Below are 288,358 nucleotides of genomic sequence, written 5' to 3'. Positions count from 1 at the left end.
ATATTTTTATTCCACATAATAATGGCTATGGGTTATATGTGTCTCCCAAAATTCACATATTAGAAACTTGACCCCCATTGTAACAGTGTTAAGAGGGTGAGAAATCTGATTATGGTTTTGTAAAGACTATGCCCTTGTGAATGAAGTGATCCATTCATGGAGTAATGGGCATGGTCTTACAAGGAGGGCAATGAGAAGGTTGGCTCTCTCTTACTCCTGCCATTTTCTTGCCGTGTGACACCCTGCGTTGCTGTAGAGAGTCCCCACTAAGAAAAAGGCCCTCACCGGATATATGTCCTGGACCTTGGACTTCCCAGCCTCCAAACTATAAGAAATATATTTTATTTCTTTATAAATTACCCAGTTTCAGGTATTCTGTTATAAGCAAAAGAAATGAACTAGTGCAATAACCATTCTCCTATATTGTGAGTTCTAAATTGGTCTGGCACCAATGTTAGTTACTTTACAGTATCCCATAAAATAATCCTCAAATAATTCTATGAGATTGAAGTTTATCAAGGCTAAATAGTTTGCCCAAGGTCACAGAGCTAGTAGGTGGCAGAAGTAGGGTGCAAGCCCAGGTTGTCTGACTGCAGGGTCTGTACTTGAAAGTGTCCAGTGTACTTCCCTGGACAGACTGTGGTTCTTTTGACTAGTTCCCGTCGTAGGAAGCTGGTGGGATCAACGGGCTGAGGAGCTGATGGAGCTGAAGAATTGCTGGCACTGGATACCAGAGGGAGAGAGCTGGAAAGATAAGAGGTAGTGATCAGGGAGAGGGATGGATAAAACTAAGATTATACAAGAGGGTTCAGATACTGAGATTGGTGAGGTCTAGGGTATGACCACGGTGGTGGGTAGTTGAGATGGAAAATACTTGGAGGAGAGGAGATCAAGGAGCTGAGAAACCAGGGCATTGGAAGGTTTACCTATGTGGACATAGAAGTCACCAATAATTAGTTCAGGAGTAGAAATGACAAGAATGACAGTGAGGCGTGGAACTGGAATCTTCAGGAAGTGATGGAAAGTCACGCGGGGGTTGGATGAAGACTGCCACCAGGTGGGGCGGTGGGTGGTATCATCTCTCATGTGACCTTCAAAGCTGATCGTCCTCAGAAGAGTGTCATGTCTTGGTTAGAGCAAGAGGATGACAGGAACAGAGAGAGATATATGTGACAATATCACAGGTTTAGCTGATAATGATCAATAGATTCTAGAAGACACACTGGAAAGCAGGAAGATGGGAGATGGGGAAAAAAAATCAAGGAATGTACGAAGTCTGGGTGATGACATAGGAGTTTGGACCTTCTTATAGGGACAATCAAAGATAGAGTTGATAAGTGAGTTATGACAACCCCAAGACAGACAGTGCGTTAGGCTGTGGATGCTGCTGGGGGAGAGGAGAAAGAAGGTTCCGGGTCTCCTCTTGACATCTTTCAATGGAGGTGTCTGGTTATTCTTATTTTTGAACTACTAAATCAACTTCCCATTCCTGTTATCTCTCCCAAAATAATCTCTCTAGGCTGTAGGATTTCACATCCTCACTTTGGCAAGACTGCATTAGAGAATCTTGACCAAAAGCCCAACCCTAGATAGAATCAGACTGTGGCCAAAATAAATAATAGGATGCTGTCAAGGAGCTTACTGCATAATTGACTATAAGAGATGTATACACATGAATGGTTAGAAAATAAGACAGTTAAAATAACATGCCAAATGTACTTGCTTGTTTATTCAGTCAGAAGATACTTATTGAATGTCTACTCTATGCCAGGTGGAATTGCTATTGAAAGTTTCATTCTCTTCTTTGAAATATTCCAATAAATTAAAAAAATACTAAAAATAAATAAATAATATGAGAGACTGTATAGATATAAATGATAGAAAGAGTCAGGTTTTTTTTATCTTTAAGAACTTTTTAAAAATTGACTTATGGTTCACATACCATAAAATTTACCCTTTTAAAGTGTACAGTTCAGTGAGCGTTAGTATATTTGCAAAGTAGTGCAAGTACGATCATTATCTAATTCCAGAGCATTTTCATCTCTCCAAAGAGAAACCCTATACCCGGTAGCAGTCACTCTTCATTTCCCCTCCTCTTGTCCCCAGGCAACTACTAATCTACTTTCTGCCTCTAAGGATTTCCCATTCCAACATGGAATCATATCACATGTGATCCCTTGCAACTAACTTCTTTCCCTTAGTATAATGTTTCAGGGTTTGTACATGTAGCATGTATGAGTCCTTCATTCCTTTTTACGGTCTAATAATATTCCATTGTATGGATATACCACGTTTTATCTATTCATCAGTGGATGGACATTTGGGTTGTTTCACTTTTTGACTATTATGAATGAAGGTGCTATGAACATTTGTGTTCAAGTTTTTGTGCAGCCATATGTTTTCAATTCTCTTGGGCATATAGCTACCCTTAAGAATTTTGTGTCTGCCTGGGGAAGAAGGATTCTGAAGAATTAAACTAAGTCTCATAAACAATGTGAAATCCTTCTCCTCAAAAATTATATTTCCAAAATAATGTCTGTCCATTACTGTGGGAATATGAAGTTCCAGTCCATTAACAGAAAAAAAATCTTACCTTGAGCTGATCACTTGTCCGCATACAGTCCAGAGGAAGTTGAGGCAGTTCTTTGTTTTCTACTGAATTGCATTTCTGTCCTTGCAAAGTTCACCTTGGATGGGCCTCTGGGAGCCCATCTGGGAGGTCTTAATACACTTCTGATCCCCCCGCCCCCAAGTCTGCTCTCAGTTAAGCAATGAATATTTATTTAGGTGCTGGAGATACAGTAGAGAACAAAATAAACACAGTTCCTGCACTCATGGAGCTTACAGTATAGTTGAAAATAGAGATGAACCAAATGCTTATAGGTAACGAAGGCTTTTGGGATGGCTCATGGAGGAGAAAGGAGAATTGAACAAACAAGCCTGGCATTAGTGTGGAAACCAGAGCCAGGGCGTCCAGGGCTGTGTGGGCAACTCGCTCTGAAGATCGTATTTCTGCTTGTCTCCCTGAGTTGCTTTCCTTAACTTTCACAGAATGAAACATGGGCAGTTCTGAGCTCTCAACCTTCAGATTCAGAACCAAAAAAGAAAGGAACTCCTCTCATACAACTCCACTTTGAAAATCCCAGGAAAGGCTCTGATTGGGCCACATCCTGGGGAAAGAAGTGAAGTACTCTAACAACTCAGCTATATGGTTAGTAGGGCAGGATTGTTACCCAAAGAAGGGGAGAAGGAATGAGCAAGACAAGAACAGTGAATGCCCACCACATGGGCAGTCCTATTTCTCTAGGTTAGCGTTGGGAAGGAATGCATGATCAGAAACAATATAAGACAGAAAAAAGCATTAAGACAGGAGAAAGGGCAAGGCTAGGTTAATGTAGAGCCTCTTGTGCCATGAAAGAAACTTTGAATTTATCCCATTGCTCTTGGGAAGCTGTTGAAAAGTTTTAAGCAGGGGAGGGGTGTATGTTTTAGAGTTACCAGCCTTGAAGGCAGGAAGAGTGTCGGTGGATTTTTGTAATGGGTCATGTGAGAGACGATGGGGATCTGAACCAAGGTAGAGGAAATTGTGAAGAGAGAAGGGATTTAAGGTATATTGGGAGAGGTGCCTGAAGATGCAATGGGCAAGGGGCAGGAGAGGCCACATGCTCCCATCTGATAGGTAGCAAAGTTCACCTATGATGACTTAGGCTCAAGGCAATTTAAAACCATGTCAGAAAGAGTTGGGTGCTGCAAATAAAAAGCAAAGTAAGACATGATCCTTGCCCTCAAGGAGCTCCCTAATGTTAGGAAGGTAAAATAAAGTACAGTATTTGAGAAGTGCATACTGTAAAGTCGATTAAGTCCAATGTAATAAGTGAGATTGGAAGGAAGGATACTCCCATCTGGTTGGCTAATGAGGCCAGGCATTATGCAAAAAAGATAGTAGAGATGGGCTTTAAAGAATGGGAAGAATTTTTACAGGTGGAGAGCTGGGGAGGGAAGTATTTCAAACAGAGGAAATAGCGTGAGGAAAATCGTAATGGGAAAAACAGAGGAAATGGTAATGGGAAAATATATAGCATATTTGGAGAGCATGGAGTGACATTGGACTGGATGTTAAGAAGGTGTGAAAGATAAACCAAAGGGATATGGATAGAGGTAGGGATGAAGGGTTGTTGGCTTTTTTTGCAATCTTCCAAACATGGTTAAGCTATTAGTGGAAAGAGGAATTTAAGTAAAGGAGACCATTTGGGAGAGAGATAATAAATTTTGTTTTGAACATGTTTCATTTGACATCTGCCACTGGAGATGCCCAGTGGACAGTGATAAATTACCATTTGTATTTCTTATGAGAGATGAGGACTGAAAATATTTTGTGGATGTGGGGTGCTATGGATTGAATTGTGTTGTGTACCTACCAAAGTTTAATGTATTAGAAACTTAATCCCCACTGTGACAGTGTTAAGAGGGTGGGGAATCCTATTATGGTAATAGAAAGATGGGTCCTTGAAGGGGTGATTAGATTGCAGGACCATGCCTTATTGAATGAATTAATCTATTGATGGTTTAATGGTGACCATGGGTGTGGTTCTGATGACTTTAGAAGGAGAGAAGATGAGGAGCTTTTCTTTTTCTGCTCTGCTATTCTGCCATGTGAGACCCCTGCATCACTGTCACCACCAACAAGGCCCTCATCGGATACGTTCCCTGAACTTTGGACTTCCCAGTCTCCAAAACTGTAAGCAATACATATTGTTTCTTTACAAAGTACCCAGATTCAGGTATTTTTGTTATAAGCAACAGAAACGGGGTATATTCATGTTCGTTTATTATATCCTGTCTTATTCAAAAATGATTTGAGTGGCATACACAAATATGCACAACAGAATTTTAAAAATAGAGAAACTGGATAACACAAAAATAAAGTAAAATTCAATTAAATTTAAGCTGTAATCTTCATGCCAAAAGGTCTTGTAAAAATGCTGGAGGTGAATAGCAAATTTGGCGTTGAAAGTTTTAGCAGCCAAACTAAAGAGGGAAGATATCAGCTGTAAGATTTACAACGGATAAGAAATACATATTTGGAAGTATTCTGGATAGAGGTGAGAGTCGAGGATTCTGATGCATACGAGACCATTCTGCAAGAGACATCTGATGCTCTCTTCTTCAATAGCACGTGCCATCCTAAGGTTAGATGTGGACCAATGTGTTCTGTTCAGTGGACGGTGAGCACAAGCTATGTGTCATATTTCCAAGTGCCAGTGTGCAATACTCCATTTTGTCTTTCCTCTGTCACAGTGACGGAGCCTGCTGAGGAGAAGAGAGTACAGAGAAAGAAGGGAAGGAAAGAGGAAGGAGACTGGACTCTTTGGCAACCTCTGATGTGTGGCAAGAAGAGAAACTGACAAAGAAGAACGTGAATGGTGAAATAGCCAGAAGGGAGGCCATGGGAACCACAGCATCCCAGAAACTAAGACAGAGACTTTTTCCAGAGGGAGAACCACAGCGAGATCAAATACGTGCCCACGTCCATACAACCAGCAAGTGGTAGAACTAGAATTAGAGTCCGGTTCTTAATGACATGAAAAGCTGTGCTCTTAATTGATGGGTTGTGCTTCCTTCTGAGGGAAAGGAAATGACAGCCTCTTCCACTTTCCGGCTGTATAACCCAGGGCAAAGTTAACCTACAGTTTACTCATCTGTAAAATGCACTATTATGAGGATAATCATGTATTGCCCACAATGTACAAGAGTGTACAGTTCTGTGCTTTGAAGACCTGGAATTTACAAATGTGACTTATATATTCATTTTTACCTTTTGACATCTAAGTTGGCAGTAACGGGCATATTCCAGAGAAAGAAAATGGAAGCTCAGGCATCCATTCCCAGAAGCCACACAGCTCCAGACTCTGCAATCCACAGAAGGCCTGAGATCTGGACCTCTGGCAATACTTTCACTTAAGCTGCATGAGAAAGATGGAATGAAATCACAGTCCTTGCCAAGATCCACCCCTGCAAGTGCCCAAGGGCAGTCTCTTGCAGGAAAGGAAAATAATCTTATTCCTCAACCCTTTGGATATCAGTTTGAGCAAAAACCCTGTTTTATGGAATACAAGAGTACTTCAAAAAGTTCATGGAAAAACATGAGTCTTTCCATGAACTTTTTAAAGTACCTTCATAAAAGAAGTGATCTGGCAAAAAAAAATTTTTTTAATTGGGGGACTAATAACAAGAAACACTACCACCTATTGAACGCTGTGCACCAGGCACTGTGCGGGGGCTCACACCCATCTCATTTGTCTGAGGCTATGATTTGAAAGTCATCTGATATCCAGGCGGTGGCTCCATCCTCCCTACTGTCTGTCTTCTTTTGGTGGCTGCCACCTCACTCCATCCACCTTCTTTCTATTTTGGTCCCCAATTAGGTAAGCAGCTTTAGGAACTGGTAAATTTTTGGCACTTGTTTGCAAGAACACTTTGTATTAGATCAGCCCCAGGTTGGAAAATATCTGAAAGACAATTTAGACCTACCACATTTTTAGGGCTGACCAAGGTGGTCACCTTGTCTGTGCTTGAATACTCTCAATGACGAAGAGTATTAAGAGTCTCACTGTCTACCAAAGAAGAGGATTCCTTCAAGCAGTATCTCCACTCAGGCTATGTGTATTCCCACAAGCAGTCTTTGCCACTGAAGTTCCTTCTTCCTGAAACCCTGCGTCCTCTACTGTCTGCCCAAACACAGTCTAGTCAATCTTCCCTCCTGACGCACGGGGGCCTTTCATCCCCTCAGTACAATTTTACTCCATTCAGCACCTATACAACAGTGTTTATTGAACATCCACTACATGCCAGGCATTGTCCTAGGCTTTAGATACCAAGACACATATGACAGTTCTGTCCTCAGGGTTAAGAGCCCAGGTGTTGGAGTTAGACTGAGTCCAGCTTAAACCCTCCTTTTAAGACATGTGACCTTGCATCAGTTACCAGACCCCTCTGAGTCCCAATTTCCTCATCTGTAAAATGGGCCAAACAATAATTTTTACCTCAAAGCATTGATGTGATGCTTAGATAAGGAAATGAAATAATGAACTTTAGTTCTCAACAGAGCTCCTGACATGCACAAAGTCAGCACTTTGTAAAGATACTTAACAGTTGTTAGGACATTTGAGTGCACTGTTGCTTTTGCTTGAAATTTTCCTGCCTAGTTAACACACGTGCAGTTTAGATCCTGATTCAAGTATCACTTGCTCAGTGTAGTCCCCAACCCGGACCTTGGGGCAACACATTGAAATTAGGGTGCTGTCTAATTTCACAGTCTCCCAGTGCCGCCTACCTTCATGATAGCACCACCACAGCCATGATTTCACCATCACTCGTGTGATTATTAACTGATACCTGTCGTAACCTCTCTCCCCACTGCTCCGTCCTAATCAGCCTTTTGAGGACAAGGATCTGGTCTATTCTTACTGACCGTTCTATCCCCTGGACCTCAAACAGTTTCTAGAACCAAGCAGGCATCCAGTAAGTATTAGAATTGATTTTAAAAAATTAATGAAATAAACGATTTATACCATTAAACATTTTCTAACAATACTGAGGTATTATTCTGGGAAAAAATCAAAACTTTTAGCCTCTGAGAAACTAATTAGTAGCTATTAAGGTGATGGAATGGGAACTGGATGGGAAATAACTTTGTCCTGACATTCTGAAAGAGAAAGTTTGAAGCAATGTGGAAGAACAGAAAGAGCCTTACAGATTGCTAGAGTAGCAGCTTTAAGAAAAGATAATAATGGCTAATGTTTATGTAGCCCTTACATTATGCCAGGCAGATTTTATAGACAAAGATTTTACACATATTAAGTCATTTAAATGTTACACAATACAATGAGGTGGGAACTATGCAGAAGGGGTGAGTAATATGCCCTAGGTTATCACGATGGAATCAGGCTCACTCTGAGGTCTCATTGCTGGTACTGGGGTCTTCTTCTCCATGACCTTCTGGATTCCAGAACTTTACATCTCATAGCTCATAACCTGGCTTTCAAACTGCCCTGTCTCTGACCATTAATAACCACAGATTTCAGGTGTTACTTTTCAGACCCTCAATGTAGTTTGATTGCCAGTGGTCATGAGGGTGTTTGTACTTAAGGAGTTGACCCTGGAGTATTTTGGTCTTATTGCTGCTCACATCCTAAAAGACCCAAAATACCCTTCTTTCACTCAAAGACCCTTCTCTAACTGGAAAAGGGTTGTCTCAGTTGTTCACTTATTCTTTGTAGAGACTCATGGAGTCAGGTGGTGTCTCTGAGGTCGTTTAAGGTAAACCGCCATTGAATTCAGTAACCTATTGTATAACACCCCAGCAAAGTGGTTTTCCAGCCTCTGTTTGTACATTGCCAGTGATGGATAATTCATCAACCCCAAGATAGTACACTCCATTATTGCCTGTTGAAAAGATCTTTCTTTACCAAAGTTGGAACTTAACTCCCTGTCATTTCTCTTCATTGGCAGTGGTATATCAAGCAGTGGAGGGACACTGGGAGCTGTCTGTCCCAGCAGGAAGGAATATTTGATCACTGAAGTTGGTTAGAATTCCCACTGCATGTTATTAATAAAATCACGTTGATTTTTGTGTGTGTGAGTTTTATCATCATTTTTACATTTATTTATTTATATTATCATCCTTTTAAAATTCTCCACAGACAATACACCACCTCATTGCCTGTACGGAGGAGGACCTTGTCCTCAGTGGTCTTAGTCTCACCTTCTGGGGCCACACAGTGAGTCTGCTCCTCCTTCCTCATGATAGTTCTTTCCATGTTAAAGTCGACCTTTGTGGCCCCCTAAATGTTTCTTTTACCTGGTCCTTCCTGATATGCCCTCTTTATCCTGATGAGCCTTCTCTGAAAAACATGCTCCAGTCGACAACATCTGTAGCATTACATACAATGCTCTCAAGTTTCCTGTCACAGAAAGTCAACTCAAAGTGGCTTACCCAGTAAAAGGGATTTGTTGGGGCCGGCTGGCTTCAGGCAAGGTTTTGGTCCAGAGTTTCATACTGGCCTGAAGGATGCATTTTCATTTCTCTGTGTTATGCCTTTCTGGGCCTACTGGCTGGTCGGAATTGTCTTTTGATCCTTTCATAGAGCCTTGTAATAATGCTACAGCTCAGTTTTAGAAATTATCACATCCAAATGCAATTATTTACTAGAATAAATGACTCTCCCCCACCCCCTTTTGACCAGGAGCTTCTTTTAGTTTATGGATTTTGAGGAGGGGAGGTATTTTATTTTATTTTTAATCATGGTAAGCTCCAAGTCTAGCACAGAGCCCGGCAATAGTAGGTGTTGGTAAAGATCTGTTAAGAGACTGATGTCCCACCCTCAAGAAGCTCACAGAGGAGACAAAGGAGAATTGGACAACTGCGGTAGAGTATGCAACTGTCGTGACAGAGGAGAGAGAGGATGCTGGGACAAGGACAGATAATTCAACCACAGGAGGTCAGAGAGGGCTTCTCGGAGGAGGTGACACCTGACTGGAGTCCCAAAGGATGAGAAAAGGTTTGAAAGCAAAGTAAAGCAGTGAGATGAGGAATAGAGGAAACAGTCATCCCAAGCAGAGAAAGCAGCAGCTTCAGGGAGGAGAAAGAATACAGAAACGTGTAAATACGGTGTGTAGTGGAGGACACGTTGCAGTTAAGAGTGCAGGCTCTCGAATCAGACCACCAAGGTTTAAAACCTGGCTCTATCACTCCCCAGCAGCGCGCCCTTGAGAATGAATTTAAACTCTCCAAGCCTCAATTTCCTCATCTATAAAATGGGGGTAGGGTGGTTGAAGAATTAATTGTGATGATAATACATGTGAAAAGCCCAGCACAGTGTCCAGCACCTGCTGTGTACTCAATAAAATGGCAGATAACATTTTCACTGCTGGAAATCTGGCTGCAAAAAAACAGGAGGAGTAAGTATCAAGAGATGAGGCTCAAGAGACAGGTAGGGGCCAGGCCAAAGACAGGAGAGCCACTGAAGGGGCGATACAATTAGATAACATCTTATATAGCTTCAGGAACTTGTGGCAAAGCTGTGGTGGCCCCACACAACCACTATAGGGGCCAAGAGGGTAGTTCACATGTAAATGTCTGGTCTCCTGAGTTAAGTAAATTTACAGAGGGCCAATGGTTTGGACTGAGCTCCTGCACTAGCCCCAGCAGAACAGACCAAACCAAAATGGAGTTACTCATTTAACAAACACATATTTAGCATCTACCATATGCCAGACCCTGTGACGGGGGCCGAGGACAGACAGATAAATAAGACAGCCCTGCCATCCAGAGGCACATAGTGCAGCAGGGGGAACCAACAAGTAGATGGCGCAGGGTGAGACGCTTCGCACAGGTCTACCTGTAGGTGCCACTGCACGTGCAGAGGCGATGCAGGGGGAGTGGTCGACCCTGTCGTCATTGTGGGCCTGGGTCTGGGGTGTGGGTGGGGCAGGAGCACTGAACTCGGAGTTGATAGGTAGGTGGCAATCCAGGCTCCATTGCTTGGAAACTGGGTGAACTTGGGAAAGTTGCTTAAATCTCTCTGAGCTTCGATTTCCTTATTTTAAAAAGGAAGCACAGATCAAATCAGACATGCGCTGCATAGAAATCCAAATGCTGTGCACACGCTGGTGATTGCTCTTGTGCTGACTTGTTGACCTGGGGTTCAACAAGAAGTGACCTTGGGGCTCTAGGGATCAAAGGAAGGACAAGGGTGGGAGCCCAACCAGGGCTGGAGGGTGAAAATAGCTGGGGCTGATCAGAGAATTATAAACGCAAGAATCAGGGCAGTAAACAAAGTGGGGATCTGACCCGCGTGAACGTTTTGTGCTAATGATCACACTCACCAGCAATCCCTGAGTGCTATGTTCTAAGCACTTCACACGCATTACTTCATTAACACCTCGCAACAGCTCTAAGAGGTAGAATAGTTATTATTTCCACTAGGCAGATAAAGCAATTGAGGTACAGAAAGACTAAGCCCTTTGCTGAGGTCATACATCCTACATTAGGGTAAGGATTTGAACTCAGATCATCTGGCTCCAGAGCCTGGGGTCTGAAACACTCTGCTCTGCAATGCTTCAGGGGAGCAAGCCCCAGCTGAGGAAGCAAGGGGTGGGGGGTGGGATGGAATGTGAGCTCCTGAGACTCCACCTGATGCTGAGCAGCAAGTGAGGCCGAGTGTCTGCTCAGGGAAGGGAGAAACACAAAGAACAGAAGTGGAGGTATCAGAGCTCAACTTCAGCCACTTCAGAATTCCCAAGGTTAAAGCCACTTAGAAGGGCACTTGCTGGATTAGACATCATAAATAACTCTTAACATGTGCCAGGCCCTATGCTAAGCACTTTGTTCTATGATCTGTTTACTCTGCACAACCCTGTGAAAGAGAGTGGCCCCTCTTTACAGTTGAGAAAACTCATCAGTAAGATTAATTTACCCTTGGTTGCAGAGGCAGAAACTGAGCTGGGACACGAACGTGGTTTTGTCTGATGTTCCCTGTCCCAGATCCCCTTGGCTCCCTTTCATGATTTCTGAGCACGGATCTCTAGCTTCTAACCTCTGTTGCTGTTCCTGGTCTGCACCGGAGCCTATCTTCTCAGGCCTGCCCTTAGGTGATCAGAGCTGCTGTGCCCACAGACAGCAGGAAGTACTTGAAAGTTTAGGTCCTGGGGCAGCCCTTAGCCCATGCTTAGGTGGTAGGAGTATGAGAGCCCTGGTTCTCCTAGTGGGACAGACTCTGAAGACATAACTTACACTCCAGAGCTCCCCTGAGGGATCAGGCGAGGCTGGACCTTTGTAGGAATCACTCCATCCAGCCGTAGAAGGAAGAGTCCTCTTTACGCTCGGTTCAAGGTCAGCTCACTGCCTGGTTCAGCTTCTTCCTCTTCCCCATCCCACTCCCACTCCCTTCCTGGCCTCTCCTGAGAACACATCCTTCATGAGTAACTTGCGCTCGAATCCTCTTCTCAGGGTATGCTTCTGGGGACCCCAACACAGGACACCCCTTAGCATCTTAACCACCGTCCCAAGCACCATCTTTTTGTTTGCCAGCCTTGCCTTCTAGAGCTGCTCTCTGCTCCCTCAGGGAGCAGAGTCCAACTTCCACCCCTACCCCTCTCCCACTGCCTGGACGCGCCACAAGGCTTCCCCTCTACAAATTCCTGGGGCCACACTCCCAGCCAGAGCCCAACATCTGAGGCTTATGCCAACCTCTAAGCAGGGCATGGGCTGAGCAGGCTCGGGCCAGACTTTGCTGTTCCCAGACTTGAGCAAGCCCAGACAGCCCACCCCCAGGGCGTGGGATGGTGGGTTGTAAAGTCAGGCCGTTTCCAGGGCCCTGTTCAGACTTGTGGGTGGTGGTGAACCAGACGTGTGAGGGATCAGCCCTGGAGTGTCTGGGGCAAGAGAACCAGACAGACCACTCCCCAGGGAAGTATGCCAAACCAATAAATAGAGGCCCTGCACAAAAGAATAGGCTTTGGATGGACAAATTTCCTGAGGAATGAGTAACATGGAGTTAGGCAGGGCCACCTAAGATGGCTTGAGTTGAATTTCTCCCATGGTTTGGCTGCAGCCCACAGTAGAAAGAGGCTAGAAAAACCCAATGGTACCTTTTAGATGGCTGAGTCAAAGGTTCCCCCATCTGGGTCCATGTGGGCTCAGGAGTCCAGACTCATGCTACCAGGCCATTGTTTGCCACTGCCAAATTTGATATCCTAACTGGCCTACTTTCAACGCAAAAGGGAAGCGTAGGGGAAGGGCAACCTGACCTGGAACGGAAGAGTGGTCAAGATTCATCTCCAGTGTCTGATTTGTTGCAGTTGCTTATAACAAAATTACCCAGAACTGGGTGATTTATAAGAAAATGAAATTTATTGCTTATAGTTTCTGAGGCTGGGAAGTCCAAAGTCCAGGGAACACAGCTGGTGAAAGTCTTGGTGGTGGTGACAGTGATGGCAGGGTATCACATTGTGAAAATGGCAGAACAGAGATAGACTAACCTCCTCATTCACTCTCCTTTTAAAGCCCTCCAAACCATGCCAGAGACCACTATTTTTAATCCATTTACTCCAGCATGGTCCTGCAATCTAATCACCTCTTCAAGGCCCCACCTTTCAATTACTATAATAGGATTTCCCATCCTCTTAACAGTCACAGTGGGGATTAAGTTTGGGGGTACATTCAACCTAAGGCATCCAGGAACCTCAGTTTCTTCATCTATAAAGTGGGTCTCTCTCTCTCTCTCAATATTTTCCCTCATCTTTCTGCCACCCTCCAAAACTTTTCTACATTTCCAGCCATTTTTTCTCTACCACCTTGCTATGGTTTGAATGCTTGTCCCCTCCGAAGCTCATGTTGGAACTTAATCCCCAATATGGTATTTGAAAGGTAGGCCTTTAAGAGGTGATTGGATCATGAGGACTATACCCTTATGAGTAGATTAATCCATTCATGGATTAATGCATTGATGGATAAGTGCGTTATCACTGAAGTGGCACTAGTGGCTTTATAAGGAAAGGAAGACGCATTAGTGAGCTTTTAATCAGCCCCTCCCCACCATGTGATATCCTGCGTTGCCACGGGATTCTGTAGAGACTCCCCACCAAGAAGAAGGCCCTCGTCAGATACACCCCTGGACCTTGGACTTCCCAGCTTCCAAAATTGTAAGGAATAAATTTTGTTTTCTTATAAATTACCCAGTTTCAGGTGTTGTGTTATAAGCAACAGGAAACTAATACATACTTCCCCACTTTTTCTCAACCCCTCATCTGTCAAAGCATAAAGTGTCCTTTTGACCATCTAATCTTATTGCCCAGTTATGTTCTATTCATGTTTTAAGGCTCAACTCAGGCCACATCTTCCCTGGGAAGCTTTTCTGATCTTTCCTCCACCACATGGTTGGGTTGGGTGCCCCTTCTCTGTGCTCCCAGATCACCCTGTGTTTCTCCATAATTGCATTATTCATTTGTGTGTTGGTGTCTGTGACTAGATTAGACCTTGTGTGCCACAGTCATGTCATTTTATCTCTAAAATTCCAGGACCTACATAGTATCTTGGGTGTGATGGTTGCTCAGTAAATGTTTGTTGAATAAACACCCACCTTAGAGGGGTGTCTGGTGATTAAATGAGATAGTGAATATGAAAACAACCTGTAAATTGCTATATTACATTTGTTATTATTTTCCATGGGTGTATTGGAGTTTTATACAAACTCACATATCATTATTAATAATATTAGCATAGTAATATGTGCCAAAGCCTAGGCAAAGAGATTTGTTTAAAGTCAACTGCTGAGAAAATTAGAAATATACATCTGTATGTATAACTGTGTATTCATCTCTAAATTCATACCATTAATGACCATTTCATACCATTAATGAAATTATAAAAACTCCTAGGTTGAAGGTCATGATTCTCTGTATTGTTTGTTCCAGAAGGCAGAGGGGGGCGAGCCTGAGGAGTGAATATCATCAGCTCTGCCTCTCCTGTGTTGAAGACTTTTGTACCATGGGTTCTTACATTTTCCATGTAAATTCGTCTAAGAAATCAGGCAATGGAAGGAAAAAATACAATAGGCCCTTCTTTATGTTTATGCTTTTTTCTCAGCAGAGAGGGAGTGTCAATAGGCTAAACCTGTGTCCTCCTTTCTGGGAGGGGGGAGTATCGAGGAGGGGGCCATGAGTGCGGGAGCAGCTGCTGGAAGCAAGGGCAGAGCCCAAGCTCACTGTCACACCCCTGTCAAAAGACAGCCTTGCCAGTTAGGGCTGCCACTTCTCCTAGTGTCAGATTTGATCTGGTGAGTCAATGTCTCTTTCCTTATCATAATCAACATTCAAGGTCAGCTAGATGCAGGGCACAGTGACGCCTGACACATCCTCACTGCTCAGTCCAGACGGGCTTGCCCCTCTCCAGCCGCATCTGATGGCTCTTGCTCTGCCCAGAAGGACTGCTAAAAACAGATCCCTCCCTCCCTCATTTCCTTCCTTCCTTCCTTCCCTCTTTTCCATCCTTCCTGCTTTCCATAATACGTTTCCTTTATTTAATTGTTTGAATAGGTAATACATTGTCAAAGTTACAAAAGTAATTATAAGAATATAAAGTGAAAAGTCTCCCTTCCTTGGCTGGCTCTCAGCAGTGCCTGCTATTTATCCTTCCAGAGATTTTTAAAAACTGCATATGTCCCCACCTCCCACCCTCCTTTTTATACAAGAGTAAACATTTGTATGGTGATATATATTGTTCTGCTCCTATATTTTCTCCATATATCTTGGAGATCTTTCCATATCAGAACATGAAGAGCTTTATCATTTTTTATAGCTGTATAGCTTTCCAATCCATAACTTATCTAGTCAGTCCTAAACCGGTGGACATTTACAACCAATGCTGCAATGGATAAACTTGGACATATGTCATTTTCCAACTCCATATCTGTAATGAGAAGTGGAGTTGCTGGGTCAAAGTGTACATGGAGTTGTAGTTTTGGTTACCAAATTCCATGTCATAAGAATTTTACCAACTTGTATCTCGCCAGTAATGTATAAGAAACAGATTTCTAAAACTTTAAAGTAAGAATAGTTCTACTGCCAATATCCGTTGACTAAACCCCCACTGTGTGCAGGCACTGTGCTGGGCACGTTACATTTATCATCTTATTTAATACCCACCCTAACCTTCTGAGGTGGGTTATTATGGTTCCTGTTGTCAGAGGGGAAACCCAAGATTCATCAAAGGCGAATAGCATCTGGCTCTTCTATACCCCTTTGCACTACTCCTGGTCTCTCATCTAGAAGTCAAGAAGTCAATGAGTATTTGTTCTGATAATCATAAGAAGAATACTAACAGCTGGCATTTACTGAGCACTTAATTATGCCAGCCGTATTTTCTTGCTTAATCCTCACAACAGCCCCATGACACAATCCCTGTTATTACCTTCCATTTTTAGTAAAGAGAAAACCAAAGGCTGCTGAGAAAACTGAGGCCAAGAGGAGAGAAGAAAGGGCCTGGTTAGTGGCCCCACTGGGCTAGGACCCCCTTCTCTTGACTCCTGGGCAGTGCTCTTTTCTTAACACCTTGCAGTCACACTTGCCTGTGATGTCCTCAGCCATGGGCTGGTACAGAAGTGTGGATGGCAGGTCTATGCTGCATGCCTGGCCCATCCAGGCAGTAAGATGACAAACAAAGGTGGCACAGGTATAATTTGCAACCCAGCTGGCAAGAACCAGGGTCTGGCCAGGAGCCCTGCAGCCCACCTGGCAGGATCTAGCCAAGGAATCAGAGAGCCTGGGTTCCTGAGTTAGCTCTCCTACACACTTGCTACCACTTACTATAATGACAACAGAAGCCAGTATATATTCAGCCCTTGCTATGTGCCAGGCGCTATAAATAAAGCACACTGCTGCACTTAATCCTTGCAGTGACCCACAGCTCAGAGAGGTGAAGTGACTTGCTCAATGTCACAGCTGAGCAGCATTGATTAAGGAAGAACTTAATCAATGGAAGTGATGTTTGTTATTCTTACCATTTGTCACCACTGTGTGTCTGCTGGCAGAACCTGGGTGGTTCCCTGTCCCCTGTGAGACTTCTGGCTTTCCACCTATCAAGGGGGAGAAGTCCCTGCTCCATTGGCTGTGAGGAACAAATGAGATCTTATGTGAAAATGCTTCATAAACTGTTTTTAAAAAAGTCGAGAAATGATTGATCAAGGTGTTATTGGCACATTTCTCCTTTAGCTGAGCTTTTTGTCCATCTTCTCTTTGCACTTTGTATTTAGCCCATCACAACATCTGTCACCTTCCATGGAGGAACTTCTTCAGGCCTCTCTCCCTGCCACCTGCCGCGGAATCCTCAGGCAGGAACTCTTCCTCATTTCCCTATTCCAGAGCCCAGCTCAGTGCTTGCACCCACCCAAGGGAGCTTCATCCATTTTTACTGACCTCAGCTGAGTTTGGGAGATTTAAAGCAACACTTAGATAATTTTAGCCAGAAGACTTCTTTCTGAGGACAAAAGGTAAGAGGTTGAGCCCGGCCTTATAGAGTGGGGTCACTTCCTAGGTGCAATGCACCCTGTAAGTGTATAATTGTCCATCCCTGTGCAAACACAGGCTCGGTGGATCAGCAGGCACTGCCCTTTAGGAAGGAGGGGAAGAGAAGAAAGAGATAATTCAGGGAAAGTATGGGGAACTCTCCCGGACCTCCCAGGAAGAGGTGACTTGAGGACACTGGCTGCCTAGTTGTTTTTGATGGTTTTCATTACTTGGTTGGAGCTCCAGTGGAGTAAAAGTTTCACAGGCATATTTGGGGGATCTAATTCTGGAGTCCTTGAGCACAAAAGAATGCAATAAAATACCTGCTCCCTGGAAGTGGAGATGGCTGCTTAGTGGGCTGCTGAGGCTGTCTGGACACACTCTTTGCAGACAGGGAAGCCCCAAGAGGTTATGTGACTTGCCCGCAGTCTCAGAGGGAAAGTGTCAGAACCACGACCACAGCTCACATTTCCCAGACAGGACAGATCCGCTGACTGAAAGGCTGAGAGGTGAGGTAAACTGAGGAACAAAGGCAGTTTCTCCAGAGCAAGAAGGTAGTTTTCATATTAAAATACCAAATGCATTTGTCCCAGCGTCTCTATACCTCTTATGATGGTTGGAGCAGTTAACTTTTAGACTGAACTTGCCCTTCCAACTCCAGACCAGAAACAAACACCATGTATTTGTCATACTTCCTTTTGACTCATGACAATTCCTCAGCAAGTCCTGCAGAAGGGAGTGTTGATAAGCCACAGAGTAGAGGAAGAAAGCATGATGAGGTGGCGTGAGGGGCTGCCTTACTCACCAAATGTAAAGGGAACGAGTTTACTCCACCTGTCTCCATGACCAACAGGGGGCTTTCTCCTCAAAGAAGGAAAGAAAATGGCAGCCAAAGTGTGTCCAGCTTACAGCACTCAATTTGCCAGTGTGTTCACAGTGTCTCTGTAATGTCATACTGTTTATTCTGGTAGTGTTTGCTGAGGTGGGGACAGTCATTAATGTTAGATGAGCACACTGAGTAAGGCCCAGAGAGGTTAGGTGGCTTGTTAGAGGGCACGTGGCAAACTCTTGCAGACGGTCAAACTCCAGCAGCCTCATGTGGAGCTCGGGCTTCTTCCTGCCTCTAGCAGATTTCACAAGACCTAGGGTCAAGTGAAGGAGACACACCCGAGAGCAGTTGCTGGTCAGGCATTCCTGGCAACGTGGTACTGCGGCCGCCCACGCCTCTTCCATGATGAAAGCTGATGGGCAGGGCCCACCATCTGCTGGGGCCGGGCAGTGCCTCCAGCATAGTTTAAGGGCACTGAGAGGTCTCCCTTCTAAAAATATCTTCCTCTACTTTCCGGCTGTGAAAGCCGAATGGTCACATGAAAGGCTTACTCCCTTGGTCTGAGGCATTATAGTCCTAGTAGTTCTGATTTTAAAATTAAATACCATTATGTGTGGAACCAACTGAGACTTTACCATGACATGACACCTTACTTGGTATTTATTTATAGCCCTCTCTCCATCCAAAGAAGGATTTGAGAGTATCACACATTTACTTCCCAGATTAGCCAGTTGAGGGACACAGACCTAGTCCTGGCAAAGCCATGGAGCAGCTAGAGAGAACTTTAACCCTCTCCTGGAGGGCCAGCCCGTTAGCTCAGTTGGTTAGAGCATGATGCTGATAACACCAAGCTCCAGGGTTCGGTCCCTGTACTGGCCAGTCATCAACAAAAAAAACCTATGAAACTCTGCCTTGGACATTTCACTTCCTGCTCAAAACACTCCAAGAGCTTCCCGTTGCACATTAAGTGAGATCCACATTCAGAGTGTTCCCAGGCCTTGAGCATTTAGGCTCTTGCCTGACTTGTCACCCTCACCCCATGCGATTGGTCACCTTGCCCTCTGCACTCCCACCTCACCACAAAAATGCACCAAGCTCCTTCCTGCTACTGAGACTTCCGACGAGCTGCCCCTTCCGCTAGTAGACCTTTCCCATCCTCTCCTGTTTCCTCTCTATCCTTCAGGCCTTGGCTTGAAATACCACATCTTTGGTGGCCTCCCTGACTGTGTCACATAAGAAAGGTGCTCCCTCTTGTCTTTCAAAGCAGTCTGTTCTTTTCCTTCTACAATTTGAATGTGTGTGTACAGTCGATCCTCCTTATTCTCAGGTTCCATTCTTATGAATTTGCCTACTCCCCAAAATTTATCTGTAACTCTAAAATCAGTACATGAAGCACCGTTCAGGTCATTAGGACATGCGCAGAGCAGCAAAACATTTGAGTCACCCCACATCCATGCTCCCAACTGAGATCCAACGAGGCGACACTCCACCTTCTTGTTTTGCTCTCATGCCCTCATACTCAGTGTCCTTTTTACAGTCAAACATTAGTACAATGTTTTTTACAATTTTGTGCTTTTTGTTGATGGTTTCATTGGCTGTTTCAAATGGCCCATGAGTGTAGTGCTCCTGAGTTCAAGAAGGCTGTGACCTGCCTTACAGACGAGCTGTGTGTGTCAGGTAAGATTCAAGCAGGAGTTGTTCTGTTGTTGGCCATGAGTTCAATGTCAATACATATATATATTAAATAGGGTGTCTTTAAATAGAAGCACATATAAAACAAGGTTATGTATTGATTGGTCGAGAAGTCCAGAAGCTCACAGGAACCTAACCTTGCAGGAGCAATGGTTTAGTATTCATTAATTCAGTACTTGCAGTGACTTTATAGAGCATAACTACTGCAAATAATGAGAATTGTGTTTTTATTAGTTTCTTAGCACTGCCATAACTTATACTACAAACTGAGTGGCTTAAGGCAACAGAAATTTACTGTCTCTTAGTTCTGGAGGCTAGAGGTCTGAAATCACGGTGTCGGCAGGGCCAGGCCTCCTTCATCGGCTCTAGAGAAGAATCCTTCCTTGCCTTCTCCTAGTTTCTGATGGTTTTTTGACAATCCTTGGTGTTCTTTGGCTTGCAGCTACATCTCTGCCTTGGCCATCACATGGTATTCTCTCTGCGTGTCTCTGTCTCTCTTCTCCTCTTGTATGGATACCAGTCATATTGGATTTATGGCCCAATCTACTCCAGTATGGCTTCATCTTAACTAGTTACATCTGCAAAGACCCTATTTCCAAATACGATCACATTCTGAAGTTCCCAGAGGACATGAATTTGAGGGGAGGACACTATTTAACCCAGTAACTCACACACAGAGTGTTATTTAGTTAATATCTCTCTCTCCAACTCGATTGCAAGCTCCATGAGTCGAGAACAATGGCTTTCTTATTCATCTTTTTATCCTTAATACCAAGTCTGGCCTTATAATACATGGTAGAAGCTCAGTAAATATTTGTGGAGGAAGAATGAATGAATGAATGAATTTCAAAGCTTAGAATATTAGAATAATTGAGCCAGCAATGATCAAATTTTCATGGAGCCCCAGGCTCCAGGACATCCTTCATCTGTCAGATCAGGCTGTTAGAGAGGTCACGTGGGTGGGCTTGCAGTCTCAACCCCCTCCTAACTTCACTTAAACCAGTTATACTGCTTGCATCTGTTTTAGGGATTTCGCTTCTGTGTAATATGGTTTTTATAAAAGTGCTTCAATGGGTTTTAAAAGTGTGGAAACCACTGAGCCTAGTCCCCCATTTTATAGTTGAGGAAACTAAGGTCCAGGGACATGAAAGATTTGCCCCTAGTCACCAGCCTGTCATGGTGGAGGCAGGGCTAAGACTCAGGTCTTTAAGCCCTACTCCAGAAGTTTTGCCTCTACACTTGCTCTCTGGCCAAGACGTGCAATGGGAGTACTTTGGAATTTTTCCTCCCTGGGACCCTGATTGTCTACCAAGAGCAACTTCTGGGAGAAGGAACTGGAACCCGTGGCTTGTGGCCCCTCCCCATAGCTCTGAAAGGCCCTTTGTGCCAAGTGCTGTGGACATTACCCAGGCCTGTTCTAGGCAAATCCGTCTGCCGGCGGGTCACAATCCTCACCTTCATCTCTGAGCCCAGACATTTTGGCCTTTCTACTTTTACATGCACCCTTTGCTTTCTTGGAAGCTGAAGCCAAGCAAGGGAGGCCAGGCTCAGGGGCCCCAGGGCACAGGGGGTGGGGTGGGGTGGGTGGGCTGCCAGAAGAGAAGGGTCTGTTTTGCAGACCTGGCTTGAGAAGAAAACTGTGCTGATTATCTCTCAGGCCCAGCTGCAGAAATGCCTTAGCTCGGCAGCAGATTATAAATAGCCTAGAATTCACTCACAGCAGCTTGAAAACAAGGTTCTGTCTTTTTTTTTCCCCCTCGTGTTAGAAGAACAGGGCTTTACAGCTATCCTGGGCCCCCTTTTCAGCCCCACCCCCAAAGAACCGTGATTTATGTCTTAGCACCATTACTGGGATCAAGGATCACACAGACCCAATAAACAATGATTAGTTCATTGCCAAGTCCTATGGAAAAGGAGGCATTCCTTTGGAAATCTTCTCTTTCATTCTGGCATAGACATGCTGACCCCTGAGACCTCAGGGGCAGTTTCACTGCAAGTTCATTACCCTGGGTTTCATCTGTTTCTCTCTGCCTTTGCACGTATTGGGGGCGGGGGAAGAGAGATGGGTCACTGATTGGAGGGAAGGAGGGGGAACAACTGGAGAAGAGTTGATCTGAACTTGATTGTTTGCTGAGATGCTCTGGAATGAAAAAGCCAAGGATGCCAGACTGGTTCATTCGCATTCGAGTGCTTCTCTCTGGAGGAAAATCGGGAATCAGGTCTGAGTGCAAACATGCTAGAGATCCCTGGACCAATCGGCTGACTCATCAGGACCTTAAGTTTGAACAACAGGTCCTGATGTGCAAAGCACTTTTTATGTCCTGCTCTCATCTGTCCTTTACAACAACTGTTTTATTTGTTTTGTTTTGTTTTCTGGAATCAAAGATAATGCCTGCTTGTCATAGAAAAGTTTAAACATTTCAAAAAAACATAAAAAAGAAAAAAATCCCACTCAAATTCTAACACACTGAGACCGCAATGTTTTCATGAACATCCTTCTAGATCTCCTTTATTGAAGATAAAGATGAATCTTACCTACATGGGATAATATTGTATTACTTGGGCTCTTGGCAGAAATAGATGCAACACTCAGCTAATTGAGGAGAGTTTAAGAAATGAACTATTTACGTAGGTGCAGGCAGAGGTTAGGAAAACCAGCAAGGAATAGTGCAGTGCGCCAGGGCCTAGCAATAAGGGGAAGCCATCATCGCCCCTAGATCTGGAGGGCATGGGGAGGAGGTGGTTAGTGCACACCAGCGCTGTATGGAGAGGGTTGCCTGTCAGGAAATTCAGGCTTCAGTAGAGACACAGCCAGCCCCAGCAAACCAGCAGAGGTGGAGCCACCCTGACCTCAGTCTCCCTCCACTCTCCAACTGCTGGTGCTTCCTACAGGCCAACCCAACCAGAGTCAGAGGGCACAGAAGCCCATTGACAGCAGTCCACAGAGGCCAACACCCCAGGGCTCAGAGAAGGGTGGAGAAAGGTGGAGAGTAGGAGGGGCAAGAAGAAAAATATATCCATTTTATCCACTGTAATGCTGCTATTATCATTCAATGATAAGTTAAGAAATTCCTAACTCAATGAATATAGATTGACATCAGACTTTTTAGTGGGCTTTGTATGTATGTACCGTTATTTATTTAACCAGTGCCCTGTTGGTGGACATGCAGTAAGGTGCTAATTTCTCAAGAGCGTAGACAATGCTGCGATGAGCAGATCTGTACTGACAAACTCTCTGTGCACTTAGAATATGCATTTTTGATTCTCCTTTAACACTTTTTGCAAACTGATGCTCAGAGCTGATGAGACTCGCCCCATTCACAGTAGTAATGTGTCTTTCTGAATCTTCTAATTTTTTCAGTGATTAACATGGAGTGCTTCTGTAGTAGAAAAAGGAAAAATAAAGTAAATTTTTAGTTAAAAAAAAACTTCTTTTTCCCTTGAAAGTCCTATCACCCACATGCTCTGAAAGGGAGGAGACTGTCAGTTCCCAGGAGAGTAGGGCCTTGGGGGTCATGCGGGACAAGGATGTGCTGAGTCAGGGGACATGGCCTGAGGAAAGTCCAGATCAGAGCTTATGGCACCATCCTAGATAGGGAAGACGCCATACTGGACAGTGGGGGAGAAGAGAGGAAGTGCATGGGACAGAGAGGAAATGACGTCACAGGACACGCCTCTGCTGGCTTCACAGTTGTCACCTCAAGAAGTGGAAACAGCTCCAGAGGACTTGCTGGGGTAAAGGGGGAGGAAATGGGCTTGGAAGTGAGGCGGCGGCGAGCTGCAGGCGGAGTGCTGCTGCTGCCTCTCAGGGCACTTCCTGTTTGCACCTCAGGAGACCTGGCACTTAGTAGGCACTTAACTGATGCACATTTCTTCCCTTCTTGCCCAAAAGCTGGGTGCCAAGCCAGAGGAAATCTTTTATTCAATTTTTAAAATTCAACAAGCATTTGTTGAGAAGTGGACAGAGACATAGGTAAACAAGATTCTTTTCTTGCCTTCAGGGGACTTGGAAACTATCGTGTGTCTGAACCCACCAGGTACTTTAGGCTTCTGTGCCTTTGTTTGACTTTTATCCTCTGTCTGGGATATCCTTGTCTCTTCTACCTGATGAAGTCTCTTACGTCCTTTGTTGTCCACTTATGTGGGAACCTAAACTAAATGTGTCAGTCCCTCCTCTGCACCCCTAGAGCAGCCTGTCTACTCTTGACGCCTCTGGCTTGATATAGACCAGTAACTAAAAGTTTTAGTGGCAGATGGCCTTGGCTTCCATCCTAGCTCTGCCACTCACAAACCTGGTATGTCTCAGTCTCCTCACCTGAAAAAATGGGAACAAGAAAATATCCTAATCTGTATGGAATCAACCTAACTTCCCACCAACAGGTGAGTGGATTAAAAAACTGTGGCATATACACAATGGAATTCTATTCAGCTATAAAAGGAAATGATATCCTATCATTTGCAGCAACATGGATGGAACTAGAAACCATCATGTTAAGTGAACTAAGTCAGGCACAGAAAGATAAATACCGCATGGTCTCACTCATAAGTGGAATCTAAAAAAAAAAAAAAAAAGTGGTTCTCATAGAAGTAGAGAGTGGTTACCAGAGGCTGGAAGGGCTGGGGGAGGGGGGCGGGGAGGAAAAGTGGTGTACTAATGGCTACAAAACTACACTATCTACCCTAAGTGAATCATTGTGCAGTATATGCATGTATCGAAACCACACACTGTATCCCACACATAGGTATAAGTAAATGTTAAAAGAAAATTAAAAAAAAAAAAATCCTTCCCTGGAGGGCTGCTGTGAGCACTGAGTCTATACATGCAGAGCATGTGGAACAGAGACTGGCACAGAGGAAATGCTCCTCAGTGAGCGTTGGAGTTGTTATTATTCATCACTGCCCACCTGGCACAGAACAGAGGCTCCGTGGACATTTGGCAAAAGAATTGATGTTTATCCATTACTAAAATAGCAGGATAAAATATGATCCCAACATGGCCCAGAATCAACAACACACAGAGGGCGGGACACGCAGTGTAACATGCTGCATGAGGACAAAAGATTTCTATGATAAGCAGACTAAGGAGGAGGTACAGGTGGGCGCCATGCCCCATTGCTCAGTAGGGATTAGTGTACTGGACACAGAGGAGGAACAGAAGAAAGGGCTACTGAGCCTCAGCTCCAGACCTTCTTAACTGTGTGATGCTGGACAAGTCCCTTAAGCTCTCTGGCCTTCAGTTCACATTTTAAAAATGAGGATACATGCCCCCTTCTCACAGAGTTATTGTGAGGACTAGGTGGGGTAAGGTAAGGAACACTCTCGGCCCCCAGTGAGGCAGGCTGGCTTCTGTGACTTCACAGTCTTTGTTACTACTCCAGGCAGCACCACCGTGGGGCTCTCATCCACGGCCCTGCTGCAGGGTTGCTCTCCACCTGGTGAGTTTCCTGCAAGCTTTCCGATCCAGGATTTCCAGGTTCTGGGAGCCTCTGTCGGGCTCAAGAGTGGAAAGCTGGGGAGTCGTCCTAGAGGAACACAGCCGGCTCTGCTGAGTTCCAGGTCCCTGCTGAGAGCCCATCTGCTAGGTCTGCCAAGGCCAGAGCAATGAAGTGGAAGCCGGGGAAGGAGTCCCAAGGTCTGAGCTGGCTGCCAGTCTGGGCACTGCCTTTCTGCCTCTCGTGATGTCCCCACAGGCTCCATTAGTTCACCGGCCCCTGCTGGCTTCTGTTGCCATGGAGACGGTCCCCCTCAGAGGCCCTGTCTCCTGTCTTCTGACTCCCGCATGTTCTTCTTGACAGGGAGTCCCTCCCTTACCCAACCAACCTAATCCTCCCCAAGGGCAGCCTCCCCATTTCTTTCATTCATTCATTCATGCATGCATGCAGATAACATATTGGGTGCCTCCTACATGCCAGGCACTTCTTTAGGTGCTGCAGATACAGAGAGTCCCTGCCCTCATGAAAATTACATCCTAGTAGGGAAGAGAGGTGATAGACAAATATATGTGATGCAAAGGAAGTAATGCAGTATGGCTTCTCAGAGAAAGTGACTCTTGAGCAGAGGCCCAAATGTAATGAGGGGACAGCCACATGGGTATCTGGGGAAAGAGGCTTCCAAGCCAGGGAACAGCCCGTGTGCAGACCCTGCATCAGTAACAACCATGACAGGATGTTGGAGGAGGCAGCCTGGAGGGCTGGAGGGCAGGAAGTGAGGGGACTCAGGGTGCCAGGAGAGACTGGAGTGATGCCAGGGTTCAGATACCATAGGACCTTAGACGACATGCCAAAGATGCTGCATTTTATTCAAAGGAATTAGAAGCTGTTTCCACTGGAGGATTTAAGCAAGGGAAGGGGACGCTCTGATTCCATTTTTAAAGTTTCGCCCTGGAGGCTGTGTGCAGACTTGGTGGCGGTTTGGGGCTCACCCAGGAGGAAGCAGGGATCTTAGTTAGAGGGCTGTTTCAGTAATCCAGGTGAGACGAGAGGTTGGATTTGACCAGGGTGGGGGTGGTTAGTGATCACAAACGGGTGGACTCCAGAATTATTTTCAAGGAATAGTCAACAGAACTCGCTGTGCAATAGGACGTGGAGTATACGGAAATGCACCGATTCAAGAAGACTCCTGTACTGTGGGTCTGAGCTACATGGTGGTCCCTCTCCTGAGATGAGGATAAGGAGGGAGAAGATATGTGCATAAAATTTAGAGTTCAGTTTTGGACATGTTAAATGAGAAAATGCAAAATTTGTGGTGTCCGCTAGAGGAGATATCAAGCAGGTGTTTCGATGGTCTTCAAATTGGGAACTCGGCACAGACTGAGATTGGAGATAAGAAGTTGAGGACATGTGTAGGGCCAGTGGCCTGAATTGGATTCCTAGAGGGTGACTAGGGAGGTCTGAGGACTGAGCTCCAGGTTCCTCTGGCATTTAAAAATTAAGATAAGGAGGGAGATCCAGTAAAAACGACTGAAACCAGTTTAGTAGGAGAGAAGCAGTAAAAGAGTAACATTCCAGAAGCTAAGTGAGAAAGCTTTAGTGTGGTAGGCAGAATAATGGCTCCAGAAGATGTCATAGCCTAATCCCCCAGCCCTGTGAATATGTTACCTCACATGGCAAAGAGACTGCAGGCGCGATTAAGGTTAGGGATCTTGAGATGGGGGGATTGTCCTGGAGTATCTGGGTGGGTTTTAAAAGTAGAGAATGTTTCCTGGCTGAGGTCAGAGGGAGATATGATACAGAAGAAGGGTCAGAGAAATTCAATGCTGCTGGCTTTGAAGATGGAGGTGGGGGCTACAAACCAAGGAAAGTGGGCAGCCTCTAGATGCCTCTGAAGAGACAAGGAAACGGATTGTCCTCTAGAGCCTCCAGAATTCTATAGCAGAACTCTGCCTACATTTTAGCCTAGTGAGACTTGTCTCCGACTTCTGACCTACAGAACTGTAAAATAACAAATCTGTGTTGTTTTAAGCCACTTTGTGGTGATCTGCAGCAGCAGCAATAGAAACTAGTACAATAAGGAAGTGATCAGCTGGTCAAATCACAATCCAAGCCTGAGTAAAATGAGAATGAAAAGTCTCCAACGGTTTGGGCGAGGTAGAGATCATCGGGGACCTTGACTGCATTAGTTCAGTGGGGATGAAAGCAGATTGGAATGGACTGTGGAGAACGTGGGAGGGGAGGCGGTAAAGTCTGAGAAAGGGCCAATCCTTGGAAGAAATTTGCTAGAAAAGAAAGCTGACAAATGGGGCAGAGATGTGTGTGGGCTCAAGGGAGTGTTTCTGTTCTTGTTTTTTCAGATGGGAGGTATTACTTGCATGCTTGTGTGCTTATAGGAATGATCCAGGAGAGAGGCAAAAATGTGACAAAGCAGGAGAGAGTCTACATTCCGGCTGCAGGGCCTATACCCCACCCAGCCCGAGCTCTCTGCAGCCAGCAGCAGAGGTGAAAAACAGACCGAAGATCAACACCTCCACCCAACCTTTCATGGAATACAGGGATCTCTCCCAAACAACCTGGACACTGAATCTACCCTGGAGCCACTCCCATCTCTGGGTTTGATTCTGTAGCACCTGGACCCATCCTTTCCATCACTTGTATTCCCAGGGCTCTGAGGTCCCTCGGGCTTCTGTCTGCATGTTTCCCTGAGCAGTAAAGCTGCATCTAACTTCTCGTATTTCCCAGCTTGAGAAACTGACACACGGAGGGCATGTGACGAATGCTCTGTTGCAAGCTGGGAACAGCTGCCTCTACTGAGTACTCACCAAGTGCAGGGGCTTCACTGGCCACAGATGTGCTCTCACACAGTCCTGACAACAGCTCAACTGTCCCCATATTATAGGCAAGTGAGCTGAGGCCCAGGGAGGTTAAACAACTTGCCCAAGGTCACATGGCTGGTAAATGGCAGGGTCAGAACTTGAACCCAGGCAGTCTGACCCAAGAGGCTCACCTTATAGCTCCACATGGCCTATGGTGTGTAATGATTGGAGGGAGGGAGTCAACTCCAGGTGCTGACGGAGCCCAGAGGAGAGGAGCTGAGGCCTTCCTGGAAGGGACACCTGAACTTGGTTTTGAAGGATGAGGAGGACTTAGCCAGTGAAGAAACGGGGGAGGGAATACGAAGAGAAGCAGAAAGCATGAGTGAGCACGCCAAGGTGGGAGAAGCACCTGGGGATGGCTCCGTGTGCTGTACAGTAGGAGTGTGCAGCAGGCAGGGGGCCACAGGGCTGTGGCGTGCAAGCCTTGTAGACCCGGCTGAGAACTGAGGCTATATTTTGTAGATAGTAGGAAGCCCTGACAGAGCCTGGTGAAAGCTATGCAGGTGCCAGGACCCCACCGACAGGGCTGGGGTCCAGCTTTGGTCACAGTGCTAGAAAGGGGAACCCAGGCAGCAGCATCCCAAAGCTGAACCTGGTCCACCACCCCCACAGCTGACCCTGGCCTGTCCAAGTCTATGGGTTCAAGTCAAAAAATCAGTGGGGTCTGGCCAGTTAACTCAGTTGGTTAGAGCTTGGTATTATCACACCAAGGTCAAAGGTTTGGATCCCTATACCAGCCCAGCCACCAAAAAAAAAAAAAAAAAAGCGTGACCAGGGACCAAAGCCTGGAAGGGGGGTGGTGTCAGAGAAGGGAGCAGGGCCAAGCTCTGTGTTCCTGCAGACAAAGAGAGACTGCAGGCTGAGAGATGGGGGCAGCATGTGACACCTGGGCCACAGGCTTAGGCAGCAGCCATGACAGCCGAGGGGATAAATGCTCCCTTTGTCCTACGTGTAAATTCTCTGGAAAAGAAAGGATTCCAGGGCCTGCTTCTCCCACTTGCACAATGCTGACTGCCCAGAGCCCCGCTGCAAGGGCCTGCTGTGGCATTTGGGAGCATTGAGGCCCCTTCACCATCTTGTTCCTTCCAGGCGTGCAGAAATGGGGAGCTGGAGTGGTGTGCCAGGTGTCCTGCAGGGGATTGCAAGCCTGGGCTGAGGTGCAGCCTGTGCCAGAAACTTTGCTTCACAGCCCTGAGGAAATCAATGGACCTTGGAGCTCTGAATTAGAAAGAGTGTTAAGCGCATCCCCACCAGGTCCCCCTAATACTTGCTGTCCCCCACGCCTACCTGCCACTCCCAACTCCCCCGCTTTCTGCAGCCTAGAATGGTGACAAGCACAGGCTTTGGAGTCAGAGAAGGCTGCATTCAAATTCTGACACTGCCACTTACAATGACAAGCTAGTTTACCTCTATGAGCCTCAGTTTCCCCATCTGCAAAATGGACGTAACAGCACCTACTTCATAAGGTTGTCAATAGGAAATGTAACATGCTTAGATAGAGTGAGTGAGGGTAGACAGCCCAATAGGTCACCTGGCCTGTATTTTACTTCCTCCAAGGACAAGACAATTGCTACCTGCATTCCATTGTCAAACCAAGTGCAAATCTGTGTCTTCCACGCTCATGGGAGCTGAGGGTAAAGAGGAAGGGCCCATATTTATGAAACATTTCCTATGTGTTAGTGTTATCATAAATGACTCAGAGACATTAAGGGCCTTGTCCAGGGCCACATAGAGGAAGTGACCAGGATTTGAGCCTGAGTCTGTCCAACCCTCTGCACCATGATACCACAAAAGAACTCTTCACATATGTGAAAACAGCTCCCACAGTCCCTCTTAGTGTTTTCTCTTCTCCAGGGAAAACACTCCTTAGGCCTCAGGGGACATGGTTTTGTGTCCCTTCACCATCTCGACCCTCTCCTCTTGACAGGCTCCATTTGTCACTGCCCTTTTGTGGAAAATGCTATTAAGTATATGTACTTCACAGGGCCTGGTTTTCCAAAGCCTTGCAGTTTCAAATATTGGACCTTGCAAGGACTGGAAATTTCCCTCAGGCTATAAGCCTCTGTTGCAAGATAAGGATTGTGGCACAGCAGGTTGCTGGCTCAAAGACAGACTAGTTACTGATTGTTATGTAAAGATACTGAGAAATTGCTGTAAGAAGGAATGTTTGCTAAGATCAAGCTTTTGTTAATTGCCTTACTGGAATGTCATCTGGCTTGTTTCACTGAAAGTTACCAGCCTATATTGTTAAACTATAACCCCACCTTTGTTCTCTTCCTGTAACTTCCTGGTCTGGAAAATAAATGCAGGAAGAGAACCCCAATTTGGTGTTGATTTCCCAAATGGAAGGGTTGGCTCTCCCTTGAGCATTCCCAGGAAGATTAACCACTTTCGGGCCTCTCACTGCTCAGAAGAGATGGGCTTTGAGTAATCCTTTGCATCTCCATCACCCAGGGGAAGTGGGGTGAAAAATTCGTGGGGGGCAAAGCAACACAAAGCAACACTCTTTAAAAAAATGGCCTCCAGATACAATATTCCTTCTGTCTTCTGCCAGTGCACAGGAATGCACTCTCACCTCCTTTATTCCGAGTGATAAGTTTATGCTACTAAAACCTACAGTGTCACACTTGGGTCATCCACATTGTGCTGATGGCTCTCATACTCACTGTATTCAGCTTACAAGAACAGCAGGCACCCTGTGCTCTGAGCAGCTTGTAACTGTCATTGAAGATCTTCACTGCAGGTGATAAAACCCCCTTCAACTAGTTTAAGCAAGTCAAGCCTATTATATATTTGGCGGCTCACAGAACCTCCAGCAGGGCTGAAGAGTCAGGCTTGGATGCGACACAGCCGTGAACAATTCATAAACCATCACTGGCCGGGCTTCTCTAGTGGAGACACCACTGCCACTGGACAAGGAGGCAGCACTGTCCTGGTGCTGATGCTGGCATGGGGAACTGTTTCTAGAACCTCTGCTCCTCTGCAGTCCGGGTCTCCCACACTCAGCACCTCCTTCTTCACCTCAGTCTCTTCTAACAAAGCCTCTCTGGATTCATTTCAGAGGTTAAATGAGTCCATGCATAGTTGGCCTCCAAGATGGCCCCAGCGATCCTTGCCTCCTGGTATTTGTGTCCTGGTGTAGTTCCCTCCCACGCTAGATAGGGCTGACCTGTGTAGCCAATAGGATGTTGCAGAAATGACAGAGAGTGACTTCTAAGACTAGGTCATAAAAGACATTGTAACTTCTGCTTTGCTCTCTTGGAGCATTCACTGTAGGGAAGCCAGCTGCCATGTCATAAGGACACTTAAGCAGGGCTATGGGGAGACTGAGTAGCAAGTAACTGAGGCCTCCTGCCAACCACCAGTGAGCCCAGCATGTGAGGGAGCCATCCTGGAAATGGATCCTGCAGCCCCAGTCAAGCCATCAGATGATGTGGCCCCAGCCAACATCCTGACTGCAAGAGAGGCCCTGAGCCAGAACCGCACAGCTAAGCTGCCTCCAGACACCCGATCCGCAAAAGCTGTGTGAGAGAATAAAATAAGGAGAGAGAAAATGTTCAATATTTATTGCTTACATTTTGGGAGAATTTGTTATGAAAAATAGATAACTAATACAATAAGTATAAAAACTTAGAACACTGCCTAGCTCATAATCAGCATTCCTTAAATGCTGTCATTTTTATCCGCAGTCACCTCTGTGCCAAATGTCAGAAACCGTCACCTCAGCAGCCTGAGTCTGAAAAAAATTTTTTTAAATGATGATTTCACTTAATCCTCCTGGCAGCCCTGCGACTGGGCATATTAGTGTCCTCATTTTACAAATGACGAGAGGGTGAATCACGTTCCATAGAAAAAAGCTCCAGGATTTGAGGCCTGGCTGTCTGACTCCATCCCAGCATCTGACCCTGTTCAATGTACGACAGGCACCAAGTGCAGGCTGGATTGCACTGTAGGAAGCTCCCAGCTTCAGGAATTGTCACTTCAAGGCTCATGAAGATGGCATGTGGACACTGGGGAGAAGAGTGGAAGCAGACAGGGAGAGATGCCAGGGATTGCAATGAATGAGACCCAGGCAGCACTTTTGTCATCAGCGCTCACACTTCCCCACCACCACTCCTTGGGGCAGAGATGTCACGAGCACCCAGGATAATTCAGCTGATGGGAAGAATTCAGAGCTGACAACTCCTTATCAAAGACTTTTCTGGATTAAGGTGCTGGCTGCCTGGGAACCTGCCAGTTCTCCCAGGAAGCCCCCAGGGCACCATCTTCAGCTGGGCCATCTTCCTCACAAGGCGGACACTCAGCCTGTTTCTTCACCACATTTAAGCTGCCACTTCTGGCTCCAGTCCTGGGGTGTCTCCTGTCACCCATCCAGTGCTAACCCTGAGGTATAATGTAGCCTCCCCCCACCACACTTCTCTGCTGTCTCCCAAAACAGGGACCTAAGGCCCTTTTCATTGTAAGGTTTTTCTTGCCGATTGTTATGGGATGGGGGAGCAAAAAAATAATAAACATCAGAGTTACAGTGGGAAGAGTTTCAGGAACTCATAGCATAGAGTAATGGGGAGAATATAGGTTTGAAGATAGACAACCTAGGCTCAAATGCTGGTAAAATTACATCATTGATATCACCCTCTGCAAAGAATCATCTGAACAATAAAGATGATCCTTTGGGGAGGGCCATGTGGCAAAAGCTGTCAAAATCTAAAATGCACACACCTTTCCACTACCAAGAAACTGCTACAGAAATACTCTCATGTATGCTCCAAACCCAATGCACCAAGAGTTCCATGACCGCAATGTTTATAACGAAAATTTGCAAACTTTTACCCATCGGGAAATAATAAATTACGGAGCACCCATAACATGGAATTGTTTTGCACTGTTAAAATGAGCTGGAAAAAAAGAGAACATCTCCACGGCGCTTTCTCCTCCCCCAACAGTTTCAGGCACAGTCTTGCCTTTACCCCCAGTGCTTTCCTGGTTGCCCGAGATCTTGTCTTCTCACCATACTTGGCCAATGCCTAGCAGAGCACCTTGACACCAGAGGAGGTTCCACAAGCAGCTGGCGAGGAGTGGAATGACATGGAGCTGGGTTAGATGCTGTGTGAGTTCTTCTGACCTTCCTGAAACCATCTACCTTTACAGACAAGCTGTCGGCAGCATGGGCAGTGGAACCTAGAGCTCCTGCACCTGTCCCCCATCAGCATCCTAACACAGGCTCTCCTCATCACCTTACTTCACTGTTGCGACAGCCTTGACTGAGGTTTCTGCCTCCATCTCTTTCCCTCCAACCCAGCCTCCATGCTGCTGCCAGAATAATCTGAAGCACAGCTCTGCCTTACTCTAGCTCCTGGTGATTACGGTGGGAAGTCCACGCGCTTAACACAGCAGTCCCTCCCACTGTGCAATCCCACATCATCTCCGTCTAATCCCCTTTAGTTAAGAACAGCCTTTGCTCAGCCACCCTCATGCCAGGTCCAGGCTCCTTCCTTTGCCTTTATTTATACCTATACCCTTGCTTATATTTATTCTTTTGCTACCTGTAGACTTCTCTCTTCTCTTTCCTGCTGAAACCCTTTCTCCATCTTTTCATACCCAAATTCTACTGATCCTCTAATGGTGACCTCTGGGAAGACTTCCTTGGTCACAGCCTCTCCCCCCCTGTCATAGGTGGGGAGAGTGGTCACCACAGTGGATTTCCCTCCCAGTCCCCCCACCCCCCAGGGGACCTGGCATTTCACAGGCAGCAGGTGCTCAATAACTTCTTGAAAGATAATTAATGAGTAAACCAGAGCAATGGATTACAACACGAATGATTTCCAAGCCAATGAAAGAGTAAATAATGAATTGCCCTGAATTCATGAAGGAATGATTAAAACTGACTTTGGAGTATCCTGGTCACTAGTTCCTTTCCCCCAGATAATTGAAAGCCAACAATGCTAAGATCCCTGTCTTGGTAAAGAAAGTCCAGATTCTAGCTAAGGACACAATTTTCTCAGGATTCTGTGAGAACATCCCAGTAGAGAAACATCATAGGCAGCAACCCAGAAAAGGAAATACAGGTGGACAAAAAAATATGAAAGTATAGTCAACCTCACTGATAATAAAAAAAGAAAATGCAATTTAAAATGAGACGTAATTCTTTTCTCCTGTTAAATACGTAATACTTAGTTGTCAGGGGTGGGGAAACAAGCAGTCTCAAATACTACTGGTGAGAGTCTTACTATACTAATATTTATGGAGGTCAATCTGGAAATGCATGTCAAAAGTTTTAACTTTCAAATATGGGTACCATTTGACCCAGCAATTCCACTTTTACAAATTAATCCTAAAGAAATAATTGGGGGCCAGCCCCATGGCACACTCGGGAGAGTGCAGTGCTGATAGTGCCTAGGCCGAGGGTTCGGATCCTATATAGGAATGGCCGGTTAGCTCACTGGCTGAGTGTGGTGCTGACAACACCAAGCCAGGGGTTACGATCCCCTTACCGGTCAAAAAAAATAAATAAATAATAATAATAATTGGGCAAGAAGACAAAGATTTATATATACAAGAAGTTTTATTTCAACATTGTTTGTAAAAATGAAAAGTTGGAAACAAAATAAAAGTCTGTAATACTCTAGTTAAGTAAATTGTGCTTCATTCACACAATGAAACAATCAAACCCTCTGTGGCCATTAAAAAGACTGAGGGAGGCCCTCATAGACGGGACATAATACTCCCATAGCATCAAGTGCAAGAGCAGGTGGAGAATGAGATGATCCTGCCTTGGGTTGAATGTCCCCCCAAAACTTGATCCTCACTGGAACTGTTGAGGGTGGGAAATCCTATTATGGTAATTGAAAGGTGGGGCCTTGAAGAGATGGTTAGATTGTAGGACCACGCCATAGTGAATGGATTAAAAATGGTGGTCAGGGGCATGGACTGGACCACGCCATAGTGAATGGATTAAAAATGGTGGTTAGGGCTTTAAAAAGAGAGTGAACAAGGGGGTTAGTCTCTCTCTCTGCTTCCACCATCTTGCAATGTGAGATCCCTGGGTCACTGTCACCACCACCAAGACCCTCAACAGCTGTGTTCCCTGGACTTTGGACTTCCCAGCCTCAGAAACTGTAGGCAATGAATTTCATTTTCTTTTTAAAATGTGTATATAGTTATAAAAAGCAGAAATGGACTAATATAGATCCTTTTCATTAATATATGAATACATAATGTTTACTTGTGAATAGAAGAATTATGGGAATCTATACACCAAAATGGCTAGAATTGCGAGAGGAAATGTTACTTTTATATTTTGTACACATTTGTGGTTTTTAAAAAAAGAATGATTGATTACTTTTACCATCAGAAAAATACACAGTACAGAAAAATTACTTTTATAACCAGAAAAAATATATCGCTTTAAGCAATAGCCACTTGGGGGGATGGGGACGGGGTCGGCGGCCGAAGGAAGCGCCCCGGAGGCAGCCGGAGGGTCCTGGTTTCCACCACTCCCCAGCCTCTGTGAGGTCTCTGCCCAAGGACCCACACCCTGGGAAAGGCTGCCACAGCCCACTTTCTAGAACAATGGAAAAATGGTGTTTTTTACAGAACGTCAAGAACAACCTCCAGAGTAAACCTTGGGAACCGAATATGTGAATGTCCCACAGCTGGGGAAAAGCACACAGGTGGACCCTGGGGGATAGGCGTCCTCTTCCTCGGCCTTGCCCTGCTTTGTTCCAAGGTCACTTGCCTGTGGCTACTGCCCTGACCACTCTTAGAACTCCCGGCTTCATCCACCACCCCAGAATATGAACTAATAAGGATTAGGCAGAGTCCCAAACTAACCAGAATAGTGGGGAGGAGAAAAGGGTCTTACTTTAACCCAAAAGCTCCATGGGAAGGGAGCAACATAGTGAAACAATCTTTGCCAATGTTTTGTAAGTACTGTATGCCAGACACTGTTGGCTAAGTCTTGGGGTCAGTGGCTTTGGAAAAGAACCTAATCTAAGTTCTTTTCATCTGTGAAATGAGATAGTAATACCTATTGTTTAGGGTTGCTGCATGGAATAAATAGATTACACATGTAAAATACTTAACTCAGTCTCTGGCAGATAATAAGCGATTGATAAATAGTCATTGTTATATTAATCTTGCTGCAGATACTCTTCAGTTTGCAGAAGGTGACGTGCCTTCTTCACCTGCCCTGTCATCATGCCCTGTCATCCCCATTTCAATGAGAGTGGCTGCATGACTGGGACCTTCCTCAATGAGCACACCCTGACAAGTAGCTGGGCGTTGGCTGATTAGAATGTCAAGGAGAGGCCAAACACTAAACTGATCAAGGCTGTCCCAGGGAAGACATGGAAGAACTGTAAGTGGGAGATACCAAAGCCTTGAAGGTGGGTGTCATGGATGGAATGGTGTCCTTCCCCCAAATATTGAAGTCCTAACTAACCCCCGGTATCTGTGAGTGTGACTTTCTTTAGAAATAAGCGCCTTGCAGATGATCAAATTTAGATGAAGTCATTAGGGTGGGCCTAAATCCAGTATGACTGGCATTCTCATGAAAAGGGGAAATTGGGACACAGAAACAGACATGCACACGGGAAGAATGCCACGTGAAGAGGGAGGCAGAGATCGCGTGATGCATCTACCAGCCAAGCAACACCAAGGGTCACCGGCAAACCACCAGCAGCTAGGAGGCAGGCACAGAACAGATTCTCCTTGGCAGCCCTCAGAAGGGACCATACCTACTGACACCTTGATCTTGGACTTCTAGCCTCCAGAACAATATGTTTCTGTTGTTTAAGTTACCCAGTTAGTGGTACTCTGTTATGGCAGCCTGAGCAAACTAATGCAGTGGGGTACAGAAGAGAGGACAGACCTCTCCTTCTTGCTAGCTATGTGACCCTTGATGACTTACACTCTGAGATTCCTTTCTCTGTGCAACGGAGTTAATACTAGTGACTGCCTCATGAGGTGAAGTGAGACACTGCGTGGAATGCTCTTGACACATAAATGCTCAAGATATCACAAATGCGCAAATCAGTCACCACAGGAGATCATAAGACGGGGCCCTGAAACTCACTTTAAGTTGCTTCGTAAGTGTTTTTTCTGCCCTTTGTAATTCTGAACTCCTTGTGCAGGAAATGACTCATCATATTGAATTCCCAGTAACACCAGGACAGTTCTCTGAACTGTGTAAAAGCCTCTTACTCAATAAGGTGTGTTGTAAATTAGGATTGTATTAGAGTAAACTCTGTAGTAAGATCTTGATGCCTCTGTATCCTCAGTCTTGGCACGGTGCCTGCCACACCTAAGGCAAACATTGATCGACTAGCAGTGAATACATGAATGAACTTTACGGGTACATGATTTGGCCTGTAGGATAATTGAATCTATGGTAAGGGGCAGTGTTTTATCCAGAAACAATTTTGTCCAGTGCCTGCTATGATCTTAGACTGGGGAAGTACAAAATAATAAGCAAAGGATTATTAAACATTTACTCTGTCAGGTCCTGAACTTCATGAAGATTGTCTCTTGCATCCCTCGTAATAACAATATCCCATAACTACAACTCTTATCTTCATTTGGCCAGTGTAGAAACTGAGGCTCAGAGAAATCAAAAACCTTGCTCCAAAAGTCACAGCAAGTAAAGGAGAGTTAGGATTTGAAGTGAGGAAGTCTGATTCCAGCATCCACACACTGAACCATTATAGCGCACTCCCTCCCTCTCACTAAATAAGTGGCGCACAATTCAGCTCTAAAGTCACTGAGTATTAGGCCTGGCAGGGACCTTGAAAAACATCTAATCCAATGGTCTTTAAAAAATGAAACTGAGAACCAGGGAAGGTATGTAACTAGATTTACAGTGAGAAAGGGCCCCAACGGGGACTTGAACCCAGGTGTCCTGACCTCCAGGCTGGTGTGCCTTGGTGAGAGAGGGGACTTGGGCTGTAACTCGTCATTTACCCAGGTCCCCAACTCTCCATCCCACAAATGGGCAGAGAAAGGCAAGGAGCTATGAAACACTGGCTGCCAAACTTCTTCCTTCATCCCCGGGGAGACCTAGGCCAGGAACGGCCCTGCCCATCCATCTTTCCCTCCTCAGGCACTCCCCTCCCTCTGAGTTTATGTCTTGCCAATCTGGGCCAGACATGAATGGAATCCCATGAGCACAGGGCTCAGGCTTTGTTCCGGGTGATGTGTTGCTTGTTATAACTCAGGACATAGATGTTAGGATCCACGGGCTCTAATAATGCAGAGAATTGTGGGATGTCTAGCTCTGCTCCTAAAGAAGGCAGAGTAATCCTTATTACACCAGTTAAAGCCAACGGAGGCTGGAGCCAATCCCACAGAAGTCAAGATGGCACCTTTCAGAGCAGGGAGAGGACACTGATGAGCCTTCCTCATATTTCACAATGCTGTGTGTTGCGCCTGACCTCTCCTCTTGGCCCTATGGCTTCCTAGGTGGCCTCACCAGTCTGCTGCAGCCCCAAAGCTATAAAGCTATAGCTTTGAGTCATGGGCTGGAGCTGCTGGGGTCTGGGTGCAGTAACCTGAGACCTGATTCTCCTTAAAACCACACAGGGATGGTTCTTCCAAAGACACAGGGTCCTCTGAGAACTATCTAGAAACAGCAGTGTTCTCTGAGCTATCAAACAGCTGCCAACATTCAGACTTAATGCTCAGGGAAACATTTTGCAAGAGCAACTGTCACACATAAGCTTTTGTGGGTCACTTAAAATCACCTGGTTATTTTCCACTCAGCTGAAAGGCAGCACAGCTCTGACTGGTGGATCTGGGTTCACTGCCTTCAACTCAAGTCAGAATATGTTTGCACTGAAATGGATCTGCGACACAAATGTTTGGGTTGTTGATACTTTCTTCCATTTCATATATTGGGAAGAGAGATCAGATGCATGAACATTAATAATAAAAATGTTTATTAATCAGTTCTCTAGTTTAATCTCTTCATTACAAGAGGAAACTGAGGCTCAGAGAGAGAAAGTGACTTGTCCAAAATCACACAGAGCCAGCAATGGAACCAACAGCCCAGGAATCCTGGGTCCCAGTGAAAACTGACAACAACCTATTTACAGGTGCCTGAAATTTCACCATTTGGAATTTCCACTTACCTTTTCACACTATTAATAGTCTTATGTAGGTATATGAATAGTCAATAAACACATTATTATTATAAAATATTTAAAAGACCAAATGTATTTATAAAGTTTTAAGAAGTTTTCTTTTACAGCTCCTTCTACTCTACCCAATCCCAACCCTTTCCCCAGGCTGTTTGATGTTAACAAAAGGGTGTCGAATCCATCGAGAGCCTTTTCTAAGAATATATTTACATGAGATTGAATGTCCTCATCACAAAGAAACGATTAAGTTTTGTAATAATGAATATGCTGATTACCCTGATTTGATCATTGCACATTGTATATAAGTATTGATATTCAAATCTGTACTCCACAAATATGAATAATCAGTACATTTCAATTAAAAGTAATAATTATTATCTTTAGAAAATGAATATACTTACAATATATGATTGGGTTTTTAAATATATACTTATTATATATATGTATTATTATATGTATTATATATATTATATTTACTAATACAGGTAGATATCTAAAAACCCAATTTACATATTACTTCATTTATAAATATAAGATCAAATTATACTGTTTTGAGACCTCCTCTGTTCACTTAACCTTGTACCTTGGCACTTTTTCTATGCTGGTCCACCAAGAACCTTGGTATTTTGTCAATGGCTCCATCATATTACGTTGTATGAATGTGCCACAGTATATGTTTAGCCATTTGCCTACCTTTGGACATTCAGTTTGTTTCCCACTGTTTTCTGTTGTAGCCACAACCACAGTGAACTTCCTTGTATATAAATCTCTGAGACATGAGCCAATGTTTCTGCAGAAGAGATATATAGAAGTGAAAATGTGAGATCATTTGTCTGGAGACTGTCTTACTTTAAATTGTAATGATTTACTTTAATGCTGTCCAAAGGTTCCTCTTCTGAATCTTTTTTTGAGGGCCTACAATAGCCATAAATCTTATGTTTCACCTAGAATAATCACGGCAACCCTGTGAAAACAAAGTATGCTCCCTATTTTACAAAAACAAACAACAATAACAAAAACTGGGAATAGAGGGGAACTATATCAACTTGATAAAAAGCATTAAAAAAAAAAATCTAAAATCACACTTAATAGTGACAGACTGAATATTTTCCCCCTAAGACTGGAAACAAGAAAAAGATGTCTGCTCTCAACATCTTATTCAACATAGTACTGGAAGTTCTTGCCAGTGCAATAAGGTAAGAAAAAGAAATACAAGACATACAAATTGGAAAGGAAGAAATAAAACTGTCCTTATTTTCAGATGGCATGATTGTCTATGCAGACAATTCCAAATAATCTGCATAACATAAACAAAAACAAAAAACCTCCTATAATTAATCAGTAAGTTCAGCAATGTTGCAGAACACATGATTAACATACAAAAATCAAATGTATTTCCATATTCTAACCATAAATATGAATAAACAAATTTAAAACAAAACACTATTTACAGCAATTAAAAGAAAACAAAATATTAGGTATAAATATAACAAAACATGTACATGATGTCTATGCTAAAAATTACAAAATGCTAATAAAAGAAATTAAAGACCTAAATAAATAAAGAGTCATACCATGTTCATGGATTGGAAGACTCATCATAATAGAGATGTTAATTCTCCCCAAATTATCCATGGATTTAAAACAATTCTTGACCAAGCCCCAAAAGGGTTTTTATAGACATTGGCAAACTTATTCTAAAGTTTATATGGAAGGCAAAAAACCTAAAATAGCTTTGACAGATTTGAAAAAGAAAAAGGTGAGAGGCATAACTCTACCTGATGTCAAGTCTTAGTATATAGCTACAGTAATCAAGGTAGTAAGGTGCTGGTGGGAATATAAAGACATAGATCAATGAAACAGAACAGAGACTTCAGAAATAGATCCACACAAACATGTTCAACTGATTTTTTTTTTTTTTTACAAAGATGCAAAAAGCAATTCAATAAAGGAAGAACAGTCTTTTCAACAAGTGGTGTTGGAGCAATTGGACACCCACAGGCAAGAGAAAGAAAAAAAGAAGGAAGGAAGGAAGGAAGGAAAGAAGGAAGGAAGGAAGGAGGAAGGGAAAGAAAGAAACAACCTAAATCTCACATTTTATACAAAAATTAACTCAAAATGGATCACAGACTTAGATATAAACATAAAACCTTAATACTTTTGAGAAAAACATAAGAGAAAATCTTCAGCACCTAGGGGTAGGTGAAGAGATCTTAGACCTGAAATCAAATGCACAATCCATAAAAATTGAGGTATCCTGGTGGTATCTCATCAAAATTTTAAAAATTGCTCTGCAAAACACCAGGGAATAAAAAGAAAAACTAAAGAATGGGAGAAAATATTTGCAAACCACATATCCAATAACAGATTTATATCTGGACTATATGAAGAATTCTCAAAACTCAACAATAAAAAAAACAAAACAAAACAAACAATCCAATTATAGAATGAGCAAAAAAACATGAACAAACATTTCACAAAAGAAAACATACAGATGAAAAATAAGCATATAAAACTATGTTCAATAACATTAGCCACTAGGCAAATGCAAATTAAAACTACCATGAGATGTCACTATACACTATATAATTATTAGAATAGCTAAAATAAAAAATATCAATGACACCAAAAGCTGGTGAGGATGCAAAGAAACTGGACCGCTTATATACTGCTGGTGGAAATGTAAAAAGGTAGAGCTACTCTGGAAAATAGCTTTACAGTTTCTTATAAAATTAAGCATGTACTTACCATTTGACCTAGCATTTGCACTCTTGAAAATCTATTCTCCCCCACTCCAGTTGAAGTCAGTCACCCCTGTCTTCATCATTATAACAGATAAGAAACCAATAAGTACCTTTTTTTCTGTCCACATCCATTTTCCTTTCTTCTGTAACAACCTCCATCTTTTTTTTTTTTTGACTGGTAAGGGGATCACAACCCTCAGCACGGTGTGGTCTGCACCACGCTCAGCCAGTGAGCGCACTGGCCATCCCTATATAGGATCCAAACCCGCGGCCTCGGCACTAACAGTGCCGCACTCTCCCAAGTGAGCCACGGGGCCGGCCTGAGCTGGATTTCTTTCGTCCTTTCTGAGAGGACAGGCTATAGCCTGGAGCTATGGCCACCACCTTGACCTCATGTGGGAGAGTCCGTCTGTGAATTGAGCCACCATGGAGGGAGCAGGGCTGCAGACAGAGACAGACCAGATCCTCACGTCATCGGAACCCTTGGGTCTCATCTGGCTCTGAACTCTTCAGTTATGTGAAATTACAGTTTTCTGGGGTTTTCTTTATGTCAGTTTGAATTGGATTTCTACCATTAGTGATAGTAAGAGGACTCATTATTTCAAGCATTTACTCTGCACACTTGTTTCCAGGATTTCGGATAAAGTAAAGCTCCAGGCATGCAGGCATTCAATCAGTGACATTTCCCTTGTGGAAATCCCCACTGACCTGGAAGAAGAAGTCTAAGATCCGAACCAGGGACCCTTGGAAGAGGAGGGAGTCCTGATGGGGTACTAAAGACAGATGAAGGTGACCCTGAAGACAAATGCAGATGAGCTTTCCTGATTTGGCAATTTTGCCACTGATCTGTCTTCCTTGCCTGTGAGTACAAACCACAGGCCTACTATTGCCAAAAAGCTGAAATTTTATACAAAATGTTACATAGAGCAATTGAACAATGTTATGCAAAACTGTTTAGATCATCTTTTAAGCCAGGAAATGTAGAAAAGTGCAGGACAACATCAGATACTCGATCTTTGTGATATTCACTGGCTGCCGCAAGGTGTGTCATTGTCACAAAATCTTTTCATGTTATTGTCATACATGCCATCATTTTATGACTATGTACATTTTGTGCAAAGGATGTAGGCCAAGCAAACAAAATAAGGGCCAGAGGTCCTCAGAAATGTGAAAAGCAGCTCTCTACAGAGAGCTTCCATGGGGTTGCTGCCCAAGTTCAAAGCATAATCATGAGAGCAGTTTGACCATCAGCACTTAGCAACCTGCATGTCGGACCAGGTTCTAAAGAGCAGGACTGGGAAGGGAAACATGTACCTCTAGCATCCACCTTAAAATTATTTCATTTTAAGGAAATAAATAATTTTAATTCTTTATAAATAAAAAATAAATAATTGTTTCCTGGTTTTTTGTTTCCTTTTCATTATTTTTCCACTCACACTCAGCCTCATGCAGAAGTTTAGCTAAAATATTATTTCGATGCTTTGAAGAGGGGACGGGAGACCTTGATCCCTGAAGACCAATATTGTAGTTTCATGACAGGTATTAGAGAAATGAGAACATCTTACGCTGTGTAGCAAAAAGAGTCTAGGCTCCAGAGTCAAACAAACCTGGACAGAAGAAGAGCTCTTCTGCTGATTAGCTGCGTGACTTTAGCAAGTTCCTTAACTTCTCTGAATCTCCATCATCTCCACCTGTAAAATTAGAATTAAAAAATAGCTACTTTTCTGGCTTGTGAAGTTTATAGATAATGAAATAAAACTCCTAGCAAAGTGTCCAGCTCAAAATCTCTAGCTAATCTTGCCCTCATTCTACATTATGCTCTGCAGATAAACTTGTTTCCTACATTGCTGAAAACACTGAAGCAATCAAGAGAACTTCCAGAAATTCCTGCCATTGAACCTATAAGCCTACCTGCATTTGCACCCACAAACAGTCCCCTCCACCTGTGGCACAAAGTGAACTACACACACCCCTCTTGAAAGCCAGCCCTTCCATTTATGCATGAGATCCCATCCACCGTCACTTACCCAAGAACATTGGTCCAGCAATTCTCTCTTCTCCATTTTCAATTTTTCTCTTCTATCACATCAGTCCTATCAAATGAAAACATGCTGCTATTTCTTCCATTCTCCCATCTTTTAAGAGAAAAAACTAAAAACCTTCTCATGACCTCACTTTCTCTGCCAGCTCTGACCCTCTTTTTCCCCTTCCCTTTGCAGCAAAACTTTTCTCTGCCTCATTCAGCCTCATTCAGTGCCAATTCCACTTCTGGGATATACCAAAATAATTGAAAGCGGGGTCTCAAAGAGATATTTGTCCGCCCATGTTCATAGCAACACTATTCACAATAGCCAAAAGGTGGAAGCAACCAAGTGTCACCCATCAATGAATGAGCAGATAAACAAAATGTGGTACATAAATACAATAGAATATCATTCAGCCTTAAAAAGGAAGAAGAGTATGACATATGATACAGTATGAGTGAACCTCGAAGACACTATGCAAAGTGAAATAAGCCAGTCACAAAAAGACAAAAACTCTGTGATCTCACTTATATGAGGTACCTAGAGTAACCAAATTCATAGAGACAGAAAGTAGAATGATGATTGCCAGGGGGGAACGGGAGGTTGTCATTTAGTGAGTATGGAGTTTCAGTTCTGCAAGATGAAAAAGTTCTAGAGATTGGCTGCACAACACTGTGAATGTACTTAACACCTCCAAATGGTACACTTAAAAATGGTTAAAAATTATATTTTTATATTATGTATATTTTACCACAATTAAAAATCAAATTTTCAAAAACCTGCACTTTTCCCTGTCTCCAATTTCTCTCTTCCCAGTCTTCCTTCAGCCCACTCCAGTCAGCTTTCGCGCCTCCCCCTCCCCTGAGATGGCTCTGGAAAAGGTCACCAGTGACCTCTGAAAGGAATAAAATTCAGCACCAGTTAAAGGATGAGACACAAAGGCAAGGCAGCTCGCTGGAGAAGGTTTTTTATTCAGCGGGCACATCTGCTTTTATAGGGTTAGAAGAGAGCTGATAGGTTTGCTGAGGACACGGGGCGTTCGGGGATTGGATGGATTGCGTTGCTAAGGGGTCAGGAGCAGGGAGCCTGTGCTGATTGGTGTGCGATTTGCGCCAGCAGGAAGGTATTGTGGCGCTGGTGGGAAGGAGAAGGCGGAGGAGAAGGGTAGCCAGCGCCATGATGGGGCGCAGCCGAAAGGGTTCTCATACGACCTAATAACCTCCACATGGCCAAATCGCATGGGCAGTCACAGCCCTTGTCTGACTAGACCTGTCAATAGTATTTGACGCACCTGATCACTCTCTCCCTGGTCTACTTTCTTCTCTTGGATTCTGGAGCACACACGTTCTTTAGCTTTTTCTCCTCTCTCACCATATCCCATTGGCTTTTTCTTGAGAATGTACATAGCAAGTGACACTTCCAACCCCACTTCTGGATTACTGAAATAGCCTGCTGTCTTAGTCCATTTTCTGTTGTTTATAACAGAATACCTGAAAGTGGGTAATTTATAAAGAAACAAAATATATTCCTTACAGTTCTGGAGGCTGAGAAGTCCAAGGTTGAGGGACCACATCTTCTTACTGGTGGGACTCTCTGCAGAGTCCCGAGGCAGCACAGAGCATCACAGGTCCACTCCTTGTCAAACTGGCATCCGTACATATCTCATCAAACTGCACTTAATCTCCATATAAAGATGATAATAAGGTAAAAGTTCTGCCTAACATAATGCAACTATCCTGCATACAACCAAAGATGAACTAATCCTTTCCCCAGAAGGGGAGGTAAAGCTCCTGGAGATGTTTACCCTTCTCCTGACTTAAATACTATAATGTAAAATTAACAATACTTAAAGACTGATATGAAGTCAATAAATCTTATGTTATGTAATAAAGAAATAAAGAAATAAGAAAAGAGCAAAAACAAAGATATTAACTTAATATATGTATATATACACACAGATGTAGTCTTAATGAAATAGGGAGAAAATACTCATGACAATTACAGCTGCTTACTGGTCTCATATCCCTGCTTCTGCCATAAACACCCACATCCATCCACAATACAGCAGCTAGCATGATCCCCTTAATATGTGCCAGGTCAAGTCAAACCATCCGGTGTTCCCCTCCTCTTTCAGAGTGAAAGTCCAAGTCCATACAAGGCCATAAACTCCTCAAATTCTTCCCCCACTGCTTTCCCCTTGCTCTCTTGCTCTTAGGCACCAACCCCACTGGCCTGGGACACAACAAGCCTCCTTCTGCCTCATTCCCTGTCACACTCTTCACCCAGATGTCCACAAAGCTAACTCCTTCACCTTAAAAAGTCAATTCAATGTCACCTTTTCAGTGAGGCCTATTCTGAGCATCTGATTTTAAATTCCAACTCATCCCCACCCCAATCATCCTCATCTGCTCTACTTTTCCTTTTTCCCATAGCCCTTATCACCTAAGTGTATATATCATTATATCATACTTTGGAATTTTTATGTACTTACTTATCAGGTCTCCTGTTCATCTTCCATGTCCTCTGGTAGAATATAAGCAAGGACTTTGTTTCCTTGGCTCACTGATATCTCTCTAGCTCCTAGAAAAGTACCTGGTGCATAGTAGGTGCTCAGCAACTACCAGTTGAATTAACTACTGAATGAATTTTCAGGGTATTTAACCACTGCAAGTAGTTCATTACCTCATTTGATCTTCACAGCAATTTTGTGAAGCCTGCCAAAAGATATTATTATATTCATTTAACAGATGAAGAAATGGAGTCTCAAAGAGGCTAAGGATCTTCATTTATTTAAAAGGCAGTCATTCATTTACTTAGCTTTATTGAACATCATCATGGGAGAGCTATGCTTAGAACAGAGATTTATTCATGTCTATTTCTGGGTTTTTCTGCTTTTAAACACCCATGCTCCATTTTGAGAAATATTAAAATCTCATGCACCCCCAGTTAAAAGGCTGTATAATGCAAATGGCTAAAGGCAGGGGCCTTGGAGTCTGACTGTGTTGCCACCCCATCACCCTCACTTCCCAGGCTCGGTGACCCAGGGGCATATCCCTCAACAATTCCCTTCTTCAGTTTTCACACTTGTAAGATAGGAATGGCAATAACAACTACTTCAAGGCATTGTCACAGGTTGCTTGAAAGAATGCATGTAAAGCATTGTTATCAGTCCATGTGTCTTCTGTCTTCTGTCCTCTTGCCTAACCCCATCAGCCAAGAGGATTTTACCAGATTTGCTTCCTATAATTTGCATGACAAACCAACAAGTTTTTAAAAAAATCCAAATATAAAAATAATATTGGATAGGCTTTTTCAAACCCAAGAGTTTGATATGCCCACTCTCCATTCCCCGGTGCCTCTCAGCATTCACAGATTGCCAAGAGTGACCCCAAGTCAAGAGAGGGCTCTGCCCCACGCCTTCCTCCTTTTGCATCTGTTCCCAGTAGAGGAAGAGCTACTGATTTCCAGCTGCAAGGTTGAAATGGAAACCGACAAAAGTGCAAGCAAAGGGCTCAATTTCTCAATAGCTACAGCTGCTTAGCGCCCTGAGCTATTTTTAAACCCCTTTTCAGAAACGCCAGTGCTTGCAATGGATCTATTTTCTTAACTGCCAAGAGATAATGCTTAAAAGGGATAGCTTGAAAATATTCCACAGCACTCATAAAAATGACTGAAATAGATAGTGCACAAGACGGCCTTTGTCTGGAGCAGCAGAGGAAAGCAAGATGAAGTCTCTTAGACCCCAGGGCAGCGGTGCTGCTGGATCCGCCACTGACAACCACGGCTTTGTGTCTTACATGTACACTATGACCAGAAAAGGCAAGAAAACCAAACAGTAATTGTAGAGAACTCAGAGACCTGGCATTTAAATCGGTCATCAATTCCAGGAAACAGGGGACTCCAAAATAACTCCCAAAGAATCCCCCTTGACTTGAGCACTGCCTTATCTAGTAAACCTGTCTAAACTGCCTAAAGTAAACTCCTCTTTTGCCCCTTCCCTGAACTCCCCCTGAATTTTCCCTGCCTCATTTCGTAGAACCATCAGTCATGTAGTCATTTGTGTTGCAAATTTAGGAATCCTCCTCACTTCTGCTTTTTTTCACCTCCCACATTCAATGAAGTCTTACTAATATTGTCTTCTAAATATTTCTCAACTCATGTTCTTTTTACATCCCCACAACCACTGCCCTGATTCAATCTTTCATCATCTCTCATCTGGATTTTTGTAAGAGCATCCTAACTCTTCTCCCTGCATCTATTTTTGACCTCTTTCACCGATTGACACAGAGTATTCTGTTTTAGATTTTACCCCTCAGTAAATCTATGCCTTTCAGATGGCTTTAGCCTGCCCATTCTCTTTCAGGTTTACTGGGGAGGTAGGTTAGCCTAACATCTCTCCTCAGGTCACCAGTATACCTGAATAAAAGCTGACTTCCATTTTCACCAAAAATAAATAAATAAATAATAAATTTAAAATCTTATTATGTCACTTCTTGCTTAGAATTTTTTTGGTGATTCCTACTACTTCCTCTCAGAAGACAGTCCAAGCTTTTTAGCATAACACAGAAGGCCTCTGTCACCTGGCCCCTGCAACCATTTCAACCTCAGCCCTTCCCAAACCTACTTCTCACTTTATGCTTCAGCAACATCAAGGTACTAATAATTTTCCACACACCATATCATTTCTTCCTTCATGCCTTTGTTTATGTTAGCTCCCCTGCCTGGAATGCCATTCACCTGTTTTTTAAAGGAAACATTTTAGTGACAGATGACATGAATATGGTAAAGTGCATAAATTGTAAGTGTACAGTTTGATGTACAGAATTGTACAGTAGTGTACAGAATTGACACATGAAAGTAACCACCATATAAATCAAGGGTTAGAATACTATCAGCACTCCAGAAGTCTCCTTCCTGCCCTCATTCCAAATTAATTAAATTCACCCAATTTCTAACGTTTATTTATTTATTTGTTTGTTTGTTTGTTTGTTTATTTATTTATTTAAAGATGACTGGTAAGGGGATCTTAATCCTTGACTTGGTGTTGTCAGCACCATGCTCTCCCCAGTGAGCTAACCAGCCATCCCTCTATAGGGATCCGAACCCATGGCCTTGGTGTTATTAGCACCACACTCTCCCAAGTGAGCCATGGGCAGGACCTCAATTTTTAACTTTATTTAAATGGAATCATCTAGCTTTGTTTATTTAGTATTATCTTGTGGGATTCATCCATGTTGTTGCAGATGGCAGCAGTTTATTTTAATTTTCTTATAATATTCTACTGTATAAATATACCACAATGTATTTATCCAATCTAATGTTAATGGAAATATCAGTGATTTCCAGGTTTTAGCCACTAGAAAAGTGCTGCTATGAACATTATTTGAATATATGTGTGAATTTTTGCTGAGTAGAATTGCTGGATTATACAATAAACATATATGTAGCTTTAATAGATAGTGCCAAATAGTTTTCCAAAGTGTCTATACCACTTTACACTTCCATTAGCCATCTATGAGAGCTTTAGTTGCTCCATATTTTATGCCTATGTTTGGGATTGTCAGTTTTTTAAATTGCAGCCATTTTGCTGGATGTTTAAAATCATGTCTGACAATACCTACCTTTTAATTGAAGTATTTAGACCATTTACACTTAATGTAATTATTGATACAGTTGTGTTTATGTCAACCATCTTGTTATTCATGTTCCATTTATTCCATCTGTTCTTTGTTTCTTTTTTCCTCTTTTCTTGCAATCTTTTGCATTATTGCATATAGTCTAGTGGATGCTCTAGAATGTATATTATGCATCTGCTATGGGTAAAATGTGTCCCCCAAAAGTTCATGTACTGGAAACTTGATCTCCATCATAACAGTGTTAAGAGGGTGGGAAATCCAGTTATGGTATTTGAAAGGTGGGGCCTTTGAGAGGTGATTGGATTGTGAGGACTGTGCCCTTGTGAATGGATTAATCCGTTTATGAAGTAATGGGTCATCATGCTTTTTAAGGAGAGGAATGAGAATGTTAGCTCTCTTGCTCTTGCTCAACCCATTCTTGCCATGTGACACCTGGTTGCCAAGGAACCCGGTAGAGAGCTCCCACCTAGAAGACGACCCTCACCAGATGCATTGCCTGGACAGTGGACTTGCCAGACTCCAAAACTGTAAGAAATAAATTTCATTCCTTCATAAATTACCCAGTTTCAGTTATTCTCTTATAAGCAACAGAAATGAGAACTAATACAGCATCTTTGACTTAACACATTTATTTAAAGTGTTATAAAACGTCATGTATAACATAAGGAGCTTCAGAGTATACTTTTTATTTCCCCACTTTCTCTCTTTCATGCTTTTATTGTCATGTCTGATGCCTCCATATTTAGGAGTATTATAAGACCTGTAATATATTTTATTTTTGGCTTTAAACAGTCAATTCTCTTTTTAAAAAATTAAAAGTAAAAAACTACTTGTATTTACTCATGTATTTACCATTTCTAAAGCTCTTTATTGCTTTGTATAAAAAGTTTTAATTTGTTATCATTTTCTTCCAGCCTGGTTTGTTCATTTTTGTGCAGGTCTTCTGGTGATGAATCTTTCAGCTTTTGTTTGTTCAAAACATTATTTCATCTTAACTTTTGAGAGATATTTTAGCTAGACATAGGATTTCTACATTGATTTATTTTTCTTTAGAAAGAAACATTGTTCATTTAAAAACTATATATCACTTTAAATATACAGATTTATTGTTCTCAGGCTTGCATTGTTTCTGAAAGAAGTTTGGGGAAATTCTTACATTTGTTTCTCTTTCTATAATATATCCTTTGCAATTGTTGCTTTTTAATTTTTCTTTTTATTACTCTTTTATAGCAATTTGATTTTGATGTGCCCTGGTGCAGTTTTTGTTTGTTTGTTTGTTTTGTCCATCATGCTTGGATTTTGTTTAAGTTCTTAGATTTTTAGGTTAATAGTTTTGTTTTGTTTTGTTTTTTACTTTTTAAGCCACTAATTCTTCATATTTTTTCTGTTCCATCATCTCTCTCAACTGCCATTAATACTGTCCAATGTTTTGTATTTCAGATGCTCTTCTTTTTTTTGCTGTAGAAGTTCCATTTTGTTCTTTTTTGTAATATCCACAACTTTCTTCATCATGTTTAAGTTTCTCTTTAAGTTCTTAAGCATACCTATAATGTGTCTTAAAATCCTTGTCTTATAATTCCACGATTTCTGTCATTTCTAGACTTGCTTTGCTTCTACTGACTAGCTTCTTTGCCTGTCTAGGGATTTTTAAATTGAATGCTTGACATCTTGAACATTATGTTTTGAGTGTTTGGATTTTATTGTCTTCTTTCAAAGACTGAAGATGTTTTATTTAGCAGGCATTTAAGTTACTACCAGATCATCTTGATCAATTCAGGGCTTGTTTTTAAGCTTTTATAGGTCACTCCTTTTAGAGGAGTGCTGTCCCATAGAACATCCTGGGATGTTAGAAATGTTCTATTTCTATACTGTTCAATAGAGTAACCACTACCCATATATGGCTACTTAGCATTTGAAATGTGGCTAGTATGACTCATGAACTAAATTTTTAATGTTATTTAATTTAAATTAAGAGTTAAATGGTCATATGTGGCTAGTTACTAGCATATTGGATGGAGCAGGTCTAGAGTACAAGGCTAATTTAGTCCTGTTCCTAAGGTGTGACCTTCTGGTGCTTCTACTTATATCTGGTATTTAATGAGGTCTTTCCCTTCTACCAGGTCATAACTCAAATGTTTTCCATTTCAGTGTGGATTCTAGGAATTGTTCACTTTATGCCCTTTAGCAGTTATTCTTTGTTAAAAAAATATATGCATATGTACAGTAGTATTTAGCCAAAGATTCAAGGGGGCAAGCATGAAGATCCTGGAGATACTACTCCCAGAGCTATACAATTTGTAGAGACAGTAAATGACTGGCCTGCTAGTATACCTTACATATGCAAATCAACCAGTCTACAGCTCATACCCCAACCACCTCCTTTATCACAGGGCTCTCACACTCTGGGCCACTATCTACCCTCCCTAATCACCATAGGGCTAGGTATCAGACAGCTAGAGATAGTAACTATGCCCCAGAGCCTACTGAAATTATGCAGACTAGCTAATCAAAAGCCTGTTTATCTTGCTTTGCCCTTTTCTTCCCATGGAAACCACAATAGAGACTCTTGACCATGTTTTTCCTTATTCTCTCTACATCCTGACTGACCCTGGGTGCTTCTCTGTGTGGGTCCCACCCCACAAAGTGTAATTTGCCTCTCTCCTCTTGGGGACTATGAGTAACAAACTATCTTTTTAATGTCAATCATCTCCTGATCTGTTGGCCTCACCATACTTGAACAATAATAAAATCTGCATTTTAAAATAAATATATGCTTTTTATTATGCATAATATAAATTTCTAATATAATAATTATAATGTATATATTATATAATTTAATAATATTACATATGTATTCAAGTTTGTTGATAATGCTCTTAAAATCTTCTGTCTGTTGATGGCTTTTTTCTCCTTGTTCTATCTATTACTGAGAGGGATTTGAAAATTTCCCTCTAAGACTATGTTTCTCTTACTAGTCCTGTCAACTTTTGTTTCACATATATTGAGGCTATGTTATTAGATGCAAATGGATTTAGAATAGTTACATCTTTCTGTAGGATTTACCCTTTTACCATCATGAAATCTCCTTCTTTATCCCTAGTAAGGCTTCTTGCCTTGAAGTCTGCTTCAAGCTTTCTTTTCATGTTTACTTGGCATGACTTTTTTCATCCTTTCAGTTTGAACATTTATGTGTACTTATAGTTAATGTGTGCTTCTAAAAGCAGCATATAGTAGTTTATTCTATTTTTACTTCAGTCTGACAATCTTTATCTTTATAATTAGAGCATTTAGTTCATTTATATTTAAGGTGTCTACTGATGCATTGGAGATTCAATCTACTATCTTACTATTTAATTTCTATTTATATCTCTTGTTCTTTATTCCTTCCTTTCTTGTCTTCATTTGCATTAATCACGAATGTTTATTATTTCATTTTTCCTCTATTAAATTATTAATTATGCTCTTTTATTCTTTCAGTGGTTGCCCTAGAGATTAAAGATACATCCCTGACTTATTAGATTCGCACTTTTCCACTTCCTGGACAATGCAAGAAATTTAGAACACTTAAGTTCATCTACAACCCTTTCACCTTTTGTATGATTGTTTTCATGTATTAACTCTACATATGTTTTAAACTCTGCAAGACATCATTATTGCTTTGTATAGTCTGTTTACATTTAATTTGCCTACATATTTACTTTTTATGTTGCTCTTTGTTTACTCTTGCATTTCCTTGCTTCTATTTAGGATAATTTTTTTTTCCCCCTAAGGAACTTTGTTTGGTATTTCTTCTAGTGTGGATGTGCTGGAATGAAGTGTCTCCATTTTTGTTTTTCCTGAAGTGTCTTATTTCATTTTAAATTTTGAAGGGTATATTTACTGAATTGAGAATTCCAGAGTAATAGTCATTTTCTTTTACCATTAAGTGTGATATTTCTTTGTATTAATCCTATTGGCATTTGTAGTGATTCTTTAATTTGTGGCTTCATGCATTTCATCAGTTTTGAAAATTTTTCAGCCTGTATGTATATCTTCAGATATTTTTTGCCCTATTATTCTCTCCCTTCTTTTTTTGTGTGACTTTAGTTGCTTGCATTTTTTTTACCTTTTCACTGTGTTCTAATGTGTTCCTTATTTATTTTCTGTATTTTACCTAGTTTTTTTTCCTCCATGCTTAAGTCTAGATAATTCCTACTGTGTCCTTTCTCCAAGTTGGCTAATATTCTTTTCTATCATGTCAAATCTTCTGTTAAACCCATGTATAAAACTCTTAATCTCAATTATTGGGTTTCTCAGTTCTAGATTTCATATTTGATTTTTTTCTATAGATCCTGGTATAATTCTTCACCTTGCCATCATTCTCCTGAACAAATTAATCACAGTTATTTTAAAAGCCATGTTTGCTAACCTCAAAGTCTGGATCACCTGTGGGTCTATTTTTATTTTCTTATTATTTTTTTTTTCTTTTGGGTTTAGATCTTTTGGTTCTTTTTTATTGAAATGCCTGTTCATTTTTTATTAAAAACTGGGAATTCTCTTGAAAATTATGGAGAATCTGAATGATGTTATATTTCTCCAGAGGGGATTTACTCTTATTTTTTAATGCACTTAGTGTAGAAACAATTTCCCTTAATTCAATCAGAGATTGAGATAATTTGAGAATGCAGTGTTTTTGTAAGGTCTGATCTATTTCCAGTTGCTCTTACTCCCAGGGCATGAACCTTCAGTGGTCTCATTGAAAGTCTGCTCTATTTGCTAGAGCCTCTCCTTTTTGGTAACTTTGAATTTCCCCCAGTACTTTGGGATGGCCAAAATTTTTTGTTAGATGTTTAGACTTCTAGCTGTCATCTTCTGATTGATTTATCACCCTCCTTCCTGATGAACTGGAAATGCCTGAAGGGGATAAGTGCTGTAGGATATCAGACTCACTTCTGTATAGTTCCCTTTTGTCTACCAGGTTGGCCTCTGAATTCCTGGTTACCTTGGTTGCTCTCCAATCCCTTAGAACAACTATTTTTGTTATTTTAAACTGATTGATTGGTTGTTTGATTTGTAATCTAGCTTTTCTAGTTACTCTTGTCAGGAGAACTGGTATATTATAAGCAACTATCTAATAGATAGAAGCAGGTGTTTGACTGGCAAACCCCTACTCACCACGTTAGACTTAGACGCCACTTCCCCAGAATATTTCCTTCCACACTGTTCAACTCCATCTTCCTCTTGTTTTCTTACACCCCCTCTACAATTCCATAATTCCCTTGTATAATTCCCACACAGAATGTAAATAGCTGTTTATAATTATCTTATTTTGTCTCTCTCTTTCCCACTAAACTGTGAGCATCTTGAAGCTTGAGACTACCATTTATTCACCTCAGTGTCTTCCATGCCTAACACAATGCCTAGCTAAATAAACATATGCATCAGTGTGAACCCAACTGGTTTTCAATAAATACTCAGAAAAGTACTAAAATGTCAGCCAAGTCAGAAAGAAATGGGGTTTTCCTGACACTAGAAGTTACCACCAAGATTTCCAGGCCCACTCTCATGACCTTTCAATCTTTTAGGTATTCTCCCACTGGCCTTAAGCACATGGCCACTAATTCACTCATATGTGGAAGCTAAATAAGTTGATGTCATAGAAGTAGAGAGTGGAATAGTGGTAGCTAGAGGCTGGGAAGGGCAGGTGGGAGGGATGATAGGGAGAGATTGGTTAAGGGATTCAAAATTACAGCTAGACAGGAGGAATAAGTCTAGTGTTCTATAGCACCATAGGGTGACTGTAGTTAAGAGTAATTTATTGTATATTTTCAAATAGTTAGAAGAAGAGATTTTGAAATGTTCTCAACACAAAGACATGATAAATGCTTGAGATGTTGGATATGCTAATTACCCTGATTTGATGATTACACATTGTATACAGGTATTGAAACATCATCACACCGTAACCCATAAATATGTACAATTTCTATGTGTCAATTAGAAATAATTTTATTTTTTTAAAAAAGGACATGGCCGCTAGGACTCGGTTGGTGTACCCTATACATCCTGAGCCACCACCTTAAAAAGATGACAGTGATTCTCCCAGACAAGTCATTTCACCTCTTTCATCTTTAGGTCTCTCATATGTAAAATCGGGACATTAAAATCTTCCTTCCTGGGTTGATGTGAGTCAGTTATAATTTTATCTTAATTTAAACACACGGACTTTGAAGCTAAACTGCCTGCGTGCTGGTACTAGCTAGGCTCCTTACAGCTGTGTGACTTTGGGCAAGTTACTTTACCTCCCTGTGTCGGTAAGGAATTAACTTACATAATAATAGCAGAGTAACTATTAGCCATTAGTATTCTATGAGGATCAAATGAAATATGATATGTATTTCATTACCATGAAATACCATGTTAGCACCATGATGATTTAGTATCATTATAATTAAGTCATTTCCCTTGGAGAACAGCTCAACCCTGAGGCTTCTGTGGGTGCTACCAAATGACATATTTAACACTAAAATATGAACATCTAATCTTTTACTGTTGGCTTCTTTAACTAACTTTTTTAAAAAGGCATTTTCAGCTCTCACATTTACTCTGGATGACTCATACATGAGAATTGAGGTTTTCCCTATAGTTCCTAAAATCTATAAACCAGAAGCCCAGAGCCTTCCATGTTTCCCCAACAGCAGGCTGTGGGCAAGCCTGGACCAGACACAACAAAGGAAGCCTTCCGAGAAGGGACAGAGACCTCCAGACAGCGTTGGCATTCTCAGCCTTGTGTCTTGGACCTCCTGTTCAGGACCAAAGTGGGCTCTTAGGGTTATCACAGACAGTATGCGAGACCAAGTCTCTCTGTGACTAGGACTTAGGGCAGCCAGAGTAGACTTGGCAGTGGAGTTCCAGATCCAAGTCTCAGACAAGCTAGAGCAACGGTTCAGAGCAGTCTAAGGCTTGGCAGCTGCAGGAATCGGCACCTCCCCAGAACCAGGGGCCCTACCTGAAGCAGCACAGAGCAGCACAGGTGTCAGCCGGTGGAGATTCCAGAGGGAAAACCAGCTGCTGGCAAAACCAGATATCACCCAAGTGAGGAGGATCGAAGGGGGACACAGAAGGGTCAGTCACAGAGCCAAGGGTTAGTTTGGAATTGGGCAGTGATGGCTTCAGAGCCAGAGCAGACTGATCAGCAGGAAACGCTGAGACTTGCTAAAACTTTAGAGGGGCATAAGAATGCTCTGGGGCACTTGCTAAAATGCAGATTGCCAGGCCTCACCCCAGAGAGTCTGAATATAGCAATCTGGATGGGGTCCAGAATTCTGCTTTTTTAACAACCACCCAGATGATTCTGACGAATGGTTCTTGGGCCACACTTTAAAAACCCTTGGTCTATTGTCCTAAGGGTCAAGGATGTGGCTTCTTTGTAGGAGTGTCTTGCAGGGTGTAGGTAGCCCTGGACATCCAAGGGTTACAATAACTAGTAGGAAGTCAAAGAAGGGAAAACAAACAAACAACCCTTATGAACCCCGGACAGCTGCTTGCTATTCAGTGCCTTCGCGTGAATTCAGAAAAGGTGTTCATACTGGGCAGATGAATTTGATAAAAGCACACATTCCTTCGGTTGGAGAAGTCAGACCAAGCAAGGCCTGGGGAGCAGAGCGCAGGGTGGTCTCAGTCCCCACTTGTCCGCTTGGCTGGGCAGCCTCATAGAACCTGAGACATAGGGGCTGGGGTTACCTTTGGGATCCTCTTAGGCACTGACAGGTAGCACCATAGGAGCACTGAGCCCCAAGGGAGCAATGATAGGATTGGAGGAGCCCAGAGGTTCATGTTCTGGAGTCAGGACTGAGTTCAAGTCTTAGCTTCTCTATTCACTGGTCATAAGACCAGGAATAAATTTACCAACCTCTCACCAGGAATTTAATCTATAAAATAGAGTAAAATTACTTATTGCCTGCCAGTGAGATGTGATAAAAGCCAAGTTAGTCCTTCAACACTTGTCAGGAACATTGGTAAACATCAGAAGTCTCCAATGCTGTCGGAGGATGGGCACTCAGTGTCCTTTCCTCCAGAACCTCAGTACCACGAAGAATGCTATAATGAAAGCAAAATGGAGGTGACAGTCCCCCACATATCAGCAGACAGGCACAAAATACGGCTGTTCCTCTAGGCTTGGTGAAGTCCAGCTGCCTATCTGCAGGCATCCCACCAAGTGGCTTGCAAGAAAGTTCTCTCTGAGGGACGTAAGCCTGTTCCAAACATGCCGAAAGCAATGAAAGGGATGGAGCCCAGCAGACTTGAAATGAGTTGCCCACTTACACACCACTGTGCACCAGAGAATACAAACTGTTGTTACTGCTATAACCTTTCATTTTTCTTTAATAATTTTGGTATTATGTAATTCAGTGATATGTGTCTTAGTCCTTTCATGCTGCTATCATAGAATACCATAGACTGGGTGGTTTATGAATAACAGAAATTTAGTTCTCACAGTCGTGGAGGCTGGGAAGTCCAAAATCAAGGTGCCAGCAGATTCAGTGTCTGGTGAAGGTCTGCTTTCTGGTTCATAGACGGCCGTCTCCTCACTGTGTCCTCACATGGCAGAGGGAGGAGGGAGATCTCTGGAGTTTCTTTTTCTTTTTACTGACAGCTGGCCAGTGCTGGGATCCAAACCCTTGACCTTGGCATTGTGACACTGCACTCTAACCAACTGAGCTAACCAGCCAGCCCTGGAGTTTCTTATATAAGGGCACTTCATATAAGCCCTCATTCATGAGGGCTTTATCCTCATGACCTAACCATCTCCTAAAGGCCCCACCTCCTCATATCCTCACATTGGTAGTTAGGATTTCAACATATGAATTTGGGGGCAACAAAATATTCAGTGTATAGCAAACGTTAGATGTATCAGTGGTCTGGTCTGAAGCCTCCTCCTGAAAATGTCTGGTTGTACACTGCTGTGGAAGACTTCATGACTCCAGATTAAAAAGGAACCTCAAAACTGCCAAGAAGCTGTATTAGTCCTTTTCTGTTGCTTATAACACAATACCTGGAATTGGGTGATTTATAAGAAAACGAAATTTATTGCTTCCAGTTTCAGAGGCTGGAAAGTCCAAAGTCCAGGGAACACAGCTGGTGAAGGTCTTTGTGGTGGTGACAGTGACCTAGGGGTCTCACATGGCAGAAAATGGTGGAGCAGAGAGAGTAAAAGTGCAACCTCATTCACTCTCCTTTTAAAGCCCTCAGAACGATGCCCCTGACCACCATTATTAATCCATTCACTATGGCATGGTCCTACAGTCTAATCACCTCTTCAAGGCCCCACCTTTCAATAACCATAATGGGGTCTCCAATCCTCAACAGTTACAGTGGGGATTAAGCTTCAATGAGGTTGGGGGGCCAAGGCATCCAATCAACAGCAGAAGGTTTTTACTTAGAAAGAAAATGCAGCTATCTGCTCTAGACAGGGTCGTCTACATAATTTGTGGGACCCAGTGCTAAATGAAAACATGAGCCCTCCTGTTCAAAAAGCAGAAAAATAAGCTTTTTCTTTTCTTCTGCCATCTCTCTCTCTTTCTCTTTCAACCCATCATGGTGTTTTTTATTTGCTATTTAATGTCGCTCTTCCTGGGACATGGGGATACTTCTGGGGTGAGGGCAGCCCCTCACAGGCACTTGGGGCCTGTCCTTGACTTGGTTCACAAGGTGCACACACCTCACCCAACTTTCCCCACACCTGCTCTCAGCCCTGCCAGGGGAGAAGGGCAGTAGCAGTCACCAGGTGGGGGTGGAGGAGCGGGTATCTGAGAACCCATTCCAGCCAGGTGGGGAGGTAGCAGAGGTGAACCTCATATGCCTGAGGCTTCAAGCCCCAGGTATGCTTCATGTCTCATCAGACTTCACTAGCAAAACACAAATTCAAAACCAAAATGATTAAGACTTTCAAGACAGCCACTGCAGAGCATTAAACCCCAAGTACAGGGCCTCCTCCTAAGTGAAGAACCCTGTGTGATGGCACTGGTCACCACCCTGATGCTGGAACTCAGAAAATCCAGATGGAGGGAATCAGCATTGCTGAGCAAACCATTATGTTACTGATTTAGTGATACCAAAGTGTTAACAAGAACAGCATCTTACTCTTAATTGCTGTTCAAATATACGTCAACATTGGGATTTTGAAAGTTCAAAACTACAAAAAATAGGCCTAGATATAGAGAACTGATGCCAACTTCACACCAAAACGAAACAGTCTCCATCAGGGTTTCTCACCTCACCACTGTTGACATTTGGGGCTGGGTTATGCTTTGTTGTGGGGCTGTCCCATACCTGCATGTGGGGGCACACTGTAGGGTGTTTAGCAGCATCCCCGGCCTCTACCAGTTAGGTGCCAGTAGCACACCACTTTCCTCCACCCCTATGATGACCAAAAATGTCTCCAGAGGTTGCCAAATGCCCCCTAGGGGGGCAAAATTGCTCCTGGTTGAGAACCATTGGTAGAAAATTTGTTACTTTTTTGTTGAAGTTTTGTTTATGCTTGATTAATGTATTAGTCCATCTCTGTTGCTTATAACAGAATATCTGAAACCAGTAATTTATGAAGAAACAACATTTATTTCTTACATTTGGAGGCTGGGAAGTCCAAGGTCCAAGGGTCACATCTGGTGAGGGCCACCTTCTTGGTGGGGACTCTCTACAGTGATGCAGGGTGTCACATGGCAAGAGAATGGCAAGAGAGAGCCAACCTTCTAACTTGCTCTCCTTATAAAGCCACGCCCATCTCTTCATGAATGGGTCAATCCATTCATGAGGATTCTCACAATTGAGTCACCTCTTAAAGGCCCCACCTTTCAAATACTGTAATCAGATTTCCCACATTCTTAACATTGTAACAATGGTGGTCAAGTTTCACTGAGTTTTGGGGGACATTCAACCCATAGCAATAAGCCATTTACAAATTATACTCCCATATTTAAGAGTTAAATTCTGGTGGGCCATCAATATGGCATTTTTTCTTTTTTAACTTAAAAGTTATCCATGCCTAAATTGCTATGCTTTCTTTATTATCCAAACACATGGCATCTTCCATCCGCAGTTGACAGTAAGTAGAGAAAAGCTATCTTTTTCAGGAGGAAGTGAGAAGTACCTTTCAGAATATACAACAAAAACTCATTGAAAGCACTGCCATATAATCAACACTTGATTACCAATGTTTGTAGAGAAGCAGATGTGCTGATATCCAGAAAAAAACAGATTATGCAAAAATCATTTCTATTTGGCTGTGTTTTTGTGTTGGTTTGTTTTTGCCACAGATCAATCTAAGTGGGTTTTGTTTGGGTCAATATTGAAATAGAAGAGGAAGCCATCTGGGCCAGTGAGAATCTGGAATTCAAAAGGAAGACAGGAGGTCATCAATTTGGATTTGATGGCATAGAGAAAGTGAAGATAAATGGTCAGGGTCCCTTGGGGGTTCAGAGTTTTACCAAGCATTTGATATAAATATACATGTGTGCCCAGTTGTTCTTTGGTTATTGTCTAATGTAATTGCGCATGTGCACCCAGGTGTTCCTGGGTTGTCTGACTCACACCCAGGTGTCCTGGGTTATTGGACTTAAGTATAAAGGACAAGTGGCTCTGATCCACAGTGCCCCCACCCCTACCCGGGATGCCCTGGGGAACCACAGGGAGGCCACTACTGTTGCTGGAGGCTGTTGCTGTCAGGGCCACCAGGACCTTCCTGGGGCTACTGCCATTGTTGCTGGAGGCTGCTATAAGCTGCTGCTGCTGCTGCTGCTAAGGAAGCTGAGGACTGAGCTCATGTCATCTGCCAATGGCTCCCGGGATCTTTCCCAATTACCTAGCTCATGGACCTGCATGTGAGGGGTCTGGTGACCCAGCCTGGCACATGAGGGGTCTGGTGACCCAGTCTGTATATGAGGGGTCTGTGGCCCAGTTTGTACAACAGGTTTGAAGGGTGTGAGCCCTAACCCACCAATGTAATTGACTTTGTTGGCAGGATTCCTACAGTTGCCCTAGCCATACAAACTGAAAAAAAATTAGTGGACTAAGTTATCCTCTCTCCTGTGTTTTGAAGCCTTCTTGGTGATCACTTCTTGGAAAACAAGAGAAGGTGAATACAGTTGAAACTCTGTGGTGGCCACTGTTGGTGCCCCACCCAGACCCCGGAATCCTTCTAACCGGCTGGCTCTCTGCACCTGTCCCTCCCTTCTGTAGATGTCACTGCTAACTGATCACACCTGTGACCTTCTTCACAGCATCATCCTCCAGGAACAGACAGGTGTGGGGTACAGGGGCACAGTTCTTAGCTGGAACTAACTCGATGTGCAATTTACACTCAGAGTTCCTTGTGGGGTCAGGGTGAGGCAGGGCTTTAGCTAAAGCCACACCCCTGCCTGCCATCTTCCCTTCCTCTCCTGCCTCCTTCTCTTCCTTTCTCATTTCTCCTGGACTCGCTTCCTTCATGAATCACTTACACTCAAATCCTTGACTCAGGGTGGTCTTCTGAGAAAAATGGGCCTGACCGATTTTTTTTTGTCCACAAGACCACAAGGGAACTGCCACCTGTGCAGGCCTACCCAGGTGGGCCTGGACCACATGACCAAACCAAGAAGATGTGGCTTCATTTCAGGGGCATTAATAAGACCTTAGGATTTTGAAATACTTCCGCATTTTTCAGGTACTCACTATGTAGGGCGGGAGCCAGAGAACAGGGCTCTGCCAGACCCCCTTCTACCCAGAGAAGGATTCTGGGGTCAAACTGAAGAACCTAATTGCTTGCAGTTCAGTCTGAAACTTGTGCAGAGGGAAGAAAACCAGCCTTGGATCAAGGGCCTGAAGCACAAAGGGCAGAAGCCGAGGAAACCCTCAGACTTGAACCCAAACTGAGAAGACTGGTTAGTGGCAGAGCGAGCCTGGAAGCCCAATCTTCTAACTCCAAGTTCAATGCTCTCTCTCATGTACGCATCCACCTGCTCTTCTGCACTGACTCATGTTAACTCTCTTTTGCCTGACTTCCCCTAAAAAATAAAACGTAAGACTCTTTGAAGACAAGGGGGTCCCCACAGTGCCTAGGTCAGACACTCAAAACACACATTTTGATGGTGAATGAATGACTAAGCAATGCTTTTCCTGCCTCAGTGTTTCTGTAACGCAGATCTAGGGCTGCCGTCTATACCGCATGAATGCCGTCCACACATCCCACAAAGTGCAGTGGACGACATGCTCAGCCTTGCGTGGAAGCCCTGAGCAGAGGCGATTTCTGTTGCAAGGAATCTGGAACTTCCTCTCTCCAAACAGTCCACTTGATCCCTCAGAGTTCTGGAGCATAAAATTGTAGCTCAGGATCTCAACTGCAAAGGAAATGGACTTTTGTACTCGCACATAAGACCTGGTGTATAGTTGCTCTTTTAAAAAGATCGGTTGATAAATGAGTACCTCTGCAGGCTGAGTGGCACATCGTGGTGCAGTGAAGAAAAACAGGCTTCAGGGTCTTTACAGTGAGCTCCACCCTGGGCTGAGACTTAGCTCTTGGTGGCCATTTGACTGTGGGCAAGTTCCTTACCACATACCTATGTCCACCTCACCCTTAATCCTCCCCACCCCCAATCCTCCCCACTCCCAAACACACAAGAATTGCTGGTGGAAAGGAAAATACAAATAGTTGGGGAAAACTATACAATCTTTTGTAGGATAAAAACAGCAGCGTGGCACTGTGGTTAAAAACACTGATTTGGGAGTCAGACCCATGGTTTTGAATCAAGACTCTCCTTGTGCAGCAATAGACAAGATACTTGGGTCATCTGTAACTCTAATCACTCATATGCGGACTGGAGTGAGTAATAGCACCTACCTCATGGTTGTTCCGAGAACATGAGATCATACATGCATATTGCTCAGCCCAGGACTGGCACAAAATGGGTAAATGTCAAATGAATAAATGATTGGACAGACAAAGGAATGACCTGAATGGGTAACATTGGCAGAACCTAACAAAAAGACAGTTGGCAAGGGGATCTGGAAAATGCAGTTTGCAAAGTCCCAGCCCCAGCATCAGAAAGCAGAGTATGACAGATGTGGAGCTGAGAGATAATAGGTAAATTAGCAGAACCTTCCAGTTATACTTACTCATAGCTCCATACTTTTGATACATGATGCTAATTACAATCATAATTGTATTTTTTGTGATTTTTGGGGGGTTTGTCTCCTCCCATTAGACTATCCATAAGCTCACTGAGGGAAAAGCCACGTTTATTTGGTTCACTACTGTATTCCCCCCACCCCAAACATATCTGGAACATGGGAAACGCTCAATAATTGTTCACTAAAATGAATTTATGAAGGAAGGGTGTCCGAGGTCAGGTTTTGTAGAAGTAGAACCTAATACACGGATTCTTGTGCAAGGGATTGATCAAGGAAGGACTTTCAGAAGAAAGGGAGTGAGAGAGGCAGGAGAGGCCAGGGGAGGAGCTAAGCAGGGATGTGGTCTCAGTGGGATGCTGGCCTCAGCCTGGTCCCACGGAGGGCTCTGCAGTGTGGACTGCTGCACAGTCATTGGCCGCAAGCAGATGAAGGGAAGGGACCGTGTAACCTCCTGGGAAAGATGGTTCTGGATGGCTGATGGAATTTGGATGTGTTGTCCCCTCCAAAACTCATGTAGAAATCTGATCCCCAATGTGGCAGTGTTGGAAACTGATTGAGTCATGGGGGCGGATCCCTCATGAATGGATTAATGCTCTCCCTGGGGGAGGGGGATTAATGAGTGAGTTCTTGCTCAATTAGTTCTTGTGAGAGCTGATTGTTTATAGGACCCTGACACCTCCTCTCTCTCTCTCTCTTGCTTCCTTTCGCCATGTGATCTGCTTGTACCCACCAGCTGCCTGCCGCTTTCCACCGTGAGTAGAAGCAGCCTGAGGCCCGTGCCAGATGCAGCTGTCCCAGAATCGTAAGCAAATAAACCTCTTTCCTTTATAAATTACCCAGTCTCAGATGTTTGTTATAGCAACACAAAACGGACTAAAACAATGGCTGAGGACAATTCTCCAGAAAAGGAGGCAGCTGTGAGCATTAGCAACAACACTTACAGCATCGGGCACGGGTGCACCCACCTGCGAAGGGGGTCAGCATGGGGCAGCAACAGTGGCCACCACGAATGGGGACACGCACGCTGTGTGGGGAGTTACCTCAGAGACTTCTAAAGTCTCTTCCCGTTGGAGAGGGCTGTGATCTTAGAATGTTTATGAGAAACCAGCCCAAGAAGGAGTGCATTTCTTTCACCTTGGGGCATTTTTATCAGACATAACAGAAGCTGAAAAGTTAATAGTCTGCATCTCTGGGCAGCCTGGGCCTTGGCGTCTCTTCTCGAGCCTGGAGCGCCTGCTGGCATGGCCTCAGCACCCCGGGGCCCCCACACAGCAGATTCCACCCTCCAGACTCTCTCTTCTCTGGCACAAAGATGGGCCTCTCACTCTTTTTCCCTCCCTGCCCCGCAGGTGCCCCACTCAGTGGTGGCCTGGCAGTCTCCATCGAAGAATGTCACTCTGGCCTGAGGCCCGGCCTCAGACAAAAGCCCTTTTGGAGCTAAGCCTACATATTCTAGCTGACAGGACCCTGCCTGCCTCCTCTGCTACCAACTCGGGAGGGCAGCTAAATTCATCCCCCTTGATTGATGGTTTCCATAGAGCAAGGCCACCTCCGTACGCAGGAAGTAAAACGAGACTGAGCCCTTGATCGGTGTCCTGGCTCCTGGACAAAAGCTGACTGTCCTCACTCAGAGAAGGGAAGGAAGATGAGACACCCACTGCCCCGAGACCCGTGGTAGGGGGGCCTGCAGATGCGTGTGCACTGGGAGCTGGGAGAAGGGAGTCCAAGGCCCAAAACAAAGGACAAAGCCCTGAGCCCCAAACAAACCTTCACACCCAACCGTGACTCTGGCCAGGGCTTGGAATCACACTGACTAGAGTTTGAATTCCTGGCTCTGCTATTTACTAACAGGGCACCCTTAAGTAAGTCATTCTCTGAATCTCCATTTTCATAACTTTTAAACAGGCAGAACAGTGTTTACCCTGCATTTATGTAGGTCTGAGTATTAAAAGAGATAATATATGGTCCTGGTACAATGGCTAGCACTTTCTCAACCAACCACCCCTCTCTTACCATTCTGTCTCACTGCACATCTAAAGCCTCTTGGTGGGAGACCCTTTAACCTGCTTGGAATGTTGCAGTCGTGCCCACATGCTCTTCCTCACCAAGGTCACTCATGCTGCTCATCTTTACCCTTCCTTTTCAGGCCAAGTGTCACTCTGTGGTTCTAACTATTCCTTTTGAAGATCCTGCCTGGCTTGCTTCTGTGAGGCCATCAGCTATGGTCTCCCCCGAACCAAGAATTACAGGTTTTTATACATTAAATTGTGTCCCCCCAAAGTTTAATGTGTTGGAGGCTTGGTCCCCACTGGCAGTGTTAAGAGGGTGGGAAATCCTACTACGGTAATTGAAAGGTGGGGCCTTGAAGAAGTGATTAGATTGTGAGGACCATGGCATAGTGAATGGATTAATCAGTTGCTGGTTTAATGGTGGTCATGGGCATGATTCTAAGGGCTTTAAAAGGAGAGCACATGAGGACCTACCTCTTTTTCTGCTTGGCCATTCTGCCATGTGAGACCCCTGTGTCACTGTCACCACCACCAAGGCCTTCACCAAATATGTTCCCTGGACATATGTTCTGAAACTGTAAGCAATGCATATTGTTTCTTTACAAATTACCCAGTTTCAGGTATTTATGTTATAAGGAACAGAAATGAACTAATACACAGGTCCCACCCAGTGACCATCAGAGGCAGCCAGTGGACATGGTGTTAGTGGAGCTGTTTGTGGATTACAAACTATCTACAATGGGAGACCTGTCGTTATGGGATTTGGATGGCATGTCGTCTTCCAGGCTGCTGTGGCCCTTTATTCCCCCCAACCCTGCTTACTTCCTCCCGTAAGATATGAGAGACCTTAGAGGTAGATGTGGCCTTAAAGATCAACACTGTCATTTTATGGATAAAAAGATGGACACACAGAGAGGTGAAGTTCCTACAAAACTAGATTGCTACCCAGGCACAGAGACGGCTTTTCCCTTCCTGCCAGCAGCTACTTTCCTACTTCCTACTCTGTTGTCACTTTTCCCTCTGCACTGGATTGAATGGTGTCCCCCCAAAATTCACATCCACCTGGAATCTCAGAATGCAACTGGAAACATCATTTTTGCAGATGTAATCCAGTTAAGATGAGGTTATACTGGATGAAGCTGGACCCTAATCCAATGACTGGAGGCCTTCGAAGAAGAGGGAAGTTTAAGCACAAACATAGAGGGAGGACGGCCACAGAGGCCGAGATTAGAGTGATGTCGCCACAAACTAAGGAATGCCAGAGGTTGATGGCAACTACCAGAAGCTGAAGGAGGCAAGGAGGGACTCTCCCCTGGAGAGAGCATCGCCCTGCTGACACCTGGATTTCAGACTTCTGGCCTCCAGCACCGTGAGAGAATAAACTGTTGTTTTAAGCCGCCCCGTGTGTGGCACTTTGTGATGACAGCCACAGGAAATGAATACACCCTAGTCCCTGGGGAAGGAAGACTACAACTCTAGAGACACACTAATTTACAAAAGCAGGTTAGGATCTGGGGACCATGGCTCCAGTCATATTTGCATTTTAAAAGATGACTTCCACCAAGGGTGATGAAGTTGAAGCAAGACTAAGAATCCTCACAAATAGCGGTCAGGTCCAGGCCTGCAACTCACCCACAAAGACCTTAGTATTAACTCCTTCTGATAGATGCAAATGCCAGGGCTCAAAGAGGCATACTTGAGCGAGTGGGGCAGAGCTGCACAGTGCCTGAGAGCATGGGCCCTGGCCTCGTGGTCAGCCTGTGCCCAGTTTCTGGTTCCTCCACATCATAATTAGCCATATGACCTGTCAACCTAAGGGAAGAAACTGAGGAAAATTCATAAAACAATGAGTTTATTTGAGCCAAGCTTGAGAACTGCAGCCCAGGAAACACAAACCCGAGTCGCCTTGGATTTGTGCTCCATCCAGCAGTAGTTACAAACAATTTTTAAAGGGCAGTTCCAAAGTTGTTTGCCAAGAATTTACACTGGTTTACTAAAATAACATGAGCTACTGATTCATTACACATTTTTCTTTGTATCATAAATTCCAGGAGCATTGCAGCAAAAATTTTTTCACATCGTACAACTAGTGATAACATTTGGATAATCTACACCCATTGGTGGTGGCACCTGATCTGGAAATCACTGCCAGAACACACTTTCTAAAAACTATCCTAGACAAGGGTGAGGGGGACATGACTGAAGCCCTATGCTTGTATCTCTCCGGGCCTGTTAAATTTAGCAGAACTCGCATTCCTTCGATGGCTCTAAGTCACTTTTCTTTCTCAGACCTTAAGCAAGTCATTTAACCTCTCTGTGCTTTGTTTGCCTCATCTGTCAGAAGGGAATGATAATAATAAAATACAGCTCTGAAAATTGGTAATTTCATACGTACATTGATGGAAAGTGCTTAGAACCGAGTCTGGCACCCAGTGAAAACCTAATTATCTTAGTCTTGTCATCAGTGCCCAAGATCACTTGGTTTTAAGTGACAGAGGCAGCATTTGAACACAGGTCTGTCTGGTTCTACTAACTGTTTTGTTTCCATGATCCTGTACTGGAGACAGGTCCAAAAATTTATATATGCCAGATTCATCCACAGACTTCCTCTTACCGAATGGACCTGAGAGTGTTGTGCAAATGATTCCATGACTTGATGGGGATACTCTCTGCCCTATCAACTACTCCACAATGGGAGGTGACAAAGCCCCAATCGGGCCCTTTCTTTAGGAAATAGGACTGCTGGGTATTTGTGGAGAGGAAGGGATGCTCAAGTTCCAGCTTTATCCCCAACAAGGCCAAGCCATGTGAAGTTCTTCATACAATCTTAGACAATGAGGGGTGTGTGTGTGCATGTGCGTGTGCGTGTGTGTGTTTGTGTGTGTGTAGGCAGAAGACTCAGAATTGTCATCTCCCTGAGAAGAGTCAGCCAAGAGCTCTGATTCATGGTCATCTTTGTAACAACTGCCAAAACTGAAGATCACCTGTGGATATCTGCCCCTTGCAATTTAGGGAGCCCATCCAACCTCCCCTGAGAGGTGGTACAGATGAGTGGTTATGAGCTCAGGCTTTGGTACACAAAGGCCTGAGTTCCAATCCCTACTCTGCCACTTTCTGGCTGTGAGAACATGGTTGAAACTTAACTGCTCTGAGCCTCCATTTCCATATTTTGTAAAACAGGAATGATCCTTGCCCCCCTGTCATGGGGTTGCGGTGAAGAGTAAAATCAGATAATGTCTGTAAAGCATCTAGCCCAGAGGAAGTATCTGCATTCAGCACTCTGATGCTGCTCTGATAATGGTGTTGATGAGCGTAAAGGTGATGCCCACCCAGAGAGTAAAATGTGGGCAGCAACAACCATCAAATGCCTGAGCAGCCCCCAGGACTGCGCAACTCCACACAGCTAGGGCTGAAAGGGAAATCAGATGAACAGACTTCGACCTTTTAAGTCCATTTGTAAATTTCTGGTTCTGATGGCTGTTGGCAAATCTCTTCAATTTTGTTTCCCTGGAAAATGTTACCAAAATTCTGCCTGGTAGAACTTCCCAATAAATACATAAAGACCTCCTTAGGGAAGGTGGATCCTAAAGCCAGCATCTCCAGTAAATAAGACCTTGTTGTGTGAGATGCTAACAATTACTGCAGCTCTTCATTCAGTGTCTTTTGGCTGACTTTCAGCTCATGAGGAAGTGTCTGTATTGAAGCCAATTTGAATTGATTTTGCAAGTAAAATTTCAGGGAACAATGTGCCAGGTGTCTCAGAGAGCTGGAGTCTGGTGGATTCTCTGTCATCTGCTCACAAGAAACCCTAACTCACATTCATACTCGTATGGTGAGCTGCAGTTTTCAAAGCACTGTATTTTCACGTTTGGTATTTTATTGCATCTTCACAATAACAGGGTAAGACTGATATTGTTCTCCCCACTTTGCAATTTCCCCATTTAACAGATAAGAGAAACAATGAGAGCTTAAGTGATGTGCCCGAGGTTATATATGCTGCACCCGGCTGGTCTGGGGAGTTGGACCCAGGGTTTTATTTAAGAAGCATTATTTCAACAACTCAGTGAGCATCCAGTATGTGTCAGTTATATTATATTATATTATACAAAGATGAATAAGGCATAGTGAACTGCCCGGTTCGAGGGGAGACAGGCGTGGACGCCACACAGTGTAACATGCACTGTAATACACACACGTAGAAGAGGCTAACCACTCACTCCTTGCTCCAAATCTTTTCTCAACACAACCTCAACAGGCTTCCATTCCCCTGAGATGTCCTTCCCACCCTCACTCCAACAATGACAAGATCCCCTGCTCTTACCGAAGTACCAACAACCTCAGGTTGCCAAATTCAAGAGCTAATTCTTCGTTCTCATTGAATTCAATTTCTCAAAAGCAATTGACGCAGTTGATTATTCTTGTCCCCTAACACTTTCTTCCTGGGCTTTCATAACACTGAAAGCTGAGTTTTTCGTTCACAGAATGCCAAGCTCCTTCTTGGTCTCCTTTGCTGAGTCTTTGCTTTTCCTTTGATCAATTTGTACATGTTGAAGAACCCAGGGCTCGGTTTGGGGCTCCCTTCTCTTCTCTCTCTTCTGATCCCGTGGCTACACATACTATCCAGATGCTGATCCACAGTATTTATCTGCAGCCCCAGGCCTTCCCTTGAGTTCAGGCCCGTGCACCATTTAGCTTGTTGCTATCTCCACTGGGATGTCTGATGGTCATCTTAAAGTCCATCACAAAGCTAGCATACTTAAAACTTCATTTTCTCCCCTAAATCTCTTCCTTTGTTCTTCCCCCATCTCAGGTAATGGCACCATCATTCACCCAATAACTCAGGTCAGAAATAGTCGTCCTTGATTCCTCTCTTGACTAGTAAAGCACGTCCAATCTATCCGCCAGCCCTGGGGGTACGTTCTCCAAATTATGTCTTGAATTCATTCACTTTTCTCTATCTCCACTGCTACCACCCTAGTCCAAGTCATCGTTATCTCTCTCACCTAACAACTCATGGAGCAGTCAGATGGATCTTCCAAAAGATGTAAATTAGATCATGTCATTCCTCTGTTTAAAACCTTCCACTGGCTTCCCACTGCTTTCACGGTGAAATCCAAACTCCTTAGCACAGCCCATCATGCTTCTCAGGGTCCCACTCACCCCCTCCTCCCTGACCTCTTGCTCTACAGCCCTCAGGCTGGCTCTCTTTCCACCCTCCAGTCAAGCTGCCCCAGGGCCTTTGCTCTTGTTCCTCCTGCTGCTTGAAACAATCTCCCCTGCATCTTTCCAGGACTGGATTCTTATCATTCTTTCAGGTCTCAGCTCAGATATCACCTGCTCAGCACAGTCTTCCCCGAGCCACCGTTTACTTTGCTCCCTGTGAGGAGTTTGTTACCATCTGTGATCATGATATTTGTCTCTCTCCTCCCCACTAGAATGTGAGCCCCATACATGTCTGGCCAGGACATGTGCTAGAGGTAGAGCCCCACGCACAGGGTCTGGCACCCAGGGTCACGGCATTTACGGAGAAGACAAACAACACAGCATTACACATATTTAGAAACTTGTTAATTGCCATGAAGGACAAGAACTGGGTTCTAAGAGGAAGAAGGTGAGAGGGCACTTACTTTATACTGGGTGATCAGGGAGGGCTTCCAGAGGGAGGTGACCAAATGAGAACTGAAGGATGGGATTGAGCATCTATGAAAAGGGCTGGGGGAGAAGCACTGCAGGGAGAGGGAACGGACATGCTAAGGGTATACACAGACAGAGGGCAAGGAAGAGAGAGATGCACAGATTTCTTTCTGTCACTTTAAAAAAAAACCAACAGACTTTATAACGTATAATATCATAACTTACAAATATGTTATGTAAGTTCATAAACTTACATAACATATTATATACTATAAATTATTATAGAACTATAATCCTATGTTATATAAGTGGATAACTTATACAACTACAAAACTATAGTTTTATAGCTTCATTTTAACTTAATATATCATAAGCATATTTCAAGTCATTAAATCACTTGTAGTTTTGGTTTTGGTTTTGTTTGCCCTTGTGAACAATGCTTCATTGAATACCTTATTTTAAAAGATATCCACATCCACTGAGGTGGTTAAAATAAGAAAGACAATACCAAGTGCTGGTGATGTTATAGAGCAACTGGAATACTAACACAAGGGTGGTTGAAGTGCAAATGGATACAGTTACTTTGAAAAACTCTTCAGCAGTATCAACCGCAGCTGATCATACAATTAACCTGTGATTCAACAGTTCTGCTCCTAGGTGTATACTCAACAGAGGTATGTACATACGTCCATCAAAAGACATGTACAAAAATATTAATAGCAGCACTGTTTATAGTAGCAAAAAACAAAACAGAAATAACACAAATATCCATCAACAGTAGAGTAAGTGTGGAGTAGTCATATGGTGGAGTATACACAGTAGTTAGAATTGAACTATGGCTACACACAACATGAATGGGTCTTCCAAATATAATGTTGAGCAAAAGAAATCAGACGCAAAAAAGCAGACTCGGTATTATTCCATACATATAAAGTTCAAAAGTAGGCAGACCACATCTGTGGTGTTAAAGGTGAGGATCAAGGGAGGGGACAAGGGGAAGACTTCAGCAGGAAACGTGATATCCCGATTCTTACTCTAGGTGCTGGCTATATGGCTGTGTCACTTTGTGACAATGTATGGAGCTAAACACATGATTTTTGCACTTTTCTGTATTATGCTAACTTCAATAAGAAGTTTTAAAATAGTTATCTCATCAGAAAAATTCCCAAGTGTTAATTTTCTCTGCTAAAGCAAATTCTAAGTTTCTGGAAAATAGTATTATTTTGGGTTGAATTGTGTCCCCCAAAAAGAAATGTTGAGGTCCTAACCCCTATAAATATAACCTTATTTGGAAATATGATGTTTTCAGATGTGAAATAAGTTAAATAAGACCATACTAATTAGGATGGGCCCCAAATCCAATCACTAGTGTTTTTATAGGAGAGGGAGGTTTGGAGACACAGACACACAGGGAAGAACACCATGTGACTCAAAGGCAGAGAGATTAGATGATGCAGCGACAAGCCAAGGATGCAAAGGACTGCCTGCAACCTCCAGACGCTGGGAGAGAGGGCAGGACAGATGCTCCCTCGGGAAGGAACCAACCCCGCCCACACCTTGATTTCTGACTTCCGGCCTCCTAGACAGTGAGATAGTAAATCCTTGTTGTTTTAAGCCACCCAGTTTGTGGTCATTTGTTACAGCAGCCCTGGAAAACTAACATAAGTACCAGATTCCAAAAAGGATTACTTTTTTTTTTATTCCCATTTAGCCTCTTGGAGGAAAGTAAAGAATGTTCCCAAGTGGTGGTTATAATTTAATCATTTTGGTCACCCTCCTATTTTGGGCCACGCCCAGGTCATCTCCTTGACTTTCCACTGCAAATGACTCAATCAATCAATTCCCCTGAGCACATAAGTCAAGAACAGAACCTGGAGGCGGAGGACGGAGGAGGAGATGGGGACACAGAGGAGGAGATGGGGAGACGGAGGAGAAGGTGAGCAGAGAGAAGAAATGCAGCACAACTTTCAGATGTCACCGGTCCTGGTTCTTCTCAGCTACTGACGCTTTGCAAAGATATTACTACCTTTTTTGCTTAAATCCTTTCTCATTACATAAATAACTCATGTTTATTTTATAAAAATTAGAAAATACAGAAAGGCAAATAAAATAAATAAAAACAACACATAATTCACACCCAAAGATAACCACATTCTGGTGTATTGCCTGCCAGACATTTTTCTTTGACTGTGTATACATTTTCTTTTTTATGAGAAAAATGTCAGCCCTTCCTAATTGCCTACGTGTCTTTTCTTCCTCTTTCTTGATAAATACAGATGTTTAAAAACACTCCTGAGACCCCTTCTCTTGCCCACACACACATTGCTGCTTTTGTTTTTCATCGAAAAGTCCTCGCCCTGGGCCCCTTCCTGTGGCCAACCTGTCCTTTATAGAAGCAGTCAGTTCTCTCTCCAGCCCTGAGTTCAGATGGGAAGATCCAGATTACAACACAAATAGTACAGGGGAAAAGATTGTTTTCTTGTTGAAGAAAAAGAAGCAAACATCACATTTACTTTTTGCAGCAAATATCCGATTTGCTGTCTCTTTTAAGACTTCAGGTGCTGAGAATTGGGTTAATGACACTCCTCCGTTCAAGACATGATTATCCTGGACGTTAGGACAAACAACCACAAACAACCTCTTGTTGTTTTTTTTTCTTTGACCAGTAAGAGGATCGCAACCCTCGGCATGGTGTCGTCTGCACCACGCTCAGCCAGTGAGCGCACCGGCCATCCCTATATAGGATCCGAACCCGTGGCCTCGGCGCTCCCAGGGCGGCACTCTCCTGAGTGAGCCACGGGGCCAGCCCGACAACCTCTTGTTTTATAGTATGTTCCTTTACACTGCAAGTCCTCACTTTCCGCTCCCCCATTAACATCTGTCCTAACATGTTTGATGTATGTCCTGCAATATTGGGCTGGACAGCTTCCATCTGCACCTCTAGATCTCTCAGCCCAGTTCTGGGTCCCCGGAGGCTCACCTGTAGAGTGCATATCAATGGGCTTGCTGGCCAATTCTGATTGGGTTTGGCCAATGGGAGGCACCGTCAGGAGATCCAGAAGATGGCAAGAAAGGGAAGCTTGGGTATTTATCGCCCTTACTCCCTCACGGCCAGGGAGAAGGTCCTCCGCTGGGGGTAGCTGAGGGCTGCGTCCTCACAGCTCCTGTGAGGTGGCCCTTTCCAGGCAGCTCTCAACCGAGTTGGCTTCTTTCAGTTTAGGGCACCATGAAGTCACAAGGCTATTCTAGCACTAAAGCCCCTCACCACCACTGGGTGCTTTTCCCAACCCTCCCACACCTTTGCACATAGTCCCTTTATTAATTCTCCAATTAAACAACGTGTGGGCGCCCATCTTTTTCCTGCCCGGACGGAGACAGATACAAATATGTATTCAGTCTTGTAAAATATGGAATGTTCTTTTGTGTGTACGTGTGAGTATGTATGTATTCAATGAATAGAATACTACTGTCCTCCAGATCTCATCTTGTCTCCTATGTCTTTCCCGTAACCCTGTTTCTCTGGTCTGCATTACTGTGTGCACTCCAGGTTGCTGCTTCCAGCTGCAGCACACCCTTGCTCCCTGTGCAGGCAGCCCCTGGTGAGGAACAGCCCCCAACTCCCTGCTATCACACACAATGCCACAATAAATGCACATTTTTATAAACTTTTTAACCCAAAATTTTTCAGTTCTTTTCCAGGTCTCAATTCTGAATTTATGCCAAGCACAGTAAGTTTATGGGTAAACCACGTTGAGTGTACACAGCTCAAGTCTATGTTCCTCGATTAAACAAAGTGACCCTAAATTCATAAAAATGTGCTTTCCCTGCTGTTTTTACTACAATAACAAATTGTGTAATAAAATAAATGACAAGAATGACTACCATTTACTGAGCACTTTATATGTGCTGAGTTCTCTCCAAAGCCCGGTATGAGTTGTAGCTCATTCAACAGTATGTGGAGCCAGCCTGGGCTGGCTTGCAAGAGCTGATTATCAAATTTTCAAAAATTTTGCAAGCCAGTTACTAAACATGGCAATTATTAAAAACTAAATTATTTAAACTCAAAATTAAATAAATTACAATAAAAACCAATATAATAAAAACTCATCAGTTACTAATTACTTTACTATCCTCAACTATTATATAGGCTCAGGTAATGTCTGTGGCATGTGTACAGTGGAAATACCACACAATGCATATCTCTTTCCAATTCCATGTTTCCAATTCCATTGGCACCTTGAAATCAGCCATAGTGGGTGTATTTGTACCCTGGAAATTATGAAGTGCTACAAATCAGGAGTCCTTTGTCCACAGAGCTGGTTGTTAGATATAGACCAGCACACCACTGCATTTCATTCTTACAATAGCCATATGAGATTGGCATTTTCATTTTACATAGAAAAAGCGAGGCTTAGAAGAGATAAATAACTATCCCAAATCCTAACAGTGAAAGGTAAAGTCGGGATTGCAAGTAACACTTATGTAACTCCAGACCACACCTACCCACAGTATCATGGAACAGTGAGGGCCCAGACATAATAACTAAACAGTAGGATTTTGTTGTTTAGCACTAGGTACAGAGTAGTTATCTGTACAAGATTATACAGTTAATAAAGAGAAAAGGGGTGGGTTCCAGCCAAAGCCTTCTAGCCCTAGAGCCCACTTGTTTACCCACACCACCTTCAGATCCTCTTAGAATTGGAAAGAGCCAGGACCATTTCCCAGTCGCTGTGCCTCCCTCTCTCTTGCCACATGATGTCTTATTTACCTTTCTCCCCTTGTGTGTCCTAAATGGTCTCCCTGCCTCCAGACTTGCCCCTCTAAATGCTGTCTCCAAGGCAGCTACTGGAATGCAGATGTGATCATGTCACCCCCCTCCTTAAAATCCCCTTTGCCTTCAAAACCAAGTCCAAGCACTTTGGCAGAGTGTACTACGTTCTACCTCCTGCTCCAGGCCCACACTGCTCTTTAGGCTTTGGAATACCAAATCACGCTAGTCAGTTCTCTGCTCACCTCTGCCTTCTCACCTCCGGGCCTTTGCATGAAATGCCCTCCTCCCCTCTCATGTGGCAAACTGCTCATCCCGCAAGATTCAGTCCAGCTGTCACCCAGGAAGCCTCCTCGAAACTCATACCCTCCCAGGTTTCCTCCTGCCTATCTTCATCTTTGCACTTTGTGCATTTTATGTAAAGTGCTGCAGCCACCTTTCCCCAGTAGGCTGTGAGTAACAGGGAGGCCAAGGTAGTTTCTAATTTGGCTTGGTATCTCCAGCCAAAATCTAGGACAGGACCTGGCACATAGATCCTCAGTAAAAATTTGTTGAACTGAACAGAGACTACCTATTATTCTCCTCTGCATCCTTGCAGATCACCCTAGCTCAACCTCTGCAACTTACAAATGCAGCAGGTAGTTGTTAATGCCTTGTCCCTTTCAAGACTAGGACCATGTTTTTTGTATACTTTGCACCCTCCACAGCAAATGGAACAGTGCCTTGTACATAGTAGGTACCCAATAAGTATTATTGGATCTTTGGTAAAGGATCTAAGAATTACTCTTTTTCAAAATCATATATACATAAAATAATAATAATATGTATATATTTCAGGTGAGTTTTATTGTTAATCAATTTTTGTTTTGATTTTAAAATTAAAACATGCTCATTGTAGGAAATTTGTTAAAAAGAAAAAAAAAAAAGAAAAGAAAACTCTTCGGAAGGTAAAAATCACTTATTATCCCTTAACCCGTGTAGATGTTGCAATGAATTTTCTCACTGTCTTTTTTTACGTGCAAGATCTTGGGGGATGAAGAAGAGGAGTACAGGCATGTACACATATGTGTTTAAATCCCACTGTTCCATAGTTCTGCTGGTTAATTAATTATTAGGACAACTGCTTTGGCTGGATCTCACATTTTTATGAACAGTGGAGATCTGCAGTGAAGCACTCTTGATTTCTGAAAATGAACCTTTCTCTTACCTCCACATTCTCAAGTTAGTAGAGAAGCAAGCAGAATGCCTCATATATGCATTGGAGATCCTACAGTTAAGAACAAGGAGCTGAGAAGTTGCTATAAGAAGCCTCCGGCAAAGGGGACGTGTATCTTGCTTCTTGGAAAAGGAAGTATACTTTTCTGGGGCAGGGCTTGAGGAAGTGTCCCAGCAAGGCACTTGCTGATGGCTGAGCTCAGGTCAACATCACTAGGAAAAGTCCTGGGGGTCAGGGGGAAGGAATATCAGCTGGCAGGTGGGAGGCAGGAGGGGGGAGAGAGCTGCCTAAGAGAGGACACAGAAGGCGCAGAATCAGCACTAGAAGTACAAGAAGTTCAGTTTGGGTGAAAGTTAACAGCTCCCATTTATCGAACACCTGATGCTGAACATGTTGAGATTAGAGCAGTTTTCTAAATGACACCCACCACCATCCTCATGTATTCTGCACTCAGTTCTCGGCCATCTAAAATAATAGAGGAGTGTGGCAGGTGGAGATCAAAATGACAGAGCCAGTACTGGAGAGCCCAGCTCAGGGTTATGGCAACAGTGGGCTTCCTTTTATGGCTGACCATAATCAAATTGTCTGTCAAAGGTGGAAAACACTGGCCTCCTCCTGTAGTGAATCCAGAAAAATTTAAGGTGTGAAGGAGCAGGGCAAAATGTGTGCTTCTGGTGGCAGCTGTATCCCAAAGGAAAAGTGGAAAGTGGAATATATATGCCCATGTCCTACTCCCAAATTTGCCAACCAGGTAATTCACTCCCCCTCCCTGGGGAAGCTTGAACACAGGACCAGAAAGAAGCCAGGAGTGTTACATGCATTGATGTCCCCCAACACGGAAACACAAAGGAGGGGGAAAAGAGGTTCCGCATAAGAGGCACCGTGCTAGGAGCTTTAAGTATTTTATCTCTAGTTCTGAACAACATGTAAGGAGGAAATTAATATCTCCATTTTAAGATGAGGAAACTGAGAACAGGTAAGTAAGAGCACACTGCCACAGAGCTAGCGGGTGGTGGAGCTCGGCTCTGAATGCAGGTTTTGCTGACTTGGGTTCCCCTGTTCTTACCACAGTACACCACCCCTCTACTTGCCTTCGTGAGCCCGGCCTCCTCTGTGCAGCCCCTCTCCTGTCTGAGGGGCTCCCCTGCTAACAAGGTTTGCAGTCTGGTCAGGATGTAGTGACCATAAACATAGTAAAAAGAACATTCGAAACAAAAAACTTGTTTAAAGGAATCCAAAATAAGGAGAAGGTAGTTCTGCTCAAAGTGATTAAGCCGGCGGGGCTCAATTTAAGCTGAACTTTAAAAGATAAGTAGGATTCCAGTGGGTAGTTTGCATTTTGCTTCTTATTATTCTGATTTGTTGGGTCATAAGAATCAGTCCAGACACGCTTTGCTCTTTTCCCACACGTGTTAACTTCTGGGGATTGTTTTTAAGTTTTGGTTCCACCATCAATTATCTGGGGCGAGTTTTTCACCCTTTCTGAGTTTAGGTGTATTTGTAAAATGTAATTACGGTAAAGACTAAACTGGATGGAGTCTATGAAAGTGCATATCACAGCCCTGCTCAACCCTTATCCCTCCATCCCCTCTTGATTTTGAGTCATTTTTCATTGCTGCTTTTAGAAAACCCGCTGCACATTTGTTTCCTGACTTTGATGTTGCCTGACTTCGACAGCTGCCGGACACCCACCCCAGGCCCATTGTTTAAAGCCTTATCTCCAGTCCTTGCACACACATGATCTCACCTCTCACAGGGCAGAGACAAGATGTTGTCCCAATCTGATTCTCCCATGAATGCCTGCTGTTCTGAAAAACAAAGCACGTTTCTATTTGGAAAAAGAGCTGTTAACAGTGTGGAGCCAGGTCCCTGAAAGGGGATAGTCCTGGGTTCCCTCAACACCCCAGGCAGGGCTGTTAGGGTCCCCCACTCCCTGAGTCAGACATCTGCCACCAGAACTAGGGAAGAGTGTGGATGTTTTGTCCTTGTGTAGGGATTTTGTGGTGGTCTCAGGAGATCTGAGACTGGCTTGGGTCTACCCAGATTTCTCAACAGCTCCTTGATCTCTCAAAATGAACTCCAGAGTTAATGCCACCTTATAAGGTTGTTTGCCTCTTATACGCAGGGATAGTGTCTCTCCCTTCTTTCCCTCCCACCTCTAACCCCTCAAGGCCAAACTCACCTTGACAGCAGAGATTATGTTTATTTCATTATTTCATTTTTATACCTCCTGCTTATCACCTGTCCAATCCCCAAAACACACACCCCACCTCCCCTCCCCACGCCCCCACAGCAACTAACATTCTGTTTAACACATACAAGGTGTTTATTCAGTAAGTGGTGAATGAATGAAACCATAGTAAGCTTAGGCAGTCTGATATCATGCTGAACTCAAGGAGTCTGCTGACTGCAGAAGATTGAATGGGAGTCAGGAGGTCTTGTATCCAAGCCCATCTCAGCCAGTATATAATAATAATAATAATAAAGTAATAATATCTACCATCTATTCATTGCCTTTTACATTTCAGGAACATGTAAAGGTCTTTCCAGCCATTTGTTACCTTATTCAACCCTTTATGACAACCCTTAAAAGAATTATCCTCATCGTCATTTTACAGATGAAGAATGTGATGCACGGAGGTGTTAGCTGCCTCGTCCAAGCTTTCCCCAGCTAATAATTGCTGGAGCTGAGATCTGACCTGGTTGGCTCCTCTGGTACCCAACCTTCTCAACAGTGTGCTGCCTCTCTTGCAACTCCTTGCTCATTAGGTGACTCTGGCCAAGTCACCTCCCCTCTCTGGGCTTCACTGTCCTCATCTGTGAAATGGAGGCAGAGGACAGATGACATGATTACCAAAGTCCTTATTAGAACTTTCTTTCCACGAGATTAGTAGAAACACCAAATGGTAATCCCTCCTGTCTGTGCAGCCTTTTACAGTTCATACTGCCCGTACTCATCCTTCTCATTAAGCAGATTACCTTGGAAACAAGATTTGCCTAAATGGCCAGACCAGCTGCCTCGACTCACTGCTCCAGGGAAATCTCGGCAGGAAGAGACGGTTCCAGGAACAGGCCGACTTGTGCTCACCCTGAGGTTCTAGGAGGTACTGCCTGTCCTTCATACTCAGGTTGCCTTCCAATTTAGAGTGGTTAGACCAGTGAAGCCACCTCCTTGCACAATCTGGGCAAAGCAGGGCCAAGGACTGGCAGTATAGGCCTCTAGGAAACGTCTGGACAGAAACGCTGTAAACAGTTCTGGGAGCCTGGATTCATCCAGCCTGTGGGCTGCATGAAGGGACCTGCCATCCGTCACTTCTGTGTTGTTCAATCATTCATTCATTAATTCATTCAACAAACATGTGTGATAACATCCATGATAGGACCTCACTGTGCTAGACACTTAGGATAAAAGATGGTGCCTTCTTTTCTTAACAAGCTCATCACGTGGGAGGGGTGGACAGCCAGATCCACAAACAGATAAATCCACCACAATGCAACACTCAGGAGCTGAGGAGCCCTGGAACATTGCATGCCCCCTCTGAGCCTCGGTTTCCTCATCAACCAAATGGGGTTGATGACAGTCCGTCTTTTGCCTCATCTTCTGCAGCTTCCCCATCCTATAGACCACTCCCTGTTTCCCAAACACACCATTAAGCTCCCATCCCTTTGCCTCTCTGTTCCCACTGTTTCTGCCTGGAATGCCCTTGAGGTACATCTCAAAAATACCCACTCAACCCCAGCACCTAGCCTAATGGAGGGTGACTAAGTATTTGCTGAGTGAATAAATCCCAAAAGATCAGGTTCTCTCTCTCTCCCTGTTCCCCCCACTTACCCCCCACTCCTTTGTTCTTACCTGACTCCCCCAGACAGAACAATTATTTCTGTCTCCCCTGTTAAACTGCAAATTCCTCATGTGCAGACACTGTGTATGACACAGAGCATTAGTGTGTAGTAAACACTAGTAAGAGTGAAAAACAAGCTGGTCAGGAAAGGTATTATTATCTTTGTTTTAATAATGCCTCTTAGGTTCTGAAAAATCCCGAAGGACTCTGCGAGTCATCCTAGAAGATTAAGCAATGTGCCTAATCACACAGGGCCCCGGGCGGCCTCATTTTCTGACCTGAATCTGAGCTGTCAGACCACAACTCTCCTAGGCAATTTTTTTTTAAGTTCTTATTTCACAAATTCTAGATGCTTATTTTTTAACATCTCAGAAAGTGGGATACATTTTTCTTTCTTTAATGATACATCAAATAATGGTGATGTATCTTGCAACCAATGTGTCTTTAGACTTTATAAAATACATTATAACTCATAATTGTGAAAGGAAGAAACACAAGTGGTCAAATTCATCCTCACTGATAATCAAAGAAATGCAAATTAGAAACACAAAGGAGAGACTATTCCCTCCTATTGCATTTGGCAAATACCAAAAGATGAAAAATCAATGCGATTGGAGACAAGGGAAAGGAAAATAGATGCTTTCCTATAAAATTGATGAAGCCATGTATTGGTATAAACTTTTGGGGGAAAATTTGAAAATTTTTGACTCATGTTACAAGCCTTAATAATATGCTTTCCCTTTGACCTAGGTATTCCACTACTTGAATTTTTCCTAGGACAGTCTCAGAGTTGTTTTCAGAGATTTATTTGCAAAGTTATTCTCAGAAGCCTTGTTCCTAGTGAGAAAAACTGGAAGCAAAGTACATTGGACAGCTATTGATTGAATACATGAAGGCAATTTTATGCAATTGGATAACACAAAATAATGATAAATGCTGTTAATAATTACAATGAATTATAAATTATGTGTATGTACATGCATTTATAAAGAAAAGCCATTTGTAATACTTTGCCTTAGCAACAAAACTTAGCTTCAATCTGATTCTAGTTTTGTTTGAAGAACACTTCTGGATTGATAACCACCATGGTATAAACAAGGATCACCTGAGATTAATAAAATTATAAGTGTTCTTTTTTTCCAGCTAATTTTTAATAACTTTCAAAAATGGGTAATTCCAATGTTATTTATTTTTTGCTCTTTTACAAATGAGTTATTTTGAAATAATTTCTAATTTACAAAAAAGTTTCATGACTACTACAAATGACTCTATACACTCCTCATTCAGACCTACCAGTTTTTAACACATTGCTTCGTTTGTGTAATTTCTGTCATGCACATGCACTCTTGTTCTCTCTATATTTGTGCTTGCATAGTTATTTTTTATGTAGCATTTGAGAGTAGGTTACATATATCATGCCCTTTTACCCCTTAATATTTTAATACACATTTCTTGATAACCAGATATTCTATTACATAACCACAGAACAGTTAGCAAATTCCAGAAAGGTAATGTTGATAAAATACTTCTATCTAAACTACCATCCATATTCCAACTTAATCATTTGTCCCCATTATGTCCATGATAGGAACTTATTTTTTCCTTGTCCAGAACCCAGTTCAGCACAGTTCATTGTGCTTAGTTGTCACATCTTTTTGTGTTCCTAATCTGGAACAGTTCATCAGCCTTTCTTTGATCTCATTGCCCTGTCATCAGGTGTCACCTTGCTTCTCTGAGAGCTCAGGATGGCAGGGGTTGCGGCATTTCATTCTTGTCGTCAGCACCAAACATAGTGTCTGGCAAAAGACAGAGTTCAATAAGTGCTGCAATGAATGAATGAATGAATTAGTGAATGAATGAATACAGAGTTCAATAAGTGCTGCAATGAATGAATGAATGAATTAGTGAATGAATGAATGAGGTAAGTTGAAAAGGTGCAATTGAGGCTGACTGAGCCCAACAGAGGCAGAACGGGGTATCAGGATTCCGTGATTTGTTCTGAGACAAGGCTGAGTGGCTGACCACCCAGTCTAAGGCACTCTCCTGGCTTCCTGTCCCCGGGCATTATCACATCACCCTGTTTTGTTTTTGCTCCACAGCCTTTATCACTATCTGACCTGTAATTTACTTGTTTACTTGCTTACTCTGTTTCTCCAACCTTGTCCGTTTCCCTCAACTTCTCCATAATAGCACAGAGGAAACTGCCTCCCTGCTTATAGCTCTGCCCCAGCCCTGGCACAGCATGGGGCACTCCTGCCATTTACTGAATGATGAATGAATGAATGAATGGATAAATGAACTCTTGCCTGGCCTAGGTTCCAAACTCGATGCCTTGCTTTTGTCCCTCTTACAAGTGGCACATTAAACTTACGATGCACCCCTTCCCACAACTTCCAGGTCTGTCTCTCTTCTCTGCCCCAGCTTCCTTTGCTGTCTTCTTTTTTCCATCTCTTGTACAAACACTCATTGAGTGCCTTGTAGAGGTTGCTTATTGTCCTGGACACTAGAAATACAAACACAACTCAGGTACAGGGTACTGATGAGATCATTAACGGAGGAATGTCAGGAAAAAAGGTTAGAGATAGGTGGACATGTGCAAATGTACTTCCTCATAATAATAAACCCCATCTGCCTCAACTTGGGACCAGGCAATTATGTTTTATGAAACGACTTAGGAGGCTGGTTAAATGCTAAGCACTACTTACATAGTAGCATTAAGTGTAATGATTTCTAGTCAGAACGTTCTGTTTGGTGTGGAAGAACATGGGTATTTGAAATTCTTGTAGCAAAGATGCTAGAGCTGTTCTAGGGAAGGCTAGAAAATCTCTGCTACTGCCTAACAGACAAAGGAGGAGAGCCCCTCCTCTTATTGAGAACAAAGTGAAAAATACTTCTCTGGGGTAGAGGAGAGGGGAAGGCTGGAGATTCACAGGTAAAGGACATTTTGATCCATTATACATATTTTTCATGACTTTTATTCTGATTATAAAAATAATATGTGTGAAATCTGGGAAAAAAACCCAAAAAAACATAAAGGAGAAAAGGGCAATCTCTCTAAATCCCCCCCCACACACAATATTATAGGCTGCTAATATTTGGGGGACATTCTCTTTTAGTCTCTTTTCTGAGCATGAATTTGGTTGTACATATTTGAGATGATGCTGTTTATATCATACTGTCTCTTGCTTTTCTCACTAAGTATGCCACAGTATTTTCTCACATAACTAAAAAATTCATCATAAGTGAGGAAATCAAGTTGTAGAATAAAACATACAGTCTGATACCAGAAAAAAAACCAAAAGAATAATGTGTATTTTCTATGCACATATGGAACATATTTTTGTAAAGCTCTGGACACATTTTAAACTCAAAATAGTGGAGCATCTCTGGGAAGATGGAGAAGAAAGAGACTGATGCAGGAAAATAATGAGAATATTAGCTTTACCTGCAATGATCAATTTAAAAAGAGAGAGGGAGATTCAAGTTTACTAGTATTACATATATAATCAAACTTATTTTTGAGTTAAACTTTATTATAGTCATTATATTGTTTAATATTATGTCATATGACTGCATCCTATTTTACTTAACCTTTCTTTAGACATCAGAATTGTTTCCAATTTCTAACTAGTCTAAATAACTTTGTGGTGAACTTCTCCAGGTATAAATCTTTGTCTTCATCTTAGAGGATTTCCTTTGAATGGATTCCTACAAGTGGAATTCTTGGACAGCTGTATTAGTCCATTTCTGTAGCTTATAATAAAATACCTGGAACTGGGTACTTCGTAAGAAAATGAAATTTATTGCTTACAGTTTCAGAGGCTGGGAAGTCCACAGTGCAGGGAACACATCTGGTGAGGGTCTTGGCAGTGGGGACAACAACCCAGGGGTCTTATGTAGCAGGAAATGGTGGAGCAGAGAGAAAGATCTTCTCATGTGCTCTTCTTTTAAAGCCCTCAGAACCATGCCCCTGACCACCATTGTTAATCTGTTTACTACTGCACAGTCCTACAGTCTAATCACCTCTTCAAGGCCCCATCTTCCAGTTATCATAACACGATTTCCCACCCTCCACAGTCACAGTGGGGATTAAACCTCAGTGAAGATGAGGGCGGGGGGAGAGCATGCAATCTACAGCAACAGCATTCATCAACTTACAATCCTCTGAGCACCACACGTTAGTGTCTGTGTCATGACATCTTCACAAGCACTGAGTACTATCAATTTTTAAAATCATTACTAATTTGGTGCTGTCTCATTTCTTCTCTATTACCAGTGCACCTAAATTTTTTTTTATGTATAGCCACTAGTCATTTTCCCTTAGGAAGGATGTTTCCTTGCAGACTTTAAGGGAATAAGAAAGACAGAAACTCTTAAAAGAGAGGAGCAATAGGGAGACATGTTTAGCAGTACAGTTTGTTTGTTTGTTTGTTTGTTTTTATCTGTGGAGGTTTCTTCCTTTCACTGCATGGGAGAAAGAGAAGCTAAGAAAAGGCAGCTTGGGGGACAGGACAGCAGGATTGACATCAGCTACGAGTCAGTCTGAAGCTCATAAAGTTAATCTTCCTAAAATGCACCCCTGGTTACATCACTGACCTGCCCCATACCTTCAATATCTTCCCATCAGCTGTCAAGAAAAAGTCCTCCTCAGTGAAACCCAATCTATTCTCTCTCTCTTTTTTTCTTTTATTGTAACATAGTTAATTGTACACATCTGTGGGATACAGAGCTGAATATCAATACTCGTGCACTATGTGATGCTCAAATTAGCATAATTATTATATTCAATAATATACACTGTCTTTGCTATTCATGGTCCTTTACCAATTCCTCCCTGCCCCTCCCTTCCTGCTTCTAGTAACCTCTATTCTCCTTTTGAAAGTTCAATGTATTATTGTGAATGTTGTATCTTTCTTTCTTTCTTCTATATATATGTTTATTATCTTAGCTCCCACTTATGAGTGAGAACACGTGGTATTTCTCTTTCTGTGCCTGGCTTATTTCACTTAATGTGATTTTCTCAAAGTTCATCCATGTTGCTGTGAATGACAATATTTCATTCTTTTTTATGACTAAGTGGTATTGCATTGTGTATATATACCACATTTTCCTTATCCAGTCGTCTGATGATGGACATTTAGTTTGGTTCCAACTCTTGGTTATTGTAAATAGAGCTGTGATAATCATGGGGTGCATGTATCTCTTTGACATGAGGATTTCCATTCCTTTGGAACCCAATCTATTCTCAAGCATGTTTCCCTCATCTTTTGCACACATCCCATTTTCCATTTAACAGGCTATTTAGCATTCTTCAGACACACCGCCTGAGTCCTACTTCTTTCCTTTGCTCATGTTGTTATTCTCTCCACTGAAATGCCTTGTCTGCTAGATCTCCACATCACTCTTTCCTTCTTTCAGCAATGGTTCCAAATGCCGCCTCTCCAATTGTGCTTTTGCTCATCCCCTCCCCTAAACTTCAAGTGATTTTTCATTCCTTTGATATTCTACTTGTTCTGAGGCAGGTGTTAAGGGCCAAAGATCAAACTCTGGGTTGTCGGTGTGATGGTAAATTTTAGACGTCAACTAGATTGGGCTAAGGGATGCCCAGATAGCTGGGAAAACATTGTTCCTCCATGTGTCTGTGAGAGTGTTTCTGGAAGAGATTAGCATTTCAATCTCTAGGCTGAGTAAAGAAGATCCACCTTTACCAATGTGGGTGGGAATCAGCCAGTCTGTTCAGGGCCTGAATAGAGCAAAAAGGCGGAAGGGTAAATTTTCTCTCTGCTTGAGCTGGGACATCCACCTTCTCCTGCTCTTGAAAATCAGTGCTTCTTTGGACTTCAGGCCTTTGGACTCAAATTAGAACTTACACTGTTGGCTTCCTGGTTCTTAGGCCTTCAGGCTTGGACTAGAACTACACCAGCTTTCCTGGGCCTCCAGCTTGAAGAGGGAAGATCATGGGACTCCTCAGACTCCATAATCATGGGACTCAATCCCTCATAGTAAATATTTTCCTATATATCTATATGTATCTTATTGGTTCTGTTTCTCTGGAGTATCCTGACTAATATAGCTGACTTCTCACACTTGCTATGTGTATATCTTGGGCAAATTACTAAAGGAACCTGAGTCTCTGATTCCATCTCCATAAAATCAGAAATTAATTGAGATCATATATATAAAGTATCCACAGTTCTTGGCACATGGTAGAATGTCAACAAATGTTAGTTTCTATCTTCTTTAATTTTGTCTTGCATTAGAGAGATGAATATAATGTTCATACCATCCTCAGCCTATTTCTAGACTAGAAAGTCCTGGCAGGAAGGACCCCATTTCCTGCACATCTAAACGTCCTCTGCACAACAGCATCTAGCACAATGCCTTGCACACAGCAGACATTCAATAGATGTGTTGAATTTGGATAACATTTTAGGCAAGTTATTAGGAATTTACTTTTGACCAAAATTTAATAAGTGGAAGAAATGCACACAGTTTTTGTAATAAACTAACCAAGGAAACAAAGAGAAATTATTGTGCGTGAGCCCAGGCTCCAAGACTGAATTTTCCATTCTTTGGCTATGAGACTTTGGGAAAGCCATTTACTTCACGCAAACGCCTTAGTTCCTGTGTCTTTGAAGGGAGATATAAATAGAACTTACCTCACAGAGTTCCTGGAGAAGAGTAAATGAGATCATATGTAGAGTGGACAGTGCCAGGTACATAGTAAACAGTTAACAAGTGCTGGCCGGTTAGCTCAGTTGGTTAGAATATGGTGTTATAACACCAAGGTCAAGGGTTCAGATCTCCTTACAAGCCAGCCACCAAAAAAAAAAGAAAAAAGAAAAAAGAAAAGGAAAAGAAAAAAAAAAAGCAAAAGAAGGCAAAGATGAAGTATTACAAGAATTGAAGTTATTGAGGAGACATTGAACTAAGTATCTCACCAGTTCATACTTTTTTAAAGTCCCTAAGAATGCTCTTTAATTATAGCACTTGTTTAAAATTTGCTTGCTTATTGTTTTTTTAAAAGAGAAATATTTTTTAAATAAGGAGTAAAATGTTTTAATTAATATGAGCTGTCTGTATTTGCTAGAGTGCCAGAATGCCATCATCTGAAGTTTTGCAGAAAGTTTGTATCTTACAGCTAGGATGGCAAGACTATAGCAAGATTTGTCATTCGGTTTTTGAATATCTAGTGTGTGCCAGACACTTGTCAAAGCATACCCAAAGTACATGAAGGATCCCTAGTGTTCCAGTGGTTAGAATTTGATGCTCTCAAAGGACAAGGGCAATAAATCAAAAAGGTTTTAAATTTACAGTATTTTGTATTAAGACTGTAAAAGAGGGGGAAATAGATGAGAATTGACACATATGTAGGTTCTTTTACAAGCGTGATGGTAGAAAATTCAGAGCATTCACCTCTGGTGGTTTCTATATTCTCTTGTTGTGGGACTCAAATGAGATCCCAGGATGGCTGGACTTTAATGGGCTTGACCTCAGGAGGACAGAAGCAGCCAGAGAAGGTCTAGAGCATTGAGCGTGACCTGCCCCATGACTTGGACAAAATCCAATACTGGGAAAGCAGTGTGGGAATAAGAGACTACTGTGGATTTGTACCTAATTCCCTCTTTCATATGGGCCTACCCGTGCTGGCAGCATCCCCTAGCCCTGAGAAAGGAAGGCTCTGGATTTACCCAACCATTGCACAACATCCTGTTCTGAGCTGCACTGGGCCCAAGCACATCCACAACCAGATATTGCTGGTCATCCTGGGTAGAGTGGCCCATGGTGATGAGCTCTTGGGCCAGATGAGCTAGTCAGCAAGCTTTGTCTGGGCTGCATCGTCTCCCCATCCTGCCTGAATGATGACTGTGCACCCCTCATGGGCCTGAGGGCTTTCCCACTCACTCACAGCCCAGCCCACGTTCTGAGTCACCCTTGTCCAGCGGGGAGACGGGAGTCTGTCTGTGCAGAGCAGCTGAGCAGCAGGACTCTGGTTTAACAGGTCTGCAGGGCAGATGTTCTTTGTCTTCTTGTCTTCTTGAAAAATATATTTTGACCAAACACATACTTATTGTTGAAAAAGCAAAATATACAGATAAAAAATGAATCACCTTTAATCACACCATCCAGAAGTATTAACCTTAATATTCTGGTATATGCCCCTTCTGGATTTTACACAAGAGTACTTCAAAAAGTCCATGGTAGGATTTATATTATCCTTTTTTCCTTTCCAGTTGACCAGTACAGGGATCAAACCCTGGACCTTGGTATTATCAGCACCATGTTTTAATCAACTGAGCTAACCTTGTATTATCTTTTAATTCCGTTTTTCCATGAACACTTGAAGTACTCTTGTGTCTTTGTGTGTGTGTGTGTGTACGGGTGAGTGTGTGTGTGTATGTTATATACATATATAACGCATCATGAACACACAAAGCAGGAAGGGGAAATAGAGCTCAAGTACTCTGAGGTTCTTGAATTTTCTGGGAAGTGGTAAAAAGGCTCTATATGAAAGTACACTTTACTAACAAAAATAAGTCAAGGATAGACATCGAAAACTCTAGTGTAACTACTGAAACAATACTAAAAGCAGGTATAGCTACTCCCACTACCTAAAGACATTGCCAACTGAACTGAAACAAGTAGTTACTGGATGGGACATAACATATGTTTTTTTTTTGTTTTTTTTTTTGTTTTTTTTTAAATTTTATTTTGTCGATATACATTGTGGCTGATTATTGCTCCCCATCACCAAAACCTCCCTCCCTTCTCCCTCCCCCACTACCCCCCCAACAATGTCCTTTCTGTTTGCTTGTTGTATCAACTTCAAATAATTGTGGTTGTTATATCTTCTCCCCCCCCCCCTTTTTGTGTGTGTGTGAATTTATATATTAATTTTTAGCTCCCACCAATAAGTGAGAACATGTGGTATTTCTCTTTCTGTGCCTGACTTGTTTCACTTAATATAATTCTCTCAAGGTCCATCCACGTTGTTGCAAATGGCAGTATTTCATTCGTTTTTATAGCTGAGTAGTATTCCATTGTGTAGATGTACCACATTTTCCGTATCCACTCATCTGATGATGGGCATTTGGGCTGGTTCCAACTCTTGGCTATTGTAAAGAGTGCTGCAATAAACATTGGGCAACAGGTATACCTTCGACTTGATGATTTCCATTCCTCTGGGTATATTCCCAACAGTGGGATAGCTGGGTCGTATGGTAGATCTATCTGCAATTGTTTGAGGAACCTCCATACCATTTTCCATAGACGCTGCACCATTTTGCAGTCCCACCAACAATGTATGAGAGTTCCTTTTTCTCCGCAGCCTCACCAGCATTTATCGTTCATAGTCTTTTGGATTTTAGCCATCCTAACTGGGGTTAGATGGTATCTCAATGTGGTTTTGATTTGCATTTCCCGGATGCTGAGTGATGTTGAGCATTTTTTCATATGTCTGTTGGCCATTTGTATATCTTCCTTAGAGAAATGCCTACTTAGCTCTTTTGCCCATTTTTTAATCGGGTTGCTTGTTTTCTTCTTGTAAAGTTGTTTGAGTTCCTTATATATTCTGGATATTAATCCTTTGTCAGATATATATTTTGCAAATATTTTCTCCCACTCTGTTGGTTGTCTTTTAACTCTTTTAATTGTTTCTTTTGCTGTACAGAAGCTTTTTAGTTTGATATAATCCCATTTGTTTATTTTTCCTTTGGTTGCCCGTGCTTTTGGGGTCGTATTCATGAAGTCTGTGCCCAGTCCTATTTCCTGAAGTGTTTCTCCTATGTTTTCTTTAAGAAGTTTTATTGTTTCAGGGTGTATATTTAAATCCTTAATCCATTTTGAGTTGATTTTAGTATACGGCGAGAGGTATGGATCTAGTTTCATTCTCCTGCATATGGATATCCAGTTATCCCAGCACCATTTGCTGAAGAGGCAGTCCCTTCGCCACTGAATAGGCTTGGTGCCTTTGTCAAAGATCAGCTGACAGTAAGTGTGTGGGTTGATTTCTGGATTCTCTATTCTATTCCATTGGTCAGTGTGTCTGTTTTTATGCCAGTACCATACTGTTTTGGTTATTATAGCTTTGTAGTATAGCTTAAAGTCAGGTAGTGTTATGCCTCCAGCTTTATTTTTTTTGCTCAGCATTGCTTTGGCTATGCGTGGTCTTTTATTGTTCCATATAAATGTCTGGATAGTTTTTTCCATTTCTGAGAAAAATGTCTTTGGAATTTTGATGGGGATTGCATTGAATTTGTATATCACTTTGGGTAGTATGGACATTTTCACTATGTTGATTCTTCCAATCCAAGAGCATGGGATATCTTTCCATCTTCTTGTATCTTCTCTAATTTCTCTCAGCAGTGGTTTGTAGTTCTCATTACAGAGATTTTTCACCTCCTTGGTTAACTCAATTCCTAAGTATTTTATTTTTTTGGTGGCTATTGTAAATGGGCAGGCTTTCTTGACTTCTCATTCTGCATGTTCACTATTGGAGAAAAGAAATGCTACTGATTTTTGTGTGTTGATTTTGTATCCTGCTACTGTGCTGAAATCATTTATCAATTCCAGCAGTTTTTTTGTAGAGGTTTTAGGCTGTTCGATATATAGGATCATGTCATCTGCAAACAGGGACAGTTTGACTTCATCTTTTCCAATCTCGATGCCCTTTATTTCCTTCTCTTCTATGATTGCTCTGGCTAGTACTTCCAACACTATGTTGAATAAGAGTGGTGAGAGTGGGCATCCTTGTCTAGTTCCTGTTATTAAAGGAAAAGCTTTCAGCTTTTCCCCATTCAGGATGATATTGGCTGTGGGTTTGGCATATATGGCTTTAATTATGTTGAGATGCTTTCCCTCTATACCTAACTTATAGAGGGTCTTTGTCATGAATGAGTGCTGAACTTTATCAAATGCTTTTTCAGCATATATAGAGATGATCATATGGTCCTTGTGTTTGAGTTTATTAATATGGTGTATCACATTTATTGATTTGCATATGTTGAACCAACCTTGCATCCCTGGGATGAATCCCACTTGATCGTGATGAATAATTTTACGTATGTGTTGCTGTATTCTGTTTGCTAGTAATTTAGTGAGGATTTTTGCATCTATATTCATCAAGGATATTGGCCTGTAGTTTTCTTTTTTGGTTATATCTTTACCTGGTTTTGGTATCAGGATGATGTTTGCTTCATAGAATGAGTTTGGGAGATTTGCGTCCGTTTCAATCTTTTGGAATAGTTTGTAAAGAATCGGTGTCAATTCCTGTTTGAATGTTTGGTAAAATTCTGCTGTGAATCCATCTGGTCCTGGGCTTTTCTTTGTTGGGAGCCTTCTGATAACAGCTTCAATCTCCTTTATTGTTATTGGTCTGTTCAAATTTTCTACGTCTTCACGGTTCAGTTTTGGGAGCTTGTGTGTGTCCAGAAATTTATCCATTTCTGCCAGATTTTCAAATTTGTTGGCGTATAGTTGTTTATAGTAGTCTCGAATGATTCCTTGTATTTCAGATGAATCAGTTGTAATATCGCCTTTTTCATTTCTAATTTTTGTTATTTGAGTCTTCTCTCTTCTTTTTTTTGTTAGCCATGCTAATGGTTTGTCAATTTTATTTATCTTTTCAAAAAACCAACTTTTTGATTCGTTGATCTTTTGAATTGTTTTTTGGTTTTCAATTTCATTCAGTTCTGCTCTGATCTTAATGATTTCTTTCCGTCTGCTAACTTTAGGTTTGGATTGTTCTTGTTTTTCTAGTTCTTTAAGGTGAAGTGTTAGGTTGTTCACTTGCCATCTTTCTATTCTTCTGAAGTGAGCGTTTAATGCAATAAATTTTCCCCTCAATACTGCTTTTGCAGTATCCCACAGGTTTTGGTATGATGTATCATTGTTTTCATTAGTTTCAATAAATTTTTTGATTTCCTGCTTGATTTCTTCTTGGACCCATATGTCATTAAGTAGAATGCTGTTTAATTTCCATGTGTTTGTATAGTTTCCAGAGTTTCGTTTGTTATTAATTTCTAGTTTTAATCCATTGTGGTCTGAGAAGATACATGGGATAATTGCAATTTTTTTGAGTTTATTGAGACTTGATTTGTGACCTAATATGTGATCTATCCTGGAGAATGATCCATGTGCTGCTGAGAAGAATGAATATTCTGAGGTTGTTGGGTGGAATGTTCTGTAGATATCTGCCAATTCCAATTGGTCTAGAGTCTTGTTTAGATCTTGTGTTTCTCTACTGATTCTTTGCCTAGATGATCTGTCTAATATTGACAGTGGGGTGTTCAGGTCCCCTGCTATTATGGTATTAGTGTCTATTTCCTTCTTTAGGTCTAATAGAGTTTGTTTTATAAATCTGGCTGCTCCAACATTGGGTGCATACATATTTATGATTGTTATGTCTTCTTGATGGATCAGTCCTTTTATCATTAAGTAGTGTCCCTCATTGTCTCTTTTTATGGTTTTTAGTTTAAAGTCTATTTTGTCCGATATAAGAATAGCTACTCCAGCTCGTTTTTCTTTTCTGTTTGCATGGTAAATCTTTTTCCATCCTTTCACTCTTAGTCTGTGTAAATCTTTATGGGTGAGGTGGGTCTCTTGTAGGCAGCATATAGTTGGATCCTGCTTTTTGATCCAGTCAGCCAGTCGGTGTCTTTTAATTGGGGAATTTAAGCCTTTTACATTAAGAGTTGTTATTGAAAGGTGTTGATTTATTCCTAGCATTTTATTGGTTGTTTGGTTGTCTTAGGTGTCTTTTGTTCCTTGCTTTCTGATTTACTGTTTGTTTTCTGTGTTTGTTGGTTCCTTAGGTTGTAGACAGTGTTTTTGTTAGCTTGTTTTCTCTTCATGAATGCCATTTTTATTATACAAGCGGGTTTAGATTTTTCTTGGGTTTTTATGGCAGTGGTAGTTATTTTTCAGGAACCAAACCCAGTACTCCCTTGAGGATTTCTTGTAAGGGTGGTCTTGTGGTAGTGAACTCCCACAGTTTTTGTTTGTCTGAGAAATATACTATTTGCCCCTCATTTCGGAAGTATAGCCTTGCAGGGTAGAGTATTCTTGGCTGGCAATCTTTGTCTTTTAGTATTTTGAAAATATCATCCCATTCCTTTCTAGCTTTTAGAGTTTGTGATGAAAAGACTGATGTTAACCTGATTGGGGCTCCCTTATAGGCGATTTGATGCTTCTCTCTTGCAGCTTTTAAGATTCTCTCTTTATCTCTGAATTTTGCCAATTTGACTATGGCATGTCTTGGAGAAGGTCTTTTTGGGTTGAATACATTTGGAGATCGTTGAGCTTCCTGGATCTGAAGATCTGTGATTTTTCCTATACCTGGGAAGTTTTCTGCCACTATTTTGTTGAATATGTTTTCAATGGAATCTCCATTTTCCTCCCCTTCTGGAATACCCATGACTCAGATATTTGATCGCTTATGGTTGTCTGATATCTCTCTCAGATTTTCTTCAATGTCCTTGATTCTTTTTTCTTTCTTTTTGTCTGCTTGTGTTATTTCAAACAGCCCATCTTCAAGTTCAGAGGTTCTCTCTTCAACTTCGACAAGCCTGCTGGTTAAACTTTCCGTTGTGTTTTTTATTTCGTTGAATAACTTCTTCAGTTCAGCAAGTTCTGCTACATTTTTTTTCAGGACATTGATTTCCTTGTACATTTCCTCTTTCAGATCCTGTATACTTTTCCTTGTTTCATCATGATGTCTAGCTGAGTTTTCTTGTATCTCATTCAGTTTCCTTAGAATTATCACTCGAAATTCCTTGTCAGTCATTTCAAGGGCTTCTTGTTCTATAGGATCTAGAGTTTGAGATTTATTAACTTTTGGTGGTGTACTTTCTTGATTTTTTGTATTTCTGGTATCTTTTTTTTGGTGTTTCTTCATTGTGGCCGGGGGTTTCACAGTCCACCGGTTTGAGACTAATGACTACCTAGGATGTTGCTGTGGTTGCCAGTTTCGTATGGCTCCCTCCGTGACTGCTCAGTTGGCCTCTAGTGCCTTGTGTGTGTGGTTGCCTCAGGTCTTGGGCTTCTCCGGGGAGCCACCTTTCTGGTCAGCTTGGACTCTGCTGGGCTGGTAGATCACGTACCACAGGGTGTGTGATCTCTGTTGAGCTTTCACTTCCTGTGCAGGACTTCTCCCTGTTCCGTGTGCTCTGGCCCAGGCTGTTAGATCGTGCAGTGGCGACCCCACCGAGTGTGTGGTTTCTGTCGAGTCTCCGCCTCCCTGGCCGCACGTCTCCCCACTCTGTGCGCACTGTGCTGGGCTGGGGCGTGTCTTCTGCACCCCTCGTCTATCAGCTGGGCCTTCAAGACCCTGCTCGGCACCGCCTAGCCTAGGAAGTCTACCAGGTTTCTGCTGGGCACAGACGACCGGTCTCTCTGGGTGCCTTTGTAGCACTATGTAGATCTTTCTCGGGTCTTGTTCACCTTTGTATCTCCCCAGTATAGACTGAGTCTAGCGCCCACCTGCAGCCTGGTCTCCGGCAGGTTCAAGCGGACCTGGGAACTCTCCTACCACACTATTCCCAACCAGAAATTCGTTAGGCTTTTTTCCAAACTGGTGGCCGCAGAGATGGTATCTGCCTCCCAGTAACAGGGAGTTTACCTGGGGCCAGAGTCCAGGGTATGGTGGAGTGACAGTCGGCCCGCCCGTACTTCCTTGCCCTCACGACACTGGCCCGGGACACCCCCCGCCACCAGCCCCGCCAGAGAACTGCGGAGGGAGTGGGAGCGGAGGCCGGTCCGCAGGCTCTGGAAAGCCCGGCGCCAGGCCAAGCAAGTGGGAGGGCTCAGTGATGGCCGAGCAGGGCGGAGCTGCCCGCACCTGGGAAAATGGAGGCAGCACCGGGCGGTGAGTGGCCTGGTGGTACAGGCGGGAGCCGCGTGGGCATCCACCCCCCAAACAGGGCTGTGCCAGGGGTCACTCACAGTGCTGTGCCAGGTCGGGTGCTCGCTCTCTGTCTCTGGTTTGCCACCTTTCCCAGTTCTCGGCCGCTGCCGCCTTGGGCTGTTCAGTCGCGGCGTGGCTCGGGCGCTCCCAGGAATCTTCTTTAATGCCAGCCTGAAACCTCGAATCCTGAATAGGGCTGCTGGCCGCCTTCAGCGTGGCCCTGGCCTCCGGGATCCTGGCTGCATCCAGGGACATAACATTTGGAAAAAGGAAACAGTACAGGGTACATTTTGTATTTTCATGGCTTTCTGCCTGAGGACAGGTCACAGTCTGGGCCATACAAGGCAGCTAAATTCCCCATAGATAACCTGAGTGTTTATGACTTAAATAAAGGATAGAGTTCCCGGTAACCACAGCTAATTTAAAGTGAAGATGCCAAAAGCCCAGCTAAGACTAAAAGAAATTTGAGTTCCTGCCAATCACATGAAAGACAGTTTTCAGTTCAAGTTTCAGTAACATTAATTGCTTGCTTTAAAAAATTAATATTATCTGTAGTAACACAACAGAATCCAGAGTTTCTACAACATATCACTCACAATGTCTAGTATACTACCCAAAGTTAATTGATATATAAAACAACAGGAAAATGTTACCCTGTCTAAAGACTGTTGAAAGGCAAAAGACACTAGAGATAGTCCATATGTTAGAATCAACAGACAAGAATTTTAAGAAGATTATTATAACTATGTTCAAGGGTTTAAAGGAAATATATTTGTAATGAATGAAAAGATAGGAAATCTCAGAAGAAAAATAAAAACAGTAAAAAAGAACCAAATGGAAATTCTAAAACTGAAAATATATAGTATCCAAAGTTTAAAAATCAGTGGATGGACTTAACAGCAGAATGGAAATGATAGGAGAAAAAGCCAGGAAATTTGAAGATGGAGGAATAAAATTATCCAACCTGAGGAAGAGAGAGGGAGAGAAAATGTTAAAACAAAAAAAAAAATTTACAGAGCTTCAGAGACCTGTGGGAAAATATCATATAGTCTAATATGTGTGTAATTGAAGTTCCAGAGGGAGAGGAGTGGGGCAAAAAAAATTTGAAGAAATAATGGCCACAAATTCCCAAATCTGGTGGAAGATACTAATTTACAGACTCAAGCTCAGCCAAAACTACTAAAGAAAATTACTCCTAGTGAAATCATAGCCAAACCACTGAAAACCAAGGAAAAGGAGAACAATCTTGAAAGCAGCCAGAAAAAAATCTTGATAACTGACCAACAATAATTTGAATAATCTCTAACTTTTCATTAGATGTTATAAAGCATAAAGATAGAAAAATAACATCCTGAAATTACTGAAAGAAAAAAAAATGTCAACACAGAATTCTATATCCAGTGAAAACATCCTTTCATGCAACTAGGTCAGTTTGCTGCCAGCAGACCTGAACTATAAAGAAACATGAAGAAAGGTATTCAAGTCAAAGAGTCACTATACAGAATGGAAACATATCTTCAGGAAGGAAAAAAGAATATCAGAAAGAGTAAATTTGTGGATAAATATAGAAGATTATTTTTTTTCTTAATTTCTTTAAAATATATATGCCTGTTTAAATAAAAATTATATCATTGTCTTATAGCTTAAATAGATATACCACCTATGACAACTATGGCACAAATATGGGAGTGGGTGAATAAAATGGACCTGTATTAGTATATAAATTTAAATGGAATTCTAAAAATTATTTGGTTAAATCATGCATTCTTAACCAGGGTAATATTGCAACAAAGGGGTTGAAAATTGTAGGGCTGGCTGTGGCTCACTTGGGAGAGTGTGGTGCTGATAACACCAAGTCAAGGGTTAAGATGCCCTTACCAGTCATCTTTTAAAAAAAAAGGGGGGGGTTGAAAATTGGTTCTTGGGAGTAAAATAATCTGAACTCTTTTTATGTATAAATCACAGATATACATAGAGTTTATAAACAGACTTACAGTATGTTTGTGGTATTAAAACTTCAGGGAGATGTGATTAGGAAAACTTGTGGAAATGACTCATTAGGAGGGTGATGATGAAAGAAAATGGTTGATAAACCAAATTAAGCCAAAAGAAAGCAGGAAAGCAGAACACAGGAACATAAAAACAGAAAACAAGTATTAAAATAATAGGCCTAACTCCAAACATATCAATTATTACAATAAATATTAATGAACTAAATATAATGCTAAAAGGCTCAACCTCCCTGCAAGGGAATATGAGGTGGACAGGATTTCAGCTTTAGAGTAAAACAGGTCTATATTTGGACTCCAGCTCAATCACTTACATTCTTCAAATGTACAATGGAGATTACACTAGGACTTCCTTCACAGGATTAAATGAGATTATCTGTGTGATATGTTTAGTATAGTGCCTGTTATCTAGTAAGTACTCAACAAATATCAATTACTTCCCTTAAAAATCTAACGTAACAACAGAGGAGACTGTGGGCAATTTCTCTAGCTCATATTGGCATGGGAAAGCTGCATTATCTAAAACAGGAGTTGATAAACTAGGGCCACAGGCCAAATCTAGACTGCCATGTGTTTTTGTGAATTGTTTTATTGGAACAAGCTACACCCACTTATTTATGAATTGTGTTACACTACCTTTGTGTATGACAGAGCACAGACTGGCCCATAAAACCTACAATAGTCATTATCTGGCCCTTTGTAGAAAAAGTTTGCCCACCCCTGTTCTAGAATGTGATGATAGAATTTTACTTTCAAAATCTCAGCCTAGTTTTTATTTTTGAGACATTTTATGCCAACTTTTTGCTATTAATACTTTTAATTCCATTTGTTTATGTAAGATAAATCTACTTATAATAAAAAAATACTGGGAATTATTTAGATATTCACTGGATGAAAATTACAATCTACACTTGCTATCCGGTATCCTGTCTCCAAGCCCTCTGTCTTTCTTTATAGACTTTTATTGTAATAGCTCTAAAAGTCACGATAGAAGAATTCATTAAAATTTATTATCTTGCTCCATTATTAAAAATCATAATCACTTGTGTGTGTATCAGCTTTAGCACTCTCACATGAATGTTCTTATTTAATTATTATTATCCCCATTTTGCAGATGAGAAAACTGAGGTTTGAAGAGGTTTGGCCAGTTGTCAAATAGTAGGCAGTGGAAGAGTATTCTTACACCTCATCTAATGCTCCAACAATATCACTTTATGCACAATCTATTCTCTGATGTTTCTAGTTTTGTTGGAGGGAGAATCAGAGTATATATATACCAAGCATAAAGACAGTCCAAACTCTGACTTTATAAGTAAACAAAGAGTATAAAAGCTCTTAGAGATAGAGGCTTCATAGTATTCTAAAAGGAGGAATTGAGGCCTCTAGTTAAGTCATTAGAACTATTAGATCTGGCTTATATGCTATAAAAATTTATAAAAGCAGGAAACATGTAATGCAAACCTACTAACTTAGCACAATAAACAGCACTTCAACAAACCTCTCTTGTCCAGAGAAAATCCCCTGTGTGATACTAGCACTTGGCAAATCCAACCAGTATTTTGAAGGCCCATAAAGTGCCAAGGTCTGTATTAACACATAAAGAGGGGAGAGCAGCCTAAAGATGAATGTGACAGTGAACATACTTTCAAAGTACTACAGTCCAGTGGAGAGACAGATGTACATACACACATACAAATACCCTCCTAAAAGAGAAAACAGAAGGGAATTTGTAATGAATATAGAGGTACAAGGGACATCTACTCTGGGAGTTCAAAATGTTTTATTCTGACTCGGAAAAGACACAGAAAGAGTCCCCAAAGAATGAAATTTGAGCTAGATATTACCCATTTCTCCTTCAAGATCCTTCACGCCTCTCCATGCTGCTGTGACCCTGGGAGGCCAACCTTTCCAGTTGCCCTCTTCTTAAGGTTGGGTTTAGACAATGGGTGGCTTCAGCAGGACACGGGGGGCGGTGAGAGGAGAGAGAGATGAGGTATTCATTCCCCAGCTCCCAGGCTGCCAGGCCTTGGCTTGGCATTGTCTGGATTCCTCTGCCAGGGGGACAGTTCTTGTCAGATGTCTCCTTCTCTCCAGCTCAGGAAAGCACTCCTTGCCCTGACCCCTTCAGACCCAAGGGTGGTAGCAGCCCCCTACTGTGTCGAGCCCCCAGGGCTTCACCAGCCTTCCTTGGTTTCCCTCAACCCTGCTCACACATTCCGACTGATCCCTTATTAAATTCACCTCAATAACTTCATTAGCCGTCTGTCTCCTGCTGGGATCCTTGGATATATCCTTGAAGAAATTGTATTTATTTATTCATTTATTTGTTTGTTTATTTGCTTGTTTTTTAATTGACATGTATTGATCGTACATATTTATGGGGTACAGAGTAATATTTTAATACATATGTACACTGTATGATGATCAAATCAGGGTAATTAGCATATTCATCATCACAAAAATTTGTCATTTCTTTGTGATAAGAGCTCCCTCTCTTCTAGCCAGTTGAGAACATACAATAAATTATTGTTAATTATAAGCGCCTAGCACTACTGTACACAGCTAGAACTTATTTTTCCTATCTGGCTGTGATTTTGTATCTGTTAATCCACTTCTCTCCCGCTTCTGCTTCCCAGCCTCTAGAAACCACAATTCTACTATTCTATGAGCTCAAATTTTCTTAGCTCCCACATATGAATGAGAACATGTGGTAGTTATCTTTCTGTGCCTGATTTATTTCACTTAACATAATGTCTTCCAGGCTCATCCATGTTGCCGCAAATGACAGGATTTCATTCTTTTTTATGGCTTAGTTGTATTTCATTGCGTATATATACCACATTTTCTTTATCTGTTCATCTGTCAATGGACACCTAGATTGATTTCATTTCTTGGCTATTGTGAATAGATCTGCAATAAACATGAGGGTGCAGACATATGCTAATTTCCTTTCCTTAGGATAAATACCCAGCAGTGGGATTGCTGGATCACGTGGTAGCTCTATTTTTAGTTTTTTGGAAAACCTCCATATTGTTTTCCATAATGGCTGTACTAATTTACATTCCCACCAACAGTGTATAAGAGTTCCCTTTTCTCTGCATTCTTGCCAGCATTTGTTATTTTTTTGTCTTTTTGATAATAGCCATTTTAACCAGGGTGAGATTCTTAAGCAGTACTCATATATTATACAGCTCATATGTTATACAACTATGAATAGCTATATATGAGCACTGCTTAAGATTAAGTATGGAATTTGGAGTCAAACAAACCTATATTTGAATCTCAGCTGTATGAACTTGGGCAACTTCCTTACCCTTTTTGAACCACAATTTCACCTGTACAATGAGGCTAACAATACCTACTGCACAGGTGTTACAGAGATTAAATGAGATAATATATGGGAAGGGCTAATTACTTGATAAATGGCAGTTCTCACTGGTATGGTGATTGCAGGTGGGGAACGGGGACAAGTTAAGCTGCAAATGCAGGAAGGTGTGAAAACGCATGTAGACCTGAGCTCCCTGTGGTGAGGACCAGGCTGTTGGTGGAGAAAACCCTTCTAGGGACCCAGCAGGATGACACCCCAAGCTTTCTTCGCTCCCTGGGGACTGTTGCAAGACTTTCAGGATAACCACAGAAAAGAAAACCAATTGCTTTTCTTCTTTTTATCAGTGTGAGACCCCAGAACTCACCTTCCCTGTATCCTCCTTGCTCCCCTCCTGAACCCCAACAGCATGAGTGTTCTCATGTACAAATGCCAAAATCGTGCAAACAGTGAGCGGCCCGTCCTGAGAATATGGTGGAGGAGAGAGCAAGACATGTCCAGGCACAGAGCTGGCTCCTCCTCAGGACTGCCAAGGGCAAGAGCACCTCAAGGAAAAGAAAAGTTGAGGTTGGAGCCAGAAAGAAAGAAGAGAGGGCCATGCTAGCCCTTCTGCTGGTAGTATCAGGGAAACAGAAGGGGTAGTAGCTACAAGTCCCTGGCTTGAACTTGTCTCGCATTTTCCATTTCTGTTTTCCTTTCTGGCCACTGAATCTGGCTTTGTTAAAACTACGAATAAATTGTCTACATTCATATATCTGTTCATTTATTTATCCATTCACTTCTTCATTTATCTATTTACTCATTCATCCGTCTATCCATCCACTTATTGATCTATTCATTCATTCACTCATTGGTTCACTCACTTATTCAAGGACTCATCCATTTATTCATTCATTCATCCATCCATCAAAATAGCATTCATGGAGTGCCTTCTTATTATCATATGTCAGGCACAGTGCAGGCTGTGTGTGGACAAGAATGACATCATTCATATATATGTTGCCAAATCCCCAATACCTAGAAAGATAATTAAGGGTTTGCCAAGATGCAAATAAACAATCCACACAGAGGAAGCAGGATTTGAAAATGCATGGTGTCGTGAAAAGGTATGGTTTGCCTGCACAATGGTGAGAAGTTCACCTTGACTCAAACATAGGCTCTACGGGGACCAGGAGGCTGAGGAAGAAGACAGGAGACAAGGTGAAGGTTGAGGCACATTGTACGAAAGCCAGGTGAAGGAGTTTGACTTGATCCTGCAGGCACCACACTGTCCCTGGTTTTTCATTAGGGCAATGGATGCTCAATCCTTTTCAGAAGACAATTCTGCCAAGAAAGGAGAGACTAAAGGATTAGACTGAGCCGATGTAATGAAGGTGAAAAATATTTGAGGAATATTTCTAAGGAAGGTTTGACACGTCATGTTTCTAAATCCCATACAAATAAAACCAAGTTTTGGGTGGAAAAATACCTTTATCTGTGTTCTCTTTCTGACAGTGCACGGAAGCCATTATCCAATCTGTTGGGCCATTAAATAACAAAGACCAGGATGACTCTTGTGGGCAAAAACCCAGGCTTATCTACAGCCCTGACAGTCATGAAGCCTTTGGCTTAAAAAGATCTTTCTCTGCTCATTCCTGATAGAATCTTCAAGATGCTCTCATTTTACAAATGAGAAATACTAAATGAGGCTCGCAAAGGTTAAATAACTTCTGAAGGTCACATAGCTCATGACAGAGCTGAATGTAGAACTCATGTCAATTGACAACAGACTCCAGCCTTTCTGTAACATTGTTAAATGTATATTGACAATTGTACACCCCAATAAGACTACGGTTGAGATAAAAATTATATATAGAGTATACAAAGAAAATAATTGCCATGTAAGAGCCATTTTTCCATAAAGTCTTTTTCATATTGCTTTCAAGTTTATTTAATGGTTACAAATCTGAAAATATATATATACTGTACATATATATTCAATATATACTTATATAACAAATGAGCTATGTAGTCATGTTGCCAGAGAAGTCAAAAAGGTGAAATCTAGAATCCTTCCTAGTGTTGGTCTCCTTCTACTTCTGGTATTTCTGAGAACTTGGAACATAATTCAGAGTAACTCTGAACAATTCTGTGCAACAATTTTATATAACTCAAGGATCCTTGAAACTTCCTTCTCTCTGGCTTTCCTTCTTCCAGGATAGTTCCCTTATTTGTCAATCCTGATTCTGCTTCTTGCCCATCACCTCAACAGCATTTCTCAGTTCTGCATATTTTCCTCCTGCTCATATCAGCCAAATACCATAGACTAGAGGTCACAAACTGGCCCACAGCAATATGGCCCACAACATGGTGTTTGGCCTACACCAGATTTTAAATTCTTGAATTAGTTCTCAACATTGAAAAATTAGGAAACTTCTCACTTTAAAAAATTTAGATTTCTGGCTTCTTTTGAAAAACTGTGAGATCTGGCAAGACGGGGTCTGCATTCCCATGTGGTAATAGTTGTCCAGAGCTGAGTAGCACATGCTATTTAGTTCATCACAGTTCCCACCCCCTGCCTACTTTACTCATTTACGTAACTTGACTGGCCCTGAAGGCGTTTGAGTTTGAGAGTCCCCAGGCAGACAATCCTTGGTCTATGTGAATTGAAGCACCTGCCACTTCTGGTATTTCTGAAGGACTCAGAAGATCCATGATGTAGTATTTTGTCATTTACCTGATACACAAATGAAACTGACTCAGATACGAACATATGAATCGAAGAACGTGAGAACTTCCAAATAGCACTTTTTAAAAAAGCTTTATTGAGGTGTAAATGACAAATAAAAATTGTATATATTCCAGTTGTACAACATGATGTTTTGATATATGTATACATTGTGAAATGATCACCACAGTCAAGTTAATTAACATAGCACCTCACACAGTGACCTTTGTAGGGAGAATACTAAGAATCCACTCTCTTAGCAAATTTCAAGTATACACTACATTATTATTAACTATGGTCATCTTATAAGTACATATTTGCACCCTTTGACTATCCATAAAGTAAAATATTTTTAAACAATTTTTTTCCATAAACTTTTTTTTTTTTTTTTTTCTTTTTCGTGACCGGCACTCAGCCAGTGAGTGCACCGGCCATTCCTATATAGGATCCGAACCCGCGGCGGGAGCGTCCGCTGCGCTCCCAGCGCCGCACTCTCCTAAGTGCGCCATGGGCTCGGCCCTCCATAAACTTTAAAAAAAAATTTTAAATTAAAAAAAATTTTTTTAAGATAATTTATTGTACATACATGTGAGGTACAAAATTGATTTTCAATAGCTGTGTACAATGTGCGATGGTTAGATCAAGACAGTTAGCTTATTCATCATTGTAGTACGTAATCATTCTTTATGTCCATTAGCCGATTCCTCGTTACATCCCTCCCTCTCTTCCTCCCCTTCCCTTTTGCACCTCTAGTAAGCTCCATTCTTTTCTCTTCCTAAAAGTTCAACACGTGACTGTGATTGTTGTTTCTTTCTTTCTCTGTCTCTCTTTATTGTTTATTGGTTTATTTATGGATTTAGCTCCCGTGTATGAGTGAGGACACGTGGTATTTCTCTTTCTATACCTGGGTTGTTTCACTTAGGATAATGTTCTTCAGGCTCATCCATGTTGCTGCAAACGGCAGAATTTCGTTCTTCTTTATGGCTGAGTAGTACTCCATGCTGTATATATACCACATTTTCCTTATCCAGTCATCCACCGACAGATATTTAGGTTGGTTCCATCACCCGGCCGCTGTAGACAGAGCTGTGATAAACATGGGAATGTAGGTATCCCTTTGACATGATGATTTCCAGTACTCTGGATATATTCCCAGTAGAGGGATTGCTGCATCGTATGATAGTTCTATCTGTAGTTGTTTGAGGAACCTCCGCACTATTCTCCATAATGGCTGTACTAAGTTACAGCCCCACCAACAGTGCAGAAGGATTTCCCTTTCTCTACATCCTCGTCAGCATTTGTTATTCTCTGTCTTTTTTATAATAGCCAGTCTGACTGGGGTGAGGTGATATCTCAAAGTGGTTTTGATTTGCATTTCCCTGATGATTAGTGATGTTGAGCATTTTTTCATATACCTGTTGGCCATTCGTATGTCTTCCTTTGAGAAATGTCTATTTAGCTCCTTTGCCCATTTTTTAATTGGGTTATTTGGTTTTTTGCTGTAAAGTTGTTTGAGCTCTTTGTATATTCTGGATATTAATCCCTTTTCACATGTGTAGTTTGCAAATATTTGCTTCTATTCGATAGGCTGTCTTTTCACTTTGTTGGTTGTTTCCTTTGCTGTAGAAACTTTTTAGTTTGATACAATCCCATTTGTTTACTTTTTCTTTTGTTGTCTGTGCTTTTGGGGTCTTATTCATTAAGTCTTTGCCCAGTCCTACATCCTGAAGTGTTTCTCCTTTATTTTCTTCTAGGAGTTTTAAAGTTTCAGGCCTTCTATTTAAGTCTTTAATCCATTTTGAGTTGATTTTGGTATATGGTTAGAAGTATGGATCAAGTTTCATTCTTCTACATATGGATGTCCAGTTTTCCCAGCACCATTTATTGAAGAAGCTCTCCTTTCCCCGGTGTATACCCTTGGTGACCTTGTTGAAGACCAGTTGACTGTAAATATGTGAGCTGATTTCTGGGTTATCTATTCTGTTCCATTGGTCCACGTTTTCTGTTTTTATGCCAGTACCATGTTGTTTTGGTTACTATAATTTGTAATATACAATTTTTTAACTTCTGTTTTGGACTCTAGATTATTTTGTTAGGTGTCAATACTATATTTCTTCTTTACTTTTAAAACTAATTTGTTATGGAAGTAATTTTTATAATAAGAACTTTATACCTGAAAATAAAATATAGTAAGACAAAAAATAGAAAATAAAAATCAGTCAGAATGCCTTTACCTAGAGACAACCTCTGTCAATTTTGTTTGTATCCTTCCTATTTTTGTTCTATGCATTTAGGTACATGGGAGAGTGGGATCATATTACCCCAAGTGTTTTATAATCTTTTTTTAAAACTTAGCAATATTGTATCAATGGCTGCTCACATTAATTATTCCTCTCCATCATGATCTTTAATAACCATATATTTCATCACATGGCTATACCTCAATTTATTTACCCCCGTCCCTATTCGTGGGATATTTAGGCTCTTTGTGGTTTGAGGTTATTTTGAACAACGATTCAAAGAACATCCTAGAAGCAGAATTGGTGAGCCACAGATTGTGCAAAAACCTAAGGCTTTTAATGTCCATACTGATGTTCGTGCTGTATACACAAATTGAGATTGTGCTTTCAGGATAGTTGCTCTTAGGGCCAGGAACCTTATGGATAATACTTAATTGAGTGAAGGCCTAAAATTTTAGCAGGAATCTACACACTAGAGAGAATTTAATGTGGATAAATATTGGTTTCAGTACTTGGGTTCAAGAAACAAATTGCAGAAATCCAGAATTAAGGAGGTGTGATTTAGCGATGGCTTGTCTGTGTGTGTGTTTTACTGGAAAGTAAGGTCAGTGGTATAATAAGACTGCTGACGGAAGTCACTCAGGGAATCTCAGGCTACATTTCAAGGCAGCAGCCGGATCGCTGCACCACTCAATTGGATCACTGCGGGGTACCGTGTCCAATTCTGGGTGCCCCACTCTAGAAAGATACAGGAAACTAGAGCGTATGCAGAGGAAAGGGGCCGGGAGGGTGAGGGACCTCCTGATTGTGCCTATGGGTGATGGCTGAAGGAACTGAGAGTGTCTGGTGCTAGGGCACATCGCATGACAACTATCAACTACCTAAAACACTGTCGGTGAAATCCATTCTGTGGTTCCCAAAACTCAGAACCTACACAAATAAATGGAAGCCACAGGCTGACAGATTTCAACTGAGTCTAAGGAAGAACGCTCTAACAGAATTATTAATGCATGAAATAGAAGTTTCTGGAGGGAACACAGGAAACTATTAGCAGCGGTTACCTCCAAACAGTGGGAGCAGGGGGGTGCACCCTTGGAAACTACTCTTGTGTATCATTTGAAAATGTTTGTAAACCACTGCATGAATCACATTTAAGATGAAGAGACAAATTTGATAACGTGACACAACAGAAAAAACACAAGTGGTACTTATCAGGTAAGGTATTTTGGTTGCAACTCTGGCTAATAAGCAGAAGATGCCAGAAAAAGATTTACTGGGAGGATAGGGTTGCTCACAGGACTGAAGGGCAGGCTGAGGAAGGCCAGGAGGCCTGGAGCAGCCCGCAGCCCTCACGGGCAGTCTCTCTTTGCTGTGACTTGTCTCTGTCAGTTTTCTATAATTGTGTCACTTGTCTCTGGCCTTACATTCCTGTAAGAGACAAGACTAATTGGCCCAACCTAGGGCCATATGCCCACTCCCTCACTAATGGCCCCCAGGAGAATCACCCGAAATGGGGGTCAGGTTTTTCCCTAAAAGAAACTTGGGGTGCTGTTACCAAAAGAAGGAGGAAGGGATGCTGATCAGGTAAAACCAAGATATCTACCACACTGGTTTATAATAAATGGAGTAAGCTATTTCGGAAGGCAGTGAGGTCCCCGTTCCTGGAGTTATTCCAAACAGATGGGATGAGGGCTTGCTGGTGAGGTTGTAATGAGATTCAACATCTAATGGGATCTGAATTATACAACATCAAGACCCCTCCTAACCCTGAGATTTTATGGTTCTATGATTTGGCGAAAATGCTGTTTTTTAGACAGGACAGCTGGGACCACACTTCTACAGCCAACATACTTTTCAGATTCCCTTATGTCCAGAGCCAGCCAGGGTGAAATTACCTTCTCCCCAGCCTCTTGTTTCTCATCTCTCTCTTGCAGGTCTATCGTTTTTCTTGCACTTTGACAGATGCCTGTCTCAGGGGTCAGACTTCAGATCAGCTCCAGGATTCTTTACAAACTGTATGACCTTGAGAAAATTACTCAACTTCTCTGGGTCTAGATCCCCTCATCTGTAAAAGGGAGATAATAATAGTACCTACCTCATGGGGTCACTGAGGATATTAAGTAACATGTCTAAAATGACTGTTAGAGGGTCTGCTGGGGAGACATGGATCAAAAACATCATCATCATATACCCAGAGGAATGGAAATCATCAAGTCGAAGGTATACCTGTTCCCCAATGTTCATCGCAGCACTCTTTACAATAGCCAAGAGTTGGAACCAGCCCAAATGTCCATCATCAGATGAGTGGATACGGAAAATGTGGTACATCTACACAATGGAATACTACTCAGCTATAAAAACGAATGAAATACTGCCATTTGCAACAACATGGATGGACCTTGAGAGAATTATATTAAGTGAAACAAGTCAGGCACAGAAAGAGAAATACCACATGTTCTCACTTATTGGTGGGAGCTAAAAATTAATATATAATTCACACACACACACACACACACACACACACACACAAAACCGGGGGGGGGGGGGAGAAGATATAACAACCACAATTACTTGAAGTTGATACGACAAGCAAACAGAAAGGACATTGTTGGGGGGGGGAGGGAGGAGGGAGGAAGGTTTTGGTGATGGGGAGCAATAATCAGCCACAATGTATATCGACAAAATAAAATTTAAAAAAATAAAAAATAAAATAAAAAATTTTTTTAAAAAAACATCATCATCAACATCATTTTTATGTTTAAAAAAATTGGCACCAGAAATATTTGCTAGAAGTGACTTGGAAACACACTTTGTGCTCCAAATATATTCCCATTTATTTTCTAAATTCCTGCCCCTAGCAGAGATCCTGGTACATGCAGGTGTTTGAGAAATGTCTGTAAATAAGAGAGTGAGTAAAAGAATAAATGAATCAATTAATGGAGGTTGCAGAGTAAGAGGTATTTCCATTGTGGGATTCTACCGAGGTTCCAGAACAAGAAAGGGAAGGGCAGAGGGGGAGGAAAAACCCTCAGAGAGTGTTCAGGGGGAAAGAACAGCTGACAGTTAGTCAGAGTGACTCACGGACGGAAGAAGCCCAAAAGGAGAAGGGCCTGGGACCACCCTACAACTTGGTGGTGGAAATTTTGATGATTAGCCCTGAGGGATGGTTTTTACTGATCTGGGTTTCAGGGTTGAGAGAACATGATGGAAGTTTTCAGAGTAAGGCACTTGGGTGATCTATTTTGGAGAAATTATCTGGAGAAAAGAAAATGAGAACTGCCGGTAACCTTTGCTTGATAGCATTAGGCAGGAAAGAGGTGACTCTGGGACATTCTCATAGCCTGATTTTTCAGGCCCAGTGCACTATGGGGTCCCCTGAGAGTTAATGTTGGAAATTTAACAGTGTGATGACGTGTGAGATAGACTAGCAAGAGAAGCAAAGTGCTCATAATGAAGAGACTGTGTCCTATATGGGAGGGGATTTTTTAAGTAAACTTTTTATTAAGATATAACTGACTTTGAAGAGTGGGGGGAGGAGAAGAGGTGGACTAATGGTTACAAAACTACGCTATCTACCCTAAGTGATTCATTGTGCGGAATATGTATGTACTGAAACAACACACAGTACTCCACAAACATGTACAAGCACATGTTAAAATTTTAAAAATTTTAAAGAGATGTAACAGACATTGAGAAAAGTACATAAATCAGAAATGTACCACTCCATGAATTTTTTAAATTTAAAAAATGTGAACACGCCCACATTGCCAGCACCTAAACATGAGAGTGAGTTTTAAACATAAATGCACATAAGAACCACCTGCGGTAGTTGGAAGAAAGGAGATTTCCTGGCCCCACTGCCAGAGCTTCTGATCCAGTAGGTCTGGTGTGTGCCCAGGAATCTGCATTTCTACCTGCACTTCCAGACCTCAGTGACCATGGACCAGTCTCTGAGAAATACTGGCCTTTAGGGTGAGAAATGAGCTTTAGAGTCATGTAGACCTGGAGTTGGGATCCCACCTTCTCCATGAGTGAGTGAGTGACTAGACCTTCTCACAAGGACAGTGGGAACAGTGGTACTTCCTCATGAGTTTGCTTTGAGGATGAAAAGAGAAAATGCACATAAATTCACAAAAACTGCTTAGCATGGTGTCGCACTCAATAAATGTAGCAAAGCAAGCATGTCCACAGAAAAGACAGGGTTTTGTCCCCCGGTCTTTGTGCCCAGCACCTATTCCAGAGCTCCGTGAAACAAGGCCAAGGGGAGTGCAGCATGAGAGTTGGCAACACAGGCTTGCAGTCGCCCTGGGCTGTGAGTGTGAGTCCTGGCTTTACCATTTACGAGCTGCATAACTTTGAGTAGGTTACTTAACTGCTCTCTCAGCTTCCTCATCTGTCAAATGGAGATAAAAACGACTACTTCACAGGGAGACTGCGCAGATAAAGTGAGAAATCAAAGAGAGCCCTGAGCCCTGAGCCCACAGCCTGGCCCCTGAAAAAAGCTCAGTAGAAGTTGGCAACTGCTATTTATATCTGAAGCGAAGAATGTTCCACCTCCGGGCTATGGAAAGGTTCTCAGAGGCATCCTGAGGCGAAACAGGCCCCCTCTCTGTGATAACATTAGCTGAATGCTTCTTTGCCAGCATCTAAAAAGGGAAAGAGTAATAGAAAGGCTAAGAATTGGATGCTTATTACCAGGTCAAAGTGCCACTACTATGATTATGGGCCAGGGATGACTGCCCAGGAACCTTCTTCAGGTTTTTATACCTTTCAAGGGAATGGAGGCAGGAATGGATTGAGGGTGCAGGTTTTGTTCTGCATCTGAAGATATTAAATTTCTGCAAACACCAAACACAGAGGACAGGATTTGAATTATTGAATGGTGTTGGGGGTATCAGGCTATTTCTAACTACACTTCCTGGTGCTCACATCTGGGTTGGGAGGTCACTGTGAATCCAGCCTTGACTTTGAAGATTGATTTTCAGGGTCCACCCCAAAGTGATTTATTTCTGAAGAACTAAATTATAGTGCTGAATTTCCCAAGAGATGGAGTATGGACAGCATACCAGGTAATAGTTTGCTGTCTCCTGCATAAGGCAGCCTGGAACCAGAGGTTCCAGTCCCGCTACCGATAAGTCAGGTAGTCTTAAACAATTCATTTTAACCACTTTTCACAAACACATATAAGCCCACCTCTGGGCTAGGAACTGGGGATATAAAACAAAGTACAAGACAAGGTCCTTGTCCTTGAGAGCAGGGCTGTCATGCACAGTTGTGCAAGTTGGAAACTGCCCAAGGCCCTTTGACCACAAGTGACAGTAGGGGCTGAAGTCCAGCCTGAACACTGGTTACATGTGACAGGCCCCCAACCTCCTGGAAGAAAGAGTGCTTTCTGCTAATTTGCACAAAGGTGCTATACAGGATAGTGGTAACTTTCTTGGGGTGGTCGTGTCTAGCTGCTGAAACAGATATATAAATAAAAACTGCATTCTCTCATACCATGAAAACAAATAATTCTATTTTCTCATGTGGAATGTGGTTAAGAAAACCAAATGGGAGAATAGAGATGAAGATACTCTGTGATGATATATAAAAGAGAATATAGCTCAAATGATATCACGGTGAAATCATCTCCTATTGCAAAGTAGCTGTGTGACCTTGGAGAAGTCACTTTACTTCTCTGGGCTTCATTTTCTTCATGTATAAACTGAGTGAGATGGATGAGAGCAGTGGAGACCAAATTTTAATGTCTATGACAATCACTTCAAGATCCCCCTGCCCTTGCTCCAGAAAACCTTACTGGGGAGGTTGAGAGTGGGGTACAAGAATCAGTATTTTGAGCTGGTATCCTAGATGACTGTGATGCCCATCGCCAGCAGGCCAGTGGATAAATATTGGCCCCTTCCAGATCCAACTTTCTCTGAGCAACATCATGATCCTTAATCTAAACGTAATGACTTTATAGAGGGGCTTGGTGGCAGTGGCTTTGTGCACCCATCCCCACGCTGAACTGGCTGGGCCTGCACACTCATCAGTTACATACTCAAGCTCTCAGGGATATGGTCACCCTGCCTAGGCTGATACCACCCATTGCTCTAACTTAAAATCAGGGCCAATTGACCCTAACACGTTCCCTCTTGGTCCTTCTGAAAGTACAAGTCAGTACATGTCAAAACAAGCCTCTGGCTAGCCTAGAAATTCTCAGTCATCAATAGGTTATAAAAATCATTGGTCAGGATTTGCACTGGCCTAGTTAGTTAGTGAATTCCTCCTCCCCTCACTTGGTTCTCACACATCTATGAAGCCCTGACACTACATCAGGCACTGTGCTAGGGGCTGGGGATAATAAAGAAATGAATAGAGTTGGCTGGGTAGCTCAGTCATTAGCATGTGGTGCTCATAACACCAAGGACCAGCATTTGATCCCTGTGCTGGCCAGCCACCCACCAAAAAGCAAACAAACGAAGAAATGAACAGAGTGTACCTGCCCCCCTCTCACCCCCAAACACACCTACTAATGCATAAACCCCTGTCCTAGAAACCAAGAGGTTTTTCAATGTTGTAATGCTTTTCAGTCTAGCAGCTTCCAAATGTGCCAACTGACATCTTAAACAATAGCCTGTGACTCAGACAAAATAAGCCCACTAAGGTAACTGGAAACACCCGAAGGGGGAAAAAACAGGTCAACTTACAAAAATGCGACAGAGTTCCCCTGCCTTGCCAGCATTGTGCTTCATAGACACAAGTCAGAACACTTTGCAGCTGCTTACGTACATTGCCCACTTCTATTCCAACTGAAGTTCCTCCTTACTGTCTTCAGGTTTGTCTGAAAGCTCAGTGTGGTCAACAGTGGTTGAAACAGGAACCACAGAGACTGGCTCGTTTGGTATGGGACTATCAGATCTCAACCACAATGTCGTTCTAAGCCTACGCAGGGTTTCTTTGCCTTCGATTCCTAATTAATTATAAAACAGGCCTTTAGGTTCTCAAACTCCTCTTCCACTGGTGGATGGGCCCGGGGGGATGAAGGGCACTCTCCCTCCTGTTCCGTGTTGGGAAGAGCATGGTGAAGTGAATGAGAGCTGACACTTAGTCAACGCCTCCTGCAGGCCAACGCCTGCCTTTCTGTTCTTCACTACAGCCTCGTAGGGTAGGGATTCTCGTCCTCGTTTCACAAATGAAGAATCTGAAGCCTTGGCACATTTGTCCGATTTGCCCAAACTCACACGTCCAAACATAAAAAGAGCTGTCACTTTTAACAGCTACCATTGCTGAGAGTTAGTCCTGTGTCCCATGAGTTAGTCCTGTGCTAAGCACTTTTACAGACATTATTTCACTTATTTTTTTTGAATAACCCTGTGAGGTGAATGATACTATTATCCCCACTCTATAGCTGAAGAAACTGAGGCTTAGAGAGTTAAGTAACTTGTCCCGGGTCACACAGCCAGTAAGTCTGGAGGAAGGAGTTGAACTTTAGTCATGGAACTACAATTCAGACACTCTGTTTAGACTCTTTTGGCAAGCTGGGCTCAGAACTCTCTGTCCTTGCTTTGTGGGAGAACAAATTTGATTGCATATAAAAGTAGAGAGAAAGAGCAAGCCCCCACTGAGTGTGAGTCTATACTGGAGGAAATAAAAGATGTTGGAGTTGGTCTCTGCCCAAATTGTCTAGTAGGAAAAGTAGATGTTAGACTAGCAATTCCAACAACAGTGATTTAATTGCTAATACATAGACTAGCAAATCCTGAGACAGCCCAGGAGGAGTGCTGATACCCAATGGAAGAAGCCAAAAGATGTTACTAAAAGCTGGCATTTTAGTTGACACTTAATATTATGTTCCTGTTTTAAAGTGAGCAGCGAGTGTGCTTCCCAGCACCCATGCCCCTTCCCCGCTGTGTAGCAGCTCCGAGGTCTGGTTGGTATGATCCAACCCCAGGTCCACCTTGGCACCCTGGCACCTTTGGAAGGGAGATCCCTTCCTCTTCAGCTTGGCTTAAGGATGAGCACCTGGTCTAAGCTGCTGTAACCAAGGTGAAGGCCGGGACTTCTGTGTGACGGTTTTGAGTTGAGAAGACTTCTTCCTCTCTCTTTCCTGGGTGGTACATATCTATGAAGCCTGGAACCACTGCCACATTTGTGCTACCAGGGAAGCCAGCTAGAGAGAGAGACAAAACAATGAGAACAGCTTGGCCAAAAGAGCTACAGAGAAATGGAGCTGGAACCCAGGCCTGAAGCTCCCACCGCTTCTGGACATGTTCAAGAATAAGCCAATATATTCCTTCATTGCTTTCACCATGTGGAATTGGGTTTTCTGTAATTTGTCACTCAAAGCATTCCAACTGATCCAAAATCTATTATTGAAAATGTATGAACATATCCATAAAGTGTTTTACTCTTGATATAATTAGGATCAAGCATCAGCTGGGGGTTTTTGGTTTCAAGAGACAGAAAAACTAGCCCAAATTAAGTTAAGCAAAAATGGAATTTATCAGCTCAAGGACATGAACAGTAAGGGAATAAATTGGGCTTGAGGCATGGCTAAATGCAGGAATTCAGACAAAATCAGCAGAACTCAGTTTCTTTCCATGTCTCTGCTCAGTTCTGTCCTCCTTCATGTGTGGACTTTATTCTCAGATATGACCTCCCTTCCCAGTTGCAGTCCAGATCTCATGACTGCTCATGCACAAATCCAGTGGGGAAGGGCAACTCCATCTTCACATTAACCAAGAAAACCCCATGGTTTTCTGATTGGGCCTTGGCTGGAACCACTAGCCGCTATGGCCAGGAGAATGGACTTCCCCAGGTGACAGGCCTTACTCCCATGATTCACCACTGGAACCAATATAGAGAGGTCAGCTACATGCAAAGCACATGGCTGAGAGTGGGAGTGGGTGTTTCCTCCACAGCTAAATCAAGCAACAAAGAGGTAGGCAACAAAACAACAGATGTCCCCTACAGCTCACTTGAAATGCCTTGCAGCCAACATTCCTAACGTAATGTGGATGTGTAACAGGTGGGTTTAATAGCAAATTTTGTTTGTCATGGCTAAGAACTCCTTTCCTGGGTTTGCCAGACTAAAACCAGAAATAGTTTCTGTGAGGTTTTTGTTCTTCCTTGAGTATATTTGTTTTTTCAACCAATATATTCTGAGCACTAATGAAGATGATAATAGTTATCACACTAAGTACACATACTCACATAATACATACATTATCTCATTTAATCCTTACCACTTGCTCATCGGTTCTGAATCAGGGATGATTTTGCTCCCCAGGGGACATTTGGGTTGTCAAAGCTGGGGGATTGCTACTCAAATGCCGCTGAACACCATATAGTGCACAGGACAGTCCCCCCCAACTGCCCGCCAACACACACAGCAAAGAACTATCCAGCCCAAATGCCAACAGTGTCAAGATTGAGATCTTGCATAAGCTCATGGTACTATCCCCATGTTCATGGATGAAGACAAATGAAGCTTAGAAAAGTTAAGCAATTTGTTCAGGCTTATGCAAGATAGAGGGTAGTGGGATTGGGATTTTTTTAGCCCTTGCTTTTATCTATTGATTATTAAGCTTGGAATTGGAACTTAGTGACTCCTAACCGAGCCCTACCCACTTTAAATTCTGGTTCAGTGGCCTGGGGCTCCCAGGAATGGGTATAATGGGATAGCAGGTAATGCTAATATAAGCAGATAACTGGCAAGTATTTGGAGACCTTGCAAGACTGAGGCCCTGCACTCACTGGTGCAAGGCTTGGGGGAGGCACGGATGAGTGGTTCCTGGAGGAGACTCACAGCAACTATGTTACACAGTGCATAGTGCATGACTGGCATTTCGCTCCTCCAGTCTTTGCACTTGCTTTCTTCTTTGCTTGGAATTTCCTTGCTCTCTCTTTTCTAGCTTCTCATTCTTTAAGCTCATCTGGAAAGCTCATGTGACCTCCCTCTCGACTTCAGTCTGTTTTAGATGGTCTGCCTCTGTGGTCCCATAGCACCCTGAACAGAATGAGATTCCCCTCACCACACAGTACTGTAGTTAGTAGTTGACTTGCCTGTCTCATCCGTGGACCTAAGCCAGCTAAGGATGGAATCCACGTCCATGTACCTTTGTGCCAAGCCCAGAGCCTGGCAGTAGCCTATTTGTCTATTCCAAGAGTCAGCAAACTTTTAAAGTGTCAAGTAGTAAATATTTTAGGCTTTGCAGGCCATATATCATCACAAATACTTAGCTTTGTTGTTGTAACTCAAAAAGAACCACAGAAAATATGTAAACAAATGAGCTTGGCTGTGTACCAATAATACTTTATTTACAAAATTATGCAGCAGGCCAGATTTTGGCTGCAGGCCATGTTTGCTGACCTTCATCTATTGGAATAACCAATAACCCATCTTCCGTAGCAACTCCCAAAGTACAACTATATTTCCCAGCCACCTCTGCAGCCAAATATGGGCACGTGATTAAATTCTAGCTAATGTGGAGCTGGTGGAAGCATTATTTGGGATTCCTTGGAAGGCTTTCGAAAAGGAGCTGATTCCTCTGGGAAGGGCCCCTTTCCTCTCTTCTGTTTTCCTCCTTCTCCCAGCCTGTGAGGGGCTCCAGCAACCATCTTGGACCAGAAGGTGACCTTGAGGAAAGAGCCACAAGCCAGGGAGGAAGAGCAGGAAGAGAGGATCTGGAGTCCCTGATGATGCCAAGGAGCCGCCATATTTTTCCAGCACAGCCAATCCATAGACTTTTACATGAGAGAAAAGGAAACTTCTGTTTTGTTCAAGCCACTGCATGTGTTTGTGTTGGTATATGCAGTAGAACCTAATCTTAACTCTATACCAGCACGTGGAAACACTCGGCAAATTCTGGACTAGCAGAAAGCATGCCCAAAGCATAAGAGAGCATGACAAGGAAACGAATTCTACTGGGGGGTGAGGAGTCATGGAAACGCACAAACACCAGAGCTTCCTCCGGCTTTTTGTGGTTAAGCACCCAGGATGACTCATGTCTCTCATCAGTTCCTCCTGTCCACCCCCACCGTCCCCCCCAGCCCCCCGGAACTTTCCTTGTACAAGTATAGTAAGTGCTACTCTATCTTCAGGGGCATCCTTCCCCAGCAAGATTGTCTGCCGCAGAGCATTCAGTTTCCTACAGGAGAGTGCTATGTTCCTTGTCATTTGAAAGGGGTTTTACATACTGATCATCAAGGAGAAGCAGCCAAATAGTAAAAAGAAATCTCACAGTCTGAGGAAAAGTAGGTCCTCACGGTCATGGTTGCCGATTTGCCCGCCTTTCACCATCAGCATGCAAGTGGTATAGAAGGTTCTGAAAACAGACACCCTGAATTTGAACAGTGACTCAGTCACTTAGCAGCATGGCATTGGCCAAGTCATATAATTTCCTTGAGCGTCAGCTTCCCAAACGACAAAGTCAATAACAACTTTCTCATAGCAACGTTAGGAAAATTAAATAGTGAAAGAGTTCCCAGCACAGAGAAGGGGCCCCAATTATAGTTCTGGAACCTTCTCTCGGCCTGCTCTCCTGACGATCAGGATTGAGGTGTGGCAGAATGATAACTTGGCATGTGGGTGGATTCCCTGCCACTGCTTTGGGAGGGCAAAATCTTCCAGTCTTCAAACTTGACACTTCCTTCCTTTCTTCTTTTCTTAGCCTGTCCCCACACAAACACACTTCCTTTTCATTCCCCCACCCTACTTTAAAGCACTAGTAGAACAATCCTTAGAATCAGTAAAAATCCTTTTTTGTTTTTCCTGACATTATTTCATATAGCCAGCCTCATTGGAGTCCTGCATGAATATCCAGTGCCACAAGGACATTCTCAATGTCACACTTACCTGCCACATGTTTTCACTTTCCGATGAATGAGGCCTTCACATGGTGGTCTCTAACTGAACCAGTGGTCACAGGACACTTCAGACCTGGAGGCATTTCCATAAAGGTGGCTTACAAATGCAAAATAGTCCACGTCCCACGAGAGGCCTGAAAAAGCTATTAGTGCCATGCAGGGGAAATGAACAACCCAAAAAAAGCTGCTAGCAGCAAACTGGATCCCACAGCATTCAGTGTGTGAACTGGGTTCCATAGAGCAGCTGTTCATGAGGGTGTAAACTTAGCACCGCTTTCTGAAAATGGTGTCAAGGAGAAGAAGTGGGTGAGCTCCAGAGAGGATAAGGGAGGACCCACAGGTGATGCTCTTTGGGAACATTCATGGCAGGGCTAGTTGTTGCGTATTTCAGTAAAAGCAACCCACCCAAAGGAAGAGAAGAGCAGAGTATGGGTGTGGATCTGGGTGGTCAAGGAACAAATGATCCCTCTTTTTTTCTAGGACCTGGTGAAGCAAATATGTCTTTTCATCCAACAGGGCGTCCAAAATCTAACAAAAGACACCATGAGACATCAAGTAAATATGAACAAAGTCTGCTGGGGTAGAGTGAACACATGACTGTTCATGCATAATAAAGCCTTTCTCTTTGGTTGTTAACAATAACCATAGCCTAGGGAGAAAACTGGATAAACTCAATCAGGGAGACTGAATAGTATTAACTTCCAGTGTGTATGGGATGCTATATTAGGCCTTGTACAGATTAGATAGAAGTCATTCATTCATTCAGTCAGTCGTTCCATAATACCTGTTAGGTCAGCACTATGTGCCAGGCATTGAGGTAGGTGCTGGGCATTCAGTGGTGACCAGGCAGCTGTGACTCTGCCCATATACAATTGACATCACAGAGTTGTAGCAGTGAGCAGTCTAGGTTCTGGAGTTGAACTGGCTCTGTAGAGTCCTGGCTCCGTCACACCAGCTGAGTGATGATCTTGGACAAAATACTTAACCCTGCCGTAGCTCAGTTTCCCCATCCTCAAAAAGCAGATACTAATAGCATCCACCTCATGGGGTCAGATTGAGGCTTATATGAGATAATGCACCTGAAACACTCAGAACAGAGCATCATTTGGTGACTTTTAGTCCTGGAGGTGGCTGCTGTTCTTGTTACTACTGCAGGCCAGAGGGGCTGAGAAGGTCTCCCTTGAGCAAGTAACAAAGACGCACTGAGAACTAGGAAGGAGAAGGCAGAGCTTGTGTTGAGGAAACACTTCAGTAGATGTGCAGTTGGCGGCAGGGTCTGGACAAGGACCTAGACTCTGGGTCTGATCTAGCCTCTCTCCTCAGACTGATGGAGACCCACTCAAAACACAACTATGGGGATGATGGTTCACAAACTAAAATATAAAAGCGGTGAGCCACAGTAACACAAACATTAGTATCACCTGTTTCATGGCCAAGTGGAACAAAGCCTTCCAGAGGCAAGTGGTAACTGGTAACCAAGATTCAAAGTCAAGCTCTAGATCAAATGGACCAACGCTGCACTCTAACTCCACCTCTGACTAGTTTTGTGACCTTGAGCAAATCACTTGGCTTCTCCCAGCTTCAGTCCCTTCCCTGTTAAATGAGGCTAATGATAGAACTCATCTCATAGGGTTTTTGTGAGGACTGAATGTTCAAAAAATAGCAGTCTTTGCTGTTGTTTTTATTTTTTAATCTCACACCCAGTTTACTCCACAGTAAACTGTATTAATCATCATTAATCATTCAGTTCCTAAACTTGTACATTCTGTGTGAGGCTGTTTGGGGTTGACTGAGGTTCTGAAAGGTTCACTGAGGTCCTGAAATCCTGGCTAGAGGGTGATGGCTGGTGTCCCACTTCTCTGGTTTGTATCTCTGGTCCACACTGGGCAACTGCCCGGACAGTGTCCTCAAAACTCAGCTAAAGTAAGCCGAGGCCATGTCACTGTTATTAAGGAAGCAGACATAATCTTCTTAACAAACAGGCAAGCTAGTTTTTACAAAAACATTAATCACACATTTTATTTATAAAAGCAAAATAACGTCATTAGACAATTTTTAATAACAGCTTTATTGTCATATAATTCACTACCATAAAATTCACTCTTTCGCAGTACATTTCAGTGGCTTTTAATCAGAGAGTTGTACAACCATCACTGCTAATTCTAGAATATTTTTGTCATCCCCAAGAAGAAACCCCATGCCTGTCAGCACTCACTCCTTAGTCTCCTCTCCCACTGACCCCAGCTCCTGGCAACTACTAATCCACTTTCTGTCTCTATGGATTTGCCTATTCTGGACACTTCATATAAATGGAATAATAGAATATGTGGCCTTTGTCTGACTCCTTTCACTTAGCGTAATGTTTTCAAGTTTTATCCATGTTGTAGCATGTTGTCAGTCAGTACTTCATTTCTTTTTATGGTTAAATAGTACTCTATTGTATGGATATAACACATCTTGTTTACGCATTCATCAGTTGATGGACACTTTTGGCTATTATGAATAATGCTGCTAGGAACATTCAGGTACCTATAAGTTTTCATGTCTCTTGGGTATGTGCCTAGGATTAGAATTGCTGGATCAGATGGTAACTCTATGCTTAACCCTTTGAGGAACTGCCAAACTGTTTTTAAAGGGACTGTACTGTTTTTATTCCTATCAGTCATCTATGAGTTCCAATTCTTCTGCCTCTTCCTCACACTTACTATTTTCCATCTTTTTGATTATAGCTACTTAGTGGGTATTAGACAAGTTTTTAAGGAGAAAAAAACCTCACAATTGCTTTTTCACATACTCCAAGGGCTTATAACTGTGCCTGGCACATAGTAGACACTCAAGAAATAATTGTTAAATGAATAAGTAATTTTATCATCCCAATGTAACTATTTCCATTTTGTCTTATTCCTGTCTTATCTTTCTATATAATATACATTTCACACAGTTATAGCTATATATGTCTTTTTTTCTTGGTGGCTTGCCTGGCAAGGGGTTCCGAACCTAACTGAGCTAACTGGCCAGACTATAGCTATATTTACAAACAACTTTTTTCACCTAACATTACGTTTTAAAATATCCTTATGTTTCCACACAGCCTTCATCATTATTATTATATCGGCGGCCTGAGGGTAGTAAAATGTACTGAATCATTGGATAGTTAGCTTGTTCCCAATTTTTTAATACCAAGACTTTCTATTTTTAGCAAGTTGGGAGGAAGAGAGAAACATTTATTTGGCAACTTGAGTAGCATTTCTTCGTAAACAAATAGAAGCAAGTAGGTACCCATTCCCCAGGGTGACAGGAAGGCCAGGATAGTAGCTTCCCCTTCTGCCCTTTTGTGAGGAGACAAAATCTGCACCAGTTCTTCCACCCTCCTCCATGCTGACGGGACAGAGCTGGCTGCAGAGGGGATAGTGGGAAAGAGCCTGGAGAGATAAGAGAAGGAAAGTTCTAGATAAAACAGAGATTCATGTCCAGTTCACTTAGATAGTCACCCCTGGACAGCCTTTCCCTCTCTTCTCCAGCCTGGTTCCAAGCTCAGCTCAGCATGGCTCCTTTCTCTCCTTTTCTAGAAAGTTCTTGTCTGCTTCACACAATTCCTACCACACACAGCCTTTTGGTTTTCTATGTCTGTACCGCACAATTTAACACTTTATTCCAGCAGTTCCCAATGTGCTTTTTAATATGAGGACCCCTTTTAACATTTAAGATTTTATGTATCAGATATAAAACTAATGCATACTTATAAAAATAATTCAAACAATACAAAAATATATCATGTAGATGGTGAAAGTCCCTTATGCCATCCACTGAGATAACCATCACTGACAATTGCTCGTATATTCTTTCAGACTGTTTTCAATATAAGATAATAACAGCAGTTTTACTAGCTTATGTTACAATGACCAAAGCTCTGTCGTAGGCTTTAAATTTACCTGTATTATCTAATTCAATCCTTACAACAATCCTTATGTAGGATTATTAGGCTCCATTTGACATAAGAGGAAACTGAGGCTCATGGAGCAGTAAAATAAAATTTGCCCAAGGTCTAATTAAGCAAGTGGGGGAGTAGGGTTCAAACCCCAGTAATTGGTCTCCAGAACTTGTTTTCTTTGCCTCTGTGATGTTTATTATCATGTCTGCAAATTGGGATAATAATATACATACTGTTTGGCAACTTGCTTTTACACTTAGTACTTATAGGTGCACTTCATTCTTTTTAATGCAAGGCGTTAATGCATCAAAGCACATGGAACAAAATTTCAGAGACTGCATGATAGGCATTATGCATTCTAAATGAATTTGTGTTTTGTACATCACAACAGTAGCTACAAATATTTGAAGACAGTGGTATGTGTACAAATGAGCCATATTATTTCTCTTTATACTGTGGAAATAAATGAAGATTAATCAAATGAGAAAAGCAAAGGCTATTTATTCTGAGCTTGCTGTAGCAAGGGAGTCAGCTGCAGACACTTGTTTTGGTAGAGACTCAAAAGCAGGCAGAAGAGTGGGAAAGCTTATAAAGTGGAAAAAAGGGAAGGCTTCAGGCATGCCCTCACTGGAGGCTGTTGGCACCAGGAAGCTGGAAGTGGCTACCTAGAAGCTAGCCATCCTATATGATTGGTTAGGGGCATATCTGGCTTTCTCTGGTTGATCCTAAGTTAGAAACAGGGACAAAAGTTAGGAAAGCTGTCAGTTAGTTATTAATGAAGTTCTAACCATTTGGGGCTGATTGTTTAGTTTTCTGTATTGTCACTAGAGATGGCAATCTGGTTTTCTACAAGTCTGGCTTATAGCAGGCTGTCTTCCTGGACTGGTTATTGTATATAATGGGGTTGGTTTCCTGGTCGCGTTGCTACTGGTTGTGGGTCAAAGTTCTATTTTTATATATGGTCTGGCCATTGTCCATTGACTTTATGATGGTGCAAAAGTGAGAGCCGTTCAGTAAAAACTACTTAGAGTACCTATACAACCATTCTGTTTTTCACTTTTAGCACAGTATTCAATAAATTGTATGAGATATTCAACACTTTATTATAAAATAGGCTTTAAGGTAGATGATTTTGCCCAAGTGTTGGCTGATGTAAGTGTTCTGAGCACATTTAAGGTAAGGTATGCTAAGCAATGGTGTTCACTATGTTAGGTATATTAAACACATTTTCGACTAATGATATTTTCAGCTTACTGTTGGCTTTATCAGAAAGTAAGCCTTGTTGTAGGTGGAGGAGCATCTGTATTCAGTCTCTCAGCATACAAATTTTGGAGGTTCATAAGGATTACTGACCCCTTGCAGTGAATTCCGTGGAAGCCCCTCTTTGCAGCTCATAGAAAGGAAGCCATTGCCATTAAAATATCAGAAAATATTGCTGGCATGTATCCCAGGACTAAGATGTTTTTTGCAGGTAGCGATCTTGCTTGGACTTCTGCGCCCCCAAATGCCAAATCTTTTCCCAGGCATAGAGCAGTCCTCACTGGGTACACATTCCTCTCCTGGGTAAAACAACAAGGTGGTTTTAGCTCTGATGCTCTGAGGGGAAGATGTGGTATCCTGTTAAAACAGATTTGGAATTAAAAGTCCTGGGGTCTGGTACCATTTCAGTCAGTTCCCAGTTGTGTGCCTTTGGGAAGCCAGCAGCTCCAAACCTGCTTTGGCTTTTGGAATGTGAGGCCATTTTAGTCCTTCAGCAACTAACCCCCTGGGTCAGTGTGAGATCTATGACAATATTTATGAAAGTGCTTCATGAACCGTATAGAGTTATGCAAATGTGGGTATTATCAGGATTACAGAAATGTTATTGCCTGGAAACATGCTTCCAGCATTTTCAGGAATCCATTAATGGGATGCTCTTAAATTTTGGTTTATTCCCCCCTGGCATTGTTCTCAGCCAGGCTACAAAAAGGAGTCTTACATGATCAGCTATTATGTCTTCAAAGTGGCACACAATTTTCAAGTGAGTTATTTAATTAATCATTCGTGTTATAACGATGACATCCCTTTGGATCATCTGTTTATTGAAAGCCATCACATCTGGAATGGCTGCCCTAACTCCCTGCTCATCCTACAAACAGATCAAATGGCCTCCAGGGGAAAGCCCGATTAATGGCAAAATGAATTAGTAGCAAGTTGGGAAAAAAGAGACAGCCAGATCGTTACCCAACACTCAATTTACCTTCCTTTATACAATGAGGTGGTCCAGTAATGCATCTAAATGGGATTTCCACAAATTGAATCAAAATGGGGGAGATTGCTATTTAAAGAACCCTGAGGGGAATTACTTGATAAAAGATCTTTCTATTTTCGTGAATGAGTCCCCTGATAGAACTGTTTTCTAAATTTGAATTGTTATAATCCAGTTTTCAAATTATTGTTTTATTAAAATAGCTTCTAGAATGATAACAGTTATAAAGACCCAATGGCTAAAACGCACACAAATTCTGTGGCTATTGACGTTTGTCCTCTGTAAGATAAGGTTTAAAGAAAGGTAGTAATTATAGGTGCTTCATAAAATTCATTTCGATAAGGGAAGAAAGATTTCAACTCAGGGCAAAGAAAATATTTCAAATAAATAGTAATGACCAATAAGAAAATGGATTGCCATTTGAAGTATTAACCTCCCTGTCAGAAAAATTTAGATTATGGGGAACAACTTTGCAGAAATCTGTTTTCATTTTGTGATTGGGCTTGAATTTGTTCTGGAAAACACATGTCTACGAAGGTGTGAGATGGGTAGGCCTCTCCTACTTCAATGGATTTAGGGTAAAATAGCTTAAGAATAAAATAAATGTAAACAACAAGTTTTGGGGTAAAGGAAGTGCCCCAGAGGCAACTGGGAAGAGCTAATGGGTTAGTCATGGTCACTCTGCTTTGTCTAGTGATGGGGGACCCCCAGCTCTTTGTATTTATATGCACATCAAAGTAGTGGGGGGAGGGGCAAGAGACAGGGGAGAAGAGTTTAAGTCATCTGAGAACAGACTTTCTTCTTTCATCCTGAATGCCTCTTAAGTCACCACCTGGAGCAAACATTACCCATCCCTTCTCTAATCTACTTTCCAGCTGTTCCCAAAACACGTAAACATACACATACATGCAGAGACAGATATATACATCTATATACCTATAGCAAACAAAGAATCTAGAGAGTGCTTAAAATCAGGCCTAGAGGTCAGCCATAGTCATATGGAAGACACCTGGAAGAAACCAACTCTCTCATTTTACAAATGAGAAAAGGGAGGTCTAGAGAGGCTGTGTGACTCACCTGCAACTCAGGTGGGCAGTCACTTCTTCTCCCTCTATCTCCTGATGTGCAGCACTAGGGGAGATTACTCCATAGCATCTTCCTGCCTTGGGGACACGGAGCCAGGGGTGTTGTCCTCATTAGATGGGTAATGGTTGCCACACCTTTGAAGCTGCTGGATAGGATCACAGGTAAATATTATTACCTCCTGCAAATGAAATGATTCCCTGCTCACAACCTGTTTTCACTTCTTGCCCGCTGGCCACTTGTGGCTACAAAGATTGCTACTAAGCTCCAGCTCCCAAGCGTCCATTTGCTCACAAGCCTCAGAAAATAAGAGGCCTGGGTCTGGTTCTTCTTATTAAAAGCAAACAAACCCATTATTAAAAGTAAACAAGGCAGAACTGCTTTGAAACAATTGATTAAATGTTCCCTGGTTCAGAAGCCTAAATTCACCCCTGTTACCCCAAACAAAGCCTCCCTTATTGAAAATCCAAAGAAGAAACCTAACAGTAACTTGTTAAGAATGCCCCCTTCCTGAGTGTCTATTGTAGGCTAGGCTCAGTAACCACATTATCTCTAATCCTCAAGGTTTATAAATGAGCATTATATTTCGTATTTTACCAATGATGGCATGGGACTGTCAAGTAATTTGCTCACAGACACAATTGAAACATGGAAACACCAGAATTTGAATTCGAGTTTCTATGACTCCCAAACCCATGCCCATTCCACCTTAGCACACTGCACTGTTAAAGATAGGTCTCCCAGGACCCTGTTTCTGTTGTTGATTTCAAAGAAAAGCTTGAGACCTAGGAGAAGAAAGCCTGCTGTCCACTCAGATAAAGCCTCTTGAAATTGCAGGCATTCTGGTAGGGTTTCTGGGAAGAGAAAGCCCTCCGCTACCCAGTTACTTAAGTGTGTAACGTGGGCAGAGCAAAGACTATAGATGCTAACCTGCTGGTGGTCAATATCTTAGCCCAGTGGTTGTCTAATTCCAGTGCCATTTATTATACTCTGCTGTCCAAATAAACCAGAATGCAGTGCAAAGCTTGCAGTGCAAGGTCCGGAATCTTGACCTTGCCAGTGAATCTAGAGTTAAGCTCTCAGTGACAGATTCCTGCTAGCCAAACTTATGAGAGGCTCATGTGTAGTCAGAATATTAATTGGCTAAAGCAGTATTTCATTAACCTGGGAATCTTAATGCTTAAAGCATCAAGACAATAGTATTGTTCTAAAACAAATTTTAAAATCTTTAAAATCATGCTATTGGGAGAATCAGTAAACAATTTGATATAGGTGCTAAGCTAGGTAATGAAGAGATGTACCACACCACCAGTGACTAATTGGGGTCAACACAGCAGCCACATTTTTTGGTGTGGGTGGATGGTGTCAACTGTTATGAATAGATTGACAATGATTCCATCAGAGTTATTTCATATTGTAAAAAACCTTATGAATTATACAGAATAAAAAACAATTTACTGGAAAACAGTCTGGAAGTTCCTCAAAAGGTTCCATGTAGATTTTCCATATGACACAAATATTCCACTATAGATATATGTCCAAGAGAATTGAAAACATATGTTCACACTAAAACTCACAAATGTTCACAGTACCTTTATTCATAATAGCCAAAAAGTGTAAACAACTCAAATATCCATCAACTGATGAATGAACAAAATATGGTATATCCATGCAATGGAATATTATTCAGCCATAAAAAGGAATACAGTACTGATCCATGCTGTAACATGAATGAAACTTAAAAACATTATGCTAAGTGAAAGAAGCAAGACACTAAAGGCCACATATTGTATGTGTATTGTATTTATATCATTGATATAAAATGCCCAGAATAGGCAAATCAATAGAGACAGCAAGTAGATTACTGGCTGCCTAGGGTTAAGGATAGGAAGTTAGGGGGCAAATGAGGAGCGACTGCTAATAAGTAGGAGTTTAGTTTGAGAGGTGATGAAAATGTTCTAAGATTGATTGTGATCATGGATATACAACTCTATGAATATACTAAAAATCACTAAATTGTGCATTGTAAAAGGGTACATTTTATGGTATATGAATTATATCTTAATAAAGCTGGTTCAAAACAAAATAAAACAAAACTCCATTTACTACTGAGCAAGAGATGCTTGGGATGAATATCTTTCATTGCTCCCGCAACCCCCAATCCACTCTCCATCCTGCTCTGCTCTGCTTTGATTCTCAGGAAGCGCTTCCATACGGACTGTACCACCAGCTACTCTTGTACGGGTGATCACACCATTTGTATCCAAACTGGGACACTTTTGAGAAAGAATGATGGGGATAAAGCAGGACTGTCCTGGGCAAGCTTCTGTTGGGGGTTGTTTCCTGCCATGCAGGTTGGCCGCACCGCCCTGCAGGGAGCTGCAGCTTCTGCCATTCAGCCTTTCCTGCAGCTGCCTCACTGGGTGCCAGGCTCCTCTCCTTGCCCTTCAGCCCAGGACAATTTCTGGCCCATGGAGCTGCACTGTCCTCTGGTTTCCCTAAACCCTGTCCCTGTCCTTGCCAACAGTCTCCTTCTTAAACTTCCTCCATTACCCAATTTGAGCAGGCCATCTGTTTCCTGCCAGTACCCTACTGACACAAAACTCTAGATAAACAGCCTGAAAGATAGATTTGAAAGGAAAGGCATGGCCAGCACAGGGACACTGCTAGATGTTGTTCGAAGAGCCGTTGCGCGACTCCCCTTCAGTTTCTACAGATGTCTGTTTCATCAAATCCTGATAACAAATTATTTTGCCACACCTCTTTGCAACAAGGATGTTTCACTTTGAAGGAAATGAGTATATAGCACAATTTTCAGTATGGAAGTTCAGTATGAGAAAATACATGCATTTAGTTTATCTTATTCAGAATTTGCTGTGCTCCCTAAAACTGAGGATTTATCAACTCTGGAAAATTCTCAGACAATATCTCTTGAAATATCTGCTTCCCTCCCTGCATTCTGTCTGGAACTAGCAATATTCTCTATTCTCATTAAGTCCCCATTATCTGCTAATGTCTTTCTTCTATTTTCTATTTCTTTATTTCCGTATACTTGCTTCTGATCTTTCTGAGCAAAAATTTTTTTTTCAGCTCTGTGTCTATCCAGTTCTCTAACCTGTCCATATGTAGTTCAAATATATATGGTAATTAATGACTATTTTTCATTTCTAGACTTTCAATTTAATTCCTTTTCACAATGCTTGTCTTCTTTTCCTAGTGTCTTGTGTTTTTGTTTTCTTTTATATTTGAATCATTTTAAACCTACTTATCTCTGTTGGACTGTCCAATTATCTTCAGTTCTTGTGAATTGAATCCTCCTGTTAGTTGTGTTGTTGACACTTGAGCATGGTGGGTGGACTGTTCCCTTGCATAATTTATAATTTTGAATTGTGAGCTCATTTCATGGGCTTTATCCATGGGAGTCCTATGAGGACCTGATGGAGGATGGATCCCCTCAGATCCATTTCTCGTTTGCTTCTTCTGAGTTACCCAGGATTATTTTAGGCAAGTAATTTTTCACATTAATCCTCTGGGTATTTGGGATCCATTCTAAACAAGGCAAATTTAAACCCCCTAAACGAAGCTGTGCTGAAGCCCTCTGGTTACAAGTTCTCACTGATTGCATTTTGCTCCCACGCAAAGCCTAGACCACAACCATCAAGCTTCTGTGTCAGCTACCTGTCTTGGTGAGCAGATTGCTTCTGACCCACATGTCCTTGAAGCTGTGCAATTATGGGGTCCTGGCTGTGTCAGTGGCTTTCTCTTGTAGGTCCTGCATCATAGGGTACCAGGGCCTTTTTCTGGTCTCCCTTGAGGGTAAACACCGAGGCCCCTGGATTACTGAAACCGAGGACTCTTCCCAGGACAATCAAAGCATCAGCTTTCAAGCATTCTCTTCTGGTTTTCAGATTCCCCCTTTGTTTCTGACTGCTGAGGATTTCCCATCTTTCTTGCTGGCTCTGTCACGTACTTAAAAGGTGAACATTTTACCTACTGTGTCTACATGACTGTAGCAGGAAGGGGGTTCAGGTTATAGACTGTGTCTGTGACAAGTGGGAGTCCCCTTTTCATTGTATTTACATCACAAAATGTTGGGTTTTGTGTAAGGTGTAATGTTTTCCACTTTTAGGTAACTCAGAAGCCTCTGATGGATTCAAAATAATTAAGTATGTTTCTCAAACGCTTTCCATGGTATATAAACATAAAGTCTTCTAACATAATATGCTTTTCATGCTCTTTTATTGCTACTCTAACCACAATCTGTATCTTACAAAATATCCGTTTTTCTCATCATGTTCATATGGAACAGAAAGAGCTAATTTCCAGAAATACTGTCAATGAGGGAGAGATCAGTCCTAGACAGTCTTGTTCTATAATTTGTAACGGGAATATCTGCTCCCCTGAGAGGCCCATTCTCTGACAACATCAAGTTAATACAGAAGCCAAATTAGTGATCGACAGGCAGGTTGGAAGCATATAAACAAAGCAAAGGAAATCAGATGCTCCTGGAAGAACGAGCATGGCTTGGCACAGAGCAGATGCTCAAGAAATGTCTGAGGAACTGAATGGAATTGACCTTACCCCACACCTGGTAACCGTAACCCATACCTGGTGACCTAGGGCCATCAAATACATCCCCTCTTCCTAGAATAGTTCCACAGAAACACCAATATTTACAACTTCTTTCCCCTTTTCAAATCTTCCCTGTGAAACAGCCCTCTATACTCAACTCCTGTGGTCAGAAGCTGCAAACTGGCTTATAGAGAAGTTTTTTAAAATTGGCAAATCTAAAAGTATTTAAAAATTGGAGAACTTCCCATTAAGGTGCAAAGTTTCAGCCTCCCCGGAAAGATTGGAATGTGCAGCAATTAAGGGTCCACATTCCCACCTGGCCTTGGACTGGGAAGCAGGAACGTGTTCTCCAGGTCGCCATGGTCGCCCTATCCCCTACGAACTTACACCTGGCGGACTTCACGCAGTCTGCTGCCTGACGCCCGTAAGCATGGGTCTGTGACTCTGCTGTTCCAGAATTACTTCAGCCTGGCTACCAATCAGTTCATCACCTTCTTTCATTAGTTTCCTGCCACAATGACACATTCTGGACACTGAGGTTATACTTGGGTATTTCCCAGCCTGCCATCCACAAAACACATACAAAACATCTCTTAGGGTGAGTCATTGTGACAGATATTTTTGATTTTTGCTAATTACATTTTCCAAAGGGGCCTGCTTCTAAACTGAAACCGTTTTATATACTGACAACTCCCCAATTGGTCTAAGGGATTTAATAGCTCTGGAATCATAAAGGATTCTGCCTGTAGGTCATCAGGGCAAGCTTAAGACAATTTTATTTCATAGATGAGCCGTGGTAATGATCAATATATAGATAACTAATCTTTAGTGAGTACTTCCTATATGCTACGTACTAGTCAAAGTAATCCATTCAATCCTCACACAGCCTTATGAGTTAGCACTTCTATTATCCTTATTTAACAGATGAAGAAACTGAGGCACAGAAGGCTGGGCCATGATGGAGGCAGAATTCAAACCCAGCAGCCTGACCCTGAGTCCACCATCTTAACCATCTGTAAAGCTAAGTGACTATGCCAATTGTAGGGTTAGGAGGCAAATCATAACTAAAGCCAAAACATCTCATTATTTTAGTTATCCATTTGTATTTCCAGGGCTAGGGGTTAGGGTCCACAGACCCTTCAAACCTGTTGTACAAACTGGATCACCAGACCCTTCACATTCAGGTCCACTCTAGATAACTGGGAAAGATCCTGGGAGCCATTGACAGACGACAAGAGCTCAGTCCTCAGCAGTAGCAGTAGCAGTAGCAGCAGCAGCAGCTTACAGCAGCCTCCAGCAGCAGCGGCAGTGGCCTCCCAGAGGGCCCCAGGGATACTGACTGCAACAGCCTCCAGCAGCAGTAATGGCCTCCTCGTGCACTGCACCGTGCAGCCGCCAACCCACCCCCCCAACGTGGCATGGGGGGGGGCAGGCCCTGGTGGGGGGTCAGAGCCACTTGTCCTTTATACTTAAGTCATAACCCAGGACACTTGGGTGCATATACGCAGTTACATTAGTCAATAGCCAAGGAACACCTGTGTGCATGTGCATATTCACATCAAATGCTCAGTAAGATTCTGAACATTTGAGGGGCCCTGACCATTTTCCTATATTTTCCCAGCACCACCTCTTACAGCTGCCTCTAATGTAAAGGTCTCACGCAAGGGTCAGAAGTTTCATAAACATTGTTCTAAGTCTCACAGAAACGTGGGAGGCCTTGCCTGGCAGTCTGCATTAGAATCACCTGAGGAGCTTTTAAAACATCCAAGCATGAAGCAGATATCATAATGAGGTAACATTTGGGAAGTCTATGGAAGGGTAAATGGGATATCTTTGCACTTTGTTGCAGTAAGTCTGAAATTGTCAAAATAAACATTTTTTAAAAAGAATGAATTAGAATAATATTGGTTGACCTGGAGAGATTTCTGTAGAAACTGAGTGTTAAAAGATCCAGAAAAGTATGTGAGATGTAATCCCATTTTTGTGCAATAAACAATGACAAAATCCATACACACACACAACCCTTTTATATCTTTATATGAGGATGGAATAAAATATGTATGAGACATTAAAAAAAAACTAGAGTCCTATCCCCAGAGGTTCTCCTTGAGTTGTTTAGATGTGGGACCTGGGCATGGGTACCTTCTTTTAAAGTTCCTCAGATCAGGACTTTGAGCTTTGCCACACATTAGAATAACCTGTGAAGCTTTAAAACATCCTGATGCCCAGACCAATTAAATTAGACTTGCTGGGAGTGGAGCCCAGACACGGGTGTTTTAAAATTCCCCCAAGGGATTCCAATGTGCAGCCAAGTTTGGGAAGTCTGGTAAGGCCCATGGGGCAGGGCTGAGAATCACTACAGGGAAGGAAAGGAACTCGTGTAGCCCTACTAAGCGATAGGCATTTGACATCCATTTCAATCCTTGGGACTGCCAGTGAGTTAGGATTTTGGAGGAAATAGAGGTGGGCTCCAGAGATCAAATAACCTGCCAGAGCGCACAGAGCTAGGAGATGGTGGTGCACACTCTGGTCCCACCGGCCACCGGCCAGCCTGGCAGGAGGAAGGTGAGAGGAGTTGCTTTGGGAAGCCTTCATTGCCTCCCAGTTTCTCTTCCCCAAGACCACAGGGGTTGAAATTCTTCTAATAAAAATTCACTATTTTAGGTTCCTCTTCCTAGGAGTTATTAAAAACAACAACAACAATAATCAAATACCCCTGGGAGGAGTTAGATGTTAATAGGATCTTGATGTCTACCCAGTAAGAGCTTGATGTTTTGAAGGGAGGGGAAAATTAGAAAGATGCTCAAACGTGGGAAACGAATATAACGTATGGGGGTGTAAATCTGATCTTTTGTCATTCACTAGCCTTACCCCAGGCCTTATTAATAATGCCAAGAGTCAGTCCCACCTCTGGGCCTTTCCTGCCTCAAGGGACAATTTCCCAGATTCCCCCTCAAGGAGTTTTTGGGTGCTTCACCCAAAAACTTGGGAGAGAAGGGCCTGGTTCTCAGGCCGAGGTCAATAGAGGCCCAAGGCAAAAAGAGGCAACAAGAGGGGTGTGCTTTGGCAAACACTGTAAAGTTGGGGTGTTTGGGGTTGTAAGGAAAGTGTAAGCGAATGGTCAGGCTCCCTCGGCTGTTCAGAATCTTGCTGATCGTGACCTAGCCTGTCTGATGTAAATGTTAAGTACGCACATTCGCCCAGGTGTTCCTTGTCTATTGTCTGATGCAATTGTGCATGTGCACCCAGGTGTTCCTTGGTTATCTAACTTAAGTATAAAGGACAAATGGCTCTGACCCACAGGGCCCCTGGGACACCCTGGGAGGCTACTGGGGCTGCTGCTAGTTACCTGAGCTCACATCTGAATAAAGCCTATCAACTTTGCCCAGAGCTCCCAGGATCTTTTTCCGATTACCTAGTTCCCGACCTGCTAATGAGGGGTCTGTGACCCAGTCTGCATAGAACGGGTTTGAAGGGTCTGTGACCCAGTCTGTATAACAGGTTTGAAGGGTCTGTGAGCCCTAGCCCGACAGGAGCATTTACACTCAGGTGCGTGGCAGGAAAGCTAAACTCACTGTCCTTTGAGTTGGGCAGGGGCTCCTTATCCCAGGAGTTCTGGAGGCTGGGTAGAAGGGAGTCCTAGAGCATGGGAGTCAGAAAACCAGGCTGGAGTCCTTTCAACAGTAAAACGAGGGCTAGTATGATGATCAATTAAATGTAGTACCCATAAGACTCCTAGATTGCACACAGTAGGCCCTCAGCAATGTCAGTGAGACAGCATGCCAACATTACAGGCTTATTATAATGGGTACTCTGGGGTCAGGGCTGGACATGAGCCTTGGCCTTGTCTCTACTTCTTCTGTTGATAAGATTTATTGAGTGCTTACTTATGCCAGATACCATATGCTTTAAGTCCTTTCATATATTAACTCATGTAATCCCAGAGAACCTTATCAGGTAATGCCATCATTATCCTCACTTATGGATGAGGAAACTGAGGCCCAGAGGGGTTAAGTAACTTATCCAAAGCATACGGTCAGTAGGTTCTAAACTGGAGTTTGAATCCAGTCGATTTGGTTCTATAGGCAGTCAGCTTGATCATTATGATTCTGATAGTATTCAAATCATAATGATGACTGAGAGCAAATTGTGTCAAGCACTGTTGGTGGCCATGTGAAGATGAGGCCTACCTATTCGAATGTTCTTAGGGACAGGATCCAGCAGGGTTGCCTGAGATCAGTTACTCTCCTGAAGGTAACACCCCTCTTAGTGATTCTGGGGAGATGGATGGGGAAGAGGGGTTGCAGTTGAATTGGGCAGAGTGGCTCAGGGGAAATCATCTTCTGCACCTGGGATATGCCATTTTCAGAGCCAGACCTTTTCCTATTACTGAGTCCTACACAAGTCTATGGCATTTTGCAGTTGGTTTCTTTTGTCCCCCTCCCTGTTATTTTCCTTTTGTTATGTTTTTGTGCTCAGGGGTCAAAATAACAGTGTAGAGTAAGGTGTTTACGTGTTAAAGTCTTTTAAAAGTTGCTCATTTGATTCTCCCACCCATTTGACGTTAATCTAAATGAAAGATCGGGCTGCGTGGTTATGAATTGGAGCTACGAAAATGAACTAGGCCACAAACCAACCTGGGCCCATTTGTGCTCTTCCCAGGTTAAACCTCCCAAGAGGGCTCTCTGAGGTTATACCAACACCCGATGCTCTCAGTGGGCCTGAAAAACATCAGCCGTCCAGCTCACAGGCAGTCAGCAATCTCTACAGACTGATGAACGGTAGATAGAAGCTCTAATGCCCTTTCTATTCATTTTGCAACAGCAAATCAATCCACTTTCCCAGCATTCTGCAACTTTATCGAACTCGGCATCCCACTGCAGGATACGCCCCCGAACTCTCCTTAATTATGTATTTGGCTATTTGCAATCGTGACTCGGCGTTGCAGTCCTGACATTACAGAATGGGCCTCTTTTCAGAAGGCTGCAGTAGCAGCAGCAGCTTTCCCGCCCTGTTGAGCGCTCACCACATGCCGGGCACTGGGCTAGGCGTGCCAGCGTGCAAGTCCCCGGGGAGCGGTGGTGCGCCCTCCGTCCCGGGCGCTCGCCTGGCCAGGTGCTGACACGCCCTCTGCGCGCTGCGACCGGCAGCCCGGGGAGGCGGGGGTGCTCGGTGCGTCCAAGACTAGGAGGTCCCCGCCCTGCGCCCGCGCCCGCGCCCCGCCCACCGGCCTGCTCCTCTCTGCGGCGCGCTCCCGGGAGCGCGTCCCACGCACCTCCCGGGTCCGCGCTCCCAGCCCCTCCTGCGTGCGGCGGACGCACGGCCGCTAGCGCGCGCCCTCCACGTCCCCGCGGCGGACGCACGGCCGCGAGCGCGCGTGCGCCCCTCCGAACGTCCCCGGGAGCGCAGCCAGAGCGAGCGCCGGGGCGGGCGCGCAGGAGTGAAAAGGAGGCGGCGGCCGCGGCTGCTAGCAACAGATCCCAGCGCCGCGAGCAGACCCGCTCTGCTGTTTGGCGATTTTTATTTTTTAATTTCAAAAGCATTTATTAATTCTGAAAATCGTGCATTTTTCAATGGCGCTGACCCCGGGTCAGCGGGCGGTATTCTCTGCATCAAGATGGGCTTTGCCGTCTCCGTCGTGGGCACCAGTGGTGGCCTGATTGTCAGTCTTCTCCGGGCATTTTTAAGGCCAGGAGCCGAGCGCTGCTTGTAGGCGGATCACCCTACAGAGCGGTTTGGCTTTTGAAATTATTATTATTATTTTGGGCAGAGGACGGTCGGTCTCCTGCACTCCCTCCTCTCTGCACACGAGGCTGCGAGCCGAAGGTGGGTCGCTCGGAGGGTGGAATTCCTCCCGGGGTGAGCGAGCCCCGCGTGCGTGTCCCCTCCCTGCCGGCGCCGGGAAAATGGAGGCTGTGATCGAGAAGGAATGCGGCGCGCTCGGAGGCCTCTTCCAGACCATCATCAGCGACATGAAGGTAGGAGCCGGGGGCACGGCCGCCGCGCACTGACCTCGCCGCCGTACTCGCCTTCGCCCCGAGCCGGCCGCCCGCCACCTGCCGGAGCTCCCCGGCCCGGGTGGCACCTGCTCACCCGGGGCGCTGCTCTGGGCTCTGCTGGGTCCGGACGGCTTCTCTGGGGGTATCTGATGTCCCCTGCCATCTCCCCACTCATTGTCCCGGGGGGCGGCACCGTCTCGTTCTCCTGGGGGCTCAGGGCCCCGGCTCGAAGTTTTCCATTGTCTGTCCCTGGACCGAGTGTCTGCGACCCGCCGAGGCTGGATGGCTGGACGGACACCTGATTCCCCCGGGTACGGGGTGGGGGTGCCCGGCGCGGTGGTGGGGAGGGAATGGGGGCTCTGCCCGGCCGCAGGAAGGAGTCCCCCGGCCTGGGAGACTGGGAGGGAGCCTCCCTCATCCTCCTTGGATGTCAGGTCTACCTGGAGTGAGGGAATCTGGGCAAATTAGTTATTAATTAGGCTGTTCGAAAACTGGTGAGGGTGTGCACGCCTTCCCGCAGTCCTCCCCGGGGGCGCGGAGCAGAAGTTCCCAGGGCGGCCTTGCAGGGCTGAGGCTCCCGGCCTGAAGGCAAGATTGGGGCTCCTACACAACTGTATCCCCCGCCCCCCAACACACACACACACACGCACACACACGCACAAACACAAACACACTTCTGGTTTTCTCTTGGAAGGATTGTGAAGATTGTGCGTGCGTGTGCGTTGGGGGCGGGGAACACTCTCCTGGCTTTTTCCTGCAAAGGGTGGGACTGGGGATAACCTGATCCTCGGACGTGAATTTTCTGGTGCATAGAGATAGACCAGGACCCTGTGTTACTCATCCAAAGAAATAAAACCAACCGCACGAGCTGGCTGGAGGTGGGAACTGGGGATGGTGGGAGAATTTTTTTTTTCTTGTGTATTTAGGGGGAAATATTTTTTCTTGTGCATTTAGGGAGCTTCTCTTTGGCTCTAGCCCAGCCCCAGTTTGCCTCAACAGATCCGGGAGGTGGTGTGTAATGAAAAGCTCGGCTTCCAAAACCAGTGGGCAGGTTTGGAAAGCTGTGCAGCGAGTGGGTGTGGACAGCCCCTCTTCAGCCGCTGCCTGGGCGCCTGGAGGAGCTTTTGTCTGATGAAGTGTAAGGTTTGGAGAGGCGTCGTGCCTCGGGTACGGACTTTGGGAAAGAATGCTCAGCTGTCACGGCCTGCTTCCCCCTTTTAGAACCAACTGCCACCTCACCCAGGGTGAACTTTTTCAAGGTGCCTCTGTCTTGGTCTTGGCCATTTTGAAATCCTTCCACAGATCTCGTGCCTTTTGTCAGAAATTGACATTCGGGCCCCGACCCTGCTTGCCCAGGAATGCCTCTAATCCAGTCCCTTGCAATTAGATGGATTATTCCCTGTTCAAAGACGGCCCCTTTCATTCCTTTGCCCCCAAACCACATTGAATTATTGAAGTGTTCTCCTGAGACAAAGCTTGGTGCCTCCTCCTTGGACTCTGGTATTTATTGTTAACTTAAATTCTACACTCCTTATAGTCAAACAAGATTTGGTCTGGGGCTCATATGGAGCATTCTGATCTCCAGGGAAGGAATTTGAGATGGATTGGTAGAGCTGCTTGTGTTTTTTTGAGGAGATACATGGATGTTTCCAGTGCCCCAGTAATAACAAGGAACCCAGTGATCTAACCCATCTGCTCACTGCACTCCCAGAGTGATCACATCTGTACTTTTTCCTCTCTTTGTTCCTTAATCCAGAATCCAGGCTAGGTACTTCCCATTCACTGGTTTGAATCCAAAGCCCTTGGGAAGGTAACCCTCCCCACAGCGTGGTATGTCGTGCTGTCCACGGGCTATCCCGTGGCTTACACTCTGGCTGGGGATTTGTGAGTGGTTTGAAAGCGTTTTTCCCCCCTCCTCAAGGTTCCAGTTAAAAATAAAGACTTCTTATTTAATGCCCAATCACTGCTGAATCTACAGTTTGTGTATCCTGACTTCTTTCCCTTTGAGTTTAGTAGGTTTGTTCAACATCCTGTGGGAGAGCATTTATTTGAATGGTTTTTTGTTTGTTTTGTTTTGGTGGTAAAAAATTTTAAAAGCAAGGTGGAATGGAAGACTAAAACATGCCTTGGGTTCTGCAGAATTTTAGACTTTTGGGACATAGAGATACGGAAAAAGAGGGAGTGTCTGATTTCCAAGATAGTTTATGCATAAGATAATTGCTGAATGTTTTTATGGAGTTTTCTTCTTAAAAGACTTCTTCATGAATTAGATGGCAGTGACATTTTGAAAAGAAATTTTAAAAATGTAAAATTTGGGCATATGGGATAAGCAGAGTATAATATGCAGATGCATGAAGTCGCCAGCAAAAAAATTAGTTTTTAGTATCTGAAATCAGCTGACTTTCTAATGACCTGCTTATCCTTTTTCTCTTCTTTAAGCTCCCATGATGTGTTTATCATGCCTTTGGTTCCCTTTCTGTTTACTTTGAGGGAGAAGGGTAGATGTTGGGAACCCATTTGAAATGCTGTCTTGATAACATTTTTAGGTTGTATTCTCAGAAGTGATGTTGGATTGGGGTGAGAAAAGGGTAAGGAAAATGGTTTTAATAGTAGCATTCAATTCTCCAAAATGTATGGAAGCACAGGAAGGGAGTCAGTTTCCTCTTTGAAGAAAAAAAGAAAACAAACAAAAAAATGGAGTCATTTCAAGACCAGGCACCAACCATCTTCTAAAATCAAAGAACCTCAAGACACGGAAATGCTAGAGAGGATTCTTTGTGCTTTCTTCCAAAAGATACTTCATCTAAGTCCTCGGCTGTCAGCGTGTGTGTTTTATCCTTTTCAGGGGATCGGGTGCAGAAGAAATCCTTTTTCTTCTGTTGGGATCTAGCACCATGTAAGGCAAGCAGCAGCTGTTAAATAACTTACTGATTCCTCGATGAGAGGAAACCGGGTGTTTTTTCCCTTTCTTCCACCCTGCTGTGGTGGTGGTCACTAATGAATGGGGGTGTGCAAAATCACTTACTGGCTGTCTTTCCTACCATCCACGTAAATCACTGACTTGGTCTGGTGTGAGTTGGTCCCCAAAGAAGGGGGAGACAAGATATTCATGTGGATGGAGGGAAAGGCCCAGAGCTGGTTTGTCTGGGGGAACAGTAGTCTGCAAGTGAGTGTTGACTGCCTTCTGATGTGTGGGTGACATTGGCTGCATTAAGGAGGCCCTGGAATCTTTTAGGAGTTTCTACCCAAATCCTGGGAAGTACTGGCGAAATGCTGCAAACAGCAGATTTGTGCCATTTAAGTAATTGAACCAGCAGAGTATAATTTGGTGATATTTGGGGAGTTTTTAAGAACCAGGAGATTTTGTTGGCCAAACTTGAGGGCAGCTCACCCTGTGGATGCCTTTCTTCTTTTAATAATTAACTTAGTTTAAAAAAAAGTCGGACGCCAAAATCAAATATTTTACTTACCCGTGTTGCTCAAGAATCAGCACTTTAGGAGCTGAATTGGGCCTGCTGCAGAGAGAACTTTGTACTAGGTTAGGAGAGTGTGTCCGGGGTTATATAATGTGACTGAAGTGAAAAAACACCCAACCCCACCTGAATCCTCCACCCCACGTGTCACTGTAGACAGGGGTGTCCTGTTACCAGCACCTGTGCTGAGCAGAATAGGGGCCTTGTTGGGTTCCCCCCGCCACCCCCCACCTTTGTTTGCCACCAGTACCCTCTCTCCTAAGTTCTGCCTACAATTAGAACTGCTAAAGGGACTTCTTGAATTCCATGGAAATCTTTTTGTGGTAGAAGGCACATCACGATATGTTCCCTCACTTATCGTAAGATGGAGAATGTGGGTAACTGGTCCAGCTCTGGATAATGATTTCTGGGTTTTTTTTTTTTTTCTCCCTTCATTACTTTGGGGTTCCTGTCAGAGAGTTCACTTCCGTGGTGTTTATTGAGGGCCTACTATGTGGCAGGCCTTTGGCTAGGCCCTGGCCTTATCCTGTGGGCTGTGAAAAGATGATGTCATTACCAAACGGTGGCCGTGAAGGAAGGCCTTGTAGTTCAGCTTGGGGAAGGGCGTCAGTCCCTGCAGTATTTCCCTTTGGTGCTTCAAAAAAAAAGTTTTCAGTAGGAAGATGTTGAAAACGCTGCCAAGGCCTCAGCCAGTGGCCAGGTGCTTGAGGGAGGTGGGCTGCTCTGTGTAAACAGTGACAAGCTACACAAGGGCAGGACAAGCAGAGCCCTTGTAAAGGGCAGATGGGCCCCATGTTGGCTTTTCTCTGAGCAAATGGTTGTGTTTGGCCAGAGTTTTACAGCTTCCTCATTTTGGGCCCTTGGGAGAAGGAGGTGAATTAAAGATGTCATAAAATCAGCAGCAGGGAACTGCCAGGAGTAGGAGCCTGTTCAGAGATTTAGGGCTTCTACTACCCGGCGTCTTCAAAAAGTTCATATTATCTTTTAATGGAAAGGTTTGTATTAATCTTTTCGTTCTATTTTTCCACCAACTTTTTGAAGTACCCTCGAATGTAGGTCATTCTATTTGGTTTTTTAGGTGCAAATCTTGCCCTGGTTTGGAAAGAACTCACTTTTAGGCTTGGCTTGAATGTTTCTGTGGGGAAAACCCTTTATATATCCTATTTAGTCAAATTGTTTAGAACTTGTTGCTTGATGCTGCAAACCTTTATGTTCTAAAATTCCACAGTTCATAATGCCCTAAATGGAGAGAGGCCATCATTCCTGGGTCAGGGTTTGCCTGGAAGGTAAGCCGGATTGGGGTTTTACCTGGTTCAGCCATCACCCAGCTCTTGGTGGAGTAACATGTACTCATTTACAGCATTTATTGAGCATCAACTGCATTGCAGGCACCAAACTTGACATTACGATTTCAGCAAGTAAAAACAGAATTTTCCATTAAATTTGCATTTCAGATAAACAGAGAACAATTTTTTAATATAAGGATATCCCACACGTACTGTGTCTTCTCAGCTGCTAACCTCTTGGCTTTTGAACTCTTCTTTTGCATCTTGGTTGTAGGAAAAAGGAAAAAGCTAAAACGATATCTGTCAATTTGGCTAGCTTGTTTGAGGTTGTTAAAATGCTTGGAGGGTGAAAAGGTTGAAACTATCGATCCTTTAGATGCTTTATCTATAATTTTCATCTAGGCTTTTTCCATCTTCTCTGGGATGGGTGAGAGCTGGCAGGATTTCTTCTGTAGTGAGACCATTTAGATGTTCAAATTGGGTACGGAAAGATGAGATCATTTTGAGTTCCCCATTACTTCTCGGAACTGCCTTCAGGACACTTTCTCCCAAAACCCACACCTCTGCAAAAACAAAGAAATATCTCTCCTCAAGCCAAACACAAGCTGAAGGACAGATTTAGCTGCCTAGGACATCAGACAAGAAGTATTTGGGGCTCTGTAAAGGGAACTGACTGGTGCCTTAAGCAGTTTAACTAAGATTTGCAGATTGCACTGCTGATATGGCCTTATTAAGTAGGAAACAGGAGAGACAAACTGAGTAAATTAATTGGCTGAACATTAAGGAAGCCCATTGTATTTGATTGCTGAAGGTCTCCCTTGAATTAGCTGGAGACTGCAGGAGGTTTCATCTGAGCGTAGGCCACTAAAACAAAACAAAAGCCCCAAACAGTAAAAGCCATTCCTAGCGCTGACTCCACTCCAGGGCAGCCGACCCAGTCTCAGTGTTTCCGACCTCTCAGCACCTGGACGGCCTTGACATGGGGCTCTCTCAATCTCTGCTGCTTCCTGATTTGGTTAGAAGTGGCTGTGTTTTTACCCACTGAGCAGATGGGAGGGTTTTGGTTAAGATGCTCTGGCATGCTGGTTGTGAACAGGTAGCAGGAAGGGACTTGGTAAGGACCTACTATGTGCCAGGTGTTGTGCTAAGTGCTTGGTGCACACGATTTCATATCATGCTCACATCTATCCCACTTTACAGATGAGAAAACTGAGACTTGGAGAGATTTAATAACTTGTTGAAGGCCATGGTGAAGTGAACTGGTATTCAGACCTTACCCTATTTGACCCTGAAGCTGGAGCTCTGTAGAGCATGCCTAAGGAAGGCAGGGGGTGTGGATTTATTTCTAGAAGACAGCATTTTGCCTGCCTAAGTCCTACAAGAGGCTCAGGGAAGTAATCAGGGTCCTACCCCTGTGCCTTTAGCCCAGAGCTGGCCTGGAGGTGGGAGCTTGAACTGAGATATTGACCTTGGTGGGATGGGTGACTCCAATCTGGCTGTCACCTCTGTGGAAATCATTTATGATATAACATATTGTGGCTTCTGTCCTTCTGTCACTGGTCTTCTCCAAAACAGACAACTTGGCATTTCCCTCTCCTCTTGTCCTGGTGTGCAGAGGGAAGGGAAGCCTTTGGGCTGGGCTCTGGCTTGTCACCCTTGGTGCCTGTCCTTGTCCCCACACAAAGCCCATGGAGTCTTCTCAGTAACTGGCCAGAAGTCTGGGGAGCCCATCGGTCCCTGAGGCTGGGTGACTATGCAAGTCTGGCAGCCCCCCAATCCCCATAATCATGAACTAACTCAGTTCACCCAAAGTTCAAGTGACGCCTCAAAGACAGCCCTTACCTTGAACTCATTTTGTGTCAAGCTCTGGAACTCTCTTGTAAAAGAGCTTTCTGTATTTAATCAAGCCCCGGTAGCTCTCCAGTTTGGGTTGAGTTGGTAGAGCCATTACGAGTCTGTGTTTGGAGAAGTCAATGGGCTAGTGAAAAAAACTCCTTCTTGTGCTGATTCTTGGCATATATGGCCTTGGTCATAGTTTCTAAGTGGTTTTTCTTTTCCTGTCTAGTTCAAGTGGGTGGAAAAAAAAAATCGAGTGTCTTTTTATTTGCTTTCCTTCCCTCAAGGAATTTGGACAGCAGTAAAAGTATTAGCCTGCTCAGCTCCAGCAGCCTCCCGAGTACTGGAGGTGGGCAGCAGGTTTCTCCTGGGATTCCCTTCCCTGGGCAGGAGGGGTCTGGCCAGAGGAGAAGGTTCTGGGCCGTGTACATCTTTTGGGCATGGTTACAAGGAAGGGCCCATTGCGTTCCCTGGGAGCTTGAAAACACTGGTGGCTGGGCCCCACTCCCTAGAGGCTCTGATTCAGTCCTCTGGGTGCGTCCTGGGCATTAGGATTTTGAGAAGCACCCCAGGTGATTCTAGTGTGTAGCCAGGGTGGAGAACCACTGAGCTATAAGGCTTCAGCTCACACAATTTCGGACCCCTCAGTGTGTTTTCTTAATCTCACCCAAGACTGAATAAAAGCACCTTTAGTTGCTTGGCTGCACAACCATGTGGATATACCTACCCCTGCTGAACAGTATGCTCAAAGATGGTCAGGATGGTAAATTTTATGATATATATATATATATATTTTACCACAATAAAAAATAAAAAATAAAAAAACGATAGTGAAATGTTAAATAAATTGCAACGTAAACAACAATAAAAGTATCTTGAGAGTGCTTCGCTGTGTTTTATTGATCTAGCATAGTCCTGTACGATATGGTTTTCTGCAGTGATGGAAATTGTCAAATATATTAGTCATTAGCCACATGTGGCTACTGAGTACATGAAGTGTGGTAAGTGCAACCAAGGAATTGAATTTTTAACTTTATTCATTTTTAGCTTGTTTAAATTTAAATAGCCATATGTGGCTGGTGGATACTGTACAGAACAGTGTAGATATATTACATAGCATCTAAATAAAAACAGTGTGCTTGCTTTGCAACACAGCTTCCTGCCCGCCGTCTCCTTTCTGCTGGCTGTAACACTCGCCCTAAATACCTCCTATAGAAATTCTGGAGCTACTGCTGACCTTGGAGTCAAAGGGATCTGATTTCAAATCCTGTGGACAAGTTACTTAATCTCTCTGAGCCTCAGTTTCCTCTTCTATAAAATGGGTCTAATGAAGTGGACCCTTATAGCATCATTGTGAGGATTCTGAAATGAGATATGCTTGTGAAGGTTTTCACATGGTGCCGGGGGACACCCACTCAAATGTTAGCTGCTCTTACTATTCTGTTTTGTAGATTTGGAAATGAAGTACTTTGGAGTCTTAAAATCAGTGTGGTAATTATCTCCACCACTTCTTAGGGCAAACACTGCCCCACCCTTTTAGAGCTAGTAGTGAAATTGCAGGAAATGGAGAAGTTGAGTTTTTTTCTTGCTAAGTAAATCACTCTTGAGTTCATTATAATGGTCATCTGGCCCAGCAGGGCCTATTTGCATTCGATTTTTCTATTTGCAAACTGCACTGTTTATAAGGGTAGGGAAAGGCTGGGTGCCTGGCAAGGGCCCTCAGGGCATTTATTTTAATACTTTAGGGGGAAAAAAGTCTTTTTTTAGAGGTGTTGAGGCCAGAGGGAGGGGAAGGGAGTTGCTTTGGAAGGGCCATCTTTTCCCGTCTACATCCTTTGAGTTTCCCTTCTTTTTCTGGGGTGACCACTAGGAAGCAGGGCCCTCACTTGCTTCGAGCTTGCCCTGAGACAGCAGCTTCCTACTGAGCCTCTGCCATTTCCCAGACATGGCTGGATTTGGGTTCTTCCCACCTGCCATTTGCTGAAGGTTGCCTTCCTTCTTAGCCTGGCGTTCAAGGACCCTTGTGATGGGGCCCCAGCCGAGTGGCCCTTTAGGTGTCCAGTTCTCCCCAAATTGGGTTACCTGGCTTCCTTGCTCACAGCCTGTGCGCCTCAGTCTTGACATTTGTCCCCCTAGGAGGACCCTATCTCTGCCATTGCTGCCTATTTACATCTTGCTCATCCTTCAAGTCCCCATCAGAAAGTTACCTCATCCTCTGGTCCCTCCTCTTTCCTCTAAGCCAGATACCCTTAAGGCATTTTTCATATTCTATGTTGATTCTACCTAGTATTTATTACGTTCTACTTTAAAAAGTGGTCACCCTTGGGCTTTGAAGCCTGGCTCTTCCACTTCCTAGCTCTGTTACTCTGGGTAAGTTACTCAGCCCTACTGAGCCTCAATTTTCTTATCTGTAGAATGGGGGAAATAATATATCCTAAAGTTGTTGAGTATTAAATGAGAAAGTGTGAAATAGTGCGAAATAAATGCTCTTGGCTATCTATTCGAGCTACCCTAGTAATTCTTAGCAGAGTACCCTGCTGTTAGTGGCACTTGGATATTTCAGCAAATAAAAGAAAGCTGTGTTTTCACTTTGATAATGCAATAGAGACAAAAGCATGGTGCTCTTTGGCTTTTAACATATAAGTAATCTGAGAGAACACAGTACACATATTCAACAAATATGATGATGTGCTTGCTGCATGCCAGGCAGTGCTGGGTGGTGTAGACGCACCTGTGAACAAGAAGGCACAGTCCTTGCCCTGAAGTTCTTCATTCTAGAAGAGAGGCAGGTGAGTAATTAGAATTCAGTGTGATGCCCACCATGATAGAGATCAGCACAAGATTTTGTGGGGGCTCTGGGTGGGGGGGCTCTGATTCCCATTTGGTATGGGAGGACAGAGTCAGGGAAGGTCTTTTGGTACAGGGGCACCCAAGAGGACTATCAAGTTTTATTTTATTCAACAAGCTTTTATATGCCTGGCACTGTCAGGCACTATTCTAAGTGCTTGACAGATAAAGACTCATTTAATCTCCCAACAACCTAGTGAAATAGTTACCATTGTAATTCCCATTTGATGGTATCTTTTATAGTTCCCATTTGTAAAATGGGAGGTGTAAAACTGAGGTGCAGTGAGGTTAAGCCATTTGCCCACGTCATACAACTCGTGAGATGTGTAGCTGGGGGTTGAACTCATGCCCTCTGGCTCCTGTCTGCTCTTAGCCACCATGCTGAGCTGTCTCTCACAGCATGGCATTTCAGGCTTTCCTTTTCAAATTCTGTAATGGGTGTATTTTATTGATCTCTCTATGGTTCTATCTATGGCTTTAGGACTCAGGATGAGCCAGGTAAAACACATAAAAATCTAGGCTCGTCTCAGCTTCTTCGAGAAGCTCAAGGGGTCTCCCTCTATTTAAAGGGGAATATGACCCAGCCATTGACATGAAATTGTTGGGCAGTTGTGACTCACCTATAGGTGCCACTAACTTGTCAGCAGAGGGATGTATGTGGGGAGCTGTGGGGTCCAAGGTGTCAACTACATGACACATTTGTTTTGCTGGAGAAACTCCCTCCATCAAGGGCTCTGCACCCGCATACCTTAGTGCATGAAGGGGAGAGATATTTGCAGTAAGAGGCTGGAAAAGCTTCGGGATTAGTTCCCAGGGAGACCTCACTTCTGAGGCTGGGCTCCTCTCCTGCAGCTGAGCACTTGGCCATTAAGGAAGTCTTTGAGTTTGGTTTAATGGTTCCTCTTTGTTTTGAAGTGACTGTTTACTGAAACTTCAAAGCCAGCTCCTGCAGCAGGATGTGATTGCAGGCCTGAATAATTGGATGAGGCACCCCAATAGGAAGCAGGTAGTGGGGAGCAGAGCCAGGAGGAGACTGTGGCCAAGCCCTTGGTCTGAGCCACCACTGAAGGGACTGAGGTCATCTTGCAACCAGAAGTAGACCTGGAGCAAGGGTTCCCTGGAACCTGGCCTCTTTGAAGTTGTGCTGGCCTTAATTAGGCACACCCTAATTAAGTCACTGAGGAGGCAGCTTTTTCCTTAAAAAAAAAAAAAAAAAAAAAAAAAAATTAGCAAATGTTTTGAGAGCATTTCATAAGGGATTACTTCTCAAAGATTATGCAAGTAATATAAAGTTAATGAGAGAAAAACTAGGAACTTCAGTTAAGTAAAAGATAAAAGTCACCCGTAACCACTTGATTGCAAAGTACGTATGTACACATACTCACAGGGGCTCATATATTTTAAACAAAGGGTCGCGCAGCCTATGTGTGTAGGAAATTTCTTTTTTCTCTTAGCAATCTGGTGTCCTTGCCTTTCTGTGTGTAGTTATGAGTGACATTAATTTCAATGGCTGTGTGGTGTTGCATTGTTTTGTATGCCTGTAATTAACTCATTTGATCAACACATATTTGAGGACCTACTGTGTTCCTGGTTCTGTTTTAAATGCTGGAATATAGCAGTGAACAAAATAGACACTAATCCCTGCCCTCCTGTAACTTACACTCTAATGGAGTTGGGGTGGCAGGTAAGGGACTGACCAATTGAATATGTCACTTCTCTTGTATATTAGAAGGACTATGTGCAATGGGAAAAGAGCAGTTTGCTGCTTTTAAATAGAGTGGTTAGGGAAGGCCTCACACAGAAGTGACATTTGAGTACCAACTTATGAACTGGGTGGATATTGGGGAAAGAATGTTCCAGGCAAGAGAAGAACATGTGCAAGGGCCATGGGGTGGAGGGCCAGTTTCCTACTCATTAGTGTGTAGGCTGTGTCCAATTTTTTACGAATTATTATAAGTAAAACTACAATGAGTATATATCCTTGTAGCTAGACATTGATTTACATTGATGACCTAGGGTTTATCCTGGGTCAAAAGGTTTTTTCAAAGCTTTTGAAACCCATTGCCGAATGCCTTCCGAAAAGCAGGTCTCAGTTCACATTCCCATGGGAGTGCTTATCACCAGGGATTACTTCTGAAGGAGCTAGACATGGACATTTGGACCGAGACATTGCTGAGACCCCAGATTCCAACAGTTCAGAGGGACACGTGGCATCTTAGTGCATGATTCTCAAATCTTGCTGTGTGTAGTTTTTAGCGAAAAACTGGGGAGTGTGTTAAAATGCAGATTCCTGGGCCCCATCCCCAGAGACTTTGTATAGCTCTGGAGTGGAGCTCAGAAATATGCAGTTTTAGCAAACACTCTGGGGGATTCTCTGGTAGGCCTTGCTGGGATCATACCACAAGTAGGTAGAAGTGGGGGTTGCTCTTGGGACACCCTGAGCTGCCGAGAGTGTCCTCTACAGCTCATGAAGTGAGTAGGAAGGGTCTCCCTGACCTCTTGTCCCCACCCCTCCACAATGGGCCTAGAATATGTTTAGATGGACAACATGAGTCCTGTGCCTAAACATAGCATGATCTTCTCTACTTCATTTCCTTTGCTCTTTCTCTTTTACAAGGGAATGCTTCCTCTCTTCCTTTTTCTTTCCTTCCTCCTTGCCAGGAAAACTCCCACTTATTCTTTGAGACCGAGGTGAGGCATTACCCCACTCTGCATAGCTTGTGCCAGTCCCAACTCCCAGTACTTTAAATCTGGAGTCTGTTGCCTTCCAGGGCTTTGGGATGGATGGTTTCCATATCAGCATTCCTACCAGACTGAGATCCCCAACGTTGTGGTCTCTTCTCTTTGTGTGGGCTCCCCCTCACTCAGTGCCTGTGCATAGTAGGTGCTCATTAAATGTCCCCGTCAGGGTGACTGGCACAGCACGTTGACTCATTAAAGCAGTGTCGTGTGCTGCTCACCTTCCTAAGCGCTCTCTTATCATTTGACAGTCTTATACATCATATGAGGTAGGGACTACTATTAGCATCATTTGCAGATGAAGACAGGACAGCACCCGGTGATTAGGTAACTCGCTCAAGGTTACCTAGTGAATACATCTGAAGTTGGGCAGACTAACTCTAGAGTCATGCTCTTAGCCACCAGAACACACTGGCCCTTTTAGACTCTGGAATGTGGCTAGCTATCAGGGCAGGAGAATGACATTCAGTGGTCAGACACTTAAAAAGAAAAAAAAAGCAATGGCTATAGAGATAATAAACACAGTTATCACCTTTTTTGGTGACATTGTCTCCAATTCTTCACTGGCCACCAGAGCGTCATTCCTAGCAGTCTGAGGGTACCATCTTTGTTCCAAAGGGGAAATCTGTTTTGTGGAAGACAGCAGAACCCACAAAGTGTGCACAGTGCAGTAAAGCCAGTGTCTGCCCCCAGGGTGGATGTGACAGTTTGATCATACCACACCTGCCTGGGGAGAGTTGACAATTTAAAAGGGAGTATAAGATGAACACAGAGGTGCTGAGTTAGGGGAGCAAGACCTCAAGCACATGCATGATTCTCTCTAGGGTCATGGGTGTTTGTGTATCTGTTAAGGGTATTGGAGAGACTGGCCCCAAGAAGAACCAATCCCTAAAATGTAGAAGCAGTTTTGGAGCTGGGTGGAAGCAAGTCGGTGCACTTCTGGGGAAGAGAACTGGGTTAAGTATCTTAGTCCATTTTATGCCACTACAGCAAATACCACAGGTTGGGTAATTTCAGAAACTTATTTGGCTCACAGTTCTGGAGGCCGGGAAGCCTGAGAGCGTGAAGGTGAGGGCCTTCTTGCTGCATCATAACATGACAGAAGGCATCGTGTGAGCGAGAGAGAGCACATGAGAGAGCAAGGTGGGGCTGAACTCACTTTTATAACAAGCTCACTTTTGTGATAACAATATTAATCCACTCATGAAGTCAGAGCTCCTGTGACCTAAGCACCTCATAAAGGTAGCACCTCTTGACAGGTTGCACGGGGGATTCATTTTCCAACACGTGAGTTTTGGGGGACACATCCAGATTGTAGCAGTGAGTGTGAGCTTGCACACGTGAAGTAATGGTAGTAAGACTGAACGTTTTACAGGGTGTGCAGGTCACCAGGTATTTTGCTTGGGTTTGTGGACATTTATAGACGGGAATAAACAAATGCAGCAATAGCTTTGGCCTCTGTATAGTGGGACAAAAGTTAGAGGGGTAGATATTTGTTATTCTGGGAAGGCTTAAGAGTACACAAACATTTCTTACCAGCCCTTAGGTAAAAGCAGCCAGTCCCTGTATGAGCTGGTTAAATATTGTATTTCCAGGTTTCCAGACATGGAGAATCAGTCAGTTTTAGGTGAGCTGATGGGACAATTTCATTTTTAAAAGAACTGGGCAAACTTAGGGGCAGTTAATGCAGTAAATGGCATCTCAGGGCAAACCCTTCTCCGGCCTGGGGCAAATTACTTACCTTTTCTGTGCTTTATTTTCCTATGGTTAAAAGGGAAGTGTTAGATGCCTGTTCTACCAACTGCCCTCCCAGGGTTGTTGTGAAAGCCCTTTATGCTGTCTCATGTACCACATACATGTGGATGGTGTTCTTTAGTTTGACTCCTCCACAGCAGGTTTCACCCTAGAAAACGTGGTCCTGCAAATGTAAGGTGGCTGGCATGTGGCCGGGGACTCACTACCTCTCTCTCTGTCTCTTTTGGTGGGAGGAACTACCTGAAATAATAAAGGAAATATGGCAGTAAAAACTTGGGGATCAAGAAAAGAGATGAATTTGGGAAATAGAAAAGGAGAGGGGTTCCATTTTCAAAGAAATGAGCATGGAACACACACATTTTGCAAAGGTTAAAAAACAGAGCAGAAACCTAGTTGCAGCTGTAGAACACTGTGGGGATGCCCGGGTGACTTTGTCATAGCTTGGCCAGCTATGTCCTGTAGAACTTTCTGCAACGATAGAAACGTTCTGTATCTACACTGGTCACTACTATAGTCACTAGCCACATGTGGCTATTGAGCACTTGAAGTGTGGCTAGTGGAACTGAGGAACTGACTTTTAAATTGTATTTAATTGTAATTTAAATTTAAGTAACCCCATGTGGCTGGTGGCTACCCTATTGGATGGTGTAACAGACAAAGGAATGCTCACTGGTAGAGAACTTAAAAAATAAAACGACTTTGAAGATAGGGTTGACATATTTGTTTGGTTCTTTTTATTTCAAATGGAGACATACCCATATGTCAGAAAACAGTCTGGGCATCAAACCTAGTAATACAGGAGGAAGAAAAAGCTTGACGCCCTTGATTTAATCAGGCTGTTATAGTTACAAATGGAGCAGTTTGCAAGGGGAGGGGAGAGTGGATGGAGCACCTTTTGTGGTTAAATCTTCCTTTTCATAGGCATATTTATTGCTGGTGCGCTTGGGCAAGTGGGTGAGGGTGGGCGGGCAAGGAAGCAACCATTGATTATCCCCAAGGCTGTCATCTGCTGATGGACAGGGATAATTAGTGGATTAGGCAAGCCCCAATCAGAGAATAAAAGCCCAGGAATGGTATTTATGATGCATGGGCTTACCCTGTGCCTTTCATCTGAGGATCTTAGGAGCCTCCATCTTGCAGGATGGGGTGGGGAAGGGTGGTTTGGGGGACAAAGCTGTGACAGGCATTCACGGGCCCTGTCCATCATCCCGCACACCCACTTCTGGAAGCTGAGCAGACTCCTGCCTCGCACTTGAAGAAGTGAGAAGTCCAGAGAAAGTGCCACGTTGCTCTTGAAGCTTCTTTGCTTTTCGTTTCTGCTGAGGTCCCCACATACTTGGGGAGGTAGCATGAGTGGTGGCAGCAGCCAGCCTGGAGATGCTACAGAGATCAGTTCCAGCATCCACAGAGAACCCAAAGATGAGATTAAAAACTATCTATAATCACACCGCAAGTGACAGCAAGTGTGAAGGTTTCAGTGTGTTTCTATCAGGCTTTTTTCTACACAGTGTTTTTCTTTCGTGTTTTTTTGTTTGTTTTCACATGGTGGAGGATCCTGACCATTTCTAGGGTGACATTACAGTTCTCCCTGGGATCTGCAGTTGTAATCAGGTGTGTGTGTGTGGGGGGGGTGCCCTTGCCCCCTGCTCGACTTTGTCTGGATTCCTAAAGGACCCGCATGTAAAGCAGGACTACCAGCCACCTGAGCTGCTTTCTGCAGTCCCAGGGCTGGGCTAGGGCTGGAGGCCAGGTGTGTTCATCCGGCTGCTAGCACTTCCCCAAATCAGGAAACACTTGGGCTGCAAAGTCAGACAGATCTGGCATCCCATTGCCGCCTAGACCACTTTGCCACAACCTCCCTGGGCCTCAGTTTCTTCTGCTGTACAGTAATAACAGACCCTGCCTCATAGGGTTGTTGCGAACGTGTAATAAATGAGAATGTGAATCAAGCTGTGCTCCGCATAGTGTGGTTTGTGACCAGCAGCAGCAGCACTCAGATTAAACATGCCATGTCCCAGGTCCAGCAAATCAGATCATGCATTTTTGCAAGATCCCTAGGAGATTGGTATGTAAGTTAAAGTTGGAGAAACGCTGATGTATGTACCTGGTGCCTGGCAACTGTTTAGAGAGTGACAATGCTTAATCACAATGATGATGACGACAGCAATGCTTGTCAAAGTGAGAAGAGGGACTTGGGAGGTTATCTGTCCAGTCCTGTGCCCCCCAGCTTGAGTTCTCCTTAGCCATAACCACTGGGGAGCCAGCCTCTGTCTGGCACCTTCTGGGAAGGACAAAGTCCTTCGAGCTAGAAGCCAGCTCCCTGTAGTCTGTCCCCTGCTTATCCCTGTTTTTTTCTCAATTGAACCAAATTCCTGCTGCGAGTCCTTCCCAGCTCTCTGGCTCCTCTCAAATTGGTCCTTCTCTGGCCACAGTTCCCGGCCCTTCTCTGATCCCTGTGTGGCAGTGTGGTGTCGAATTCCCTCAGCTGTCCCTCGAGGTTCAGCTGACACAGAGGGGCTGGGCTGGGAGAGGCAGTTGCTGCATTATTTATGGAGCACTGTTGGCCAGCCGTGCCGATGAGTTACACAGGGTTTATTCTTGTGCGCCGTGTGTGGGAGGCCATCCTGGGCCTCTGTTTAATGCAAAACAAAACAAAGCCAAACAGAAGTCCAGGCCAGACTGGCTGTTGGCTGACTCCTGCCCGGCCTTCTGGCTCTGGGGAAAGTGGAGGGAGAAGAGGAGGACTTGGGGTAGTTCACAAAGCTCCACCTTGAAGGTGGGGGTGGGGAGGCCAACTTGCAGATTTACTTAGGTGGCCACCAAGCACTTGAGGAGGTAGAGATTTAGGAGGCCTTTTTCCTATAAAGTAAGAAATGACTTCATTATTCTCCTCTCTCCCAAAGGGACGAGGCTGCTGCCAGGCAGGAGATCTATTAGGCAGTTTCTCCTGTTGTCTGCTGGTTTGTAATTTATGTCACTTGCCATCTGAATGAAGGCCACCCCAGTCTTCCTCTGCTATCCTGTTTGTGGTTCAGCTTTGTACCATGCCCTTGACAAGGTGGTCACCTTGTCCATCTGCCCATTTCCTGCTTCTCCCCAGTGTAAATGTGCCACTCCAGTGTCCCTTGGGGAGACCCAGCCACTGTCCTCTGCTTCTCTTTGTGCCATCTGTGCTGCTTACTGGAAGTGCTTTTCCTTTCTCCCTCCCTCCATTTCTCTGTCCTTGACCCACAGTTTGGTGGGGGAGAAGACCTCAGGCTCACAGATAGCAAATCACATGATGTGTTCAGTTGAAGGAGTGGGCACAGCTAACCCAGAAGGATAAGTGGCTAGGAGGTGTGTCAGAGAATGTTCTAGAAGAGGTGACATTTGAGCTGGGTATTGAAGGCAGAGGAGGAGTTTTTAAGATAGCTGAATCCCCCTGGGGGTTTGAAGAGAAGACAGCCGTTGAGGTGGGTATGTGGGGAGTGTGATGGGATCCCTGCTTGGTGGCTGCAGAGGCGTGAATTAGATCATGTCTTCAGGGAAGCCCCATCTCTCACTGTGGGAAGTGAGACTGTCATGCGGCTTGATTAAGGGAGTCCTCTTTATACACCTGCAAGCAAACTGGCTTTCTCTTACCATTCCTTTAAGAGTGACCTTTTCCTTTTTCTCAGAACGTAGTGTGATCTGAGTTCTATTTTCAACACACAGCTGAGGGTCCCCAAAACTCCCTACCCTCCTCTCCAAAGAAATTCAAGGGGGGAAGGAGAGTCCTTTCCCTTTGCCTTGTGACTTTGGACTTGGCGGAACCTGGGGACATGGTGGGAATTTTATTTTCTTTGATTTTGGTCTGTCTAGAAAGTTGTGAAACCTTTTATGTGCTCTGTGGTGAAGTCCACTGTGGGGTCTGTGTTGAAACTTTTCCTTAGCAATTTCCTCGAACAAGAATAGAGCGCAATCAGAAATGGTGTCAGCAACCTCAGGAGACAGCTTTCTGGGAATTTCTCGGTAAGCAGGTGAAGATTGGAAAATTAAGGATGATATTGGAATTGCTTTCTAAAAGGGTTCTAAGTGCGTCTGTGATCTTGGGTTGCAGGTTTCTTTTGAAAGTTGCGTATGGTCTCCTTTACTAGGTCTTCTATTTAAAACCCAGGGCTTTTTCTGTGTTGCCTTTTAATCTTTCTGCAGTTACCTTCTTCCTCCTTTCTTACTTCTTCCAAGCTTTTGATTTTTGTAGTAAAACTACTTTCAGGTGGGTAGAAACTTCTTTTTTCCTTGAAAGAAACTTGCAAAAAAATCTGGAGCAACCCAATATCACCTTGCCTTTAACATTTACACATTTTTTTTTTCATTTCTCAACAAGGAGGTTTTTGTCTTCTGTTCTTAGAAGTTGACTTTTTCTTTTAAGAATCCATTAAATTATATACTGCCTAAAACAGGTGGGCCTGACACTCTTTGATAGACTGTCAAATGTCATTAAGTCAGGAGAGAGCTGTTTCTGGCAGCCTTCTTCTGGCTGAGTGGGTGTTCGTAGGCGGGGAGCTGTGTGCTGTACCCCTTGACTGGAGAGGGGACCCTCCTTTTGTTGCTAATTTGGTAAAGACTGAAATGAGGCTCTGGGGGCAGATAAGTAGTTTTTTAAGTGTTTTGAGCAGTCGTCTTTTCCAAGCATGTTCATCTTGGGGTTGAGAATTTCACCTGCCATTTGCTTAGAGTGTCAGTCACCACACACCCAGCTGCCGTGGTCTGTTTCTGCTGTAACTGTGGTTAACTAGTAGTGAGATGCAGAGCACTCCCAGTTTGGATGGTCATGCACCTAGGACTAAGAATGAGGGATTCCAGCCTGGACAGATGGTCCCTGCCATAAACATCCTGAATGAGATTTCTTGGAGCTTATGAACACTTGGATCCATCATATCAAGTGTTTATTGAGCACTTACTGTATGCCAGGTATTGCACTGAGCACTTTTAATGTGCAACCTCATTTAGTCCTCACACCAACCCTATGAAATAGTGACCTACCCCATGCAGAGGTCGGATGACTTGCCCAATGTCACATAGCGAATGGAAGAGCTAAGATTCAATCCAGGAGATTAGACTCCCAAATTTGTGTCCCTTCTTCCTTTCCTACGTTCCTTCAGTGTTTTATAATTGGTGTTGTTGGTGATGGAATTTTTATTATCATCACTATGAGGAAATGGCCCTGAGAGGTCAAGTGATTTCCCCCAGTACATGGCAAGGTTGTGACTAGGACTTGGGACTTGGTGCTCCCTGCGTAGGCCTCTGGCCAACCTGGCATATTCTCAATGAATATGCCTCATCTGAGATAATCAGCCACCTTCTCCACACTTCCTGGATAGGGGTGTTTGGTGCTTGAGAGAGGCGTACCTAGCTCTCATGTCCTGCCGTGTGTAGATGCGAGATGATGGTGCCTTTGGAAGGAGTGGGCGGGTGGTGTTTCTGAACATCCCCAGGCTCTTCAAGAAACTTCTCATCATGTCTGTGGATCAGAAAGAGAAGGAATAGCTAGACAGGGCTGTAATTGGTTGGTTGAGCCTTTGTGCTATTAAGCATGTCAACTGCAGTCCCTCTGGACAGAGATATCTAGTGGCCAGCCAGAGGACTCTGATCTCGGCCCTTATCTATTTAATTACTTGGATGTAGGTGTAGAAGGGGAGTTGGTCTCTGGACTTGGTAAGAGAATGGTAAGTATTTTGGGTGTCATAATTGGGATCCCCACGACGTCTCGACGGGCTTGAAAGGGTAGCCTGATGTCTTGCAAAGTTTTATTTAGCATTAAGTTAATATTCAGTTCTGCTGTTGGGTTGAAGAGACCCCCAGGGCATGAACAAAGGATGGAGGCTGTGTGGTGGCAACGTCTGTGCCGGGTGTTGGTTGATAATAGCTCAGATGTAGCTGCCAAAGAGCCTCTGTTAGGAGCTGGTCAGACAGGATCCCCACCCTGGTGCAGCTCAGCATCCCATGGGAGCAAATTGCCACACAGAGGAATAAATCCAGAGACCTGCATTTGGGCGAAGTAGGTCTCAAATGCACATGTGATCTAGCAGCATGTGTGAAACAGACTTTAGGGTTTGGGCAGATTGTAAATTCATGGTGGTGTTTTTGCGAGAACCTCTAATTTGATCTTACATTGTTTTTTTTAGGTAATTACTTTTTTGCATTAAAATGATACATGACCCTTATTAAAAATAAACAAACAACCTCCCTCCCCCCAAACCCACAAAACTCTAGCCATAGAGGAAAGTACAAAGAAGAAAGCAACACATTGATCCACCTCTTAGCTCCCATTTTAATATTTGGTAGACTGTTTTCTGGATATCTCTAAGCACATTTTCAGATAGAATTGATAGCTAGAGAAATATATAAATAGGCAATTTTATGACAAGGTGCTCCTTGTTATAATGCCTGCTATGCTTGAAATTTAAAAAATAAAAAAAAAATTTAGTTTTATGTTCATTTAACAGAGGAAAATGGAACTAAAGTAAGTAATATTGAATAAATTAGAGCTTCAGAGACCTGTTTCTTCACCAGAAGAAATTAGTTTCTCAAATGTCCCTGTAAGTCAGTGCTTCTTAACTGGGGGTGATTTTGCCTCCTAAGAGACATCTGGCAATGTCTGGAGACATGTTTGGTTGTCACAACTAGGGGAAGGGGGTTACTGGCACCTAGTGAATAGAGGACAGGGATGCCACTAAGCATCCTACAATGCACAGGACATCCCCCCATCACAAAGAATTATCTGGGCCCAAATGTCAGTAGTGCTGAGATTGTGAAACTGCCCTGTAAGGGTAAGAAAAAAAGATGACTGAAGCCATTAGGAAGGCGGAATCATTGTTTTAGCTTGGTTGCAGTTTTAGACAATTTTGATGGAGCTTTTGTAATGAAAGAAGAGGTGATTAACCTCAGTATGGCTTCTCCCTCCTCCCCTTAACAACAAAATCAAGAGGTAGCATATGTTATTTTTCCCTTGTCAGGGTTCAAAACATTTATATTCTATTCTGTAACCATAGCCCCCCCAAGTGTTTAGTCTTAGTTCTATATTTAAATGACTCGTTGCCAGACACCTCTTCTCTAACCATGGTTTCTGTTTTTCTGGGTTTATGTTGAGTCACCTCCTGGTTGGTAGGCTGTTCAATCTCAATATAAATCTAATGTGTATGGGAAATTTGACTCTGATTTGCCCTGGTCAGATTGGTGCCAGCACATTTGAGCATCATTCTTTGAGGAAGAGTTGAGAGCAGGATGGAGTATCTCTGGAGGCTGTGGGGGTATGAAACAGGGTCCTGTGTAGAAATGGGATTGGATTTTGAAAAGACTTCCAGGTGGAAGCAGGACTGTTGGTCTTAAGTCCAAGGGCTCCTAGAAGGTTAGAACCAGAACTGCATGAACATCAGGACAGGGTGGCTGGTGTAGCCTGTCCTGGGAGGGTGATGGCTCCCTGTTCGCTGAAGGATGCTGGGAACCATCTGTTGCCATATTGTAGGTAGATGCTGGGTTTAAGCTTTCAGATGAATGGCTATATTTAGGTAACTTTTCAACCTTGAGATTCTTATAGTCTAATAATTTTTCCTGGTAGCCACCTGTCCTGGAGAGGAACCCGAATCACTCTGGTCCCTCCTCCCTGCTGTGAGAATAGCCAGGACCAGGTTGCATGAGCACGTGTTTCAGCAGAGAGCCTTAAATGTTGTGTGCATCTTAAATTTGGACCCAGAATCTGTTGACTCAAAAGTACCTGTAAAGCCATATGTGTTAGATTTGCCAAGCTAGTTCTAGTCAGTGTCTGTAGTATTTAGAAGCTTACAGGGCCTGAGCACATTCTAAACCCATTCTTGAGCCAATACGTGTATATGTAATCTGGGCAACCTATCATAGACACTGCAAAGAAAGCATACACAGATTGCTCCCTGCATTACTGGAATTGGGTGCTCTGCTAATGTCATAATTGGATATCTATCAGTGTGACTTATTGATGGCTTTGTTTTGTTGTAGGGGAGCTATCCAGTTTGGGAAGATTTCATAAACAAAGCAGGAAAGCTGCAGTCCCAGCTTCGGTAAGTAGAAGTATGTGTTCTACAGGAAAAGGGCAACATGCTTGGACAAGGATGGAGGGGGTTGGACTAAGATGCAGATTGGAGTTAATATTGGAAGCGTCACAGACAGAGAAGCACGTCATGGGTTCTGATTGGAGCATTACCACTTATTAGCTGTATGTCCCGACCCCTGAGATCCATATGTAAAGTTGGACTCATATCTGCTGTGCCTCCTTCCACAGGAGTTTTGAGTGTCAAATGAGGTACTGTATGGGAGGTAACGGGGTCAACATTTAGGTAGTGCTCACTGTGTTGCCAGGCACGTGTTAACTTATTTAAATGTCACAACCCTGCCAGGTAAGTACAGTTCTTATCCCCATTTTACTGATGAGGAAACTGAGGCACAGATAAGCTAAATAACTTATCCACAGTCACACAGCTAGCAAATGCCAGAGGAGGGATTTAAATTTAGGCTCCAGAGGCTTTGTTCTCCTCCACGCTGCTTACTGTCTGTCCACATAAAGAGTTTAAAACCTAGTTTGACTAGTGTATAATTCCATTTACACGGAATGTCTAGATGAAGCCTGTCTGTAGAGACAGATGTAGATCGGTGGTTGCCTGGGGCCAGGAGTGGGAAAGGAGATTGACTACAAATGGACACGGGGGATCTTTTTGGGGTGGTGGAAATGTTGTAAATGGTTGCACAACTCTAAATTTACTAAAAATCATTGAATCATACACTTATGGGGGTAAATTTTATGGTATGCAAGTTATACCTCAATAAAAGTGCTTTAAAAACCAAACAAGATCCAGGGCTGATCTGCTCTAAGAAGCCATTACTATTGCCTTCTCTTGTGCTTATTCATAATCGTTTGATATGAAATAGAAAATATGTCAGCATCTTCTTGCTGAAGCTGTACCCTTTTAAATCAGTGTGGAGAAGGGACACTGTTGCACTTAGAGGGGACATTTAAAAAAGTATTTTGACGACCCCCATTCACGGTATTTGGGGGATGCCATTGATTGGTTTGGATGGATAAGAACGGTTCACAAAGCAGAGAGGTGAGTGTTTTCTAGGGTAAGGAGCCATATGGAAGACAGAGAGGTAAGGGAGGGATGGTGTGATGTTCTTGGGTCTCTGCCCGTGAACACCAGCGGTTATGCCCAGACCTTTAGCCATAGGACTGGGGGGTTCCATGGCTCCCCTATAATTTGGAGAGAAGAATTCAGGAGGACTGGATCTCTTCAAAACTTCCATTCCCTCAGTTTCATGGGTCCAGGGAATTCCAGAGCCATAAATGGGCTTCCAGATGGACGGTGGACTCTGGACTAAGGGTCCTTCTCCAGTTGTGAAGCCCTTTACCATTTCCTTGTTTAAGAACCTGAATTACTTTCTACTGGGTCAGATCCAACGTCCTCCGTGTAGAATTCCAGGCTCCTCAACTGAGGCCTTCACCAGCCTCACCCCATTTAGCCAGGTCTCTTCCCCCTCCATTTCTATGTTATTTCAAATAGCTTAGTCTCCATCCTGTGGGAGGTCTCCTCCTGCTATAAAACAGTAAGATGTTTAAATACGTGTCCCCCGACTTTTTCTTATTTGGCCTCATTTAATCATCTGGCAGACTTTCAGGGTTTACCAAAAAAATGGGAGGTGAAAGCTTAAAATAATGAGCTGATAACTGTCTTAAACACTTAAGGTAAAACATAAAGCAGTCTTATCTTATTCCTACTGGTACAAGATACATTTTTATATTTTTAAACAACATTTGGGCCTCCTGAGGGCAGGGAGCATATCTTTATTATTTTGTCAAACTGCTAGTAGGTGGCTGAGAGCACTGTGGGGGCCTCATGCACGTGACTTAATTTTCTGTGTCAGAGAAAGGACAAAGTCAAGGCTGCAGAAGAGGCATTCAGGTCTTGCTGGATCGCTCCTTTGTGCTGCCGGTGGTTGCGTATTTGCTCTGCCCCATCACAGAGGGCCAGGATGTCTTGTGACTATGTAGACAATGAAATATGACTGTCATTTAAAAGCTCTTAATTCCTCAAAATTGACCACTGTCCTAATTTTCAGTGGCGCCCTGGTGACTGTGTCATAGACAAGGTATCTCTTATAGCTTGCTCATTAAATTTGGGTGATCGGCATTGAGTTGAAGGAGAATAAATCCAGCCATTGTGTCAGATATTAATTGTAAATCAGGAGATATTTATAAATCCCAGGATTTTTGATAAAGCTGACTTCTCCAGGGTTTGCACTTGATGTCACTCTTAAAGTATGATTCGAAGTGTTTTTTTGATGTATTTTTTTTTTCTGTGTGTATGTCGTTATTTTTTCAAAATTTGGGCAGAACATTTCTTGTTCTACTGGAAAGTATCAGGCCTCATTGTGAAGTCTGGCTCTAAGTGACTGCTGGCCAGGTTTTCCAGGGCCCACATCCAGCACCTTTTAGGAACTTTTTGTTCCTCAGCCACTGTTGGTTATGTTTAAAGGCTGTTTCTTTCCTTTTTTTTTTTTTTTTTTTCCATCGTGAACTTCTTTTCCATCGTGATTCTTCCTTCAGCAACTTTGCACTCTTAGGAATGCTCAGTAGAGACTGGATTCATATAAGAAATACTTGAAAAGCTATTGGTGCAGTTTTAAAGTCCTGTATGCTAGTTCTGGAGCTTTATTTTGGGATCCATGTCCCTGACATGGAGCGTGGACTACTCTTCATTGAATGACGTCTTAAGTCATGACTCCAGGAACCACAGAGTGAGTGCCCAGGCATTTTATATTGCTCAAGAGGATGTTCAGAATCCAAAATAACTTTTAGAATAAAATGAGTTTAGTAACTAATCCCTATTCTCAGCTTTCAGGAATTCGGAAGATACAGTTGAAATAGCATCGTAAGGTTGAAAAAATAGTATCTTGGGCTGGCCAGTTAGCTCAGCTGGTTAGAGCTCAGTGTTATAACAACCAAGGTCAAGGGTTTGGATCTCGAACTGGCCAGCTGCCAGAAAAAAAAAAATAGTAACTCAGTTTTATATAATTAGGATTTAGGGAGAAAAGTCACACTGCCAGGGTCTTGTAGTGAGTGGAGCATGGGCCTGTGAGTCATGATGCTGGGATACTAGTCTGATTGGCTCTGATGTGGACTAGTGACCTTGAAAGTCACTTGGTATTCGTGACCTTAGTTTTCCCATCCCTAAAATGAATTGTTTGAACTACATGGTCTCTCTCCAAGATTCCTTCCCCCAATTCATGTGTATGTAGATTGTTTTTCTACTCTAAAGTACCATTGATATTATTTAATGATGTTTTTTCTTTTCGGTAGAAACACCTGTCTTTTGGTCCTTTGCAAAAGTTTGCGCGGTAATGATATTTTACAGTCAGGTGAAATGGAATGGGAAGAATGACCGGCACGTGTTGACTTGCATCGAGGGAGCAGGACATGACTAGGGTAGAGGGCTGGGAAGCAGCGGGTCCACCCGGCCAGTGGTGGTCCTATACAGCTGAGTTGTTACTCTCAGAAGGTTATGTTCACTCCACACAGAGGTTTTAGCCCTTGAGCTGTAATGGGTTTGCCAGTGTGAGACGTTCCTCATGCTTTTCTTATCTGTTTGCATTTTAGGACAACAGTAGTAGCAGCAGCTGCCTTCTTGGACGCCTTTCAGAAAGTGGCTGACATGGCCACCAACACACGCGGTGAGCAGATGGAGGGCTGGCTCCAGCCGTAACTGAATTGGGCGTGCACGCTCCTCCCTTGGGTGGCTTAGCGACAAGACAGGCTCACGTGCTCGGAGCTTAGCTGGCTCCTACTTTCCTTTTTCTTTTTTTTAAACTCAGTAGGTTTCCACATATTAGACGTTGCTAGTTCTCTAGATAATAAAGCACATGCGAAGAAGAATGAAAAAAGAACAGGAACCACTCTTTCTACCTGAGGTGGCTTGACGTGCTTTTCGATCACTTGAATGATGGCTTGAGCTGTGCCTTTGGTTGCGATTTGTTTTTCTGTCCTCGTGTGGGCTGTGCTATGGTTTCCTCCTTCCCTTGTGGAGTGGAAGCAGTGGGGGTGATTGGATAGACAATCTTCCTGGGGCCCCGTAAAACGAAGAGCCCTTTTATATATGTATCCTATTGTGTTCTATGTGTTTATGTGTCTCTCACATTGGACTGCAATTCCCTTGAGCTAGAGACTGTGACTTATTCATGTCTGAACCCCCAAAACATAGAGCCTAGAACATAGTAGATGTTTGAAGTATATTTATTAAGTCAGTGAACAAAGGGAAATCTTTTGAAAACATTTAATGCTTTTAGTGAATGATGACTCGTACAAAGGATAATCATAACTTTTGGAAGGTATAAGAAGAAAGTGAATACCCCTGTACCCACCAACATATTAGAAATATAACATTACCAGTGACATAGAGGTCCCGTGTTCAAAGGGGGGTGCTTTCCTCATTCCATTGCAGCAATTGTCACCCATCTCTTAACTCTGCCTCATGGTTCTGGGTCTCCTTGTTACACTGATGGCTACCTGCCTGTTCTCTTCATTGTCATGGTGATGTTGGAAGGTTGGGGGTTGGGGGTTTTTGCCCAGTCACATGAGAGTTTAGTTTCTCTGAAGCACATGATGGGTACCTCCAGTGAATTTCACTAGATACCCACTTACCACTGGTGCATAATGAAATATTTGAATGAATTTGCAGTGAGGACACTTCTTGTTCAAGAAACTCAAACTCCTTTTTTTTCAGGCACTATCATGGGACCTCAAAAATCAATAATTACTCTCCTTGTCCTGGAGGAGCTTGCAATTGAGTGGGGAAAATGAGATGGAAAAAGAATGTCAGTGTAGAAGTAGTATGTTTGGTAAGGTAATAGTGGTGGGACAAAGTGCTGGGGAAGTGTAGAAAAGTGGGCAACTGGCCCAGGGAGTCAGGGGATTTTTTCCCAGGGGGGTAATATTTCTCACTTCCAAGATGCCAACTCTGTTTCAAAAGGTTCCCTAGGAGAATATGACAAGAGACATTAGAACCATGGTTTCTTCATCTGTCTTATCCATTTGATGTGAGTCTTATTACTTATCTTTTTTTTTTTTTTGAAAGCCCTTTTAAAAATTATCACATAGCTTATGTGTGTCTGTCATAGAAATTTTAGAAAATACGATCATAAAGAACTTTACATGCAAGTGTTTATAACTGTTAATATTATTGGGTCTGTTTTATATTTTCTTCTACTTCAGCAGTATCTGGAACTGGGCTTATCAGCCATATTGATATCTTTCTATACAGTAATATTCAGCAGAATATGTCTTTTTTAAAAAGATGCTCTACTATTTTAAAGAACTTACATATCCGGCATTGCATTTTTGAGGTGCTATGATTCAGAATATGTTTTTATATTTTAATGTTTAATTATTGGATGGGTCCTAAAGGATGGACTAAAAAAGTATTCCCTGGTTGTCTGTAATTTTCTGCAGTAGAGACCTGGGTTTTTGAAGAGGCTACTCCCCAGAGTGGTTCTTGGTGGGAAACTGGAGGGCCTGGAAATTCTCATGGTTTGAAGAGAAGAAAAACAGTAATTATTTATGGGAAAAGAAACTGGAAGAGCCTGTCTGTTGTAGAGATGGGTATAGAGTAGGAGTTCAGAGGTGATGTATTTGACTAAAGACAAATAATGTCACAGTGGACAGGCCCCTGTTTTTACATATTCTTAAACTGTTTGATTTCAGGTCATTTTTAGCGATGCCAGAATGCTTTCTGTGTAGAATCCATATGTACTAATACTTCCACTTGGTGTGGGAGTGTGAGAACTCTCATAGGACCTAAAAAGTATATAGTTGATGGAAAGAAGGTATATTTTATACAGATAAGAGAAACTTGAATGTACTTTTAGTCAGTAAGTGTCAGAAGTGATTTTTATTATGTTAATTTTTACTTAAAAGTGGAAAAATATAGAACATGCTCTTTAATTTGAAAAATTTAAATAACAATATAAAGTAAAATCCACCCCCACCCTCCCAAAGATTGGGTTTAGTGTCATTTATAGATTTTTTTGCATATATAAACAAATGCATCTGGAAGGAAAAAAACTAGTTGTCGAACAATCTGTGAAATGATATATGGAAAAAAATATATCTGTGGGATCCTTTGCGGAAGATAGTCCCTAAGAAACAACTGTTCTGGTTTACTCCGCAGTGTATTATAATTATCTTTCCATGTCAGTACCTATAGATCTAACTCATTCTTTCTAGTGGCCAAATGGAATTTCACTGTCTGGATATAGCACAGTGTAATCATCATTCTATTGATGGATTATTTGTATTATCTCCAGGCATTTGCTGTTACAAGCTATGCTGCAATTAATGCCTTTTGGAATTATACAAGTTATCTATTTTTAATGATGTATGTATCACCAAGGAAACGATGAATCTGTAGGAAGTGCTTCAAGTTGTTCTGGTCAGTAGCAAATATATTTGGGTTTAAGGTTGGTGTAGGCTGTACTTCTAATGGAGTTTGCAGTTTTATAGCTACCCTCTCCAGAAAGAGAATCCTTAGTTCAGTCTCTTGCTTAGAGCCTTTAGATGGTTTTTTTTTTTTTTTTTTTGAGTGCCTCTTGCTGGAAGTGGTAGAAGGGAATTGAAGTTTTTAAGTGCATCTCCTTTGTGCAAGTGTCTAGAATTCAAGCTAGCAGTTCTCTGGTTTCCAAAATATTAGCATTTCATATTGTTTCCCAAAGGAAACAGCTGTGAAGGGTCTTTGTCTTTTTAGCAAACATTTTGCACTGGCTATTAATAAAATTTACTTATGAAAAACTTTTAAAACTAGTCACTATAGGAGCAAAACCAGTCTAGTCATTATATACCCATTGTTAAACAGAATGTGGAAATATGTTAGAACTCTATTTTGTTCATTGTTTATAAATGAAGGAGTGTAAGTGGCTAATATAACGTGTATATTTGGGTCAATAATTAAACTTTAATGGAATTTGAGTTTATTGACATTAGGTGCAGTTCCATATTTTGCTTTTGTACTCTGGAATGAATATACAACTTGTGTTAAATATGAAAGAACACCTTTTTCGGTGCTATTGGCCACAAAGAATTAGTATCTAGGCATTAGGTATACATAGAATCCCAGACTTCATGGAGCAGGTCTCCATTTCCTCTGTATCCTTAATGGACCAGCACACAACCTGTCATGGGAGTTGAGCTGTGTTTGAACTGATTGGCATGTGTTTGTATGGGTTACTTGGAAAAAAAAAAAAAAGAAAAGAAAAATTAAAGAAATTAAGAAAGAAAAAGGCATCTCAACACTCTAAGGCAGAGGTGGCCTGTATTGGGAATCAAATTCTTAGACCTGTAAGCCCTTGTCCTTACCCACCAGGAGCCTGCTTGCTGTTTCACCGAAGGCAGGAGTGTCGAGCGGGTGAATCGGGTGAACCTTCTTCTTAGTCAGCACTGGCCCTTCATGGGCACTGCCTCATTTGCTTGTGTCAGCAAGGGCCTTTGAGGAGCATTAGTGCTGTGTAACTTTCATTTTTGTCTGCCTCAGTGATTACTTCTACAGCTTTAAAAACCCATCTCAGGGCTGTTTAGATGATGAGACACCAAACCCAGAGGAAGGAGTTTAAGATTCTGAGAAGTAAGGAAATGCATCCCAGGCAGACTAGATCATCATCAATGTCCAATAACCTTTATTCGTCACTTTAAAAAGTGGGCATGGTTTTAATATTGAAAATCACGACCGCTAACCTCTGTTGAATATTTACCATGGGCCAGGCTCTATTCTAAGTGGTTTACATATATTGCCTTTTTGTTCTCCCAACAGTCTTTGTAAGTAGGTTCTTAGGATCTTCATTTTGGGTGGTAAAATAGGGACAGAGAGAGCTTACCTAAACTGATCAAGGTCACACAGCTAGTAAGTGGTGAAACTGGAGTCTGGCCCAGAGCCTGGACTTGAACCATTATGATTCCTATGTGAGGAGCTCCTGGATTTAATATAAGCTTATTTGCTTTTAAAGTTACTTGATCCTGAATGTCTTACATAACACAAACACACACATACACACACACCCCAAAAACCTATGTAGCACCTTGTAATAACAACTAGATTAGGAGCTGGGATGCCTGGATTCAGCTTCTGGTTTTGCCAGCTTTCTGATCCTGAGTAAATTATATTTCACGTCTAAGGCTGGGGGGTGGGGGTGGGGAGCTTTGATTTCCCCACCTACGAAAGGGCCTAGGGTCCTAGATGATCCCAAATAACCTTTCTTTGGCTGTAATATTCCTTGATTTTAAATCTTGCTTTGGTCCTATTAAATACATAATATGAATGAAATTGGACAGTCTGAATTTCCTTTTCCATGTTATTGTTTGATCTTATGGTTTTTGCTCAGGGACAGAGGAAATGGAGAAAGCAAAGTTAAGCAGAGGATAATGGAGGGGGAGAGGGTTAGAAGAGAAAAGTGGAGACTAGGGGTGGGCATTTGGGTTGGTTTGAGTTGTTTAAAAAAAAAAAATAGGCCCCCTCTCAGACCTGGAATATGTGCCTGAAGAGGGCAGGTGGAAGCTGGAATTTTTGACAGCCATTGAAAGCCAGACGGTCAGATGTGTGCTTTAATCAGTAAGCCTGGATTGCCAAGGTTGGTAAAGCGTGTTGATGAAGAAAATCATCACAGGCTTGGTACTTAAACATGTGTTATATCAGCTGTCCCACTGGGTATATATCCGAAGGAAATGAAATCAGTATATCAAAGACACCTGCACTCCCACGATCATCACAGTGCTACTCACAATGGTCAAGAGATGAAATCAACCTAAATGCCCATCAGTGGATGAATGGAGGGGGAAAAATCTCCAAAAACTGTGGTATATATACACAATGGAATACTATTCAGCTATTTTAAAAAAATGACATTCTGTCATTTGCAGCAACATAGATGGAACTGGGAACCATCATGTTACGTGAAGTAAGCCAGGCACAGAAAGACAAATACCACATGGTGTCACTTGTATGTGGAATCTAACAAAAAAGTGGTTCTCGTAGAAGTAGAGAATAGAATAATGGTTACCAGAGGCCGGGAGGGAGGGGTATGGGGGGAGGAGAAGTGGTGGATTCATGGGCACAAAACTATGCTGTCCACCCTAAGTGAATCATTGTGCAGTATATGCATGTACTGAAACAACACACCATACCCTACAAACATATACAAGCAAATGTTAAAATAAAAATGTGTTACATGTTTTTAGTATAGATTTTGTTAAGTGCCACGGTTGCTAGATCTGATGGGGTGCATCATAATCACTCAAGAAGTTTGTTTTAAAGTGCAGATTTCAGGGGCCTGCCTCATACCTATGGAATCAGAAAAATTGGGTAGGACCCAGGAAGCCACAATTTTGAAAAGCTTCCTGAGAGGTTTTTTGCTCCCCAGCGAGGTTTGTTGGTGTTGTCACATAAGGCCTCTTGCCATCGTGCCATCACCCACCTGTCCAGTGACATATCTGCCCATAGCCGGCAACTCCACCCACGAGGAACTGCTCACTGTTCCCTGAAGCCCTTAAAACCTTTGATCCCTTTTTGCTTGCACATGTGCATTCCAGGTCTGGAATGCCCTCTCCAGTCCACCCCCTCTCCACGCCCTTTATGTGCTTTAGGATTTGCTGCTTGTCTTCCAAGAGAAATTTAAAAGCCATGTCGCCATGGTCTTCCCCCAGGAAATAAACTGGGTCGTTCGTTAGGGCCTTCATGGCACATGCTGCTATTAGAGCATTGGCCTCACTGGGCTGTCACCATCTCCCCATTAGATTGCAAACACCTCTAGAAAAGAACCTGTGTCCTCCTCTTCTCTGAGGAGCCCGGATTCCCAAATGCTAAGTATCTGGTATTCGGCAGGATGCAAGACAACATTTGCTGAATGAATGATTGAATGTAGATGGCAGCTTCCACACTGTCAGGGCTCTTGATGGGTTCTGGTGGGGAAGCCTGTCACCTCTTGGGGCAGGAGGCTGCTGGGATAGGGTCTCAGCCAGATTCTACTTGGTAGTTCAGAATCTGAATCTTGGCTACCCCTCCCTGCAATCTCCAGTGGAATGTGTGACGTCATATCTCATTGTGGCTGAAAGAGGGCCCTGCTCTTCCATGATGAAGGGGCAAGTGGGGGAAAGGCAGCAAGGCAGCCACCCCACTCTTGGGTGGGGGAAAGGGAGGGCATCTTCCCATCTAGGGGCCAGGAAGTGGTTCCCAGGCTCCAGCCAAACTGGTCTTGTTTGCCACCAAGTTTTATTTTAACCAGATTGTTTAATTGAGATTTCACTAGCCCTTAACTTCTGGATTGACTTTGGTGTTCAAGGCTGGAACTCTTTTTCATGTAATTGGAGCCTTGTGATTTCTACCTAACAAGCTCTTTAGCCTCAAACTGAAAAAAAATTTTTTTAATTAAAAAATATGTCATAGAAAAGGCCCTTCTTGCAGGTCTGAAACTGAATATTCTTTGAATATTATCTTAAAGGAATGTGGTCAAATTCATTCATTTAAAAATAAAAAAAGACATAAAACTGCAGTCTGCTAACTTGCCTGTGGCTATAGATCATAAACTGGCTTTGTGTTCTTTTAGGCTAGTTCTGCCTCCTTAGTTATTTTTAGTTCCTGTCTTTAGGATTCTCGCAGGAAAAGAGAAAACTTGTGTTTGAGAAACAAGCTCAATTGTACTTTTTCTTGGAGAGCTGAGCTTATCGGTTCAAAACACTCAAGAATAGTTTTAATTTTTCTGATCTTATTCTGACTGGGGCTTTATAGATAATACGAAAAAAAAGGAATCTAGCAGAAGGTATCTCCTGAAGCCCAGAGAAGTTTTATGGAAAACTGGCTGTGGTTAATTTTACCTACAGCCTGTATGTAGCTGACACTGGGGCACGTAAGCTGTGATTTCCTAGAGCCCAGCTCATCTTAGGTGCCCTGGAAACAATTGCTGATTTGATTTAAAAAAAAAAAAAAATTTATAAAGTGAAGAACTTCATAATTTGCTCAAGAGTGGATGGGCTAGCAGCTTTATTCTCTAATATTTTTTAATATGGATCGAAGATAACTCAGAAAACTGAGTTTCATTTTCGGGGTCTTAAACTTGACCTCTTGATTTTGATTCACATGATTTATGCTAAGGAATCCTTAAGCAAATTTTGCCCTGCTGGTAGAGTTATTCTTTGAAAAGTCTATTGCTGTATTGTAGGTGGGTGTGGGGAGTAAGAATGAAGCTGTAAAATAAATGAATAAATAAAAAAAAATAAAAATAAATGAATAAATAAAAATAAGAATATTTTTGGTTAAGTGGGAAATCTGCTGGGCAAAGAAAATTTACCTTTTCTTCCTTATTTCTTTTTTATTTTTTTGCTTTGCTTTTAATTGCAGGCCATATGCCAGGACTTGATAATATATAAACCGACACACATGTATCTGTGGAATTAAAATTTTATGGGAGAGTGGTGATTAGAGGGGAAAAGGTATCCAAAAAGGCTGCTTATGGGAGCAATAATGGGGGAAAAGCTTGAGAAAACAGTTTTCTGATGAAGGACTAGCTTTTAAGCCAGGTCAACCTTTGACTTGTTCCCTCCTTCTAGGTACATTTAAGGAATTTTCATGAAGCTGAAGAGGAGATTGCTGTTAGATTCTTTATCTGAAATAAGGAAGTTGGTAAAATGAATCCATGTTACTGAGCTCCAAAAAGTCCAAAAAGTCACGTAATATTGAACAGTAACTGGCCTGCCTCCTGAGTGTTATGTACTCACCATCTGTAAATGCTCTTTAACTGCACATGAATATGAAGAACGACTTCAGTGCTGGGTCATGTCGAACAATCAGCCCTTTATTGATTGTACTTTATAGCTATAATTCTTTTAATATGATTTTTTTTTTTACTTTTGGTTGTTAGGTAAAAGAACTAAAGCATTGGACTTAGCAGATTCTTGCCCAAAATGACAAAGAACCATATCCTCTCTTCCAAGATGACTCGTCTCTATGCACATCTGATCTTTGATACGCTTACAACTTTGTGGAGGGCTGTGGCCATACCAAAACTTGGGATAGACTTAGTGTAGCCTCATTAACGTCCATGAGCCTCTCAAACCAGCAAAACTGTGTGTGTGTGTGTGTGTGTGTGTACATATAAGTATGTATGTGTATGTATGCATTCTTATATTGAATACCTGTTATACTCTCAATCACATATGAAGTGCAAATAAAAAATCTTGTATAAATTGTTGCTATTTATAATAATATGCAAGATAGCTAAAAACTGGCCATTATTATGTAAACACAACTTCAACATAAATTGCCCAGCTCCTAAGCCCTCCTATACAGAGATTTGGGAGCTATCATTGGCTCATTTTTATCATTATATGAAAAATATAATGCCATTTTAAATGGGTTCATAAATACATACTCTGCTTTTGGGTTTCGTTATTTTGATGGTTTTCCTCTCTGATATACCTTCAGTTGTTTTAACTTAGTGCAATAGATTGTCATGTACATTCTACTTAGGATAAAACAACTTTTTCAAAATGTTCCATGCGTGTAAAGCTTCCCTTATTGTTTTCCATTTTTTAAAGCTATCATGTTTTTGGTGCGCTTTCTATGAAACTCAGACTTGGTGTTGAGTCTGGGACAGTAGGGTGGTATGTATATTTTTAGCATTTTTACAAATTATGATAAGGACTAGAAATAACAAGGGAATTTATATATTTATTAATAGTTTTATTTTATACATCCTTTTTCCTTTTCTTGGTTGTTGGAATAGGAGGTGGTTGCTTATACATTTGATTATCTTGATGGCAAATTCGTGTATTCTGGAAGATTTGGAAAGGCGAATTGAGCATCATTGGTGATAAAGCAAAATCCCTCGTTTCTGATCCCATTAATCTTTTCTTGATGTTAAAACTGATACCTGACAATAATACCCGATCTCCTTCTACAAGTGGCCTTTTATTATTGATCTTTGGTTGGGTAGCAACAGTTGCCAGAGATGGGCTGTTCATTGTGGTTAACCAGTATTCCTGCCTGTGTGGTGTTTCGCTTTTAACTGTGTCTTCCTGAAATGACACTTGAAAGAGCAGTCGCTGTGTGGTAGCCTGAAAGGAACTAACCTGAATCCCGCTTTTACAAAAGCATTTCCTGGGTGTCCACAGCAGAATGTCACAAATTCTAAAATCCTATAGCAGGGTTAGCAAGGGATATCAGAATTCCACACCCAAACATGTGTGTCCTTTCTGTTAAGAATTGTCTTGGCACTAACCAAGAGAAGCATTTAATCTCACACCATTCGGTGGTGTTTCCCTGTGTTGCTTTAGTGTATTTTCCTACATGATGCTTGGATTATGATGTGTGCTGTTCTGTCTAACTGAGGCAGCCGTCATCAATGCTGGTGAACTGTATGGTGGGAGTGGTAGCAAAGGCAGTGGAGAGGAAGGTCCAAGCTTGGAGAGAGGATGTGTGTTTTTATGGGTGACCGAGTCAATCTGTGTGCAGCGTGGTCATTTGTGTTGTTAGGCAGTTGACATAATGAAGTGGTTTACTCAGCAGTTCTACCCTTCCAGCTTATAGGGCTGCGTGCATGTTGTCCACAAGCTGTGACAATCCTTTCCCTTCTCTCTTCCTTCTGTTCATTGTAGTTCTTCCTTCCCCTTTGCTTCCCATAGATTGGCTTTTTTGTTTTGGCTTAATAACTAATACCCCCACCCCATCCCACTGCTACACGCACAAACACATTGTAATTACTTTTGGTAAAATGTTGATTAACATTCATGAAAGAATGTAGTGATTGTAGTTCATACAAATGAAGCAAGATTTTTTTTTTTTTTTTTTTTTGTAATGCTTTCTTGTGAAAGATTATTTGCCAGAGAGCTGTGAACTTGGTTTGGTCTGCCCTGCCCATCTCGGATAAAAATAACCGTTTGGAATATAAATGTGAACTTCAAGACACTTGAAGTTGTCAAAGTAGTATTTGTTCTAGGATGGGTGTATTCTGCCAGACCGCATAGATGCCTCCTGCCTGCTCCCTCTGATAAAGCCCCAGCCTGAAAACATGCACCAAACATTCATGAAACATGAAAACTACATAGAACTAAAATTTTCACTTTAACTGTGCAGGTTTCTTCTGCAATAGGAAAAACGTGTTATTGGGGAATAACGTAGGGAATACATAAAGAATATTCAAAAGGTCTTCTGACACCAAGAACCTGCAGTGAATTCTCCTGATGCATTTTAAAGAAATGTGATTTTTATATACTACTTTTAGGAAGCTTAAAGTGAAAATTACCTGGAGTTTTTTTTTTTTTTTTTTTTTAAACCCCCAAAACATAACTCTCTGGTCTTTCATTTTTAAGAAGGTACAGAGTTTTTTTTCTTACAGCTCATCTAGTCTCTAGTGCACCCTTTTCACTTTTATAGGGGAAACTGGGTCTCAGCAAGTGAAGTCACTTACCCAAGACCACCCACCTAGTAAGGGGAAGAGTAGGGATTCTGGCCAGTGGTTTTCCCTTAAAGCCCTCTCGCTAACCAGTTGTCCACTTTGCCTCCTTGGTTTAATGGGGAGGGTGTTCAAGTGGGACATGACACGGCAATGAAAAAAATCTGTTCTGTGTTCTTAGCCAATTATTGTTTATAAACATTTTTGTTTGCTTGTTTGTTTATAAGGAATCCTTGGTCATCTGGTTTTCCAAAGCAAATTTCCACTTCCCTTCTGGTCCTTCCTTTTTCTATAGGAGATAATTTTATTTTCTTTTAGCTCTTTGGATGGGGGGATTTTTCCTTGCATTTTCATCATTTGTTATATTTGACATAAGCTTATTAACTGTGAGAATAACGAGGCTTCTATTCATCAGAATTGCTTTAGTAGACACGCGCGCACATTTTTTGATTCTCAAATGTTTACAATTGCAATGGAACTCTTATTTCTAGTAAAAGACACTGCTTTGGAAATCTGTAGCGTTTCCTGCTGTGTGTGCCTAGGGCCCAGGGACCCTGGTTACCATGGAAACTAATATCCGGCCGCTGGGTGGTACTTTCCTTTAGAGCTGTGATTGAGTGCATCTCACAGTTCAATACAATGCTGCATCTTCCTCCCTGTAAAATAAGGAAAGGAGAAAAAGCTGACTGATTACAAATAAAATGAAAAAACCCTGTTTCTACCAAGGCAGAAAGAGACCTGTAATATGTGCCCTTTTAATGCGATTGTCAGAAGTAGGGCAGTACACAGTTTCCCAAAGATGTATTTCCGATAAAATACAAAAGAACTGTGGAGGAGATAGTGAACATTCTTCTTGCCATGCTGCTCCTCTGTAGGCTTCTCTCTCAGAATGGTCGGCATTTTGAGGCCGACATGGGCATTAACCTGCAAACTGGTTGAGTCCATTTGGTTTACCAGAAGGACCTGATGGCAGACAAAAGAGCTTTCATGCTCTGCGTATGACGGTCATCCTGTATCTCCTGACCTCTCTCTCTCTCTCTCAGAATCCAGCCACAGAACCAGATCTGAGCGCCTGGGAGAGCTCGCCCAGCTTACAGCCATTGATTTGCCATTTAAGCACGTGATTGCCATCTGTGCTTGTTTAAAGGCGGATGCTGATTATGATACTTCATTTGGATAATACGATTTAAACCCAAGTGCAAGATGTGTTGCTTGTGCTAGCACTGGAGGAAATAATGAGCCATGTAAACATTCCACCTGACCTCTAGTGGTCCAGGTGGTCCTCCTGGTCACTGGCTACAGGTTTGTGGGAGATGACTGCAGTCCTGAACCCTCGTTCTCACTGCAGATATACAGACTCCTGTTTAATGAGCTTGAAAGGCAGTAAAATTGCCTCCACCCTTAATTAGATGGACGCTATTGCTCTGGCGTTTGTTTTTCCAAATGCATTTATATAAAGCAAATGCTGGGAGTGTGTCATTTAGAAACAGACATCCTGAAGTCTTTGCTTGTCACCGGTGGTAGGGATCTCAGCACAGCCTTGTCCTTGAGCATTTCCTGCAGGTCCTCTGCCTGTTGCACCACTCAGCTAGCCCTTCACCTGCTTTATCTCATGTTGAGAAAGGTAGGAGGAACCCCATTTGCAAACAAGGAAACTGGCTTGGTGACTCGGTTAAAATGTCACACAACTTTGAAGCAGCAGAGCCTGGAATGTGTGTTCGAACTATGTGATACTCCAATCCCACATTCTTTCCACTAAGAGATCTGTGTGTAGAACCACCTTTGGATTTAGACCAGGGTTTCTCAATCTTGGCCCTATTGAGATTTGGGGCCAGATAATTCGTTGTTGTGAGGGGACCGTCCTATGCATTGTAGGATGTTTAGCAGCATCCCTGGCCTCTACCTACTTAGTTGGAAAAAAAAAAAAAAAGTCTCTAGACATTGCCAAATGTCCCCCTGCCCCCTGAAGGACAAAATTGTCCCTGGTTGAGAACCAACAAGCTAGACCTTTTAGGTATTTTTATTGGGCCATTTAATCCCTGTGGCTATGCATTTTCTGAGGCATTTGTGAACAGCTTGGTTCATTTAAGCTAGTTTCAAATTATTTATGGCTAAGGTATGATTTTAGAAATTTGACAGTTCATACATTGTTTCATCAGAGAAACCATGGCTCTTCCAATTTATGTGTATAAAGCTCTATGAAGTATCCACTCTTACTAAAAAGGATGCTTCTTTTTACCAGGAGGTCATTTCCTAGTGTGAAAATATACAGGGTTTTTCCCCCTAAAACATGAATTCAAATCAGAACAGTGATAGAGTGTGAACATTCCTGTTGAACTGCCTCCCTGATATGGGGTAAGGCCTGGCCGAGGCTGAACCTGCTTCTCTAGGCTGGCTCCAGACACGCTCCCCAGCCTCCACGCCCAGCCCCCTGTTCATAGCTGTGTGACTTGGGTGGTTCAGGACAGTGGGACACACCTCAGTTTCGTTGTCTGTGAGATGACAGTCACATCTGCCATACCTGATTGTCAGGGTGACCATGGAGGTCAGATGAGGTTGTGGTTGTGAAAATGTTTTATAAATTGTAATGCCCCAAATAGCTGTGACAAGAGATCACGGTGTTCCTGTGTCATGTGACTCCCAGGACCCTGCCCACCATCAGACTTCTGGTGCCTGGTGTCACTTAGAGACACCAGTGCTCACTTCTCACTCTACCTTTGCCTCACGTGGCCTGTCCCCTCCTACCTGTCCGTCTCCAACTTCCGCTGCTGCCCAGTCCCTGTTTTTCCCCAAAAGACTTCTATTGACTTTGTGAAATTCCCCTTGGCTCTGTGGGCTTTAGTGTTCTTTTGTTTACTATTATTACCGTTTATTATTTTGTTTATAATTATTAACAAATATTTACATTTATAATTATCATTAGTTTATTATATTGTTTATGATTAGATTTGGGGTATTGTGATGGTGATTTGAATAAATTTTGAGTTTTTTGGTTCTCCCCCCAGTATATGCCCCAGGTGTATTGAATATATCAGAATGCTCCTCTCCCCTCTCGCTTCCACCACCTGCAAACTCTGCCTTATCCTCTCTTTATCTCAGGCAGTCCCTCTTCTAGGAACCCTTTCTTTCTCAAGGGGCTTAGACACCTCTCTGCTAGCTCCATACCCAGCATCTGGGCTCCTCTGTCATATCACTGTACTGTACATCACCTGTTCCCTTACCAACCTGTGAGCTTCAATGTGAGGACTCGTTCATTTACTAACAAATACTGAGCCTTCCTTTGTGCTCGGCATGGTGTTTGTTTCTTTTTTTAGTCGAGGTGAAATTTACATAACATAAAATTAACATTTTAAAGTGAACAATTCATTGGCATTTAGGACATTTACAATGTTGTATAACACCACCCGTCTAGTTCCAAAACATTTTTTATTACCGCAAAAGAAAACCCTGTACCCAGGATGATGGAAAAGTTGGGTAGTGGAGATGGTTGCACCACTGAATTGTACACTTAACATAAAATCTACCATTTTAAACATTTTTATGTGTATTTTATCTAAAAAAAAAACCCCATACCCATTCAACAGTTACTCCTGTCCCCACCTCTCCCGGCCTCTGGCAACCACACTGGCACTGTTCTGGGTTTATTCATCATTATATGACTAGCCCCTCACATAGTGGGGCTAAATAAAACTTTGTTGAATGAGTAAAAGGAGCTTTACTTTAACACTGATTTGTGTTTGTATATCTCTCTAGTGGCTGTGTGATGGGGAAAGTTATCTTTAAGGAAATTCCTTTGAAATGTTTCACTAGTGTTTATCTAAAGGGGTTTCTACTTCTCTACCAGTAGCTCCATAGAAATGCCTCTTCAACCAAAGCTAATTTTATAGTTTATCTGCTCATCATCTCTTTATCTTTACCTGACATTTTGGGCTGATCATGGCAGTCTGGTTCTGTACCTGGTAGTGTCTGTCTGGCATGTTCAGGAACAAAGTGTTATTGAATCTTTCAAATACTTGTAGTGACAGTCTAATATATACCTTTTCTTAGGATATTAAAGTTTTTGATGACTGCTTCTTCTCTGGAGGAAAAAGAAAATCTGCCCGTCCTTTCAAAAAGTCTTGTTTCTAACCCAATTTCTTCCTCGAAACATGGCTACCTTGTTAATCCTCTTCTTTATGCTCACAACTCACAGTCTTCTTCTTCTCTGTTGCTCTATAATTTATAAAATCGTATTGCAATTGGCCTGGGTAGAATTTACTTAAGCATAGTTGAGCCTTTAGATTTTCTTTCTGGCATGGACAAAAGCATCATTAATTATGGATATGAATTCCTTTTGCAAAATGACAAGATTAAACGTTTCCTCATGCCGGTAACACAGCTGTCTCATTCTGATGCTCAACAAAGACTTTTCAGAGATTGTTTTTAATGACCATGGTATCAGACACTAAAAAATAAGAAGCTCAAAAGAATGCAAAGTAGTTTACAGTTCATTTGTCTAGAAAATATTTAATGAAAGGTTTTTGCTTTACTGTGGCTGTTTCTGCTCTCGTGATGCATTTGCGGTCTCCAAGTTTTGGCCGTGGCTGCAAACCAAATGATCATGTTCTGCTGCCGTCAGATACAAAAGTCCATTTGCTCAGATGACTAGTACTGGAGAATACTAAGGCCCAGGTCATCTTTCTGCCCTCCGAGGAACCGTAGCTCGCTCTTGTTTTGGCAGTGGGGATGGAGTGATGTCAGTAGCCTCTGCGTGCCGAGCCCTCGCTGTGTGCAGTCACTGGCTCATATGGCCTCACAAAAGTCCACGCAGTGGCTTCTGTTATTGCCACTGGAGGAGGAGGCACTGAATGCAGAGCCTTGAGGCTTTTAACCACTGTACTACTATATGGCCTCAGGCCTGAGTGTGTCTGCTCAGCCATCAGTTGACCATCTCAGTGAGATAGTTTCTGGTGTTCCCAGTCGCCCTGTGTCCTGTAGGATTTGCTGCCAGAGAGGTTGACAAATGTGACACTTAGGTCTTTCATTTTGGAAAGGCTGTGTTCATCTCTGTCTGCCTGGATGCTTCCTTCCTAGGTGCTGTCTGCCTCTGGGCTCCAGCTGGGGTTTTCTAGGGTGCAGATGGACCTGTGTTGTTGAATTCCTTTCCAGCGTGTCCAAGGAGTCAGCACTCTTGGGATTTCCCTACTGAGTTTAGAGCCCAGGGCCCAGAGCGTGTGTGTGTGTGTGTATATATATAGAGATGTATATATATCTCTGTATATGTAAAAGTAGTATTTGATAATGTGCTACATACAGGCTGTTGAAAGACTTTGTTTCTGCTCTCCCAGTTCCTTGAATGAGGATTTTGGGGTCACTGTTTTCCTTCCATTTAAAAATTTTTTTGAATTGTTGGCCACTTCCTTTTTAACCAGATGCAATTGTGTGTAAGAAACTTTGTTTTCTTTTCTGTAACGTTAAACATTAGGCTTAAATCAGATGGAAGTAAAATGGTGCCAGACAGTTCGATGTACTGTTGATTCACTACTTTAGGAAATATCAGGAGGGGGGAACCAAGATGGTCTGAAGGGGTCATAGGTTGGAGAAGGAAGGGCTGAGTTGGCCATTTGTCAGTGTTAAAAAAGCAAGACAAAACGGTTATCCCTATTCCAAAGCCCGTCTATTTTTGTTTTCTTCAGGAATGCTGCTAGGGATGTGCTTTGGCTTCAGAAAACCCCTTGTTTTCTTCGATCGTGTTTAGTATAAGATTGGCTTGAAATGCTGTTTTGCTTTACTGTATGCAGTCATGTGCTTTTCATGTGTGCTCTGAGGAAAATGTCTATACCGGGTCATTTCCCCTCCCCACTTTGTTCCCCTTCTTGGAAGTAGGAACTGCCATTTCAGGAGGCTGCCCTGAGCTGGCCTTGCGATTAGCCACTGGCCCGGGTAGCCAGCCTTGGCCCTTTGCTCTTTACCCAGCGTCCTGGGCTGCCGCCTCCTGACTTCAGGCTTCCTCCTGCCTCACAGGGGCCACACTGGCTTCTCTGGCCTCCCGCCTGCCGTCTTCTTACCCCGAAGGAACTGAGGCACAGGGCTGAGCCTCCCTGTTCTCTGAGGCACAAATCCAAAGGCTCAATGACCTGGAACGAGTCCTCTGTCCCGTCTCTGTGCTGCTCCTCTGAGGGTAGCCACGGTAGTTCTGGATTCCAGCCACTTTGCCAAAAGTGTGACCCCCCAGAGAGCTGCTGCTCAGCGAATAGACGGGGGTGTGGGGGTGGGTGGGCACACAAGTTGATAAGCAGTGTCCCTACCCTGCTGTCATTGCACTTAAACACCACCCCCCAAACCATTTTAGTATAAAATGGGAAAGAGGGAAAGTTATTCTGGTGCGAACGATACCCTGTTGTTGAGTTAAGAAATTGCATAGTGTGCTGCTTAGGAATCTTGGATTTGGGTTGAATCCCAGACTGCTCTTTTTTTGCAGTGTGACCTTTGGCTGGTTGCTTTAACTTCTGTGTACCTCAGTTTTCTCATCTGTAAATTGGATGTGATAATAGCACCTATGTAGATGGTGGGGAAGAGTCTTTGAGACGTGTATAAAGAGCACACACAGTTCAGTGCCTGTTCCCTAGTAGCCTTCAAAGGTTAGCTGTTATGAATAAAGAAAGCTACTGTTTATCAGTTCATATGAATGCACCATGCCTGTGCTGTGTGCTTGAGATAGAAATATTAATCTTTATAGAAAGCAGCTCTGAGAGAGAGAGAGTGTTGATTTAAACTAAACTGGTCCTGTTATCTCTGTCATTGAAAGAATTTGAAACGTATTTAGGATGGGTACATTTTCATTGAGAATGTCACAGATTCCCTGTGTTATTTTGGACTCGATAGACACATTTGTATAAGGTTTCAAAAATTTCCAGCTTTCCTCTTAGGAGGAAGCTGAGCTCTATAATCCTCCTTTTTGTTTGCAGCACTAGGATGTTGGAGTCTACTCCACATGGGGGAAACATTCTACTCTGGGCTGTACCACTTAATCCCCAGGTGTCCTTGAACAGATTATTAACTTGCTTAGATGTGATTAAGGAGCTCCCTTCCTGTGATCTAAAGAAACCTCCACTCTGGCCGTGCGGGTCTTTGTGGTCTTGAGGAATGGAGACTGTGGTGACAGAAGTGCAGAGTAGCAATGGCCTAAAGACAGCCGGGTGGGTGTGAGCGCTCCTGGAGGCCTTGCCTGTTTTGCCCAGGGGTGTGCCCTTCATTCATACCTATGGAAACACTACCTGGCTCCAGCAAATGTTCTCTGACTCATGTAATAGGTTGCTGAGTTTCTCTACTAAGAGTCAGTTGGTGGTCAGGGCCTAGGTGTTCTTTCAAAGAGATGAATATAATAGAAAATAATAAACTATTAGTGTAATGGGTTTACTGTATACTGTTAATAAAATAGAAATGTTATATTGGATCCTGGAAGCTGAGTGCCCTAGTTGTGGCATATAGATGACTTTTGTTTTTCCTGTAGCCTCTCCACCTTTACCTGGGAGTGATGCCTCCTCCCAGTGTGCTCGCCACTGTGGCTCAGCCACCGCTGGCTTCCTTCTTAGCCACTTTTAGCTGAGAGTGGCAGCAGCGGCTGGCTGGCAGTGGCCCCAGGAGGTGTGACGTCTGGAAGTGCTAAGGACCCTGTTCAGGTAACTGAACTCCCTCCCTGCCTGAGCTGTGTGACTCTTGGCCTTGCCTGGTACTCTCTCTTACTGTCCAATTCCCGAGCCTGTGATCGAATTGTCCTACTCGGGAGAATCCCCATGTTACAGATGTGGTGGTCTGATCCAGTGATAAAGAAGTTGCCATCTAAAAATTGCATTGTAGGACTGTGCCCTAGGGTGATGGTAGCTAATAATATTGTATATTTCAAGATAGCCAGAGAAGAGGATCATGAATGTTATAAATACAAAGAAATGATAAATGTTTAGGTGGTAGATAGGCTAACTATTCTGATTAGATCATTATATAATATATGCATGTATTTAAACGACAAATGGTACCCATAAACATGTACAATGAAAAAATAAAAATAAAAAACCCATCTTAGGAGACTGTTCTGCATTTCGTGCTTTATGTATTGAAAACTGAAATTCCGTAGTGAGTCTTAGTTTTCCCTGCATGTTTCCAAGGGCTTAATACATAAATAATGATCAGGAGAACCTGACTTACTGTTTCGCTAACCCCATTATTTAAAAGAAAAGTTCTGGAGACGGTAACAAAGGCTAAGTTTGAAGAATGTCTTGGCAGTTGTTAGAGGACATTTTATTCCAAACTAGTGTGTACATGAGAATAATTCCTTTATTGAGAGTGACTATTGGGTTTCAGTCCCGGTGAAAGCCTGAGCAATGTGTTGTATGAATTTTCTCCCGTTGAAGAGTTAGGCAGCTTTCCAAGCTGTTTCACCTAGACCTTGTCGCCAACGTGTGGGAAATTTTGAGATTCTGTAAACTGTAAATCTTCCATTGGCATTCTCCAAAGTTCATTCTGAGCCTAGATTAGGAGTTGAATGAGACTGCAGGTTCTATACCACAACTGGGTTTTCCATTGTGACCAAATGCCAGTTGGTTCCTTGGTTCAGCCAACACACTTTGAGCATGTCCCACAGTCAGAGGACCCAACCAGCTCTGGAAAGGGCTTGAGAAGCAGCTCAGGCAAGGATTTTGGCCTGATAGGGCTAATTGTCCAGAATGGAAGGGTGCATGTACCTTAGTACCTGTAGCCTTTAAAAAGCCCTAACACTTGGGCTTCATTCACAGATAGTCTGTTAAACTTATCTAAGGTGGGACTTGGGCATCAGTATTCTTTAAAGCTTCCAAGTTGAGTTTAAGTGTAGCCAGCTTCAGGAATCACTGCTTAGACCCTGAGCAGTGAAGGGTGACCAGCCAAGACCCTTGTGAATTCTCAGATGCTAGGAAGCGGTATGCACGTGTTCGGCATGGATGGTCGTAATTACCTATCAGAAGAGTTGTGAGGATTAACCTTTTGTTAAATGAAAAGAGCAAACCTGAGTTGAGATGCAGGCACTTGCTGAAGGACTTGCCCTCCCAAACCAACCTTGCCTCATATGGGATTTCATACCCTGCCTTGGCAAAACCATAAATTAACACTTGCCATGGACTAAAGAATTTTTTATGAATAGTGTCAATCACGAGAGTTTAAGTCTTCAAATGCCAAGGGTCTCCCGAATTCACACTCTGTAGCAGAAGTGGCAAGTACGTGGCAGACGTTGTGTGTTGAGCTGGGTCTGTGAGATTCCAGAACCAGTGCTGCCCCAGATTTACAGGTCGAAGTGGAATTAGGAGTACAGAAAGTAAAGGAGGATAGGAGTTTTATAATTTAAGGAGTGGGTTAGGCATCTTTGTATGTTTTTAATTTTAAAAAAGCCAGTGAGTTGGTCTGTAAATTCCGCGATGGTGGGGACTGGGTCCACCTTACTCCTCTTTGTGTTCCTGGAGCCCAGTATATTGTAGGGACCAATTAAATTTTGTCAAATGAGAGTATGAATTAGTGACTTCCAGGCCCTGCACCAAAAGTTTGGGGTTACTTGAGAAAGATGTTTTTATGTCTGTTCTTACCGGATAGAGGATTTGGAGAGATTAACTAGTTTTCTCTGGGTCACAGAGCTCAATGGCAGAACCAGGATTTTAAAGTATGGAATTGTTCCTGTGAGACCATGCTAACTTCCTTGCCATAAATATGTTTACTAACCGCTAGCTAAAATCATTTCTAAAATGCATTCCATGGATCAAAGGGGGATCAACTGAGATCATGGTTTGGGAGGGCTCAGCCCCAATCTGTCACCTCCCTACTGAAGCTGGAACACTGAAAGCTCTTGGGGATCAAAACCTTTGTGGGAAAAGATATATTTTGATGTCCTTTATATCTGTCCGTATGACCAATACTGAACACACAAGAGGCATCTAGTACTGATCTGATTCAGAAAATATAAATAACTATTCTGATATTTCTATTCCAAGAGAACGGAATGAAATTTAACTTTTAAGTGATAAGCAGGCACATTTTAAACTTTGTGGTCCTCTGCCAAGAGGCAATTAAGGAGTCTTTAAACTTTCTTGGGATTCATGTAACAGAGGTAGTTGCTTTCTTTCTGAAATACACTGTTGTAATGTTGTCCTTGCCTGGTTCTTCTCTGGTTTATGCAAACCTTTAAACCTCTCTCACTTATAAATAAAGAAAAAAACCAGATACACTGGATCCTAAAAAGTTGGCATCTATAATATAAAGCAGGGACAAGCAAACTGCAGCCTGTATGCCAAATCCAGCCTTCTCCTGGCCCACGAGCCAAGAATGGTTTTTAAATAGTTGGAAGAAAAAAATAATAATATTTTGTAACATATAAAAATTACATGAAATTCAATTTAAGAGTGTGTCCATAAAGTTTTATTGGAACACAGCTCATTAGTTAGGGCTTTTTCTGTGGCTACGTTTGTGCTGCATTGGCATAGTTGATATAATACTTATATAGCAGGCCCACTAAATTTATTAAATGACTTTTTCCTGAAAAATTTTCCTGATCCGAGTTAGAACAAAGTACCTTGGAAGGAGGGGGGTGGGGATGGAAGAAGAGGTGGAAAATATGTTTTCCTCTTACCTTTTCCCTGTCTTTGGTGAAACTTAAATGTTCGAAATGAATCCTTCTTAGAGAAGTCCCTCCCCCACCCCCATTTGTATATCCTGAATTGAGAGTCTTGATTGGAGAAAACAAAAGAAAAAAAAAATTAACTATGGGTGGTAATGCAGACCGTGAGAAGGAAGGCTTGCTATTGTTCAGCAGGGGAATTTATGCTTATCACACTCTGCCTTTCTGTGTTCCACCCCAAGGACCTGTACAATTTGGAATCGTCATTTTTATTTTCTTTGCATCTTACAGGGAACACAGTATGAGGGTGTTCATCTGACTGACTGTATTATGTATACAGTGAAGAGTACTTGACATGACACTGTGCCTTATGCCAAGTTCTTTTTAATCAGCATGGGTTTTGTGCTCTGTGGTTGGCTGATGCACTGGGACCTCGTCTGGCAGGCCTGTGTTCTGAGATGAGATTGCTGTTTGCCCCCTCGAGGAGCCTATTGTGATCAGGTTTGCTTTATACTGAATCTGAAGCCCAAAACGTTTGATTAAAAAAGAATTCAAGGGAACCAAGATTTTTTCCTTGACAGCTTAAGACTCAACACCGAGTTGGGTCTCTGTTTTGATGAGGATTGGTCTGGAAGCCCAACAGTGACAATATCAAAGATGACACTATTAGCCTTTTCACTGCTGAAGTTTAGATTTAAGCATGTTTCTTCCATTTGCCCAGAGTTTAGAAGCGCAGCAGAAGGCCTGCCAAGTTGCCTTGTGTTCACGTTTGCCCACGGGAGGTTTTGAGATGAAAGTCTTCGGACAGTCGGCTTGGAAATGGTCTGTACAAAGAAAGGTCAGAGTAGTCTAAGGTCACTGATTTAGATAGCAAAGAAGGAATGAACCAGAGATGAGGAGCTTTGCTTTTATTCTCTCCTGTATCATTTCACTCCCCACTCTCGTGCAGTATCTTTACTTTTTCATGAATTTAATCTTTAATACAGCCTTTACGTTTTTCATGCATGTTAGGAATGTTGTCCAGTTTTGTGCCAGTCCTGTTACACAATCTCATTTTGATTAATTTAAAAAAAATCAAATCATTAATGAACACCTTTTTATTCCTTTTTTCACAAACTTGTCATGTGCCTGACTTAGCCTTGGGAGTTCTTTGCCATTTTTCTTATTTAAAAAGGCAGGGAGTAGAGGGTAGGGGCAGCAGATTAGAGTGTGATGAATTAATGAGGGTGACACCACACCACAAATATCATTCATATAACCAAAGTCACCCACATACTTGTTAGTATCAAACATAAAAGTGCTTTAAAAGATATAACCTGCTACATGAATGTTCACAGCAACACTGTTCACAGCAGTCAAAAGCTGGAAACAACCCAACCGTCCATCACTGGAGGAGCAGATAAACAAATTGGTATGTACATAATAGAATAGTATCCAACCATAAAGAGAAATGAAGTACTGAAACATGGTACAACTTGGATGAGTTTCAAAAACATCATGGGTCGGCCGGCTGGATAGATCAGTTGGTTAGAGCGTAGTGTTGATAACACCAAGGTCAAGGATTGGGATCCCAGTACCGGCCAACCGCCAAAATAAACGAAAAACATTGTGGGTCTGAAAGTCAGACACAAAAGTTCTCATATTGTATGATTCCATTTACATGGAACATTCAGATTAGGCAAATCCGTGGAGATAGAAAGCAGATTCATGGTTGCTAGGGGATGGTGGGAGAGGAGAAAAGGGACTGACTGCGAAATGGGAACAGGGCTTTATTTTGGGTCAGTGCAAATGTTTTGGAGCTATTTAGAGGTGGCTGTTGCAAAACATGAATGTACTAAATGCCAGTGAATTATTCACTTAAAAATGGTTAATTTTATGTTTCACTTCAGTTAAAAAATATATATACACATAACCTGCATTGATGCCACCATATATGGTACACCCGCTGTGTTGCCAGGGTTTGTCATCCCTGATGTGTTTGGTCTCCAGCCCTGTAATAGAGAACCAAACAGACCTTCACACATGGGGGACCCGAGCAGGACGCAGAGGTGATGGAACTTGCTTAAGGTCAAGTCATTAGGAAGTGACCATTGTAGGATTGACTCCTGGGTTTTCCTGTTTTCCATACATCTTCATTCATTATTTCCACACGGTGTTTGCTGGCAGGGTGAAAGGGGAGGCTACACAGTGGATAGACTAGCGAAGGAGCAATATTCTTCTAGAAGCTTCAAATTTTCCCCTCTAAAGAAATGTCACAAAGCTGCCTGCCAGTACCTGCCATGGAGTGGAGGGTTAGTTCATGCTGAATCTTCCCAGCTCTGTAATATCAGCCTGGTTATTTTCTCTCCTGTCTGAGCTGGCTTTCTCTCTTTTAAAACAGAAATAATAGGAATGATGAGAGTACTTTCCTCATAGGATTATTGGGAGTTTTTAATAAGACTGTGCAATGCCTGGAAGAGGTTTCATGAATGCAGTGTATTGTATGCCTGCCCCTCAGACAGTCTGGTTGGTTCAGAGAAGAGCCTCGTGCCCTCAGAGGTGGGCATGCCTAATAAGACAAAGTGCAGGGCCCCCAGTCTACCTGAAACCGTGTTCCAGCTTGGAGCGTTGACCTTTTCCTCTCTGCATGTGTCTGGAGCGACGGGAACAGGTTTCACAGTTGGGTGGCACTGTCAAAACCAAAAAGACTTCACTGCTTTTTCAGCAGCTCTCCTTATGCCATTTTTCCATGTAGATCTGATAGTTGGTTCCATGAAAACGTGGCCCTGTTTGCAAATACCCGTAAGCTTAAAAAAAGAAAGGAAAATAAATAAATAAATAAATAAAGAGTACTTTCCTCTGCTTGACACGCCACCCTGCCAGCTTCACGATGCCCTAACCCAGACAAGAGCACTGTGCCACTTGGAATCTGGGGCTTTCTCTTCCTGTAGTAACGTAGATTGATGCAGCCCATCTGTGCCGCTTTAGAACAAACAAGAATGAAGTCAGCGCTTAAAATAGCCCAGGGTGGAGTATCTGAGAGCAGCCCTCTCTCTTTCATCTCCCTTGGGGACTTTCATACAGGATTTCAGAATCATGGCCTGTGCTCGGTTCCCTTGGTACCACTCTGGGGTCACACGTGTGCTTGTGACCAGCTCTCCTTCATGTGCAGCACTCGTAAGAGTGGTTTTCTTCCAGGGGACCATTCGCTGTGAAAACGTGTGTGGTCTCTTCAGCCTGTGATTTAATGTTATGTGGCTTTCCTTCTTTCATCTCTCTTGTGCTGTCATTCTGTATTTCAGTGCCACTTCCAAACACAGCTCATTTTATTAACATAACGTACCATCCAGTGTAGAATGTTCAGGAACTTCATCTGCAAGCTTGGGGCGACCTTGAAGGAAATCCTCCCTGCTTGGTCCCTAGCCAAGTGCGTGGATTTGGTTCTTGGGGTTTAATCAGAGAGGAGAGGAAGTGGAAGTCATCTTGGGGCTCTTTCCTGGACAATATATGAAAGGCCACATTACGATCTTCTTCCTTCTGCATATTTTTAAGTGGGCAAAAATAATATTAACTTGTTAATACTATCTTTGTACCCCTTATAGTCTAGATAGATCTTACAACTTCACACATGCTGGGGAAAAAATGACATCCTTAATGAGTGTTCCTTGAGAGACTTATGAAGCACGTATTCCAGTTGACATCTCTGAGGATGTAGTATGGGTGTAGTACCTACTATGTGTGGAGACCTGCACCCCTAGTGTGTGTTGCATTGCTTGGGAATTTTCCTGTATGGTCACTGAATATAGCAGAAATTGAGCTTTTGTCTTATTGTTGTCCTCGGCAAATAGTATTAATTGTGATGTATTTACAAATGAAGAGTCTCAACCTTTGCTTCCTAAGTTATTTTTATAAAAGAAATGGATGTTGGTCATGGCATATATTTCTTGAGGTAGGATGTTGTGTTTGTAATTAACACTTGGGAGTTATATGAGAGATGTCTGGTTTTTGTCCTGCGGGAGCTGCGGTCTAGATAGAGTCAGGTATCTACAGCCACTATTCTCAAACTTGCACCTGAGACATCTAGAAATATTTGTTATTGTCATGAATCCTTCAAAGTTTGAGCCACCCAGTGGGAATGGGACTGTCTCAGAACACTCTATCTCCATTTTGGCCATCTTCTGAAAAGTTGTTTTTCTTTATAGAAACTTTTGGGGGTCTCTGTGTTGTGGAATTCTAGAAGAGAAGGCAGCCAGAGAGGGCAAGACTAGGGAAGAAAGGCTTCGTGAAAGAAAGGTGATTTTTCTGGCCCCTGAGGGCTGGGTGAGTTTGGGTAGAAGGAGGGAGAACAGCCTGGCAAGAGGAACCCCGTCATCCAGTTGTAGCTCCCAGCATGGCACTGCTGAGGGACTGTGAGGAGCCCATCTATGGAGTGGAGAGTAGGAGAGAAAGGAGGTTGGTGCAGGTCATGCTGGTCAGGTGAGGATTTGATTCTGGAGGAGGATTTGGTGGAGGGTTTCGAGTTCAGAAGTGTTGCTTTGCCTCACATGCGGTGACAGAGATGCAAAAACGATTACTCAAAGCCCCTCTCTTCTGAGCAGTGAGACACCCCAAAGGGGCTAACTTCCTGGAACCCTCAAGAGAGAGGCATTCCTCCTTTGGGAAATTAACACTGAACTGGGGTTCTGTCTCAGTATTTATTCTCCAGGCCAGAAAGTTACAGAAAAGGAACATAGGTGGGGTTATGGCTAAGTATAGTTTAACAGTAGAAGCTGGTAACATCAATGAAATAAAAAAGTGACATTCCATAATGCAACTTGCAAAAGGTTAAGTTGATCCACCAACAAAACTTGTTCTTAGCAAATACTGTGTTTTCCTACAGCAGTTTCCTCAGTATTTTTACATAACAATAAAGCAACTTTTTAAACATATCAATCAGTAGATTAACCTGTTCTCAAGGGCATCTGTTCTTGAGAGCCAGCAACTTTGCTGTGTAACAATTCTATATCTTCAACAGAGACTTTAGCCTGGGGAAAGTCCTGTCTTTTGAAAACTTAACATCTCTATGTGTAATTTTAAAAGGTTAGGCTAAACCTGAAACTACAGGGCTTTGGAAACTAGGCCCTGTGAAATACATTTGCTTTATAAATGTTAGTGTACTCCACACAGAAGTGTTGTGGGCAGAGAAGTATTTAAGGGGCCTAGGCTAACATGGCAGGGGGGAGGCCAATTTAGAAAGGTGGTGGTTACCCAGACCCCATAAGTTTATTGGCAGTGGGATGTAGAGGCTCTTCGGAAAATAAAAAGGAAAAGGAAATGTTCCAGAAGATCCCAGCCGTGATCTGGATGGCTTCACCTGAACAATCACAATGGAAAAGTAAGGATGCCTGTGTTTTGTATTTCAATATGACAGCTATATGTTTTCTTTGGTGACTTGGCCTTTTGGCACTCCTGGGGTCCACATCCCGAGCCACTTTAGAGGTGATTTGAAGTCTTCAGTGGAGAAGAGTCCTAAAACCACCTCCTTTCATCTACAGTCTCTGGAGTTTTCGTCTTTAATAACTTTGGAGATGAGATGAATTGGTTTCTTAGTAATTAAGAGCTAGAAGTTCTTTTTATTGCTTGTCCTCAAACTCCGACTTCACTGCTCCCAATATAAACATCCAAATGAGATGTAGTGAAAGCTCTTGGTAAGCCCTAGGGTGCAATGCAAATGGTGTTTTGAATTATAAGCCCACTTCCTTGCTTTTAGTCATGTTTCTCAAATGATGAGTTCTAAGTGTATCATATTTGCTGAGCTCATACTTATATTTGTATTTAAATTAGTAGCTTTTTGATTTCTGAGACTCCTTTGCAGGTAGAACAAAATCAAAAGCCCATGCATGGGTGGCTCCTGTGTGCCTCTAATCTTCTCTGCCACCACTTGTCTCCAGTGTTTGCTCAACTGTACTGGCCAAACTCCTTTCCATCCCAGGATCTCTGTACTTGCTATTCCCTCTGCCTGGAGTGCTCTTCCCTAGACCTTATGTGGCTTCTGCTCAAATGTGACCTCATAAGGGCCTTTTCTGACCACCCCAGTTAAAACACTCCCATCCTCCTCCCTCTGCATTCCCCATTCACTTTCTGTTCCTCTGCTGTGATTTATGGCACTTAGAATTCTATGAAATTCTTATACGTTAGCATGACTTCTTTAGTCTGTTTCCTTCCCCCCAGCATGTAAACTCCATGAGGTCAGAACTTTGTTTTTTGTACCTCTGTATTCACAGTACCTGGCATTCAGTAAATGTTTATTGAATGAATGAATAAGAATTTGAAATGAATGAATTTAAAAATAGCCTATGCTTTTACAGACATATCCTGCTGCAGAGATATTTGGATGATATTAGAAGAGCAGGAGCAAGACGCTGGTACCATCTGCCTTTATATAGTGAAACTCTAGAGTTATCGCTATCTGTTGTATTAAACCCAAAAGAGTAAACATTGACTTTGTTTAGTCAAATGGAACCAGCAGATTCTGGCACATGAGCTATAAAGGTCATCACTTTGCTCTGTGTCCCTGAGTATGTGCAGACAGAGACACCAAACATTAGTAAAAAAACAACCAAAAATATGTAACTCATTGTCCTTGACTTGTTTCTGGCTGGGATTGTTTGCAGTGCTATAGCATCCTATAAAAGAAACAAAAAAAACCTACCTTGAATGTATTCCCTAGCCAGCTCTTTTTTCCCCCAGATCAAGAAATCTCGCCCTTATCTAAAGGAACTGTTTTTCCTTTAGACTTTTTATGTCTATCATTAAAAGTGTACATTTCAAGTTTGGAGTGAATGATGCTGTAAACTCTGGGCTGTGTGGTCATCTCAGTTTGTGCAAACATTGGGAGCCAAGCATATTTTATTCACCCCTTAATTTGCATCGTTTGTCCCAATATCTCAGCATAGCGAGATAGTGACACCTACGCAGTTTCTGAGGCTGTGCTTTCTACTAATTGTTTGTTTAATTAGAAAATGAGTAAGTATTTATAGAGAAAATAGGATCTGAGACTGTGGGGATGAAACCTCTAATTGTACTATGTTGTCACGATCTCCTGAAGATTGCACTTTTGGTGTGTGTAGATGGTAGGGGTCTTACTTTGCTGCTGGTATTTAGTCAGTTTATTTTTTGCTCAGCATCTCAAGTGGAGCGAGATGAAATCCAGAGGCAGTGAGTCTTCTTCACCACCAGGGTTTAAAAACCAGATGCAAGCAAAATATCTTCCTAAACCCTGAGGTTTGTGGTCATTCAACAGCTTCCATTGGGGACCTGCTACATGCAGCGCCTCATTGAAGGTACGCAGATGTGTGGGAAAGAGCCTGTGTGGACCAAAAGGTGTTTTTCTTCACAAGAGCAAAGTGAGCCAAACCCTGATGAGCTTTGTGGAATTCTGGGTAAAAGCTCGTGTTGGGTGAGATTCTATAGATATGGCTAAGAATGGAGTTTGGGATCTGGATGTGTAGGGGTGGTTTTCAGAATGGCAGTGAGTTTTGACTGGTCACCGAACACACTGAGCTCTTCATTTCAACGTAGCTGCTTATACCTTTTCGTTCTTGTTTTCTGGTCACATTCAGATGTATGGATTCCCCCCTCCCTGCCCTCCTCTTCCCCCTGCTCCTTACAGTCGAGTGTGGCGTGCTGTTGAAGAGTGTCAGGATATATGGTAAGTTGACCATGCAGGCCTGTTTGTCCTCCTGAAACAGATTGGCTGCTGGGAAGTTCTTATCTGGCTGTGATCACAAAGAGCGAGGGGTCCCTTTGCAGATGCACTAGGGGCATGGAAGAGAAAGGGGACTTTAAAAATAGAGACAAGATGGGATGAACTCTTGCTGCAGATGTGAGCTGAGGTGTGGAAACCCAGCTTTGTGTCCTTTGAATCAAGCAGATCCAGTGATACCTCCTGTCTACAGCATCATTCTCCATGAAGACATTTGTAAGTTTAGGGTCAGAATAAAGCATGCCTGACAAGATGGGGCATGTGGACTGATAGTGCCTGTAAGAAACAAAAATGGAGAGAAACTCCACCTTCCTCCAGCCTGCTCTGCAGCTTTTTGGGAACACCTGTGGCCGATTGCCCAGTGTCTCAGGAGCTGTTCAGTCCTGCTGCCATCTTGGTTTTAGAGTCCGCCAGTGGAGGGGACAGCCTTGAGGACTTTGAATTTTAGCTCAGAGCTTAGTAGCTGTGTGACCTTGTTAGTCACGGAAACTTTTTAAGCCTCAGTTTCTTCACTTGTCTGAAATGATAATAATACCTACCTTGCACAATTATTATTATTTTTTTATTGTGGTAAAATACATAACATAAAATTGACCATTTTAACCATTTCTAAGTGGACAGTTCAGTGATTAAGTACATTCACATTGTTGTGCAACCATCAGCACCATCCATCACCAGAACTTTTTCATCTTCCCAAACTGAAACTGTGTACCTGTTAAATAATAGCTCCCCTTTCTCCCCTAAAAGAGCTAAGATTTGAACCCAGGATTTTGGGCTATTTTTGCCTGGTGTCTTTTCTACCATATCACAGTGCAAAAGGATTTGTTGTCTTAAATGTTTAAGACATCTCCTAAAAATCTATTATGTTAATTGGGACTATTGAAAAAAATGCATTTTCTAGGTAAATTTAGTCCTTATCCTGGTTCTGTCACTAAGGTTGAATTAAGAGTCCGAACTAATGAGTTGTTTCTTTCTGCTGAGATTCTCACTGGTGACTTTGCAAAGTTCTGTCACGTCTTCTTGATGCACATCTTGTGTCCACTCTCAGCATTTGACCTCGACCACCCCTCCCTGAGGATTTCTCCTCTGTGCTCAGGGACTCATGGGGTCCTGGTTTGCCTTCTGTCTCTCTGACCATTCCTTTTGGTCTTTCTTATTGGCTTTTTAATTTTCTTCCCCTTATTCATGTTCTTGGAGGCTCTGTTTTGGCCTTCTGCCAGAAACGAGTAACACTTCCACAGCTGCCCCAAGGGGACGCCAGGATACACGCACATCCTTAGCCCTCATCCTTCTGTGAGTGTCACATCCCTCAGGGGCAGCTCCCCTGGAGGTCATGACATCTGTCAGACTCACAATCTCAAATCACACTCTAAGAGGAAGAAACAAAGACATTACTTCCCTTCTCTCCCCTCTACCTGAATCCCAGCCTGCTCCTTAAATTAGTTATTTTCTTTTTATAGAGCTAGCAAGACTAGACTTCTGTCTTGGGTTCTTTGAACTCTTCCTTGCTTCTTCGATGGGATCCTTAATTTCCGTCCTTATTCCCACTGCCTTCCTCATCTCTCCCTCCTGTGCGCTACCAGTGGCCCCTCACTGGTCTTCCTCCTCCTCTCCCAGTCTCCACACTGTAAATGGACTTTCTCTCCTGCAGTTGAAATCTGATCACCCACTGCCCTGTTTGAAAACCCTCCGTGCCCCCCCACTCATAGCCACATAGACCTCTTCTCTAGAAAGGTATGTATTCACCCATTTTCCATTCAATGTCAAGGGGTCTGTGGACCCAGTTCTGAACACTGCCTGGTGTCCGTGCTAGACTGTTCCTAGGAAGACCGTGTGCTTTAAGCCTCTCTGCCTTTGCTTGTGCCATTTTCTTATGACTTTGTACCTTTGTCTTTGTTTCTTCTGCTTCCATCAATATTTTCTTCAGTGCACTTTCCTCTTTCCTGCCAGAATTAATTTTTCCTTTTGTCGTCCTTGTACAGCATGTTGTTACCAGAGCATCTATTTAGTGTTTGTATTAGAGTTGATTGTTTGCATGGCTGCCTTGCCCTGTGTTTCAGAGCTCAATGCCTTGCATGTGTTATATACGCACAGTGATGCGTTCATTCATTCAATAGTTTTTTTTTGTTTGTTTGTTTGTTTTTAACTCTTGTGAGCTAGCCCTAGTGCTTGGCCTCGGGGATGAGCTAGGGAATATGATCCAGTGCCTGCCCCAGTGAGATCAGTTTAATAGAGAATGTATACAGATACACAGGTCATTATAGTGCAGTGGAACTTTACTAATAGCTAATGCTTATTGAGCATTCACTGTATGCAAGATGCTAATGAGCACATTATAAATGAGAGTACTTCAAAAAGTTCACGGAAAAGTAGAATTAAAAGATAATTTGATCTTTTTTCTCTTCTTTAGAATAAACAAAGATAATAACTAATCTTTTCATGGACTTTTAAAGTACCCTCGTATGTATCATTTCTGAATTCTCACAATAGCTCTGTGGTATAGGATCCAATATTTTACAGATGAAGTAACTAAGGCATGGATAGGTTAATTAAGTAACTTGCTCAAAATTACAAGGGCATGTCAATGGTAGAGTGGGACTCTGTAGAGACAGACTCTGTAGTCTGTCTCCAGGTGCCAAGTTTTTTATTGCCAGGCTTTCTGAGATCAGCCTGGCCAAGTCAGGACCCTACAAGAGGTGGGGGGAAAGGAGAGAGAGTAGCCAGGAGAAAATCACTGAAGGCTTCCTGGAGGAGGGTAGAGAGTGGGGATGGAGCAAAATAAGCAAAGGCCCAAAGGTGAGAGTGAGTGAGCGAGTGAATGAACTTTGGATGAAATTTTATGAACCGAGGTCTGTAGAGATGGAAAAAGGGAGAGCAATGTTCATTGAATAAATTGAGGGGAACAATACAATTAGCCATCAAACAGATTATTGAACTGAGCTAAGAAATCTTGGAACAGTCTCAGAGATGTAAATGTCTTAGACACTGCAGGACTAATTTTTGTTTTCCATGTTGGAAGGCAGCATTGCTTCGTAGATATATACACATTCAAATAATTTAAATGCTGATTGCCCAACAGATTACCTGGTACAAACATTTGCATTAGGGCGAGTTATTTACCCTCTCTGTGCTCAGAGTCTGTATCAGGAAGATGGGGATAAAAAATACTTATTTCCTCAGATTCAAGAACTTTCAATGAAGCTGAACCTTTATTTCATGTAACACTAAGAAAAAAATCCTGCGAGCTAAGCTATGATATGCCTTTCAGAGATGTTAAAATGTAGGGAGAAAAAGAATTGATGGCAGCACCGATTCTAAGATTGGTCCTAGAATCAGTGAAATATGTTAGTCTACCTTACAGGGTTATTGTGAACAGTTCTGGACATATAGTCATTACACAATACACGTGGAGGGTTGTGGTGTTTATACAGAGAAGGAAACAGGCCTGGAGGCTGAACTGACTAATGACTGAGGTAAGGAAAAACGATCAGTAAAATGCTCTCATTGCAGATCTTGCAGATTGCAGACCAGATGGGTCTCCTGACAAGCGAGAGCACTTGCCTGTAATTCCATGTTACCAGGGGTTGTGAGTATGTATGCTTTTAGGTATAATACAACCTAGGGGTCATACGCCTTTAAAAAAAAAACCTAAGGGGGAACGAAAGGCACAATTTTAGAGTGTGGCCTCTAATCTTGTGTGCTTCTAAACTCTGATCCAACGATTAGAGAGACATTTTGTAACCTTAAATAGCTGGTTTCCGACTAGAATGCCTGGGTGCTACCAAATTAAAGGCCAGTGGGAAGCTGCTTGGAGAACACAGTCTCTGGCACTTGCAGGCCTTGCCGGAAGGAGATGGCCACGCCTTTGTCTCAGGCCACTTTAATTAAGGTCATTGGCTTGTTTGCCACATGATGATGGGTTGAACTTAGCCCTGTGGTTCTATGTCAACGAAACCATACCTGGGAAAAGCCCAGCAGAACCACGCGTGGCCCCTGCAAGGCCTGAAGTGGAAGTGGCCCTGTAGGCGCTGGCCTGTGCCCTCCCCTGGGTCTCCCCAGCTGCACTTCCCCTGCACGTCACACTCAGGAGTATGTAGCGTTTTCCTACCGAGCTGGGCTCAGGGTTACTTGTGGCCTTCGCTTCTCCTCTGCAGACACCACCTGGCCACATCGAGTCGCCCTTGGTTTTTAGGTTGAAGCAAGAGTGCGTCTCCTGAGAAGCCCTTCAAGACCCTCACTCCTCTGTGCTTCCTGGTTGCCCGGAGCTTATCTCTTTTGTTGTGTTTTCTATCCTGATTTTCTGTTTCTGTGTCTTGGCTCTCCTTGAGGAATGGGACTGCGTCTTCTTCATCCATATCTACTGTGCTTTGCACGTAGTAGGCTGTTTACAAAAGGGCCCTGGAATGGATGAAAAGGCAAAATACCAAAAGGTAGTACACTGAGGGTGCTTTGAGAAGGAAGAAGAGGAGGTCAGCCTTTGCATGTCGGTGAATAAGGTGCTTCATATTCAGCGGAGCCAAGAAGAATTCACGAAATCTGCTGTTTTAAGAAGTGGGGGGAGAAAGGGGAGGTGGGGCTGTCCTACTCTTGGCCTTGATGGGAGCATGGGTTGGGCAGTGAGTGATTCTGGCTGATGGTGCCCATGAGAATGGGTTTCCTAACAGGCCTCCTGAGTCCTCCCCGGCTCTGTTCTAAGAGGTTTGAGGAGGAGGCTGGGGAAGGCTTAGCTGGCACAGGATGGTAGAGACTTTCCTCCCCTCCAGGGGGTGGGTGTCCTTGGTTTCATTTGTAGATCTTTGCCAAGCCTGTCTGGGAAGCCTCCTTGAGCAAAAGGGGCACCTGAGGCTATGGCCTTTCTCAACAAAAGTGTGTATTGTTCTCTTAGCTTGAGGTTTAGCAGGTGGCCTAAGAGAAAACTTACAGCACAGTGTGCTAATTTCCAAAAGGAAGTCTCTTGCTGTGCTGCAGGTGCGTCTTCCTTTCTGAAGAGACATTTTTGCAAACTTCAGAGTCCAGGAGAAGCATAGGCTGCCCATTCCTATGCTCTTGGCAGCCAGCAGCTTTTGGCACAGTGGCCCTGAGTGAAGTGTTGGGGTGGGGTGGGGACTGGGGGTCCAGGGTCTGACATCCAGGGTCACCTACTGGCTAAGGAGAGCAGCTTCCCCTTGGTGTCTTGGAGGGAACAATGGGTCAGAAGTGGCTACTGGCCACATCTCTTAGTCACTCGGACCTTCGGGTTGTTGCTCTTAATTTCTAACTGCTTTATCTTACTGCAAAGTGCTGTCAGGTTTAGGAATGCTGAGGGGCGGGGAGGGGAATATTGTTGCTTACAAATAAAAAAAAAGCATTACCTGCCTTGCCCTCCCCTATATTTATAAATATAATAGCTTTAATTTACTCTCTGGAGCAGAGGTTCTCAAATGTGGAAGTGTGTGTCAGAATCACTCGTGTAGCTATTTGGAAGTGTGTGTGCCTAGACCGTGTCTTCAGGGGCTGACTCAGGAGGTCTGGAGGACAGCCTGGCTCCTGAGTATTTTGCAAATGCTCTCTAGGTAATTGTGATGAGTGCCGTAGATCAAGAGCCACTGTATTAGATGGAAAAGCTTCCTCGTGGCAGAGACTGAGGCTCGTCTATCTTGGTATCCCCTGCTGCGACTGTCATAATGTACGTTTCAGCAATGATTCAGAAATATTTATGGAACGCCTACCGTGCTTATGCACCCTGGAATAGTGAGAATCACTGTCTTTGGTACTCTTGGAGCCTTGTGGAGGAGGCCCTGACTGTGTTAGATGCCAGTAAACTGTGGGGATGGACTTCTGTTCCTTCTCAGTTATTGGGTTCTGGTCTTCCTGGGTGTCATCGGGTAGGTACCCACTCTTACAGCATTGACATTGTTTACAAAAATCCATCTGTTTACAGGGGGGAAAAAAGTGGATGGAAATAAACTGCTATATGTAATTTTGGTGTTGTTTCTGGGTAGTGGGTTTTATTGTGATGTTTTCCCAGGCTTTTTACTTTTCAGTATTACCCTTTCATTTTGGAACAAGATAATCAACTGTATTTAAAACATAATTGTGTTGGTGAGTTTTTGTTACTGAAACCCTTTCTTCAAAGGATGGAGGTTCTGAGTGATAAACTTTTTTAAAGAACAAACTTATTCTACTGCTCCTTGGCATCTTGTTGTGGGGCTGGGTCTGGCTTTTCCTGTGCACCAAATGTTCCGTTTGTCTCTGTAGATGGAAGATGGCCTCAGGGCCAAGAGGTGACGCTCTCAGGGGATAGAGTGTGACCCACGTGTGTGCGCATGTGTGTGAGTGTGTGTTCAGCCCTGCCTACGGGGCATCAGTCCCTCATACTTTTGCTCTTGTGGGAGGACACTTAAGGCCCTTAGGAGAAAGGAAAACCAGAATGTCACAGGGGGCACCTGCAGGAAGAGCGGGGTGGCCGGGTTGAGGAGCTTCCTGTACTGAACTAGCACAAAGCTGGAGCACGTGCAGGATTTTAGACCATTCCTCTCATGTGCATTTAGAGCACGCTTCATAGAAATATGGGGGCTCCTCTGTTTTTTTTTTTTTTTTTTAACTAAGCCAGAGTTTCATATTTGATGTATAATGGGAGGCATCTCTTCCGAGGACAGCGGGAGGGGGGTTAAAGCCATAACCCGGGAACTTCCTTTTCCGTTGAAGGAGTGGGTGAGTGATCTGTGCTGCTGTGTAGGAGGACTTGCTGATTTATTGCTTTGATCTTGCCTTTGCCCCAGCTTGAGGGTGTGTGTGTGTGTGTGTCTTTCAAAATACCGAAATATACCTTCTAATTATAAACTCGTGTCATCGGTTTCTTGCCCCCTCCTTCCCTTGTTTCCTTTCTTCTGGTTAAAATGCCACTCCTTTCTGTGGCTCCTATTTCTTTGGTGCAGCCTATGCCAAATCGCTCAGATGACTGCTTCGGCTTTTCTGAAGCCTAACACTAGGCTGCTGAGTGCTTTTTCATCTCCCAAAATTGAGCCCAGAGCCAGAACTTCCTGGCTCTTGAAAGTTCTTTTCTGAAATGTCTATGTGTGTACTGTCTTGAAGTTTGAGGATGTTACTGGGACAGCTGTGTAATTTTGAGATCCACCTGGTTAGAACAGCCATCCCACCTACCACATTTTTTCGGGGTGGTACTTGTGGGTATGTGAAAATAGAAACTTTCTAATACGCTGTGGCTTTTGTTGTTCAAGTTCCATGGGAAATGAATCACAGGTCTGGTATTAACAGTAAGAGAGAGACAGAGCCAGGAAGAGGGATTATTTCTCAAGCTTGTGTATGCACGTATTTATTTCTATTTAGTTATTTTATTTGGACTCTCATTTAATTTCTTGTTAGGGTAGCTGTCACTGCCTACGGTTGATTTAATTGTTCCTCATAGAAACATCCACTCCTTTCATTAATGTCCTCATGTTACCCAGGTGGGAGTGGAGCGGTCCAGGTGTTGTCCCATCATTGTGCTGAGGAAGAGAATCCAGGATGATGGCCAGGTGCTTTACATGGTCCCCTTTGATGTACAACAATTGTACCTAGTCTGTTTCCTCTGAAGAATTTTTGTCAACTTTAAAATTTAATCAGTGGGACCAGTACTGTTTAAATATATTAGCCATTTGCTAGTAGGAGCCAAAGCATATTCTTAGCCTCTAATCTGAGAAATAAGCTGAGCAGCTACCTGTGATTTTTAGGTTGCTTTTCTGTAATCAGTCTAGAGTGGCCATCCGCCTGTTGCAATACAAATGTTTCACTTTATTTAATGGGTGACTTTCCTGATATTATCAGATAGATATGTACGTTTATGAGATGTGTGTGTGTGCATGTATACATACGTGTTTATGAGATGTACGTTACTGAAATAGATTAAGAGTCATGGGGGGAAACTTAAACTATAGCTCTCACATTCACAAAATTTGAGCTCTTAAATTTCTGTGGTTATTGATACCAATAGCCATTATTATTTATATAAAATACACTTTCAGAAATAACTGTTCTAAACAGGGCAGAAAGGTCATCTTCATTGTGAATTGTCCATTTCATCTCTGAGCATCTGTGATTCTAGTTATAGCTCAGGTTCTTAACCTAGGGTTAAGTTCATGCAAAGGAAGTGCTTATCAGTTCACTCGGTAGATTGTTAACATTGTATATCACAAAGTTTAAAATCCCTGGGGTTTGTTTACATTCATTTGACATAATGCAAACATGATGTCTTAGTTCAAGCTGGTATAACAGAAAAATTATAGACTGGGTGGCTTAAACAACAGGAATGTGTTTCTCACAGTTCTGGAGGCTGGAAAGTCCAATATCAAGGTGCCAGCCAATTCAATCCCTGGTGAGGGCCCTCTTCCTAGTTTGCAGATGGCGACTTTCTTGCCATATCCTCACGTGGTAGAGAGAGATCATCATTCTTGAGTCTTTTCTTTTAAGAGCACTAATCCCATTCATGAGGGCTACACCCTTAGGACCTAATTACCTCCCAAAGACCCTGCTTCCAAATACCATCACATTGGAAGTTTGGGCTTCAGCATATGAATTTCAGGGGAACACAAATATTCAGTCCATAGCAGATGGATAAGGACTCTGTTTCATTCTGATTTGACAACTTGAAATGTGTCAGTAGGGAGATTACCAGGTGTGCTCCAACCCACCTGGCTGGATGGGTATGTGAGCTGAGAGTCTCGTGCTTTGTTTAGGAAGGTAGGTACCTGAGAGTCCTGTGTGTCTTCAGGCCCCTGTCTTCTGGTTAAATTTGGACTTGGGAAAGGGATGTGTGTCCTTGCCCTGGTCCAGGATATATGTGTAGTGGGCTTGGGGCTGACTCAGACCCCTCTGTGGCACAGCATTGCTGCTGAGTCTCCATGTCTTGCCCTCTGTTTTTGCTTAGCGCAGAGGGAAGAAACTTCTGTTCATGCTCAGTCCCTCTGTGATTAAGTAAGTCCTTTTTTTCTTTTTTCTTTCCTTTTTTTTTTTTTTTTTTTTTTTTTTTTTGCTGACTCTGCCTTTAACAACACATGTCGAGAAGAAGGAAAAACATCTTTCTGTCCAATTTCTGTGGCTTTGTTTTTAAAACTTTATTATGGAAAGCTTTAATTACCCACAAAAGGAGACAGAATACTATGATGAACTCTCATTTACCCATTACCCAGTTTCAGCAACATCTACTTCCTGCTATTCTTATTTTCAGATATCCTTCCCCCATGCTGCAGTATTTTAAAGCAAAGTGCAGGCATTCTCTTATTTCATCCATGTACATTTGTAGATGTACCATTAACAGATTAGGCCTTTAAAAAAAACAAAAACTCATAACCACAATACTGTTATTACTTCTAACAAAATTAATAGTCATCTATTAGCATTGTTGGTCCACATTTAATTTTCGCCAATTGACCCAATGTCATTTCCATTGGTTTGTATCAAAGTACAAAGTCGTATCATTGCATTTGGTTGATATGTCCCTTAAATCTCTTCTAATCTAATTTACAAGAACCCCTCTTTCCTTTTTAAAATGCCATTTACTAGCTGAAGAAACTAGGTCATTTGTCCTGTAGAATTTCCTGCTTTCTGGCCTATTGTATCCTCCTGGTGGCATTTAACACCTTCGTCTATCCACGTCTGTCCATGTGTTGCCTGCAGCCACAATATCTCACTGCTTCCTGCCGGCAGTGAGGGGATCTGTGAGTCAGTTTTCTGAGTTTTCAGAACTCTTTGAGTGCAAGTTATGTCTGGTGGTTCTGTTGACTGTAGGCCTTCCAAGACTGTGGCCGAGTCCTGCAGCAGTTATAGCCACGGGGCAGCTGCAGTTACCGTAGCTCTCTCATATGCGTGTTATTTTATTTTCCAGTCCATATTCTGCTCTGCTGTTTATGGGCTGGAGAGAAGAAAAGGGAGGATGGAGTAGTGCTCCACTTGGGCAGTGGTTTTATGATTCAGAATAGAGTGCCTAATTGGTGTTTAAGCATCACTATTAAATTGTTAGAAGTTTTGGCATTGGAAAACTAGAGTCCAATGCTCTGTTGTGTTACTTCCCAACCTCATGGCCTTGAGCAGGTTATTAAAGTCATCTGAAACTCAGGTTATTCTTTTCTGAAATAGGCAGAAGATACTTCATAGGGTTGCTGGGGGAGTGTAAGGACACTGTAAAGGACTGTTCACAGTGGTTATAACACTTACTAATAGATATATCACATTATGCTTGTCAAAGAATAGCAAATAGATTATGCCCTCCCTTTGTTACTAAGGCAGCTGAGGCCTAGAAAGCTACCTAGCTGGCCAAGGTCACCTAGTAGTAGTTGAGCTGGGTTAGGGCCAGTGTTCTTGACCTGGTGTTCTTGGCATAAACCACTTCATGTGGTTTCATATGAACCTTTGAATGTTTATACTTGATGAAACTTGCTTTTTAAAAATTCTCCGGAATTGTGATTTGTCATTTCTTCCAGTTTTGGGGGAGGGAAGAAGAAGACTTTCTGCTTGAGAATTCATCCAATCTGCCTTGCATTTGCAGAAAGTACTCTCAGGATGGAAAGTGGCAGAGGCCATGAGTGTAGGTAGAGGGGGATTTTTGCTTCCACTATGCCTATCGTGATAGTGAATTCTTTCTTTGCTAATGATGTATTTCTTTAAAATGAAAACTGGATGGGAGAAGAGAGTAAAACACTTAAAAAGAGTTTAATAACTCATTTGGCAAAGAGTCTTATCCCAGGATTTTATCAGCACCTATCCTCAGGATGCTTCAGGCCGTCCCTCCTTTCTCTGGAGTTTAGGCTTGAGGAGTTTGCTCCACTAGCAGCTGGCGGTTATTGACAGTGATACACCTCATTACCCTCATGTGGTGTAGCACTAAGATATTCCAGAAGAATCTGCCCAGGGGAAGCTCTGGAATGTCAATAACCCAAGAAGTTGCTGTTCGGCCCAAGAGTATGTGATAGGAAAGAGACCTTTTCCTGCAGCCTCCATATCTTGCTGCTTCGTACTGGGCAGTGAGGGGACCGGTGAGTCAAAATTTTCTGAGTTTTCAGAATTCTTTGAGTGCGAGTTATGTCTGGTGGTTCTGTTGATTGTAAGCCTTCCAAAACATCCTCACAGAAAGTCACACATGGTGTATATCCTAGGGGGAAAGGGAGGTATTTTTCTGCAAAGTAACTGTCTGAGGACTGGGCCTGTTTTGTTTTGTTTTGTTTTTTAAGATAGCACATGTGACGTTTTCCCTGATGATGTACCACATAGTTGTAATGAATAAAAAGTTATAGAAGACATAGCATGTGAAAAGTCATTGGCAACTATTTTGTTTCAACATGGCAGACTAAATCACACATTGCCTTTAGGAATAACTTTGAGCTGATGACTTTCTGTACTGTCCCTGACTGTCATTCCACAGAGGGCTACCAGGCTACCCTCTTGTCAGTGTGGGAATTGGTTGTTCTGGACTTTCCCATCAGATCTATCTTTCTGAATTCCTTCCCCAGTTCCTCTCCCATCTGTCTAGTGCCTGTGCCCCATTTGGGCATTCCAGACACAGGCCGGTCTCAATGTGTCTGGGCACAGAACTACATATGTTTTGGGTTTAAGTCAGTCAGTTCCTTTTGACAGTTACCCTGACATGAACAGGTAACTCGGAATACAGGTGGTCATGGTGAGGCAGAGAATTAGGTGCTGTCAGGTTACAGTGTTAAATTATCACAAGTAGGAAGGAAGACCTTTATTGGTTTAGGTGGATTTTCATTAGAGCAGCCTCCATGTGATTGCTCTTTAGAAGTGCTCTTAAAGGCTGTTATTACAGGTAACTATTCACTTTTGAAGGCTACAAAGAAAGGTTCACTGTCTTAAAGTGTGTCCATTAGGGTTGGAGAGAGGTGTAGGGTATGTCTTCAAGGTGCTAGAGTAGAGAAATACTGCAGATTTTGTACTCTACTCCCAATTAAGAGGCATGCTTTGGCATGCCCGTGATTATCTCCCATTTTAAAATTTACTCATGTTGTTCCTCTTATCCCAGTTAAGGATGGGAAGAGCAACATTCCACTGAGTTGGAAAAGCTCTGCTGAATTTCCTATATCTCAGAAATTTGGGACTTATTTGGCAGAAGCAGAGTTGTGCTGCCTTCTACAGCAGTCTTCTCTATCTTCAGTTGGGCATTGACTATAAGGGGGAGGGGTGTGTGGCGTGTAGTGTGTGTGTGTGTGTGTGTGTGTGTGTGTGTGTGAGAGAGAGAGAGAGAAGTATTTCATATTTGAAGACCCTCAACTTGACATCTAGATTTTAGGCTTCTCTTAGTTACTACTTATCTGTGTGATTTCAGAAAATTTGCCTGTTTTCCAGGTCTCAGTCTCCTTGTCTGTCAAGTTGTACCATGAAATCTCTCGAGTCCTTCCTTTCCTGTTGTAATAAGTTAACAGGGACATGCTGGGACTTCTGCATATGATCTGTGTTTCTCAGACGTGGTAGCCTTTGCTAACTGATACACCAACGTGCTGTCTTTCTGGGAGGGAACTGTGTTTTTCATGTATATTGTTGGAAGGCACTGTAAGAATTCCAACAGACAATGGTATAGGACCACCCTGTCCCTTTCAGTAGCCACTGGCCACATATGGCTGTTGAACACTCGAAATGTGACTGGTCCAAATTGAGATGTATTTTCCAGTGGAAAAGGAACACTGGATTTCAGGAACTTAGTATGAAAAAAAGAATGAAAATATCTTGTTAATAGTTTTTCTGTTGGTTTCATATTGAAAAAAATAATATCATGGATATATTGGATTAAATAAAATACATTATTAAAAGTATTTTCACCCATTTCTTTTTATGTGAGTGTGGCCACTAGAAATTTTGAAATGACCCATGTGGCTTAAGTTGTGGTTTGTATTGTATATCTGCTGGACATCGTTCGTATATAGATGAAATTCCTGAACCGGCCAAGATGTTGGAATAGATATTCACCAGGTCCCATCCAATTATTAAAGAGTTTATGATTCTGACTGGACAGTGAGTGAGGATTAGGAGAAGGGAAGGAACCCCTGTGGCTAAAATGAGTGAAACTAGCCAGGAAAAGGCCTCTGGGGGAGGTGGCCTTGGCACAGGGTTTTGAAGTTGGGGAGGAAAAATTCTTACAGGAAACTAAAATGCCAGAATCAGGCCCTCTGACAAGGAATGGCCCACCTTTGCCTCCCAGGAAGCCTGGGGGTCTGGGAGAGGACCAGGAAGGACTCCCTCTAGGAGAGAGTGTGTGAGGCTGAGATGGGAAAGAGTGAACCCAGCAAACGGGAAGTCACTAGATCCCCTAATCTGGGGATCAGGGTGACCCAGGCTCAGTGCATTTTCCTGTTTCTGAGCCCCTCAGATGACTTAGCAATGTTCTTCCTGTGGGAGGGTTTTTTTCCTGCTGGGTGTCGGCTGGGACTGTGTGACCGGGTGGAGACTCACGTCCCAGAACAGCTGAAATAACTGCTTTTCTTGCAAAGGCTTTTACATAGTTCTTTATCTGGCCTGTGATTTCAGGGAAGGGCCCTTCTGCAGTCTGGAATCGTCCTCAGCCTTTATTTAGAGGGCAGAACTCTAGAGAAATGTTTTTTAATGTAGCATGTTCCCACCTGTAGTCACCTATGGCAAAAATATGGCCATGTGGGCTGTATTTGGTAGGTGGAGGTAGGTAGAGCAGATCAGGACAACTTCTGTGATTGTGCTATGTGTGCGTTAAAGAAATGCTCTTTGAGAGGACATGTCATGCTTAAGTTTTCGTTTTAGAGTTCCTCATGTGACCGGCTGGTGCTATCGGCTTACTTTGTGGTATGTTATCAGCTGGAGCCAGATGTCTTTTTGAAAAAGGCTATTGTTGCCTGGGGTTTTAATGCTGACATCCCAGGAGGTGGCCTTTCTTAAGTCATAATTTTAAAAACTGCTGTAATGTGTGTTTGGGGAATGACTGTGCAAATGAGAAGGCACAAAGTGGCCCAAAGATTTGAGTGTAAGTTGGGTAGATTTGATTTAGCAATTAAGAGAAGGCACCATTTAATCAACAGTTGTTTTGTGCCAAGCACTGTTCTAAGCACTTCAAATATATTAACTCATTTAAGTCTCACAACCACCCTACAAGATAGGTTTTCATTATTTCCATTTCACAGGTGAATGAACTTGACCACAGAGAGGGAAACTGACATCCCCAAGGTGAACAGCTACTGGGTGGAGGAGTTGGAATTTGAATCTAGGCTGTACACAATTGTTAATTGAGGACCTGTGTTAGCTACTGAGTACTGACTGGGTGCCGGGTGTAGATATGGAGCGATGGATAAGTTAGATTGCTCTGACCCTTGCTGCCAGGCCAAACGTCCTTTCTGAGCCTCAGTTTACTCAGCGTAAAACCAACATTCAAACCCTGCCCTTTCCACCTCATGAGATTTGATTTTTAGGACCAGTTGCCTCGACACAGAGAAATGTAATGTTAATGTATGGGGGCAGGCTGGGGTGATTGGAGGCTGTGTGTGGCTTCAGTTTGCAGATGTCAGAAAGGATGGGGTGGAATGGGGGCACAAGAGGGAAAGGTGAGAAGCAGCTTCCCCTGGCGTAGCATATTCTTAGGATTTTTTGTGTTGGGCTCCTGCCCTGCACTATGATGTGGTTCTTGTCATTGCTGTGTGTTCCAACTAGAGTCACACCTAGTGGGTGTGGGTGTTGTATCAGCATGAAGCAACAGGAGCGTGATTTCACAACTCTTTAAGACATACTCTCTTCGAAGCTTTTGCTGGCTTATGTGGTGTTTGGCCACTGTTTGGGGACACCCTATTTCAGTTGCTGTCTATTAGCAAGATTAAACAGGTAACATTTGGAGACAGACTCTGGCTAAGCCCTAGGTCTTTTCCATATCCAGGAGGCTGCCTTAAGTTTGGTTTGAAAGAACTGAAACAGTTCACAGTGTTTTTCCCTAAGCACAAGAACAAGTCATCGTGACCCTTTACCTTCCAATGACTCAACAGAAAGAGAGCCCTGCATCCTTTCTTTTGATTGTAGTGCTCTGAGTGTAGGGTCTTTTCAGAGTCATGGCGATTGGGGCTCTAATGACTGCAGATGAGTATCCCAGTGATTCACATTTAGTACTAGTATATTCTTACTTGAGTGACCATGGTTGGTAGGGTCATTAGCATTAATGTAGCACCTGGAGGGGTATTGGGCCTGGCGCTAGGGGCCTTTGTACATATATGCCGTCTTGTCCGATCCTCATGACAGCCTCGTGAAGTAGGCATGAGGCCCTAATTGTACGGCTGAAGTTGCCAAGGCTCACCAGGGTCGTGTGATTGTCGTGAAAGCTGTCATGAACACAGCTCCCATCTCAGAGCTGATCAAGATATGTACCTCTTCTTAGAGGTTTCAATACTTTCTACCATTTAGGGAAAACTTTTTCTGTAAAAGGCCACATAATAAATATTTTAGGCTTCAAAGGCCATAGCATCTCTGAGTCTCTGTTGCAACTACTCGACTTTGAATGGGCCCAGGTGTGTTTCAATAAAACTTTATTTACAAAAACAGGCAGTGGGCCAGATTTGGCCCACTGGCTGTAGTTTGCCAACCCCTGATTTAGAGGTTAGTCTAAATGGAACTGGCTACCGTTATCATTATTACTACTGATTTCTGAAACTTTATGAAGGATGGTAGATTGCTCACAAAAGATAGAAAGGGTAACTTTTTTTTTGGAGAAGATTAAATCCTGATGTATTCTTGCTTGGGGGGCTTCATGGAGGTGAGGTATTGTGGAAGCTCCTTGAGGGCAGCCCTGTGTGCACCCCACAGTCCTTGATGAATGCAAACATGAACCCCATGCAGGATGGATAACATGGTGTTTTTCATCAGGCATACTCACAGCCTTGTGACGTCTGGTTCACAACAGCCCTTGTGGCCTTGGATTCTCACTTTCTCATTTACCTTGCATTGAAACATCCCCTGGTCAGTAGATAGAGGTGGCTGATGTTTGAGGTGAGGGTGGCTTTTGCTTCCTGTATCCCAGGCCTGAGATGAGGGAGTGGAGTGTCTGCTAGAACTTACTTGGGAAACATCACTGCACTTCCACCAGCTTTGGCATGGAGGCCCTGAGACTTTCTCAGGTAATATATCTCCGAGAAATGGAGCTCCCGCCTACAAACGCTGATCTTGCCACCCCACTAAGGAGCTATGATGAGCTTCTTTGTGGGCCTGAGGAGTCAGAGGAGGAGGGCAACGTTGAGCTTCCAGTGAGAAACAGTTCATTCATTTTTGGTCTAGTGTCGCTTGGAGGCTATCAGGTTTTCTTAAGCAGCTCCCCATTGTGTAGCCCACCAAAAACATGTGTAAAAGAAGAGAGCTACAGTCAGACTTGACCTCAAGAGTCCATTGTTGGTGCGTTGGAATAGTTTAGACAACAGGTACAACAAAGTTCTTCCACCTCATCACTAATCTGCTTCCAAACATCAGCTCATACTCTTTAATGCAACTCCTGTACCTCCTCTGTTCTTTCGCACCAATTCTTTCCTCTGTTTGTAAAGGCTTTGAAATGCTGGGGTGGGGTGAGTCTTGCCAGCTCCTGATTTCAGACATTAGTGAACCTCTGCTTCAATCCTGCAGGGTAAACCTTGTTCACCTTCCTACTCCGGAAATGTGACATTGGTTGGAGACATTTATTTCCAAGATTGAGGTCCCTAAGGACATGCCTCAGCATTTGTGATGGGTTGGATCACACTGGGGACCTATAGATCACTTCAGAGGCTCTCATTTATCCTGACTTCAGAAAGTTCTGGATTTTAATGTACATGACCTTATGCCTTGGACCTGTATCCTCTTATAAAAGATATGTTTATATAGTCATATGTCCAAAAATTTGAATTGCCTGGGTTATTTTTACAGCTTACCAGCTGTAACAATATGAAGAAATGAGAAATATTTATCTCTTAGTACTTTTGAAATTAGCTAAAACATGATAATGGGGATAAAAAGAATAGTAATATTTCGATACTTAAATACACACACCTTTATTAAATGTTAGAACATGCTTTATTGGGGATAAAAACCATTGTTAAAAGGTTCAAAGTTTCAGTTAGACAGGATGAATAAGTTCAAGAGATCTATTGTACAGCAGGGTGACTAATAATAATGATGGAGAGTTAATAATAATGTATTGTACACTTGAAAGTTGCTTTGAGATTAGATCTTAAATGTTCTTACCACAAAAAAAAAAAAAGGCATGTGAGGTGATGGATATGTTAATTAGCTTGATTTAATCATTTTACAGTTATACACATATAAAAACATGTGTATACTGTAAATATATACAATTTTTATTTGTCAATTATGCCTTAATAAAACTGGGGGGGAAAAGAAACTTTGGTATCTAGCCCCTCCACACACACACACAAATCCTATTTCACAAAAAAACCCTAAATCTAGATGTATCCAAACATGACTTATATAACACATACATAAAATATAAATATTGTGGAAATGTAGTTTGAGGTAGCTTTTTAAAATAATGATACATTCCTTCTATTTAATGATGCACATTTTTTTAACCATGAGGAAAAAAGCTATTAGCTATGATCTAGTAGGTTCTACAACATATTATTTAGTGAAAAATAAGGATACAACTTTTCCTTCAAGGTACTGGGTGATGGCTTTCTGATGGCTGTGTTCTGTATGGAAGGCTTAAGACTCAGAGGCATTTATAGTATTTTAAAGCACTTGAGAAGCCCTGTTTTCATCACATCCAAATTATTCCATCCTGTTTTCTCGGTAATAGTTTAAGTTTTGGGAGATCTCGCCATTGCGTTTCTTGCAGGTGGTCTAAATTATGAAACTATGGATTTAACTTGCTTTTAAGTCAGTACAGGTATAAGAGATGTCTTACCTAAAGATAATTTGAGAAAACCCAGGACTCAGTTATTTTTTGTGATCCAGGAAGCTATTTTTAGGAGATTTTTTATGACTGCCTAGTATCTGATCATTTACTTGCAAAGGAATGCTGATTAGATGTCAGCTATATTCATTATTACACATTTCCCCGGTTATGAACAGTTTAGCACGTAATTGGCTAAAGATGAGACGACAGCAGCTGTTGAGATAAAGGACTGAAGCTTGTGAGCCCAGCCTTGATCATGTTCCATTGGGAAGGAGGGAAGAAAATACAGAGGAACGTGATTCCTGGTTTCCTGAAGGAGCCTAGACAAGTTGAGGTTTCCACATGGCCCAAGACTGCTTTTAAAAAATGAGTTAAATGCAATTTTTTAAAAACCCTCACTGTCTAGTAAGTGTATTTTAAGCGTGTTTTATTTTAAATACTTTTTTCTAAATAGACATATTTACAGTGGGGAGAAGGAAGAAGTGGAATTCATTTGCATTAGCAGCTCCTGATGCTACCATACAGTGTCTTTGAAACGGAGTGAGAGTCCATGACCTTTTTGCCCCAAAAGAGCAGAGGCTGGTGCTGTCACCATTTAGAGGCTGAGGGCTAAGCAAGCTGGGCGAGGGTTTCTTCTGTTTGGAAGTGTGTACAACTGATTTCATTGAGGGCTTAGAGTACTCAAAATAGCCGGATGCTTCTGGTCATTTTTGCTTTCTGGGTACTCACGATAAAGAGTTTAAGTTACAGGTTTGGGTTAAAATAGAAAATTATGCTGAGCTTCAACTGAGAAAATTAGATTTGGAGAAAGTTTAAAAAGAAAGAAAGAAAACCTTGGTACACTGATGTGCTGCAGGCTGTGGTACCCCAGTGGACATGCACTGCTGTAGCTGTTGTCAGGTCAGTTTCATTGGGGTTCTTGTGGGGAAGGACAATTTCACTTCATTCTAAGATTTTTGCTGTTGACAGCAATTGTGGAGAGGGGACTCACCATCCTGCATGCATGGGAGCCTTCTGTTTGCTTCTAAGCACTTAAATATATTTTTGATGCACTCAAGAGACTGAGACGGTCTCTGGGTCAGATGTGTCTTTCCCAACTTTGGACTCCAAGACCTATCAATGACAAGTTCATAGTTGTATTAGTCCATTTTGTGTTGTTATAACAGAATACCTGAAACTGGGTAATTTATGAAGAACAGAAGTTTATTTGACCTACGATTCTGGAACAGCTGCATCTGGTGTAGGTAGGCCTCAGGCTGCTTCTACTCATGGTGGAAAGCGACAAGCAGCCGGTGGGTACAAGCAGATCACATGATGAGAGGAAGCGAGAGAGAGAGAGAGAGAGAGAGAGAGAGAGAGAGAGAGAGAGAGAGAGAGAGAGAGAGAGAAGGGAGGTACCAGGGTCCTATGAACCACCAGCTGTCCCAGGAACTAATAAAGCGAGAACTCACTCACTACCCCACCCCCCAGGGAGAGCATTAATCTGTTCTTAAGGGATCCACACCCATGACTCAAACAGCTCCCAACACTGCCACACTGGGGAATCCAATTTCCACTGAGGTTTGAGGGGACAACACATCTGAACTCTTATCAATAGTAGACTCCCAATAAAATGTTTATGGTTGAATGAGTCTGTGCATGACATGCCTTACTTCATCAAGTTTATCTAGCCAGACCTTTTCTTAGAAAAATGACTTAACAGGTGGATACAAATTCCATGAAGTGTTTTAAGTGGTTACTAAATCATAAATGGATGATTTAATTTTCCTCTTCCCACTTTGAATTTATCTACTGGCTTCTTCATGACATTCTGCCCACCGTGTTCAGATGTCAGAACTTTGTTTACGGAGTGTTGTTTTGCAGCTTGAAATTTGCCTATTAGAATTAGGTCTGACTCAGAAAAAGGCTGGCCAGTTAGCTCAGTTGGTTAGAGCATGGTGTTAACAGCACCATGGACAAGGGTTCAGATCCCTGAACCTGCCAGATCCGCCCCCCCTCAAAAAAAAATTAGGTCTGGAAACCCCTGCACTTGCTGCTCAAGGGACTCAAGGTGGAAAGAGCAGGTAAATATTTAGACACTGATACTTTTTAGCTAAATTGGAGACTTAAATGTAATTTCCTTATTCCTTTCACTTAGTGAAAAAGGTTAATTATGTTTATATCACGCTAAAATTAAATTGTGGTAGTACGAAAATCAGACAGTTTGGAACTCAAATGGTCAATGTTTGAAGAATCTGTTCTCTAAAATCAGTTGTGGAATGAGGTTGGTAGGAACAAATTTATTACTTAGAACTTCTTTTTTAGTGAATGAGCATTCTACCATGCATGGTCTGCTACTATCTGGCTGGCCATTGAGCTCAGAGACTTTGGAGGACCAAGACTTTCTTCATCAGTAGCTGAGATCAAAGGAGACAGAGATAAGGTTGCCAAGGAAACCAAAATGCTTACAGAGTCATGCTCTGCTCATGCATTTAAATGTGGTTTGAGGTTTGGGAGGCTTTTTTTTTTTTTTTTGGTGCAAATGATAGTACATGAAAATGAGCAATGCCCATGTGCCCAGGTCTCAAAGGAAATGACTGCAGGCTTAATGTAGCTCCAACTGTGGGCCCAAGGGAGCGTATCCTTTCCCTTCTTTCTGTGTTCAGGCATCAGCCAGTTAATGGTGTGCTTCCAATTGTATTGCATGGAAGTGGGCTTGTGGGAATCTCTTTAGTGTGCTTTCCATGTCTTTCTCTCTTTCTCTCTCTCTCTCTTTTGCGTGGATGTGCACGCATGTGTACACACTTTCACATACCACAAACTTTTAAATTTTTTTTCTGATTTTGTACAGAATTTCGAAAACACAGAACAATCATCCTCTTACAATATGTAAAAAACTATCTGTAATTTCACCATCTGGAAATACCTAACATAATATTTTGTTGCATTCTAGTATTTACACACACACACACACACACACACACACACACACACACACTTTAATGTGTGAATACATACTATTTTAAATCTATTTATAACATATAATCCCAAAGGTTGGGGTACAGATTTTAGTTAAGTGATCACATTGTGATCATTTTTCCATGGCTGCAGACGTGTAGTCGTATGAACACACAACTGTTTATCTGGCATTTTGCCCACTGCCGACTCTCTGTTTCTAGTGTTACAGCATTATAAACGGTGCTGCCACAGGACCTTTTGCATCTCTTACTTCCCCTATAATGGAGTTCTCAGGTGGAATTACTGAGAGGCACAAGCATTTTTTAAGGCTTTTGCTCTCAATTGCCAAATGCTTCTTTTGAAGGCTTTGGCCAGTTACCCTCCCACCAAGTGGGGAGGGTGTCTCATTAACATAAATGTTACCAATTTTTTTCACTCTGCCAATTTTATTGATCAAATATACTTAGGTTTTTTTTCTTAATTATATAGAGAATAAAAATAAAAGCAGCTACCATGGATTGAGGAGTTTTTGTATACAAGATATGCCAAGTCTATTATGTATCTTTAGTTCTCACAATAGCTGTCTGAAATATGTTCCACTGCCCCCATTTCACAGATGAGGAAACTGAGGCATAGAGAAACAGGTCATTAACTGTTGTCTTTAAGAAAAAGTTAAAAATAGACTCTCTTAATAGATTCATATTTCCAAATTGGATGGGTCAGTGTGTATATTACTTGCTGAGGAGATGCCTGGAGACCTAATAGTTTTAGAGCTTAGTTGGACTGAAGGCGGGTCATTGGAAGGAATATGGGAATTAACCGAAACTGAGAAGGGTAGGTTGACTTTGGGCTCCTTCTGTTTAAAATAGAGATGTTTTTCTTCCAGAGTATAGTGTCCCCTCCCTAGTTTTCGGGTGTGTCTTCTTATCACTTTGAGCTTTCATAAATAGAAAATTTAGAGTGAAAGCTTTATCTGCTGATTGATTCATAAAAAAAAACAAAACAAAACACTGAAGACGTGCTGAGCTCAGGGCCTTCCGTTTCTGCCTGCTTTCTGTTCCTTTCCCATCTACTGTTGAAAACATATTCTGCACCTGCATCATTTCAGAGTTTAAATATCTTTCCAGTTAACTGCATTTTATGAAATCCTAAGTACTTGAAACAAAATCCACATGGTTGTCATTCTGGAACTTTTAACTTTTTGAGATTTGCTGTTTATTGAAAACCAAAGGTAAATAATTTATCTTTTTGCTAGGCTTAGCAGTCTATAAATTTCTCTGTGCCTTGAAAAAAAAAATCAGTCATTCTAATGTATCCTCATTGTAAAGGTACACGACTATGACAGTTGTCAGGTTGAGGCAAAAGCTACGCTAAACCCAAAACATTTCATTATTTTAGTTATACTAAGTTTCCATTTGTATTGTCAGGGCTAGGGCCTACAGACCCTTCAAACCCATTGTACAGACTGGGTCACCAAACCCCTCACATGCCAGGCTGGGTCACCATACCCCTTACATACAGGTCCACAAGCTCTAGGTCACTGGAAAAGATCCTGGAGCCATTGGCAGATGACAGGAGCTCAGTCCTCAGCAGCAAGGGCAGTAGGCTCTTGGGGGGAGTGGGTCCCAGGGGCACTGGCAGCAACAGCCTCCAGCAGCAGTAGCAGCCTCCCCGGGGCATCCCGGGAGTGGGGGGCATCGTGGATCAGAGCCACTCATTCTTTATACTTAAGTCCATAATCCAGGACACCTGGGTGCACGTGCGCAATTACATTAGACAATAACCAAAAACACCTGGGCGCATGTGCTTATTTACATCAAATACTTGACAAGATTCTGACCATCTGAGGGGCCCTGACCATTTTCCTATATTTTCCCAACACTCATTCTCAATAACTACAATTGGAAGGAAGAGGGGGAAAAAAGATTTATCCACCAGTGAGGTAATTCTTTCGTTTAACATCCAGGACTAATGCATTCTTAATTCTCTTCTGCTGTCTCTCTTTCTTTTAATCCTACTTGGTCTCCCCATGATCATTGGTAAAATTACAAATTGTTCATCTTCAGGTGGGGAAAACTCAGACTCAGGATACAGATCCTTGATTTTGGGGGGCCATTTGAGCCAAAAGGTTACTAAACTGAAGGATTTTTACAGTTCTGCCACTACACCATTTGTCCATCTTTCTGTCCATCTGCCCATTTATTCATCTATCCACCCACCCACCCATCCATCATCAGAGCTTTCTTCTTCGAAGCCTCTTGCTAGGTGCTGTAGGAGAGAGGTGGATACAACAATGAATAAGACAGATGACTCATGTTTATCGAGTAGTTTCTACATTCCAGGGCCTGGACTAGGTGCTCTCTATATATTCTTAATTCTCTCAGCAACTGCAAAAATTTTAACCATACATTACAGATGAAGGAATTAAGGCTCAGAGAGATCCTGGGACTCTAAAAGGTCATGGTTATTTGAACCCATATCTGTCATGTTTGAATCCTTTTGTCTTGTTTCAACTCTGCTTTGTTTACCAACCCCACCCCACCCCCAGCTTTCTTGAGGTATAATTGAAAAATAGAAATTGTATATATTTAAAATGTACAATATGATTTAATATACCTATACCTTGTGAAATGTTGCCACAATCAAGCTAATTAACATATCCGTCGCCTCTTGTAGTTATTTTTTGGTGAGAATACTTATGGTCTACTCCCTGAGCAAATTTCAAATGTATAATATGTTATTAGCTATAGTCACCATGCTGTATATTAGGTCTCCAGAACTTATTCATCTTATAACTGAAAATCTGTGCCTTTTCACCCACATCTACCCATTCCCCCGACCCCCTGGCCCCTGTTAACCACCCTTCTACTATTTCTGTAAGTTTGACTTTAGATTCCACATATCAGTGAGATCATGCAGTATTTCCTTTCTGTGCCTGGCTTTGCTTTGTTTTCTGATGGAAATGCCTACTGTTTTCCCCATGGTGCTTATGAGGGACATGGGTGTGAGTGCATGCTTGTGTGTGTGTGTGTGTGTGTGTGTGTGTGTGTGTGTGCACGCATGTGTGTGTGTTAGAAGCTCTCTTAGCTGGCCTCAACCTGGCCTGCTGGCCAGAGTGACTGACTCCCTCTGTCCCTGTGGTTCAGCCGTCCAGTTGAGGCACGAAGGGAGCTGACTGCTCTCCCCTGTCCCCTACCGTATCTGCGCCCCCTAGATGAGTTCTGTGCTTACTCGTCAGTTGTGTTTTTCCCCCAAACTTGTTTTTGCCCCCTGTACTTGCTTTTGGATGGAATTATGTAATTGAAGAAAATATCACATAAACTGATGAAACTGGAGTGTGAAAAGAGAAGTTGTTTTTCTGAAAACTCAGTTATATGTTTTGGAAAAACTTGAAAAACAACTTATTAAAAAAAATCTTGTTTTAGGTGTGGTTGTGACACATCATAAATAAGCAGGGGTATGGTGGTGGTTAAAATCTAGAAGGATTTTCAACTTTGTAAGTAGTGAAACTCTCCTTGAAGGATCCTGAAATTAGACATTGCTTTAGGGTGTGGTTTTTTGCTAGAAAGACCGTGGAACTCCAGCCAGCAGATATATACTCAAAAGAAAAGGCCCTGGCCCTTCATCACAAGATTGAAGGATGAAGACTTTAAGGTAAAGTAAATTGTTGAAGGTTGTCTGTATATCATTTTTAAGTCTTTTCCTGCACTGATTTCTTAAAATAATCAACCATCATGTCAGGGAGGATAGTTTTTCTATTGAATGGAGTGACTGCATTTCTCAAGGTCACCTTACTTGCGTGGTGGAAATATGCAAAAGGGTGAGAAAACACTGGGTGGGGACCCACCTACCAGCTGTGAGACCTAGGGGAAGTCAGCAACTCAGTTGCCTCTTCTGTAAAATGGTATGAACAGCTTCTGTCCAGCACTGCAGTTGGGGAGGGTCCAATAGTAGGTGCTCAATAAATGTCAGCAACTTATTACTTTGGTCTGTCTTTACAACATTTATTTTATTCACTATTACAATTGTTATTATGGAAGCAAGAAACTCAGCAAAAATCTTGTTAGTTTGGCTTCCGAGATTCTAAGTTTATGAACATTTAGGTAAGTCGTAATACTACATAGAAAAGAAATATGTTAAACAAATAAATACTATCAGAAGGATAGCATATTTGATAGAATATGTTCTTATAATACTTTAAAGGAGCCTATTTACGCTTTTGTTGTGATCATTTTACATCTTCATTAAAGAAGTGTTCTAGGACTTCTGCTTGGCAACACCTTTTTAATCTAGCTCATTAGTATATATGCTTTTGAAAAATAGAAGTACTTTTTTGGTTGTTAAAATGTGTAGTAAATACTTGCCAGTTCAGCATTTAGATGAAATCAAACTGGTCTTCCCAGTTATTTAAAATTCTTTATCTTGTGGGGACTGTTCTTGTATTTCCAACATGATATTTTTCATTTGTTTGCTTATAACATTATAGCAATAATTACTAGAGATTAAGAAAAGCCTCCATCTCTGCTTCCCATTCTTTTGTGGCCTCAGGTTCCTTGTCACTCTCCTGTGTCCTACCTAGCTAAAGTGGTAGGGAGTACATCTATGATGGATGCTCCTCTGAAGACTGCTGAGTTATTAAATGGGAAGCGTTTTGGAGATATTTCAGCTTCATGCTTTAATGGTGATAATGAGCTCTGTGGCCCATTTCTATTCTCATGGAGCTCCTGGGAGAACAGAAGGGTCCTAAGAATGCAGGGAGAGCAGGTGTCTGTTTATCCCATCACAGTTACCTGACAACGTACCAAAGGACACGGAAAAGAAAATTTGGAAATGGAATGTCTGAGTGTGATCCCCTTCCTGTTTCAGATGGGACTCTTTTCATTCTAAGCTTATTTTTGGATGATTCGGGCTTCCTTTGAAGCTCCGCTCAGCAGCATGACTAAATTCTAAGGTGGGGCCAGATGTGGGTAGTGGACTTGATCACAAACACTTGTGTATATTTTCTTAACTGTATCTTCTCCACTGATTGAAGGGAGAGACCCTTAACAGTTGAGCAGCAGTGTCCCAACTTTAAACCTTTTGTAGTCGTGAAATTTGAAATTTCCTTGGATAAGGTGAAAGAATCATGATTAATACGTTTATTAGATTTATTGTTAAAGGCTACATTCCTTGACTTAAAGGACAACACTGTCAGGATAGTCAGTGTGTTCTGCACTAAGATGATGTAGGAATTATAGAATTTTATGGGGAGGAAGAGACCCCCAAAGGGAAAATTTCTCAGGTGACTTATTCACATTAAAGTTTGGGATGCACTGCCTAATGCCCAACTAGAATTAATCTCCTTTCCCTAATTTGCCAAACCTGTTTAACCTCCTTAATTTATCTAACTTGTGTGTAAGTCTTCTATGATAGGGTATGTTCTTGGAAGGCAAGTTCAGCCTGATTTATTTTCATGTTCCCCTGGCAATTTTCACACCTGGGTTTGGTAAACATTTGCATAAAATGAGTGTGTGCATTCAAAATGTAACTATGGAAAGCAGTCCTTTAGCTGTCAGAGCCTATCACCTCTCACTTAGAGACCCATCGAAGCATGCTGCTTTGGGCGAAGAATCTGAGACCCAAATGTGACCCGAAATTCCATTCCTTCTAGGGTGTGAACGGAGGTGGCCACCTGTTTCCTGCAGGCCTCAGCATGAAACAGCAGCTGGGCCAAGGCCAAGGGTTTGCAAGTGATCTGACCCCCTCCCTCCTGCATTTCTGCAAGTGTCTAGTGTTCATCTTCCCAACACCAGACCCCAAGCCTGCCAGCAGCCCACCCACATTAGAGCCCTGTGCTGAGTTTCCCCCCTTCCTGTGGGAGAAGGGCCTTTCTTGGAGCTGCATCCATCATCCCAACTCTACTCAGGTTTCCCTCCTGAATGTTCTTCACTCCACATTGGCCGAGTATACACATTCTTTAATGACACCATCCTAAACCTCCCTGATTCTGTCTCCCTTTCTAGTTACTGCCTAATTTCTCTGCTCTCTTTTATAGAATAGGATTGAATTAATAAATAAGTTCATTTAATATGTAGCTGTCTTAACCTGGATTCTTTGTTTTGAGGGAGAAGGATGGCTCTTTCAAAAAGCATGAACAAACACAGTTGCTTGAGAATAAGACAGTCGTGAAGCCTGGTACTCACTTCTGTGGCTTTAGGCCGGGCCAAGGTTTCCGGATCTTTTGAGGATAATGTCTAACTCCCTGAGTGTTTCAATATGAACTGGGGGCACATGTAAGATACAGGGCACATGGCAAAAGACTGAAAATGAATTCCTCCCTTAGCCATTTCTGTGGATGGCATAAGAAGTCCCCTTTTAGTTCAGAGTTTTATGCTTTCAAGTTTTGAATGATATAAGCAAGGCCTGAGAGACAATGACATTGGAAGAGTCTGTTGCTGTTGGCTCCATGCCGACAGCAAATGCTGATCGTTGGTTCCTCTAAAGAGGATTTAAGGCCATGGTACAAGGTCACAATGGGACAAAGAGCTCCTTGTGCTGAAATGTAAAGCAGTCACCTTCCAAGGACACCCTCCAATGGTGACGAGCGCTCAGGTGCTTTCTGATCATTGCAGAGGAAGACTTTCTCTTGATCTGGGAGACTGACTGAGCAGCTGGGTGTACTTTCTCAGGCTTGGAGGCCTCAGTGATCACAGCGAGATGGATAGAGAGGCTCTTGCCTTTACTTGCATAAAGCCTCATTTGTCACAGCTGTCAGAACAATCATGTCATGTTCTCTGCACTTTGGAAAACTTTTTGGAGATAAGCTCCCTCAGTTAGTAACCTTTATTACATTTTCCTAGTATTTAGATTCTCAAAACACATTTACAAGAGAAAGAGAAATCTGGCAGTAGCTGAGGTTAAATTACAGGAACTTGTACCTGAGGCCGAAGACTATGCCCTTTGGACTCTGTGCTCTTAGACTAAGGAGAATGTTAAACAGACCCTCTAGTGTGGACGGTTGTCTTTCCTTTGTCTTTCTTAAATGTTAGAGAGCTGAGTGTTGAAGATGTTCCTCAGAGACTCCTTCAGATGCTTGGTGTATGTAACAGGGCATGTTATTCAGCCCAGGTGAGAAGACCAAGACGAGGTAACCTTTCTCATTGTTTTGTGTAGCAACCAGATGGAAAGCATGATAGCACTCTAATAAAACTAGAAATCAGGGAGCCATAAAATAAGTTGGTTTCATCTAGAAATAAAGCAGTTGCATCAGAGATGATAACAGCTTAGGATATCCATGCAGCAGTAGTGATTGAGTGCCTGTTGTCTGTCTACCAGATCTTGAGTCTACCAGATCTTGAGTGCTGTGGAGAGTACAGAGATGTTAAGCTACTCTCCTTAGCCTCAAGCAACTTAGCATGGCAGATGGAAGATAACCTGAAAGCCACTAATTAGACATTGATAAAGACTTTCATGTGCTCTGGAGGGGGAGGCACGGGAGATTTTATAGGAACAGAGGTGTTCAGGCATTTAACTGGGACATGTCAGGAGGCATTGCAGATTTCTCTGTTTACAGATAAATTTACAGCTGAGCTTTGTAGAAAGGAAGTCCCAAGTCTTCTAAAACTTAGGTGACCACAGCCACATTTCTGTGACTAAATGCTGCACCTGCTATCTGAAAGGTGGGCCACAGCCAGCAGCCTCTCTGTGTACACGGCTCACCTTAGGAGTTCATTTTCCAAGGCAGTCTAGAGTTACGTCTTCATTTGTCATTGTTCTCTATTTTTGTCTCTCTCCTCCTTTTCTCTCAAATGTTGTTCCTTAGTTTTCTCTTATAACCTGCAAGGGAGGTTTACTTGTGGGAAGAAAGGGAGAGGAAGGAAGAGATGTTTGAAGGTTAAATTAATGGAAGTTTGAGTGTGGCTTGAGAGGATGAAGAAAGGCAGCGTGGGGAAACTCAAGGGGGGAATTGGGACTTTTTATGTCTCTCATTTTAAGTAAGGACCTGTTTACATATTATCCTTCTTACTGGCCTTAAAGGAAGCTACCTAGAGGTCACTGGTATTTTGTCACTTTGATTATACTTTCATAAATAAATTTGGATCTGAACCAGAGCCTGAAGTATGAGAGGGCCTAATTGTATTACTACCTTTGAAAAGCTAATTCTGCCATCAGTGTGGGCCTTGCTTTCGGGGAAACTCTTCTAGAACCATCATTAGAAATGTAAACAATATTGAAGAAGAATTAACAAACATCATTTTAAAAACCCTTTAATTGTGGTACATTCTTATCCACTGAGAGTGGATCTCAGTTTTCCTTTTTTGAAATAGGAGTCAGAGCCAAGTCCTGGGACCAAGGAGGTGACAGAGCCGTTCAATACTGTTATAGTCAGAGAGTTTGACTGTGAAGTACGAGGTCTACTTTTCTTGAGAAATTAAGTCTGAATGCCATTCTTAAGTACGTGTTCCCAAAAAATTTTGACCCATAGTAGGATTGTTGAGGTGTTAATGCCTAAGATGACTAAAGCCATTTGGATGGAGAGGTTTCCTGTTTATAGCAAAATCCATCTTACCTTTGGTGACCTTTGTGGGTATGTATGTGTTAATGAAATGGCGGATCGAGAGACTTGCATCTTACCTTTTCTTCTCTCTGTTCTGCTTGCTTTCCGTTAAAGCCAAACTAGACAAGCAACCACCAGCAAACCCCAGATCTCACATCTGTTATTCCAGTGGCTACAACAGTAGGTCAGAGTGGGTGGGCAGGTAATGAGGGAGCCTTAGCTCAGCAGCCCCTGCTTTGGGAGGACATGGGTTTTATTGTGTGAGCAGTAGAGAGCCACTCGACGGCATGGTGGGTTGGATCCATGGTAGGAGGTTGGCCGAGGATGGTTTGAGCTAGGGAGAGACAGAAGCTGGCAGGCCCGAGGGCTTTCATGACAAGAATCCGAATGTTGGCTTTGGGACTGAAGTAGACAATGTGGGGTTAGAGACACTTTAGTGACAGGAATGTTCTACCTTGGGATGAGGTGAGGAAGAGGGAGGAGTTGGCCAGGACATATGGCCAGCTGCATGGTGAGGCCACCAACCAAGTCTGGGAGCACGGAGGAGAAGCAGAGTTCTGGAGAAGTCATGGTATGCCGGCCAGGACAGGATCCGACCTGCGCAGTGGCGTGGGGACCCTGTCATGTAGACCCTGCCTTTCCTTTCTGTGCCCTTCAGTGTCTGGCAGGGATTGCCTGTTGTGAAGCCAGATTGCTGTGTTTGCTGGCTCTAGAAGTAAAGGACATTTTGTGCCACTGGGGAGATAGATAATTGGGTCAAGGTGACCTTTGGGTCTGTTCTGTCCTTGGGGCACCCAGCTGTAGCAGCTTGCCTGGAATTTGACTTCAGAAGTCCCTGTCCCCTGGCTTTCCACAGCCTTTGACCTCAGTGCTGTATGTGTGTGTGTGGGGGGTTAACTCAAAGGTGTTGGGTTGCTGGCTGATGAAATGTTAAAGTGCCACCATTAGTTCATTATTTTTCTTTTCTTATACAAGTGTGTCTTTAGCTCCAAGTGTGGTTGCTTCATCTCAGTGATCATGCTGTGTTAAAATGTGTATTTAAGAGCACACTGGTAGGTGGCATAACATTGTAACATACCAAGCAGGCTCTGGAACACCTCGGCCAAAGGTTTCCAGGATGATGAAAACTAGTGAAAGGTGAGATCTGGCAACTTGGGTTCTAGCTTTAAATGTTGATAGCAGAGCCAGCTGCTAATTTTTTTTTTTCTTTTTGGTATCAGATTTTTGTGCTGAGTGATTTATGTGCATTATTTTGTGTACTTATGGCTACCTTGTAAGTAGGTACTGCTTCATAGATAGTTCAGGCGGGTTGGGGCCATGTTGCTCACGCCAGGTCACATAGCAAGTAAGTAGTGTGGCTGGGGCTGGAACCCAGATTTTTCTGACTCCAGACCCTGAACTCTAGACCAGTGCTTCTCACACTTTAAGATGACTACAAGTGGCCTGGGGTCTTGTTAAAGTGCAGATGGTGGTGCAGTAGGTGGGGGTGGGGGTCCCACTGAGTCACACGTGTCTATACCGTCTGGTATAGGCTTATTTTCTTTGAATCTCACTTCCCATATTTCCAAACCAAGAAGATCAATTATTGTCTGTCCTCTCTTACCTTAGGGTTGCTATGAGATCCAAGATAATGTGAAATCTTTATCAATCAAAATAATGAAAAAATACCAGTGGCCTTTCTCGTCCTCTTTTTCCTTCCTGTCCTTTCTCCTCCTGTCTTTCTGTTCCTTCCCTCTGCTCCTGCTCTGCCCCACATCACCTTTATCCCCATGCAGTGGACAGTCACCTGTGTAGCCTGGACCTGCTTGTCTGTTGGTGACTTTGTTGATGGATGGCTTGCCAAGAGGAGTGGTGTTCCCCCGTTTAACCCAACCACAGCAAGTGGATTTAGAGGGGGGTCCTTCGGGGTCCACAGCCTCTTTGGGTCCAGGAAGTAAATAGATCATTTCTGAAGGTGACCTCTTCTAGGGGAGGTGGAGGAAGGTTTTCTTTTCCTGGTCAAAATTCCTGGGATGTTTATTAAATGCCTTTAATTTAGAAGTCTTAAGCAGTTTAAGAAGAGGAATTATATTCCAGGGAGCAGCTGAAGTATTTCAAAGAAGCTTCTGACAGGACTAAGCCAGCAGGGACTGGTGTAGTGAGCAAGCCCTTCCCACGTCTGTCCTCAGCCTCGCAGCTCTTTGAAGGGTGAATCAGCAGCCCCTGGATGATTAACTTTGGAGAGACCCCTCCTCCTTCCAGGGTAGGGTGCAGGGGAGGCCTTGTATGGTGTCTGGGAGAAGGGACCCTCTCCTAAAGCAGGCAGAGGTTGGGGAAGAGGCCCTTGTGTTGGGATGGCAGTGCTACCTGCTAGCCTCCAGCAGGACAGGAGGCACTTGGCTGTCTCAGCTACAGGGGATGCAGGGACTTGTGCGTGGGATCTTTCTTCAGAGTCAGGTACCCCTTAGAGCTAAGTATCCAGCTCTAGTTTATTTCTTAGCTGTATACCTTTAAATGACTTAATCTCCTGGGGCCTCGGTTTCTTTATCTATAAAATAGGGATGATAATAGTACCTACTCACAGGATTATTGAAAGAACAAACATGAATTAAGGTGTGGACAGGGCCTAGGCCTGGCCCATGAGTGCTCAATATTGGTGAGCTCTCATATTAGCGTGTTCCCTTCTTGTCCCAAGGACTCTCTAGGTGAAGGAAACTACCCTGTAGATAGTTTAGGATTAAAAAATCAAAATCTGTGCATGTTACTTTCAGGGTGTGCTTAGGTATAATGGGAGCAGTCCAGACTTTGGAGCTGGAAATCACCTGGGTTTGAATCCTAGGTCTGCCTACCTATGGTAGAGTTCTCTTGGCCTCAGTTTCCCCATCTTAAAATAGGGAGTGGGTAACAAAGGAATGGCCTCAGAAGGTTGTTGTGAGGATTTATGAAATTAAAGTGTTTCTTGTAGCTCTGGCTCGTCGTAGGCACTCAGTCAGTGGAAGCTATTTGTTAGCAGATAAAATCCCTGACTTGGATGGTAGGTAAATCACTGTCACTGATGAGGAAAGTCCTCTTTGAGGTTGACGCTGTTGAGTTTGGCGTCCCACAAGCCTCATTGTACAAGCCGGTGAATTTGAAGGTGAGCCAGCCCTGACTTCTGTCACTGTCTGTTCTTTCCCAGAGCACCCACCATGGGGGTTTGGAGGGATTGGGGGAAGGGGGGTGGGGGACTTCAGTTCTCATGGGTGAGCTGCTGGGAGCAGAAAATGGAGCTTTCCTGCTAATAAGGGTCATAAATGCCAGCCTGAGGCTGGGGAAGCATCCTGCTGCTGTCTTGTGTCATTGGGTTTGGCATCTTGTGGCCATGGTTTCATTGGAAGAGATAATGGGCGCTGTGTCCTGGGGAATATGAACCGGGAATGAGAAGACGAGGCAGCCGATGTCTGGGAGCCCAGACTCACCTGGGATGGGTAGCACCCTCCCCCTGCCCGGCTTCTTTAGCTAGTGTTCCTGTTGGCGACCCGTACTTTGCATCATAGCTAGTTTTCTATCTGTAGGAAAGTTCTCATAGGAAATAGCAATGTCACGATTTTCATGTTGCTTCCCTGTGCTTCCTTCCTGGGCTCCCTGTGGCCTGTGGAAGTTCAGACACACCAGGCTGGCTCCTGAGGACTTTCATCCTCTCCCTGAGCTTCCTCTCCTTTGCGTCACCCCCACTTGACGTTTCCTGGGGATCACCCCCTCAATCCCATGGGATGCTCAGTCTCCAATCCCATCCTACCCTCTCTGTGAATTCTTCCTGGTGTCCTCCTCTACTTTCCTGGTCCCGTGTCATCTCTTTCTCCTTGGCTGTGGCTCTATGTTATGGAGACGAGTTGAGAACAAGGAATTTGGAATCTAATAGACCTGGTCTGAATCCTGGCCCCACCACATTCTCCTTTTGTCACCTTGGATCAGTGACTTAACCTCCGTGAGCCTCAGTCTTCCCCTTTATACAGTAGAGATGCCTGCCTTTCAGGGTTGTGGAGAAGTGTCAAGTGCCTAATGAATGCAGTGGTGCTCAGTAAGTGTTAGCTAATGTAATGATTATGCCCCAGTTTCTCTGACAGCTAACTGTCATCTTTCAAGTGCCAACTAAATAAGTTAAATTAACCAGTTTTAGATATTATAAGACTGCTCAGTGGGATGGAGACACCACGGTCAGGAGCCAGAGGTGCCAGGTTGCATTTGCAAACCCAGTGGCAGCCTCTTGAAGCCTGGGAAGGTTTCTTCTGTGTAGACTTTGGTATGGCCACACAGCTGCGTCCAGTAAAGGAGAGTGTGCGAAGGACTCAGAGTGTGGCAATGTCCGTGACAGGCTCCCTTCCAACCCGCATGCACAGGCTGGGCTGGCCTGGGAGCAAACTGCTGACTCGTCAGCTGCAGTGTGACCGGGAGCTGCCTTGTGAGACCTTTCTTAGCACCAGGGCAGCGTGCCTCAGACTCTGTGACAGTCACCATGGAGTTGTCATCCTGGCTGCCTTTCCCTCCTGTCTGCTGCAGCAGAGGCTGGGATGACGCCCAGGGGAAGAAACCTGCAACCAGGAGTTCTAGACAAAACTTGCAGGGCCCTCTGATCTGTCCTCCCTGAGCCTTGATTGTTTCTAACCTCCCATCCCCGTGACCAGCTGCATATCATCACCTCCTGCAGAGGGCAGGTTGAATACCTCCCAACAAACTGCCTTGTTGAATGGAACCTCACTAGATCCCACCCCCTGCTCCCCACCCCCATCTCTGTGGCTGAGATCGCTCATTTCTGGACTTCATTCTTCTCAAGGTCCTTTTGACTGGGGCTGCTTTGACCATGGGATTGTTTTTTAGCTCAAGCATCCTTGGCAGAAAGGCTGTTAGTGGGCAGGACCAGCCTGGTGCTGTGCGTGTAGAACGTTCCTAAGCAAAGAACTGGCAAAGAGTTAGAATGGCTCAGTGTAGTGAGAAATAATTCTACTCTGGAAAGACCCTGACACCTGCAAGCAACTTCCTGTCCCATAGCCCTTCACATTGGCTGAGGTCATGCTTTTGTCTTGTCCCTTCATTCTTTCGTTATCATCATCATCCTTTTCAACATGGGGCCATGGTTATAAGACTTGGCCTTGGAGTCCTGTTTGGGTTCAGATTGCAGTCTCTCCCTTTCTATCTTCATCAAATTCTGCACAGTTTCCTGCTGCACATAGTAGGTGCTCATTACACTTAAGCTAAAGTCACAGACCGTGGAAAATTGACCCTGGAGCCAACTGGGAGGTGAAGCAGGGAGGCAATGGGGACATCGCACAGATACAATCCTAGCATCTGGGTTTCCTGGATGGAAACACTGCTGTGTATGAGGTTTGCTCATGAAAATGCATGTGTAGCCTTCCTGTTTTGCAGCAGTGCCGGGACTCTAAATAAAAGGAACTAGATGCATTTAAAGAAGACAGCGTAGCCACACTTGCACCTGGAGCGTTGAAGCCTCTTTCACAGCAGTTCTCAAAGCTGCAGCTTGGGGGGGGGGGGGGGGGGGGACGGGCGGGCGGGGGGTAGTGTCCTAACTGGCCTTCTCTATCTGAGACAGGACTGGGCTGCTTCTGGGATAGAGTTTCCTTGCCAGCAAATGGTCTGTACCAGCTGAAGTTCGCCATAAAAGCGGCATGTGTTGGAGAACTGAAAGTCTGTGTCTGCAAGTGCTTGTCGGTCTAAAGTTTCAGCTATTGTGATCCTTAAGTTCTCAACCATGCACTCATTTTTCTGGACTGTAACTCTGCCTTCAAGAGTGAGCTGGAGCTCAGTTGGTTAGAGAGTGGTGTTATAACACTGGGGTCGAGGGTTTGGATCCCTGTACCAACCAGCCACCCCTAAAAAGAGAGAATGAGCTGGTATTATTTTGATAGGTTCAGTGCATAGATTAGAAGGATTCAGCTACTTGCCAAGAAACCCTTGCTCTTATGGAGGGCTTTACATTTTGTAGTGTATCCTCCGGTGACTTATCTCAGACATACCTTGCTAGAATCTTACGAAGCAGGTAGAGAGCTCCACTTCATGTGTGAGTATACTGAGGCTCAGAAAGATCAGGTGTCCTTTGCAGGGTCATGTAACTAACGAGAGGCAGAGCCAGGACGTGAGTCTGATGCTGATGGACAAGGGTGGCAGCTGTTCACACAAGGCCTTCTCATTCTCTCTCCTTTCTGGCTCCCAAGCCCTGAGTCCTGCCCAGAAAACATTTCCCTGAAAAAGGAAAGATTTGCATTTTTGGATCTGAAATCCACACACCCAGGCCCTGACAGATTTGGGGGCACAGGCTATTACAGCCGCCAAGGTCTGTAGCTGGAGAAATGTGGGCATGTCGTCTAGAGCATTTATCTGTGAACAAGTACAATGAGTGTTAGGAAATTTCCAGGCATTTGCCAGACATCTGCCATTTTAATGTGGAGGGCAGCAGACAGCTTTGTATGTATGCCTCATTTGTTCCTGTGCCTACACCTCCCTGCTTGGGCAAATCCACCTCTTTGGGTCGGTTTCAGTCTCCTGTTTCCAGCCTTCTGCTGGTTGGTTTCCATTCATCTGAACAGACATTTCTTTCAGCATCATCAATGTAGCTGGCACAATGTGGGGATGCTCGGCCATCCCCATGGCACCTGAGACTCAGCCAAACCAAAGTACCTCCTTCTGATTTCCATATCTGTTAGGACTCCCAGGTGGAGTTTACCTAGGCCTAAAGTGTCAGACTTACCTGGGATCCCTTGAACTGCCTCTGCCATCATTCTTGAGCAATCAGGCCGAATAGATAGTGCTTGCTCCCTGCAGTTCTCTGTAACCATCCCCTCCTTTTCTCTTTCTCTATCACATCAGCACCTGAGTCTAGACTGCTTTTGGTCACCTGCTCTCTGAATATCTCGTCTATGCCTCCTATGCCTCCCACCATTTCTCCTTCTACACCTGGGTCCCTGCCTGCTCACTCAAAAGGATGCCATCTCTTGCCATTTGAATACTGTGCCATTCGGTTTAGAGCTCCTTTACAGTGCAAAATAAATAGGGTGTGCATGCTCCGTTCTCTCCCACTCTGTGATCCAGGCGTTGGGAGCAAGGGTTGTCATGATCATCTTTTGTCATGTTCAGGTCTTTGCACAGTGACAAGCCTTCTGGAATATGTGTATGATCAAATGGGGATTGCAAGTAAAGGTCTCCCCTTTGTTTTAAGCTGGTGTAAGCAGCACATATCAATTCCTCCACAGGATGCAGTGGTTGAGAGCTTTGATGAGCTGACACGAGAGGAGGCAATTCCTCTGTCTTCCCATGGAAGGATAAGACAGCAACGGAGTTTAGAAGGGCACTCTGGAGTTTCAGGTGCTCTTTAGCTTTTTTTTTTAAGCCAAGTACTTAAACTGGGTGGTTAATTTTATAAACTTCACACTTTCGGGTCAATTTGTAAATTCAACAAATATTCATTGTGTAGATGCATTGTTCTGGGAGAAGGTCAGGGTACCAAAAAATTTGGGGTGCCAGATTTATTTGTTTGGTAAAAAGAAAACGTGGCATTCACAGATTTGAGCCTAACCACGTTTTCCAATAATTTTAGCCTTTCCTGTTGCTGCTCACAAAGGTGATTGATCAGTACCTTAATGGAAAATGTCGGGGGAAATATGGCAAGTTTAATATGTACATATGAACACGGATACATGCAGTTCAGCTGTGTGTGGTCTTTGTAGAAAGGATAAACATTTGTGTGAGTTCAGATGACAACAAATAAGTTGAAGTTAAACATTTTCAATAGGATAACCATATTCTGAAACAGCCAAATTAAGGAGTGCAGGGAATCTTTCATTATTGGAGTCCTTCAGACGAAACAATTCTTTGGATGAGATACGTTCTGAATGCTTTATCTCATCACCAGGACTTGCCCTCCTGGAAGGATTGATAGAGGCAAGTAGGTTGGATTGTCCTTGCTCTTTTACAGGGATGGTGTTGTCTGCACTCTGACCTTGCCTTAGGTCCCCTCCCCTTATTTTCTTGTGATTCAATGAGGGAGGGTCAGCATTTTTAAAAAATTGAGCTGTACAACATGAGGTTTTGATGTACATAGTGACATGGTCACTATAGTCAAGCAAATTAACATATCCATCATCTCACATAGCCCGCCCCCCCCTGCCTTTTTTTTTCGGTGGCAAAATCTTTTTTAGCAGAAGTCCCCAATACAATACAGTATTATTAACAATAAGTCCTCATGTTACACAGTAGACCTCTAGACTTATTCACCCCACATAGCTGCAACTTTGTATCCTCTGACCCAATCTCTCCATTTCCTCCTTGCTGTATCCCCACCCCTGGTAACCACGTTTTATTTTCTGTTTTTATGTATTGAACTTTTTTTTCTTTAGATTCCACATGTAAGTGAGACCGTGCATTATTGTCGTTCTGTGTGTGTTTCGATATTTCACAATTTCTTTATCCATTCATCACGGAGGGTCTCCTTCACTGGGAGACTGCAGCCAGCTCCTGGTAACACCTGAGAGAAACAAAACCAAGCCCAAATCTGAAACATATAGTTCAGATAGCCAGAATCCACTTGAGAATCTCTCTGATTCTGCAAAGGTTAATAAGGATCTCTCTGGGAGAAGTGATAGGGACTAGTCTGTGAGACGTCAAGGCCTTGGAAAGACAAAGATTGGAAAGACAGTGCCACCACGTTGGGATGGCAGACCACTCTGCCTGCCTTCCTGCCTGGGCGTGGCCTTTTATCGAGATTCTGGGAAACCTGCCCTCCCTAAGCACCTCTCCCTCCTGGGGGACTGACCCCTTCTACTTCGCTCCTGAGACCACGGCCAGGGCTAAGAAGGCTGTCATTAACAGTGCCTCAGACAAAACGTAAGATCATTAAATATTTAACTGAATTATTTCGCTGTGGGGATATTGTGACTCATGTTGAAAACTGATCACCTGCCTTTTTATCTGGCCCTTAAAAAGTAGATCTCTGGTTAAACATTTAAAGGTCAGAGTCATGGTGGTTGCAGTGGCGTCACTGTTTTCTTTCCTTTCTGGGTTCGGGGTGGGGGGACGGGGAGAAAGGGATACGTGGGAAGGAAGATGAGTTGTTGGAAGTTGCCTTTGTGAGTGAAAGGATTCCAGGGGATGAGGGTGTCTGTACTTTTCTCCCCCTGCCTTCCCTGGTCTTGATTCTCCAGAGGGATGCCGGAAAGGAGCTGGAATGTCGGCGAGGGTGGCCTCTGAACTAGATGGTCCTGTTCAGTAGAAGAAACCATATTCCCTGTCCGGTTGTTCAGGATGCTGTTTCCTTTGCTCTATCAGAGCTCAGTGAGGCCTTGAAATTCCATTGTTCTGCTTTTTAATTTAATTTTTCATGCAGGAAGAGAAAAGATGTTTTAAAATTCTGCTGGTGTTTTCCCTCCCCAGAGTGTTATTGCTGTATTAACAACATAGCCATTCTCACCTCTGCAGCGTCTGTCCTCGGACTATGATCGGGTCCCAGCTCTATTACTCTGGTAATAAAATCGGTTGACTTAATTAGCTTTTTTAGGTGACTGGCTTGCTCTCCTCCCTGTACCAGCTGATGGGAATTTCAGCAGGAAGGAATTGAGGTCCTGGAAAGTGAAGGCATGTGGCTGACACATGGTTTATGTTGGTAAAAGACCAACCGTGAACTATTCTGAGTGTTCACTGCTTGTCTTGACCTTTCTAGGCATCGTTGGGAGTTCCAGAGTCAGTCCAGTGGCCTCCACAAATGCCTTAGATTTTTCTAGAGAGGAGCAAAAGCTATTCCTTTTAGAAGACTGTTATGTTGCATTTTCCCAATGACATAAATGCCCAACTTTGGGTATGAAACCCTCACTCCTAAGTTTCCTTGCACCTGTTGGAGATGGCGAGCAGGAGAAAGTTGAAGCAGTGGAAAGAAAAAAAATTCTGCTGTAATTTGTGTACTGTTATTCTCCAGCTGAAAAACAGGCCTGCAGCTATGGCCCTTAATGGGGAGACGTCTGCCAGTATCACAGAGCACCAGCGAAGTGCTTGGACTCAGCATAGAGCAGACACATGTATCCTGCATTCTGCGATGCTGGGCCACATGACCTAGGGGCCCTTCCAGTCCCAGCTAGAGATTTCACAAAACCTTTTTTTTTTTTTTTTTACATAGGTCTGAAAAGATAAATCTATTTGTGCACATTCACTTGCATTCAGTCACCTAAAGGATATGTCCCCTCTCCCCACCTTCACATTTCCCAATGATTTGTTCCCTCTCTTTTCCCATCATTCAGCAATTTTTTTTATCAAAACATATTGATTATACAGATTTGTGGGGTACAGAGTTGAATATCAGTGCATGTGTACAATGTGTGATGATCAAATCAGGTAATTAGCATATTCATCATTACAAAATTTAATCATTTCTTTGAGATAAAGACATTCCATCCCCTCTCTTCTAGCCATTTAGATGACATGCAGTAAATTATTAATTATAGAGGCCTGTGTCGACTGTATACTCATAGAACTTATTTTTTCTGTCTGGCTCTATCCAACCTCCCCCTCCCCTTTTCCCACCTCTAGTAACCACAGTTCTGCCCTCTCCTTCTGAAAGTTCAACATATATTACTCTTTCTTTTTTTCCTTCTCTCTCTCTCTCTCTGTGTTTTAGATCCCACTTACAGTGAGAACGTGTGGTATTTCTCTCTCTGTGCCTGGCTTATTTCAGTTAGCATAATTTTCTCCAAGCTCATCCATATTGCTGCAGTCAGCATGTGTGTGTGTGTGTGTGTGTGTGTGTGTGTGTGTGTGTGTGTGTGTAAAAATATTTTAAGTGCTGCTTCATGCCAGGAACTGTGCAAAGGACAGGAGTCCCACCCACCCCTCTCCCTTGGCAGAGGAGACAAAAAACGGAGTGACAGTGTAGAGCAGGACAATGTGGCAGGTTTGATGGGGCCCAGAGATCTGGCTCAAACAGAGAGGAGGGTCCCTTGGAGGCAGAGCTCAGGGAATACTGTTTAGAATGGGTGATTCCCAAGTAAGGTCCAAAAGGTGCAGAGAAGCCGGCAAGAAGGGCAGCATCCTGGCTTTGGAGGGAAGGGTGTGTACAAAAGCCAGGAAGGAAGCGAGAGCTAGAACAGAACATTTGGGAGCTGCCAGGGCGCCTGTCACCTGGAGCATGTGTGTTGGCAGTTTGTGACGATTGTGTTTCCTGTGAAGACTCTTGGGTACCAGTTTAAAAGAACATTCGCAGCTCTGCCTTTTTGTCTGTTAACTTTAATGGATGTCAACTCCAAGAAATTCAGGCAGAATCCTGCTCACATGAATATTAATTACCTCCCGTTAACGGTGTACAAGAAAATTTCAGAAAAGCAGACTTAGTAAACATCTGTTCAAATCATAGGAGCAAAGCGCTTAATCCTTAGATCCTCCAGCCATCATATCCTAAAATGTTATTCTGTTGTAAAATGATGTTGAAGATATGTAAAAGTCATTAAGTCTGAGCTTGTATCTGTTCTCCTTTGTTCCTTAGGACCGAATTTCAACATGCTTGTTAATGGATTTTTTTTGTAATCGTTTTCTCCTCCTCTCTTTTTTCCTGTGTCTGGGAAAGGCTCCTCTCCCTGCCCTGTGTTAGTTGCACTGAAGACAAGTGGCAGCTGCATTATAGAGTGCTGCCAGCTACCAGGGACATTGCACAGCCACTGTGGGGAAGGCACCTTAGGGGACCCATACTTGGTATACTTTTGGATTGAAAGGAATGGCCTTGGACCCCTGTTCCTCTTTGCCATCCTTCAACCTGGTCACAGAGTGTAAAAAGTGAGTGTTTCAGCAATAGGTTCACCAAGTTTGCTCCCCAGCTGCCCAAGAATTATTTTTGTCAACTGCAGATTAACTATGAAAAAAATTGGTACACAGACCTGGTGCTGTTGATGTCATGTTTAGAAATCTGTCTTGTGATAGCGTGGAACCATGCAACACAATGGTTGCTTACCGTTGGCATGAATAAAGGCCAGTAATGTTGCGAAACGAGTGTGTTTTGAGTACTTGTCCATTTGCTTGTGAAAAGTTAGTACATGAAGGGCGGCGGCCAGTTCTCCTCAACTTCCATCAAGGACTGGGTAAAACGGACAGGCCTGGGCAGCAAGCCTAAGGAATTTAGGTCAGAGAAGCAGTGGGGTCTTGTGAAAGGTATGGGCTTTGGAGGCACATGACCCAGTCTAAAGTCTACTGACCTGGAAGAAGATCCTGAGGCACTGATAATGTGTCAGAGAGTTTATTTGAGCCAAATATGAGTGACTGTAGCCTGGGAAGACATAGATTCAAGAGGCCTTGAATCAAGTTTTCCAATTTGCAGGCCAGTTTTCAATATGTTTATAATCACAGAAAAAGGGAGAACAAAGGGGAGGAGAGGGGACAGCCCCTTACTCAGTACATGACATTTTCCATTGGTCACATAGCTTCACACAGGCTAACGATTGGTTCTTGGTTACATCCTATTACGGGTGCATGAGTATGGGTCACGAGATTCATTTTCAGCATTCCTAAGGCAATACAACTTCTGTATTAGGCATCAGCAAGTCTGCTTTTAGGTTAAAATAGTTTTGCGGTAACAGTTCCAGGATGTGACTGTTGCCCCATTGCAGACTCCTCAAGGCTTTTGGAATTCAGCTGACTGAAGTCAGCAGATTTCTGGTTTATCAAGCCCAACTCCCTTACATGTTAGCTGTGTGACCCAGGGCAGGTTGCTTACCCACTCTGTGCAAAGGCAGTTTGAGAATACTGTTACAGAAGGTGTTTAGGTAGCAGTCTGTCTGGAAGGAGTATTTTTACATAATACTTTACACAAGACAGAGAAAACATATGTAGCCCACATAAGGAATCCTCTTCCCAAGAGTAGAGTTGGGGCCAAATGAGGGCTAAAGCTCCAGGCTACCTCTTGGAAGTGTTACGGTTTCCGTGCCCTGTTTTCCTCATCGTGATGGGAAGGTAAATGCCCACCATATAGAGTTGTCAGGATATTAGAAATAAAGTATATATGTTCCCCAGCACAAGGTTGCTGCAAGTGACGGGTATAAAACGTGGTAGATTTTTGCCAGGTGACTTTCTTGGATCTCCGAAGTACTTAAACTTCAGGTCCACTCTGCTTTTGAGTGGAATGGTCAGGTGGGTGAGCTCTCAAGGGTACCCAGGGGCTTGGGGTGGGGGTTGGAGAACCTCATTCTGCAAAGAGCCCCTGAGCTCCTCTCTTGTCTCTATGAAACATCTAAATTAAAATACGGTTCTGCTGCTTAAAAAGTTACTTTTTTGGAAATTTATGTTAGGTGAGATTTCTTCTGAAGTAACATGATTTTTCAAGAACCTGCCCAGCTTCTGTGGTTCTCTCATGAGAAATGGAAGAACTGAATTTAAGGTCATTTATAATTGGCCAGGAAAGTTAAGGTAAATGAGTTGAAAGATTTAATGGCCTTTGGGCCTAAATATCTGTTCCCTGCTGGAATGGGAGCCCCCCTGGGACCAGGTCTTTGGTGGGTTCTTGATCCCCTGGAAGTAGAAGCAAGAGGAGAGGACCTGCCCCTTGGAGACAGCTCCCGATTTCCTTCACTGGATGGCATAGAGATGCCCAGCCTACCTGAAAATCCTTTTCTTGTCACCTGTATTCTGGGAATGAATTTTGAGAAGAGCCTTAGGCATGGACTTAGTCTGACACATTCATGTGTGGTAGAGTAGATACCCTGCCCTCACTTTCTGACCAGAGAGCATTTCCAGCTGTTGGTTTACTACTTGCATAATCCTGACTGGAAAAACACTAGGATTTGTGGCAGGCCAGAGGTCAGATGAAACGCTAGCCCTTAGGTGAAATGCTCATCCTTAGGTGTGGATTTCGGCTAGTTAATCTGATTGTCCACTAATAATCCCTGTTTGTATAAAGGAGCTCAAAGTTTGCAATGAAAAAGCAATCAGGATTTCAATAGTGAAGTGCCTCATTGCTCAAGGAGTGAATCGAAAAGGGCTTAATTCTGTTCCTGATGTTATCAGTCCAGGTTCTAAGTTGTAGCAGCAGAAATCACTTCAGACTCAGAAAGGGAAGTGTTGTTAAAGGATATTAGGGAGCCTGCAGGATCCTGCCCTTCCCTCTGCCTTTGTGTTCCCCTACTCCATCATAATACCTGTGACACCGTAGGGTGCCCATTTTCTTAGGTATTGAACTCTCCCGTGAGACCATGGACACTGACAGCAGGGATGGTCTTATTTGCTTTTATGTCTTCTGTGCCCGGCACTGACATATGGGGGTTGGGTCACATCATCTAGCCCTGGGCTGGATATCAGAACATACTGAGACGTATTGGTGGGCAGAGCTCAAGTAATAAAGTAAAGCTGATGGGGTGTTTTTACTGCCTGAAACTGGCACACTTAATAGCAGCAGCCACAGCAAAAACATAATGAGAAGATGCCTGAGCCAATGGTCTTACCTCACCAGTTTCCCCCAAAATTGAATGCAAATGAACACAGGCTCTGTCTTGCAGTTCATTGCAGTTGTTGCTTACTGACACCTAGGATCTGCTAGAACCTTCTGACGTCAGGGCAGATCATTTGCATGTCCATGTTGAATGCTTTGATGCTTGGTCTGGTTTGTCTGTGCCCGGAATTTGGAAAGGAAATTGCACTCTTGGTTCAGTTAAAGGCAAATTTGGTCCAGAGCCGTGAGGTGGCCAAGGGGACAGTGGTGCTGATAAGGGGTGGGAGAACCCTGAAGGTCGAAGGCCCTGAGACTCGGGCTGCCATAGCGTCTGGGGAGCTGAGCAGGAGAAGGGCATTGACCTCCGCAGTTCCTTCTGTGATTCTGAGTGACTGGTTCTAGGGCCACCACACTATTCTGGATTTGGGAAGGAGGCACATTCTTGTTCTTATCTCATTTCTCCTCCAGAACCCTCCCTAGAGCAAAAACCAAAGCTGTGATGAGATCATTGAAATTCTTTGAGTTACTAAAATTTTAATTATAATTTTAATTGTGGTAAAATGCACATGTGTAAAATTTACCGTCTTACCCATTTTTAAGTGTGTAGTTCAGTAGTGTTTTTTTTTTTTTTTTTTTTTGTCGTTTTTTCGTGACCGGCACTCAGCCAGTGAGTGCAGCGGTCAGTCTATATAGGATCCGAACCCGCGGCGGGAGCGTCGCCGCGCTGCCAGCACAGCACTCTACCAAGTGCGCCACGGGCTCGGCCCTAGTTCAGTAGTGTTAAGTATATTTACATCATTGTGCCACAGATCTCCAGAACTTTTTCATCTTGCAAAACTGAAACTCTGTACCCATTAAACAACTCCTCCTGTACCCTTTGCCCCTAGCCCCAGATATCCATCATTCTACTTTCTGTGAATTTGACTATATTAGATACCTTGTAGAAGTGAAATCATAGAGTATTTGTCCTTTTGTGACTGACTTATCTCACTTAGCATAATGTCGTCAAGGTTCATGCATGCTGTAGTATGTGACAGATTTCCTTCCTCTTTAAGGCTGAATAATCTCTTGTATGTACATGCCATATTTTATTTACCCATTCATCCCTGATGTACATTTGGGTTGCTTCCACCTCTTGGCCACACCCCTACTTTTAACCCTTTTCATGGCTCCCCATTTTCCTCCCGGTGCTCCCCAACTTGACCTTGTTGCCGAGGCCCTTTCCAGGCCTGGCCTCTTCCCACCTCCCGCGGTCTCATCCTCTGACTGCCACCCTTACATCCGTGACACTCTAACCAGATTGGACTCCTTAGAGGCCCCCAGTTCCCTCCAGCTACTGGGTCTTTGCATGTGCTCTTCTCTCCATTGGGAATGCCGGATTTTTCCCACCTCCCATACTCTCGAGTCCACACTGTCTTAGCCTAGATAAGCCCTTCTTGACCTCCCCAAATCACATTGTATCATCTGTTCCTATTTAAGTTTTTTTAGAGCAAAGGCTACTTTGTTGACTAATCCTAGTGTCTGTGCATGGTGTTGTAGAATATTTATTAAACACATAAAGAATGCTATCCTTTCAAACGCACGAGACTCTTTTCTCCCTCTGCCCTTTTTTCTCTGCCACTAAAATCCACATCCCACTGAAATTCTATATGTTTTCCTATAGAAATACTGTTATGGAACATGGGCAAGTTCAGTCGTACCTGATTTAGGTATATAACGAATCAAGTTTGTAGACTAGCCTGAGAACTTAACTACCATTCACGACATTGCTTATTTGGGGAAAAACATGTTCATTTCCAAAACAGCTGAAATTTCAATAGTCTTCTCTAACATGCTGCGCCTCTTTGGTCAGTTGGGGTCTGCTGGTGGCTCTGCTGTTGGTTTGGAAATCAGAGATAATTTTCCATGCCCATAATGAGAGCGAAGGTGAGTGATCCCCCTCTCCACACCAGGAAAACACTCCCATCCACCCAGAAAGGAGAGGAAAATGGTGTTACAACCTCATCGTCAGAGGCGTAAAACCTTCTGAGAATGTAATGTATGATTGTTTTTATAAACATCGTAGGCCATCAGTGTTAGCACCTGGCCTCCATTTGAATAAGGTTTCAGCAACAGGTAATCACCCCACTTTTTTCCTCCAGCTGCCTGGAGTGGGAGCAATCTCTTTACTGAGAGTGAATTAGTCTATTTTAAAGTTTGCCAACAGATAAAATGAAAGGGAAGAAAAGGATGGGGGAAGCAGGGCTGGCAGGGCCATGACTCAGTTCCATTCAGATCTCATTCTGGATTCGATTGGTGTAGAAACTAGACTTTAGGATGCCCGTGACTCATTGTCTATGGAAATGGCATTCCCTGGAGTTATGCAGTGCACAACCTATGGAGCTGTACATAGCAGCCCCAAGAGGCTTGAAGGACCTTTCTGTAGCTGTCTTTGGGGAGGCAGTGATCTCCTCCTGCCAATTGTTACACACATTTCTGCTGCAGTTGAGGTCTTAAACAGAAACCTTTAATCCACTTTGCAATGAGGTAGGTTGTAAATTCAGAATCAGATTTGAGAGTCTCCTTTGCTGTGTGAAGCTGTGCGTGCAGAGGCAGTGAGGAGATCAGGAATCAGACAGCTGTGGGTTTGAATGTTAATAGCATGATAGTCTGACGCTGTGTCCACAGGGCCTGGGTGCTCAGCTTCCTGGATTGTCCCATTCAGTCCTCCATGGCTCTACAGAGGAGGTGCTGTTGGATGAGGAAACAGATTCAGAATGGATGTCGCCCAGGGTTTATACCATTGGTTGGAGGGAGAGCTGGAGCAGTGAGTAGGGACATCCACCTCCAGAACCCCAAATCTTAACCTCTGTGGTTAGCTGCTCGGCTGGGTTGCCCTGAGCAAAGTGTTTTGCTCTCAGTCTACTCCTCATCTGCAAGATGGTCCTCGTGGGGCTGCCGAACTCACCGAGAGGGGATGCAGCTGAGGTCCTGGGTGTAGGTGCACAACAATTCACCTCTTTTGTTCGGGAATCAGGCCGTCCTCCCGGGACCAGAGAAGCGCCCCCTAGGACTGTCTTCTTGTAACAGCATCAAGCCCTGCTTTCTGAGAACCAACATTAGCCTGCATCTGGGATTTGTCTGCTTGTCCAGTGGGACATTCGTGCTTGGATGGTGGTTGTCCTGTTTACTTAATCCACTTGAAGTTCTCAGCCTTTTGAATCTAAAAAATAAGAACATTGGATTTGCTCAATCTCGTTTTCCAACACAATTGTTAATCAGCTTTTGAATGCTTATTTGTGGGCCAGATATAATTCAGTGTTAATCTGTGGTCTAGCATTGCCTGGTGACTAACTCCACCCCTGCCCTTCAGTTTACTTGTGTCTATCTATCTATCTCTGTCTCTCTACACACACTCTTTAAACGTGAAGTCATTCAGTGTCATTGCTTTTTCTGTTTTCTTGCTTGGGACAAGAAGATCCCTGATGCCAAGATCTCTACCTGAAAAGTCCATTTCAGCTTTGTAACAATTGGGTAATTGTCTCCTAAAATAAACCAGCAGCTCAAGGGCTGTGAGCTTGTCTTTTCAGTTATACGAACGCAGAGCTATTCTTGTCTAATGACTGCCCTGCCTGTGCCATTTCCTGTGGGCATGTGCAGTCATCTGAAAATGGTGGCCACCAATCCCACAGTTGGAGACAGCCCCAGCTACTTTTTTTGTAATGGCAGAGTGTCTACTACTGCTCTTCCTGTCATTCTTTGTCCTCTGCCTTGAGGTTAAGAGCCATTCTTTGTGCTTGTTTTCTTACCCCAGTTGTCCCCACTGGTTTGGAGTGGTTATAACATCACCTCTGCTTACCAAATCAATACTAATTCTTGCAGGAGCTAATTCCTGCCTCAAACTTTAGTAAGTTTACCAATTAAGCATTAAGACAATTTGCTGGGCTCTTCCCCAAATGAGAGCTCGGTTCCTGATTGGGGACCTTGGTAGGAAATCTCAGGGGGCTGCATTCCAGCAGTCTGTGAGCCCCACAGGCAGCAGAGCCCCCCTGGTGTGAGTGCTGTGTTCTGGGGAGGTGCCTGCTCAAGGTGCCATCTTCATATCAAATCTCTTTCTGTGCACATAAGCCTGCTTGGATGTCTGACATCAAAGAAATCACTGTAGGTCATGCAAATCCTTTTCATTACTTCAAAGTCTTTTGGGATGGTAGAAATTATTTGTAAGATACTAAGTAAACTGGAATCTAACAAAAAGGTTCCTTTAACTGTTTCTGACTCTCTTTCTCCTAAGAAATGAGCTACCAAGTTTGCATCAGGATGGCAGTCCTGAGCACCCAGAGTGATTGTTGAAAGATGCCAGTGGTTCCCAAGAGCCCTATGGGAGCAGCGAGGTGGGTGGCGAGCTGAGGAACATGGTGAAGTGGGCTGACTGTCCTGTCATGGACAGAATGGAAGTAGGCACACAGGGGAGTGTCCCAGATACCTGTCACCATGGAGCCTCACCATGGTGGGGGATGTCAGGCAGTTGGAGGTCGTGTGTTCAGGAGGGCCACATCTGAAAGGCCCCTCTGCACCCCGTGTTGCTTCCTCATAACAGCATACGTGGGCAAGGTGTGCAGATCTCCTTCACCACCTACTTGTACCCCCTTTGTGATGCAAATTATTTGCCCAGCAATCCCCCCAGCTTACCCTGTCCCCTTATCCCAGTCTTGGTTTACACAAATGTGTTCCCCTGTGAGTTACCTAAGAATCCATGTGCATTTTTCTCAAAATTTAGTTGATGGTCAGCGCCCTGGGAGAAGCCATTTTTAATGATATTCTGCACAGTCACATGCTGGTAGGTCACACTTGTGGGTTTGTGCATATGTGTAGACATGCATATGCACTATTTATGTAGTGTGTGGACACAAGGCACGTAGCTATATTTTCTCCCTATGCAGCCTTTCACGTGATTCACTGAATGCCACCAGGGTCCTTGGTGCTATTTCTGTTTAGGGTAACACTGACGATCATGAATTTCCAGGTGGCACTGAATGGCTGGAATTGGAAACGAGCTCTGTATTTAAGACCTGGGAGAAACTACCTTCTTTCCCTGTTTTTGTTTTGTTCAGCCTTACTGAGCTCATGGCAGGCATTGCCAAACTCAGAACCTTCTGATTGGAAAGGGAAGCATTCTTCAAATAAGAACAAACTCCTTTCCTCCCTATACCTCTGCCCACGTCACTCCAAGGATTGCAGAGGCAAGCTCCTGGCCTTTCTCCAGGTCTGGAGGTGAGCAAGTTCTCTGGCTCTGGAGATGTTTCAGCTGAGTCTAGATGACTGTTTGGCAGGAATGATAAAGAAGAAATTCCGGTGTCATACTAAACTAGGTTACTCCTAAGGTCTCATTCAGCTTTTAGATTCTGCAACTTCTACATGCTGAAGGTTCTTCAGAAAGCGGCTTTAGGGAATCTCAGGGCTTACTGTTGAGAATACCATTTGGTAGGTCCCTGTCCTTTATACTCAGCCAAGTGATGGTTGTCATGGCAACAGATCTGCTCCTGCGAAGGCTTTTCTAATAGTGTATTAGGGGACCTGAAGCTTCCTGAGATTGTTAGTAATTATCTACTAAAAAAAACCACGTTCTGAATATTGTGAACATTTTAATGGGCTCTGTTCCATCCTTATGGGGGCTGTTGGGGTCTGTATCAGGCCCATGTCTTAAAATAAAAAGACTTCTTTGTTTTGCTTTCATTTTTTTTTCTTTTGTGCATGTTCTTGCATGAAAGAAGAATCACTATCCTATTGTTAACAGTGCCTTCCACGAAGTAGGTGCTCAAATATTTAATGTGAGTTGAAAGGCAGGCAGAATAGCCAAGCATTGATCTAAATATCCTCTATTAGATTAACAGTAAGATACACTCTTTCCCCAGGTGACCTTGAATTTCAAACCAGGCATGCTCACAGCTGTGCGGTCCAGAACTCTTGTCCCCTTTGTTTTCACGCCACCATGCAGAAGGGGGTCCAAGGGTGAGTCTAATATATATAAAGAACCTCTCATTGCCTTCTCCTGGGAGCTCAGATTTAGCTTGGCTGCCAGAATGTTAGGAGTATCTGCTCTTCAGAATAGGATATTGTCCAGTTTTTTAACTTCTTCCCCCTTTATCAGTAAATATCTATTGAGCCTTTATTCTGGGTCATGCATCTTGCCAGACACTGGGAATTCAGGGGCGGCTTGGAGACAGCAAGATAGGAAGAGCTGAGCTTGCAACCATCCTAAGGTCCCCTTAGTATCCTCCATTCTCCCATTTTTATTTGCAAGTACTGGAAACCTTTGAACTTCTTCTAATCTTTGGCAAAGCAGAAGAAAAAAGCTTACTCTGTGCCCACCTTTTTATACCAAGTCACTCTGAAAGCTACATAAACATCCCAGGAATGAGGAGGTCGGAGGCCAGTGGGAACCAAAGGAACTTCTCTGACCCTCGCTCATCTTCTGATGAGCCATGTTGTCCCAAACATTGTCTGATACTCCCAAGCTTCCTCTTTCTCTAGACCACAGTTGCAGTTTCACTTGCTGGTCAGAGGACATCTGGTTAAAGGCAGAGTCTAGTGTTGGACGGGAGACCAAGCTGAGGGGTGGGGGAGCTTCACCAGCAGGGGCCTGTCCTAGCAGCAGACAGACCCCGTGTCCTAAAGGCACGCAGCACGGGGAGCAGTCACATTTCCCATGTCTGTCCTCTAGTCCAGGATGTCTAGTCCACCCAGATTTCATCTGGCAGGGTCTCTGTGTGGTGGGGGTATTCACAGTGAGTTGGGGAAAGTATATTGCCTGAAGAAATACCCTAACCCCTTTGACTCAAAGCATGGTTGGTAGTCTAGCAGCAAGTCAGCATCATCTGGGAGTGTTAGAAATGCCAAATCTGGGGCCCATTTCAGACCTTCCAAATCAGAATTTGCACTTTAGCATAATACCCTGGTGATCCTTATACACATTCAAGTTTGAGGAATTGTGTCTTTAATCCTGTTTTGAGATCCCAAGGCCAGGGTAGCAAATACAGGATGTGCATCTCTCCACTACTCCTGCCATCATGGCAGACATTGCTAGCCAATCTAGGCATTCTTTCCCATCTAGCCAGTTCTGGCCATGGCATCCTCAGCACAGTGCCTCAGGCATCTATTGCCCAGGAGATACAGCTTTTTGCCTAGACCTTACGGTTGAGAATTATGGCCCTCATCATTCCCCAGGGCAAAGAGAAGGAACACTAGGGCCCACTGAATGACCAGCTATTGGCAACTGGAAATACACAGCTCAGTGGCTATAAATCAGACCCCACTGGTCCTCTGGGGTTGGGCAGTGCAGTGGATTGAACATCCCCCACAAATTCATTGAAGCTTAATCCCTGCTGTAACTGATGGGAGTGGGAAATCCTATTATAATAATTGAAAGGCAGGACCTTGAAGAGGTGGTTAAGCTGATGGTTTAATGGTGGTCATGGGCATGGTTCTGAGGGCTTTAAAAGGAGAGCTTATGAGGAGGCATCTCTGCCATTCTGCCATGAGAGACCCCTACACTGCTATAAAGCCACCACCAAAGAAGACCCTCACCAGATTCCCTGGACTTTGGACTTCCCAGCCTCTGAAACTGTAAGCAATAAATTTCATTTTCTTACAAAGTACCCACTTCTGTGTATTTCGTTAAAAGCAATAGAAATGGGCTAACACAGGCAGTGAGTTTAGTGGGGCAGGGAGCTTGTATGCTCACCCTTAGGACACATGGTCAGTCCCTCCATCCTGCAGTCCCATGGCCTTCTGGCAACTTCCTGTTGGGTTTAATTGATGACTGAGCAACAGCCAGGTTTAAACATTCAGTGGTAGTTATTTCCCTTATTCGCATTCTGTTAGAAGAACACAGTAAATGGTAGCTGTTCCTAGTAATTTGGAAAGCAGCAAGGTTGCTTTCTGAGAGAAGATAAAGTCAGCATATTCTGGCATAGTTCAGGGATGTACAGAAACCCCTTCAAGAAACAAAGTAGTTCTCAGACCAGTAACACGCAAGCGTAACCTGATTCTTGATACTAGAGGTTTTAAGAATAGATGTTTGTCACAAGCAGGTCTGGCCACCAGCAGGAGCAGAGTAAGAGACCAGCCAGAGAGGCAGTGTGAAAGGCCCACTCTGTGGGGTCCCAGCAGAGGGCCATCCCCCTGGGGGAGATGGAAATGGCAGGTTCTTACTCTGATCCCCAAAACACTAACACCCCTCATCTGATGCCGTATCCATCAGGCCACCTTCTAAATTATCTGACATTCCCTGGAGGCTTCTTGGGAGATAATGCCTAGATCCGGCTCCTGTGAGCATCTTTTCTACCTGGCAGTTAAGTCTTGTGCACTAAGAAGACAACATGTGGTTTATGCATTAGGCCACATCTGCTTTGCTGGCATGAGTTGGTGTCCTCAGGTTGCTCAAGCCTGGCATCAGTGGGGGCGTCTGTCTGTGCCTGTGTAGCAGAGGCAGACCATGGCAGTGGGAGTTCACAGTGGCAGGTGTTGGGGAGCCAGCCGGCATTTCCCGGGTGACACTCCTGCAAGGCTTTGAAACCAGGCACCATTCCATCCCAAACAAAGGCAGGGAAGCGTCCCCATCGGAATGCGTTTGCTCCTAGTGTGGTTTTCCCATAGTGTGAGCAAGTCCGTGTTTTTGTGTTTCCATATTACCGTTCTCACTTTGCTTTTGAAATAGCAACAAAGAAAGAAGAATATTGGTCTAGGTGGCTGCCAGTACCATCGTGCACGCCAAAATCTTGTGTTTGCTGGTCTGAAGCCACCAGATGGTGGTAGGATTGTGTGTGGTTTTGTTTCCTCTGCTTTTTGAAAAGTCGTGAAGTGGGAGAGACTGCAAAGTGGGAGATTGGCTGAAAGATTGTCACCTGATAACAGTTTGCAGTATCTTACCCCCCTGTGTGTGGGCACATCGATGTCTTCCAAAACGTGACACCAACCGAACCTAGCATTTGCTGAACGGGCAGTATTAGCTGTCCTGTAAGCAGCAGCTGGGTTGTCCATTCATACTCAGCTGTGTACAGCAGCTGAATAATGCAGTTTTTTGAACAGGAAATTCCACGTGTTCTTCTCTTCCCTGAAGATTGATGTTGGATTGCCATTGCAGCAAAAGGGAAGTTGTGCTTCCTTTGTTGGGGGATTTTCAGGGTTTATTTTTGAAAACCTTTAAATTTTTTAAGTTGTTTTACTTTTGTTCTAAGGATCTTCTTTCCACAGCTTAAAGGACTACTCGTGTTTCTCATCTGTTAGGTTCTTTGAAGTCTGATTGTGTATTTGTTGCCAGAACATTTAGGTGATCGAAGTGGCACATACAAAACAGTTTGGAGAGTTTTGAAGCCATTTTCAGAGCTGATGTAAGGTGTTAGGACGCTTTTGAGTGACTTCGTGTGACCAATGTCTCTGCTGAGTGGAGAGAGGATACTTGTCTAATGTAAATAGGGTGTGGTCTGTGTGACAACTTGTAACACCAGGAACTGGTTGTTCCTCCTCTCCCTCCCTTCCCTGTAGTTAAATAAATGTAGGGTACCAAACTATGCCACCTTCTCCCAGTGGCCCATTTCTCCATGTCCAAAGGATAAAAATAAAATGCTGATGGAGCCGGAAGAAACATGGTGTGTTAATTTGATGTTCTTAATATCCTGAGTGTTTGCTTTGACCTTTAATGAAAATGGCGGTCCCCCTGACAGGAGCCAGCTGCCTCACAGATGTGCACTATGGACATGGACAAGCTTCCCTGAACAAGAGAAACGGCAGCAAGTGTGGCAGCCCTAAGAGTGCATCAGGAGCTGATCTCCTAGTTAGAGGCAAGAGTGTGATGCTGGACAGCGAGGAACTGCTGGTTTGCTGCTTCGAGAGTTTTGTAAGGCACTTTCCAGCTCTGCTGTCACCATGAAAATCCATCATTTCCAAGTTTAGGAGATGTACGCTATAGGAGGGTGGGGGGCTGTCTCCTCACTTTGTGGCACAGCCATTAGACCAAAGTAGCATCTCCTGAATATTTTTTGAGTATAGGAATGCTGTCCTGTCTCTACTCCAACATCTTGGGAAAAGGGGTCATATTTGGTCCAGCTTGGAGGTCACCTGGGGGATGTGCTCTAGCAGGTGTGCCCACCTCTAGCAGAAGTCTGGTTAGCCCCCGTGTCTGGAGCACCCAAGTGTTCCTTACTGATCCATAATTTTGTTGGTCTGGATATAGTTGATTACCTTCTGGCCTTTTAGATTTCACCCCTTGGATGAAATCTTTGGGCAAAGCATGTCTTTGTTAGGCAGGGAATCATGTTTGAACTTTTCAGGCATAAGAATTGAGCTCCCTCCTCTTTCTTATTAGAATTCAGGCTCACACTCAGATGCCATTTTGAAACACTTTATTCTTCCTTTTAAAGGCCACATACCATCACTTAGTGTGAAACACACCAGCGCGATTGCAGTAGCAGGGCACCGGGCTTCATGGTCAAGTCTGATGCTTGTGCACACGTACGCAGAGCTGTGCTAGCTGTGACGAGTGTTAGTCCCAGGCATTCCCCAGGGCAGCAGATGGTGTACCCAGCCATGCCCTGCTTGGCCCAGCCAGCACGGCAGCTGACACATGCTGACAGATCTTCTACGATGCACTACCGGGCAGTGCTCCAGCCACCGTCAAGGTGGAGAGACACCTGATATTTCAAGACTTCTGGGCTCTCTAAGAGCAGACACTGCAGAGGAAGAAGAGAGAGAAAGAGAAAGACCGTTTCCTTGTATACTAAAACTAAAATACTATAGTCTGCCACAGGCCACTGCAGAGTGGCCCTTAGTGTCTCATGACAATCTCAAGCACTGGATTCAGTAGGAGCCTTGCTTTTCATTCTTGGATGCAAGGAAGCTGATGATGTAAATGTTTTGAGCTTTGCAATATAAGAATGAACAGCCAAGGGAGATCTAGGGCCAGGGACACCTTTAAAAACTGTTTGGCAACGGGCAGCTACCTGCCTGTTTTGAAGGGTTGGGGTCAGAGGGACCAAGGTTTACCATACCTTGTGGTGCTACAGCTTTGAGCTCCATCAAATAACCACTTTGTGATGCATAACTGTCAATAAATATGAATGGAACCTTCCCAGGCAGGCCCTCTGAACCACTTCTTCTTGGCCTTTGATCTTCTGAGGTGTTTAGGAAGGAGGAACGAGTCTGGCTTTCCTGGGAACTGCACTTTGCACTGTTAACCTGCCTTCCTTGCATTGATTTGCCATCTCCTTGGAGAAGGGCGATATTAGATGTGGGAGGAGTGAGGGTTATTGTACAGTGGCTGGTGCATCGTTATGGACAGACGCTGTTCAGCCCAGCCAGAGTTAATTACTCTGCCTTCCTGTAGGACTTGGCTGATTATTGCTACATCAAAGCTCTGCTTAACTGGTCCACTGATAAACCTACCCACTGCTCCTTATTTTCTCTATAAAATATACCAACCCCTGTCTTCAGCAAGCTCACAGCTGGGGGGCTTCTCTCTAGAGTATTCACACACCTCTTCTGCCTGAGTCATAGGCTTAACCATGAGTTAGTTGTGTGTGATCCCAAACCTGTATGTGCCAGTTGTATGGACTGTCATTAAATAATTATAAGGTGCATAAACCTTTGGAATATGAATGTGAAAATCAGGATTTGTCAATTCTACAAAATATGTGGAATGTTTAGAAAGATATGATAAAAGCAAGTTGCTTTTCCAAAAAACAAAATGCTTGAGATCCCTGTACTGGCCAACCACCAAAAAAACCAGACAAAAACACCATAAAAACAAAACATCATCAAATTAAATTATGGACGAGGCAATGGTAAAAGGCTGAGGACAAAAATTGTAAAAATCTAAGATACTCAGATTGCTTCACAAGAAGCTCAAACTAGAAGTCATAGATGGTATATGTTTAGAGTGATCTATGCAACAAAGATGACACAAAACAGCAGGTGGCATACCCATTTTTGGAGGACAGCCATCAACATTTGAGTCTAAGCAAGTCAGTCCCTTACCAAGGTCACACGGCCAGTGAATGGGGGAGCTGGGCTTTGAAGCCAGGTTGTCTGATTTTCAGAGCTGAGTTCTTAACCGTTCTACCACTTTTCTCCTGCTGATTCAGGAGATGGCAAGGAGTTGATGCCAAGACTAGGGGTCATCCATGGTGAGAACATTGCTGCTACTGAAACTCTGTGGCTTGCAGGCTGCTTGGGGTCTACATATCACCTAAGTATGTGGCAAGGAGGAGACAGAGATGCTGCTAAGGAGCCCCCCGGACTCTTGGAAATCAGTGAGGGATAACAGGCTGGCTTTTGGGGTGGGTGAAACAGATTCATTTTGGAAAAAGATTCCTGATAACAATATGTCACAGAGGGGACCTATCCTCATATTTCGTATATTTGGTGTGTGTGGTGGTGATGTGCCTGGGAACCATATATTTACACCTCTTAGATCTTTACACCTGTGACCACGTGGGTGCAGTGAGTCGTTTCACTGGTGTGATAAAGTAAGCCACATTTAAAGTGCGATACTCTCCCATCTGCATGCAGTGGGGACAAGAAGGGAGTGCCTGCTGGGGTTAGGTTTGGTGGCTCCTGTTCTGTGTCTGGTGCTGCAGATCTTCAGAGACACTTTGAGCTGGCTGTTCACCGCTGGCTGGTGCCCAGATCGAGGTCGGGAGCCACTGAGCAGCTGGAGTTGCTATCCCATTCCATGCCTGTCCTCCTCCAAGTGCTCATTGGGTCCCATGAAAGAGCCCTTCCTAACTACAGAGACGGTGGATCTGCCGCTGCTGTGGTCCTGCCTGATGTGGGCCTCTCGGGCTCCCTGTCATAGTTATTAGCATACTTCTGATATTTTGGACTTGACCATAAGCTGCCTCTAGTTGAATTAATGTGTCCCTAAGGGTGTGGGGGAGGGAGTTAGTGCCTGTTGACTTATGTGGGCAATGTCCAGCTGTATGTTTTTAAATGAATGTTTCTTTAATGGCAAGTGGAATGTTTTCTTTGTTACGAGAACATGAGTCCTATTACTTCTGTGCTTATGAAGCTGGGGGCTAGGCAGGGAACTTAATAGCTTTTCATAGCTTCTGTGATGAACATTTGTGGGCAGGCTGCTGTTACAGCAGAGTATATGGGTTGTGGCTTCCCCAGGCCCAGTGCCAGAGTCAGTGACCCCTCCTGATGGGAAAAGGACACATGTTCCCTTAGACCAGTGCTTTTCAACAGGGGCGAGTTTGACCCAGGGGACATTTGGCAATGTCTGGACACATTTCTGGTTGTCTTGATTTGGAGAGTCTTACTGGCATCTGGTGGGTAGAGGCAGGATGCTGCAAAACATCCTACAATATACAGGACACAAACATCATTCTTGACAACAAAGAATGATCTGGTCTAAAATGTCCACAGAGCTGAGGTCGAGAGACCCTCCCCTAGGTGAACTGCCCTGCCCTGGATCCTGCTCCTGCAAAGGTTCCATTCCCTGCTGCAGAGAGCATTCCCCTGTCCAGCAGTCCCGCCTGACTCCTAATTAGCCTGCCATCAATATTAGCTCTCCGAAGCCAGCTGAGACGCACAGCGACTTATTGTAGCCGTGCGCTCCCACCAAAGCCGTTCGTAAATGTTGCTTCCTCCAGCCCTTCCCCACCCCCTGCAGAAGCCAGGCCTGACAGGACAGCTTTTCAGTCCTCGCTCGCCACCTGCCCACACTGCAGACCCCGACACTGCCTGCCCATTAGTCCCCCGCTGTGTGGGGAGACGGAAGCCTCTTGCAAATGAGGCAGCTTGGAGGGATGGCACAATGCCACTTGATGGATGCCACTGTCTTGCCTTTCTCTGCAAGGCTACCTGGGCAAGAGGCAGTCTGAAGAGTTTAACCACATGGGACTTTTGGGGGGGGAAGAACAGTGGCTCAGCGGCCTTAGCTTTTTTCTTATTTTCTCCCCCTCCCCACCCCAAATATGCATTAAACAATTTGTATTCTGTTTGTGACTTTAATGTGCCTCTTTGTCCTCAGTTGGGAATGTCTCCAGCTTGTCATAGCGGGAAAGAGCCTTTTGGTATCAGTAAAAGCAAGGTTTGTATCTCGGCTTTACCGCTGACCAGCTCTGTGGCCCTGAACAACTTAGTTAACCCTCCTGAGCTTCAGTTTTTTTCATTTATAAAATGTGGAAGATAGGACCTACCTCACAGGGTCGCCGTGAAGATTGTGTTCCCTGCACCACTGTGTTAAGTATCCCCCCAACCAATGTGGGAGCCCCTAAGCCCTTGTCTTCATAGTCTTTGGAATCACTTTAGTCCTTGCTCATGGTAGATACATGTTTGGGGTTGAATTGTGTTCCCCTAAAAGATATGTTGACGTCCTAATTCCCAGTACTGGTGAATGTGACTATTTGGACATAAGGTCTTTGCAGACATAATCAAGTTGGGATGAGTCATTAGGGTGGGCACTAGTCTGGTATGGCTGGTGTCTTCATAAGAGGGAAATTTGGACACAGACACACACAGAAGAGAATACATTCATGTGTGTTTCATGGGAAGACGCAGACACAGAAGAGGTGGCCATGTGACAACGGAGGCAGAGATGGGACTGATGTAGCTGCAAGCTGAGGGTTGCCAGAGCCACCAGAAGTGAGGAAGAGGCAAGGAAGGATTCTCCCCTACAGGTGTCAGAGGAGCACAGCCCTGCTTACACCCTGGTTTCAGACTTCTGCTTCCAGAACCGTGGGAGAAGCAATTTTGGTTGTCTTAAGCCAACCTGTTCACAGTACTTGTTGCAGCAGCCCTAAGAAGCTAATGCAATACTCAGTAAATGCTAGTGGAATTCTTAAGTGTCTTTATGTACACAGCGTATCATGTCGTGCGCAACGCATCATGTCATGCCCAGCATTCGTGCTCTCATAGGCCAGCCCCTATATTTTTTACTTCTTGCTTTCCACATACTATCTCCTTTGCAGATCATCCATCCTGTTTAGCACATTGGCTGATTTTGTGCTACTTTTGTGATTAAAACCTTTGCTTGTTATGGGAGAAAGTTCTTACATGTACCACATTGAAAAGAATGAAGATTTTTGCCATAAAGCATTTGCGTGTCTCTCAGCAGCAGCATCGAGTGGCTGACTGACATTTCTTCTAGGAGCGAGGTGATTCCTCATTCTGGGAGGAGGCACACGAGGCTGTTGCTCCCTTCCCTCTCCTTCAACTGGCAAGAAACAGAACCAAACCAAAGTGGCTTTAAAAGTAAGGAAATGTGTGCTCTTGCAAAATAGGAGCCCCAGGCCCAGGGGGAGAGTAGGTTCAGGGTGGCGGCTAAGAGAGGTTCCTGGGACTCTGGCTCTGTCTTCTGTCCAGAGGACCAGCCTCATCCCAAGGCAGGTGCCCCGTGGCCATGAAGATGGCTGGTGCAGCAGCTGGTGCTGCCTTGTTCACATCCTGTGGGTCTGTTTGGTGTGTTTCTCTCTTAAGATCAGGAAGCTTTTCCGGAGGCCTCCCCAGCAGCCTTCTCCTGTGTCTGTCTCATACCTGAACCAGCCACTGCCAAAGGGGCTGGAATTAGTATCATGGCCCCAGACTAACCATCTAGGATAAATGGATGCAGGAAAGTCAAGTACAGTGCCCCTCGACTCTCCAAGTCCACAACTCTTACCCATCTTTGGTAGGCAGAATAATGGCTCCCGAAAGATGTCCACGTCCTAATTCCCAGAACCTGTGACTATGTTACTGTGCGTGGCAAAAGGGGACTGTGTGGCTGTGATTCAGTTAAGGACTTTGAGACACGGAGGTTATCCTGTGTGATCCAGGTGGGTCCAGTATAACCACAAGGGTTCTTATAAGAAGGGGGCAGGAGAATCAGAGTCAGAGAAGATATAAGGAGAGAGGCAGAGGTCAGAGAAGATGCAACACATCTGGCTTTGAAGATGGAGAGAAGGGGCTGTGAGCCAAGGAATATGGGCAGCCTCTAGAAGCTGGAAGAGGCAAGGAAACAGATTCTCTTCTAGAGTTTCCAGGGAGCATGGCCCTGCTGACACCTCGATTTTAGCCCAGTGAAACTGATTTTGGATTTTTCACTACCAGAACTGTAAGATAAGAAATTTGTGTTGCTTTAAGCCACTAAATTTGTGGTTATTTATTATAACAGCAATAGAAAACTAATACACCATCATTTTTCTAGGCTGATCTTGAATCAATATAGACATTTTCTAAAATTAAGTATCCTGTATTTATTTGGAATCTGTTATTTGTATACCTTCTATGCGCACACCATATTTATGAACAAAAGACAAACCCAGCTCCTGGTCTCACCTCCAGGTATGGCCAGAGTGGTGATTTACTCTCAAAATGGAAAGTGGTGTTTCCCTCATTCATCACCAGTGCTGGGTGCCAGAAATGCTGAAATAGTAGGATCTTGTCCTCACTTACAAGCTGTTAAGTTGCCTCAACCAGCCATTTGATTCCATAAATATTCTCACTGTCAAACTGGAGCTCTTACAGATGCCTTCTCCATCTTCATAGCTAAAGCCAGTTTCCTCCAAAGCTTATTCAAACCTGCTGATTTTTTTTCTTTTCTTTTCTTTTTTTTTTTAAGTTCTATCAAGGGTTGGGGGAGAGCATAAGATGTTGTTAAGTACATCCACATATTGACCTATTTTTACGGTGACCCATGTTCCTGAGGTCGGCAGTAATTCTACCGGCTGGGTTCTGGGGTCCTCAGAGGATGTCATCTGCCTCCTGCCCTCGTGCCAGTTGGACAGAGACACTGCTGTTTGGAAGCTTTCTTTGTGGTTCTTTATTTCCTTTTCTCTACAAGGCTTCCTGTTTGCAGAGGCACAGTGGTGGAGCACAGGCATTATGTTTAGAAACTTCTCGCCATTGTACCATAGTTCGGCCGTTTCTGGGAAGCTTTGGGCTTTCCTGGGGGTGATAAATGACCCCTGATGATCCATGGGAAATATCTGGGAAGGTAACAGAAATAGTGGAGCAGAGAAATGGAGGTGAGGGAACTGACCTCTGAGGCAATCCTTTCCACCATCCTAATTCTATGGAGAGGAAATTGAGGTAGGGTTTATTACTGAAGCAGCTCTGTGTCACTGAGCTCTCTGTAGCAGCTCGGCAAGGTTGGAGCTCAGTTTCTGTGGTCTCAGTCAGACAGTTCTAATTGATTTGATTCTCAGCTTGAGAATCAAAATTTGAGAGCCAGCTGTAAGGACCTAATATCCATAATAGTCTATCGGCTTAGTGCGGTATTTGTTTTTCTCTGTCTCTGCACCTTCCTATCTCCCTTTGTGTATAATAAGTGCCATATAGCCGTGTGGATAAATGTGTAGACTTTGGAGATTCACCCTGGGTTTCAGTCCCACTTACCAGCAGTGTAACTATGGTCAAAGTACTGGAGGCACTTTTCCTCCATAAAATGGGGGTGATAATAGTGCCAGTGCAACTGGGAGTGTCACAAGGATTGCGTGAGTTAATACGTGCAGAATACTTATTAGGCTAATGCCTAGCACATCCTAAGCGCTGTACAAGTGGCTCAACTTTCCGTGACCTTAAATATTGTTCTAGAGCATTTTAAATGACTGCGTGCTATTCCATGTCTGACTGCGTTCTGTGGTTTATTTAACTAGATCCCTATAAAGGGATTTTGTTTTCATTTTTTAAAATGTTGTAAACAACAATTTGATGACTACTTTCGTAGGTAAAAGTTTGCTCTCATCTTTAATTATTTCCTCAGGTTAAATGTCTAGGATTAGAATTGCTGGGGTCAAAGAGTGTGCATATGTTTATGGCGTTTCTTGATAGACACTACCAAATTTTCCTTTAGGAATACTCCTACCAACAATGAATGAGTGTACCAGTTTCCTTGTGTGGCCAGGTTATTAACTTTTGATCAAGTGAAGGCCCAGGAAAAATACATATTTGCCTGGAGATAAAACATTCCTCATCCTTGCTTATAAGCAATAAAAACAAGGAACTGGAGAGAGCCCATAAAGCCTGTAGAGCATGTGAAAACAGCACCCTCTACTGGCTGTCCCTGGTGGAGACGTATGAAGGGTGGTAGATGGTGTTGCTGAGATGGACCCTGGATACAAGTGCCAGGAGGTGTAAGGGGCAACATTGTTAAAAGATATCTGGTCATTTAAGAAGTCAGCCTCAGGTGACATTTATAGTTTACGCAGGTTCTTTTACAGCAGTGGTTCATAATGGGGTGATTTTGCCCCCCAGGGAACAGTTGGTACTATCTGGAGGCATCTTGGGGTGTCACAAATCTGGAGGGGTGGAGTAGGGAGCTTGTTACTGACTTCCAGTGGGCAGAGGCCAAGAATGCTGCTAAACGTCTTGCCAGGCTCAGGGCATCCCCACAACACAGAATCGTCTGGCCCAGAACGTCAATAGCTTTAAGGTTCAGAAACCCTGTTTTAGAGGAGTGAAAAAATAACCCCGAGAGGGCTTCTCTTTTCAGACTAAAATAAAATATAGAAATATTAATATATATAATACATGTCATTTATTATTTCGTTGTAGAAACCTGTTAGTTTTGCAGACTAAAATAGAAAGTAGGTGGTACTGAAACAGACATTTGGCCTTTCTAGAAGAAAGGGGAGAGGAAAATACAACCCATAATAATGTCACAAGTACTAATAAGAGAGGGGATTTTTTTCTGTTGACATGACATGGCTAAACCTGCCATAAATTCCTGCGGCTTTCCCTTGAAGGCCCTCTCTGTTAAAAATAGTGCTTTGTTTGACACTTTCCCCCCAATTTCACAAGCGCCAGTGTTTTCATAACATTTATAATTGTACCTTCTAGTGTTGGTTGCGGAATTGCCATCTGTGGTTACAGTTTGCTCCCCCACGCCCCAGTCAATGCTGATTCAAGCATTGTTTCCAAGAGGGGGGAGGAAGAGAACTTCAAAAATAATCTCAGAGGAGGGTGTGCCTGAAGGGAAAGGTATGACAAGAATTTCGGGAAAATCAAACTGTGCTGCAACTTCCCTCAACATTTGCTGAGCTTGAAGACCTCTGTCGCTGGTGTCACCCAAACCTTTTAAAAAAATGTTCCATTATTTCATTTTGCTTTAGCCTTGCTATTCTCTGAATTACTTGTAGTCTAGGACATGTCTTGAAATAATTAGCTGGAGCAGCAGTCTTCGCCGTTCTAAATAATGCTAAGAGGATTATTTTGACAAAAATGGGCGGGGGGACAATTACGGTTTCCTCCTGAACATCAGATACTACTTTGATCGTCTTCCATCAAAAGTGTTGTTCGAATTACAGGTCATGACGCATTAATGGGTTGTAAAGTCGATTTCTGAATCACAACCAGCATTACAAAAATAAAGTATCACGTAGAATAGAAAACGTAAGAGAGTATTATAGACAGTAAGAGCAACCTTAGTTTTGTTGATATACAAATATGTCGCCATACACATATATATTTACATGTGTGTGTGTACACGTGCACACATGTGCATGGTGAGAAGTTTGAAAGGCAGTGGCTTGGGTTTTGCAACATGGTGAAATCTGGCTCGTTTTTAAAACTCTGCAAAGATCTCAGTGATTCTTATTTATCCCCTATCCCTCAACTTTGCCTCTGTTGCTTTTTCAGGTGGCACCAGAGAGATTGGATCTGCTCTCACCAGGATGTGCATGAGGCACAGAAGCATAGAAGCCAAGCTGAGGCAGTTTTCGAGGTGAGGAGCTTGTTTCCCCCCTATCTCGGCTGCCCTTGCTGATTTCAGGTTCAGGAAGTAGTGATATGGGGCTTGACTCATCCCGAGCAGTGCTGATTTCCCTGCAGCATTTAAACTCCCACAAGCTACATTCTCCCTGAGTCTGTTCATTCATTGGGTAAGTATTTATTGGACATCTCCTCTGTGCCATGCACTGGTCTAGGCACTGGGGATATGGCGGAGAACCAGAGAGCCCGATTCCTGCCCTCAAGGAGCCTGTGTTCCCCTTTGGATCTTCTCTGTGCTCCCGCATGGGTCTCTCCTCACCTGCCATCAGTGTCAGAAGCTGATGTGTCCTGCTGAGGCCTCCTGGGTCCCCACCACCCTGCAAGAGCCTCTTAGGAAGAGGGGCTCTAATATGTCCAATATTGGAGAATGATGTGTGCTATGCTGTCCTGTCCCCAGGCCCATGTGCATCCTCCGGACCCACCAAGAAGGTAGTAGTGGCTCACAGAGCCCTCCACACCGCCAGCTTCCTGTCTGGCTTCCAGGCATCCCGAGTGGGCAGAAATGGCTGTGGCCAGCATGGGGATTTGGATTCACCTATGTTCAAATGAAAATGAACACGTTTTCCGAGCAGATCAGCATAATTCAGCAGTTTCACACCGTTCTGTTTGGGAGACTACACAGAATGAAGGGGTGCACCTGGAGATACCTTCACCTCTCAGTGATCCGGAAGCTGGCAGTGCAGCTTCAGAATTTTCTGGAGACTCTTCATGCTTCTTTCTCTAGGCTATGCACAGTTAGTGTACATTCATGATTTATAATCCTGAATACCCAGCAGAACCATGCAGGCTCTTTAAAAGAGAGCAGTGCTGGGCCCCCACGCTCAAAGTTTCTGTTAGGGGTGAGCCCAGGGTTCTGCAACTTGGCTTGTCCTTAAGAGCGCAGGACTGTAACAGAGGAAATGAGGAAGGTGCATTCGTAGCTTCTAACAGTCATTGAAAAGCATCTGAGACAAGGTTGTTACAAAGCTGAGGGGTTTAGATGTGATCGCCAGCCTGTTAAGCTGCCTGTAGGTAATTGTGATTCAGGTATGTTTTGACAACCAGATGTAAATCTTGACAACAGAATATATCTGCTTTATTTCTCCTTTTTTTATTTCCCTTTTGATAAAAGTGCTTTAATTGACTGTCTGATCAACCCACTTCAAGAACAGATGGAAGAATGGAAGAAAGTGGCCAACCAGCTGGATAAAGACCATGCAAAAGGTACCAGGGCGAGCGGTCTGCCACCTCATAGCACTGGGGGAAGAGATGTGGGATGCTGCTGGCTGCTGCCAGGTTTAATGGTATCACCAAAACAGCTAGGGGCCTCCTGCTCTGTGCCTGCTTTTTCTGTAGGCATTTCAGTGTCTGGGGATAAGAAATCCAAAGCAATCCTGTTACAGGACCATGTACTGTATATTTGGCAAGAAACATCACTCAGCAGCCGATAGCCTGATGTCTTGGTGGCATTCACTGTGGTCAGCTGAGTTAAAAGTGAAGTGACATGGCAGGTTTGAATGTCAAATATTCATACTTCAGGCATTTCAGCACATTTAGAAACCAGACTTTCAATGATATGAGCTTACCCTGGATCCCCTGCCAGAACCGGCCATGCTCTTGTGTATTGTCCTGGGGACCTGGGGATGTGAGACAAGTCTGTGAACTGGTTTAGTTATTCGTCGAGGACCTCGGTGGTATGAGAAGGAATGGGGTGTAATCTGCAGAGGAAATAGCACTGATACTCTTTCAAGTGTGAGCGTTTTGTGTTCCCCGCACACAGGAGCAGGCTGTTTCACAGCCAGTTCTTGTTCACTGTTCATTCTGATGTTTTTTACGGGCTAGGTGCGGTGGGGGCTACAGAAAGATGAGCGTGGTATCTACTAATAGGGACAAATGAACCCTATGACAAGGCAAAGTAAAAATAAAGGCTACGGTGAAGACTCATCCAGTGCTCTGGGAATGTGGATGGAATATGAACGCTTTCTGTGGCTCCTGAACCCCAGACCTCGCTGTGACCAGGGCGATGGTCTGTGTTGCCTACTTCAGGCTGTGTAATGAAGATTATGCCGTGTCCCCGGAAGCTCTCGGTAGCCACTAGGAAGGTGTTCATTCATTCAGATCGTTCATCCCTTCCCTCATTCATGCACTTACAGCTATTGAGTCCTCACTGTGTTCCATGCCTGTGAACTCTCGGGGGCCACATAAATACATAAGTTGATTTTGGTTTTTGATGCATGTCCTTTAAAATGCGTTAATCACGGGGGTAGGCTCCTCTAGTTGCGCCTTCATTGGTACTGGAAATCAGTCTTATGCAGAACTTCAGCGAACCATTTTGATAAAAGAACAAGGAATGGTGATGACTTGTTTATGCTGAGATTTAGAAGTATGGGTATAATCGACAAATTTTTAGCAAATGTATAAAAAACTTAATGTAAAATCCTTCATTTCCCCACCCCAAATTTAAAAAAAAGATATAATTCATCTTTAACAGGGAAAAATGGCATTCTAAATTATGTGTTTCTTTTAAAAGGTATTTTAAAAAGAATGTCCTTCTTTACTATCTCCCTCTGGTGGCATTTCCCATCTGGAACGGAGCTCCTAAAAACGTATTTGATATAATCCTACAAAGCCTTTCTCTTTTTCCCTGGAGCTAGGGAGAGGGGCAGATTCAAAGGGTGTACGGTCCTACTGTGTGTTAATCAGGTCATGGGTTGTCTTCTCGTAGGTTCTCTAGATTTAGCCATCTATACTTTTTTTTTTAATTAGGTAAAAAAAAATTGAAAATTTTTTTCAGGTGGGAAGAGTTGATAGTTGATATTGGGCCCAATTAACTTTGTTTGTGTAACTTCTTTAGTAAATGTACCCATCTGATAGTGTGGCAAAGCTGATTTTATAGCAGGGACTTCAGACTTGGACGTGTAAAGCTTTTTGTAAGCACCGTTGTGCTTGAGCCTGTGGGGAGAAGGCACCAGGTCTCGCAAAGAGCCCTGCTGGGCCTCTGCTTGTCCAAAACAACAAAGCTCCCTTGATTTTTACTGAATATTCCCCCCTCTCTCCCATCCCAAGTGCACACAGAGAAACACTTCTGGTTTTTTTCCGTAGGGGTTCGCGTCCAGGGACTAAGACAGAGCCTGGGCCTGAATGTGACCTTAGACCCATTGTTAGGCCCTGTACATATGCTGAGAGGCTTCCCTCTAGACAGATGCCAGGAGGTCGTGAGGGTCCAGAGCCCCCAACCCTTGTGACAAAGCACTTTCTTCATCTTTTCAATTCAGCATTAACTCAGGGAGCAGGGACCGAGTAGCAGCCACCTGCGACTCTGGTAGCTGGCACTTCACGGTGCTCAGAGGTGGCCAGGATGCTGCAGGGAGCCAACAGCAGGAGGGAGGAGAGTGCCACAGGGCAGAAAGCAGGATGTGACATGAGAGACAAAGACTGCCACAGAAGCTGGAGGTAGAGGAGCACAAGTTTGGTCAAGGAATTAGAAAAGGTGATATTCAAGGAGACCCTGATGGATGGGCATGGTTTCAGCACACCGAATTTGGGGCCGGGGGGAGATGTCCAGCCAGAGAGAAAATCATGCAGAGTCAGGGAAGATGGGACCGACGAGAAAAGGGCAGCCAGCTGCACGGTAGACCTCGGTGCATCCTGCAAAGGCTTTGTGTGCCAGTGTGAAGGAGTCTGGGAATTAGTTGTTGCTGGGGGACAGCATGAGTGAGTTTGAACAGGGAAGTGACGGGAACAGAGTTGTGCTTTAGGAAAAGTGTTCTGGCCACAGTTTGTTTATGCCTTCAGCAAATGGGCCTCAGCACCCTCTGTGCCAGGCACTGTGCTAGGCCCTGGGGATGGAGTGGTCTGTACAGGCAAGACCCCATCGTCGTGGAGCCCAAGGGTGGAGGTTGCTGGTGGTGTGGAGAGGGGGTGTCGTGCATATGAGCTGCCCATCCTCAGTGTTCCTGTTGTCACAGATTAATGGTGACAGTAAGGCAGCCGGGCTTGCCCCATTTTTCTCCCTGTGGGATCTAGTTTCTCCTGCTGTAGTCTGAAGCCCTCTTTCCTGAATTGTAATGTCTGGCCAGCATCTTCTCCATCTTTTTTGAGCAAAGCACTGTGGATTTGGGCCTTGGGAAAGGAGATTATATTGAAAAACTTTCCTGATACTTGAGCTGAGGAATTGTGATTATTTTTTTCATTTTTATTAAGATATTCTTAAATGATGTGTCCTTCCTTACGGCTGGCATGAGTGAACATGATAGGGAAAGACTGTAGTGTTTTGTTGTTTTTCATATTAATTGCCCTTTGTTGTAAAATGTCACCAATGAGATTTGTATCATATCGTATTCCTATAAAGCAATTGACTTCATGTTATAGTTCATGCTGTGACGAAGGTAGTGGCAGCTCATAAAATAGTTTCTGTTGAGCAAAGAGGTAAAATTATTCAATATTCTGCTTTCTCTTAGAATATAAAAAAGCTCGCCAAGAGATAAAAAAGAAGTCCTCTGATACGCTGAAACTGCAGAAGAAAGCAAAAAAAGGTAACTCTTAAAATTTTGCCACTGATATTGTTATGTTGAGGAAAAAATGAACGTGTGCTTGATTTGTCTTTGAAACAGAAGGTGTTCAATTGATAGACTTCCTTATGTGCAATGGCCCTGGAGAACAGAGGAGCGAATAGCATGCATCTGAACTGAGGTTCTCAGCATGCAGGATCTGTACTAATCCCAGGCCCTGGCAAAGTAGGGCTTGGGTTCTTTCCTCCCCACCTTTGTCTTTGAAGTTTGATGGTTCCCATGCCTATTGTGCTTTGTAATGAAACTGGTAAATTTCTCGGAAGCCTTGGGATCATGAAAAAAAGGCTTTATGCAAATGTTCTATAGTAATTATTAAAGAAATTATGTCATTTTCTCCTCCATCTTTCGCAGCCTATAATCTCCGAAACCCTTTATTAAGTCTTGTGAGAATGTTGGCAATGCTGCAGTGGGAGCCAGCAGTCTCTGCCATGTGGGGGGTGGCAGAACTCGGTAATTCAGCCCTAAGAAGAACAGGCTGCTGCACGATGCCCACTCCCTTTTCCCTTTATCGTCACTCGCATGCCTGTGCATTGTCAGGTCATTAATCCACCTTTGCTTCTCCATAATAGACTGGAAGTTTGAAGAGAAAACTCTAGCTACATCCACTTTGCAAGCATTTGTAGCATCTTACTAAGACCTAAAATGCAGGGGCTTTCTCTTGAGCTGGAGAAGGTGACATTCCTTCCAGACTATTCTTTGTGATACCAAGTTTTTGAATTGGCTGCATCACAGCTGATGATATGGGGTTCTTCTATCAAGCTGCTCTGTGGGAAGTGTTGAACGTTAATTTGGAACAGCAACCTTTCTAGGTAGAGTTGCTTCAGACCATATTCCCTCTTTGCTAAACAAGCAATTCTCATTTGGAATTAAAAGTGTTTGGAGAGATGAAATGGTGGAGGGGGGTGGGGGGGGGGTGACAGGACCGAGTTTTTAAGCCTTGACGTTTCAAAAGTTCTGTCCCCCCAATTCACACAAAAATCATAAACCCATTTGGAGATAAAGGCAGCAGAATTTTCACCTGCAGTCAGATTTTCTGTCAGTATTGGCCCCAGCAGTTTCTACTAGATGTGTTTGGTCCAGTGCTTCTGAAATTTATATTCTGTCTAATTAAGGCATCTGGGAGCTAGTGTTTGACAAGTAATAGGGTTTGTGGCCAGTAACATTTTAGTAAGTTGAGAGGTAAATGTTTGTAAATAAAATTGCTACCATAGTTCATCAAATCCGAGGTCCTATGGAGAGCAGGCTGGTAAAAATTCAGAGCTGAACTCCACCTAATTGACAGTTTGGCAGCCTCCAGATAGGAGCGATTAATGGGCTTGGAGAGAGGGTCCAGGGAAGATGGTTAGGCTTGGAAAAGGTTTGGGAGTTTGGTGAGAAGGGTGAGGTAAGAAAAAAGTAGCTGTTTTCCCTCAGCTCTGCCAGAAGTTCTCTTTTCAGAGGCCTTAAGTTCTTGGCTGCAGTGATAATCCTTTTATCTAAATTCTGCATCGAGGCTGAAACGGCTCTCTTCTGTCAGTCAAAGTCACTGGTGTTGTCCAATTAGCAGAATTCGGACTTCTGGGTGAAGCCTGATAGGTCGATTGCAGTGCAACACTAAAGGAACTTGCTGGCAATTAGGCCTGCCCAGCACTGGCTCAGGCTGCCTGGAAGGTAATGAGTTTCCCATCAAGGCTGGATAGAAATATTCGGGATCCGTAGGATGCTGGACTGTGTAACAGGAAGAGATGCTTCTGGTCCTGGGACTTGGGGATAATTGGCATTTAGTTGTGACGTTGCTTGGGGCACTTGGGCCTGAAGGCCGAGAGAATGGAGGCTGTGACCAGGGATTTCTGAAGCAACTGTCTTTTCAGCACAGCCACACATCCAGCAGTCTCAGGCACCATGTCCTTTCTAGCATACAGATCAGTCAGATCAGTAGCTTGGAATGTTCCAAATAATTTTCTAGTTCCTTCAAGGTATAATCAGAAAGCAATTTGTATTTCTTTCCTTGATTAAAAAAATTTTTTTTAGAATATGTAAGTGCATTTTTTTTTTTTAACCAGGTGCTCATATTTGAGTATTTCTGGGGTGAATGTAGCCTTTTAGAAGGTTCCAGAGTCATCATTCTGACTGTACTATTGTTATGGAGTGCTCTCCTAGAAGGCATATGGCCTGAGAATGGACTAGAAACACCTCAGTTTAAGGGCTGGAATAAATCTGGTTACTTGCGGCTTTTGGTTGTTTTGAGTCTGGTTAAAGTTTCTCTTTCTGCCAGAAAACCTCCATGTGGCAGGTTCCAGAAATCTTGGCTTATGAAAGTGTTAGTGTGTTCCTTCTGAGACTTATACTCATGTGCTAGGATGGATGAAAGCTTTGGATACTTTTTTTTTTTGTCCCAGTAGAACTGAATCTGATTTATACAGCCAAATCATTTCCTTTTTAATATGTTTTCAGGAGATTATAAAGCAGCTTTCTGCCATGCCTTTTTCAAAAACTGTGATCTTTGATCTAAACATTCTTCTGACTCTCTTCAAAATTTCAAATGCCTTTGTGCATGCAAGCCTGGTTTTAGCACCATCCCTGACGTGGCCAGACACATCATATAGGATGAGATTTTTTGAGCAAATCATTTACCTTCTTACTCTGCAAAGAATGTGATAAAAGGTGATATCTTTTACTATAGAGAGAGGTAGTTAGTAATCTAACGGTATTTAAATATTTCCATCAAAAATGCTTTAAATGGTTTGTCTTTTGCTAGGTTTTATCTCAGAACCCTTTTAAAGCAACTTGGGACTTGCTGTAGCCCTATTTGCTGGTGAACATGCCTATTTTTTCTTAAATTCAGGCTTGTTGGACACTACGAGGAGTGAACACGAGGCAGGGAGTTGGGGGCTGGAGAGACGGTCCCCGTGCCCAGAGAGGTCCTGGTCTAGCGCACAGGGTCAAGGGCACTGGGCAGAGCCAGTCTTGTCAAAAGGTGAGGGGACAGAGACAGTAGGAAGCTGGGCACATATGGGGGCTGACTCAGTCACCCCAAGCTCCGAATGGCATCTTGTGAGCCCACTTCCTGCTGCGTGATGCGGTTCCTTGCCTTTGGGGTCCTGGAGTTGACCATGACCCAACCAGAGAAGTAAGAGAGGATCAGAAGTGGGAGATAGTTCATGTTTTTTACCTACTTTTGCCACCTTACCGTACAAAATTAACTGCCTTACTTGTCATTTAACTAAGTCCTATTTTATTATTAATTTAAATTAAAAATTAATTATGGTGAAGTCTTCTGTCTCAGTCTGTAACTACCAAATGTTTTATCAGGGACTTTCTTGGAGAGCGAGAACTGGAACATTATGTGTTAACCCTGGAGCTGACATTAAAATAGTTAAACATGTCATTTTTTTCTAGAGGCTGTAAAGCCAATGTTATCAACATAATGAATAGACTTGCAGAGTTCTGTACTAGCATAGTATTTGCTGTTATACTATAATTTCTTAAGTTTTTGAATTTCTGTTTTCTGTTTCACCCCACCCTAAACTTTGTTTCCTAGGATTCCCTAGATGTTTTTCAAGTTCTGATAAATTACACTTGAAAGATTTTCTTGCTAAAGCATCTGAATTGGCTGCTTCTGGTTATATATATTCTTCAACTCTCTTTTTAAAACCCTGGCTGTATTCTCTAGGGGTGATACTAACTAGGAAGATTTCTGTTTAGATGAGGAGGAAAGAATATTTGCAAATCAGGAAAGGGGAACTTGGATGGGCAGCTGTTGGTGAATGTGTGTTTAATCACCCTAATATAAAATTTGGTGGCAAGCCGTGGACTGTTTTAACAGGTGAAAGAAAGGTAAGATTGCTGCTGCTCGAATACCAGTTTGACTTTATTATTTTCCTTTTTGTGTCAATTGTGTATCCTGCACTTTCTCACCGTGTGCCCCTCCCGCCAGTGGACGCTCTCGGTAAGTCTACCATCCTGAATCTCTGGTGGCTGGTCACGGTGTGGTCCTTGCTGTGGGCTTTTCATGGTTGTACAGACCTCTGCTAGTTGCCCAAGTTCTCCTACCAGCTCAAAACAATCAATTATGCCTACTTAATTTTCCTTAACTTTAAGAAAATTTTGTGTGTGTGTGTGTGTGTGTGTGTTAATCATTTTCTTTCTTGGATGTTTGGCCATTTAAAATGTTAGCTCAACATTTTCCAAACTTACCATCATCATTCAGTATTAGACTCATGGAAAAAAGAAATACAGAGTGATTTAAACCCTCCTTTCCACAAGAAGTAAACATTTATACATACATATATGTCTGAGTATATATGTATGTGTGTAGTTATACCACAAGCCAAACATATAGAGCTACACACCTCAAAATAATTCCCACATCTGATTTGGTTGTATTAAGCCAGCAGAGTACTTTGCCCCCCACCCCCAGACTGTATAGTTCTTTTCAAAACCAATAGTTCATTATAGAAAAAAAAGTATTTCTTATTTCAGTAGAGTTTGTGAAATGTTTCATTTCAAAAGTATCAGATCTTCCAATTCAGTACTCAAAATGATTCTTGATTGAATGCTGAACCTCACTCTGGGTGATCATGCTACTAAAACTTCAAGCCGCTTTTGGGATCTCATTGCTGTCCCTCTGTCTTGGGAAGGTTTGTCTGTGAGGTGTCCATGTGATTTATCTTGCCTGAGTGTGCCCACGTGTTCACTGAATGTCTTACTGAACAGCTCTAAGAGGTTTCTGAATTGGATTCTGTCATCTACAACAAACCGAATCCACCCAGGTCTCCTCTGACAGCTGGGACCTGGATGGCCGCCTTCGTGGGGTACACAGTTCTGCCTCTACTTGCCCTCTTGGTGATGTTGGGCTAGTTGTTCTCCAACTTTAAAAATGGTGATCTTTCCAGTTGTCACTATTGTGATCACAAAACAGCTTGGACAGTTTTTAGTAAGGGAGGGAGGTAAGACAGACACTTTTTTGCTTATTGCAGTAAAATTCACATCACACAAAATTTATCATTTTAACCTTTTTTAAGTGTACATTTCAGTGGCTTTTAGTACATTCCCAGTGTTGTGCAAGCATCACCACTATCTCATTTCAGAACATTTTCTTTGTCCCCAAAAGACACCTCATGCCTGTCAAGCAGTCACTCCCCATTTCCCTCTGTCCCCAACCCCCCCGCCCCTGACAGCCACTCATCTGCCTTCTGCCTCTAGACTTGCCTATTATGGACATTTCATGTAAATGGGATCATAACAATATGTGGTCTTTTGAGGACACAGTCTCTTGACTCTTGAGTTTTCTAGAACCTTTGCTGAGAGCCCGGCATGAGTCAGTCTGTGGAGTGACTAGAGCATTTTTATTTGCTGGAAATGATAGGACATAAGATTGGAATGAATGAAGAAACCATATAGCCTCTTGGCTTTCTAACTTTGAAAGATTTTGCTTATCTCTCAGAGAGAAATCTCTGCGGCCCCCTTTAGTTTTCTCTCTTGCAGGGGCTCGTTCTTAGGGCTAAGCCACAGTGACACACACATCGATAACAGTGAACTCGGGCATAAAGACATAAGGAAAGGTGTATGGTTTGAAGCTCTCATAATTTTTTAAACAGCTTTAAGTCATTTTTTTGTACCTGGAAATGTATAATTTAACAAAGTTTCGTGATAGTAAAAAAGTTCTGGTTTAACGAGAGAAAAAATATTTAGGTACTCATCTGTATGTGAAACTCTACTGTGGTCTAGTTAGAACTATTTACCTTGAACTCCAGGTCCCTGCATAAGCAATGGCTAGGGACCTCCACAATGGAAGGAATTTATGATTCAGTAAAACTGTATTGAGCCCGGGAGGGTACACACTGTTCCCTTGAAGAACTTAGACTCTCTCAAACCGGTTAATTCAACCTTGCGTGTTCAGTGCTGTGATGAATATGAGCAAAAGGCATAGCATTGGGGCAGAGAGGAAGGAAGCCAGCTGAGCTTGGGGGTGGAGCGGTGACAACGAGAAGGATGGAAAGGGGTCTGCTGGGGTCTGCTGGTGGAGAACGGGGAGGGGTGGTTCAAGGCAGAAGGGACAGCATGCACCAAAATGTGGCTGTCACCATTTAGGTGGAAGCATCAGAAACAATGAAGGGTAGAAATGCCACAGAGGGGTGCTGTGAGGGGCAATGTGTGTGGCACCCCAGGCACAGCCTTGAGGCGGGGCTACAGGTCCCACCAAGGGTCGACTGTAGCCATAGGGAACCACTGTGACTCCCGACTAGTCAGCCTCTGGCTTCCTGGGCAGCAGTCGCCTCCCTGATCTACTTCCAGGACAATTTGTCACTGGACCTCAATTCTGATCAGAGCCCAGAGTGGACTGAACTTCTCCCCATATCATCCTTCCTTTCTTAGAAAAAGCCTGTGCTGTGTTGAATCCTTTCCACTGTGAACAGTGGTTTACACACTCCCGGCCTGATCCAGCACATGCATGGATCCACCTGGATGTTCTGTGTTTATAAAACCAGCAGAGACCACTCTTTGAATGACCTTGACACCTGCAATCGGTGGATCGTCCCCCTTTAATTTTTGAAGAGGGATAGTGCTAGAAGCCCTCTTCCCCGAAGGGAAGTCAGTGGAGTGAGGAGGAAGAACAAGGATCAGCCAATGGGATGATTCCAGCTAGTTCTTCGAGGCTACGCCCAGTGCTGGAAGGCTGCTGGGGAGATGCAGAACGAAGGGGTAGCCAGACTCCCTCCATCTTGGGTGGAAGCAGGGGTGCTAGAATCTTACCTTTGATACCTAATGAGACAGTTAGGAAGCTGTCCCAGACCTGAATCAGTAAAGACTTTTAAATTTAGCCCAGAAAGCTCCTGCAAAGGGAAGCTGCACTTCAGATGAAAGCACATAGTCCTCAGAGGCTGGTGTATTCGCTAGCTGCACAAGGTTTCTTGAGAGTTTGTAGAAAGATTGAGTTAAGAGACAATATGAATCCTTCCGTGAACTTTTTGAAGACTTCTTGTATTTCACAACTGAGAATTCTAGATAAAAACAAGCCAAACCGATCCAACAGAGGATCGGAGGGGTGAACCGTCTTCCTTTGCAGAGCTGGCGTCTGGTAAAGCCTCGTGCTGACACAGCTCATTGTGTGCCTCGCCTGTGACTCTGGTCTCAAGCTGAAACAAATACATGAAGTATCCCTCTGCATGACCATTGCCACAGTGCAGTGCACCTGGCTTCCTTCCCTGTGGCTGCATTCAGAGCACAGGGCAGAGGTATTGACAATGTGGGGAAACAAAAGGGGCTGAATGCTTTCTTAGTATTAATTTTAACCAAATACAAAACAGCAGAGAATTAAAAGGGCAACTTGCTTGGAATACTAATTCCTTGCATGATATGGTTTTTATCTCCCTAGAGAACACTAAATGGATGGAGCAGAGTATGACTGAATGGCAGGACAGGGTAGCAGTAGCAGCCTGTCCTGAGTTGCAACCCATCGGCCATTCACAGTTTACATGGGACTAATCGATTCACATCTGGTGCTATCTCTTTCATTCATAAACATTCTCCTTGACTACTACAGATGAGTCCTGCGAAGCAAGTCAGGCTTCATTCATAAGTTCATCCATTTGTTTGTTCATTCGTTTGTTCATTCATTCAGGAACTAGGTATGACATTCCTCCTCTGCACTAGACTCAGTTAGCTGCTAAGGAGGTAAAAGTAGTCTCCACCCTCAAGTCATCCCCAGAATGGTGAAGGCATTTATGTTCTAACATCAATTCTCTGACAACAGTTGAGTATCCTACAATTCAATTAAATTCTGGCACTAACTACCTGGAGATAGTGCAGTCCCACAAGACTGCCCCAACTTCAGTCGCCAGCCACAAGTAGGGTCCCCAGGCTCTCTGTATTTATAAATAATCACAGATTTAGGGTTTCCTATGACCCCTACCTCCTTAAGTGTGATAACTCAATAGAATGACTCGCAGAATGCAGGAAAGCATTATGCTTAAGATTACCAACTGTGTTAGTTTGTTTCTTCTGTTGCTTATAACAGAATACCTGAAACTGGGTAATTTATAAAGAAATGAAATTTATTTCGTCAGTTTTAGAGAATGAGAAGTCCAGTGTCCAGGGAACACATCTGATGAGGGCCTTCTTCTGGGTGGGAGCTCCCTACAGGTCCCGTGGCAACCAGGGTGTCATGTGGCAAGAATGGGCTGAGCAAGAGCTAACCCTCTCACTCACTGTCCTTATAAAGCCATCAGAACCACACCCATGATCACCCATTAAACTATCCAACCCCTTACCCCATTCAGGAGGGAGTGTGTCAATTCATTCACATGTCAATCCATTCACAAGGGTCTTTGAAATCCAATCACCTCTTAAAAGCCCATCTTTCAAATACCATAATTGGATTTCCCACCCCCTTAACACTGTTACAATGGGGGTCAAGTTTCCAGTACATGAACATTTAGGGGACACATTTAACTCATACCACCAGCTTATTATAAAGAGTATAGATCATGGCCTTGTTCAGCACATTAAAGGCTTGACTTTCAGGACTCTACTGAAGCCCTTGAAGACTTCTTGTTCTAGATAATTCCACTGTGACAGTGTGTATTTGGATTAGCCTATGGTCCAGCTGGAAGCTCAGTTAGCAAGTGGCTGTTGTTGTCCAGGTGGGAGAAGATGTTGGCAGGAGAGAGGTAGATGGATTCAAGAGCTGTCTGAGATAAATGTAAGTAAAACCAGGAGGAGTTGAGAGGATGGCACATTTCTGGATCAGGCAACCAGGTGGCAGATGATAAAACATTTCTTTAACCACAGAGGAGAAAGCATCTCAGGGCATGAGGATTCCCTGTTTGAGGCACTCTGGGTGACGAACCTCAGGTCAGCATGGGGTGTTTTCTCTTTGTTCTCTGAGCTTTCTCTTCTTACTCTTTGCTTTGATAAGTAGCTGATTGCCCAGGGACCAGTGAAGAATCTTGATGATGAAACTCTCACCTTTAGTGAAAGTTTATGAGATCTTTTGCATTTTCTTACAGCAAAGAGGACCTCTAACTGAAACCTCTATTTTTAAAATATCCACCGTACCTTGCATGCTATCCCCTGCTCAGGTGCTCAGTGTTGGGACAACTCCAGAGATGTGGCAGCAGCACCTGATAGCACCTGACACTCACCACATGCCTGGCATTATTCCCATGCTTCATGTGGATTAATTCATTTGCTCTCACATCCGCCATGTGAGCTAGATACTATCATTACGTACATCTCACAGGTAAAGGGAAACCGAGGTACAGTAGCTTGAAAGAATAACAAAAATTGTTTGTTTGAAAAAATTTTAAGGCTAAAAATGTCCAGTCTTATAAAATTCATCTTTCTTTTAATTTCTGATTTTTTCTTTTGGAAATCAACCCAAAACTGCTGTCGGGTATTAAGAGTAGAAGATGACGTAGACAGGGGTAATAAGGATAGCCTTCTTTGGTAGGGAAAGGGGATTTTCATTCCAGGTCCTAATCTCTAACGTCACCTTGCATATCTGTTTCAGTATTTATATCCCATATTTCATTGACTCTAGGATGCCATCAATCATTAGATGCATTATTAGTTTCTGGACCACTAAAAAAGTAATTGCCAATTAAATTATGACACACCATTGATCGTAAGACACATGCTGATTTGTGAGGTGTAAAAATGTGAAAAAGTCGGCATCTTAGAATGAAACTGTGTGTGTGTGTGTGTGTGTATGTGTGTGTGTGTCTGTGTGTGTGTGTGTGTGTGTGTGTGTGTGTGTGTGTGTGTGTGTCAAGGCCAGATGGAAGTCATTGAGCAGATTCTAATGGTTTCCCCATGCGCCCATCTAAGAAAGAAATGACTCTGGATGTTTTGCTAGCTCTTGAGAGTGGTCTTGGCCCAGCGTATCCTGGGTCTGTTCTTCTCCATTGGAAAGCTCTTTGCCTGTGACAGCTTCTGGCTTGGTTCAGCCACGAAGCTCCCCGTGTAGGCTGCAGAGTGTGCCTGAAGAGGCTGGGAGGTTTCAGACAAGGCTAACCACACTTGACTGGCTGTTGGATCAGGCTGTTACAACGAAGAATGTTTAGCTCATGTAGTGTGTTCCCAGCATTTGTGTTTGCTGTGAACAGGAAGTACAAAGAACGTGGGCTTCTGAATGAGACACCTAGGGTCAGATTCTAGCTGTGCCCATTGCTGGCTCAGTGCTGATCACTATGGCCCTGTGCAAGCCACTTTGCCTCCCCTCAGTCTCAGTTTCCCTATCGGTCAAAGGGGGTATTAATTTCAGCCTTGAATTTTTATGCAAAGATTAAGGAAAATAAAGTGTGTCAGGAAGTTGATATGGGATCTTCATTTTATTCCAGGAAGCTTTGTAAACTCTCCCAGTTAATTTTTTAAAAATTTCTTCCTCCTCTAAGGTTGCTGCTTTGGCCCTCGACATGGTGCCCATTCATAGTGTTTTGCCCCAGGAGCATTTTCTACAAAAAGTATCATCATATGCTTTCTCCTGGAGGGGAAGGGAATAAGGGGCTCCTGGCTGTTGTTATCAGAATTCCCTAGCATGAATACAATCAATACCTGGAAAAACTGGCAGTGGAAAAAAAATTCTCAGGACTGAAGATGACTTAGATTTTTACAGAAAAAGCCAAAAGCAATTCTTTGCACAGGAATCTTGTCTGGAAAGCCCATTTAAGGCATTCCCTCACTGCTGCTTTTGGCTGCTTGGCGGTCCTGGAATTTGCTAGGTCTGAAGCATTAGGCCATTTAAGGGCATGATGGTTGAGACCAGTGAGCAAAGGCAGGTCAAGCTGTTAGAGCAGTGCCTCATTCATTTGCACATATTTGATGCCTGCTATCTTCCCAGCAGGTGTGCTGAGTGAGAAGGTACTGTGCTGAACAAAAACATTCATAGTTTCTGCCCTCACGAGGCTTCTCCATCAGTTGCAGAGACTGGTGTCAATCAAATAACTAGAGAGAGAAAGATGAAATTTGAACTGGGGGGATTTCTGTGAAGGGTAAATATAAGGAACTTCTGAGATCAAGTAAGAAAATCCTAATCTGGGGAGAAGTTCAAAGAGGGGTTCCCTAAAGGAAAAAGGGTATTAGGCAGGTGGGGAGGAGAGGAGAGTATGTGAAGATGGGATGGTGCCCAGACCCTGGAGGATGGAAAGGAGAGGGGAGAGTGGCCCAGGATGGGCGGTGACCCGTGCTTGTCTTGCAGGGCAGGCCATGTTCAGGACATTGGACTTTGCTTGAGAGCCATGGGAGCTATTGAAAAGGAGTGGTAATTGCAAGTAATTCAGGGATGCTCTGGGCAAGTTGGTCTGACTGAGTACAATCGGGATGATGCATCACGGGCCATTGCAGCTGTCCATGTGAAGGATCACGGAGGCCCAGTGCATGTGGAGGTTGTGCAAGTAAAGCAAGAGGATGGAGTCAAGTTTGTGTGGGAGCAAGAATGACCAGAACCTGTGCTTGGGAAGTCCTGACATAGCCAATGGGAGTGAAATAATTGGGTGTTTGTATACATATATTAAATCAGTGCCTATACAACTCTGAGCCTACGCTGTATAAGATACAGTATACCTTAAAACCAATACATCCAACTGGGACAGGAAATAATTTCTTCCATAGTTTTTGTTTTTTTTTTTTTTTAAGATGACCGGTAAGGGGATCTTAACCCTTGACTTGGTGTTATCAGCACCACGCTCTCCCAAGTGAGCTAACCGGCCATCCCTGTATAGGGATCCGAACCCGTGGCCTTGGTGTTATCAGCACCACACTCTCCCAAGTGAGCCACGGGCCGGCCCTATAGTTTTTTGTTTTTTTTTTTAATAAGTATAATTATATGTTGTGTTAATGGATTTAAGAAATAAACTTTGTGTTTTTAGCTTATGATATATCCTGAATGGAAATGTTCTCACTATGACTATAATTATAACGATCTTTATAGATTATACTTATTTTAGAATACTGCAGTTTGGAAGTCCTTTAATTTTAACACAATACATATTTAAAATAACTTTGCTACAATCACAGAATAATTTGAATTTATATTTACCAAATTAGACGCTTGGTTCTATTTCCTCTTTTTCTATTCTGTGTAGTTACATTTTTAATGTCAGTGTTATTAATTACAGATAGACATATACCTTATCACTTGTGAAAGGAAGCAAAGATATACATTTTTCCAGTTTCTTATAATCATAGGCTGTTATTTTAAAAATTGCTGCCATAATTAAAGCACGTCCAAGCAGGTTTGGTCAAGCAGTATGCATTTCAGTCTGCTGTCTCCCTCAGCTTCCCCCCGCCCCCCTCCACTGAAGTTCAGAACATTCTGACTTGGTCCGCAGCCCTCCGTGTTTTGTTATTAGAACATCACAGAAGATATTGAGAGACTTGAAGGAGGCCTCAAAGCCAGTCCTAAGCCACATAGCTTCACCTAGCAAGGCCCACCTTTGGCCAAGTTATTTTGCAGATTGCATAGAAAGAGCAAGTCAGGTAGATGGTGACCAAATGGGAGAGTGGGTGAGTGGTCACCTTGCAAATACATATGCTGAAACTTCTCAAGCAGCAAATGTCTTTCATGTGGTTGTTGGCTACACTCCCCCTGTGGACTTAAATACTATATATTGTACACATCATACGTATGTACTCCCTTGACCAGTTGTATAGACAAAGTTGTGCATACTGTATTTACTAGCCATCTAAGGCATTTTCAAGGGTAATCTTTCTTTGACTATGTATAATTTTTCCATTATGTGCTAACTTAGAACTTTTTCCCTGTCTAAGAAGTGACTCTTCCTTACTAAAATCTAACGACTGTATCTCTTCTATTGGGATGTTCTTTAAGCCTGACTTCCTCTTGCTCCAAATTAAAATTTCTCATCTGCTTATGAAAAAAAATGTGGAATATTTTCCTACATCCAAGGCAATTTTCCCTGACCCTTTTCTTCAAGCCAAATGTACATTTCATTTAATGTTATTTACATAATTCTTAAGAGAGGGGATGGTACCCGGTCAGGCCCCTTCCTACAAGGCAGTGGGGCAAAGGAAAATGGGTTTATTTAGTGTTGAGGGAACTGGGCTGCGTGAGCACTATTCTGGCTCTGTACCTTTCCTTTTGTGACCTTGGGTGAGTCCTTGACTTCTCTAGGCCTTGACATCCACTGAAACATGAGCAAGTTGGCTTGGATAACCCCTAAGACCCCTTCCAGTGCTAACATTCTGTGTTTAAAAATATTAAAGACATTTATTAAGCACTTGCTGTATACACAAATGACATCGTACTGGGTGCTGTGCTGGAAAAAACCCTGCCCTGCAGGAGTTTAGAAATTGTTTCTCTGGTTTGGGTAATAGGTGAAGCTCCCACATGGGGAGCCCAGTGTGGAAACTCGAGAGCTGGTCTCTCATGTGGTCACCCTGCCGTGCCCACCTACAGATGAGATTTGCAGTTCCTGTTCCCTCGGTTACAGTGCCTGTTTGCCTACATTTATCTTCTAGTGCAGCACACTTCTGCAAAGGGCCAGATATTCTTGGTCTCAGGGCCACAGCATCTGTGTCGGAACTATACCCCTCTGCCGTTGGTGCGAGTCGGTAAAGACAATGTGTAAACGAGTGGACGTGACTGTGTTCTAATAGAACTTTATTTACAAAGAGGGTTTGCTGACCAGGTTCTAGAGTTGTTTAAAAGATTAACACCTTGTCTTAAACTCTAGAAATGGTTGCCTCCACGTAACTGGCGTCTGTGGATGTAGCCAGGTGATTACTGAACATGGGCCAGGCTCCACACAGACCCACTTTCGGTTTTTTGCCAGCAGAGACCTGGCTGTAGGAATTGTTGTGACCAGCCTTGTTTTACAGGAAGGGCATTCAGGACTCTCCACTAGAGAGTTAAACTAACTGCCAGGGAGCTCCATGAGTCCCCAGAGCCAGGAGAGCTGATGCTTTTGCCACCTTTGTCTTCAGGGACAGAAACTTCTGCCCAAACAGAGGCTCTTTGATTGAGGTTGACCCAACAAAGCCAGCTTGTGCCCATTTTTGGAAATGTCCATGGGCCCATACCTTATTCATCTGTCCCTTAGCCTTCTCAGAATGTTCTAAAAGGAAGGAATCCTGTCTGGCTGTGTGTCCCAGGGTTTTGTTGGCAGAAGGCTCTGTGGGGTTGTTCAAGTCAAGAAGGCAAGTCATGAAGAGTCACCCAGGAAATTTTCCTTTTCATGAATAAACTGGAATAAATGTGTCCTTCAGGTGTTGGAAGCTGGAAATGGCTGGTCCTAAAGAAAGACAGCCACCTTAAATCCTTTTTGAGTATAAACAATTTTTTTTTTTTTAAGTCCTAGAAAATTGTGGTCTAGACTCCAGCAAGGACCCCAGGGAGAAAGGGCATTTGTTCCAGAAGCTGGTGTTTCAGCAAGCCGTGCTTGGGGCTTTGTTTTGTTTGCAGGGAGAGGTGATATCCAGCCTCAGTTGGACAGCGCTCTCCAAGATGTCAACGATAAATATCTCTTGTTGGAGGAAACAGAAAAGCAGGCAGTCCGGAAAGCTTTGATTGAAGAACGTGGCCGATTCTGCACCTTCATCTCTATGCTGCGGCCAGTGATTGTAAGTTAGTGGAAAGTTCCAGAAGGCTTAAACTGCCAGTATGAAGGAAGCTTTCCTTCTTTATTTATCCATCCACCACTGAGTCATTAAGAATCTGCTGCATGTCGGGAATCATGATGGGGACTCACTTCTATAGAAAAGGGATTCACTGCAAGGTGCTGGCGTCCACATGGTCTACGCCTCGCTCACAGTTCTTAACACTAGTTGTTTCACCTGCTGTCAGAAGTGGGTTCTTAGGTCAGCAGCATCATCTCAGAACTGGTTAGAAATGCAAATCCTGGGGCCCAGCCGCCTGAACCCAACACTCTGGGGATGGGGACCCACTCATCTGTGTTTTACACAAGCCCTTTAGGTAATTTTGAGACCCACTGGCCAATCTGAATACCAAAGAGTGACCCTGAGATTGAGACAGGAAGGGCCTCAATGGATCTATTCAGACTTAATTTTTAAACAAATCATTTTCACACCATAACTGAGAACTTCTGCTGTAAGGCATTCTTGAAGCCAGTACGAAGGCACCAGCTCACTTCTCTCAACCCTAGCAAAAAGTCCCAATTTGAGTTGTTCCCCCGAGACTTCTGGAACTTTCTATGGATCTTGCCTCGGCCCCCAGTTCCAGTGTGGCACTTTGGTAAAGTGAATGGAATGTTTCTTCCATAGTCCATTAATTAACTAAGTTGGTAGAAAAAGACAGGAAAGAAGAGGGACAGTTAACCTCTGTTGAACACACACATACTGTCACAAAGGTCTGGAACAAAATATCTCCAAATGGCTTCACCAATGAAGTCAAATGACTTCAGAGGGAGTCTTCAGTGTGTGGTGGGGGCTGTGTTGCAGTGTCCCATGAGAATACACAGTTGGGCAGTCTGAGCAGGCACTATGAGGAAGGCCACCACTGTCCCCAGCACTTGGGTCACTTCATGATTATGTCAGGTTTTTTTTTTCCCTTTCCCTTTCCCAAAAGAAAGGGCATGTAGTGCCTCTAGCAAAGATTTACCAGTCCCATGATTCCTTTTCTGAAAATGTGAAAGGGCTATACAGTGACCTTAATAAAAACAATTAAACCAAGATGATGAAGTTAATCACTCATGAAAATGACATGTTACCAATTACTGTCCTTCAGGAAGAAGAAATCTCAATGCTAGGGGAAATAACCCACCTTCAGACCATATCAGAAGATCTAAAAAGCCTGACCATGGACCCTCACAAACTTCCCTCCTCAAGTGAACAGGTAGGAGTCACGGGAAACAAACCAACAGATGAAAGTTCAGGGCCCTGAGTGTTGTTTGCGGCATTTGTCACATCTTAGAGCATATCCATATTTCACCGTGTCCTCTGCATCGTAACATACAGTAATCACCATAGCTAGCCATTACATAGCACTGTAGTGTGCCAGGCGCTGTTCCACGCTCTTTACGCAGACTTCCTCATTCATCATCACTATTGTGCCCATTTTATAGAGGAGGACGCTGAGGCACTGAGAGACAAAGTCACATAACCAGGTTCACTATCTTCACCTACCCCCTAAAAATAAACTCTCGTAGGAACACGACAGTAGTGTGTTTTGGTTGTCATTGTCAACCATTCTTTGTTTCTCCCATTCTAATTAAGTAATGCATGGGGATCTCTCCCATCTTATGAAAGATGACATTTTTTATGCTTTACTCATTTGGTTCTTGTGATATTAGCACTTTTATCAAGTGGGAAGAGACACATTTGTGGGAACAGCTGATGAATCATATGCTGGCTTTTGCCCTTTGTCTACAATTCTCATCTGCTCCTGGGAGTCAGCTCAGAAGACAAATTTGAGAGCTTGTGTTTTCTATTCTATGACATTGCTTTTATTAGACCAGCACATGCATGCATTCACTCCATAAATAGACATTGATTGAGCACCTCTTACATGAATGAAAGGTGGACCTTACACTCAAGTGGCTCTTTGTCAAGAAAGGGAGAAGAGACATAGAAAGAATTGCAAAAGAATCGGCTTGCTGTTGATTCTGTCAGGTTTTAAAATTTCTAGTCCTGGTCAAATGGAGCATAGGTGACCACTGAATATCAGGTAGTTAAAGTACAAGGTTTACAAATCCGGAAACTATTATTGCCTTTATAAGATGAAAATCCTGTGAATTCTAGCCTTGGTATAAATAAGTCTTATAAATTGTTAATCTGTCACTCATTCATTCTCTCTCTCTCTCTCCTGATATTTCACAGTTTTCCTTTTCCCTCCACACCCCCCATTAATTACAGATTTGCCTGTCTCAGAAAAAGGATTGTAACATCGAGGGATTGGTAGTATAGTTCTTTAATAAAAAAAAAAAATTTAACATTTTTTTCTTTGATTCCCACCCCTCGTGATGGCAGCATTTTGATGTCACAGTGGGTATTAAGATTTGACAGGTAATGTTTCCCTTCTCAGCACCTCACTTACCCGGCGGCTCTGTCCTCTTAGGTGATTTTGGACTTGAAAGGCTCTGATTACAGTTGGTCGTATCAGACTCCACCCTCTTCCCCCAGCACCACCATGTCCAGAAAGTCAAGTGTCTGTAGGTAAGTGAAGCCGGGGTCTCCTCTTGCTTTCGGGACAAGCCATTTTTCTTTATGCTATATGTGAGCAACAGAGCTGGGCTTTATCTCTTAGAATGGCTCGTTTTAAACAGGAAATGGGGAGATGATCAGCTGAAAAAAATGGTAATGATTTTCATCTCAGTCTTTAGTCTCTGGATTAATTTGGGGTCAGAAAGAAAACCCCATTAGCTCTTAGACTAGTGGACCTAGCTTATTCTCAGTTGCTTGTTGAAGGAATTTTCCCATTTTATGTGATCGCATTTGATTTTCCTATTTAGCAGAATGAAAACCACAAGGACTGAAAAAGGGTGAACCCAGGTTGGTTCTTATACAGGCTGATCTTGCCGTAGCCAGAGCAAATGAAGGAAGTAACAATGGCGTGAGCCCTTATCCTCCTACCCCACCCCCAATTTTTGTTTTATAAAGTAGATGGAATTCTTGCTCTGTCAGCCACTACTGCTCCTACCACTGCTAGTACCAGCACCACCATCACCACCACCACCACCACCACCGCTCTGTTACTAGTACCGTTACCTATTGAAACAGTCAGAATCATTTGGAATAGTTCTGCCGTCTGCAAGTGTTGTCCAGCAGTTTTCTGTTAGAGGGCCGTTCTTGGCTTGTTGGCTATGAACGTTTATTCTCCTCATCTTGAAAGATGGAAACATCATCGTGCATCTCTTATCTTTCTTGGTATGCTAGACCTGCTCATCTTTTTATTTGACTTTTCGAAGCCCAATGAATGTCTACTTCCTGTGAATTAGCATTGACAGTAAAGAGCAGGATGACCTGCTAAGTCTGTGTAATGTCTGGACACACTGTTGCATGTTTCATGTCGCACTCAAGCTTGTACCATATACCCTCAGCTGGAAGTTCAGACCTGCAAGGCTGCATGCCAGCGTCCTGCCCCTGAACATGTTGGCTGGTTTCCTGTCATCTTTCATGGGCTCTGTACATGTGTCTGTGAGACAAATCTTTTTTTTTTTTTTTTTTTCGTAGCCAAGAAAATTGTATCTCATTAGTGTGAAACAAAACTGCTGCATGGGTATCTTTTCTTCCCCATGGTCTTAGTTTTGAGTAGAAAGTCGTGTCACACTGACCTCAGCAGCTCTGAGCTTGCTGGAGAGGAGTTGCTGTGAGCTTTATTGTCGGTCCCCAGATGCCCTCTTCTGGCTGGTTGTGGGAAAAGGGAAAGATCATATTTATCCCCAGAGGGCAGCAGTTTCCTCCAGCACACTCCCCTAGGTGTGTCTGAACATTTGCACCAAGTAATTCTAGTGTAGAACAGTCACTGAGTCCTTAAGTACCTTATTAGCTGCAAGGAGTTTGCAAAACAAAATCTCTCACAGGGTTGGGAGCAAAAACCACAGACTTCCTAATCCCAGACTGGGTTGTTTATTTCATCTCTTTAGATGCTTACACACCTGACCTTTGTATGTCTGCTATGTTTGTTTGAACCATGGGACTCTGTTCACTTTTCTGTTTTTTGTCATCTAAGTTATTATACCGAGCGTAGAGCATATTTCTTACGACTGGAAATGGAATGCCAGCAGAACACCCAGAGGCTGTGTGTCATTTCTCAGCATCCTGTTTATTGTTCCATCTCAGAAGTAAACAGCTTAGCATTGATTGCCTTTAGTGGTTGAAAGCCGCCTGCCTCTTGCCAGGTGTGCTATTAGGCCAGGCCCATAGATATTTTAACAGAGAAACTCCTGGGATCAGAGTAAAGCCATTAATAAGCATTAACTTGTTCATGAAAAGTCAAACACATGCACATAGACATCCTGAGTTGCTTTGCTGATGCTCTTGATGGTGGTCATGACCAGGCTCACCTGGGATGAATCACCTTGTCCATCAGCAGTGGTTGGCTGAGTTGACCTTGGTCACTGGGACCCAGGTAGTCCATCTAAGGACATTCCAACCAGGTCATACTGAAGCCTTAGTGGGTTTTGCTCCAGGGTCATGGTTTCTGCAAGCAGATGAGCAGATAGATCAGCCACGTCTGTCTTTGTGCCGCTGACATCTGGTCCCCAGCCTTGGTGGTAGATAACATAGCAGAGTTGGGTAGCACTTGACTTTTTAGAGTCGCAGACCCCATCCTAGGGGTGCCACATTGCACCATCAGAGACCGGAGTCCCGGTGACTGTATTTTTCCCCCCAGATCACCTGAAAAAACTTTTTGTGTACCAGCTTAGTGATTTGGTGTTTCAAAAACATGTCTTATGGTCTATGCCACTGCTCTGGGGCAGAGTGCTGATGATATTACATTGCGCTCCTCCTTGTCTGCCCTTGTCTGTGTCCCTCCTTCCTCGTACGACCCCCCTTTCCTTACCTCCCATGCCTGCCATCCCTCTGCTTGTCCCCCACAGCAGCCTGAACAGTGTCAACAGCAGCGACTCCCGGTCCAGCAGCTCCCACTCACATTCCCCCAGCTCGCATTACCGCTACCGCAGCTCCAACCTGGCCCAGCAGGCGCCCGTCAGGCTGTCCAGCGTGTCCTCCCATGACTCGGGATTCATATCCCAGGACGCCTTCCAGTCCAAGTCACCATCCCCCATGCCACCAGAGGCCCCCAACCAGGTAAGGCGCCCGTGGCTCCAGGAGCAGCTGTCAAACCTAGTGCCCTGACCACCATTGACAGCCGGACAAAAGAAGGACCCTGTCTGCTGCCTTGAGAAACCTCCGGTTTAATTTCTCATGTTTGGATGTGTTGTTTTCCAAAGGGAGATGTTCTATAAGTTGGGTTCGAAGCGTGTCTCTAGGGTGGGAATGGATGAGTGACCACATGGATACGGGGAGTTCTCACACGTAGTAGACAGACCGAAAGAGGTTTGTCCACTCTCTGGTTTCCCTGTAGGTGCCCAGCCGAGTATGAAGCTATAATTAATTGGCATTGGCTCAGCGAGGACACCTCCACCCCCATCTCAGTTCTCCTTGAATGCCTGAGAGCCCACTGTTGAATAGCACTTTGGACACCTTGGCGCTCTCAGGTTCCCTTTATCAACTTGTGTTGAGAAGGAAAATGAATCCTCAGAGCCTCTACAGATAATTCTGTGGTGTTTTGATTCTGAGAGAAGGGGAGGTTTGGAATCTTCGACCATGGGTTAGATGGTACTAGGCCCAGCTCAGCTCAGCAGTCCCAGCAGGAGCTGGGCAGGGCATCAGAACACTTGATGTGCGTTGAGCGAGCAGGCTTCTGCAAGCACACGGCAGCACAACCTACACAAAGCCGCGGTGCCCCAGAGCGCCATCTGCTGGGGACCTAAGCCATCGCACTACGTTTCTCACCTGAGATTGGCGAGCCCAGAGCCTCACAGTTCAGCATTCTCTTTAGTATTTTTCAGCCATCCTGGGGGACTATGGCCTCTCTCTCTCTCTTCCTTGGAAAGAGACTCAATTTCAAACAGAAATGCTTGGAGTCAAGAGCCGCAGCTCTAGTCCAGTGTGCTTGTCCAAGCTGGAGAGCTCCAGCCTGGTCTCTGAGGTGTCACCTCCGCCCCCTGCCATGTGCTTCACTAAACCATACCTGCGTCGCTTGCGAGCAGAGAGTGAGCATTGTCCAAGGAGAGCAGGAATTTGCAATTCCTTAAAGGCTGTTCTAATGTGCAGCATAATTCTGTGTTTGTTTTTAATTGACTGACAAATTAACATTGTATTGTGCACTGACATCCCTTTCTGAAAAAGAGGCCTTCCCAGCAGAGACTATGTGTGGATCCAGCTGAAGCAGAGGGTTTCTGCTTCCAAAAATGTTGAGGGAAGCAGAAGGTGGCATGTTGGGATTTACTTAAATCTGGAAGCCCGTGCCAAGATATGCTTGGCTAGCAAACCTAGGGTAGATTTAATAAGCTCGCTCAAGGGTCTGTACATTTTAATAGAGAAGTCTAGTTTTTTAAAAAAGTCATTACGGCTGCTTATAATTATAAGGTAGAGAGGAAATTTGAGGAAATTGTACAAATCACCTCAGCACATGCCTATGAGGGCAAGATCATTTCTCCAATCAGTCACACATCTCTAAATGAAGGCGAAGTGACAGAATTTGTTCAGAATTCTCCGGTTTTCCTCTGCTCTATCTTGTCAAATTGTGCCTTAACCCACCTTTGCCCAAGATGGGGTCACATCTTCAGTGAGGTCAGAGAGGTGCATTAGACACAGTGAGCAGAAGTCAAAAGAAGTCTGAACCTGGAGTCCCGGGTGGGTTACTGGTTCTTTTTTCAACCTAAACATCTTGAGTTAGATGAATCAAAATTGGCAGTCCTCTTAAATTATAGTTGATAATTGACTTTTATTTATGGTTGATTATGCACCACACACACACATGCGCACACACACGCGCACACACACGCGCACACACACACACACACACACACAAAATCTCATCTGATCTTCATCTGTTAGATACTACTGATCCCATTCTAAAGAATAAAAAAGTTGAGGTTAGAGAGCTTTAAGTCCACGGTTCCTCAACTGGGAAGTGGCAGAAATGTGGCTTAAATCCAAACCATCAAACTGGGGATCCAGGGCTGTCACCCTGACACTGAGCTCAGGGTGCAGCCAGGACATGTGTCTACCGCGTAGCCTCTCCTTGCTTTGGCTCCACAAGCCCCATGTGTTGTTGAGTGTCATCTTGGTTCCTTGCCTTGTAGGACAGGAAAGCCAAACTTCTGCCCCTTTGCAGGAACCTTTCTTTCTTTCTTTTGTGGGTGAAAGGGACAGGAACATGAATCTGGCCTCCTTGACGGTGAACCGTTTTGGGGAAATCACAGCACAGAAGAATTGTACTTAATTTAAACAAATTGAGCCAGAGATTGCAGTTATCAGTGAAAAAAAAACTTAATGCAAAGTACCTGGGTGGACACCATACAATGCTTAGGGGACTGAAAGAGATGTTCACTGTCACTCGTCCATTTAGTATTTTGTGAGCACCTGCCACATGCCAGGTTCAGGACTAGAAACTTGGGTGTAATGGTGAACTAACAGGTGCAGTCCGTGCCTTAGCCAGACGTCAGGAAGCCAAGCTGGGAGCATGTATTCTGGCCAACGTTAGGAGACCTGCAGGAACCAGGGGGTTAATACAGATCAGCATGAAGAGAGGTTTTCCTAAATCAGACTCTCCAGATGCTTCATCCCTCCTGACAGTGGCCACCGAAACACTGCACTGCCGCAGGGCTTCACTGCCTCAAACCCCCAGATCACTTTCCAGGCAGAGAAACCCAAAAACATGTCTTGTGGAAATGAATCTTCACAGCTGGAAACCACTCCTCGTGGACCCAAAGGCTACATTTGAGAAAGGGAGAGTCCAGGAATTAGAGCCATATAGGCTGACATGTGACAAATGCCCAAGGCTGAGGGAGCCCTCATGCAGTAAATAATGCCTGTGCACAGAAGAGGTGTGACACACAGGATCTCCCTGGGGACCTGGGCTTGTGGCACATGAAGAAATGCCTGAGAGAACACAGTTTTGCTGGGGTTCCAGCGCCTTGGCCAGACACTGTGGTGCCAGTGACACAGCCATGCAAAGGACACGCAGAAATCTGGGTCCCTGGGGACCTCCCAGTCCAGCAGGTTGGGAGCTGGCTGGGCCTCACGCTTATTTTCAAGGGCTTAAGCCTCTGTGTGGGTGTGACTTTGGGGAAAAAAATAAGCCTAACCCTCTGCTTCTCTCATTCTTCCCTCTTCTCTGTATATGTCTGTCTCTCTGTGCGTGCTCTTTCCCACTCCCACCCCATCCTTTGATTTTGCTTTATTATTATCATTTGGTGGCGTGTGGTTCGGTTTCTGTCGGTCCCCTGTGTGGTCCCACCCCTGCTGCAGAACTCGTCCAGCTCGGCCTCCTCTGAAGCCTCCGAAACCTGCCAGTCAGTGAGCGAGTGCAGCTCCCCCACCTCTGTCAGCTCAGGCTCCACCATGGGCGCCTGGGCGTCCACCGAGAAGGTGACCGCCAGAGCATGCCCGCTCTCCCCGCCCCTCCCCTGCCTGCTGCCAACACAGCCATCCCAGCTGCAGGAACCTGGAAACTCAGAATCTACACCGAGAGCGGGGCCTTCTTGGGGACAGAGGGTGGGACGAGGCTGAGGGTTTTTTCTTGAATGGGCGCCTTGCTGCAGAACAATGACTGTGCGGCCATCCTGAGGGAGAGGAAGGGCTATGGGGAGTGTGGAGGTGTGAAGGCTTCTTCCCAGAGCTGGTGTCGTGTGCTCATCTGTCCCCCCCATTCCCTTCCCATGTACCCCACAGACCATTGCACGGGACATTTCACTGTGCCAAAGGCTGTGCTCTTTTCTGCCTTTTAGTTTGCACCCACCCTGTACCCGCCTAGATTTGGAGTCTGCTCCTGAACACTGTGATGATTTTGGAAACCTAGGATGAACAGGTTCAATTGAAGATGCTTTGGAATTTTTAAATTTGCAAATGAGATGAGCAAATCACTATCACCATGAATTATGCTTCATTAGATAAATAATCAAAAACCATTGAGAACACCACAAATTAAGGACACTGATCAGTCTCCAAACTATTCTAAAATGTAGCTTAAATATTTCCTTGACTGAATACCTGCTTGGTGTCCCCTAAATGTGGATTTCTTGTACCCTACTCTTTTTCTCTTGCATCGTGGACCATCCACGAGCAGTAGAGCTCTGCTGTTTGATTTATTTATATTTATAAATATTCAGGTTTTCCCCCACCCTCAAATGTCGATGCCATCTTGTATCTCCGCACTCATCCTGTTATATTAATTTTTTTTTTTTCCTTTTTTCCCCTTTTTTGTTTGTTTTGTTTCCAGTTGTCTAACGGGTTTTCTCACTATAGTTTATCGAGTGAGTCCCATGTGGGGCCCGTGGGTGCAGGCCTTTTCCCTCACTGCCTGCCTGCCTCCCGCCTGCTCCCTCGGGTCACCTCTGTCCACCTTCCAGACTACGCTCATTATTACACCATTGGGCCCGGCATGTTCCCGTCATCTCAGATCCCTAGCTGGAAGGTTTGTGTCTCCCCCCCGCCCATTGCTTCTGTGCTCACCCCTCTCTGTCCCACCATCCTCACCCTGATTCTCCCCCTCACCCCCTTCCTTTCACACTCTGCCTTCTTCCCCATAACGCCTCTCCCTCAGTAAATTCCAATTGGGGGAAACCAAAAAACAGCTGGTAGCTTCAAGATCACAATTTGTGGAGCTAAAACGGGAATCTTCCTTTAGGGAACTAACCCCTCATAGACAGTCGACCGCATGTGCATTGCAAGGAGTGTCAGTTCTAAAGTGAAGGCCCCAGTTCTGCATCAAGATGAAATCTGCTGGGTTCACCCCCTCCTGGGGGCCACCTGAGCATGTCAGTATTAGCAGAGACCCTCTACGGGCCCAGGAGGGACTGTTCTCCTGACCTGTGTTCCCCAAACATTTCCCCTAATGAGTCCCTTACTGGGCTATAATTACCGGGCCATAACCCAGAATAGGTTTTATCTTAAAAGCACACACCGACTTTATTTTTAGTCTTGATTGTTTTATATTAAAACATGTTTGCTTTAATATAAAAGCAAAGTTTTAAAATGATCTCCTAGCAAGTTCAATTGATGCTCCAGGAGGGTCTTTCACTTGTTTTTGAAAGGAGGACCCTAATTTGAAAAGTAGGCCCCAGGCTGCCAGATTTTGAGTAGGTTTGGGCTTTAGCCCTCACAGCTTGCGTAGACCCCTCAGACTCCTCAAAAGCTTTCCCTTGGCCCTGGGAACCCTCCCTTCCTATCCGGGGACAGGTCCTGGAGTGCCCTTTGAGGCACACTTTCCCAGAAGTGGAGGATTTGGCCATAGGGAGAGTGGCTGATGTTGTTTGAGTGCCACCTGGAGGCCACTCCACTAACGTGAAGTCATTTTTGTTGCTGGAAGAGAGATGGTTCCTTTGTACAGAGAAGGGCAGGCCTGGACCCTGGGGACTCACTCCCACTGGCTGGGGCCTTAGCATATGTTGGTCACCTCTTAGGTGGCTGTTAACTAAGAGTCTCCTGCTGCCTACCTTGTTGAGGGTTTTTCATCTTTGGGCAGATGTAAGGAAGACGGAGGTACCCCAGGGGACCCCAGTGGGTTTTCCACTCCCTGCCTTTTAGAGCTGGGTGAGGGCATGCAGAGGGCCTGCTGGCTTGTCCCAGCCAGGGCTTCCCCCTACGGGGACCAGCTGCCTTCCATGGGCAGCTGTCCAGAGGGTCGCTGCAGCCCTCCACATGGAGGCAGAGGCCCTGCCTCCTGACCACACTTGTTCTACTTAGGACTGGGCTAAGCCAGGACCCTATGACCAACCTCTGGTGAACACCCTCCAGCGCCGCAAAGAGAAGCGCGAGCCTGACCCCAGCACGGGAGGACCCACTGCCACGGGCGGCCCGCCAACAGTTGCTGAGGAGGCCCAGAGACCGCGGAGCATGACCGTGTCAGCTGCCACCAGGGTGACGTGCTTGTTCTTTATATCTAGTTGGGTACACTTAGGCCTGCCTGGGGACCCAATGCTAGCCAGCACCTGGGGGCCAAGGCAGCCTTGCAGATGGAGGGACCTGGGCACCATTCCCCCACTCCCTCTTCTATGGCATGTAGAGGTCCCCTGAGGAAAAGGCTTGTGTGGGAATCAAACATGTAGAACTTTCTAGAGCCTGGGTAGGACCCTGGCCCTAGACAGGTGGTACTCACGGGAGCAGAACAAGAGTGATATTGAGGCCCCAGCCAAAGCAGTGTGTGGAAGGGCTCTGGGGACAGCACACAGGGATTTCATGGCCCTGGTGCTTTGTCTGTCTCTCATTCTTGTGCCCTGCAGCCTGGTGAGGAGATGGAGGCTTGTGAGGAGCTGGCCCTGGCCCTGTCACGAGGCCTCCAGCTTGACACACAGAGGAGCAGCCGGGACTCGCTTCAGTGCTCCAGCGGCTACAGCACCCAGACGACCACCCCGTGCTGCTCTGAGGACACCATCCCCTCTCAAGGTACGAGGCAGCCTGGGGTTTACAGTTGGGCTTTCTGAGCAGCACCAGGTGAGGAGACAGAAAACCAACTAGTCCATTTTAACCACAGCTTAACCCCCGGCTAACAGATGGGCTTCAGAATTGTTTTCTTCACCTGGGAGTGCTTTGGAGAATTGATCTGTTTTTTTCAGGGAGCTGCCATACAAGAAAGTGATCCAGACTTCAGCAGCTTTACTCATTTTTCACCATCGGGGTGTATGGTGGTCCCCAATTTGAACTGAGACACATGCTATTGATAATAATAGTTTCATTTCTGTTTTAGCACTTTGTGCTAAACACTTTATTTTTCCATTTAATCTTTACAACCACTTATGGGATCAGTATTTTTATCCTCATTTTACAGTTGAAGAAATTTGCCCATATTCACACAACTGAAAAGTAGCAGAGCTAGAGTTTGAACCCAAGGTGTGCTAGTCTGATGCCCAAGCCCTTAACCTATCAGCAGGACTTCAACAAATCCTCTGCCATTCCAAATCCTGTCAAACTTGCCTCCCTCACCCCCGTCCCCACCACACACACACAAGCCAGACATGACAAATACCTAACAGCTGTAATAGTTCTGTGATAATTGACCAAGAGCTATTTGCAGTCCATCAGTCAACGCCTCTAAGACAGTGAGTCTCAGTGGAGGGTGATTTTGGTGCCCAGGGGAGGGGACATTTGGCAATGTCTGGAGACATTTTTGGTTATCACAGTTGGAGGGTGCTACTGGTATCTAGTGGGAGAGACCAGGGATGCTGCTAAACATCCAGCCCCTCTCAACACCCCCACAACAAAGATTATCTGGCCCCAGATGTCAGTAGTAGTACTGTTTAGAAACACTTCTAAGGTGGGTAATCTGTCAGCCTCCCCCTCCCGTGTCACCCTGAGATTGGCATTGTGCCATTTTTTGAGAGGAAGAGCGTACATGTCACTGATGGAACTCATCACCCGTAGCTCCATTCTTTTTCTGGCCCTCACCTAACCAGTTAATTATCAGGGAGATGTGAAGGCCTGTGCTACTCTGTTTGAGGTTTCTTTCTCATGTCGAATTCCGGACTGGAGGGTTTGTAGAATTTCTCTTTACCCACCTTGTTCATCCCAGAGATGCTCAGAGATAGCTCTGCCACAGCCTCGCAGCTTTGCGTTTTTTACCACTTGATGGTATTTACGTGCCTGCCATGTCTAGCACCGCTCTAGGTGCTCGGGGTGTGTCAGTGAAGGCTCCCTGCCAGGGAGCTCTTAGTTGATGAGCCTTGCTAAGGGTCACAGAAACCTGGGGGAGGCTTGCGATGGGATTGTGTCCTTTGTCCTCCCAACACAAACAAAAAGCAAAGCTGCTGTCTTGGATGTGTCTAATCAAGTCCTATCATCAGTTTCAGATTATGATTATTTCTCTGTAAGTGGTGACCAGGAGGCAGATCAGCAGGACTTCGACAAATCCTCCACCATTCCAAGAAACAGTGACATCAGCCAGTCCTACCGACGAATGTTCCAAGCCAAGCGCCCAGCCTCGACTGCTGGCCTCCCCACCACCCTCGGACCTGCTATGGTCACCCCAGGGGTTGCAACCATCCGTCGGACCCCTTCCACCAAGCCTTCTGTCCGCCGGGGGACCATCGGAGCTGGTCCCATCCCCATCAAGACACCTGTGATCCCTGTCAAGACCCCAACCGTCCCAGACCTCCCTGGGGTGTTGCCAGTCCCTCCAGATGGGCCAGAGGAGCGGGGTGAGCACAGCCCAGAGTCACCATCTGTGGGCGAGGGCCCCCAGGGTGTTACCACCATGCCCTCCTCAATGTGGAGTGGCCAAGCCTCTGTCAACCCTCCACTTCCAGGCCCAAAGCCCAGTATCCCAGAGGAGCACAGACAAGCGATTCCAGAAAGTGAGGCTGAAGACCAGGAAAGGGATCCCCCAAGTGCCACTGTCTCCCCAGGCCAGATTCCAGAGAGCGACCCTGCAAACCTGAGCCCAAGAGATACTCCCCAAGGAGAAGACATGCTGAACGCCATCCGAAGGGGCGTGAAACTGAAGAAGACCATGACGAATGATCGCTCAGCCCCTCGCTTCTCTTAGGCTTTCTTAGGCTCACAAGAAATGCTGCCAGTGGGGAATGAACTGTTTAATTAATAAAACCTAATTTGTCTTGATCCATTCCAATCTATACTCAAACACAAGATTTTGTAGGCAACTCAGAATACAGCTTTTGAAAGTACTCGACACCGCTAGATAAGAATTAAAAGCAACATATGTAACTGACGTAATCTTGATCTTTTAATTTGTAAATACTGACAATTTTCTTTCTGCACATTTTAATCTTAGTTTCCCTTTTGATTTTTCTGAAGGTGCCAAATTCCATTTAACTTTTTTACAAGTCTTTGTAAAATTTTAAATGCATAAGGGGGGTGGGGTTGGGACAGGGGAACCATGAAGTAGTTAATTTCAGAAAAAGGATTACTATACTTGGCTTTCTTTTCTTTTCTCCCACATGCTTTTGTAGATGCATTGTAGCAGTCTAGCTTAGAAGCAAATTCAAGTTATTTTAATGTACAAACAAAATGGATAAGGGGTAAAATCCTCATTTAAATATACTATGTTCTGAATGAAAAAAAGCAGGAGTAACAGTTGAGCAATATTCAGAGTGAAGTAAATCTGGAAATGGTAGACTGTGTTGGGACTGGGGGGAGGGTCGTGGGAGGGGCACACTGTCAACATAGCCGTTCCTGTTAACATTTAAGAGTAGCCTCGTAGGTTGAATTTCTAGTAGCTTCATGGTAAATGCATCCGAATAAGCCATACTGGATTGCAGTGTTTATTTCTGTAGGGTGTTTAAGGACTTCCTTTCTCCTGCCATTCCTCTTGACCACACAGCATCCACCTCCAATCCCGTGCATGCTGCTGCCACTGGGTAGACATAGAATCCCCAACTTTTGTTTCTCGTCTATTGTACTCACTTTCATTATATCCAAATACATCCAAAAGGGTAAGGCAGTTTTAAAATGTGAAGACATGTAAAAATTAAAGCAGGGAGTTCTTAGAAATAGCAAATGCCTTTTACTTAACTGTGCCCAGCAGGCTGGGTGCATTGAAAAGCCCAAATATTTTGAAAAAACTCAAGCAGATTTAACATGGGTAACCAGCTTGGAGTCTTGCAATGTGCCAATGTGTTTACCAATATGGGGGCTTGTTTTTCTTATCTTCTTTTAAATAAATGGCAGTTAATTGGCTTCATACTAACCATTGAAGAGAGGAGGATTTATTTATTGTCACAGGGAATCTGACCACTATAGTGTCCCTCTTTTTGTATTCTTGGTAATGTTGTTTGGAACGGATTTGTGTTTTCTTAAGTGAAAGTTAAATTTGTTATAATACCCATCCCCTACAGCCAACAGATTTGTAGGTTTAAAGGGATCACATTTGGAGAAGATACTTAAAAAAAAAAAAAAAAAAAAGCAAACCCCTTAACAGGTCAGTTGACAGTGCACATTTGTGACAATACCTCTCAAATAAGAGGAGCCTGGTGGTCCCACACACCCTGCAGATTTGTTGGCTGTAATCTTCAATTACATAATCTTAC

General features: G+C 43.4%; 1 protein-coding gene and 1 long non-coding RNA gene across 6 annotated transcripts; one reads left to right on the top strand and one right to left on the bottom strand.

Annotated features, from left to right (window-relative positions):
* Window positions 1–135,603: 135,603 nt before the first annotated feature.
* On the top strand, window positions 135,604–287,130 carry MTSS1 (MTSS I-BAR domain containing 1). 5 transcript variants are annotated; one of them, XM_063079371.1, is made up of 17 exons: window positions 135,725–135,888; window positions 157,838–157,899; window positions 161,487–161,560; window positions 254,005–254,089; window positions 255,248–255,339; window positions 258,576–258,650; window positions 262,603–262,614; window positions 273,091–273,248; window positions 274,372–274,479; window positions 275,701–275,798; window positions 278,186–278,396; window positions 281,628–281,747; window positions 282,598–282,792; window positions 284,064–284,237; window positions 284,600–284,762; window positions 286,157–286,510; window positions 286,619–287,130. In XM_063079371.1, exons 1-17 carry the CDS (start codon window positions 135,817–135,819, stop codon window positions 286,855–286,857), a joined length of 2,292 nt encoding a protein of 763 aa, XP_062935441.1. In that variant the 5' UTR covers window positions 135,725–135,816; the 3' UTR covers window positions 286,858–287,130. The 5 variants fall into 5 exon arrangements, with proteins under 5 accessions (XP_062935443.1, XP_062935444.1, XP_062935441.1 ...); XM_063079373.1 differs by having other exon boundaries at window positions 135,604–135,888; window positions 286,157–287,130; XM_063079374.1 differs by lacking the exon at window positions 281,628–281,747 and having other exon boundaries at window positions 135,604–135,888; window positions 286,157–287,130.
* Window positions 182,706–185,847, bottom strand: LOC134363988 (uncharacterized). The gene is made up of 3 exons (XR_010021795.1): window positions 185,509–185,847; window positions 184,244–184,314; window positions 182,706–183,751 (listed from the first exon to the last, which is right to left on the bottom strand). It is a non-coding gene; the product is annotated as an uncharacterized LOC134363988 (long non-coding RNA).
* Window positions 287,131–288,358: the final 1,228 nt, after the last annotated feature.

Source organism: Cynocephalus volans, chromosome 15 (genome assembly GCF_027409185.1).
Source record: "Cynocephalus volans isolate mCynVol1 chromosome 15, mCynVol1.pri, whole genome shotgun sequence".
Lineage (NCBI taxonomy): Eukaryota > Metazoa > Chordata > Mammalia > Dermoptera > Cynocephalidae > Cynocephalus > Cynocephalus volans.
Note: the sequence above shows the minus strand (reverse complement) of the source record. Positions and strands in the feature narration are given on the sequence as shown.

Coding starts and splice junctions, on each gene's coding strand:
- MTSS1 (XM_063079373.1), top strand. CDS start 135,817: ATGGAGGCTGTGATCGAGAAGGAATGCGGCGCGCTCGGAGGCCTCTTC. Junction 135,889..157,837: donor CCATCATCAGCGACATGAAG/GTAGGAGCCGGG, acceptor GTTTTGTTGTAG/GGGAGCTATCCAGTTTGGGA. Junction 157,900..161,486: donor AAGCTGCAGTCCCAGCTTCG/GTAAGTAGAAGT, acceptor TTTGCATTTTAG/GACAACAGTAGTAGCAGCAG.